The sequence below is a fragment of the Polypterus senegalus genome, chromosome 7, assembly GCF_016835505.1.
Source record: "Polypterus senegalus isolate Bchr_013 chromosome 7, ASM1683550v1, whole genome shotgun sequence".
NCBI lineage: Eukaryota > Metazoa > Chordata > Cladistia > Polypteriformes > Polypteridae > Polypterus > Polypterus senegalus.
In genome coordinates, this window is record NC_053160.1 from 18249193 (window position 1) to 18537550 (window position 288358).

General features: G+C 38.3%; 1 protein-coding gene across 2 annotated transcripts; it reads right to left on the reverse strand.

Moving 5' to 3' along the window:
- Window positions 1-1397: 1397 nt before the first annotated feature.
- Window positions 1398-238320, reverse strand: LOC120532363 (E3 ubiquitin-protein ligase RNF38-like). Of its 2 annotated transcripts, XM_039758287.1 has the most exons (13): window positions 236905-238320; window positions 170417-170513; window positions 107271-107341; window positions 49918-50111; window positions 38392-38605; window positions 29802-29969; window positions 26502-26666; window positions 23007-23168; window positions 20778-20881; window positions 14913-15000; window positions 14098-14219; window positions 12263-12362; window positions 1398-5113 (listed from the first exon to the last, which is right to left on the reverse strand). In XM_039758287.1, exons 1-13 carry the CDS (start codon window positions 237010-237012, stop codon window positions 5051-5053), a joined length of 1656 nt encoding a protein of 551 aa, XP_039614221.1. In that variant the 5' UTR covers window positions 237013-238320; the 3' UTR covers window positions 1398-5050. The 2 variants fall into 2 exon arrangements, with proteins under 2 accessions (XP_039614221.1, XP_039614220.1); XM_039758286.1 differs by lacking the exon at window positions 170417-170513 and having other exon boundaries at window positions 236905-238316.
- Between the last annotated feature and the right edge of the window lie 50038 nt (window positions 238321-288358).

Consider the following 288358-nt stretch of genomic DNA (forward strand, 5'->3'; position numbering starts at 1 on the left):
GAAAGGTGGTAAATACTGTGGCTACAATGACAGAATGCGTCCGACTTGTCTGAACATACCAGAGTGTGGAATCCAATAAAATGAGACAACCCAGCAATTGCAGTGCAAACCCCTGCATCCACAGTTTTCAGTTTGTACAGTGGAACCTTCTGGGGAAAACTTCTGTTTTGGCTCTAACATTAGCACTGAGGACTTTCAGCCAATGAATTATTAAGCAGAAACGTATCAAGAAACTCTACTGGGGCACCTTCATACCTATGGCCTTTATAATACAAATAGTGGTTACTGCCCTTCTCGGTAGAAAAGACAGTTTTGAAGTACAGAGACTGGTATCTCACAGATTGGCTTTCTCAGAGTTTAAGGCTTTTAAATAATTTCTCTATCCAAGATAATTTTGTTCAGAAATTTTATAGAAAAAAAGTGTGGTTTAATATTTAATGCACTTCTTATTGATGAATTTGACAGTGTACCTACATACTTCAACACCTTTTTTTTACATCTTACCTGCCTCAAAGTTTTCTCACAAACCAACAAAAAAGTTGATCAGATGCTACTTTGGTTGTCATGGAAATTTTATCTTTGACATGCATTGTATATTATGAAATCATATTAATCAATCAAAATGACTCACAGGTAGACTATATTTTAGAGTCACCTAAAAGGAAACGAGACGCACCTTAAGAGTTTATAACTGAAGTTTGTATCTGCTTAAAACATCGGTTAATTTAAATTACACATATATTACACCTAAACAGTTACCATTTTGTTTATAATGTGATCGCTTTGTCCCACAATACCATATACATTTTAAATTGAGTCATACAGTACACTGCTGCTATTTTACATTTCTCAAAAACTGCATAAAATTTCCTCATTGGTATACATGACATGTTGCTCTCAGATTTCATGACAATATTCAGAACCTGCTAAAATATGTAACTTTGTAAAACACAACAACTTAGTTCATAAAGTGTCTTATGTTTCATTCACCAACATTGTCAGCTCAGTGAAGATAGGAGGATCATGATGTACAACATACGCCAGTTTTATAGCTTTGTTTCTTTGAATATTGAATCATTTGTTCACAAAAGACCATTAACTGAATAGTGAAAAATGAATTAACTATAATGAAAAAACCTAGTCAGGTTAACAGTTAGCATTACAATATACATTAAGTAAATGGAGGATGTTTAAGGTGCATTAAGCTAATTAAACAATTTTCTTATACAGACAATGCAAAAACAATACAACAGGGCAAAACAACTCGCACTGTACCATGCACCGATTTATTGTCTTATTACCGCTTATCTTTTGAAGGATGTACTGGGAACAAGTTTCACCAAATATATTTAATGTGTATATTGCATTTCTGCTGTAGAAAAAAAGTGAAACATATCAAGCAGAGGTAAACGTCTTACATTTATTAATGAATAACCCTCTCAAATTCAAAATTTGGGCACAGGGATTAAAAATAAAAATTCGTTGAACTACTTAGTAAAGCATTACTAATAACTCTCATAAAAAATGTACAAATTTTGCTAGAAATTTACCAAGCCTTCAAATGATTTGGTTACAGATATAATACGTTTGAAACTACATCATGTTAATGATACAATAGTGTATAAGAAATGAATGCAGATGTTGACAAAACAGATACAACAGGTTCTTTCAAACTTCTTTGACAAATTTTCAATCACATAATAAAAATAATGAGGTAACTGCAAATTTACCCAGAAGAATAAAATCGCTAACTTTTACATAGGCTTTAAGATAACCCACCCAAAACAGACTAAAGATGCCAGAGTCATGGTTAAAAGAAAATATATATGTATTTTCTTATATATATATATATATATATATCACTTTTTAAATATGACTAACAGTACAAACATCAGATATAATTTTAAACATAACAATTTCAAAGTGTTATGTTAATAGTAATAAAAAAAAGTGGGAGTAAAGTTCTTAAATTAACTTTCTAAGAAAAATGTGGGGTGTCTTTAGGCCAAGTTAGCAATTTTGAATACAAGTGGGAAGAAACAGAAATCGAAAGAGGTCACGGGAGATGCACAAATCAATAAATCAGCTGATCTGCTCAATCAGCTAATGCAAAACTCTTTCCAATTCAACTGCTTTATGCACTGCACAAGCTTATGTCTCTTTTCTTTACCCAAGTCAGAAGACATTTTGCATCCAAATTATCCTAACTTTTTGAGTCTATTTCAATGGAGTTTTGTCAAATTTTAACAGTATGCTTCAAAATGGTAAACACTAATGTAACACAGTAAAGACTGTAAGCCTGGTTATCTACAGAGACAGGAATTCCAAAGTGGTTAAAATGACAAGTGCAATAATCACCATCTCTTCTCCCGTTACCTCAAAAGGCAAAGAATTTAAGTCAGTTTTATACTTAAAGCATAGAAATGCTTTAAATTCTGTATCAGGAAGCTCCATTTGTAAAGTCTTAATAAAATTGTGAGTTTTGTTTTAGACTAACAACAAGATAACATTTAACACTGCCAAGATGCATCAGCCCACCTGAACATAAATGCCAGAGTCTTGTTATGCATTGTTCTTACATATCTAATATTTTCCCCCTAGCAAAGCAAAACAAAACAAAACACAAACAAGACCCAATTCTATTCATAGCTCAATTATTATGGCTTTTAAAGTGCAGATTCTCCATCTGAGACTTGTTAATCTGATGATTAGTATTTTTTTCAGTGATTTAAAGCACACTATGAACAGCATAAGAACATACATTTCCAACTAGCTTGGACACACACTATACATCGACAACACAACATAACTCTTTTTACCAATGTATGTCTTCAACCTAATATTCACAGCCAAACCATATGTTTTATAAAATTACTTGCTTGGCTGTTCATTACAATCATACTTTGCCATATCACCACCACCTCTAATGAACTACTAAAAAACAAAATGCATGCATATATGGGAGTATGTAACTTATTAACACAAGCACTAATATAGATTTACAAATTGAATGCATGTTTTCCATGTGAAAATAAATCTTGCTAATTCTTTTCTGTTATTAATGGAAAACTGTAAAAAACAATATCTATCCTGAATACATATATGAAAGTGACCAACACATGTCTCAAGATGAAAAAGCATTGCATCTCCAGCTGTTTATAAATCCAGAAGTAAGACATCTGAATTACTCGAATAGTGCATTACTCAGCCAACAAATTGCACATTTACCAATGTCCACATAATAAAAAGGCATTGGCTGATACCTGCATAAATGCAAATCCAAGCTTTCTAATATTGTTTTACATATTGGGACAAGATACTGAATTAATACTCTAGATGTCAGATTATCAAGTCACAACATGAGCTCACTGGGTTATCTTTCAGTACATGGAGGTGAAGATGTTGGGGACTCTGGCAACATGGCAGTTAATTACTGTGAAAAATAAATCTGATATCTAACTTATAAAAGAACAAAAGATAAATGGCCTAAGCAGCAATAAGGAACATCATGCATTATTAACACAAGCATGTTTAGTAAATGCATGGTATATATTGTATACAAGCAGCAATACTTGCACAGTGGTGTGTGTTATATCTATATAATTAAAATGTCTACTATATAGCGGAGGGGTCAATCAAATCTTCAGCACAAATTATTTCTGCAGCAGAAAGTCAGTTCGTGTAAATAAAACAAAAGTATTGTGGTAAATTCAGACATAAACATAAAAATCAACAAAATCCTTATTATGTTTATATTCAGAATATAAGCCATAAATGTTTAACTGAGAACACTGCCTAGTCTACACTTTCCTAATCTGATTTACAATCAAGCTTCCTTATTTCTGCTTATATTTGTTATATATAGCTTTGTTTCAAGCAGAGGACAGTAGTGTAAACAATTTTAAATAAGTGTAATCCAAAATGGATACGCAGATAAGATTATTTTATGGCATGCTTAAAAAAAAAAAAAAACCTACTTAAAGAAGAAGAAGAAAAAAAAAAAAAAAAACTTTAATGGTTTAGGCACAAGACTATCTTTTGTTATTTTTGTGCGAAAAGAATGCCAATAGCCATTTCTGTTAGAGTATATTAGGACATGTGAACATATAAAATCGAGGAATCTTTTTTAAAAACGGCAGTTTTATTTATGAGGGAGGAAAGTCCACTTTTCAAAACAATAAAATCACATTTCAACAATAATGATTAGCAATACAGATTATCCCTCTGCCACTATATGGGATTTGATACTGATGCACCTTATGTATTCAGTAGAAAATAAAGGAAAAAGAACTGAAAACAGGGTACAGTACGAGTACTGTATAAATAACACACAAAATATCACACTGCAGCATAATATCGCACATATGCATACAATACAACCACAACGGCCTTAGGACATGCTGGTATATAAAACGTACCAATTGCACTCATTCCTGCAAGCACAAACCCGTTTACGCACATATACACAAGTACATGTGGTTACAATTGCACACTCACTCTTTACACACTTAGACAAACATACACACACACAGTGACCACTCTAGCTCACAGTATTCAAAGGTTTTATGTAAGGTAGATTGTTTTATGATGGGGGGCTACCTCTTTCTTATATTTTTCCTTTTTAAAACATTTTCAAATGTAAAAGCACTTGCTTAAAGATTACATATGTAGTAACCATTAAAGCAATACTCAAAACTTGGAATGCTCACACAAAAACCAGGGAATGTTAGTGCACACGTACAAGTTAAGCCAAAAAAAAAAAATTTAAAAAAAGAACAAACGAACAAAAATCTTTGGAGTTCCAATCACACAGTTAGTAGAACAAATCCATAATTGTGAAGACTATAATATATAAGCTTAATAACTGATTCAAACCACACAGTGCAAAGGAAGGTCCACCGACCTTTTTTTTGTAAAAGAGAAGGCTGGAAGCCACTAATAAAACCAAACAAATATACAGGGCATTGCAAGGTAAAATCAAAAAGTTCTGTTACACATTTTGTGTAGAGATAGTTATATCTTCTATCTAGAACGTGTGCTACAATATTGGTCATTCTGAATCACGATGTACTTCGGAAGCATCAGCTCTGCAAATTGGACATGTTCGGTTTGCCTGTGGGAAAGAAAATAGATACTTGCATTAAAACAGTAACAGATCAGGGATTAAAAAGCATCGAAAAAGTTTCAACTTTCACCTTCCATACAACTTAAGTTGAGTAATCACTTCCAAATTTTATTTATACTTTATTGGTTTTATTAAAATCAAATAACATTCCATACAAATATATTAAGTTTTACAAAAATAGGTTCAAAACAAATCAACCCCCACCCCCACAGTAACAGATGAGGGATTAAAAAACCTAGAGAAAGTTAAAACTTTCACCTTCCATAAACCTTGAGGAATCACTTCCAAATATTTTAGATACATGACTAAAATAGAAGTATTTAGAAGCTAGCTGCAGTTTCTTGCTCTTAAAATGAAAATTTATAAAACAAATTGTAAATACAAGGAGCACAGATTAAAAACCAAAAAAAGAAAAACTGATTAAAACCGAGTTGGCAAAGGTACAGTTTAGGGTAGATTATTCTGTTTGCTTATGAAAAACAGTAAAAATGGAGCAGTAACGCAGTGCACGGTAAATATTGCCTAATGCACAGATTACCAAAGAAAGCAATTGCAATAAACAAAACCAACATCAAAAAATATATTTATATTGATTTGCATATTCAAAGAGGTGTAATTCTGGGAGGAGTCAGGGTGGAGCGACAGGTGCGTGCATGAGCGTTACTTTTCAAGTTGACCAGAATTTATCATGAGGGAGAAAGTGGAAGTTGGTGTACGTTATGCATCTTAATTTTTTTTGTGCATACGCACATTTCTGTTTTTGTCTGTACGCCATGTTTTACTGTGAATTCTATGCATGGCATTATGCACAAGGCCCCTGGTGTAGCTCTGATGGTTCATTGTGTGGTTGGGTTCAATACGAATATTGATGATGTTAACCACATCGGGCAAGGTACCTATCAGCAGTTATTGGGCAGGAGAATTTGCCGTTATTGTATTCAAATATATGTATACCTTAATAATAATAAATTTATATAGCACCTTTCCCATGTTAATTCAGGATGCCAAATTAAAACAATGAATCATGGCCTATAAGCAGGGTACAGGAGTGCTGTTTATAGATGGTTTCTGATCAAAATAGTATCCATATTTCTCTGAAGGGTACAAGAATTATCAACACATTTCCTGATGTAACCAGTTACTGATGATGCCTATCTCATAAACCAGTATGCGTCTCCCCAGTGACTGCTGTTTTTGGCATATTTCACACAGAGTAACTGAAAAGGCCCTGGAGCATCTATTAAGACCCACCTTGCCATACTTTCAATCATTCTTACTGCTGTTTTGAGTTTCATTTCCCATTGTTTAAATGCAGGAAGCTAAATTAAAAATGAGATATGGAATGTTGTATACTCTCACTGGGCCAAACACGTAGCACATGAAAAAATACAAACAGTTGATATAAATAAACTAAATATTATAAGGAGGCAGATGGTATAGAATTTTAATTCTCAAAGTTCCATGCTAGATGAGCACCAGCCTCTTGTACATATTGCTTTTACACACCGCCTATTTGTAACAAACATACACAAGATTTAAACACAGAATGGTATAGGTGTTTTGTGTGTCAGCATGAATGTATCAGAAATAGCAATTATGCTGGGGCTTTCACAAATGACAATGTCAAAAGGTCCTAAAAATAAAATATTCAGTGAACAGCAGACCTGTGTTAGGGAACAGTCTATTGATGAAAGGCATTAATACAGATTAACAAAATTTAAGTGTAGCAACAGACAGCCAAGTTCATCCAGCAAACACCAGAGTGTAAGTGCGATTAGGAAGATCACCCTTGTACTTTATCATAAATGAGGTTTATCAGCTTATGACCCACTAGAGTTCCATTGCTATTAATGAAAAGCAAGACCATAAGGTTGCACAACACAAAAGAACTCCAGGACAATTGTTAGGGAATCCCTAGAAATGGACCCAGGACCATGGCAGTAAATTGAGCTTAATACAGCCATTAGATGCAATCCAAGTAAGCATCTGTGAGATTTCACAGAATAAGCTAATCAGAACAAACCCATCAGCACATAACTGGTATAAACTACTAGATATACACCAGAGTGTATATTGGCCAGCATCCATTCTGCAAATCTCTGAATTCTTTCTGAGTTCATGCCTTGATACTGTTTTGCTGTTCTAAAGACAAATATAGGACTAAATTAGTATTAAATATTTTTGTTTTTAACAACTTAACATAATATTCTTAAACCTGATAATCCAATTCAGAGTCACTGGGGGCCAACAGCCAATTTTGGCAACACTGGATGCAAGCCAAGAAAAAGCTTGGAACACTCATGTTCCAACTCACATGGAGCCAATTTGGAACTGCCATTCAATCGAACATGGAGTCTTTGGGGAAGTGAGATGGAAAAATGGAATACCCAAGAAGAGAGAGAGTGCAGTCTCTATACACCAACAATGACCAGGTGAGAGATCTGAATCCTGGAAGTACGAGATAGTAGCACTAACCACGGTCTCACCATCAGGGCTGTGTAGTCTGAGTCGGAGACAATTTTGGGTACCTGGAGTCGGCAAAAAGTTAACCGACTCCTACTAAATTTAAATGGGAATTAAAAAAGTAAGTTGAAATGTCCCAATTCACAAACAGTCATAATGAACTACTTCTCTGCTGTAAGAATAAAGCCCAATGCATGCAGTGCATAATGTTACCACAAAACGAACATGTCAAGTAACCATGAAGCATGCTTTTCATTGACTGTATGCGTCACTATATGGGATGTAATGCACAGGTAAGGTGTAATGCACAGGTAAGGTGCGGCACAGTTTTCCATTGTGTCATGTTCCACTGTTACAGGGAACTGTGAACCTAGCCTAAAGCCCCCCATACATTTACAGATGCACTGCCGATTTTTCGGCCGTTCAACGAGTCATCACGCGTCAAAGGCCTGAAAAATCATCTGGTGTGTTCTCAGCTCCGTCGGCTCCCCTGAAGGGGCCGAAGGAGCCGAGAACACAGATCTCCCTACCTGTCTCCAGCAGAGGCTCGTTCTGCTGATCAGCTGGCCGGTGAGTGACACAATGCACTAAACTTCCGGCTGGCTGACAGAGGAGACAGCCACTGCAGCAGACAGAGGCATCACATTACTTTGGATGGGGGCGGTGGTCAAGATTTTCGGCAAGCTGGATCTGCCCGTCCATGTGGACACCCGCAATCTGCGGCCACCAATCAATTGCCGCGATTGTACATGCACATCGGTTGGTGGCAAAATCGGCCACGGATCGCTGTGTATTTGGGGGCCTTAACTCTCGCTGATAATTAGGTAAATGTTTTTTGCAGGACTAGAGACACTTGTATAAGTGTACTACCTGAAATACCTCCACAGGAGGTAGTTTAAAGCACTAGTGGTAACTCAGGATCATCCTCTTCAAATGAAGAGTTAGACTTTGATTCCTTCTTGGACAAAATGGAAGGAAAAGGAAAGCGACGTCGCATAAGCAATAAAGAACCAGTCAATGTCCAAATAAAGAAATTCCGGCAGGAGTTTTTTAAAGAACTAAAGAAAGTTGAAAAGTATGATCGCTAATCAAAACTTAGTGTTGAAGAAGCCATCCTTGTGTATCCAGAGATCATTGGTGATGTGGCTAGAATTGTAACGGCAATGCCACCCACTCAAGTCAGTGTTGAAAGATTATTTTCAGCTCTGAAAATAATCAAATCAGATTTAAGAGCCTCTATGAAAGAGGATCTGGCTGAAGCAATTCTGTTTCTTAGAACTCTACACTGATTTTAGATTGCATTTAAAGGGAACCCGAGGTCAGAGGAATATGGAGGCTGCCATATTTATTTCCTTTCCTTTAACTATAACTGTATTCCAAGTTTAATATAGGTTTTCCAGATATTGTTTTTAGTTCATATAGTTAAGCTTTTTTTTGTTTTAAAAGTTAAAACTACCAAAGAATATGGTTTGTATTTTTGAACCAATACATTTCCTGTTCCTGATTTTTATGCCTGCTATTACTATCCAGACACTTGTTTAAAAAAAAATAAATAAACAAAACCTTGTTTTCATTGCGTTTGTCTTTAATCTGGCATTATAGTAGAGTGTTGGCTTCCTAGCCAGTAGTTCTGTGGTGAAATGACATGTATGTTGCCTTCCTTTCCTTCAATGGATGTAGAAAATACATTAGCATAGTATATACATACAGAGGAGTCGGGGAGTCCGAGTCAGAAGATTTAGAAACTGAGGAGTCGGAGCATTTATCTACCTCTCCACAGCCCTGCTCACCATGATGCTTTCTCTTTTAATATTTGACAGCATTTTTAGATGTCCAGATCAAACTACTTTGAGGACCAAGCACATTTGTAGTAAAAATGTTCACTCAATTTTACTCACAAGTCAATAAGATAGGTTGAGCAAGTAGTATAAAATGCTATTTACAAAAAGAATAAACACAGAAAACAATCACAAACTCAAAAATAACTAATTTCTCAGTATTTTTGAAGTGGCATAAGCTAGCACTGTGTACAAAATAAAATCAGCAGTTCGAGGACATTCATTTGTTTAATAAATCTACATTTTTTTATTTATTTCAGAGCTGCAAGGAGCTGGAGCCTATCACAACAGGACAGGAAAGAAAGCAGGAACTAACATCTGATGAAGTACGAATCTATCACAGTTCACACTAACATTTACATTCATACTAGGCCAGTTTAGAGGTTGTAATCAACCTAACATGCAAATCATTGGAATGTGGGATAAAAGGAATATCCAGAGAAAACGCATGCTATCTTGTAAACTACATTAAAGACATCCTCTGAACCATAGGCTTTGAGGCTGGGAGACTGTAGTGCTAACAACTTCACCAACTTAAAGCTTGGAAGCAAAATAATGTAATTGAAATTTAAATTCAACATATTTAAAATATTTAAAATATTACATTTTTCTAACTGTACAGATGTTTATACTGAAACAAATGACAAATGACAGTGTCACTCACAGTACATTGGAAATGCATGTCTTATTACGCTTAGTAATCACATATAAAGATAAGCAAAAAATATTTTGTAAACAGTGCCTTTCCTAAAGCTGTTTATGTGTACAGAGTAAATAACTTTCCAAATGTATACAGTTAGATCAATTAATATTAGGTCACTCAGGATAAGAAAGTGAATAAGTGTTGGGGGATTAAACTAGCAGCCTTGTGGCTTGATGTCCAGAGTGTTAACCAGCAATCACCAAACTATCAGTGAAAGTGATATTCAGACCTTAATGGTACAATTGTTTTCTTATACAGTATTTACAGCTGTAGAAATAGTTTACTCAATGATTTACTAGAACAAGGCTGGAATGGATTTTAGTCAGATAAAGCACATGAAAGATGAGTTAGGTGTGGTGTTGAGTAAACATGATGAGATCATAAATAGATGGAAATCGTACTTTAAAAACTCTTGAAAGAAGAAAATCCACAGTTAGCATTTGGGGATGGAAGTCCCAGTTGAAGGGCTAGTACTAAGAATAAGGAAGTAAAGGAGGCACTGATAAGAATAAAAATGGAAAGCAAAAGGACCAGAAGAAATACAGAGCAGAAGTGTGGAAGTGTTTAGGAGAAGATAGAGTAGATGTGCGTTGTGGGACCTAATGCAGAAGATCTATGAGCAGGAGAGAATACTGGAAGAGTGGAGGAACAGTGTGATCGTACCCAATTATAAGGAGAAGCACGATTTTCAGGACATTTGAAACTGCAGAGGAATAAACTGATGTCACACACAATCAAATGTTGGGGAAGTGTTGAGAAGACTTAGGAGAGAAGCAGTTTGGTTTTATGTCACAAAAAGGAACAACTGATGCATTGATACCCTTCATTGAGAAGCACCAAGAAAAACAGAAAGTACAGAAGTAGTGTTTACCGATTTGGAGAAGGCTTATGACAGAGCTCCACATCATGAGGACTGGAGGTGCACGAGAAATAAGTATGTGAGGATTGTCCAGAGTATTTATGAAGAAGTGAAGAGTCAAGTTAAAAGCAGTGTTCAGGTAACAAACAAGATCCCAGTTAGAGTAGGTCGGCACCAGGGATCTTCAAGTCCTTACCTTTTTGATAGTTGAGTCATGGGATAAAAGATGTTTTTTTTCCTGATGACACTGTGTTGTGTAGTACAAAAAAAAGTGGAAAGTCTGAAGAATAGAGAAGGACTTCGGAGGATAGATGATTAGAGGTAAATTGGAAAAAAAATATATGACATTTATTTTTTTAATATAAATTTTACTGATTTTATTGTAATCATTCCATACAACTAGACCAATGTTTACAAAAATAAGATTGAAAACATATCAACCCTCACCCCTGAGGGAATATATGAGATTTAATGATTATCAGAATTCAGCCTGCAGGAAGAGCTATTGAAATGAGTGGATAAATTTAAATATCTAGGATAAGTGGTGGCCCAAGATGGACAATTAGATGAAGAGATAACCCACAGAGTGCAGTGCAGATTGAACAATGAGAGGAAATTACACAAATAATGTGTGATTGAAGAATTAAGGTGAAAGTAAGCCAGTGCACGGGGTCCTAGAAACTAATGAAATCGTCAAAAAAAAAAATTGAAATGTAGAGATGTCAAGTAATTGAAACGAACTACTCTGGGAATCCTCTCTCCTAGGAGGTTTTGTATTTGCCGACGTGCTTGCATCGTTTGTGTATTAGCGGCTAAGCATCTGTTTTTCTTCTGAGATTTCGTTTGGCTGACTTGCTTGCTCGCTTGTGTATTAGTGGCGGGAGGAAAAGTAAAAGGGATACTGTTTTGCCGATGTTAGTGGCTAAGTGACGTCTTTTTTCTGAGGTTTCGTTTTTGCTGACGTGCTGGCCCCATCTGCTTCCTCGGAGGTGGAGCCCTTACCCCGATTCCACCTCTCACTTCCAAGCTGGACAGACACACACACTTCCACGCACAGACATTTATATACAAGATAATTTATAGCAAGCTTCTTTATCTGGATCAATAGACTATCCAAAAATTACAACCTTACAGTAACACATTCAGTGTTTATAGTAGACATAAAATAAGGAGACAAAAGAAGAAACTTTCAAGGCTAGAATGGATGATTGCATTACTAATGCAAAAAAGTACACACACACACACAAAAAAAAAAAAAAAATCATTTTACTTACTTTGAGCCATTTGTCAACACACTTGGCATGGAATTCGTGGTTGCAAGGTAAGACTCTAAGTAGTTGCCGGGATTCAAAATCGCACATGCAAACAACACATCTATAAATTAGAAGTAAATTAATTTAGTAAGATAAAGAAAAACACAAATATTCTGAAACATTGTAAAGTGTCCATATATTGGCTTTCCACAAATGAAAATGCTAATGCAGTTTTTTGCCTGATAACTGTTAACTGTTCATATGTATAATTATAAATAAGTCGATACTTTATAACATTTGACACTGCTAAAAGATGTCGTCCCTGGTTCCATAAAAATGATTTTTCAAACATAAAAATTAATAGCTGCAAGATTTTGAACTGTCACAAGAGACGTTATATCATGTATAAACATGTTATTTTGTATGAAAAAAGTAAACATGGTAATCTAGTTCAAGCCTGCACAGGTTATGGAGAGATAACATTCAGAGTTTCTGCTAGGAAGAAGCATCAGCAGCCTGCTTAGCACAACTGCAGGTGACCTACCTATAAAAGATTTCCCTCATTAGCCTAAAATTAACTGACTATTTCAGAGTCACAAATATTCCAGCTATGAACGCATCATCTGAATAACCAAGCTTGTATAACTGTGCAATGCTACTTTAAAACGCTAAATTGAAGCAGTCAATCTTAAATAATCTCCACATTTTCTGTTATTGACTAGATTTTTAAATGAATCTACTTGCTCTACTAAACTGTTGATTTACCACACTTACAAATATCTGTGATTAAAAGTAAAAATGTATTATGCAAAGGTTTCAAAAAAAGAAAATGAATAATTGGTAAATATATAATGCAGTTTTTTCCGTATATCCTGAATTTCAGATCACTTGTGTATTTACAAATGCAGAATTTTCTTGTATTTTTACTAGTTTGACCCGCTGTGATGCATCTTATGAAACTATTAAAAAAAAAACAAAAAAAACATAGGACTGTAAAGAATTAGTTCAGTTTATGTCAAGTGCCCCTGGGAAATTACTCTTATATGTGGAGAGTGTAATATACACAGCTGCAGTATCTGTTACATAAATTCCATATTTAATGATTCATCTGCGCATTTGTCTATTAAATACTGCTGTTTACAAGATATTGCTAAAGGAAAAAAAAAAAAAGGTATGGCATGCTGGGTCAAGTACTAGTACCATATCAAGACTGAATTACACAGTAATGGTACTGGCTGGCATGGGACAATCTATTCACTGATAAACATCTAGACAGCAAAATTAATACTGCATTAGTACATTCACCATTTACTTTGAGTGGTGTTAAAACGAAGTTGTAGAGTCAAACTTTTTTATTGTCACTTCACTGAACGAGCCATTAATATCAGGAAATACTATATTCAGTAAGTGTATAATTAAAAGAAGAACAAAGCAATATACAGAGAAAGTTAACTGGATCAGAATTTGGATAGTCACTAGTTACCAAAATTACATATTAAGTATCACACTGCATCTAACCTGATTTGTCTTACTTTCAGCTTTTGTGCCAACTACAGCAGACTCTTCAATGACTCGTAGACTTTTGATAGACACTGTTTACCTACTTATTCTAAACATGAAGATTATTCAACTACAAATATTTTTCTTCGTTCATTTAAAATATAATGGCTTAATTAGTAGCAAGATAAAAATAAACTGCCCAGCGATACCAAAGTCAGAATAGATCTTTTCTTAATCATTTGATAAAATCTGTGAAATGAAGAGCAAAATACAGAAAAACATGGTTTTGTGCAAGTGTTCATTTTTATGAAATGACCACCAATTTGAAATAAAACATACATTGAACAAATACTCACAATGTCTGTTCAGACTGGTGATTGTTTGGATTGAATCTGTATGATGGAAGTTGTTCAATGTCTGCTTTCATCAAACCCCTGGGTTTTGCTTCTCCAAGTCGCTCAGCCAAGTTTAGAAGTGCCTAGAGCAAAAATATTATATAAATACATCAAGCATTCCATTCTGGCCATAAGTAATAATAAATGCTAACAGCAATTGTAATAACCATGATAAAAAATACATATTTTCTGTGTAAAGCAAAGGACAGGCATCAGATTATTTTTAGCATATATTAGCAATTATTCTGTAAAATACAGTTGTACTGAAAAAGTGCACCTTCATATTTGAAGAGGCTGTCTTTTTCCAGAAAAAACTGACTTCCTCTACTCAGGTGAATGGTAGAAGTCAAGTACTGTATCTCAAGGAAAAATTTTTTGAATGAAGAAGACCGTGAAGCTAACAAATGCATTAGTGCACTCTAGTAGTTGAACTCAACAGTTGTGATAAGGTAGGAGAAAAGTGACCTGATGAATGTCTCTATGTAATAGTTATTCTATACTTTTAAGGTAGCAACAGCTAAACATCTCATCACATACAACTGCTTGTCAGCTAGAGGTTCAGAATCATTAAAATATATTTTGAGTATTAAACTTACCACTACCACAATCCCAAACCATAACGATTTATTATATTTCCCAAAACTATTAAGACAAGTACATTTTCCAGTTTTGAGGTTTAAAAACTGATGCAACTGTATATCAAAGAAAAATTTAAAAAGTGCAACATGAAAAATAAAACTTTTTCTATTACACTGTTAGAAACAAAACACCTTTACCTCATAGTTTTCAACCTCTCCATCATCAACGTCTGCAAGTTCTAAACTGAAAGCTGGTCCCACAGTGGGTTGCACTGGAAGCATTGAGCTGTTGATTTTAACAAAATGAAAATAAAAACGGTGGGCAACAGTTAATTACACCAAGTTAATAATTCTGTATTTAAATGACAAGAGGCTAGTTCTATTATTGTAATTCATCATAAAATACTACATTTGGAAATGTCAAAGTTAATTTAAACTATAAAAAATAGAATTAATATGATATTGGTCACATTTTGGATATCTTTTTTAGAAAAACAATTCCCACAGAAAAAAATATTTTGATATATTCTTGCCATCTATGAATTGTTTAGTACATGGTGTGCATTTTTACACAACATATTTTGATTAGTGCACATTACAGTATTACAGGCTGCTTTCTTATTTTAGACTGCTCTTTCAGTTTCTAATACTTCCATATTAACACATGACAGATAAAACACTTGGACACAGAAAATGAAGATAGAAGGAACTGATTCAAGAAAATAACAGCTGATAAGGGAAAATAAATTCCAGAAAGAACAAATAAAGGAACAAAGGTGGAACTGAAAATGCTGACATCAAGTGACAGACCATACTTTTAATCAAATACAGTTGTATTTAGCTGACTTAAATTACATATGAGGATGTCTCTCCACAAAATTACCAGACCACATACTAGAATGTTGAACCTCAGGGTGAACATACTTGAGAACTGGGTTAAGTTCTTTGTGTTTTTCATCCCATACTTTAAATCTCCAAAGCTCTTTAGTTACTGATTCAATGGAAAACTATAAAAAAAAAAAAACCATCAATGCTTTCAATCAATTCTCACAACTGATATTGTTAAAGAAATTCACGGAACTGTGATTTTAACAAGTGGCATCAAAAGGATTGGACATGTCTAAAAACTTCTTCCATAATATTAATTCCTTTGACACACCCAGATAAATGCTTTAATCATTTCAGAGTTGTTTCATTTTAAACTTGCTGAAAAAAGCAAGCTAAAAAAGAACAAGGTCCTTGTCTTTTGCTCAAGAGCTGGGCATGTTTAGAAATGGTAACCTTCTATTCAGACTGATCACACACACCACCTCTCCTAGATGTGTGACCCGATAGTGGTGGAGTGGCTCCTGTGTCCAAGTGCACAGAGCTACCCTGCTAGCAGAATAGTACTACAAAGTGACTTAAACTCGGGTAAATTACTCTAAAAGGAAGGGACACACAACAAATAAGATTTTCTGCTTGAAATAATGCACATCTCTCAAAAAGACTCAATCTCAGAACTAGGCCTTGCAACGTTTTCTGGAATATACCTAATTACTAGATTATCCTCAGAGCAAGAGCTTAGCCTTGAACATGAAATCTTCTAGCTAGATAAAGCTGGACTAAAAAGACTGCACTCATGGGTTGCTCTGGCTCCAGATCACACATTCAACATTGACTTTTCTCTAATGTGCAAGTGTAGAAATACTCACAAGGCCCTAACTATATGTAGCTCAAGTCTGTACTGGTGGATAAAAGAAGGTTTTCTATTAGATAGAAGCTCAATACAGAAGAAATTAAGTCTGTTCTTTGTGCATATACTATACATCAAACTGCTGTTCAGAGTAATTGTGTTTTAAGAATATCTGATACATGACAAAATACCAGTTACAAATTTTGTTGTCCTCTCTTGAGACAAAAAGAGATACTTGGAAGGTCAGGATTAGGAGAAAGAACTTACTTGATGAAAATGAATTTAAATTATTATTATTAGATTTCTGTGGGAGACGTACAATGTGCATAAACTATACATTCAAACAATATTGTCTATAATTATAATTGGTACAAGAGTATATTGGATGAATTAGACATGTTATGCATACTCTAGAAGTTTAAGTGGAGACAAACAGTAAAGCATCAGCTGATGATTACAGTGTTGAGTGAGCTCACATGCACAATGTTGAACATAGTCAGTGGATCCAAATGGCTAATGAGGATATCCTGTAAAATGGGCAACGGATGCCTTGGTTTAGAATAAGATCAGCTCTTGCTTCCTCCATTTTATAGGAAGCCTCTTGCGTTAATTTTAAATGAGCAATGTTCAAGACTAAAAAGCGTCTAATGTGTGTTATGTCTCACTGGTGGACATGTACAGTATGGTGATCCAAACAGTCACATTAAAAATGGATCTAAGTGGGTGGTATAGGAGATACAACTACAGGGAGTGCAGAATTATTAGGCAAGTTGTATTTTTGAGGATTCATTTTAATATGGAACAAACACAGTGCTATCAGTCAATCCAAAATGTTAATAAACCTGAAACCTGAATGTTGCACAACGGAAATGTGAGTGTGAACATCATCAGGGGAATACATATGTGTGCACAATTATTAGGCAAATATTAGTGTGCAGATTTATTATGCAACTAAAGGAAAAATGAAAATTTTCCCATCTCACTTGTTTATTTTCATCTGTTATAGTGAGAATAATAAACAAACACCTCAAAATTTACAAATAAACATCTCTGACATTTCAAAAAAAATCAATCAATGAATGACCAATATAGCCACCCTTCTTTCCAATAACAGTCATAAGCCTTTCCATTCATGGAGTCTGTCAGCTTCTTGATCTGTTGACGATCAGATTTTTGTGGAGCAGTGACTACAGCCTCCCAGACACTCTTCAGAGAGGTGTATTGTTTTTCTCCCCGTAAATCTAGCGTTTAAGAAGTGCCCACAAGTTCTCGATAGGGTTTAGGTCAGATGAGGAAGGGGGGCCATGTCATTATTCCTTCATCTTTAAGGCCTTTACTGGCTGGCCATGCAGTGGAGAACTTCAATGCAAGTGATGGAGCATTGGCCTGCATAAAAATCATGGTCCTTTTCCTGTATCACTGTTTGAAGAAAGTGTCTTGAAAAACTGGCAGTAGGTTTGGGAGTTAATTTTGAGTTCATCTTCAATGCAAAAGGTCCAACTAGCTCATCTTTAAAAATACCAGCTCATACCAGTACCCCACCTCCACGTTGGAGTGGAGCTCTCTGCCCATTACTGATCCACAGGTCCATCCATCTGGTCCATCAAGAGTCACTCTCATCTCATCGGTCCATAAAACATTTGAAAAAAATCTGTCTTCAGATATTTCTTGGCCCAGTTTTGACGTTTCAACTTATGTTTCTTGTTCAGTGGTGGTTGGGTTTCAGCCCTCCTTACCTTGGCCATGTCTTTGAGCACTGAACACCTTGTACTTCTGGGCACTCCAGGTAGGTTGCAGCTCTGGAATATGAAAGTACTGGAAGATAATGGGTTCCTGGTAGCTTCACGTTTGATTCTTCTCAAATCTTTGGCAGCTAATTTGCGTCTTTTGTTCTCAACACGTTTCTTGCGACCCTGTTGACTATTTGCAACAAAATGTTTGATGGTTCTGTGATCACACACCAATATCTTAGCAATTCCAAAAGTGCTGCATCCCTCTGAAAGACTTTTTACAATTTTTGACTTTTCAGAGTCAGTTAAATCTCTTTTTTGGCCCATTTTGCCTGAGGAAAACTAGCTGCCTAATAATTCTGCACACCTTGATATAGGGTGTTGATCTCCTTAGGCCACACCCTCCCTCATTACACAAATACACATCACCCGACGTGCTTAAATCCAATAAGCATTCAAGTTAATACAGCTTGGAGTTGGAATATACGCATTAAAAATGATGATATGGTCAAAATACTCACTTGCCTAATAATTGTGCACACAGTGTAAAGCAGGAGATCAAGGTGTAGTCCAAGTGACAGCTATTGTCCGAACTGTTTTCACGGATATTGTCAAAAATACACTTTTGAAAGACTTAAACTAGGGCAAACCTCTTTTTGAAGGGGGAAGCATTGTAAGCACTTGAGGAGACCAAATCCATTTCTGTTTTTGATGTCACTGGTGTGGTTAAATAAATCGGTTCTGACAAGAAATGATTTATGAAAATTTAAATGCACTGGGTCATTTTGAATGAGCCTTGCTTTAATATAACCAATCAACAAAGAGAAAGGACCTCAGGACTAATACGAAAGTGTGGGCACTATTTAAAAAAAAAAAGAAAACAAGAGTCTGGATAGTCCCAGAATACGCTGGACAAATTACATCTGTCACAAGGTCTAGTCTTTCATGAAATTTCTTGTGAAGAAACTGGAAATTGATAGGTAAGGATAGGCAAGTTAGGTGTGATAAAGAAAAGCTGATAAAGAAAGACAGATATACCAAGATTGCATAAAGTTCATATTGAATTATTTTAACTCTATATATCTTAGAAATGAAGAACAGAAATCACCACAAAAAATATTGTCAAATGTCACTAGATGGCACCATTAACCAATATAAACAACAAAATGTATGTTTAATTAACACAGAATAAAGCGACAGATCCTGTAACATGGTTGTAAAGTTGCTGTCTCATATATAGCATTCCTAAATATACAAGGCTATCAATACATATGTTTAAAGATACAACTTTAAATATAAATACAAGTATATAGTATTAAAATAAAAACCTTAAATGTATTTATTTTCTATACCTAGTAGGAATTCAGTGGCAAGTGTCTTGAGAGTAGATCACTGAAACTGCATTCCAATAAAAGTATTTATACCTGCAAAATCTCTTTGGCACATTATACTTTGTTGGTGTGACATGTTAAACTTAATGTTTTCTTCCTAACTAAACGTATGGTATTACAGTGGGTGTCATTTGGTGCAGCACTGCTGCTGGGTGATCTTGTTCAAACACTGGGCATGGATTTGGTGTTTACAATATTAAAGTGGGCAACGTGGTCTGAAGGTTAAAAATAAATATGAGATTAGACAGTCATCTAAGATAGTATGATCATGAGTGGATACACAAGTATGAAAATATCTGTGAAGTAGTATCATTGTGAACAGCATTCTGGACAAATACAGAATGACCTCTCCAAGAAGATGCACCAGCATGAGCAGCAACAATCTGAGGGTTGAGTGTGGTAGCATTTTGAGGGAGTAATCTATGAAAAATACTGTTTGTTATAATCTAAACAACAAAAATTACAAAAATGCAGAGATAAAATGAAAAAAATATAATTTACTAGGACAAACTGCAAATGCAGAAGACTTGCATTTTAATTAAAGTGGTTCTAGAGTAAAACAAGGGCTAAGGAAGCAGGCCTTAAAATATTAATGCTGTGCAGGCAGTGAAAAACCAGGCAAATGCTGTCAGCACACATATAGCCTTGGTTCCATACTGTGTGAGGGGATTGTGGGAGTTTAATGCTACATGAAAAGGACAAATAATTTCACTTTTTACAGCCTATATATGTGATTTATTTGAACACTTTAGTAATTTAGTTATCACCCATTCCACCTTACAAATGCACAAAGAACTTAGGCATTCACAGTCACACTAGTGCACTGCAAGAATGGTACCACATGAAGGTGTAAATTCTACTGTAGTGGAACAGTAGAGTTTGCATCTATAGTTAAGCACATCAGCTTTTATTGAAAGTGAATACGCCAGATTAAAACTACATAAACAAAACACAACACTGACTACAGGACCAGGTTGTAGAAAAAGGAGAGCTAGGAGGTACAAGAGGCTTTCATATTTACTGGAAACTCTCCTTATCCTCAAGTCAGTTATGGTTTTCAAGTAATCCTACTGCTGATCAAGTTATTCTTTTTGCACAATCTTACACATACAAAATATTTGAGAAGAGAATATAGTATTCAGATCATTTTATACTTCCAACTCTACAAAAAAAAAAATATATAAAGGAAGCTATGAAGAATATAATTAGAAGTACAGAACTATGCAAATTGTAATAAGAGCAGGGATTCTTTTAATCAATAACTTACAGAAAGTATGGCAAAAAGCTGGGATGATAAGGCGCTGGTGGCAGTGGTTGTTGTGAACGATATCTGCGACTTGGAATTCTTCTAGGCAGCAAGTGAGGATAAGGCTGCAAACAGATACCCAAATTGGTTAGTTTTAAGTTTAGCAAATCCTGAGAACATGTCAGCTTTTCTGAAACTGGAATTAAGGCTGTATCATATATATAGTTTTGAAACTGTCCCTTACTATTTAGTAACGGCTTTTCTTCCAGGGTAATAGTTATTTATATTGGATGAAATGCCGAACTAAAAAAAAAAGACTGGTTCAGTCTGCACTAAAACTCATTGTGTAAGTAATTTACATTCACAAATGAATTAGAATATACGTATATACAGTAGAGTCATACTTAGCATTTTTTTCCTAGGAACTCATTTAAAAAAAAAAAAAAAAAACAAAAACAAAAGTGTGAAATGCAGGAAAAGTGTTAATGAACAAACCTCCTATTAGTACAAGCCTGGGTTTGCGGTCTTTTTTTTTTTTTTAATATTTCTCTACAGTTATTATGACCCAGTTTCAGCATGTAGATATAAACTGCATCATCATTAATACGACAAGAGCCTTAAGCCCAATTGTAATGCAGTGTGTCCTTCCTTGTGACATGATTTTTGAAAACAAAAAAGAAGAAGAGGAGACATTTTTTGTTGAATATATGTATACATGCCAGCTAATTTTGTCATCCTAGAGTCCTGGTGCCCAGGTTTCCTAAATGGTTGCAAGAGATGGATGCTATCCAGTGACCCGAGATGAAGACTAGACTCATTTGATACTGTGTCTCTTCAGGTACTGCTGGTTTGACTTTGTGTTGAATGAGCGATTGCTCATGGAGTCCCAAATGAGATACATTACCTGCATTTTGAGGAAGTGTCAATTATAGCACTACAGCGATGTGGTATGATTACCTGAGGGTGATCCGGCTCACAGGATCCTCTCATTGCTCAGGACCCGAGCAGCTGGACCAGGCCAGGGATCTCCAGTTTAGGACTGAATAGTAACAGATGATGAATGATAATTTTAGGGTGACGGGGAAGTATTTAAAAACCTGATCTTAGCATAATGATGAACCTAAGAGCACACAAATGAGGTAGAAAAAAAACTGCCCTAAAATATTTTTAAAAAGCAGAAATGATGATACTAGATAACCGTTTAAAAATTGAAAAGACTTATTGTTGAAGTGATGCACAAAACATATCTGTAAAGTAAAGCGATACCACATTGTGTGTCTGGAGTTAACTCAATACCAACATCAGTTTAAGGTAAAGAAAACAACAGTTCTTTCGTACTCAAATGACAGTTTTTGCCTTTGATGAAGATGTTCTCATTGTATATTCAACTTTAAATCAGACAGATTCAAACTGACTGCTCTAACGGAGATGCTAAAGATGAAGAAGCAAACAGTAAATCTTAACAGCTTGTTAAAATTTCCTTTGTCTTTGGAAACTAGTCAGCATAACTGCTAAAATGTTACCAAACAGATAAGACGAGTGCAGTTTTAGGTATAACTGACAAACCTTGAGTAAAAGCAAGTATCTGGTTAGATATGCAAGATCCTTTGAAGGTATTATGAACTAATGGATGGAAATAAGACAATTAAGTATTAAGTACTATAATGCAGTTAAAATGCTTTTAATGCACAAAAAGAAACTGTTTCATATCACAAATGTTAAAATACTTGAAAAACTGACTGGACAAACTTGGTTTAAAAAAAGTCTTGTTGCAAAAGAAGCTGTGAAGAGTTGTTGTAAATGGAAATATCACAAACAATCTGATTGTTAACGAGTTTAAATGTCATTAATATGTCAATGGATGTTTGGGTATTGATAGTATTAATAAAACAGATCTCAATTACTGAAAATAAAATGTCAATGAAAATGATTGCTTAAACTTATTCTAATATTCTTATTAATCTTTTATGATCATACATACGTGAAAGTAATTTCAGTTTCACAAGGTGGGGCAAAATCCCCATTGGCCTAAAATCAACAATCAAATAATTTATAGATGACAATAAACCTAATCTGGGATTATACCTGAGAACTCGAAGACACAGAGATAATGAACAAACTTCACACAGATGATGCCTTGAGCAAATTGTAAAATGAGGTGAAAACTTTAACCCATAAATGACAACTGACTTCACACTTAGTTTGGGCAATTTAACTTAATATTAAGTTACATATGCCTTTAGTACTTACTACTCCAAAGAGCTCTTGGTGGAGAGGTTCGTGGGATAGGAACTGGAGAGGTGCTGAAGGTGGCAGTGTTGCATGATGTGCAGAAGGAGGATATGTGAAACCTGGACCCACAGAGAGGTGATCTCCAAGCAGTTCCACTTCGTTTTCTATCCTTTGTAGTGGCTGTTAAGAGGAGTAACAATGAAAACATGTGAAAAGTTCTATGAAATGTATTTCAAATTCACCTGAAGGAAATAATTTAAAAAGCACAAGAACTGTTCACATCAAGTTTTTACAGCATCTGAAAGAGAACAAAGCTCTCTAATAAAATGCATATTTTTATCCGTGCTTCTTAATAATTCATATACTTTTGCTATATGGCTTGGAATAAATACTCTGACCAGTGGGAGGAGATCACAAATTACACCATTAGCACATACGCCAGATCATGAGCACTCCTCGAGAGCTTGCAGCAATTTTATAGTATATCATGAATTAAGAGCTCTTTTTTTTGTAACCAAGTCCAAATCATCATAGCCCAAATAAAATCAATTCACAGCTTAAATTTTTTGAGGGGAAGCAATTTTTATGGATTTTTTTTAAAAAAAGAAAATATCTTAAATTGCTTTAAAGACTATCTTTACATAAAAAGATATAATAACCTGGACTGAATCTATGCAATATGACATTAACCAAAAAAAAAAAAACTTCACAGATGAAAGGAACATTTAGCAGTATACTATACAACAGGGAAATTTCCTAAACATTTTCCATTTTGTATTTTTCAGTTTTAGATATTCATTTCTAGTTAGCATATACTATATTATTTGCAAATATTTTCATTTGTTTTTCCAGTAAAACAAACACTAACACACAAATAATTTATCTACTCATGACTCTTCTGAACATATTTATTCAGTAACTATATTTGACTATTAAAAATAATTTTATACAGTGCCTTGTATAAAATAATATCAAAAGGTGCTGAGCAAAGCACTAGAACACAAGAATGTAATTCCAAACAATAAAATGAAACAGGATCTGTCAGATAGACACTAATAAAATATTTTTCTGTAAACATCTTTCCATCAATTTTCTGAAATCAACATTTTTATTTTTAAATAATAGGATATATTACAATGTAATTTGAGACTAGTAATTCCCATCACTTGTCACTACAAGCACCTTCTATTTCTTTAAAGAAAAAACAGTTAAGGATTAACAATGCAGCAGGGAACTGGTACCAAAAATAATATCAGAGCTCATATATAATGGTAATATCTGCAATGGTATATCTCAACTTCAGAAGACTATTCATGATAAAGTCACCAATCATCAAACTACAGGAGCTTGTTCATCATATAGAGTTTTAAGTGTTCATACTATTTCCAAATATTTATTTTTTGTAACACAGAAGTAAAACAGCAGTGCATATAGAAGTTATTGAGGAGAATCAGTACATTATTTTCTGTTGTTTCTGTGAGACTGCACAAATAGCACAGACATGGAAGGCCAGATTTTCATGTTACTTTCATTGAGATGACACAAACTTTTGTCTTGTCACAGTTAGAACAAGAAAGTGTTCTCAATAAATATATGATGGCATGATAAACTATTGACACTAATAATCAGGTGTGTCCTTACTTTAGCTAAACATGCACAAACAGGAAAAGAGTGAACTGACAACACAAAACATTTCAGATTTTTTTTTTTTTAAATTGACTGGCAGTTTAAATATGGCAGAAGAGTGGGTAGTTTTATTTATATATATATATATATATATATATATATATATATTCACACACACATAAAAATCAGGACCAGCAACTTTTGTGCAGGCCTCTTAATAAAGGAATAAAGAAATGATACACAGTAAACTTTACAGGACTGAGAACAGGACAGTAACAATAAGCAAGACAGTAAATATTTGGTGTTAAACTGCATGAGCAGCACATTTATAAATTTTAGACTTATTGTAGGATTGGATATTTTGGTATAAGCAGTGTTAGAACCCAATTATTCATATTTTTGTCAAATTTAATTACTGTGCCTATTTCAAATTAACTGAAATACTAAATTACGCAGAAGCATTTTGAAAATGCATGCCTATACACTAAAATACTGTCACAATTTCAAGACAGGCCTACAAACTTCAACAAGTGTTCATAAAACTGTTGAAGTTTTCAAAAGTTGGACACAGAAGCATATGGAGACTGCATTTTGACCAGACATTCAATACATAACCTTTGTCAGTGTATCTGCAGCCTAATCAAACATCTTTTAAGAGATAATCACAACTATCATTTAGTTGTAGGTATCTGCAGGGAACATCACTACAAAACATTTCAAACCCTAGGTCTCTTCAGAGAATTTAACTGTGAACAGGTTAGTCTAGTATCTGACCTGGAAGAGAAGTTAACTTATGAAGGCATTAAAATACCTTTGCTCATTCAAGCATGGCTAAATCTAAAAGTGTTTTTCCTTGTTTACAAGTATTTCCTAATACGGAGGGTCATGCTGTGTTAAATATTTGGTTACAAAAAAATAAATTTTCACTGAATGAGAGTATATCCCACAGGCCACAGTTTTAGCAATTCAATTAATTATTTGTGTTCCTGTCTATTTAAACAAATGTGTTTTCATGTGTACTCATTATGTAATTAGTGATTTGTAAAGTTTGTATTTTCAATTTACCTATGAACTAGTCACAGCGCTCTGCCCCGGCAATCAACAAAGAGCACTACACAAAAATAAACTGAATTAAATGTGTGAGTGGGCTGTTGCTTGGTTGAGCCTGATACTGCTGGCCGAGACCCTAGCCCCCAGCAACCCTAAAATGGATCATGCAGGTTTGAGAATGTTATTTGTGTAATAATTATATTACCATTGTTTCACACAAAAATTAAAGATCAAGGTAAGACAATAATGATATACTGTATCTGTGTGGGTGTAATGTACTATATATATTTATTTTTTCTCCTGTACAAATCGACCCTTTTAAAAACAATAGGGTAATTTCTATGATTAAATAATTTTTGACATGGATAAAGACAGATATGTAATATTTTTTCTATTAAATAAAAAGAACATTTTATTAGCAGTATTCACCTTCTGTAATACACTTCCTTTAACAACAACTCAAACTAATGCAAATCTTCAACCACCATAAAACACCTCACACTGCCTAAAGCGCCTAGACTTGACAAATTTGTTTCAGGAACTGCTGCAAAAGTATGAGAAAAATTTAAGAGGTCTATGATTAACCATATATTTCAAAATACCTTCAAGATATTTTACAGGTAATTTCTTAAGAACACAGAATTTCTATAATGCCATGCTACTAAACAGAAAATTTCATATTTGATTGAGCATGTACCAATCAAACTTAACAAAAATTCAACAATAATTTGCAAGCTGCATTTCATAATTTGTGCAATTTATCAGTAACACTGTTCATAAAGTAGCACAGCACTATATGAAGCACCAGCTTTTGAAAAATTACAACATGTTACTTACCGAGCGAGACTGCTGTGTCTGGAAGGGGACAAATTGGCCGGCAGGAGGCAAGTGTGGTGGATGATGTGGTAAGTGAGGTGGGTGTATTAGAAATGGGTCACCAGAGATAATGGGTGGGAAAGCGTAAGGGACTGGCAAGTGCTGGACAGAACAAGCCTGGAGCATCTACAAGGTAAAAGACACTTTTATTTAGTGTAACACAATAGGACTCAAATTTATTAGTCAGTTTACTTATTTTGTATAACACAATTCTGATTAGTCAGTTTACTCATTTTATAATATTGATCAATTAAATTGTAATCTCTTTTAATTCAAGTATGTACTTTTGAAAAATTTTATTGATCGATGCATTAACACTGTAAAGCATTCAATAGTGTTTATAATAAAAATGCATTCATTTGTAACAGATACATTAACTAGCATTGGCTCATTTGGACACAGATTTTGTGCCGATATTCTGTACGCTCACGCTTAGTTTGCAAGTTCAATTCCCACCACGGACTCTCTGCACAACCCTGAGCAAGTCTGTGGTTTGTAGTTATGATGTGCTTTGTTACCTCTAAAAGGTGCTATACAAAGTGATTTTGTAATTGCTTTGTGTGTAGATGCACACTGCAATTAATTTGTAACACTTTACAAGACATATTCTTATTAATTACCCATTAATGATGAAAATAACTGTGCAACCTTGAAGTAAAACTAGACAGGTAGAGAAAATTAACCAAGAATTTGGCTGTACACTCTACTTGGTATCTATCTATTATCCATCACCCTCCTTCCTTTTCTACCATTGAAAAAAATAAATTAATAAATAAAAAAAAATTAAAAAAATGACATTAAAGCAGGGGCCCCACCAGAGTCCTGATCTTGGAGGGATACAATTCCAGATGGCTTTCAGTATAGCCAAAGTCTTGATTTGAAATGAATTACTGCTGCTAACACAAAATTGGCCAACCTTAATTTTAGTTGAATTAGTAAGATTCACAACCCTTACTGCTTCTTTAACCCACGATAAAGAAATGTTTGCTCATTATTAAAAGACTTGAAAAAAAAAACAAAATCAATGAAGTACTAAACCACTTAAAAGATATCTTCCAAAAATCAAAATCTACATCATCAGACGAACTTGAAAAGGCATAACTGACTGATAGCACTAATGATGCTTAGAATTAAATTCCTCATTTCACTAATAGCAGCAGCTGGAGAAAAATCCTATAACCACTATGATCCTCCAGAAATTAGACTAGAGACCCCTACTATAGATAAAATGTTTAAGAACTTATTCCTGGAAAGGTATACCTGTAGTAGTTGAAGTTTTTCTTTCCAAGAAATCTAACAATCAGATAAAATGCACCTTTAACTGGACCCTTTGCATAAATGACCTCCTTGATTTGTAACTTAAGGTTAATGCAAAAAAAAAAAAAAAAAAAAAATACTTATTCTTTATATTTTCCAGCTGCTCATCATTTTAAAGTGTTAACTCTGTCAAATCAGTCAGAGACATAGCTTTCAAATTCAACAGTTAAATAAAATCACTGTCAGACGTTTAAAACTGTACTTCACTCATTTGAGGTTTTCTGTTTATTCCATGATGCTGACTTTGCCTAGCCCACTAACAAACACTGTATTTCCACAGTACACAAGCAGATGGTGCCATTCTCCTACCCTGCACGCATCTGCAAACCCTTTAGCTGACCATATGAACACACTGTATGGATATGCTGAGAAATGGACTTCTGAATTTCAGAGAACTTGCTATTCTTACGATTTTTTGACTAAGTAAGTTCTGTTCAAAAATTAAACTGAAAAATCTCACAGATATGATTAATTTAAATTTGCCACCAAATTACTCACTCCCACAACTCATGCCTTGGTTTCACTGGTTCACAGTCAATGAATGATTAACCATGTACTTTAATCATGGGGAGGGAGGCTATCTGGGCATGACCATTCTTTTCAACTGCCAGTGAGAGAGATTACTCATATTTTGGGCATACAGATTCACATTTATTCACGTAGCCAAAATCACGTTAATATTGATGACCACAGTTGTACAGAAAGCCACCCATGAAATTAAATTTTGTGTCTATGTTGACTGTGTATGTGCTCCTTAAACAACACACAATGATGCTTTTGAAGAACTGCAGAAATATGTGCATAGATTATGCAGAAATGCTTAAAATTACAAGCTCTGTGGGTTATGCCTATGGAGTTTTTTTTTTATTTCTTTCATCTGTGTGTATGTCATCCTCCTTTCCATCCTTAAATTACAAAAATAACTACATTGCAAATGCCTATGTGTAACTCCAAAACTCCAATCAGAAAATGTTTAATAATTTCTATATTGCAGCACGCAATGCCACGTAACACAGCTATCCAGGTATAAATTGCTGTCTCTCCCTCTCTCAGCTACTCTTCTTTTTTGACTAGAAATAAAGTTGTGTAGATAAAATTAAAAACAGTCAAAGATAAGCACAGAAAAAAGGTAGCTGACAGAATGAATACTAGCAGCACCATTTCACACATCAGAGCACATCTAGAGTTGTGCAAAGGTGGTCAATTACATGGGTAAATATTTAGGGTGCTAGTACTTGAACACTGAAATCATGCTTCTTATATCCTATATGCATATGACACTGCAGTAACTCAGGGAGAAAACTTTTGTCTTTTGACACAGTTTAAGTCTTGCAATATTTTGATGCAGAAAGCAATATTGCTATTGTGTGCAAAATCTGCAATGTCAAACTTTCATACAACAGTTTAACTGAGTCAGTGTTGAATCACATAAGAATCAAGCATCCAGCAAATCCTCTTGACTTGATGACCGAAGAACAGCAGCAATCTTTAGGAACCATTCATTTTGGATAGATAGATGGATAGAGAGACATACAGATAACACGTGATATTTCACTGGGAGGGGAAATCTGGCTTTTTAGAGAAGTTCAACAAATAAACAGTATATTATTACATAATGGTAAACATTCACCTCATAACAAACAAGCACCAAAATGACTAAAAAGATAAAATAGTAGTCATAGTCTCAGTAAGTTTTTATAAAAGTTTGCGTCATTAGTATAAAGGAACCCACACAGTAGCATTTCTTTACACACTTCTGTTGAATAATTCATGTAATTGAATAACAGATAAATTAAATATCAAATCATTCCTCACAATGTCAAATTCAGTAGAGTGTTTTTTACATTAACCTTAGTAAGTATCAAATCAAGGTGGTTATTTTAGCAAATTGTCCAGTTAAAGGTGCCGAGCTCATTCATGTAAAATAAGACGGTAATCACTTACTGGGGGAGGCACACTGCATACAGGATAGTGCTGCCCACTGAAAACCACCGAACATCCTGGAACTTGCTGAGTGTTGCAAGCTGGGATATGCTGACCTGTGCAAAGTGGTATACCATGAGGTGCAACAGTGGTGACAGTGTATGAAACTGGAACTGTACCTTGGTGAATCTGGGAAAACAAATTATTTTTCAGTTAGCAAAAAAAATGTTGAGTTGTTTGATTAATAATGAAGTAAATTCTTGATGCATAATATCTTTTAAAATGAGTGCATAGTTTAATTTTGCAACCTTGAAGTGAATTTCAAAAGAGTCCAATTCAAAAAATGCAAATAACTAAATATTACCCATAGAAAGCATGCATACACAATAAGAGGATTTTGGCTAAGAGTACACAGGAATCCTAATTGTCCATTAAAAAATAGATCTAGACAATATTCGTTGCTTTCCACCAACCAAAAAAAAATGTTTTACTGAGTTTCACAACTGAAAAATCCACTGTAAAAGGAAACTATGCAATACAAAATCTTCCAGTTACACTGACTGCTCATAAGTCAATAACTGACAAAAACCCTAAGAATAAAGTTTGGGCTCAGCAATATTGCCAAAATCTGTTATCAATTTTAATTTTAAACATCAATGATACAAATTACAATGAAGATTTCTTTTTAATCCAACATAATTGCAATAAGACAAGCTTTAAAAATGGGACCCCAACTAACACGTGTTTTTACTGCCTGGAGTTATCTAAAACGTTATTACCTACTGATTAGTTACTGTAGTGTTCCTTAAGTATTTTCAGAATTTCACATTGAACTGTGAAGTAAAATATTTTAAAGAGGTTTTTTATTTTGCTGAACAAAGACAATAAAATTAATGCACATTATTTAAAATATATAATACTTTCTAAAACAAGATAAAATTAAAAAAATAAACTAGTCATGCAAATAAAGTGAAAAGTAGTGCAAAATCCATCACAAATCTTAAGGAATATTGTTTACTAGCTGAAACCCACCGTAGCATACAGCGGTGTAAAAATAGGAATGGAAAACGGTGAGCAAGGAATTCAGAAATCAAGATGAAATAAATGCTTCTTGAAAGACGCAGATGTGAATAGGTGTTTTGGTGGTGATGACAGATAATGAGTCAAAAGATTTAACCCTAGAAAAAGCCACGTACAACTGACCGAGGCTGAAGAATGGTCGTTAGAATTATTGTGAAGAGTAAACAGCATGTGGGTATGAGGAAGGCCGTGCTTCTGAAATTCGATTACGCAAATATAATCAGTAACAACTTCAGAAAGATGATGTTGTAGAATGTTTCCAATTAAATTCCTGAAGCTTAATCCAAAAGACTCGTACTACAATGTCAGGTCTGTGCTCCAGTCTTTGGGTATCTGACAGTGCATGTAGAATTTCCGGCCAAGCAGGATTACATGTGAAAGTAATAAATAAATGAGGCTATCCGTATTTACGTACTATGGTCATGGCATTCTGCTAATTTTGTTGCATGCATCTTGGACTTCCTGGAAATATAGACGGTAATATGATCATTTTGCCTACACGTACATTGTTATTCATCGTTTGCTTGCAGTGCGTCTGACAGTCCTTGTATTGTTCCACGCGCAAATCTTGTTGATCTAATCTGAGATAGTTGAGACGCGCGCCCTCTGTTTTAACATACGCATCTACGACGTACTGGTGGAATAGTTCGCCACTGGAGTGCAAACTACTAAATGTATTCCTCATTTCTAATCTGTACACGTAAAATTGGCATTGAGTAAGCCTTCTTCGCTTGGCAGTTCTTTTATCAGGAACATGCTGTAAATGTTTGTGCCAGCCAATGTCTCCATAAGGGAATAAAAGAGGGTAAACCATAGGATCGCAATTCATATTACGCGTGGTAATCTGTTTACAGGAGTTGCCAATGGGATAGATGCAAATGTCCATTTCAGAAGGCAATGCGCCATCTTCTCCGACGAAAATCGCTGCAACATAGGTGTGACATGTCAGCGCATTGTATCGTTGTAAATCCTGCCTAGAGTTTTCCTCAAAAAGCATTCGTACAGATGCTGTTGGATTGGATTGAGCGATTTCATGCATGTGTTTGTATGATTTAGCGAAGGGTTTCATGGTTCTGAGCATGGAATCTAGCTGGAGAGCTAAATTTTTTCTGCATGTAGAGTTTGCTTTATTTTGTAAGCGTACTTGAAGCATGGCGAGAAATGCCATGTCGGCTGCATGTGGGTGGGACCAGTTTTGAAGAGGAGCTACTGGCAGCATGGGGAGGGGTTTGGAAGAGGACAAATATGAATGAAGAAATGCAGTGTTGCCTGCGTGTGGGTGGGACCGGTTTTGAGGTGGAAGCAGGACGATGGTCCTAGCTTCCTAGCTCTGATGGTATGAATCACGGTTTTGTAGACAAAAGGTTTTCTCTGTTCCTGCAGGACCATCTAAGAAGAAGCATGTTTGTCGCAAATGGGAATCCCTGTACGCAGCGTGTAAACATGCGTTTGATGAGGTGTTGGGGGCAGGCACATGAGCAGGCAGTGCGCATGAGAGCGAGGGTGGGCGCGGTAGGAGGATTAGAGTTGGTGGGCGGGGCTCTGTCGTGCGTACCCCATGGTCGGGTGACTTGATCGATCGATCGAGGTTGATAGGGGGCACACTCGCTCCCTTGAACCCCTGTCCACAACTCCAAACATCAGGTAAAAGTCCAACAGTTGACTTTATTAATTCGTCACAGTGCACAAAGCACACTCTCCACCACTATACTCATAAATCACAAATCACTAACAATCCTCCAGCTCCCAGACGCGTTGCCACCCTTGCACCCAGCTCAGCACGGCGTCTGGGAGCTCCCACAGTCCTTTTATATATCCTGACCCGGAAGTGTTCCCAATCCCCAGTCCATGTTATTCTCAATCACTTCCGGGTCAGGTAAAAGTTCTTTTCTTCAACCCAGAAGTCCTTTGCTCTTCCTATGACGAACTTCCAGTTCTATATGGCGCAAATAAGTCTTCGGTCCTCCCTGCAGCACCCTCTTGCGGCCTCTGAGGTTTCCAGCAGGGCTGAGGATAAAAACTACAGTGTCCATGATTCCCTGCTGGTCTTCTGGTCACCTCCATACTGCTGGGAGGGTTCCATCTGGCGGCCTGGATGATAAGCCGGCCAAATATCACTATATATTTTATATATATATATATATATATTTATATATATATATATATTTTATATATATATATATATATATATATATATATATATATATATATATATATATATATATATATATATATATATATATATATATATATATATATATACATATACACACTAGCAGAATACCCACGATTCGCAGCGGAGAAGTAGTGTGTTAAAGAAGTTATGAAAAAGAAAATGAAACATTTTAAAAATAACGTAAGATGATTGTTAATGTAATTGTTTTGTCATTGATATGAGTGTTGTTGTCATATCTATCTATCTCATATATATATATCTATATCTATCTATCTATATAGCAAAATACCCGCGCTTGGCAGGGAAGAAGTAAAAAGAAAAGGAAACATTTTAATAATAACGTAACATGATTGACAATGTAATTGTTTTGTCATTGTCATGACTGTTGCTGGCATATACATATATACACACACATATATATATACACATATACACACACACATATAAATATATTATACACACACACACACACAGTGGTGTGAAAAACTATTTGCCCCCTTCCAGATTTCTTATTCTTTTGCATGTTTGTCACACAAAATGTTTCTGATCATCAAACACATTTAACCATTAGTCAAATATAACACAAGTAAACACAAAATGCAGTTTTTAAATGATGGTTTTTATTATTTAGGGAGAAAAAAATCCAAACCTACATGGCCCTGTGTGAAAAGTAATTGCCCCCTGAACCTAATAACTGGTTGGGCCACCCTTCGCAGCAATAACTGCAACCAAGCGTTTGCGATAACTTGCAATGAGTCTTTTACAGCGCTCTGGAGGAATTTTGGCCCACTCATCTTTGCAGAATTGTTGTAATTCAGCTTTATTTGAGGGTTTTCTAGCATGAACCACCTTTTTAAGGTCATGCCATAGCATCTCAATTGGATTCAGGTCAGGACTGACTAGGCCACTCCAAAGTCTTCATTTTTTTTTCTTCAGTCATTCAGAGGTGGATTTGCTGGTGTGTTTTGGGTCATTGTCCTGTTGCAGCACCCAAGATCGTTTCAGCTTGAGTTGACGAACAGATGGCCGGACATTCTCCTTCAGGATTTTTTGGTAGACAGTAGAATTCATGGTTCCTTCTATCACAGCAAGCCTTCCAGGCCCTGAAGCAGCAAAACAACCCCAGACCATCACACTACCACCACCATATTTTACTGTTGGTATGATGTTCTTTTTCTGAAATGCTGTGTTCCTTTTATGCCAGATGTAACGGGACATTTGCCTTCCAAAAAGTTCAACTTTTGTCTCATCAGTCCACAAGGTATTTTCCCAAAAGTCTTGGCAATCATTGAGATGTTTCTTAGCAAAATTGAGACGAGCCCTAATGTTCTTTTTGCTTAACAGTGGTTTGCGTCTTGGAAATCTGCCATGCAGGCCGTTTTTGCCCAGTCTCTTTCTTATGGTGGAGTCGTGAACACTGACCTTAATTGAGGCTAGTGAGGCCTGCAGTTCTTTAGACGTTGTCCTGGGATCTTTTGTGACCTCTCGGAAGAGTCGTCTCTGCGCTCTTGGGGTAATTTTGGTCGGCCGGCCACTCCTGGGAAGGTTCACCACTGTTCCATGTTTTTGCCATTTGTGGATAATGGCTCTCACTGTGGTTCGCTGGAGTCCCAAAGCTTTAGAAATGGCTTTATAACCTTTACCAGACTGATAGATCTCAATTACTTTTGTTCTCATTTGTTCCTGAATTTCTTTGGATCTTGGCATGATGTCTAGCTTTTGAGGTGCTTTTGGTCTACTTCTCTGTGTCAGGCAGCTCCTATTTAAGTGATATCTTGATTGAAACAGGTGTGGTAGTAATCAGGCCTGGGGGTGACTACGGAAATTGAACTCAGGTGTGATACACCACAGTTAGGTTAATTTTTTAACAAGGGGGCAATTACTTTTTCACACAGGGCCATGTAGGTTTGGATTTTTTCTCCCTAAATAATAAAAACCATCATTTAAAAACTGCATTTTGTGTTTACTTGTGTTATATTTGACTAATGGTTAAATGTGTTTGATGATCAGAAACATTTTGTGTGACAAACATGCAAAAGAATACGAAATCAGGAAGGGGGCAAATAGTTTTTCACACAACTGTATACATATCATATATATATATACACATACATACACACATACATATATATATACACATTTACATATCTACATATATACTGTAAATACAAATCTACATATAAAGTATATATCTACATATATATATTAGGGGTAGGATTCGATTAAAAAAATTAATCCAATTAGAGGCTGTGTAAGAATTAATCTTGATTAATTGTATGTAATCGCACACGTAAATTTGCCCCAAATCGCAAATGTGTTTTTTAAATTTAAAAGGGTTTTAGTGGGCGACAGAATCAAATAATAGACATGGACATGAATATTGTAAACTTAAGTGGTTTTAATTTCTGAGAAAAAAAAAAAAAAAAGGTTTTAAACTGCATTTGAATTCAAAACAGAAACAAAAATATCATCCCTGGTTAAAATTGGGCAGACTTAAAAATAAAGTGGTAGTTTAAGTACATTTTCAGAATGGTATTGTCTTTAAATAATAATAACCAAAATGTCAACATAAAGTGCATTTTTCTTCTTAAAAAAATAAGGCAGAAACATAAAAGGTAATTTGACCAACTTAATCTTTAAACTCTGAGTAACCTTAGCCAAAATTATTTTGTACATTAGGCTAAAACAGTGTGATCATTGAACATTTTGTAATTAGATGTAATTAGAATTACTAACGGTCACGGAAGTCCAATGATCCCCAGTAAGAGCCACAAAGTCCGCTTTCTGTAATGCATCTAATTTTGCTTGCTTTTCATTGTGCACAAAACCATGCTTTTATCAAGACTTCGCTCGGGTAGTCGTTTGAAATGAAATTTTCCTCCGATCAGTCGTAGGAACGCGCTTTATTCCGACTCTAACATTTTTGTAGCTGTGATGTGTGCATCAATGTAATCGATGTACCAGGAAATCATGCATTGACAAAAGTTCCCCTTTGCTTGGAATTGAAAGTGTGATTAAATGCGTTATTTTTTTAACGCGTTATGGAGTACATGCATCGAAGCTTCTCAGCTGTGATTGTGTTAAGAAAAGGAAATATTTTAAAAATAACGTAACATGATTCTGCGTTAACCGCATATTTTTTCATACGTCCCAAACGAAGGAGATGCGAGGGGTAAAATGAATCGGCAAGCGCGTGTACTTACTTAGTGCATCCCCTCACGGGAATCGAACCTCGGATGTCGGCGATAGAGGCGAAGCCTCTACAATTGCGCCACGGCGTGTGGCTTGTTTATTTGAGAGTATGTAGATCGGGATAAATATATATTCGCAGCGGAGAAGTAGTGTGTTAAAGAGGTTATGAAAAAGAAAAGGGAACATTTTAAAAATAACTTAACATAACTGTCAATATACAGTAATTGTTTTGTGTTATTGAGTGTTGCTGTCATCAAGGATTTGATTATCATTATTTCTTTCAATCAGGGTCGTATTTGTATGAAGTGTTGTGTTCAAGTTTCATTCCGTGTTTGTCAATCGTTGTAAAGATAAGAGGTTTCATTCATCGATTCGTTTCTTACTGCATCAATAAACAGCTCGTCTTCCTCTTTATCTGAGATGTGACACACTGCATGCACGGGTTTTTTTTTTTTACACTGTCTTCCTTTAGCGGGACATTGACTTTTTCCACCGTGTGCTTTGTTTCCGCAGTAGCTGCACTTATGAATATGCTTGTATGTATCAGACGCTTCATATTTTTTTGCTGCCTTCTCAATTGTGTAATTCGGTTTTTGTTCAGCACTCTTTGGAACCGTTGCTTTTTGTCTGTGCACTGCGTCAGTTCACGTGAGCCACTTGGTGTTCTTGTATCGAAGGTTCCCAGCTGTGCTGGTGCCATTTCGTGTGATGTCCACGGCTGTATGTAATGTCAGCTAAGACCCGGTGCTTAAAAGTTTCTCTCGCAGTTTCGCTGAGTTTGTGCCAAACACCACCCTGACCATCTCATCTTCCTCTGCATAAACACAGTCCTTCACCCGTGAATATTTAGCGGCAGTGTCTCTATTGGTTTGCCGCTGACGGACGGCCTTATATGGGCAGGCAGTAAGTTACAAACACCAGCGGCAGCCTGTCTATGAACTTAAAGTTTAGGTTTACACCGTGCTTTGTTTCCGAAGTAGCAGCACTCATGAATATGGTTGTATATGTCAGTTGCTCGCTTCTTATTGTTTCGCTGCCTTCTCAATTATATAATGCATGTTTTCTTCAGCGCTTTTTTTGAGGTCTTCCTGGTTTTCTACGCACTGCGTTGATAGTCAGTTCACGTGATTACGAGGGAGGTGTGATGATGTCACATGAAACTCCGCCCCCCACGGCTTTCGAGCTCAACAGTAAATGGAGAAAAATACCTTCCAGTTATGACCATTACGCGTAGAATTTCGAAATGAAACCTGCCCAACTTTTGTAAGTAAGCTGTAAGGAATGAGCCTGCCAAATTTCACCCTTCTACCCACCACTTGGAGAGAGAGAGAGAGAGAGAGAGAGTGTGAGTGAGTGCTTTGCCTTTTATTAGTATGGATACATGTCTTGTCTAAGCTAATGAACCAAGTACTTCAGTTATTTCTTAAGGCAGATTTCCAGTAATTCTTATTTACCTGTTTTTCACTATTGCCCAATTGGCTGAACTGTGGAAACTGCGAACTCCTTTAAAAAAAGTAAATCCCACTTTTAATTCAACAAGGACTTTGCAGTAAAATGTAACAACTAAAAAAGCAACAATGTTGTATTTAAAGCTGCTGATGCACTTTTTTCAGACACACACTTTTTTGTTGATGGCATCTTGCTATTATGAGCATTATAAAATAAAGATTTCAACACAATGTCCCTCACTTTAATTTTCAGTAAGATATGCAGTAGTAAATGCCTATCCATAGAACACTTTGATCACAAGAAAGTATATCAACTAATTCACATTTAGGAAGTAGGATTTGTTTGGGTTGCTTAATTATCAGTGTCAAATTGATTTTGTAATGCAGTGCCTAAATTGAATGAGTTTTAAAATAAAACTGGCATACCACAGTACAGAATGCAGGTACTGCTATAAAATTAATATATTCAATTGAGGAAAAAAATAAAGAGTTAACATTCAAAATATGCTAAGAAAATCTAATTATGTGGCATACCTTCCATATTCTATTTTCAAAAGTAAACACACACTGGTTTAAAAGCAACCCCTCACCAGATCGCAACATACCTTGGCCTCAATTAAGTAAACCATATAAATGCAAGAATAAAAACATTGCCTTTTCAATACACAAGATTTAACAGCAAACAAAACAATGAGTGTACTCTAGTTTTCTTCACCTGTTCATGAATGTCAACCATAACTGTATTTTGTTGAGAAGGGTGTGCAGTAGTGTGTAGCAAACGCTGGGATACATTAGGAGGGTGAAAGGCGCGAGGCTCTTCTATGTTTGGCTGCTGTCCATAAGAAAGATGATGGTAGTTTTCATCCTGACTACTAGAGTTGTGTCTAATCACACGATCTCTTCGACCACGTTGGCGCCGAGCTGGAGGACTGAAAAGAAATAAAGAAAAAAAGTATGTTAAGAAATTAACTTGAAACGAACAGTCTGCACCAGTTTAATATATCACCTAGAACTGTACTTAATTATTAAAGTTTACCAAAAGAAAAAAGAGTGGAACCAAAGACCTTTATTGCTTATTCCCAACCTCAATCATTTCTTCACATCACAATTATTTTTCCATTTACATAGAGAAATACCCTTTGTTTCAAATTATTTTTTATAGCACAAATTTACAGCTATAAGGATAATAGCAGACATAATGAACCACATTATCATTTACATATCTGAACACAGAGATTAGTTTAAAAATTCAGTAAAATGGAGTTAATTTAATTTGATTAACATAAACAAATCAAACTTAAGTCCATTAAAATTAAAGCTGAAATATATCTCATTGAGGAAAGGAAAACAAAAACTTGGGTCGATACCACTTCTGGAGAAAATGAACCTCTAAGGGGGTTCTTGGCCAGTTACAGTATAACAAAGAAACTGTTCTGGTGACCTACAGCAATTGGTCATCCACTCTCTCCTGGGCATTCTACAAATACATTTTTGACAGACTTGAATTTAAAAGCTTCTAGTATCTCTGTTTTGATTTCCCATGGGCATGTGAGACAGCAGGATACCATGAAGAGGGACAAAATAGAGAAGGGTCAGTAACAGTTCACAATGATTTTTACATTTGTATTTTTGTGCGGATGACTAACAAACAGGTGCAATATGAACCACTAATCAGCAGCTCTAAACAGGGTAATGTTTCATTCTTCAGCCTGGATGTAAACACTGAAAATGACAAGACACTTTTTACACATGCAGGAAGATCATTTTAGATGTTTAAGAAACTACAGCTTAATGCTCAACCTCCCCCATAATCCTTGGAATGTGTACTATAGTATTATGTTATTAGTTTGTCCTGCCTCCTGTAAGGCAAATGCTTCATGCATGGGTAAGCCCTTGGGGTAATGAGGCACTCCAGATGCCTCAAAGCTGGTTCTTCTCTATTCTCAGGAGTTAGAAAGAACATGAGGAGGACACACTCTGGATGGGAACCAGAAGCTCCCAGGGATTCACCTGGCTCATTAGAGGCAAAAAAAAAAAAAAATAATCAGTAAGTGGTCTGCCACTTGCAGTCAGAAGACTAAAGGACAGTTTGAGAAAATGTTTTACTACAGGTGGGATGGGGGTATCAGAACCATGAAGACCACTTCAGCTCTGAGAAGAGGAACTCTGAATTAAGCCTGGCCAAATGTGTACCATATGGATAAAGGGCCATAATCCTAGAAACCAGGGCTTGAGCAAAGGAAAGGCTGGACTTCACCTAACTTGAACTGTGTTGAAAACACATGATGGCCATGTGTCGGAATTAAATTTATTTTATCTTGTAGCATTTTGGTAGAATAAACGTTTGAAATGTGGTACTTCTTTTTGGCTCACCCTGTATTATCATCAAAAGAATGAGCCTGCCCTTTCCATAGCTCTTTGGTGGACAGCATGTATCCCTACACACTTCCATCTATATTCGTCGCCTCAGGCAGCGCTGCCCAATCCACTCTGCTACATGATCCAGGCATATAGGCAGCAATATCTCTTTCACTGACTGGCAGGAAATTTCTGCCGCACCTGCAGTAGAAAAACACTGATCTAGGCAGAGATTCAAAGCCAGTCTGTCAGAGGACAGATTGGGAAGGTAAACAAAGGAGCAAAAACACTGGAGTTTACCTTGGGAAACTAGGGAACAAAACAACAAGCAGGAGAGGACACAGACATGCATGAAAACTAGGGAATTAAGCCACTCAAACATGTTGCACAAACGCTTCACAAAGTATGCAGAAGGCTAGTTATAATGTTATTACTTCTGCCTGGTTATAAAGCATGCTGTTTAACCAGCTGTAGCTCATGCTGGCACTTCTGACTGTGGCATGCTGTATGCTATATATAGCATTTGTTCTATTTTATGTAACATTATATTTTTAAAGCTTCATTATGACATTACTTGATTAAAGCGGTACATAAAATGACATATTACCACCAAGTAAAGTCAAAACTAATTTCATCACATACCACAGATCAACTCTCCTCTTCAACAGCCACCATTCTCTCTCAGACCCTGTTTTTTTTTTTTTTTTTAATGGCACCTACAAACTTGCCATTAACCGTAAAGCTCTCTTTTCAGGTAGTGGTGACCCATTTAGAACGGGTTTTATCAGTGGTAAATGTATGAAAACTAAGTACCTTGTTGTACTTAATGGAAACTCAGCATAGAGGTACACAACAATGTTCAGCTCTAGAACTATCTGAATGATGAAACTTAAACTTAAATCTCAGACATTTCTCAACTACTAGACAAACATCACAATGGAAGTGTCTGAGCTGGCTGAGTTTTCACCAGAAGTATGTCAGCACTACTGTGTGCATATACCCTATAAATAAATCGAGATAGTTTTATTTTCAAACAATGCATTAAAAAATACAATTCATATCATGACACTATATATTGCCCAGGCCTACCAGGCAGAGACAAAAAGACTTGCTCGAGATCAAGCACCCCCACAGGCTCATAATACAAATGTTGCAAATTCAAATAGGCAAGTATGGCCTAAAGTATTTAAATCTTTTTAAGTAAGAAGGAGGATTTGGAAATTAGCCTAAACTGGTGAAAGTTGAACTAAACAATCCATGCCATTATAATTTTTATTCGCTTAAACGTAGTCCTACAAAGTGCATATTTTTAATACCAACTCTACATTCAATATGCAGTTTTGACAAATAAAACCTTCTTTACTGTTGACAGTAAAACATACGATAAATGTACTGTAGTATATATAAAAATGTAAACATACAATTGACAGAGAACAAACATAACTTGTGTTTCATGCGGAGTTCATCTTTAGTGAATTTGCAGTGTCATCAGTAAAGTTCAAAGACACTGGATCTTGCAAGATGTACTACTGAATGGCTGTGAAATGCTAATGGTCAGGCATTTGCTTCCAACTAACCAACTGCATGCTGTTCGTTTCTTGCACCAAATATAATCAGGTGTTGGCTTAACTCTGAATTATGCTGCTTCTTTCCTCTCACTAAGCATAAATTGATTATCCACACCTGACAAGCTATTTTTGTATTCTTAGTAAGCTTAAACTGTTATCTTCATAAGTTTCAGTTGGGCTTCAGAACAAATAACAGTACAGAAACTGCACTCGATAAAGTAGTAAATGACTTGTGGGTAAATGCAGACAAAGGCCATTTATCTGTTCTCATCCTCTTAGATCTGAGTGCCGCATTTGATACCATTGATCACAATATTCTTAAAAATCGCTTTAGTCAGTGGGTGGGTCTCTCTGGCAGTGTCTTAAATTGGTTTGAATCCTACCTGGTAGAAAATTCTTTTTTAGTTGTGGTAATTATATGTCAAAGACACATGATCTATACTAATAAAAGGCAAAGCCCTCACTGACTCACTCACTCATCACTAATTCTCCAACTTCCCGTGTAGGTAGAAGGCTGAAATTTTGCAGGCTCATTCCTTACACTTACTCACAAAAGTTAAGCAGGTTTCATTTCGAAATTCTACACGTAATGGTCATAACTGAATCCCACTTACGTACATATATACGTCCATAGCCTGCAGCTCGGTCGCCATGTGAGGCAGAGTTGCCTCCCCCATCACCACGCCTCCCACGTAGTTGGCTGCCTGCCTATATTGCGTCCCCCATACCCACACCTCCCACGTAATTGAGTGCCTGCCCATATAAGGCCGTCCGTCAGCAGCAATCCAATAGACATGCTGCCGCTAAATATTCGCAGGCAAATCAAAAAGTTAATACCGGGAATACCTGTTAAACATCTTAGATTCACAAGTAGCGATTTGGGTGGTGAGATGTCTATTGAGGTGATCACTGTAATATTTATATGTCACTGAAATGTATTATTATCAGGCATAGTTTAGGCACCTATGTCATCAGGAAGGCACCAGAAAAAGGAACCTCAAGGTTACTATTATGGAAGTTAATTTAGAGCACGGATGCCAAGAATGTGAGAGCTGTAATAAATAAAGTTCCCCTGCATACTTTAAAAGAAAGTCTCTTTCATTTTTCACAATTTGTGAAAACAAGACATGGTGTCAGTCATGGATTTTGTTGGAGTTCCCTCGCCACAAATTGACAGAGATTCTCTTAACCTGTCGGGAGAATGGAAAAAGTTCCGACAGCACATGGAGCTGATGATTTCTGGCCCGCTAAAAGGCAAAGACGAGAGTGAGAAATGCAGCTACCTGCTCCTGTGGACTGGGGAAAAAGGAAGAGACATTTTTAACACATTGACTCTCACCCTGGAGGAAGCCAAGGCACAGAAAACTTATTATGACCGTTTTGAGGCATTTGTCATGCCTAAGACGAATACGATATTCGCGAGATACAAGTTTAATGAGAAGACACAGGGTATAAACGAGACTTTTGATCACTTTGTAACAGAGTTAAAATTGCTGGTGAAGGACTGTGCTTATGCAAACAAAGATGAGATGGTCAGGGATAGACTAGTGTTTGGCACAAACTCAGCAAAAGTGCAACAGAAACTTTTAAGTGCCGGGTCTGAGCTAACATTAAATAAAGCTGTGCACATCGCAAGATTGCACGAGATAGCACACGCACAGCTGAGAACCTTCGATGCATGTACTCCAAGCGGCTCACGTCAACCGATTGTGAATGCATACGCAGACAACAAGCAAGAGCTCCAAAGAGCGCTGAACAAAAAACGCATTACACAATTGAGAAGGCAGCAAAAGAATATGAAGCGAGTGATGCATACAAGCATATTCATAAGTGTAGCTACTGCGGAAACAAAGCACACGGTGGAAAAAGTCAATGTCCAGCTAAAGGAAGACAGTGTAAAAATGTGATAAATTGAACCACTTCACTAAAGTTTGCAGGACTGGGAAAGGTAAACACGTGCATGCAGTGTGTGATGTCTCAGATAAAGAGGAAGACAAGCTGTTTATTGATGTAGTAAGAAAGGAACAACCCTCTGAAGCTGAACAAGCCTTTGTAGACATATCAATAGGAAAGCAAGGTGTAAAGCTAAATATTCGCAGGCAAATTTACAACTTAATACCCGGAATGCCTGTTAAACATCATAGATTCACGAGTACCAATTTGGGTATTGAACACTTCGATGAATGAAACCTGTTATCTTTACAACGGTTGACAAACACGGAATGTAACTTGAACACAGCCCATCCCCCAAATACGAACCTGATTGAAAGAAATGATAATCAATTCCTTGATGATAGCAAAACTCATAACAGTCACAAAACAATTACATTGACAATCATGTTACGTTATTTTTAAAATGTTCCCTTTTCTTTTTCATAACTTCAACACACTACTTCTCCGCTGCGAAGCACGGGTATTTTGCTAGTATTCTATATGGTGTTCCACAAGGCTCTATCCTGGGTCTTTTGCTCTTTTCGATCTACATGTTCCGTTAGGTCAGATTATCTCGGGGCAAAATGTGAGCTACCACAGCTATGCTGATAACACGCAATTGTATTTATCAATAGCACTTGATGACCCTGACACTGTTGTTTCACTAACATAATGTCTTACTTGTGTTTGAGTGGATGAGTAGCAATCTTCTCAAGCTAAATAAAGAAAAAACTGAAATTTTAGTGATTGGCAATAATGAATATAATGAGGTTATTAGAAATAAAACTTGAACCATTAAGATTAAAAGAATTTAGGGGTAACTGTTGACTGTGATCTGTATTTTAAATCGCATATTAATCAGATCACAAGGACAGCATTTTTTCACTTAATATAGCAAAAGTTAGACCTCTTATATCATTGAAAGATGCTGAGAAATTAGTTCATGCTTGTTTTCAGTCAGGTTCTACCCAAAAAAAGACAGCAACTAATGCAGAATACAGCTGCTAGAATCCTAACTAGGAAAAGAAAATCCGAGCACATTTCTCCAGTTTTGATGTCACTACACTGGTTACCTGTGTCATTCAGAATTGACTTTAAAATACTGCTTATGGTTTACAAAGCCTTAAATAATCTCACTCCATCTTATATATCGGAGTGTCTGACATCTTATATTCCAAATCGTAACCTCAGATCGTCAAATGAGTGTCTGCTTAGAATTCCAAGAGCTAAACTTAAAAGAAGTGGTGAGGCAGCCTTCTGTTGTTATGCACCTAAAATCTGGAATAGCTCGCCAAAAGGAATTCGCCAGGATGATACGGTGGAGCACTTTAAAAAAATGCTAGAAACACATTACTTTAACATGGCTTTCTCATAACTTCATTTTAATTTAATCTTGATGCTCTGCATATTCAATTAATTATCATTACTATTCATGGTGGCTCCAAAATCTGTACTAACCCCTACTCTCTCCTATTCTTTTTTCTGGTTTTCTGTGGTGGAGACCTGCGCCACCACCACCTAATCAAAGCACTGTTATGTCCCCACATTGATGTATTAAAGGCCAGAAGTCCACGTGACCACCAAGTCCTTCCATGAGAACCCTGAATACAATGAGGACTGATCATTTATGTTAAGCAGAATGCCTAGAGGGGGCTGGGCAGTCTCATGGCCTGGAACCCCTGCAGATTTTATTTTTTCTCCAGCTGTCTGTAGTTTTTTTTTTTTTTTTTTTTTTCTGTCCTCTCTGGCCATCCGACCTTACTTTAACTCTATGTTAATTAGTGTTCTCCGATTTTAATTCTTACTTTGTCTTTTTTCTCTTTCTTCAAGCACTTTGAGCTACATTATTTTACTAGCAAAATACCCGCGCTTCGCAGCGGAGAAGTAGTGTGTTAAAGAAGTTATGTTAAAGAAAAGGAAAAATTTTAAAAATAATGTAACATGATTGTCAATGTAATTGTTTTGTCACTGTTATGAGTGTTGCTGTCATCAAGGATTTGATTATCATTATTTCCTTCAATCAGGTTCGTATTTGGAGTACGTGTTGTGTTCAAGTTACATTCAGTGCTTGTCAACCGTTGTAAAGATAACAGGTTTCATTCACTAAAGTGTTCACTACCCAAATCGCTACTCGTGAATCTAAGATGTTTAACAGGCATTCCCAGTATAAACTTGTGGAATTGCCTGCGAGTATTTAGCGACAGCATGTCTATTAACTTGTGGATTTTTCGGCGCGTATTTGGTGGCAGCGTCACAAAGTTGCTTCCGTTTAGCTGCATCAGAAAATGTACCACAACGTCTGACACGCCTCCTTTTTACTGTTTTCTCACATTTTTGAATTGCTGCCGATTAGTGGCCTTATATGGGCAGGCAGTCAATTACGTGGGAGGCGTGGGGATGGGGGACACAACTCCGCCTCACACGGCAACTGAGCTGCAGGTTATGTACGTATATATGTACGCAAGTAAAATTCAATAATAACCGTTACGCGTAGAATTTCGAAATGAAACCTGCTTAAATTCTGCAAGTAAGCTGTACGGAATGAGCCTGCCAAATTTCAGCCTTGTTATGAAACTCTGCTGTGATTCTGGAAAGATTAGTTATTTTTTATAATAAAAAAGACCAGTTGGAAATGACTGGTGTGGTGTGGCAGAACGAGAAAACTAACAAGTGGTTGTATTAAGAATGTGCTTCATTAACTGCTAAATAAATTAGTGGGAGTGAAGTTGGTGGTCCTCTAGGATAGTCTGACACCCCTGAGTTAACTGGTCATATGTTGTCGCACTTTGCTGTTATTTATTTTGTGGCTGCTGATTAAGGGAAAAAAAATGAAACAAAAAAAAAATATATAAACAAACAAGCAAGTCAACCATAATTAAAGCATAATCATTATGTTAATAAGTAGCATTAACTGGTTATGTAAGAAAGTGTTTAGAACAAAAACCTGCAGGTACCGTGGCCCTTCAGGATCCAAGCCGGACATCCCTGTTATAAATGAATACAGTGGTACCTCGGTATACGTCCGCTATAGAATAAGTCCAACTTGGTATATGTCCTGTTTGGACGTGAAAAATTTTGCTTGGTATACGACATTTGTTTGGAATATGACTTGCGTACTAGAACACCGCGCTCTACCTTTGTTTACTTCTCTCGAGACAAAGCTATGACTGCTCACAAGCGTCAGTATGCCAGTTGCTAGCATTCAGTGAACAACCCACGCACTACCCTTGTTTAGCTAGCTCTCTCTCTCGAGAAAAGCCACGACTGCCCACAAGCATTAGTACGCCACTTGCTAGCATTCAGTGAACAACCCGCTGTAACTCTCTGTGAATTTTCACGTGATTTTGTGTTTTTCGCGTAATTTGAATTGAATGTTGAAAAGTATGAAGGTGGCATGCGATCTGGGACATGGCTGCTGCATACCGTATGCCAAGAACGACAATATCTACGATTGTGAAAAACAAAGACGTTATTAAAAAGTGAGGTTAAATTTTCATTTATTTCAGCTAATTGCTTTTGTATTTATGTATTTTATTATTAAGCAGTGTTTAAATTATTTTATACAACCCCATCAATGTATATATAATATGCCAATATCAATAGGATTTTTTTTTTTTTTTCATGGGAACGGATTAATCATTTTTCCTTTATTTCTTATGAGAAAAATCTGTTTGGTATACGTCCTGTTTGGTATAAGTCAAAGGATCTGTAACGGATTAAGGATGTATACCGAGGTACCACTGTAGATTTTTTATGATATGGTTATTTCAAATTATTTTATACAACCCCATCAATGTATATATAATATGCCAATATCAATAGGATTTTTTTTTTTTTTTTCATGGGAACGGATTAATCATTTTTCCTTTATTTCTTATGGGAAAAATTTGTTTGGTATACGTCCTGTTTGGTATAAGTCAAAGGATCTGTAACGGATTAAGGATGTATACCGAGGTACCACTGTAGATTTTTTATGATATGGTTATTTCACATTATTTTTTCACACCTGGTGTGATAATGTGGTATTACATGTGCTTTATGTATGACAGTTACAATATGTGCACTGATAAAGATAAATCCTAGAAATTAATACAAATATGCATTAATCAATCAGAACTGCAAAACTAACGTAAATCTTGAAGGTATTACTGGTATTCCACCCAACTATGAATTTTGTTGAACTTTAAAACAATGCATTTATGTTATTGTTATTAAAATGTAATCCTATACAGTAAATCACATCAAAATGATTCTCCATTGCTAGATGCTAGTAGTGAATTAATATCTAAATAAATAAAAACTAACAGCATCAAATCCCTAGGGCGGTAGTCTGTATCGTGATCGTGACAGAGAAGTGAAGAAAAAAAAAGGTAACTTTTACAATTACAGTACTATAAATGTACACGGTCTGTTACAGACACAAACCAAATGTGTGCACTGTGTAATATTTTAACAGCTCGCTCCTGAAAACATAGGAGACAGTCAGGATCGAACCGGGGACTCTTGATTATAAGTCAGCAAATTTTACCGTGAAATTGTTTATTTGATCTTTGGATTTCAGGCTTCACACATTCTATAGTTTATGCCTACATTTTGTAACATCTAAAATATGAAAAAGTTTCTGTTTTAACAATGTATTTACACAGATTACTGTAGAAACGGAACACACATGAAATGCATGTGTTCCAAATAATCGATTATTTCCACTCAAACTCCAGCACTTCACTCCCAGATAATCAAACAAGGCATGAGCTGGGAGAATTTTGTGAACGTTCTGCGACGGTGGGGGGGATGGAATAGCAGGCTGCTTGTCTTAATCGGCACATTTACAGGACAAAAGACGCTGACGGAGAGGTGTGAATGGTAATTCTAGTGTTAAGCAATATCATTATCATCACCACAACCCAAAGACGTACAAGCTAAGTAAACTAGGAACACTAAACAGACTTGATGTGAGAGTTGTTATATTAAAGTGCCCTGTGAAAGACTAAAATAACTCAAAAAGTAGTTTTAAAACAAAAGTTTTGCACTTCATTTTAAAACACTGAAGGGCATACAGGGTTTCACACTCTAGTCATACTTATTCATGGAAAGTTGTGTCCTTTTCTTTGCTGCTACTCTTTGTTTTAACAGAGACTTTTGTTTCTTATGTCATGTCAAATTCAGCTGGTTATAGGTTGCAGCTTTAGTTGTATTTAATTTCGATTATGGATTTAAGTACGCTTCTTAGTTAATCAGACTTTTAATTTCCCAAAATCACCAGGTCAGTTGCACAGGAAATAACTGTGAATCTCCTGATCTCATTAATACTCCCATATAAGAAATTAAATTTAGTATCACCAGACTCCTTGGTTAAACATGATTTCTTTACTTATGCAGAAATATCCTAGAAAGGGTCATACTGTAATGCAAAATGATGGAAACCCTTAGACAGACAGAGAAGAAATTTCTAAAAGGAAAGAAAATTGCTGACTTGGTTAATGAGGAAAAGGGAATACCCAGCGAGACATTACAAAGGTATATTGTTGTAGGTATAAAGGGTCCTCTGTAGCGTTTCCTGACCCACTTCTGCTAAATAATTCTTTGACTGAAACTTCTCAATGTTAAGTGTATTACACAGAGAGACTGTGCAGCACAGTTTATAATGGCCCATGGTTCTGCCTTCATTCTATCTTCCACTACTACCCATAGCAGATCCAGAGTGTTTGTCATAAGTGAGACTGCCCTCTTAATCAGCTTATTGACTGTGTTAAAATGAAACAATGACACTAGCTGTGTTACTCCGCTTCGTCCAGGAAGTTCCAACATCCAACACAATGGGCCTTGGTTAGGGAGACATTAGTTAATCATATGCATCAGAAGTACTACCACTACCTACCTTTTAAAAACAGAGGCTAATATAATTAGCTCACTGGAATTGCTCTGTCTTGTACATGCTACATACAATTGCACGAAAGTAAAACATCCTTGACTTAGAGGATTTCATGCTTTTCTTAGTTGACTGACCAACCTTGATTTTTATTGCTATTCATTAAAAAGCAGATTATTTCACTTTATTCTTTGGACTGAAACAGGTAATCAGTAGAAATAATGTAAATTCTGAGTATATATTATCATCATTATTAGATTCAAACATTTCTTTTCATGTTTTCATCAGCTGTATTATGCAAGCTTCTATTTTTTTATATATACTCTGACGAAGTTCTAATAATGAATTGTGTTTTACTTTAACTTTTTATAAAAAGAAAAGACATTTACAGGCTACACACAAAATGGAGATGATCATCTACTTAAATCAAAACTATACACATTTCAGTAACTCCAAGTTTAACCTTTATGGAAGTTTGCCTAGTAATTATTAAATCTAAAAAAATAAATCATACCTTCGTCTATTTCGGCCTGGCATGCTGCATGGTTCCCCTGAGAGATGATGTTGCGTGAGCTGTACTGAAGGTGGCTGCCTACTTGCTGCCATTTCCCATGGTCTGATTGGTGGAGAAGGATTGGGTGAAGCAGTAGTATACTCAAAGAGTGTATGGGAAAGCCGTTGGCGCTTCGGGCTTGGACTGTCTTCACTCTGCATTTTGAAATAAAACAAAAATAAACCTTGAGATGGCCTGATGCTCTTTTTTTCAGAATATCTATGTATTATTAACAAAACAATATGCATGTTCAACACTAAAAAGAAAAGACCTCTGAACTCGAACTGTGATTTGTAACTTCAATAACCTTTTCACTTCAGAGATTCCATTCAAACACTGGCTATGCTGTTTACATGTTGATATCTTTAACTGTCAATGCTGATAGATGATTTAAATTGAGCCGTCCATGCACTTGAGGAATATCAGATTGCAAGTTAAAGAGAAAATGTTAGCTCCAAGATGTTTAAAATCCATATCAGAGAGATATACAGTGCCCTGTATTGCAACCTTATACAGCACATTTTTTTTTTTCATATGTAATCTGTAGGTGTTTAGATTAAAAAAGGCTTTTATCTAAGGTACAGATATGACCTTTAGAGGTTACAGTTACTTAAGTTTTCTTTACAATTTTAATCATGAAAATTAGAAATATTTTATTTTGGCAGAGATCACTGTATTTGCTAAACACACCTGAGTATGAAAAAACTATTTCGGCAAAAAAATCTTTGCAATAAATATGGAGCACAAGGTAAAAGGATGAAGTTCTTGCATGCACACCCAGTTCTTCCTGCTATATAGCAAAGATTACCTTAAATGCTTTACATACTCTCATGTATGACGTATTAAACAAAGAACTATAATCCTGTGTTCCCATTGCATCAAACACTAATCTCAAAGAGAAGCAGAAAGAGATTTGAAATTCAAGTTTCTTCTCCAAGCAATGTATAAACCTTTATCTATATTAACTTACGCCAAAATTCCTAGATTGTGCCATCTGAACACTTTAGCTACTCCAGAAACATTCCACGTGGTCTATAACTTAACCATCATGTTTACATTTTTACAGTCATTTGTATTTTTAGTTGTTGTTGATTGTATCCAAGCCATTTTACAAAAAATAAACTGGAGAAACTGCCCAAAATGGATAAAACACAACATACACATGTGCACTTCTCTTTCTACTACTACAGACTATAACTACTAACATTACTAATGTCATCCCTTTATGAAAAACCAAAAATGGCATACTGAGTTTTTTTTACATGCGCAATAAAAACTACTGAGTGGTTCGTCATTATCATTGTTTAGAAGGTATTTTTGTCCAAAATGACTTACACAAAAATCACTACAAATATACTTCCTACAAATAGTACTCACAAATATAAAATAATTCTCATTTAAGTATTCACTCTCTCACAGCTAAATTATTACTTGTGCAGCCAACTGGTTTTAGAAGCCATGTAACCAATAAAATGGAGGTCACCTGTCAGGAGTTTTAATTGATTATAGTATAAATCCACTTATAATTTAAAGGTCCAGCTTGTAGTGAGTCAGTATGGTGGCCTAACCTACACAATGAAGGCAAAAAAAAAAATCCACTCCAAGCAACTCCATGAAAAGGTGCATTTCAGTTTAATCAATCATTAAGAAATATAAAGAATATGGCATAGCTGTAAATCTGCTAGAACATGCCATCCACAGAAACTGAGAGCTTATGCAAAACGTAGACAGGTGTCATGTGTACATGTAACACCACTCCTGGCAGATATTCATAAACTAAAGTTCAGGATATGCATTGCACTCAATCTAGATTTCTGATTTACAATATCCAACTGCCAAGAGACTGAACTCTGTAAACAAGAACAGCATTTTCATGGATACTGCATATACCATGAAGGTAAAGTACAGCAAGTTTCTATTGTCCTAATAATGCCATTGCCAAAGAGCAACACAAAATGTTTCCTGGTTCTCAATCCTCATCGTAACTTTTAACTACCAAATCCATGTCCAGTTCTTGAAAGAGGCAGAAGACCTAACCTTTTAGGATTTCAATACTCAAAACATGATACATTAATTGTGCAGTGATTCCTTCGTGTATATTTTGCAGTCATTTTTTTTTTTTTAGATTTTCATCTTTTAATTTATTTTTTCTATAACTGTAGTATGTATAACCTGATGTCCTGTTACCAGTTAACCACCATTTATCTTGTTCAAATGGACCATAGGTTAGCACTTGCATTACTTTCTGAAGCTTGCCTTTAGATTTTGATACGAGGAAAGAACTGGTCAGAGCACACATTGATCGAGCAAGAAACAATATCCAAAGATTTTTTGGTTTTGTGTTAGAAAATGTATACTTGTACAATAATTTATTTAACCAACCATTTTCCACATCCATGTTGACTTGTTTTTGAAATTAGAAATATATGCTGTAAACCAAAAATGCTTTAAACTTAATTCACATATTTGAGTACACTGCAGAAAAGCCCTATAGAATTCCCTTTTCAGGCTAAGGCTTAAAGTTTTGTCTTCACAACCTTGTATACAGGTAAGGATAACTATGTTAAGGACACACCATCTCTTCTTTTGGGTGTATCCAGGGGGAAGCAAAATGCAGTTAGAAGCACAGAAACAAAAAAAGAGTACGTGAACACAAAAAATACAATACTGTAATCCAGGACATGTGAAAAACATCAATAAATGAAGTTTTTGAAAAAATGGAAGAAGCTGATAAATGAAGACTTTCTTGTTGAACACACATAAAAATGAGAACCAATTATAGCATTACAACTGGAAATAAGAACTTAACAACAACTATGTTACAATATGGGAAATAAAAAGAAATTTTAAAAAGGTAAAACATGATACAAATGTAGATATTACCAAAAAACAACAAACGGTTACGTAAAAGGTGAACGTTAGAATCTGAGGGAAAGGATACTGGGCCGAGTACGAGTTTAAGCTAAAGACCACCCAAAATGAACTCAAGACCTTTACTAGATCTCAGGAAAGGTAAAGTGAAAACATGAAACGGATCTTGGGATATTATGTGTACTAAATTGTTATAATGTTAAATTAAAAAGCAATTAAACAATATTTACATAGCCCCTTTTTTAATAATGAACAGATTTCCAAGATGGTTTATGAACCCATAGCTATAATAATGTTTATATTTTGTAATCATTTTAACACAGCTACTACTATGAATGTAGTAAGAAGTCAAGCAAAATGACACCTTTTATTGACTAACTAAAAAGATTACAATATGCAGGTTTTTGAGGCAACTCCAGGTCCCTTCTTCAGGCAAGATCTACATTCATAATGGCTAACATGGTACAACACCCTAGTACTATTAAGCCTAATGTAACACTACAACAACAACATTACAACACTCATGGTAGAATTTCTTAAATGTTTCTACGTCACTGATTAAAACATGCCAAAATGCATGATGTTTTTAAAATGATTCGAACTTCATCTTGCAACACCAAACTCATTCTTAATACCAAAGCATTTTCCAGTTGTTCTGTGTTTAAAAAAACATAGCAGTTGATGGGTAACTGACTATAAGGAAATTAGTACAATAATGCTGTATTAAGATAGACAGACACCACTGACGGACAGAATATAAACATCCCAAAGAACAGGAGATTTGATCCATTTTGTATAGCTCCAGCTCCCCATTTCATGTACTGCAGCTAGCAATGAAACAGCACTTCCCAGGACTGGCTTCAGTGTTAGTGGAATAAAATTACAGCTCCCAGGGCCCAAAAAAAAAAAAAAAAAGGATACATGAAATAGTATGTTTAGTATCAGCTTTGACTGCATTAAATCAAACAACTGAATGCTCTCAGGTTTTAAAAACTTAAACTGACACATATATACAGGTGCATTTGTTACTTAAAATTGAAAAAGATATGAATATATAATTTTCAGCATTAGGGCTATCAGATCAAACAGTGTTATTCAAATGTAATTGAATCTATCACTAATTTCATTATCGTGTTACTCCAGACATGATATGCAGCAATACTTCCGTGTTTTGTACATCACTAACATGATCAGCGTTACCATTTTTGTGTGTTAGTTTGTTCTACTGCACTGCTCTGCGTTTTGGTTAACAGGTATACTAAACAACAGATTTTAAACACTTCTTCAGTGCTATAAAAGTATGTTTTCGCTCCTGATCCTGTTCCATTTCACTCTTGAATCTGAGATGCCCAATTTGCTGCTGTTTTATATTAAAACCATTTGGCATTCATTGTGACAAACAAAAGCTGGTTTCAGTTCTGAAGTCAAATTTTCAGGTTACACAGGATTATTTTTTGGGACGTATTATGTGAATATCTTTGAATGGCTACCACTCTATGATGGGTCACAACCACAGTGGAAGAAATTACTATAGCCAATCAAAATGAACATCTTTGTACTATGAGAAAAAAATTACATCAACACATGGGAAGCATGCTGCCTCCTCACAGAACATACCCCAGTAAGTAACTGACTCAGGGTTTATATACTGAGATGTGTGTAAATTCACAGGCATGTTACAGTGCCATATTAAGAATATTGGGGTTGGGAGGGGGATTAAGAAACGCATTCATACAAATCATAGTTTTGCTGCCCGACTAAACAAAATGACAGTACAGTCAAATAAGTTAATGAAGTGATTTTAAAATCTGAAGAAATGTTTTTTACTTCTTCACAGTGGAGTAAAATGAAGGAGTGTAGTGTTAGTAATGCAGCAAGCAATCACAAAGTGTATAGTGGGGAGAAAAAAAAAATGACCTTGGTTTTACTGCTTATAAACATATTGTCATTTATGTAGCTAATTTGTGTATCCTGTGCAGTACATTCTAAACAGGCTCTGGCAACCATGCAGGCCTACAAGAGGCTGAAATGATATGCAACGTCTTCATTGTGATGCTCCCTAGCTATGAATAGTGAGAAATTCTTAAAAAGAATTGAGCAGCCCTTAATCTATTATACATCACAAGCAGGTCTCCAGAAAGCTGTATGCCCAATTTACATCTGATTGCACTCCCTAAGTGACTAAAGATTTGGCAACTGCACATATCAAAGATGGGGCAATCTCATAAATAACACAGCTCTTCTGAGTAGTAGTCAAAATAATGCTCAATGAAAGTAAAACAGGGCAGAGATGCACATGGGTGCCAGTGCCTGAGGGAAGAGGGCAGCAGGCACAATCTAACAAGCATCACTTGCAATCAAAGCTAATCACTGCAAGAGGATGGTGCCTGGATGTGAAAAGCATGCAGCTTTGTCTGCTCATGATGCTTGATGACTATCAGATAAAAAAAAGCCCTTCAAGCAGCTTGAACCATTTCTGACCAATGGACTGTACTAATGCTCAACAGGCCAAAAACACAATACTAGATCTTTTATCTCTCTGTCTATCATAAATTAATACAAACACATATATAAAACAAAGTTCCAAGGTAAAGTACGATCTCTAGGAACCTCACATGCAAGAACAGATATAAAATTTTCTGGTCAAACACTCACCCAAAGTGTAAACATTCTTACCTAAAACGTAACATTTTCAAACCTGCTTAAATCAATTCAGAATCTAGTGGTGTGTGAAGTATTATCCTGGCAGCATTAGGTATAAAGCAAGGACAGTCCAAATTTGCAATTGCCAGTTAACAAGACTTGCACATCTTTAGGAATGTTGGAAGAAAGCCCCAAATAGACAGGGGAAGAACATGCAAACCCCACATGGGCAATGTTCAGACAAAGGATTCAATCCCAGGAAGCTAATTATGTGACACAGTAACTAAACTGAAATGCTGTGAAGCCAGCCTACTTAAGAGATGTCAAAATTACAATTAGATTCAATGCTAGTTTTCATTAATTTGCTGAAGCTATACAAAAATAATAAAATGAGCCAGTATGCCTCTTCAGCATTAGAAAATGAAAGAGGGCAATTATGGGGAATGAATATAAAAGAACATGTTTATAAAAAAAAACATTATATGAAACAAGCTCTTTAATGTTTAGGAATCAAAACTGATACAGTTTACCAATTTGTTCTTAACTCAAACTTATTCTTAAACTTAATACTGTATAACTGAACCAATTACAAAAGTTCCATGCAGTGAAACATGCACATTTCAAGGTTGAATGCTTTTGAGTTTTCCAAAATACTGAACTTTCAATTTATTTTGTAAGGTCTGATATGTGGAAAATTCTTTGAAAACTAGTTAACTCTAAAATAACTCTCCAAGAAATCCAACTCAAAAACCTAAGCCCAGTTTTTGACAAGATGGGCACTGTGAGTTCATGTCAATGAATGAAAGTATTTTCCACTACTTTAGGAAGCTACACAAGATGGGCACACAAAACTGGAAGCAAGCAGCAGGCCACACTCACCCAGACAAAACTGAGCTCTATGCAACTTTCAGGTACAGTAAATGCTGAGGTATCCATACTGCTTCTTATTAGTCTCTTATTTTTGATAGCTTAACTTGTGTCTTTGTGCATGTTTGTCAGATGATTTGAAGAATGTGGGTCTCATCCCCAAGGATGACCAGGACAACAAAGAGGCTACCTTTCAATAGGCCACTTTTCAGGATCCCTGCCTTTGTAGATTGGTCTGTCATTTGTGAATAAAAATTAACTCATGCACATTAAAAAATGGGAAAAAGTTGCACCCATCAAATCAAGGATATGGCTAACCATGGAACTACCCAAGTTTCAATGCAAGATAAAGACCAGAGAGTAAAAACTTCCAATCTATTTCACCATAGTCAACTATACACTGACACATTAATTTAGAAAAAGTATCTTTGAACTATTCTCTGGAAAGTCATATTATGGAATTATCTTTGACATTTAAAATCAAAGTGTTATGCCCCTGAAAATTTATACAATACAAATTATATGCATGTCAAATTTGTACATGTAAAAATAAAATGCTAGCATATATATAATATGCGGTATAATAAAACAAAACTCTGCATCCTCTTTCACAGAGTAATTTTCTGATCAGTTACAGGTTTGATAGGACTGATTTGGTTTACTTGGCTAAGCATGTGTCCTATTTCTTTATCAATGTGTTCTGTGTGTCCTTTCCAAATAACAAAATAGTGAATACTCATTGAGATTACCAAAACTGAAGAAAAATGGTCTAGTTATACTACAGTATGAGAAAAGGTACTCACTTGAGATTCTCTTTGATGGGTTAGGCCCCGAAGACAAAATGGGTGACAGAAAAAGAGACAACTCAAAAATGTTTCCACTAAAAACTAGGAGCAAACTGCATCAAGGAAAAACATCAGTATCATTAAAGAAAAAAAAAAAAACTAAGAAAAAAAGACATGCATGTGTCAATAAAAATAAAAGTATCTGGACAATGAAATCAATTGCTCTGAACCTAAGCTTGTCTAATTTAACATAAAATAATCCTAAGTAACAGGCAGAAGAAAAAGGTTCCAGCAGAAAGGGGTTCATTTAAACATTGCAAACAAGCAGCCTGGTAGACCTGCATTCCTTCTTTAACCTTGCCTTCCTGCTTGCCTCAGAGTCTTTATGCAAATACAGTCAATCTGGCACATAAGCAGATAATCACAAGCTACAACTCAATGAGGAGTGGTGAAGAGATAAAAATGACAGGGGATGGATGTGCAACAATGGCTGCGCTCTCCTATTCAGTTCATTACACTTGAACTTGTCAGCTGAAGTCAGCATGTTGTGTGAATAAAAGGATTATCGAAAGAATCAGAAAGAATCAGCAGACTGGCAATAAAATGTTCACTTAACTTAGTAATTCTCTATTTCTAATTAATTAAAATAAATTAACATTTCAGAAAAGACTAACAGTTGTCTGCTTCCTGTTAATTTTATGCCTCTCAAGAACCAAAATAAATACAATTTCCAGGAATTTAATTGTAAGCTGTCTAGCTGCAGGAAGATGGTTCAAAATTAAAGTTGGGCTTCAAGTTATACTATGTCTAATGCAAGACTCTGAACTTTTACTTAAATATTGCACTTACAAATGGTTACTAGCTTAAACAGCTCCAGCAATGAGACTTCAGCTATGGAAGCTTCCATCTGTTACTTTAACCAGAATGGGTTTCACGGAATCAAATCCCGACCCTTACCCTACAGGCAAAATTCAGGATCATTACCCGTAAAGACTGCCAGTTCCCACAGAACTTCACTGCAGTACTGTGAAAGACAAGGCTACAAGCACTGCTAAGTATGTAACAAGCTCAGACTTTAGCTGCATTTCTTTTACTGCAACAAAACTGCACTTGTGTGTGCCTTATTTAACTTTAACAGGAAGCTGAGGCCATCATGGAGCATTCAGTGTTCAAAATTAAAGGTACTACTAAGAGAATACGAATGCGAATTGCATGACTGTGCTCTATGCCTGTCTGGCATATTGTCCACAGTTGATTCCTGCTCTATAACAAAAGTTCTAACTAGCACTTGTAATACTCTTTAAGTAGCTTGTTGGTTTCATAATTTTGATTTTAATTGCAGGGGTGAGGTTCTGCTTTGAGTAGCTTACAATGACCCACTTAAGTAATCACATTTTTCCAGCTTCTCCTATACATGTTTATAAAACCAGTATTTGAACACACAAACCTAAATCTACCCTTGAAAGAGTAAAAGCTGCATTCCTTTGGTAATCCCACAGTTCCTAATTTAAATTAAAAATAGAGTCTTTTTGTTGTACACAGCAATACTACTATATAGCATCTTCCTGGTTTGTAGCCAGACAATGCCTAGTAACCACAACACAAGAAATCTGCAAACGCAGACACTGGGACAGGTTCCTATCATACTTAGATTAATTTAGAACTTCATGTCAGCAAATGCAGCTACAAATAGAACTCTTTAAATTGAAAATGCAATTAAAATGAAGAGTTTAATGATGAGTTAAAGTCAGGCAACTCGTGTTTGAGTCAGCACTCAATGTGCACTATTGCCAAAGGACAGGCAAACAAAAATGAGATTTACAAAGCACAAAAAAGACAAGTAAGCTAAAAGAGAAAAAATGTGCTAATTTTATTTGTCAGAAATATGAACGTATGACATGGTGACCGGCAAAGATTTGACTGAATTTCTACAGTATCCATTTGATATTTTAAAACATGTATCCAGGAAAGACTACACCCTATGTGGGAATTAAATTTTAGTACTGCACAAAGGAGTAGATGGGAGCGAAGCTGGTATTGCAAGCAGAAGTAGAATGGAACTTTCAGAATATAAACAGGAGTAAGTGTAAACAAAGAGAAAAAAACAATCCTGGATAGCTTCTGTTCTAAAGAAGTAGTCTTTCACACAGTTATAATTATATCAGCTACATTATTAGTGCTCTTAAAATTAAGCATTACATGCATCAAAAGGACAACAGGGGAAGGGAAACCTTGAAATACAAACTCACATCTAAATGAATCAGCACTGTTACTGACAGCTGCAAAAGAGTTTAAACGAGAGAATTTAAAATGTTTTTGCTTAACTGAAAGTACTAGGCTGGTTGTCCATCTGTTTTTTTTTATTTTTTTTTTTTTATGTGAAGCATTGTTTTGCAAGGTACCAACAAATATCATACTGACATGAACGTGAGGTTCAAACCGGCAGATGTGATTGGTCAGCCCTGGCATTTCTCACGTGCAATGGTTTTGGAGTTACTAGGTCTTGTCTGATGTTATAAGGTAGTGGTGATGGCCAAATATGTCTTCATTCCAGTCATAGCACGATGAAGAATGCGGACTGCCTAGATATATAAATGGCAGCAACGATGCCTAATAAACACAACACAAAAAAATCTGCAAGTTTGTTTAAGTAAGATGCAAATGTGGCCAAAAGGAGGGTGCCACGGACCAAGATTTGACAGTAATGACCTGTACAGAAAAGAATGACCAAAAACTGTTGGATATATTCACTTTGCAAAACATTTTATTTTGCTTTGCCCTTAGGCTCATCACTTTCACATAAAGTGTACATGGTATTTTTAAGGGAGAGAGAAAGAAGAAAGTTACTTATTTAGCTATGTCTCAATTTTCTAAATGTGATGTGTAGAATACTCCCTTAGCCTCCTTCGAAGATGTAAATAAAGATTAAAACCAGAGAGAACAACATCTTTATTTAGAAAATGTTACAACTTCTTATTTTTTCTTATAGCCACACAAACATAAAGAACATTTCAAAAACAACTTGTCAATTTCCATTCATGTAATGTGACCAAAATATTACATGAAGTTCATAAAGTTCTCCAAGTGAGATTTTCAATTACTCTATGCTTCAGAATAAGTATTAACAAAGATTTGAGTGTAGTGAGAATTCAAGCAAAATAACACCTTTTATTGGCTAACTAAAATTCATAATGGCTAACACAGTACAACACCCTAATATTACAAAGATTTGAGTGAAATTTACCCCAAACCACTTTCCATGTTGAACAATAATCACTTGCTAACAAAATAATCATCATCACAGATATAAGCAATGCCTAAAATGTCACCTGTGTTTTTTACTTCAAGGCACATTAGTATTATAGAAGTCATTAAATAGTTATGAATAATTTTTCAAAATTTTCAACAGGATGTCTTCAACTGCATCACTATAGAAGTTTTTAAGAATTAAACAGAGTGAAGTGAGTCAGAAGAACCGAGCTACGTTATTATAGCCTATAGAAGTTATATTTCTAATATCAATCTTTTAAAGCCTGTACAGAGCTTCAAAAGTGAGCATCTACTGCTTTTTACCTATGGCATGCAAGTAAACTACTGAAGAATCTGTCAAGTACATTATGGCTTCCCAGACTGATTTCCAAGGTGCTAAAAATACAGAGTACTGTATGCTGAAATTGTTGTTAGTAATAAGCCCTGCTTTCATTTTGTTTAAGATTTATTCAGGTGGATTGCCTGCTGTGAACCACCAGTAATATGAGACTAATATTTCTAATCCATACTGTCGGTTTACTCTTACACAGTGCACCCCCCTTCTTAATCAGTGTTTACCGCATTGACTTGATGCCAAAATTAGGTGATACTGAGGGACTTAAGCAGCAAAATACAAAATTTAGGTAAAAAACATGAAGGAAATGTGTAATCAGTCACCCCTGTGATCTACAGTACAGAGGCAACTACAGTTTCTAAATCTGATGTGCTCTCTGACATGAAGACAAATCAAGTCCTGTAGTGTGATGACTGCCTTACTAAGAACCTTGAAAAGAAGAGCTGTTCTACCAACAAAATAACATTTAACTACTCCAGCAAAACTAGAGTGCTAGAGACTGCCACACATTACAGTTGTTGACTCCAGCTGTAATCTTCATCTAGCCATGCAAAGAAGGCTCAGAGGACATTGTGACCATTAGTAAATCTCAGTTTATGAAGTTTCCCCATTAAAACCTCTCATGAATTCCAGTCTACAGCTGCAACAGCATTAAACAACAATCGATTATTAAAAATGTTAGCAACGATCACTTTCATTGATTAGTTGATTACGTCATTAGGCTTAATACGTTGTGGCTTGCACTTGCATCACTACTCCTCACAGCTATACATGCATCTGAAAAAGGCAAACCGTATGCAAGTGGCAGAAAATGACAGTGTGACCCAAGACTTTCAAGGTTTGGGAACACTACTCTGAATGCAGAGGGGGGAAAAAAAAAAGGTTGTGACTTCGTATGGCATGACAGCACATGACAGATGCACAAAAATTTAAACAGGAAACATACCTTTACAAACTACAGACTTGCTGTCATCCCAGTAAGTTGAATGTAGCTTCAGTGTTATGTGATACATGCATATCAACACAATGTTTGCTAGGCTAGGCATAATGCCATGGTTTTCAGTTTTAAATGAATAATTTGAGTCATATTTCAGCTCTCTACAATACACTACAAATGAAGACACTAGCACAAATGACAGAGTTTTATGATTAAAAAAAATGTGCTGTTAGCCACCAACTATTGTACGCTCAGATTTTCACTAGCCTTTTTTTTTTTTTTTGGAGCTGCAGTTACTCTGCTAAATTACAGTGCTGTATTACCAGCTTGCATTACTGTGCAACGTTAGAAAAAATTGCTGCAAAGAAACTTAAATACCAGTCTAAGCAGAAATCTTTTTTTTTTCCCCCCCAGTGTCGTATGCAAGACGTATATCTCTCATTCCGAGTCAAAAGCAGGAGCAGGGTAGAATAGCGAACGTTCCAGACTAGGTAGCTATCCGACTTCAACTGGTTTTATGCAGTCTGAAGGAAGATGTGATAATATGCAAGTGTTTGCTGCAGAAAGCCATGTTTAGCTAGTAAAACAGATTTAGTGGCAGGATAACACAGTTTCAAACTTGAAAATCTAATGGCACACTCCCGATAGCAAATGACATGCGGAAGCCTTCGACAGTGTTTCAAACATTACTGCAGACTTAAAAAACTCATTTAGTCATGATGGTGAAACAAATTCTTCTGTGGTGGAATATTGTGATGGTCAGATATTTACATAAAGCTTTACTAGTAAAACTTCTCTTGCAGAAAAAATTACGTTTAATTTTGAAGTGTGTGCTTAGTGCGATTCTGAATACATAAGCTAAATTGTGAGTTTACAGTGATCCCTCGCTATATCACGCTTCGACTTTCGCGGCTTCACTCTATCGTGATTTTTTCTCATACACGCTTACGTCACTACGCATGCGCTTTCTGAGAACTTTTATCTAAGCCCCATGATGGCTCCTAAACGTGCTGCTTTTTCTAAGCCTTCTGACAATAAAACTAAGCGCCGGAGGAAGATGCTTACTATCCAGGAGAAGGTGCAAAGCGTAGTGGTATTCCGCTTATCACAGACTTGCTACTTGCGGTATGAAGTGACGCGATTTGAGCAGAGTTCTGGTGCTCTCATCGTTCCCTTGCTTTTGTGCGTAATGCGCTGGAAAAATAGACAAAATTATGTCTCTGGAAATAATAAATGTTGATGGAGTACAAATGCCTCACCGCGTAGTAAATATCAGGGGAGATTGTGCTTGCTTATTCTCATCTATAGCTTATTTAGTGCATGAAACTCCGTCTTTAGCGGTACAGATTCGGGCTGACATTGTACGACTTTGGACAGGCACTCGAGGGGATAAAAAAACTTCGGGAGATGTTATGAATGGGCACTTTGATGTTCTCATTCCCTATACTTACATGCCTGATGTACACATGGAGCATGCACAAATTGAGGATAAAAGTCGGTCGCCTTAAAAGGCGGGTGAGCCTAGTAATAATATGATATTTGTAACGTCTAATACGTCTTATGTTCTCTTATTTTATCTAATATATTGGGCAATACGAGTGTAATGGTGAATAAAGGGTGTTATTTCATGTCTAGAGGGCTCTAATAATGTTAAAAAACGTATTTAGAAGGTCGTGAACAGGTTTTCTATAATCTAGCTGCGAACATATTCGATTTATAAATAAAGAATCCTACTTTACGAAAATTCATTTATCAAGGTAGAGTCTGGAACAGATTAACCGTGATAAACGAGGGTTCACTGTAGTAAATTTATTGAAAGCTGCTGTGGTTTTAAAGAAAGTGTGTGTGTGCATTGCACAATTAGAGCCAGCAGTGCTACTAAGTCTTTTATTTCTATTTATTACAGTTTGTTTTCAATATATTATATAAATGTTGTATAAAACAAATTATTTCTGAAAATGTAATAGAAAGCTGTTAATTTGGTGAAAAGTTCCATTTCATGAACTGTGTGTTGAATTTCAAAATCGAGAAAATAAATCGCCAGATTAATCAATTATCAAAATAATCGTTAGTTGCAGCCCTAATTCCAAACTATGTAACCAAAATTGAACTTTATGGTCACAAATGATAACCTCAACTCTGCTTCAGTAAATGTCCTCTGCAGATGTGACCTTATGGTTTAAGTTAAATTAAAACCTGGATTAGACATAAACCCAAATGCAGCATCTTTGTTCTGTGGGCCAAGTATGATTTTTTTCCCTAGCCTCAGTTTAAACTAAAGGCAAAACATTTAATGCTAAAACACAGACAAAAGATGACCATTATAGCTGATCAGTTTAAATATGAATAAAAGTATGTAACACTTTTCCAAGTTAAAAAAGGCAAATAAAGCAAGACTTCCATGAAAAAAGGGCAACAAAGTTAATTTTTAATTAATTGAATTAAATAAACTGATCAGAAAATAGAATAGACACATGAAATTACATGAGGCTTTGTCCATTTGCTTTGTTTTTCAGTCCAGCAAGAAGATGACTTTCGCCTATTTGTCGTTCCATAACATTGTTGCATGCAGCTGAAGGTTGCACCATTCTAATTCCTTAACATTTACCCTAAATAAAAAGTTTTAAATCAGCATTTTATTTGCAAAATAATTTTTATACTCAAAACTCAAAGATTACAATCACAATAATTATATTTACTGGTAGGACCACCAATAAATAACATTAAGTCACAGTCTAAAGATCTTGGCAAGAAACCAGTAAAGCCACTCTGAAACAGGAACCCCTTGTAAAATATCATGAGTGACTATTCACACAGTTCTTCCACACTTCATCTTCTCTGTTAAACATATAGTCAAATAATGTAGGCATATACTTTAAGAAGAAAATAGTTGTCAGATATATCCTGTAGAAATATTTCCAACTTTGTCAATACTGGCTACTTGGTTGTGTCCAAAATAAACAACATGCATCACGGTTGGTGGATAAATGTGCCTAATTTCCACCAGAGAAATTAAAATACTATGGCCGAGAAGCAGGAAGTGCTCCATTCTATTTTTCAATCCTTAAACTTCAGTGGTCAAATTGATAACACAAATTTGCCTTCATACATTTATGTTCAGCAAGTAATTTTGGATGAATGCAGCCAAATAAATAAAAAAATGTAATAAGATCTGTGATTGAAAAACTAAAAATGACTAAACATTTTAGTGAAAATGTGAAATCAATGGTGAAACCTGCTCAAGCAGGTCTTAAAGCAGAGACAGAAGACAAAAAAGATTTTTTTAAATCCGGACAATATAAAGTAAGAAAACATCATCATTTTAATTTATGACTTATTCAACTGTCACTTTTCTACATCACTTATTCAGGCGGGCGAGTTTTTCTTCCATTACTCATCTTGTGTTAAACAAAAAATTATATAATTTAATTTTAATCTGAGTCTACCTATATATCCTGTGGATCAAAAGACACACAGGACGGATATCAATAAAAGTGCTGTAGCTCCTCCAATATTTACACAAACAAAACACCTGCTCATACAGGTCTATTATTGTTTCTTTCTTGCCACTTACCTCTCAGTGATTTCCTCAATTATTCCAATGGTACTGGAAGTTCAGGTTCACCAAATTGATCACCTAACCACAGCAGTCTAGAGTGTAGTGTTTTTCTGAAAGCGAAAATTATTTGCAACAACACTAACCCTCTTTGAGGGGTCAACTGATAACAGGGGGATGTTTAAAATCTGAAACCAAAGAAGCAAATGTGGCTAGACGATACAGCAATTTATGATGCTTACTAGAGTTAATTTCACACAGCACAAAGACAGGCTTCTTAAAAGAATTAACAGAACAGAAAGAAGAAAGAATGTGAAACCTCTGATGCACGAAAACCCAGCAACATTATCAAAGTCTTCAAATTGAATCTCATTTATATTTACATCTCAAAGACACTGAGCCTTTGTATATGAAAGGCTTTTAAATACAGATTGCAAAAATGCAAATAAAAAGATGCACACCCTTTGAAATATTCAGAAAGCCTCATTCCCTCCCTTCAAAAGCAAAAGGGAATCAAGCTAATTTGGCATTCGCTTGTACTCTAGCTTGAGTAAGCCTTGCTGCCTACAATTCATGATATGCTGCTTTTGGAAGCGACTGCATTAGCTTAAAAATGTTGACCATCCAATTTACATTTACTTATTTGGCCGATGCCTTTAGCCAAGGTGACATACATTTATGATACAATTGGTTACATTTCTTTTGGTTTTCCAATTGGAGCCCAGGCAGTTCAATTGACTTGCCCATAGTCACACAATGTCAGCAGGAGGATTTGAACCCACAACCTCAGGGTCCAAGGCCTTAACCAATGCACCACATTGCCTGCTATACCATGTATTAAATCACCACTAACAATGCACTACAAATCATGGTCTGTTTCTGAAGATATACTTACGCCCTACCACCTCCACTTTCTGTGAAATGATGCTACTGAAGTTTTAAGTTTTTTTTTTAATTTTTCTCTTATACTGTATTTACTTTTAATGCCCAATTTGTGCCCAATATTTTAAGTTAAATATATTTTGTAATTCTACGAATTCTAAAAAATGGACACATTCCAATAGAATTATATGAATGTATAAGAAAAAATAAATAAATTTACAAAAAGGGCACATTCTAACAGATGCAAAAATATGCTAAAATACCCAACATTTCAAAGTAGAATTCAGTATATACTCTTCGTAAGCAATAGTACTCAACTGAGTAACACCTGGATCTGCATTGTAGAAATAAGATACTTACTTTTGCTATTCCAGTGTAATTCTTGTAAATAATAAGTGACAGTAAGAACCTCATGAGACAAGACTTTCTAATTCAACGTCTCTTCCAAATATATTTCTACCTGTGTACAATCTTCATCGGGGGAAGAAATAAACAAGCTCATCTGTCTATCTCACAGTGACAAGAGAGACAGACAGGAGTTAAGGTACCAACAACTGTCATTTCAAGTCAAAACAAAAGCAGTTCATTTTCCCTAAACATTAGGTAGTGTGGGAATATGTCAACAAAATGCATAAAGCCTGTGTACAAAAATAAAGAACATGGCAACCATTTCTTATAAAATAAGTGGCCTTACTTCATCTTAGCCAAGATGTTAATGATAAATTTCCTGCAATCATTTAGTTGTGACTAGCATTCAAGTAATCAACCCGTCAAAGTATGGTATGACTGTATCAGCCAACATCACAGGTTGAACTATGATACAGTATTTGCATATGCAGACACAAATGCTACTTATACATTTCCATCAGAAAAATAAAAAAGAAATGAGGTGTTTATGTAGCTGCATAAATCAGTCTATGAGCGATATTAACAATGGTAGTTTGCCAAGTTCTGCATTCTTTTATTCTATTTTAAACTATTACCATAATATTTGACACATATATTTGGAGAGTGATTATTTCCATTAGTAATAAGTCCATATCACTGATTACTTGATATATCCGGTTAGTGGCACTTAAACTGATGCTTAAACTAAGTTTATCACTGTTTATCACTATCACTCTAATTAAGGAGAGGAAAAAAAAGTAAAACAAGAAATTGTAATTACAAATAAAATTATTACTTTTGTAGCTACTAATGTGTTCAACTCGCCCAAATAAAATACAGGGCTTATCATTTCGCCATCCCAGCTGTCAAAGAAAAGTGATACCTAGTCAAATGAAAATGGAGAGTTCACAGGCCTGGCCTTTCAAAATAAAAACAGAGAACTGTACTAAATTTTGAAAGCTGAATGGTAGGTTTGAATCTTGAAATTTCAATAAAAGGACCTAGGAGACAGTGAACTAACTACTTCCAGACAGTGTGCAGAATTGATGAAGAAAGGTTATATAACAAAACGTGAAGACTACAAGTCAAGGGAGATTATGCTTAACTGATATAACACAATAGTTAGGCCACACCTGGAGTAATGCATCCACAGTTTTGTTCTCAAATGTTAGAAAGCTTTTGTTCATGTAAAGAACCATAGACATATGGAGATAATTACCAATTAAGTGTGATGGATAGTAGAACTTTAGAGACCTTCAAATGTTAACAATCTTATTTTGGGACACAATTACTTTTGAGCCCGTGAAATGAAGGGATTGTGTTAAAAAAAATGCTTTAGTTGCCTCACATTTTTATGCAATCTTTTTGTTCAACCCACTGAATTTAAGCTGAAAGTCTGCACTTCAACTGCATCCGAGTTGTTTCATTTAAAATTCATTGTGGTAATGTACAGAACCAAAATTAGAAAAAAGTTGTCTCTGTCCAAATATTTATGGACCTAACTGTAAGTCGGGTCTTGAAACCCAAAAAAACGATCATAAAATCAGACCCCGACTTAAGACGCCCGTTCAAAATACGACAATTTTTTTTTTCACATTTTCTTGCCTCCTCCAATCTCACATCAGTTTCTCAGAGACGAGTTTTGTTGCAGCAGCGCAGTTACCAATTTCTTTCGCCACTTCAATATGTGTGTAATATATATATATATATATATATTTATATATATATATATATATACACACACACACACACACACACAGTGCATCCGGAAAGCATTCACAGCGCATCACTATTTCCACATATGTTACATTACAGCCTTATTCCAAAATTAATTAAATTCATTTTTTTCCTTAGAATTCTACACACAACACCCCATAATGACAACATGAAAAAAGTTTACTTGAGGTTTTTGCAAAATTATTAAAAATAAAAAGCTGAGAAATCACATGTACAAGCATTCACAGCCTTTGCGCAATACTTTGTCGATGCACCTTTGGCAGCAATTACAGCCTCAAGTCTTTTTGAATAGGATGCCACAAGCTTGGCACGCCTATCCTTGGCCAGTTTCGCCCATTCCTCTTTGCAGCACCTTTCAAGCTCCATCAGTTAGGATGGGAAGCGTCGGTGCACAGCCATTTTAAGATCGCTCCAGAGATGTTCAATCAGGATGTCTCTGTACATTGCTGCAGTCATCTTTCCCTTTATCCAGACTAGTCTCCCAGTTCCTGCCACTGAAAACCATCCCCACAGCATGATGCTGCCACCACCATGCTTCGCTGTAGGGATGGTGTCTGGTTTCCTCCAAACATGACGCCTGGTATTCACACCAAATAATTCAATCTTTGTCTCATCAGACCAGAGAATTTTGTTTCTCATGGTCTGAGAGTCATTCAGGTGCCTTTTGGCATACTCCAGACGGGCTGCCATGTGCCTTTTACTAAGGAGTGGCATCCGTCTGGCCACTCTACCATACAGGCCTGATTGGTGGATTGCTGCAGAGATGGTTGTCCTTCTGGAAGGTTCTCCTCTCTCCACAGAGGACCTCTGGAGCTCAGATTGACCATCAGGTTCTTGGTCACCTCCCTGACTAAGGCCCTTCTCCCCCGATCGCTCAGTTTAGATGGCTGGCCAGCTCTAGGAAGAGTCCTGGTGGTTTCGAACTTCTTCCACTTACGGATGGAGGCCACTGTGCTCATTGGGACCTTCAAAGCAGCAGAAATTTTTCTGTAACTTTCCCCATATTTGTGCCTCGAGACAATCCTGTCTCTGAGGTCTACAAGCAATTCCTTTGACTTCACGCTTGGTTTGTGCTCTGACATGAACTGTCAACTGTGGGGCCTTATATAGACAGGTGTGTGCCTTTCCAAATCATGTCCAGTCAACTGAATTTACAACAGGTGGACTCCAATTAAGCTGCAGAAACATCTCAAGGATGATCAGGGGAAACAGGATGCACCTGAGCTCAATGGCAAAGGCTGTGAATACTTACGTACATGTGCTTTCTCAATTTTTTCTATTTTTAATAAATTTTCAAAAATCTCAAGTAAACTTTTTTCATGTTGTCATTATGGGGTGCTGTGTGTAGAATTCTGAGGGAAAAAAAACAATTGAATCCATTTTGGAATAAGGCTGTAACATAACAAAATGTGGAAAAAGTGATGCGCTGTGAATACTTTCTGGATGCACTATATATATATATATATATATATATATATATATATATATATAATAAATATATACACTAGCAAAATACCCACGCTTCGCAGTGGAGAAGTAGTGTGTTAAAGTTATGAAAAAGAAAAGGAAACGTTTTAAAAAGAACGTAACACGATTGTCAATGTAATTGTTTTGTCACTGTTATGAGTGTTACTGTCATCAAGGATTTGAATATCATTATTTCTTTCAATTAGGTTCGTATTTGGAGGACATGTTGTGTTCAAGTTACATTCCGTGTTTGTCAACTGTTGTAAACATAACAGGTTTCATTCATCGAAGTGTTCACTACCCAAATCGCTACTCCTGAATCTAAGATGTTTAACAGGCATTCCCGGTATTAACTTGTGGAATTGCCTGTGAGTATTTAGCGACAGCGTGTCTATTAACTTGTGGATTTTTCTGCAAGTATTTGGCGGCAGCGTCACAAAGTTGTTTCCATCTAGCTGCATCAGAAAATGTTCCACGACGTCTGACACGCCTCCTTATTACTGTTTTCTCACAGCTTGGATTGCTGCTGTCATAATCAGTTTGAGTTTCATGGTTTGTTTCAATTACATAAGTATTTGCAGGACTTGTGTTGAAGTGACATTCGGCATCTGTCAAGTGTTGTACGCATACAACCGGTTTCATCGATAATTTCGCATCCAGCTTTTGAGAGTTGAAACATTCATAAACATCAAAGTGTCCGCTACTCAAATCGTCACCTGTGAATCTAAGATGTTTAAGAGGCATTGGCGGTTCTCCAAAGGTGTAAAATATTTGGCAATTTCGGTACACTTGAAAGCGACAACTGAACAATTCAGCGGCAGCCATCCACTTACATGCAGAACCATAGGTGAAGGGCTTAAGCATTTCACTCTTATTGTGCTCCTGTGTAGTATAATTATCTCCTGTACCGTCATCAGTCTACACCTTGAACCTGACCCAGTCATTCAATAAATAAGACACAATGTTCCTCCGGATATCAAGAGTGAGCCCGATATGGCCGTGCTATATGTAATACAGAGAATGGAAAAGGCAGGCGGCATCTCCGGGCATGGAAACCACTCGGTAAGTGACAGTTCTTTGATCGATGGTGATTACCTTAATAGACATGTTAATGGGGGTACAGTTGGAACGGTAAAGGAAATGGGTACCTGAACAGTGAACTAAGTATAAAATACCTCCACAATAACTATAATTGTAATAAACGAACAATAAAACTACGGAGAAGCCGTGGATTAAATAAAAAGGCTGCAGTTATCAGCAGGGAGACATGAATACCGTGGCGAAGCAAGGAAGGGAATGAAGAGACCGGAGCAACGGACGGCCTTATATAGGCAGGCAGTCAATTGCGTGGGAGGCGTGGGGATGGGGGACGCAACACCGCCTCAAATGGCGACCGAGCTGCAGGCTATGGACGTATACAGTAATCCCTCTTCTGGAACACAAACCCCCACGATAGATGAAAATCCGCGAAGTAGAAACCATATGTTTGTATAGTTATTTTTATATATTTTAAGCCCTTATAAACTCTCCCACACTGTTAACATTATTAGAGCACACGTGAAATAACACCCTTTAGTCAAAAGTTTAAACTGTGCTCCATGACAAGACAGAGATGACAGTTCTTTCTCACAATTAAAATAATGCAAATATATCTTTTCTTCAAAGGAGTGTCCGCATCAGGAGCAGAGAATTTAAGAGAGAGTGAGCGCTCACAAAGAAAAGCAAACAATCAAAAAATCAATACATGTACTTTTAAGTTTGCCGAAGCAAAATAAAGCGGCATTTTTCAGAGGAGCGTCAGTATCTTCTAAGCAAACAGCCTCTGTGCAAACAACCCCTCTGCTCACATCTCCTCCGTCAGGCGCAGAGAACGTCAGAGAGAGAGAGAGCGAGATTAAAGCAAACAATCAAAAAATCAATGCGTGTGCTTTTGTGCTTTTAAATATGCCGAGCACCGCAATATAGTGGCATTTTTTAGAGGAGCGTCAGTATCTTTTAAGCAAACAGCCTCTGTGCAAACAGCACCTCTGCTCACACCTCCTCCGTCAGGCGCAGAGAATGTCAGAGAGGGTGAGAGAGAAAAGAAAACAATCAAGCACCGCGCTGGAAGCATATCTTTGAGGAGTTTTAGTTAATATGCAATACATGCTCTGATTGGGTAGCTTCTAAGCCATCCGCCAATAGCGTCCCTTGTATGAAATCAACTGGGCAAACAAACCGAGGAAGCATGAACCATAAATTAAAAGACGCATTGTCCGCAGAAATCCGCGATATATACAGTATTTAGATATGCTTACATTTAAAATCCGCGATAGAGTGAAGCCACGAAAGTCAAACCGCAATATAGCGAGGGATTACTGTTTATGTACGTAAGGAGGATTCAGTTATGACCATTACGCATAGAATTTCGAAATGAAACCTGCTTAACTTTTGTAAGTAACCTGTAAGGAATGAGCCTGCCAAATTTCAGCCTACCATCTACACGGGAAGTTGGAGAATTAGTGATAAGCACTGAGAAACTTCTTTGCGAATTGAACTGCAGCGGTGGGCAGGGGGATGGGATAGCAGGCGGCTTGCTGCTCATCGACATTTACAGGACAAAAGATAGGACAAAAGATGCTGACGGAGAGGTGAGAAAGTATTTAAGGTGGGCCGGATTTACGAGTTTTCTCGTAGGCTCTGGTAATTCTAGTGTTAAGTATGCCTGTCATTAATAAAGTGAAAACATCCCTTACAGGCCAACCCACTCTTAAAGTCTCCCTGTTGTTCAACAACAGACACACATTAGGCCCATATTGTGGTCTAAACCAATCAGAGATAGTGAAGGGTGGAAATCTGACCCCACCCCCCTCTGATTGGCCGTGGTCCAGATATTCCTGTACGTGTGTGTACGTTTGAAAATGCATGTGATGCAGTCAGACAGAGAGAGGTGAGTAGCCCATCAGGTAAACAGTGGATGTAGCCGCGGATTATGAGAGAAGATGAAAAGAACGATTGACAGCTTTTTCGTTAAGAATGTTAAGTTAGGGCCTGATCCGTCCAAAAATCATAACCAATGCTCTGACACGGAGCCATCGACCTTCCAAGTTATAGCAAGCCCTGGTCCGGAGACGGCATTAGATAATGAGCCACATACGATCGAGTCCGAGCCCACTGAAATTAAAAGGGGTAAAGTGTATACATTTCGAAAAGAGTGGCTTGACCAGTTTCCCTGGCTAAGATGCAGTAAAGCCGATAATATAATGCACTGTATCTACTGTAAAGAGTGTGGGAAAATCATGGCCGGCAGTAGTGCATTTGTGACTGGTTCTAATACATTTAGAATTGAAACGCCGAAAAAGCACAATGCATCTATAAAACACATTACATGCCGCGATAAATGCACTGCTCAAGTGTCCCCTCTCCCCGCTGCCTTTCAGCGGCAGGCAGCAGCAAACAGATCATCAGACGAGGCCGACATGATAAGTTTAACGTTGCCTACAATATTGCAAAAGAAGAACTTCCCTTCACTAAATTCAAGTCCGAAATAATTCTTATGAAGAAAAATGGCTTGAACGTAAACCCGATGTACAGCAATGATGTCGCGTGCGCCCAATTTATAGGAGTCATCGCAGATACATTGAAAAAAAAAAGACGTCTGTGCAAATTGCGAACAGTGCGTACATGGCATTCCTGATCGACGGAGACACAGATATCGCCACAAAGGAATGCGTCATTGTGTACGGTCGTATCTTGCGGAGAGGAAGACCGGTGAATATACTTATTGGACACATTGAGGACAAGCATGCTCATGCCCAAGTCTGGAAGATTTTGATGCTAGAGAGTGTGGCCAGCTGGTTTAGTCAAGGCCAAAGATCAAGAAGGCCAAACTACAGGAGTTGGCCATCCGAGGGGCATGTGACTGCAATGGAGGATTGTCCATAAGACATTGAGCCATGAGATGTTCAGTTTGAAGCCCTTAAAACACTTAATTTAGATTTTCTTTTTAGTTAATTTATCTTGAGATGTTTTAAGTTTAAATTTCAGCTCAGTAAAGCACTTTAAGCACCAACACTTTTTCAGTAAGTTACCTTTCTTGTAGAATTGTGCTTGCCTTCAAATAAAGAACTTTATATTGACCAGATTGTTAGTTAATCATTTACAAGTCAATATTGCCTATATGGACAGCGATAAAAAAATAAATAAATAAATAAATAAATAAATAAATAAATAAATAAATAAAGTGAACTTGTAAAACTGTGGCGTTAAATGTGATGCGGTTGAAAATTTGGGTGCACCTAACTTTTTTGCTGCTGCAACCAGTGCAAAAAGTTAGTCTAGAGCCCTGTGCTACATTTCATTCACCAAGTATACAATAATCCATCCATCTCTTATCATTCCCACATGCAAATAAACTTAAGTTTTCAGTAAAACCTTTCATAATCCTTTCAACATGCTTCAAGGAGCACATCTATGTATGCATGTAGCAATCCTGCTTTTAAATGAATGCATTCATTCATTCATTGGTGATAACATGTGATGTCACTGATCATCATAAAGGATAAAAGATGGTAAGTTCTTTTTGAGTTATACCTACGTTACTCATCTTCTCAGAATAAAGTTTTAGATCTTCAGCTGTATTTTAAACAAAACCTCCAAGAGAATGTGAATATATACTGACAAAGGCTCGTTTATGAAAAAATTCAATTTAATGCAGTACCATGAAACATTAAACAATATAAAACTTCACTATTGATTGGTCTTTTTTATTACTACAAAATAACTGCAAGGGCTTAAATAGCTGGCATCCACTAAAAAGCTTGAAGTTTCTAAATCTGTGGCCAACAGCTACCTTTTTATTCGATACCAACACACTCTGAAGGTGCAGTGATGCAAAAAACTAGGGGTGCTTTAAAAGGAATTTATACCAGCTCAACCTTAGGATAAGTAGAGCTCCAGTCTATGATCCTCTGCACAGAACATATAAAAAGGAGGAGGAGACAATGCCCTGGTTATGAGCAGGAACTCTGCAGTTAACACCACAACCTAGCAATTTTTCCATTTTATATGCGAATGGCTAGGATACAATTAAGAGTTCATGCTGTGCACCCAGACAATGCACACTTCTTTCTGTTTATTTCTAGGCAGGGAACTAAGTGACAAGAATGCCTTGCTAATTTCAAATAAATGAACAAGTAGTATACACGCCATAACAAAGATATTTCTCAGCTAAAAACAATCTCCATTAGGATTACACTGAATGAAGTCTACCCTGAAAGGAACTAAAATTCTGCAGATATTTTGCCTACTGCTTTTGTCACAAAATTTCTAAAATGGAATATTATTTTCAGTAGTCTTGAGTTTTTATCTGTACCTACATCTTCTGTTTAAAATGAAGGTGACTTACTAAATTCAAACTGGCAGTGGTCAGAAAGAGAGGGGCGATGCTCAAACCAGATGATTTTATCAAAAATGAGGACAAGACAAAGACAAGGTTGTTATTCAGACTAGTGAAGACAGAAACTCATTAACCAGAACAGTTGCTATGCGCTTGTGGATGCTTCAAGGATACCATGTAACTTCATGTTCAAATTACTCCCAGAATGACAATCAGAGAAGGCCCTCTAGTCAAATAACCACCACTGAAGCTCATGGCTTGCTACCTTATTACTGGCAATTGTCTGCTACCTTAAGCCACTGCCTGAAATGACACAACACATCATAAATCGTAAAGAGAATTGCATCTTTTAGGCAGCATACTCTCAAACCTGGAAACAAATAAACTGCTTTTAAAATCAGATCAAGAGTAGTATCCTTACTTTAGGAGACAGAAATGCCTGTCTATTACAAATTACATGAAGCAAAAGTATCTACTGTAATTAGGAAGACCTTAATGAAATTTTCAACTGGAGTGCTATATTAAGGCCTCATACATTTGTAGAAATAATAATCAAGTTTACTACCCTGGAAAAATGCAAAAAAAAGATAAATTATATTTTTCTAGAGTGTAAAAATGAAAATTAAAAGGCAATTGAAGCAAGAAATTCATCTGTGCATGTATTTATTATAGCGCTTATTAAAACTCCTATATTGCTCTTCTCAGTATTACTAACAGTCTTCTCTAAACTAACATTTTAACTTACTACAGGCAAGAACTACCAAATAGAGAACAACCAATATAACGCGCGAGTGCCAATCCTGACATGTACCAAATGTCATAATTACTAGACAATGATACATTAATTGCAAATCATAACCAATTGTACAGAATCTTAGAGACGTTGCTTGAAAATGGCATTCAATAAACTAAGCACACCTGGTGATATTTAGGAGATTGAATATCCAGATTTAAAGATGACATATCTTCATTCTTGAATGAAAAATTAATGTTGTAATTTAAGATTTGTTCAACCAAGGAAATGTTTTGTTTTTACACCTCCCATATATACTCAGCAAAAAAAGAAACGTCCCTTTTTCAGGACTGTGTATTTCAACAATAATGTTTTAAAAATCCAAATAACTTTACAGATCTTCAATGTAAAGGGTTTAAACAATGTTTTCCATGCATGTTCAATTAACCATAATCAATGAATTAACATGCACCTGTGGAATGGTCGTTAAGACCTTAACAGCTTACAGAAAGTAGGCACAGTGGTCACAGTTCTAAAAACGCAGGACACTAAAGAGACTTGTCTACTGACTGTGAAAAACACCCAAAGAAAGATGCCCAGGGTCCCTGCTCATCTGCGTGAACGTGCATTAGGCATGCTGCAGGGAGGCATGAGGACTGCTGATGCGGCTAGGGCAATAAATTGCCATGTCCGCACTGTGAGACGCCTAAGACAGCACTACAGGGAGACAGGAAGGACAGCTGATCAATCATCCTCGCAGTGGAAGACCACGTGTAACAACACCTACACAGGATCGGTACATCCAAATATCACACCTGCGTGACAGGTACAGGTTGGCCACAACTGCCCGAGTCACACCAGGAACACACAATCCCTCCATCAGTGCTCAGACTGTCCGCAATAGGCTAAGAGAGGCTGGACTGAGGGCTTGTAGGCCTGTTGTAAGGCAGGTCCTTACCAGACATCACCAGCAACAACGCCGCCTATGGGCACAAACCCACCTTCGCTGGACCAGACAGGAGTGGCAAAAAGTGCTCTTCACTGATGAGTCACGGTTTTGTCTCACCAGGGGTGATGGACGGATTCGTGTTTATCGTCGAAGGAATTGAGCACGTCTGGGACCTGTTGGATCGCAGGGTGAGGGCTAGGGCCATTCTCCCCAGAAATGTCCAGGAACTTGCAGGTGCCTTGGTGGAAGAGTTGGGTAACATCTCACAGCAAGAACTGACAAATCTGGTCCAGTCCATGAGGAGGAGATGCACTGCAGTACTTCAAGCAGCTGGTGGCCACACCAGATAGTGACTGGTACTTTTGATTTTGAGCCTCCCTTCATTCAGGGACACATTGTGAAACATTTTAGTTTATGTCTTATGGTGTTGACTCTTTTAGTGTTCATACAAATATTGACACATTGAGTTTACTGAAAGTAAAAACAGTTGAAAGTCAGTTTTTGCGGAGTATATTTATTTTATATTAGCTTAAAAAAATGAAGTGCAATTACAAAGAGCTGATATGTGGAGATATGCCAATAGGAGAAGTTGTACTAGATCAAACAGAGTTAGAAATGACAGGTAGTGATGACCAATAGCATTTTTTGATTATGCCATCAGTCCTAGATTTATTTGCTTGAAAAGGGTGTGTGTATTCACTATTAGTGCAAAGAGAACGCAGGAGTATCTGAAATGATGGCACTGGAAACTGTACAACCAGTTTTACATTTTCACTATTTTTATTAAATGGATTTAAAACCTCAAATAAAGGACTATTTGCCGTCTGTTTGGTGAACCATTTATAAATCATCTACACATTCTAAGATAATGTGGATTTATCACTTAAACAGTACAACACTGCTGACCATTTATGAAGCAAAGGGGTTGGTCTTAAGGGTATTGGTGTTCTTTGACAGGCCAAAGGTAGTACATGCAAACTGTGAAGTAGAATGTGCTTCACTGAACTTCAAATTCTTTTGCTTAAAAGGAAAATATGCTTGCAAATCTCCACACTTTTCTCTGCCTAAGGCATAAAGAAGCATGTGTAAATGTGCACAAATGACATTTTCTACATGTTCCTTTAACAGGAGAAATTTCTTTTCTGTTGTGAAGTTTTACAAAATTAAGTTCTCATATATGACTGATTTCAAATCTAAGTTAATTTTATGCTTTTAATGAAAATCAACATTTTAACAATACCTGCCATTTTGTGTCTAAATTTAGATTTCTGAAAGATGTAGTTTACTGTATATAAATAATTTAACAACTGAGAGTTTACTATTTTAACTTTCACATTCATCAATAGGACACTTTTTTACTGAATTTATTTAAAGCATGAAACATTGCATAAAGTCAAGTCAAACTTAACAAAACTAAATTCAACCCACACTTTAGTCAACTGATTGATTTAAGATGGTATGCCTGAGTCAAAACTGAATCAAAGTCTAGATGCTACTCATAACACTGACCCTCAATGGACAGAGAGGCTTGTTCAAGATTTGTTGTTTACATGTGTGTTTTAAGTGTATGTGGACCACAGATGGGTAGTAACGAGTTACAGTTACTCCATTACATTTACTTGAGTAACTTTTTTTTTTTTAAAAATTGTACTTCTACGAGTAGTTTTACTGCACCATACTTTTTACTTTTACTTGAGTACATTTGTGAAGAAGAAACACTACTCTTACTCTGCTACATTGGGCAACACTCAAATCGTTACATTTTTTCCATTAGTTAAATTCTGACAGACAATTGTCAATCTGCTCTGTGTAGCGTATGCTGTCAAGTTGCGTACATGCCATCCATTGCATCTCCAGCTCCGAAACAAGGTTTTGGATGTTCCCCAAATCAAGGCGCTGCAGCTTTGAGGACAGATGTTGCATTTTTCGTTTGAAAGCATTAACTGAGCTAATTATATTGACCATGCTTTCCTCTTTTCCTTGCAGCTGTAATATAAGCTCATTCGACATGTTGGCCAGATCGGAAAAACATGCCAAGCCTAGCAGCCATTGATCGTTATTAAGTTGCTTGTATTCTGCATGTTTAATGACAAAGAGAAACTCCTTTTTCTCCGGCCAGTGGTCTTGAAATCTCAGCCGGAATTTCTCCCTAGCCATCTGCCTCAACGAAGGTATCTTTTATCATCTCTCCATCTTGGAAGGACATCTTATACTTAATGATCAAGTGACTCACCCAGAACGATGGTTCGGTGTGTCTGCCTTTGCTTTTGAATTCAGCCGAGTGAAAAATGACGGCTGTCTGATTAACTGCGATTTTAGTTCCCTCTCCTTTCTCTTTCTCAGATCGCTTTTCGGAAGGAAGTCAGTTTCACATCCAGCACATAACCAACAATTTTTTTTTAAAATCCCTTCTTTAGTTGATATAAATTGGAAGGCTAACTAGATCACTTAGATAGCCAGAGTTTTGCAGTAGCTCATGCGTTTGATTGTGTGTGTGGGATGACCAGTGTGTTAGAAAAAAAGAGATCTCAGACTGGCCGCCATGTATGTTAATCAAGTGGCAAATGCCATAGGGAGGATATATGATAGATAAACATTTAAAAAAAATTTTTTTTAATGCAACGCGATCTACCTGCACTACATTTCCGATCTACCGGTCAATCGTGATCGATGTATTGGGCACCCCTGGTGTACAGTATATCTTGTCACTGTAACTAGTTTACACTGTTCAAACATACATGTTACCTACTGCAGGTATTGGCCTCAAAAGCTTTGTTGTGAAATACTGAGATTTGGAACTTTGTGTTATTTGTGCATCTTTATTTTACTCAAATCATTTTTGGATGACTACTTTTTACTTCTACTTGAGTAATATTTTGAAGTAACGCTACACTTACTTGAGTACAATTTTTGGCAACTCTAGCCACCTGTGATGTGGACTCATCATCAAGGGATTACTTTCAAAAATATATACAACGGAGTAATGGTGTATACGTAATTTTCATTATTTGGTTCACAAGATCCAGGAGTTTAAAATGTGTGCAGTTATAAAATCTTGTTTTTAAAAGTTGTACAGAGACTATTAAAGATTTATTTATTTAAAAAATGGAGTGCTGTTGTGTTGTTCTTTACTTTTGGCATAAGAGAATAAATGCAAATGATACAGTATTTTACAGTATTGTAAATGGAAACAAAACAAGTGTACCGTGTATTAAAATAAATTTATTCGTGCCATTACTGGTACCAAACTTGGGCATTTATATCTTACTTAATGTTTTTTTTCCATGATCTCCAAAAAAAAAAAAAAAAGATTACTAAAGGAAATGCATTATGAAAAACTGCATGCCCTTCTTGAAATACCCAAATATATCTAGGATTGAAATATCTTAAGTTATTTCAAATTACAAAGATTCTTCAATTTCAGTATAGAAAATATCTGAAACTGTCAGAATCATGGAAGAGCAGTATCTACAATCATGGCCGAAATAATTGGCACCCCTGGAACTTTTCCAGAAAATGCACCATTTCTCTCAGAAAATTGTTGCAATTACAAATGTTTTGGTATACACATGTTTATTTCCTTTATGTGCATTGGAACAACACAAAAAAACAGAGAAAAGAAGCCAAATCTGACATCATTTTACACAGAACTCCAAAAATGGGCCGGACAAAATTATTGGCACCTTTTCAAAACTGTGGGAAAATGGTTTAATTTCAAGCATGTGATGCTCGTTTGAACTCACCTGTGGCAAGAAACAGGTGCTGGCAATACAGCAATCACACCTGAAGCCAGTTAAAATTGAGAAAAGTTGACTCAACCTTTCTGTTGTGTGTCTGAGTGTGTCACACTAAGCATGGAGAACAGAAAGAAGCGCAGAGAATTGTCTGAGGATTTGAGAACTAAAATTGTGGAAACATATCAACAATCTCAAGGCTACAAGTCCATCTCCAGATATCTTCATGTTTCTTTGTCCACTGTGCGCAACATAATCAAGAAGTTCACAACACATGGCACTGTAGCTAATCTCCCTAGACGTGGACGGAAAAAACTAATATATGGCATCTGAACCAAATGAAACGCTATGACAGGAGAGCCAGGAGGACCCCACTGCTGACACAGAAACATAAAAAAGCCAGACTGGAGTTTGCCAAAATGTACTTGAGGAAGCCAAACTCCTTCTGGGCGAACGTCTTGTGGACAGATGAGACCAAGGTAGAGCTTTTTGGTAAAGCTCATCATTCTACTGTTTACAGAAAACGAAATGAGGCCTACGAAGAAAAGAACAAACACAGTACCTACAGTCAAACATGGTGGAGGTTCTAAGATGTTTTGGGGATGTTTTACTGCCTCTGGCACTGGATGCCTTGACTGTGTGCAAGGCATCATGAAATCTGAAGACTACCAAAAGATATTGGGGCACAATGTAGGGCTCAGTGTCAGAAAGCTGGGTCTGCGTCAGAGGTCATGGGTGTTCCAGCAGGACAATGACCCCAAACATACCTCTAAAAGCACCCAGAAATGGTTGAAGACAAAGAGGTGGAGAGTTCTGAAGTGGCCAGCAATGAGTCTGGATCTAAATCCGACTGAACACTTAGAGGATCTCAAAATTGCTGTTGGGAGAAGGCGCCCTTCAAATCTAAAAGACCTTGAGCAGTTTGCAAAAGAGTGGTCGGAAATTCCAGTTGAGAGGTGTAACAAGCTTGTTGATGGTTATACGAAACGCTTGATTTCCGTTATTTTTTCCAAAGGGCATGCAACCAAATATTAAGTTGAGGGTGCCAATAATTTTGTCCAGCCCGGTTTTTGAGTTGTGTGTGAAATGTCAGATCTGGCTTTTTTTCTGAGTTTTTTTGTGTTGTTAGAATGCACATAAAGAAAATAAACATGTGTATACTAGGGGTGGGCGGTATGACCAAAATTCTATATCACGGTATTTTTCTAAATTAGCCCGGTTTCATGGTATTCAACGGTATTTTTTCCCCCCATGCATGAGTGGATGTTAACCACATTTTCCACTGCAATTACTGGCTAAGAATAACCTATTCCGCTGTCAAGAGTACAGTACATTGTACAAAAAAAAAAAACACATTTTAATGTGCACACAAGTATTAATACAGTTTTGCATTGCCCCATAAAGTGATAGTTTTCAAGGGGGTGGCACAAATGGAGAAGGTATCACATTGCATGACAGATGCAGTCAAAATATATAACCTTTTTACTGAACAAATTTTGTAAAAACAAACTATAATTTTGGCAACATATTTTCAACCATACAAAGAGGCATTTAGACTTAGTAAAATATCCAGAAGTGCTTGTCAAAAATTGTATTGCACCGAATGTGTCTTAGAAAAGGAATAGTAAATATTTTTTGTAAACCTACTACACTTTCTGTTAATGTTAACAATCTCTGTCCACTGACACGTTAAAGTGACTTTTTAAACAACTTTATCATCATTAAACTGCATATTTAAACTAATAAATAATAACAATAAAATAAATAATAGTATTATTACTGATAGTTGCACTATTACTTCAAGACTTCAAGCCCAAGTGCATTACACAGTATTCACCAAATTAAAATAAAATAAAACAAGTGCAACTTGGTGATGACATCTTTACCAACTGAACCATCATTTAGGCAAACTGCATTAATATGGACCTTGCTTCAAGCTAAGCTATACTGGGAAGAAAAAACAAACTATATGTCGAGAACAAAGTCAACATTTCCATTTTATTCTCATAGTTTACTTCATAATTAAAGTAGAATGTCATAAACTAAACTTCTTCCTAAAATCAATGTTTAATCAATTACTAAATTTACCCCGCCATAAATTAATGCAGCACATTAAATACTTTGTGTTACATTCCCCGACCCAGTGGTTAATCACTACGCTTCTTAAACTGACTTCCTCCGCAATAAGAGAAGACAGCAATCACCATACAGAATCCATTCACATCATAATATTCCTGCTTTTTGAAAATTTAGAATGCTAAGATAAACACAAGAAGGCAGCTTTGCCAGCGTTTGTGTGTCACAACAATTTTTTTTGGTGGGGGGGGCATTAGTATGCATCGTGGTACACTGCAGAGCTATAGCGCGTCTTTATGTGAAAACAGCCATGTCAGATGGGGTTGTATGGATTGATTCTGAACGCGACAGAGAATGAAAAGTGAATTAAAAAAAAACAAAAAAACAAAGCTAACCTTTATAAGGATCATAAATTACACCGGCTGTTACAGACTGAAATCAAATGTATGCTTTTATTCTAAAATAGTAAGACTAAGAGCAGTTTACTTCTCAAAACGGAGTAGTGCAGGTTTGAACTCGCGGTTGCCACGGAGGCACTCATAATAAACGGGTGTCGATGTCGCATGTTAAGACGGCTTTGTTTCTGCAGTTATATTTTGGATTAAAATCGCAACTGTTGTGTTATATTTGTACCTTTTATGAAAATGTTTCTTTGATATCTGGACTTCAGGCTTGATACATTATATAGTTTATGCCTACATTTTGTCATCTACTACTAAAATATAAAAAACGTTTGTTTTTTTAACAATGTGTGTACACAGATTACTGTAGAAACGGAACAGACATGAAATGCGTGTGTTCCAAATAACGATCTATTATTTCCACTCTAAAACTCCACTTCACTCCCAGATACTCAATCCAGGCATGAGCTGAGAGAAGTTCATGCACGTTCTAAATTGGTGGGGGGATGGAATAGCCGGCTGCTCCTAGCTTCTCTTTATCAGCACATTTAGAGGACAAAGGATGCTGGCCGAGAGGTGTGAAGGGATTTAAGAAGCAATTTAAGGTGGGATGGATTTACAAGTTTTTTCGTACGATCTGGTAATTCTAGTGTTAATGCATTTCACCATGAAAATTATATTAAGTATTTATCTTAGCATTCTAAATGTTCAGAGAGCATGAAGATCATGAAGTGAATGTATTCTGTGCGACAATCGGTGCCGGCGCCTCCTCTTAGTGCAAGAAGTCAGTTTAAGAATCACTTAACACAAAGCATTTAATGTGCTATATAACTTATGACGGGTTTTGAGAAAATCTAGCAAATTAAATATTCATTTTACGATGAAGTTTATTTTTTGCGATGGTCTACTGCAGTGTTTCTCAAATAGTGGGGCGCGCCCCCCTCGGGGAACATGCTTTTTTATTTTTCTTTTAAATTTTTTTTGAATTTAGAATGCACTTTAAATCTTTTCTGTTACATTTAATAAAGCTATTCTTTGTTGTAATTTGGTCCATATTTCTTTCTTTTTTTATTCTCTTATACGTTAATAAGGATACAGTGTTATGCAGAGGTGTACTTATAACAATTTTATAGACAAATGATACGATTTATAGTCGCGTGGGGGGCGCGAGATGTTTTCTTCTTCCTAGGGGGGCATGACAGAAAATAATTGAGAAGCACTGGTCTACTGTAATGACAAATTATGAAAATAAAGTCAACATGTCGTCACACTATTACACAGTACCCAGGTACATTACACTGTATTGAAAACAAATAAAACAAGTATAACTTGGCTTATCCAGTAGTATAGAAACAGTATTTACACATCTGACCTTTTAAAACTAAAGTTATCTCCAGGCGATGGACGCGACTCCTTTTTTTCGGCAAAAGTTCTTCCGTTCATCATGTTCACCTTTACTTTTAGTTTAGTTTCGGAATGCTTTCTGTCCATTTTCACTGCGCGGTATACATAAGCTACCGCCCACTATTTGGTGGTGTAGCAGTGAAAAAGAGCCCTAGTGCAACAAATCTGTGTTTAGCGGTGTAACAGTAAAAAAGGTCCCCACTTGAACAGTTTCCCGCTGCGCCACATTCCGAACGTTGTTTAGGCAATTTAAACCGGTGTTGCGGTATAAGAAAAATCCATACCATAAAAAAAAATAAATGGTTTTCGGTATGAACCGGTATACCGCCCAGCACTAGTGTATACCAAAACATTTGTAATTGCAACAATTTTCCCAGGGGTGCCGATAATTTGGGCCATGACTGTATATGGTAACTTAAATGTTCCTTTAACAAAACACTTCCATAACTAAATTATGGTGCAAGCTCACTTAAGAAAAACATTGGGAGCTACGAGATTACAAAAAATACATTTCACATTCATACGGTAAGTTATAGGTCATAGCTATCAACTACCGCTTAGTGCTTCATGGCAAAATTTGTATTACAGTACTAAAGAATGACCTGCACATTAAGAACATAAATTTAAACACATTCAGAGAAAGATTAACATTATATCTGATGAGGAAAGTAGCAGAAAAAGATTAGCATGCATGTCTTAATGGATACAACCCCACATACATGAAACAAATGATCACATAGGAACACAAAGAACCTATGTTTTGAAAAAAATGCAAGCATGTCGATAACACATGCAAGATTAAGATACATTTAAGATTAAAATACATTAAGTTAAACAGAACATTTAAGAATAACATGAAGAAAAAGTCCTAAAAGAATAAAGTTTGGAAAATGTAAGCTTTGCACATGTCAAATGAATTTAAGCATTCAAAATGCTACACTCTTTAGATGGAAAGAAATAACTGGACAATACACACAACTAAAACATCATAAAACAAATTGATGGCAAGTTTTTACAAATGTCAAACACCATGGAAGTCTGACTTGATTGTATGGAATGTTATAGGCTTTTCATAAATTTAATAAAAGATCCAAATAAAAAGGGCTATTCCATTAATAATTTTCATAACTTCAATAAAAGATCTCAATAAGAAGGGCTATTCCATTAATAAAATCCAATCTGAGAGATGCACCCAAGAAATGATTTGCCCTAAATATATGGCATACTTTTACTATGCACAATTGTCCAGAATATTCTAAGTTAATTGTGTTGTTCTATAGAAAAACAAAACTAACAGCAAATGACAATTTACTGCTGTCATTGCAGGAAATCCAAAATTGATTGTTTTCTTGCATGATGCAATGGGGTGAACTATCAAAACATGCTTTAAATTAAAATGCACTGTGAAATTACATCTTTTTAAACAAACGTTTTTACCTTTCCCAGGAAGGTGCAGAGATTTTGGGCATATAAGAAGTGTAAATAAAGTCACATTCACAAAAAGGCATGGCCCCAAAAAAAAAATAAAAAAAGAGCATGTAGTTGTTTGCTTTGCATCACAAGTTAAATCAAAGAAATATAATGAGCGGTAGGGAGAGTTCAAATTTATATTTAAAACAACTTGCAACAAGTTTTAAATGGAAAGCACTTCTCACCACTAGTCAATTTCTAAGACTGTCACTGCAAGTGAATCTCAGTGCATGACTAATTACGAGACTGCTTTGGGATTTTCACACCAGCTCCAAGATGCCCACAGCAAGTGTTATTAGTGTCCAATCAACAGAAGTAACTTCAGAATATAAACAAGATCATTGCACGTATGTAAAAACACCACAGAGCAGGTTGGCGCACCACCCCTAATATCAAATTTGTGCATTTTAACAAGGTATTATGGATAGCTTTGCATGCATGTGTCTTAATTTTTGTTATGTATACCTATCGTTTTTAATGTATGAACAACAGTGCTGTTTAATATAGAATAAAAATAAAGTTTTAAATTTCCATTATTTTATAAATTATGCAGTTTCACATAGAATTCAAGATTAAATTTGTATCTTGCAACAGGCCTGCTTCATTCTGCAATTAAACAGCCCTTCAGTGTTCTATTAACATTATTCAATATATTATTTTGACTATAATATTCTTAGACTTAGTGAAAAACGAAATGTAAAAAGGTTTCTATATTTGTATTACGCAATGAAGATGCTTAAGTAACTGCACTTTGATGCATTTGTGTATGGTACGTGAACATATACACAAAAAGATAAAGTCACATCTTTCAAATGAACAAGCATGTAATGAAAAATGAGCAAATTGTGGCCTTTTCAAAATTTGTGTGAAAGTCAATCTTGTTGGAAACAACTTGTCTAATTGTCTAAGATTTCTGAATACACACTGTACTACTTAACAATAACATTGATACTCAATAAGTAGTGGAGAGTAGAAGGGGGGAGAAAAAAAAAAAAAGATGCCTCCCATTTTCTAACATATGGGCTTTCATGCCACATAATACAACCTGTTGAATCTGTGATAATACTTCTGCCAGGAGTATGTCTGGGTTATTTACCATAGTAAGTTTTTTTTTGATTCTGTCCTTATATTAGTATCTCTAACCCATGCAGTGTATTGCTTGCAAAGCAGGCTTTCGGTATTTCATTCTATTTGCTGCCTTATGGAATTTTACCCATTGTAACAGAAGCTCCATTTGAGCCTGGAATAACACATTTTCTGAATAAATACAGAATGCAGAGCTGTAGTACTTCAGTTACAGTGGCTTTAATTATACCTTTAATGTTTGGTTTTACATTTTTCAGAAAAACAATATAAAGAGTACTGTTCTCTTTACTACTATGTAGGTACACTATCTCTGCCTCACTAACAGGGCATCAGTGCTGTTGTCAAAGAGCATGCTTGCTGCAAATTGTTTCAGCATTCTAGTCCACAAACGTACCACAAAACATAACTACAACACTAACCAAACTATATTCCTAAACTCTTATAGCTATTTAGCCAACAAAATTAGTGAATGGAATCTGATGTCTGGCTAGTGCAAAAGCTATATTGAGTAAACTGCTCCATTCTTTGAGCTTTTGACATGCATGCCACCATCTGAACAGCAACAGCAGCCAAAGCAGCAGTACACTGGTGAAACCCGATGGTCTTAAAATGTTTTGCATTGTTCGTTACTTCGAATAATGTTCCACACCCCAACAAGATCCAGTATATTTGTATCTGCACTGTGCCACTTTGTGAAAGGTGACATCAAGTACAGTGCATTAATCCTGAACAGGACACTTCCAGCTGCTTCTCATATGTTAGCCATAAAAAAAAAAATCCTGGCAACAAGTACTGTCAAAAGCCCACTTCCACTCTGACCGATCATACTCCTAATGCTGTTTATATCCGTCTTCACTTCCATTTGGAGAAGATGGTGAAGCATGTTTAAAAGTCAATTGATCAAAATAGAAAACAAATCTACCCTCGATTCTAATATGACAGTTTTCTGTGAATTTGGTGGAATTGCAGGCAAACAATGATTTCATGTCACAGGAAAAAGTATTAACAACAAAGTTATGCAAGACTATAGAATATCATTTTCCATCACCTCTCCGCAGACCTTTCTTGTGGACTAATTGTGATCCCTGAGTTGCATATACAGTAAATTCAAATTAAAAGGAGGTGAAAAATAACTAAAACGCTACATAACTTCTGTTAAGGAAGAAAAAAAGTCATGCAATGTTTGTATCGATAGCTGCAAAAAAAATTTCTCTCGTGTTTTCAGGGATAACAGATTACAAAATTCCTGATACAGTGGGCTTGAAGGGGGAAAACTATGAACAAAAACAAATGATATCACAATCACTTGTGCCGCATTTCCAAAATATCAGGTATCCAGTCATTGGCTCACAACATCAATATTAATATAAATATTTTCAAATAAACCACTTCTATAAAATTATCCTGTGCGAAACAGTGAGGCAAGTTAAAAAGATATTAGGCTTTTAAACTGAAGACATGCCCCCCCTTTAATTCTCTGGTCACTGGCTACCAGGGCACCAGAAGCAGCATCCTTACAAGTTCACAAAGAGGAAAATCCTCATGTATCTTTAAGTAGAGATGCTTTCTGATGTATAGCTGCAACTGTGATGGCTTCTATCTTTTTCTTGTGTGAAGTGGAGTTGCCTCTCTGTACCTGCATATCACAAGTTGACAACCAGCCACTAACAACTTAGTCACAGTATGTTCTCTTATAAAATTCCCAGCAACTTCATAAATTAATTCAATTTACTTCTAGATTGGACTCTGCAATGCTTATGAGTCTGGAGCCTATGGATTACTGGGTAAATCATTCAGATTATTGAGCAGCTTGTCCAACAATTTCAATGGCAGAGGATTCCCTGCAGTATCAGTATACAGAAAGAGTGAAATCAATAGAGGGATAGTATTTATGAAGTACATTATTGGACAGCTTATATTTCTGTGTATTAATGCACTTGTGCATCTTGTGTCTTCTAAAAAAACAAAGAATGGATAATCACTACTGATTTCTAAATTATGAGAGAACTGCATGGGAATTATTTATTATGGTCTACACTTTAATTACAAGCAATTATTGGGCTGGGCAATATCACAAAAAAGTTTGTCACAATATTTTTTTTTTTCATATCAGTCAATATCAGTAGTTATGACCACAAATTACAGGGATTTCAAACATGAACCAAATTTTAATTAATAAATTACACAAAAAAACAATTTTAAAAATTGTCATTATAAATACTAAAAAGGGTTCAAACATTGCAGGACAACAAAATGTAAACTTGCAAAGAGTTAAATGACTACAGGACAAACTAAACTTAAAATATGACCAGATATACAAATGCAAGTAAAAATGACAATTTTTGGTTGTCACAGATTGAAAAACACTGAAGTAAAAAGTAACTTCTGAAAAATGCATTGCAAACAAAAATAACCATCCTCTAAAACATACTCTTGCTTAATTATGTCTGTTCACTTTTAATACAGCTTTAACAGGCATTTCCCTACACATTTTGGGCAAGGAAGATGAACCTGTCTACTGTTTCAGGTTTCATAAGTTACAATATTATAGTACCACCTGTGATAAAACTCTCCTTTAGAGGGTAAGCTGGTTGAAGGAATTCACAAGTACTTCCTTTGCAAGCAGGCTTACTCTTGGGACATTCCCCCTCAGGCATCTTCCACGATTCCAGGGCGTCCGTTTCAAACTCAGCTTCTGGCACTAGACAGTAATTATCAAATGATTTCTGAATTGTCTCCATGATAGAGTCCTGGGTTGTGCCCTGTTAAAGAATCTGCCAAGCGACTTCCTCTGTATCATCAGTGTAAGCAGAGCAACTAGAGCTGCATCAGCACTTCCCTCTGCTTCTGTCGGTTCACCTATAACTGCACACTGCAAGGTGGATACGCCTCGCTTTCCCTCCAACATTTCTGTGGCCGCTCTCTGAAGTCTTACCTGGGTTGATATACTTGGCATTGAACCACAGATGAGTGAATGTGGCAATATCAAGAAGGTTGTCAGTTGTTGGGGTCAACATATTTTTCATCATGATATCCCATTATTATTAGTTATTGTTTGTAAGTTTTGCATTTTTCTTTGAGATTTTCAAAATCTTTCTTCTGAAAAGATGGAGCACTGGTACATACAGTATAACACACATATGATTCACTTGAGAATGAATCAGTTAAGTCAAGCAGGGAATTCAAGGCAACATTCATGGACTGTAGTACAGTACATTTAGATTGTGCAAGGTTGGCATGAAGTGCCTATGGTTCTTTGTGCAAAGAAAAACATCCTAATGTTTGTGCAAAATCTACTCTTAGGTTCCCAACTGTGTCCACGTGTTCTTGGTGAACTCAATTTAAAATAACAGTCTCAATGCACTGTAATAATTCCCCTCATAATTTTAAACAGTTCAATCATGTCACCTTTTAATCTCCTATTGCTTAAACTGAAAAGGCTCAGCTCTTTTAATCTTTCTTCATAAGTCATCCCCTTTAACTCTGGAATAAACTTAGCTGCTCTTCTCTGGACCTCTTTTAGTGCTGCTATGTCCTTTTTTATAGCCTGGAGACCAAAACTGCACCCAATACCCCAGATGAGGCCTCACCAGGGAGTTATAAAGCTTGAGCAGAAATTCCTTGGACTTGTACTCCACACATAGTGCTATATAACCAAACATTGTTTGCCTTCTTAATGGCTTCTGAACAGTCGGGCAGTTGACAGAGCCAAGTCCACTACAACTCCTAAATCCTTCTCATAAGGTGTACTCTCGATTTTCAAACCGCCCACTGTGTATTCAAACCAAACATTTTTACTTTCTATGTGAAATACCCTACATTTACTGAAATTAAATTTAACCTACCACAAATCTGCCAAGCCTGTATGCTGTTCAAGTCCTTCTGTAATGATTTAATGGATTCCAAATTGCCAATCTTGACATCATCTTCAAACTTAATCAGCTTGTTACTTATATTCCTATCCAATTCAATGAAATATATAAAATAGCACCAGTGCTATGCTCTGATCCCTGCAGAACACCACTCTTAACATCAGCCAGTTCTGATGAAGTTCCTCACACCATCACCCTCCGTTTCCTCTGAACCAATTCTGCACCCATCTAAAAACATCACACTGAACTCCCACTTTTTAGTTTGATGTCCAACCTCTCACGTGGCACCTTATCAAATGCTTTCTGAAAGTCAAGATAAATATCATACGCTACACTTTGATCATTTGCTTTTGTTGATTCCTCATAGAATTCCAGCATGTTAGTAAAACATGACTTCCCTCTTCTGAACAAAGGCTGACAAGTTTCAGAACAACTCCTGTACTTGCCATGTGCTTCTCAATCTTATCCGTAATAATTCCTATAATTAATTTTCCTGTGATGCATGTTAAGCGTACTGGCCTATAGTTGCTTGGATCTGCCCGGTCACCCTTTTTATATAATGGGATCATATTTACCATTTTCCAGTCCTTCAAAATCTCCCCAGTGTGCAGTGACTTCCTAAAAATATGTGCCAAGGGTATATATATATGTACTCGCTAGCCTCCTTAAGAACTCAAGGATAAATATTATCTGGTCCTTATGATTTCTTTTATTTTGGCCTATTTAATCTGAGCAGTACTTCTCCCTCTACAATTTCCAAATCCTTCAGTACCTCCTTAGCAGTTCCTGTTACCTCTGGGAGGTTATCCTCTTCCTCACTTGTGAAGACCTAAGAAAAATGCAAGTTTAGAGCATCCGCTATTTCACTAACTATATTTTTTAATTCCCATTTACTATTTCTCATGCACTTCACCTCCTGCTTGACTGTTCTTTTACTACTAAAATACTGAAATAATCTCTCAGGGTCGTCTTTTGCCTTATCTGCTATATTCCTCTCCATCTGTCTTTTAGCCTCCCTAATATCCTTCTTAATGGTGTCCCTCATATTCTGATACGCCCTACAATTCACTTTGGAGTTATTAGTCTTGTATGCGTTTAAAGCAGTTTTTTTCCTTTGCAGCATCTTTTTCTAGCTCTTTATTAACTCCCTGTGGAGTTTGTTGGGTTTTTATTTTCTATTAATTCCAAATTTAGGTATGTACCTGTCCTGCATTACATATAAAACATTTTTAAACCTGTTTCACTACTCCTCGTCTCTCTCCACACTTAAAAGCTTACCCCAGTCTGTCCTCCTTAGACTTTGCTGCATCTGTTCAAAATTTGTCCCACCAACGTTAAACTTAATTTTAGTGTTTGCATTCGCACTCTTACAAAACACTGAGAAGTGAATTATAGTATGGTCAGAACCCTAGTGGTTCAACCACCTCTACACCCTCAATTCTATCCTGATTATTACAAAATACTAAATCCAGACAGGCTTCACTCCGCATTGGTGTGTTAAAAAAAAAAAAAAAGTCGCTTATTAGTTCTAAAATCTCCTGCTCTTGTGCTCCTCCATTTGCAAGGTTACCCCAGTTAATCAGATAATTAAAGTCCCTCGTGATTATGATTAAATCTCCCTGTAAACTTGTCATTTTAGTATTACTAAAAAGATGTCTGTTGAAATTACTGACTGCATTGGGTGGTCTATAACACACTCCTAAAATAAGGCCTCTTTTCCCTAATGCTTTCCAGGTGAAGCCATATGTCATCATTAAGATGGGGCTCATTGCCCAAGTGAAGAGTACTTGCCTTTAAATTCTGTTTGACATAAACATCAACTCCACCTCCTTTTCTGTTCTGTCTGTCCTTCCTAAAAAATGTGCATCCCTCTATGTTACACTTATCCCCATCTTTGTCATTTAGCCAGTTTCCCTTAGTGCTATATCATAATTATGCTGTGCTACATACAGTTCCAACTCACTTGCCTTATTGTAGCAAGATGTGGGTGAACTTCAGCAAGAGTTCTAAACAGCATAGCTTTTTGACAAATCTACCTTAAAAAAAGGAGAAATACCTGCACACCTGTGCGTCCGTCCAGTTGCTATGTCTCTGTCATTCCAACAGATGGCACATCATAAACATTTGTAGTAATAAAATGCATTGCATTTATTTTTCCAACAGATGGTGCATCATAAACATTAACACTGCTTTTACAAATTGAACACCAAATGGCATAACAGAAATAGGAATTGCACTTTTCATTCAAAAAGATGGTGCATTACAAATATTTGTGATGTGCCATCTGTTGAAATGACAAATGTAATACATTACTCCATGCATTACAAAATACATTCCAACAGACAGTGCCCTGCAAAACGTTAATGCTGAGGTGTACGCTGATTTCTTAAATTTCAACCTGTCTTAGATGGGAAGCACAGTTAGTGAATATATGATTACAAAGCTTAAGTAACAAGCTTAAGAATCTCAGAAGAACAAAGTGAAACACAGACCCTAAAGGCAAACACAGACTGTTGGCCTAGAGTTACACAGTGGGAAATGGCTTTGGATTGCACTGTCCAGTAATCATAAAAAAAGAAAAATAAAATCTCTTGGATCATAACTGTATATCCTCAAGTGTGGGGTCTAAATGTGAGTCAAATGGTCAAGAAGCTGACATTTATCAGGGCAAAGGGAATTCAGAACTGCTCCAATACATTAGTCTGTTATGTACTTCATTAAGCATTTATTTGTTACGGTCAAGGTTGTAACATCAACACTAATTAACCAGGGTTCAAACTGTACATGAGAAATAGATTCAAAACTATTACCACAGATGCAATCTTTCTTTCCGATGGTAGCAACTTTCGGCTTCACTTTCATTTGTTTGATGTGTTTGCCCCCAATATGTCTCTCACGCTCTTTCATTCAACACCTGTTCGACTTCACTCTCTCTCCAGTCCAGCCAATCTGTCACTTTGATTTCAGCCTGGACAACAAAGTTCTGGGCAAGGTGGTTCTTTGACTCCAGGCTGCTGGTGAGACATACCATCAGTGGTGGCAGTTGGTTGTTAATTGACCTTCATGACTTAAAGGGTTAAATGGATCACTGGCTGAAACTTCAGTCTTTGAAATGCAAAAACAGTAATTTCAGATTTTAGTATTTTGCCTACTAATATATATCTTACGAAAAGCAATGCAGAACTATGCTCACTGCTCACTGTCAGACTCAAATTGTACGCCATTAGATCCGACTTCAGCAAAGAGACCCCCCTGTGCTAAACATCTGGAGAACCACTAGTCTAGAATTCCAAGTAGTAATTTTGATGGATCTGTATGGTAGTGATCTAGCCAAAGGTTAGATTATTATTCTAGAACCACCTGGTGAAAAACTTAATATTTTTTGACAAATTTGTAATTAACATAACTAACAATTTTAAAAAAAGTCACATTGAAATAACAAAATTTAAGTGTAAAATTTGTTGCTAAGTAAAATCAGCGAGCCTTGTTTGCATACTTTTGCAGACTACTAATATATATAGCCATGGCCTCCACACTCCCCTGATTTGACACCCTGTGATTTCTGGTTACAGGGTATGGTGAACGAGTGCGTGTATAGCAGGAAAGTTTGTGATATCAATGACCTGAAGGTTAGAATACGGACTGTGTCATCATCTATTCCCCGTGAAATGTGTGTCTGGGCTTTAAATGGTAGTGTTGCTTGTTGGTTTTTGTGTGTTGAACGCGATGGTGAACAGGTTGAATCATCTTGCACATATGAAGTATGTGTTGTGAATAAGTTTCCGCCATTTAAATGTTAACTTATTTTGACTCACAAAACACAGCTGCACAGGAAGCAAGAGATTTGTACCTTATTCTACAACTTCAAACTCTCCAGTATATTACAAAATATAAAAGCAAACGCGTTCCTGCATACACAATATATATATATTTATTTTTTTCTAAACAAAGTAATATCATTTAATATCAATCTACTTGCCACTTTCTGGAAACACCCTATTTAACTTGCTACAAGGACAACAGAATCAGGGTGTTTATACTCCTTAAGCACACTTTGAGACAAGAGAAAAGGTTCACCGGAGAAATTTATACAACATGAAGTAGGCAGCAAAAGGTCCTCTAAGAAGAAGAAAAAAAAGATTTTTCCAAATATGTAATTTTGGTCATAATTTTACATTTATAGTCATGCAAATGCATTAGTTTATTGAAAAATGTTTGTGCGCTGCTGCATACATACTCATTCATGAGCAAGTCATCAATACCTTGTTTTTGTGCACTTAATAACAAAAGGCCAACTTTCAATGAAGGCACCAAGTTTAATTTTATTTGTAGGATAATTAAATGCTTTTTTGCATCTCATCATGACCAGTGTTTAAAAGAAAACCCTTGGTTACTGTATCTATAATTATGTATGTAAAATATATCTTCTCCAGCTGGTTATGATCAAGCAGTGCATTGCAAAGTCAGTGCAGAAAAACAGACATTTGTCAAGCTGCACTGAAGTAAAAAATAGAGAAATGAACTAGAACTGTTGGTTAAGGCAAAGTGTAGATTGGCTTGATAATCAATAACGGTCTACAAAACTATAAATTTACTTCATAACATTTGACTTTGAATAAAAACAACAATGGGAGGTACAAACAGATCAAGTCAACTAATAAGCATACTACAATGATTGGGCTGTCAACATTTTTTCACTGAAAATTCAAATGACTCGTTTTGAGTCTTACTTTATATTTTCTTTCATTCAAAAAAATCTAACTCGCTTAAACATTTGCCAGAATTTTGTTTAAATGAATTATCTGTCACTTGCACTGCAATTCTCTGAATCATTAATATGATTAGTATTAGCTCTCTGTAAAACAGCAAGGGCCTAATTTATTAAAATGTGGACAGAATGATCTTCACTTTGACCATATTATTTTTCCCTAAATATTACTGAAAGATTTAGAAAGCTCCCTTACACATTAATAAACATCTTGAGGCTTTAAGGTTTTCAGAGTTGATATAAGCTGCTCCTCTCAAATGTTTCCAAAATTTTGTTGTTGCTTTCATATCATCTTAAGCAACTCCCCAGACTAGGAAACAGTAGCCCAGCTGTGCACATACAAATTTCACATGTTGTTGAACATTTTGAAGCCAATTTCAGGTTTTATAAATTCCATGTAGGGAATAATCAGTGTAAAATAAGATTATACAAACATGATAAAAGAGATTTCACTGGTGTGTGAAGAAAGCTATTTAACTTTCCACGGCATATTGTTCAAATACTCAGTACATTTTTATTCACTTCACTTAGATACACATATATACAGTACATTTTAAATATCAAGGTCTACATCTTATTTTAGATATATACACTTTCATTTCCATTTTTCAAAATTCTAATTTATAAAACACTTAATTTCAAAGAATTGTTAAAAAAAATCCAACTGCAAGTATTTTGACTGATTTCAAAGAGGTTTTCAATCAGATATCTATATTAACTTGCTATCTACAACTAACATATGCAGAATAAGTAAGTCAAATTAGTATTTCTCGAATTTGAAACTTTAGTTTACCGTTCAATAAAGATAGTTTCTCTCAGTTTTTATTAATCAGAAAGTAACTTAATTGGCAATTCGACTACTTAATATCTCAAATTCGAACTCCAAATAACCACATTATATTTTGCATATCTAAAAATGTACTTTTGACTTATCACATTAAGGTAATGTTTAAAATTAATGCTTTTCAAAAATTCAGCTAAAGCAAATTACACTCAACTGCTCTCAACTAATAAGATTATTACTATGACTTGTAAATTTGTTTGGTAACTCTGAATGAACACCAAACTAATAAAGAAGCGTAAATCAATTCGTTCTTATTTTTTATGTGTATCTAATTAGTTTTTCTTGTACCTTTTTTTCTTTTGACATATTTTAAACATCAGAACATTACAGAGCATGGCGCACAGGAGTCCTCCACTCGGGCTTTATATTATACCTTGTGCCTTTCGTGCTATATATTAATTATATTTTAGAGGGGAAATTTTGGGCTGGTTAAACGACTTGCTCAAATTCGTTTTTTTTCTTTCAAATGGTAACGATAATGTATCCCGAGTAAATTCGCTTCTTTTCTATTCAAACTTCTTACAATCTAGACATCGTGTAAAACCAAATGAACTTCCACATGCGTCAAACACAAAACTATAATGAACTGCAACGTTTTTCGAAAGCTATTATTTACCTGCTCCATGAAACTAGCATAAGAGCAGCTTAAACGTTTGTCTGCGCTATGCTATTTAACTCACGTTTACAGTGGATAGTTTTCAAAACTCTTCTCTCTAAACGAACTGCTCCCCTCTTCTCTGAAGCTTGAAATACTTCTTACCAACCCACGAGTTGAAAAACCCACGTGCAGCCAACACCGACTTGACACGCCCCTTCCTTAGGTCCCGCAAATCGCGATAACAGTAGGACGCTTCTGCAGTAGGATATGATTGGATGAACAACACCGGCGTGGTAACTGGCTTTCTGGATTTTTCCTGTCAGTTGGCTAATTTGCTTCAGTTCGATATAAACACCAGTTATATTGTAACATTTCTGTACCCATTAAATACTACTTGATTTCTTCCTTCCACTAAGCGGATCTGCATATGAAACTGGATATAGGCTAGCAAACTATAAATACGCCTTCAGATGCAAAGTTCCCTTTTGACAGACCATATGACAAAACAGTGTAATAATTACTTTTACTTTGATCAACTGCATGGCGAGCTCTCATTTAAAATCATTCAGGAGATCATGTTTAAGCTTGTTTACTCTATCAAGTAAATCAGTGGTTCTCAAGTTCCGTCCTTGGGTGAGGCTTGCTGTAGCTACAGTTTTTCTGTTGCAGGTAATCAGGCTTTCAAAATGCGCTCCTCCAATTTAAGCAAGGTGTTCTTTCTCAATTTTTCTGTTTTAGTGCCAATCAAAAATTCAAAACTGTTTTTTTTTTTAAATTAATTGATATCTAGCAAGCAATAATATATTAAGTTGGAATAATTTTTAACAGAAATATGTCTAAAATCTACAATAGCATCAAAATCTACTAAGACAGACAACTAATTAATTGCTTTGAAATATAACTGTCAAGGAAATGTATGATTTTTGTCTAGAAAATCTGCTTGCTCAAAGTTCATAAAGTGTGTGATGATGTATAGTAAAGCTCAGATCTAAAGTATCACAGCATATCTCTTGGCACAACTGCTAAAATGAAAAATCTGCCCATTTATCTCATTTAATTTAATTTCTTGCTAAACAGTGCTCTTCATTGACTAAAGGCTCTCAGCATTTTCATGGATTTGCAAATACAGCAATAATACCGTAAATAACCATACAACTATTTAATACATAAACCCACTTTTCAAAGTCATTTTAAAATCATGTAAGTCAGTACATTTGTTTATGCCAACATCAATTACTCGTAACAAAAAAATAACCATGTCCCCTTGGGATTAAATTCTTAATGTCACTTAACCAACTATGGATACAATGTCAGCTTATCACAGGGCCGGCCCACTTACCAGGCCAAGAAGAACTGCCAATTAACCCTGCCTATAACCTTTTGGGGTATAGGAGGAGGACTGGAGTTGTAGAAGGAATGATTGTATATTTATTCATAAAATACTTGCACGCAGATTTTGCTTTTCAGTGGAAACATCCATTGAACCTAACTGATCTTATTCAAGGTCATGGTGGGCAGAGCCTCTCTGGGTAACATGGAGCACAAGTCAGCAACAAACCCTGTACAGGGTTCCTTCAAGTACAAATATGAAGTATGGAAATATTATACACCATTATGAAATAAATAGTACTTATGTTTGTTACTTTATATATGGAATGAATGAAGGGTGAATAGTTGGGCTTTTATAGATCTGAATTATTCATGCTTTTTCCAATTGCTCCCATCTAAATATTTGTGATAAACAGAAAAATATGTATAAATTGTTAATCAGTGAAGGGAAAGACAATAGTCAATCCTGAAATCCATAAGTATCATTACATAACGAAAAGATGTATTTGAATGGCAGTTCTTCTTGGAAGTTATCCAGCCCAATAAGTTTAAAAAAACAGCAATTCAGACGTCATGTAGTATATGTGTACCAAATATCAGGTCAATAGGTCAAATTGTTTGCGAGCTACAGGCGATTTAATATCCTGGACAGACAAATGAGCAGCCATGGTAGTGTATTATATAAAAGATATATACACACACATAAATACAGTATATACATACAGATCACAAGTAGATCATTCATACATTACCAGCTATGACTGACCACAGGAAAATGGCAGGGATTTAATTATCATATTTGCACAGCCTATCTATATCTATATCTATCTATATCTATCTATATCTATCTATATATCTATATATCTCTCTCTATATATATATATATCTGTATGTGTCTATATATAGACAAAATGTACTAACTTCAAATAGTTCATCACTTTTGTTTTTTACAACATCATTAGCTGCATGCTTCACTCACTAACCAAGTTTACCATATGGTATTAAAATTTGAACAGAATGAGAGAAATCCACCATTGTGTTGTTGCATGATAAAGATAGATAGATAGAGAGAGAGATAGGATACTTTAGAAGTGGGGGAAAGCCAGCTCTGTATACTGCAGTGAATGAATATGCACTAGTCCTCCTGTGAATAGCCCAAGCTGCACCACATGTTTGACTCTGTATGCCTCTTATCAGACACCTCATTTGATAATTGGCTTAACAGCTGGTGTATTATTTCCTCACGGATCCTTCTGGCAGAGATGGCTGGTTACTTTTGGACTCTGGTTTGTCAAGCTCCAAGGACTGAGCTACCACACATGAGCCTGTGCTCCACTCCTGAATCTTGCCTGACAGAAGCATCAAAGCCAAGCCCAACAGACTGGTGAATAATGTATATTTATTCAACAACCATCCTGAGGCATTTATAATGGAATTTCTGTTGTGAATTATGTCGTGGAAACTACTAATTGCTTTACTGAACTGAATAATCTAACTAACTATGTTTGCGACATATAGCAATAAACCAACACAACTAAAACCATATGACACTTGAGTAGCATGACTGCTAATTTGTGTGCTGGTATTTGTCATGATATGTAGCATTACATTTTAATTTAAATTATTTTCAGGGCAGTCTTAAGAATTGAGCAAAGCAGTATTCACTCCAAAAGTGATATGACAAAAACAGAAAACAAGACTGCAAACAAAAGACAAATGAAAATCAATAATGGGTGTAAAGAACACTTTAGACTGTCAAAAGCAGACTAGATTAAAAACATTTAAAAAGAAAGCAATCTCTAGAATAAAAAGGCAAATCAAATGGTTTCACCTTGCTACAATGTAAATGTCTCATTTTAATGTGCTGTGGCACAGAACAGTATAGTGAATCTTTATTATACATCTGAAGAGTATGACTGATAGCCATAGTTTTCTAGTACATTCTTCTTTTTCATTTAACCAACTGACTATGGTCAATGCACATTTGTATTTCATTAGAATATTTTTAACAGTTTTTTAGATATACTAGCCAACCCGCGGCGTAGCATACGCCGCATAATCAGGCCGCTTTTTAAATGATTTTTAAGCACAGAGGAAAAAATAAACATTTGAAAAATCCGTAATTTAATAAACCACCAAGAAAAGTAACATTGCAACAATGCACGCTACAAACCAACATACAATTGTCCGTGACTGAAAACCGGAGGAGCGCCGTCGCTTTCTCCTTCGAAAGCGAAGGATGGGGTTGAATGGGGCTCGTTCAGTACACACTGCCCGCTTATGTGCCCGTCCCCAACTCCCTACCTGAGTCACTTTCGTCTGTGTACAGTCCACACGCACCTGTGAGTCATGTTGACTATTAATTTTCCAAACACCGCCTCAGTCGGTTTCCACGTTGATTTTTCATTGTTCTTTGCGGTTCCGGCTGCTTTTTTATATATAATCCACCAAGTCACCTGACCATGGGGGGCTTTACAAAGGGCAGGGACGTAATCAGTGTGAGCGTATGACCTGCACGTACTGGGAATTTCTCGTTCGTGGGGAACAATTGGAAGCCACGGTCTCCATCACGAATGGGGTTCAACGGCTTACCCACGCCGGTAGACACACGCTTGATCCATTCAGTGTAGCGCGTGCAGTACCGGACATACAAGTGCATCACAGACCTGTTAATGCTCAATCTCACGTGGCTGAAAGCCACTTGTCCCTCTGAGAATTTGGACGCCGACCGCTGTTGGGTCGTGTAACTATTTAGAAGGCATGAGTCTCGTTCGTTTTTGGAAATAACAAGCCAAATCGCTCCACCACCCACAGAATCGAGAAAGAGCTATCAATCTGTCAATCCTGTCCGTGTCCGGGCCGGGTGAGGTTTCCTGTGTTGAGTCAAATGAAGCAAAAGGCTCCACACCTGGTGGTGCCCTTCCGTCAATTCCTTTAAGTTTCAGCTTTGTAACCATACTCCCCCCTGAACCCAAAGACTTTGGTTACCCGGTTGGCTGCCTGGCGGGTCATGGTAATGACACCGCCGGATCGCCTGTTGCGGGGCCTGCATTGGTGAAGCAGGTAAGACGGTAATGAAACAGAGGCACTGGGCTTATTGGTTTTTAAAGACTGCTTCCTTCATTGGGTTTTAACCAATGCATGGAATGAACCAACACACAATCGTCCGTGCGGCACTCAGGGTGGAATGGGAGGAGAGGAGAAGGACATCCACTCCGCTCCCTCCGTCATGCTAGTCTGCTGGTTTCTCGTTCAGTATACACTGCCTGCTCATGTGCCTACCTCCAACTCGTCACTCGAGTCTTTGTACAGTCCAGATGCACCTGTGACTCACGTAGACTTTTCATTGCTCTGTGCGGTTTTGGCTGCCTTTCTATATATAATCCACCAAGACACCCAACCACGGTGGGAGGGGGGTGTGTACAAAGTGCAGGAGTATCTAAGAAGACGCATGTTTGTCGCGGATGCGAATTGCTGTATGTAGGGTATAAAACAGTTTGCTATAATGCACGCGGTCATGCGTCGTAACCGAAAACTCGTTTTTTAAAGACTGCTCACTTCATTGTGTTTTAACCTCAGTTGTAAAGGAATGTTTTAAGGATCCCATGGGATACCCCTCGCAAACAGTTTTACACGCCGCATATGGCAATTCACCTCCGTGAGAAACATGCCTCTATGAACAGTCAACGTGGGTCAGGGCTGCATGTGACCTCTACGACAAACGAATATAAATGATGCCGGTTTTTCCGTGTCATCGCGTCCCAGTTGGTGGGCGTGGCTCTGTGAGTCGTCGTCGTATCCAATGGTCTTGGAGTTGGTGGGCGTGGCTCCTTCCTGCGTGCGCCATAGGTGTCTCACTTGTCGGTAGCTTAGTGAATCCACGCCCCTTCCAGCGTGCTTTCCATGGTTGTCTTGCCTTAGTGAATTATATATATAATATATATATAATATATATATATATATATATATATATATATATATATATATATATATATATATATATATATATATATATATATAGATAGATTGTAACTGCAGCCAAACCTGCTCCCATCAATTACTTGGTTTAACAGGGACTTATGCCATGGAGTAGTGGAGCAACAATGAATGGCGATACCATGACTTAGCCCTCCCTTCTGGATATGACAGCAGCATACACATGAAACAGTTTCAACAGCACCACTAAGAACACTCAGCAATTTACCATTATATTATATCACATTGGCAAAAGTAAAAATCTAAGACAGAATTTTAAATTTGAAATTCATTCTGACCTACACTGAGCCCCCAATGCTAATATTATAAAATGCATTATTAATATTTGGCATCACTGAGAGTACAACAAGAGCATGATCCAAAATGAAGGAACCTCACTGGCAGTAAACATGGAAAATATGTGGAAAATAATTGCAAAAATAGACACAATATTGAATTTGAGTTTTCAGTCATTGTAGATTTGCTTCAGTTTGTTTGTTTGTTTATATTTTCCTCTAGATACTTGAATTTATTTACCTCTCACATCCCCAAAGACATGCTATGCTGGTTAGGTTAAGTGGCACTTCCAAATTGTCCTTTGTGTGACAGCAAGTGTGAGTAAACAAGTTCTGTTTTGGATCAGCACCCCTTCCTCACACCCTTTGCTTTCATAATCTCATGATTTCAGAATGTCATGTTGAAATTGGAAATCCAGAAATGTGAACTTAATGTTGTTATCGGACAAAGGCTGCTTGATCCAGGATCCTCACCAGCCAACTAGTCACTAATGGTGACAGAAAGACTTCATCAGTGTAATGTAATGATTTAAAATTACTGGGAGTTCCTTGTTCGTGGAGAAATGCAATCTCTGTTACAAATGGGGTTCAGCAACTTTCCTTCTAAATGGTAAGTACAGACCTGTTAATTGATTCAGTATGGTGTGAATAATCATCATGGTAAAGTCCCTAAGGATATTGAATATAATGAAATAAATTTAAATAACTGTCTAGATGCCAGTTTCCCAGGCCAGTAACGGCTAAAAACCTACATGGCAAACATCAAACTAAAAGTTGGACAAATTTGACCTTTCTACTGCCTACAAACATGCAAGTGAAACACTCTACAGCAGACTAATCTAGGAGATGCCACATTCATGGAGGTTTTTTCGAGTCTCTTCTGTGCTTGGCCTGGCTTACACTTGCTCTTTCTAAACAGCCTGATTTACCAGCGGAACATATGTCACTATGCCACCTGAGCTCTCACTTTTAGACATGGACAAGTTTACTCATCTGCCACATTAATGCAGTGCTTGGATGTAATTTGTGCCACCAAACAAGAACAGTTTTAAGGAGAGATGCATTAAAAGCACTCTGCATTCAGGTTCTCTCTCTTTTTTTCCATCCCTGTTTTATGATACCGCACACTGTACCTGAATTCAAAAAGATGCAATATAACATAGTAACCTCAAGTTGGATAAATGTTTTCTGTGGTTAAACCATTCTGTAGTTGAAGCCTGTTTATTCCTCAACTATGAGTGTTAGCTAAGATCAAGCCCTTTTTTTCCTGTTGCTAATTTTGAATATGTGTTTCGTGCTTTAACTACTTCACAAATGGGCTATATACATAGGAGTTACCCAGCAATCTGCTACAACTGAAATAAAACGGTGCAGCTAGACTATTCCCAGACACGTGTGAATTACCATACTTCTCCTTTCTTAGCCTCCCTTCATTTACTTCTGGTCTGTTATAGTGTTGACTTGTAAGGAACTACTGTTAATTTTTAAGTGCCTAAATGGGTTAGCGTCTTAATATCGCTCCGACCTTTTACACCTTTACATACCATCTTAGGTCATCTGATCATACACTCTTAGTAGTGCTAAGAGCTTGCCTTAAACTTAAAGGTGTGCATACTTTTACAACAGCCGCTCCTAGGCTTTGGAACAATCTACCCGCATATGTCAAGTCTGCTACAACTGTGACCATATTTAAATCCAGTTTGATTATATTGTATCTATTTCTCTTTGGATTTTAATTAGAATTGGTTCCTTTAATATTTCTACTATGTTTTTGGTTTAACTTTATCTCGTCTTAGAACAGTTATTTTCACTTTCATTTATTCTAATGTACAGCACTTTGGTCAACACTGGTTGTTTTAAATGTACCTAAACTAAAAATACATTCTGAAAACAGCTTAATCTAAATTAGGTTTGAGGGGAAGGGGTGAGTGCCTATCGCAGTACCTCTGAAAATTAAACAGCTGAAACCCTGTAACAACAGGAATCTGCAGCCAGTGCTGTGCATTGGACTGACTCGCTTTAGTAAATCCTGAATCTGTTTGTAAAGTAAAACACCAAGTTAAATATGTCTCCTAAAAGTAAACATAAATGTATGAGTGTTCATTTAACAGCAAAATTTAAAAACGGTACACTCACCAGTGTGGAATATTGTGTAATCTGCTATTAATTTCATTTTGGAGGACTGTCAAATTCTAGAAAGGTGTGTGCAACCTGAATCTTTAATGTATTAAAATGACTTGCTGCACACTTTGGGTATATTTATTTTGTGTGACATGAGCCTGCATGCGCTATACTTAGATAAGCTCTGCTCTCACACCACAGGCTGGCTATAAGTTTTTTGTTTAAGTTCTGCACCTGCTCTACACAATGCTGTATTTGGAAGCCTCTGTTTATACTGATTTAATTATTCTTCCATTTACTTTGAGTTTAGACAAACTTATTATTGTGTGAAACCTTCAGCTTGTAACTATGCGTTTCCAAGTATGACACTGTAATGCTACATTTTTGCTTTAAGGTTCACAAAGATTATGCAGGTCCAGTTATCATTGTAAAGACATTTTCTGTAGAGCCTAACATATGTCTGCACAACAACTTACATTACCCTTTCTAAGCAATGAAAATAATTTTATGTTTCAAAGGAGAGTTATAGATATACTGGTCCCACTAGTATGTTGCCTATTAATTTACCCAACCATTCATTGATTTTTCAAATCCAAAATTGTACATAAGCTAAGATTCTCATATCCTATTTATTAGGGTCATAGAGGGATGAACTCTATCCCAGCAACACTGGAAACAAAACAGGAAATTAACCTGGAAAAGATACCAATGCATGAAATTGCAGCTATTGATAATTTTAATATATGGTGTGTAATTTTCTTTAACCCTATATTTCATTTAAAAAATGCTCTTTCATCATAAACTGTATGTGAATTTCCCTTTGGGTGTGAATTTCCCCTTGGGATTAATAAAGTATCTATCTATCTATCTATCTATCTAAACCTGAACAACAAAGGTGCAATTGATGGTCCAGTTGCTTTTGGGTTTAATGGAGGAAAGAATCTTATAACTTTCTCAAACCACCTGATCCAGTTTAGAGTCAGTAGCAAGAAGCAACAGAACATAGACTACCAACCTTGGATCACTAGACTTCAACTTAGAATGCAGTGATAAGCAAATGTTCTGGGCCAATACCAATAATCAGTCAAATCCTGTGTCATATCTGCCAAGTGATATACAGGCGGGCCTTTGGTTATGAGAGTCTCACTTTACAGCAATTCCACAGATATGAACAAGCGCATAAAACCCAACACATTTTTATCTTCAACAGAATTTCAATCAATTGTCAAGTAGCAATTTTTGTTTTACACATTTGAAGAAAGTAGATGACGAATTAATAGCTGTTACCAACGCAGTACAGCATGGTTTTTGTCACCATTTTCAATCATTTGGTGTTTTCATGTGTATGAGTGACCAATTGATACAGCGGCACATGCAACCACACAGTAAGTTCCATCGGCAGCTGTAATTTCCATCGTCTTAAGGGCGGATGTATACTATGCAATTCTTTCACATGTTAAATCAGGAGATGTAACACTTTAATGACTTTCTTGTATTGCTAGCTGATCGGAAGCAGACATGCAGTATGCAATTTTGTAATTTTCTGACCTCACAGTTTGAATAATCCTGTGCAATTTTACTTTATAGTACCCATGCAATTTGACACTGAGTTACAGAAAGAAATAACATTTTTCTTGCACCAATTTTAAGTGATACAAAAAAGAAAATTCCAGAATCTATGTTTCTTTATTTAAAGTACAAACATGTAGTGATTCCAGTAATCTGCAGCTGCTACTCTCAGAAAAAATATCATACAAAGCGTGATTTTCTTGCCACATTTTGACGAATTTATATGAAATATTGAAATAGCAAACATTTTTCAGTGCAAGATCCAATTTACATACAAAATCATACACCAAAACAAGTTTATATTACACAGATTTCTTGTTCCCCACCTCTCAATGGCTTTGATGGCTCTGATATGATGAAGGGTGCGTATTCTTGGAATGATATAGGTTCACAGATTGCGTCAGAAATCCATTTTAATGCAAGTAAATGCAAAGCAATTCTGTGTGATTCAATTCATTGTATGAAATAGTTTTGTTTTTTTTTAATCCATATTGCAATGAAATGATGTAGAACGGCAATAAAAAAAAAACAAATGGCCCAGATGGTTAACTGGCCATCTCAGATACTCTCTCTTAGATGGTAACTACTCTGAAATTCATTGCAATGATCCTCCTAATAACCAGTTATTAACTCAGCTGAGCACTTATTGGAGATATCGGAGTGGCTAGTCAAACCACTGCCACCAAATTTCAATAGAATAGTGCCTCATTTCTCCAATATAGTTATAGACATTTGCAGAATCTGCATAGATGTGATTTGTGACAGTTTGGTGCACTAACGTCCTATTAATGTAATTTATTTAGATGCTTTAGGTGTTCAGTCACATTACTGAACACCTGCATTTGCCCAACTTGTAAGTTCAAACTGCATGTCTGTTAAAAATACTCTAATTACAAGTAACTAAAATAAAAAGGAAAAATGAAAACAAAATATTAGTGTTACAATTGCATTTGAAGCAACACACCACAGCACCTACCTTATCACTGTCATCATTGCTAGCCTGTTCACGATGTGCAGACTGATGGTGAAAAGTAACTTCAAGGCCTCCTGAAACATAATTAGAAATAAAAAATGATTTGGTTACTTGATACCAGACAACTGGCAGGTAAAAATGAGTGACATGGCAAGAGAAGACACTTCATAAACATTTATTTGCTTAGCCAAAGCTTGAATCCAAAGTGAGGTCAACATAACTGAGTAAAAGATCAGTCTGAAGAACTGTTTGGGAACAAGTGTTACAGAACAAGTTTCAAAATTGACCAGCACAAGTAATGAGCTTTAAACAAAACAAAACCATGCAAGATTAACCAATCTTTCTTTAATAACAAGAACCTATCAAAGTCATTATAAGTTAGGCAAAAAAGTCACTAAGCAGAGATTTCAAATGCTTCTTACATTTACATTTATTTATTTGGCTGACACCTTTATCCAAAATGACTTGCAACATTTGAGATACAATTGGTTACGTTTCTTTTGTTTTTCCAATTGGAGCGCTGGAGGGTTTAGTGACTTGGTCAGTGTCTCACAGTGTCAGAGGCAGGATTTGAACCCACAACCTCAGGGTTTGAAGTCCAAAACCACTGCACCACACTGCCTTCTTAAACACTTTGAGAGTGGCAGAATTTCAGATGGAGGTGGGCAGCTTTTTCCACCAGCTACAAGCTACACATGAAGAGCCCTGATTGACCAGACACTCTTCATCAGCAAGGGGCTGAGAATGAGCTTAGGACACTTGTCTCCTTAAGTGCGCACCCGCTGACTACTATGTAGGTGAGCATTACGGATCTGAACTACTACAGGAAGCCAATATAGTGATCTGAAGAGAAGAGAGATGTGCACTCCTCGGCTGGTGAAACACCAGAAATGCCATTACATTTTCAAACATCTGCAGCAGGTTGGAAACACATCAGTACTTAAGCCAGTAGTCCAGACACGAAAGCCTTGACCAGGAGTTGTGCTATTTACTCTGGCACATACAGTATGATCTTTCAGATGTTGTACAGCGTGAACCTGCAAAGCAGAAAAACTGCTGCAACATAGTCAATGAAAAAAGCCTCGTTATAGATTACCACCACAAGGGTGCGCACAGACTTGCTGGTTGTTAATGATAATGAGCCAAGCTGAACAGAGATTGGCCACTGAGTAAACAGATGAGCAGGGAGAACAAGAAGGTCCATCTCTGCCAGGTTGAACTGAAGATAGTGTTCCTTCAACCAGTTTGCAATACCACTGAGATGTGCACATATTGTAGCTGATACGGTTTGGTTTTCTGGAGACATGCAGTGACTCTAGCTGACATCATGCGGTCCTATGTTTTCTCTCTAAACACAGACAGATAAGAAACTAAATAAAAAAAAATGAATAAAGGAAACTGTATTATCAGATTTGCAACATCTCTAGTATACTACACATCCAATACATGTCACACTTCTCCTCCTCCTCCTGTGAATTGTGCGGTTGAGTCTAAGGCAGCGGTTTTCAAACTGTGGTCCGTGGACCGAAGGGGATCCGCGAAGGATATGGTGGGGGTCTGCGAGGGCGTTGTGAAATATCCATTAATTAACACTGCATAGTTCCATAATAATGCAGCATCTCGTTAATTATCGCCGTTACTTTCGATACACTTCGATATCCTATGAGCCTTTTCGGTCAGAGTCAGACCATTTAGTATTTTAATGTTAGTGATGCTGGTTTTAATTATTCTATGCATGCTAGGGTGACGTCAAATTTCAATAAGATGCATTCTAGTCTATTGTCAAAATTAAAACGTATGGCCAGAGCGTTTTAATAATATGGTAATACTATAATATACTCGGTTTACTGGCGTAAGTGGCCCATTTTGTTCAAGTTCGCTGTGGTTCCTAAGTAAATAATTATTTTGTTGTTTGCCGTAGGTAGGGAATGGATACGTTTTTGAAGCGTAAGAAAACAGAGTTGCCGTTACACGAAGCAGACGTCAGTTTTGACGATTCAGAATCAGAAGTTGAAGGCAAAATGCAAGAGAAAGCCAACACCAAAGTTAAGAAAATATGACGAGGATTGTTAAATTTGGTTTTGTCGAATGTGCTTCAATTTCAGATAGACCGCAGTGTCTGATTTGTAACAAAATTTTGTCAAATTAAGCTTTGAAACCAGCCAAATTGAAAAGGCATTTAACAAAGAACTATCCCAATTTAGCTGGCAAACCGGAAATATTTTTCCCAAAGAAAGAAGGAAGAATATATCAAAGCAGACATTTTTCAAGTCGTCATTGATACCAAACGAAAAAAATTGCTGAAAGCATCCTATTTGGTGGCATTGAGAGTGGCTTGTGCTAAGAAAACTCACGATTGCTGAAGATTTAATTCTTCCTTCTGCATACAGTTCTAGACAAAGAATGCGCTGCAAAACTGAAAGGAACTCCATTGTCTGACAACACAATTGGAACAAGGATAGAAGACATGGCAGATGATATAAAGGCGCAACTAACTGACAGATTGAAAGAAGGTTATTATGCAATACAACTGTATGAGAGCGCCAACGTTGCCAACTAGACACAACTACTGGCCTTTGTGCGATACTGTTGGGAAGGGGAAATGATAGATTTGTTTTTAGGTTAACCAATGCCTTGCAGAACAACTGGCGCAGAGGTTTTTTAAAGTGCTCAACAATTTCCTTTCACAGTCAGGTCTGTCATAGGGTCGGTGCATAGGCATTTGCACGGGCGGTGCAGCATCCATGACTGGGAAGCATTCTGGAGTTGTGGCACGTGTGAAGAAAGAAGCACCTAACATCACAGCGACACAATGTATGATTCATTGGCAATCACTGGCAGCGAAGAACATGACACAATCACTATCTAAAGTCTTGTCTGGTTGCATCAAAGTTGTAAATTTGATTAAAACCAGATCAGTATATGCTTGCACATTTGCAATTCTTTGTGAAGAGTTGGAGGCTGAGCATTCAAATCTTTTGCTCTATACAGAAGTATGATAGCTATCACGAGGCAAAAAAGTGCGGCGTGTATTTGAACTTCGAGAAGAACTACTGGTATTTCTGAAGGAATGTAATGCTGACCTAGCTTCAGTCATGGCTGATAACATTTGGCTAGGCAAACTTGCCCATCTGTCCGGAATATTCAACTTACTAAATGATTCAGGGAAGAGATTTAAATATTTTAAGAAGTCATGACAAGATTGCAGCATTTAAGAAGAAGCTCAGTATATGGAAAACCAGAATTTTTTTTTTAATTTTATTGTAATCATTCCATACAAATACATCAATTTTTACAAAAAAAGAATGAAAACAACTTAAACCCCATCCCTAAGAAAGAGAGCATGGTCAACAGAGTAAAACGTAAAGCTTGTAAACATACCTAAATTGATTTGTTTAAAAGGGCAATAGAGATGAATGGAGAAGAAAAAGAAATGCGGAAAGAATTGCTTCCTCAGTGCTTTAAGAGCTTATTCTAAAATATTATTGATTAGATCCTGCCAGGTTTTGAAAAAATTCTGTATCAATCCTATAATTGAGAATTAGATTTTTTTCAATTTCAAATAGTATAAATGATCGGTTTCCCACTGACTTAAGAGGAGAGTTAGGATTCTTCCAGTTTTGCAAAATAAGTCTGCGTGCCAATAGTGTAGTGAATGCAGTCACAGTTTGTTTGTCATTCTCCACTTTAAACCCATCTGGAAGAACCCAAAACACAGCTGTTAATGGGTTAGGAGGGATTGTGACACAAAGGTTGTCTGAAAGGCACTTAAAAAATTTGGTCCAAAATGATGTTCATTTGCTGCAGGCTCAAAACATGTGACCCGGAAAACCAGAATTAACAAAAAGGTTTTAGACATGTTTCCAATCTTGGATGATTACATCTGCAACAATTCATTGATCAACGCCGATCTCATAATTTGCGATATCGAGCAGCATTTGCAGTCGCTGGCTGACCATTTTGATGAATACTTCTTGAATGATAACATTGCTAATTTTCCCTTGATGTTGAATTGACTGACCTCGCTGGGCGCAAGCAGAAGGAGTTAGCTGAATTGTCATGCAATCACAGCTTACAAAATAAGTTCAAGCAGCAATCAGTGCCATCTTTTTGGTTGAGTGTGGCTTCTGAGTATCCCTTGATATTTGACAAGGCAGTCAAGATTTCGTTACCGTTTGCGACAACAAATTTGTGTGAAACAGCATTTTCAGCATTTACGAATATAAAGAGCAAGTACAGATCCAGACTGGCCGTTGAAAGTGACTTGCGTGTGAGCTTATCAAAAGTAGCACCGAGAATTGACAGTTTGTGCAAATCAAAGCAAGCACATCCTTCCCACTGACATTAGTGTTAACCAAAACCAATGGTAGCCTAATAATTTCTTAAAAATGACTTTGTTCCATAATTATTGCATGCACATAGGCGTAATGAAAATGTATTCTGCATTACTTGTTCATTTATGATTGTCTGTTATAGTAGTAATCGTGACAGTAAAGAAGGTACTGTATGGCCATTATTTTGATTGCATTTTATGTTATAAAATTTTACTTATTCGGTCCACGAGCTAGGCCCGGAATATAATAAGGGTCCCGGGTGCAAAAAGTTTTGAAAACCGCTGACCTAAGGCATTCAACTGTAAGCCTTAAAAGTTCTCAGTTCAGATCCTGTCTTCAACTCATGTCTGACCATTAGCGAGCAACTCAGTCTGTTTGGTTAAACACATTATTTACAGCTGGAGCACAACCATATTGCATCCGGATCTCTTACAACATCTTCGATAAAGACCTTGTCTAAAGATACAATAATAACAAAACAGAGGCATTATAAAATTTTTAATAAACAAGTGCACAGTTGCAGAAAACCCCTGGATTGGACTACTAATGTGAAAAAGTTGGTAATGTTGGATGTATGGCAGGATGAACACACATCAAAATCTGGAAAAATCTGCTGTGGCTTTTTAGTTTGTGATCTGCAGCTTTCGTTCATTTAATTTAGTGACATAGAAATATGTACTTATTACTATTCTAAATTTTGCTGATTTTTTTATCCAAAGCAATTTACAATAGGAGACACACATATAAGTTCAGTACAGTTTTCCCTGCCACTGAAATTAGTGGGCACCCTGCCAAGTAATCTTGATTAGTCTAGTGGGTGTGTTGGGTTGGGCATATGGGAATCGTGGGTTAAAGCCACTGTGGCAATCTGCTTTGAAATAACTTCATTAATTTTATTAAATCTCTGTGAATTTTCAAAATGTGGCATGGTGCAGCTGAGATGTCCATGGTATACGTATAACTTATATACAGTGTATATACTCGCGGATAAGTCAGGACTTGATTTTACCATAACATTTCTGGTATTTTATAATGTCAGTCGTATAAGTCGAATGCGGAAAATTCACGCTATTGGTTCAAGAGATTATGATATGCTAACAACCAACTGAGAGAGTAACCACGGAGCACATGGCCTTTTTTTTTCTATGTATTGTTCCTATGTGACCACACGGTAATACCTGAACTATTCCGAAGCAACATTTGCACTGATTTGTGTTATTTGTACCTCACACCCTCATACACCTTTATCATAAGGGCATCCCTTATCTACAATGGAGCGTTCGATCAGAAGAAAATATGAAGCTGGTTTTAAATTAAACGTCGAAGTAGTGACAGAAATTGGTAACTGCACTGCTGCAACAAAATTTGATGCATTTGAGAAACTGATTCGAGATTGGAGGAGGCAAGATGATGTTTAAAAAAAAAATGTAAGTGTCGCATTTTTGAACATGCATATAAGTCGGGGTCTGATTTTATGATTGATTTTTCAGGTTTCAAGACCCAGCTTATACGTGAGTATATACAATACTCCTGTTCTTAATCTGACATTCTTTATGTCAAATGGCTGCCAAAACTACCCTCACTTTGTGCTACTTATAATCCACGACTTGGAGTCAGGATGCAAACCATCAATCTTCTAACTAGTAATGCACTGTTATTCATTTAAGGTTATATCTCCAGAGTCTGGGGAGAGAAAAGTCTTGAGATGTGACATGCCTTCCATCTAAAACATGTCACCAGTTGTTTCAAAATCTGACACTGCATTTAGTCAATAAGCTGTAAAGAAGAAAACACATGTCCTCAATTATCACCCCATTTCAATAATTTACTTTAAAATGTAATGTGATTCAATTAAAAAGTTATATGCCTTTTTATGGTCAAACCTTTCGTGAATACATTTTACATTTCTATGCATATCTTTTTTGTGGTTATGCTTTTATTGCAATTCAAATAAAGTTCTTCATGTACTCCTTTGTTGGAAAATATATATTGTATACTAACTCATTAAGATTTGTTGCTACTATTATTTTAAGTTATTTATCGGTTTTACCAGTCTCCACCTACTAATAAACATTATCTATGTAATTTTATCAATTTATTGATTTTCTCAGGTCAAATACGGAGTTGAAGGTAGTAGTTCAACAGGCGATATTCTGGTTAAAAGCCACTAAATAGTGATAAGTGAACTCTACAGAGTTTGCTTCGCCGTGAGTTCACAAAAATTACAGAAATATCTGTAAACTTCACCAAACTCTGGAGTGCACTGAAGTCAATCGGGAAGAAGACTCTGAACTAGATTTTAGTGGCCTACAATGGTGTTTTAAGTGTCTGTGTGGGCTGAGGAAGTGTCTGGCAACTTTGTCGGGTGGATTATTGTAGCAAAAAATGTTGGTTGTGCTCACAGGGTTTCATTCTTGAGCAGCACATTAGCCATTTAAAACAGCGGAGGCTATTTCCATTGTTTAAAGTCCTGGCACAGTATCGCTCAGATGCCTGTTTTGTTTACAATCTCTATGCACATAATTTGGACTTTTTTCTTCAATGAGGAAGATAGAAACTTCTTATAAACAGTAATAAATCCTTTCTCACTATCATTTCACAGGATGGCTTGCGTTGTCTTTTTCGGGGAGGGGGGACTTATTTTTAGATCCTAGCTGGGCACATGGTTAATTTACATACATAGCCATGCACCACACAGTGTTAGTAATCATAATATTCTCACCATGGTCACGTAATGTACCCTCAAATGAAAATACTATAGAGAGAGGGTTGGAGTACTGATCAGCTGGTGACATCACACATGCCTGAAGCAGCTTTGTAACAATCATACAGAAAAGTACCCGTGCATGAAAGTTGTGTGTGGATGCTACAGCTCTGTGATATGACCCTGGCCTTTGTTTGAAACTTGTTTTTTCTTTGTTCTACACAGGCCAAGGGAAATGCCTCACAGAGTAACAAATGCATTTGACACATTTACTCTTGTACAGTCCCGCCATCATATACCGCGGCCAGAATGTCTGATCATCCTCCACTGTTGTGCTCGGTCTCTCTGCAACTCGCCAAAAACCTTCCAATGTGTTTTGTACAAGGCTGCTATTTATTCTCTTCTCTGAAATTTGTTGTGCCTGCATTCCTGAGTCTGCCCAAAGCTTGTTGAATGCGGCACTCCATGTACCTGTGTGACAGCTTGCTGTCAATCACTCATCCAGTCCATCATGGAGCACTGGGGAAAAATTTTTTGCCTAAGCTGGCCGCAAAGTAAGTTTCTAGGGAAATGTTGGGTGAACAAGGTCATTCGTGAATTCAGCATATTTGTTGTGAAAAATGGCCCCATTAAAAAATATCTGAAATATTAAATTAGTACTCTATTTAAAATTAAAATGTGACATTTTTGAATGATTTCATTTATAATTTAATCTTTTGCCTATCATGAATCACCTATTCCCACATTAGCTTTTCCCTAACTTAACAGTTTGCCTTCACCTTTCAAAAGACTACTTTTTACTGCTTGTAGCTCTGATAGTTGAAGTAGTAATGTCACATGGTCTATCTCAGCAATGCCCCCCAAATCACCAAAGTCTAACTTGTTGTTCCTCTCATATATATCATACATATATCATATATATATATCACCTGCCTGAAGCATAGAAGCCATACACAAAACAAAAAAAAAAAAAGATTGTTTTCTTTCTCTTTTGTGATTTTATTTATATTAAAAGATACATTTTCTTCTACAAGCTTTTGTAAATGGTGTAGAAAGTGGATGGCGACACTAGAGAAGCTGAATATCCCAAGAAGAAAGGCTCTTGGCAAGCAGCTGAAGAGCACAATGCACTGTCAAGTGCCTCAGACTGACTGTTATCCACACTTGAACCCTAAAAGAGACAATAAGCAAGTGACGGCTTCTTTACAGCGTCAAGAGGGATGGCAAGCCAATATGCCTGCAGCACGGCACGCAATTGTAAGAAAAAGAAAAGCAGCAGCTGGCTACAAATTAAATATTCCAAGGCAGCATGCAAGCAAACATATGCGCGGATGAGTTCACTTCAGACAGCTGCACAGGGAGATACCTTTCACAAGAATGTCGGACCATTTACCTCAAGCACACCCTTTAATATAAGAATAGATTTTATAAGGGATCTGAATGCACCAGTCTTCTTATGACCAGATGAAAAGGAATGACAACAGGACTGGGACAACAGCACAGTGAAAAGAAGGGCAAAGAAGAAATACCATCTCTCCATAATTTGCATGTAGCTGGCAGTGGAGAAGTGGGGCCCTGAAGGTTCTCAAACACACACCCAAAAGTTAAATCTCTGCAAATGCTGTGCTACACCAACTGTTGTATGTTGGAGTCCTAACTCTCCAAACCCCCCACCCCCTATAATCTGAGCTCACCTGCTTCATGCTGATCTGGAGTGAAAGGCACTTGAAAGAAAATGATTTATGAAAAGGTTTCAGAATCCCTATTCAAATATTTAGCAATTCGTGTACATCATTTCTATTTATAAAAACATACTGTATCACAATGACTGTTATGATGTAGCCAGTTTACAACAGTCTTTTAGTTATTCTTTAAGCATACAATGCCTTTTTCAAAGGAAGACATGAGATGGCCAAACGATTATCTGGCACCTCATGCTTACTTAACTTGTCAGTGTGATTTTGAATATATACAGGTACCTTTGAAAAGTATTCAGACTTCTTCACTTTTTTCACATTTTGTAATGTTGGCAGCCTTGTGCTGAAATAGTTTATATTCTTTTTTGCCCTCATCATATAACAAGCAATATCCCAGAATGACAATTTGAAAATGGGATTTTAGGATTATTTGCAAATTTGCTTAAAAAAAAATGAAATATCACATGGACATAAATATTCAGAGTCTTTGCTATGACACTTGAAATGTGGATCAGGTGCATCCCATTGTATTGACCAATGCTGAGATGTTTCTACATCTGGTTTACAGTCCACCTGTGTAAAGTTCAATTGATTGGACCCAATTAAGAAAAGCACACACTTGTCTAAAGAAGGTCCCACCGATTATAATTCATATCAGAGCAAACACTAAGCCATGAGGAATTCAAAAGAATTGCATGCAAAGCTGAAAGAGGATTGTGTTGAGGAACATATCTGGAAAGGCTGTAAAGAAATTGGTTCAGCATTGAAGGTTTCCAAGAATACAGTGGCCTCCATAATTCTTAGGTGGAATAATATGGACCAACCACAACATTTTGTAAAGCTAGCCACCTGGTCAAACTGAGTTATCGAGGAAGAAATGTCTTGGTAAGAAAAGCAACCAAGACACTTTGACTGAGCTTCGGAGAACTTGTGTGAACATGAGAGAATCACCACAAATGGAAGGCAGAATGAAAAGTGACTCAAAAATTCTCCCAAAATAAGTGTCTAATTACAATAATTGATAGAGAAAAATCTAAAAAACTAAAAATAACTTTATCCTAACAATCACTAAATAGCTGTGTAATCTAGAAAAAATGCCCATAAAATGGTAAAGCAGTTGATTTTTTTTTTTTAATATGCTTCATAAATATATTTTGCTGTGAGATGTAATTACCAAGCTGGTCTGCTTAAGAGGTGAGCCTTCCCTCTACAAGATACTGTTGAAGAAGTGGTGCCTTTCTAATCAATTGCATTTATATAGCTCTTTTCTAACCTTCTCAAAGTGCTTTACATAGACAGTGGGAAACCACTTCAACCACCACCATCATCATCATGTACCATCCACCAGAAAAATGCGACAGCAGACCATGTTTTCACTAGTAAATTCACCACACATTAGTTATAAAGGAGTGAGAGAGGTAGTTATCCAATAAGGGACAGGGTATGATTAGGGGGCCAGAATGGACAAGGAGATTGATGGGCAATTTAGCTACAACATCGGGAAACACCATACTGTTTTCTAAATATGTCCTGGATCTTTTATGACCACAGAGAATCAGCATCTCAGTTTTACATCTCATCTGAAGGACTGCACCAACTTCTACATCACAGTGTCTCCATCACCTCACTAGGGCATTGGAATCCACATTCTGACCATTGGGTAAGTGTGTCCTGATGGCCACACCAGCACCTCTTTCTGTAACAAGTTTTTTCTAGACGTTTGTCCATCCAAGTACTGGCCAGGCCCAAACATGCTTAGCTTCAGGTGGATGACATGTTCTGAAAGGCAGGTGGTATGGTTGCTGAAATATCCTGAACATAGACAGAGAAGATTTCTGAACATTAGACATTGACAACACCACATGCAGCTTAAGTGCTTCAAAAGATATCAAAGAGGAAAATTAACAAAGAAATTAAATACAAAAGAATAGTAAGAATATACCAAAACACACTTACATAACACAGATAAACAAGTGACAGATAGAGTCCTTAATTAAGGATTAAATTAATACATTCATTTGAAGTCTCTAGTGATTATTTTTCTGTCCTATCAAGCCAACTGACCATAACATCAGATTTATCATTATGAATACTCCAGCCAGTGACATGGAGAAAGCCAAATGACCATCGAGACTCTACTGGGCATTTTGACCTCATTAACAGTTTCTTATTTAGATAACTAATGAATGATCAGTTTTATTTTAGATTATAAGGAAATCAAGGGCTTCTGTTTATATACAGTCCTGTGAAAAATAAATTGTGCCCTCTTAACAATGCTATGGTTTTACGTATCAGGACATAATAAAAAAACATCTGATCCATACCAGGTTCTAAAATTATTCAACTTTAACTTTAGGTGTAAAACAACATGCAACAGATTCCACTGTGCCGTTATTTAACAAAAATGAAGCCAAAATGGAGAAGCCATGTGTGAAAAACTAAGTACTCCCCATGATACAATAGCTTCTAGCAGCAATAACTTGAAGTAATCCCTTTCTGTTTGACTTTATCAGTCTCTCACATCATTGTGGAAGAACTTTGGCCCACTTTTCTTTACAACGTTGCTTCAGTTCATTTCGGTGTGCGGGCATTCATTTATGCACAGCTCTCTTAAGGGCCCACCGCTGCATTTCAATTGGGTTCAGGCCTGGACTTTGACTGAGCCATTGAAACACTTTCTTTTTTTCCAGCCATTCTGTTGTAGATTTGCTAGTATGCTTGGGACCTCTTGCTGATGATCAATTAATTAAATGCATTTGATTAGCAGCACCTGGATAATACTTACCCTCTTAATTCCATTGGAAGCAGTTAGGGTGTACTTAAAATTCACACACAGCTTCTACAACTTTGCTTAGTTTTTATTAAATACATAATGGCAAGGTGTAGTCTATTATGTTTTGTTGTTTATGTGAGATCGTATTTACCTAATTTTTAGACCTCCCAAGGACCAGATCATTTTTTATTACATCCTGATATGCAAAACCTTAGAACTGAAAGAGGGTATACCTTCTTTTTCACATGACTGTTGGTATTTCAGTGATATGAAGGGAAATTAGTTGGCAGTTTTCAGATGAGCTGGAAACAAAATTATTTTTCCCCCATTTAAAATAATGGGAAATCATTTTTCAAGATTTTTTTTTTCCCCCGAAGCCATTTTCAGGAGAAGATTTGAATCAGATATTGAGTGATTACTGTAATCAGTTACTGGGGTGCCTTGTGCATCTAATGACCACTGTCATACAATTTATGCCATAAGGCCTCTGTGAGTGTTCTAATAAAGGCATTGCTAAGAGGCAGCAAATCTACCACATGTCACTTCTCAGTGGTACAACAGCTCACACGTCACTAGTTGAATTACTGACATTTTCTACATCATTAAAGGAGGACTAAAGAGTATAGAGTCAAATTAGGATGTTTATGATCAATTCTGATCACTATTTTTTTTTTTGCTGGATATCCAATCCCATTCTTAATTAAAAATCTTTACCTGATGTTAAAATTTACATTAAGCCTTTCGGTCTTTCATTTTGAAAGAATGAAATTCATTATTCAAGAGGTGAAATCTTTTGCACTTTTTAGATAGCACTATACCCAAGTAGAATTGTCTGCTTGGCAGAGTATATCTTGCAAGTTCCAGTGTTTAAAATACTTGGATGTCAGGCCATCAAGGCCAAATGACCAGACACAAACATAACCACATATTAAAATGTGCCGTAAATATAAAAGTGTCAATTCTACTAACTTACTGTAACCGATATGAATAGCACCACATCATCACCCGAGAGAGAGAGAGAGATGGAGAGAATGAGTAAATGCAAGAAACACACAGCTAATGAGCAAGCAAAGGAAAAAGGAACAAGAACAGGCATGGTCCAAATGTACATGGGCCAGAGAAAGAACAAGATGGAGTAACTGAAGTCCAATGAAGTTAAAATGTGAGTGTGCTTCTTTTATCAGTCACAATGGTGTCAGACAAAGCCTAAGGTTGCTTCCTCTCTGCAAGATAAAGACATTGACAGTAAATTAACTGTCTTAACTGTAGAATGATTTGTGGACTGCTTATTAAAAATTAAAATTTGGCCAATTTTGATGAGGGTCTGAGGAAATGCACCTTGCGATCTGTACGTAAGTGAGAATTTCAAAATAGTTTAATGAAATATTTCTAAATAAAACATTTTGAAAATAGGCTGGGTTGTCATTTAAACATGTTTCTAATCTGCTGTTAGTCATCTAGTACCTTCCTTTAGAAGATATACACCCACAATAAAAAGAAAAATACAATGGGGGAACCCCATGTCCATAAGCAAGTATTTCTTTCTTGAAAGAGCTAATAAATAGCAAATACAGCGGAAGAAAAGAAAAACACACTTTGTTATGCATCAGGTTGGGTATTTTTTTTTAATTTTTTTATACACATTCTATGTTTACATGTTTGTTTTATTTAGTCATTTATGTACTATCCCTTTAAATGCTTTGTGAGACTTGTCCCCACTAGCCAGGATTTAACAGTTTTCTCTTTCTAGTAATGTACTTTTGTATATTTTTTGAATTTTATTTTACTTTTTATTTTTATTAACAGATACAATCATTTACTTCAAAGCAATGCAAAGAATAACAAAGTAAAACAAGACTTAACCTCTCAATCAAGGTCTTTTAGTAGCAGTTGTGGGACTAGTTAGATTGGGTTGAGCCTCTTCTGTGCTGGCCAGTGAAGGTCCAAGCTGCTTTTATTGGTTATATAGGAGGTCCCTTTCTGCTTGTGCAGGACTCCATAATCACAACACACCTTGAGACGAGCTTCAATAATTGCTAACTTTTTAATTTCAAATGTCCTACTATAGGCATACACTCATGATCAGCTTTTCTCTCCTTAATACCTATCTAAACTCCACAGTGTACATTGTGCTCGCAAGAAGGGTTGTTTCTTGGAATTGCAGGCATAAATAAAACCATCGCAGGCAAAATTTACAGGGCTCCAAAATTTTGAAAAGACTTGCAAGTAAACAAAAATGATACTCCACAGGTTCATTATTAATATGACCAATAAACACCCATTACTCTAGCACAGTTTACTCCTCTAGGAGCTAGTGGGAGCCTTTCCATATTGATTTTTTGCAAAATGTCCACTTTTGCAAATTAAACTTTCACAAATTCAAAAATTTACACACTGCTCATGGAATATTTATATAGATCAGCTTAGCAGACACTTTTAACCAAAGTGACTTACAAAAAGAGGTCAACATAAAACAAACAAAATGAACGTACAAATTTGAAATGGTGGAGCATGTTATGTCGCTCATTTTCTTCATGTGTTGTGCAAGCAGTAACAAGGCGCATTCATCCCATACTCTCACTCATGTATACTTACCATGACATGAGAAAGTGGAACATGTGCGTCTCCCACGCCCTCGCTCCATCTCAATGCTTGCTGCATACGTTTGCATGAAAAAAGAGATGCAGTACATGCCACACTGTGGCACACAGCAGCTCAAGACGAACCCCACTCTTGCTGTACTTTCACTCCACTTCATCCATTATAGCAAAAGAAGAAGAGAAACCAGCTCCTCCGGTACAGCAGTTTTGTAGCTTTTCATGTGTAAATCATAGCAGGTTAACTGTGATTTATACAAAACAGGGCTCTATTTTAATTCTGGGTATATCAGACTGTTCAAGACGGATTGCTGCTTTAGCTTCTCATTTGGAACCTGGGTTATATCATATTTATAATAAAATAATTATACACAAGTTTGTATTTGAAGATACCGATTTTTTAATATTTTTTTTTTTAAACATACTTCTGACTCTGTATGGAAGGATTCACATCCACTGTAATATAAGAATGAAAGACATTATCTCTTCCACCTGTTCAAATCAAACAGTTACCCCAAGACATTTATCAAACAATGCTTACATAGGAGACCTCAGCAAACAATCGACTCTAACCTGATCTCATGTCCTATTTGGCACATCCTTCCCTATCACAGTGGTGTATCAGAGAGTATAGTGTTCATCCTCTCCAAATCAGGTGTCAAATAGCCTATAAACCTGCAAACGCTGTGCAGACTTTTTTTCTTTTTTAATGCTAAAAGCAAGAAATCGGCATCAGATATACAGAACGCAGTATACAGAATGCAGTGCATAACCAGCAGTATACGTGGAACAAACATCTAACACAAGCAGTACACATATGAGAACATTGCATCGCTGTCGGAACAAAAGACCCACAATCTCTAATATACACACATTCAAGTTCAACCGGACACACGTTTAATTGGGACACAGTTCAAATAGAAATCAGGGCTAATACTAAAAGTACCAGAGAGCTGGATGAATCATGGCTTTCAAATGTAAATGCCATTAACAAACAGATAAGAACCTAGCATATGCAGTCTTTATGACCAACCAAACCCACCAAACCCAACCTCCTTGCACCTTGAGTCCTGTATGTCTAATCATTTTCCTCCAATGATGGCACCCAGCAGATTGTCAAAAGAGTAGAAATAAAAAACTATTTTATGATACATGATTCATTTTCACCCCTTGTGGATTACTAGCTATGAATATGCAAACTGAATCACAGACATTTGCCTCCATTCATATTAATATGTATATACACAAAAACCAAATATGGTATACTTTAACGGCAATGTAAAATGCAGTCTAGGGGTATTTCACTATACATGATATACCACTATACATGGCGCCTACTAACATATCCCTCATAGAAGAGGAGGTTACAGCATTAAGTGTAATAATCGCCACTGAGAATTATATAATACCTGTCCAAACTTTCTTAATCCATTTCACGGTTGTGGGACTGGAACCTATCTTAGTAGGTTCGGACACAACCCTAGAGGGGAAACTAGCCCACCAAGTTCTTACTGGCTATGGAACAAAAAGTGTCAATGTTCTGCTGTAACTGTTGCTAACACTAAGCTTTCTATCTTCTCTGTATTTTGGCGATATCCTGAAACAGCACTTGTGCTGCCATTTCTAGGTTAGTTATCCTTTCTGGTCCTGGTATCGGGCAGCATAGATATTAGGAGATATCAGCATCACTAGAATGTATCAAATGTTTATCATGCTCCATAATAGTACAATGCAGAATGCTGAGAAAGATGCTAAAAACTGGTCACTTTATTTTGCCTTTTCTAATAAGCCTTAGGGAAAAAGTTATTTTATCCAATATCTGGGTGAATTTAATTTTTTTTAATATCTACTCTAACTAGTGGACCATAGTAATAACAAAACTACATGTATTATATTTTGTATTATAAAAAAATCTTTATTAAAGATAACAAGTTTGTCTGTATCTTCTTTTAAAAATAAAGGAAAATGTGCTTTAAAAGTGTGGAAGCCACATAAACAGTCCTTTTGAATATATTTCTTCACTGTCTTATCAAACAGACTTGCTTTTTGTTAAATTAAAACCTACAAATCACTGCCACGTGAGCAGAAACACCCTGCAGTACAATTTTAAAAATATCAGCTAACGTTTAATATACAGGTAATCCCCGAGTTACGGATATCCGACATGAATGGGGCCGCAGCTGCTCCTTCATCTGTCTGGGGGACGTGATGCTCCTCAGTAACTGCCGCTCCGTCATCTCCAGCCTGGGGACACTTCATGCGGTGGCTGGACAGAGGCTGGAGGGGGGCAGTTTTGCTGCTCACGCAGTGTATGTCTCTCGGGCGGCTCCAGTTGATACATTCTCAGTAGGCGGCTGGGTGCGCAGCAAGCACTCATGGGCAGGACGGAGGCTTGATGGGGCGGTTCACTGCACACCCACCATGCCGCTACTGCTACTGACTGCATGGAGGCTGGATGGGGCAGAGGGGGGTGTTTCACTGCCCACCCACCACACAGCCTTGCAGTATCCCTCGAATGGCTGCCACCATTTGTTCTCGGTGGGCGGCTGGTGATGCTGCAAGCGGTGACCCTGTTGTGGCTAAATGGAGGCCATTGAGGGTGAATTGGACGGCAGAGGGCAACATTGTAGTGTGCCTTGGGTGGCTGCGTGTTGAATGGGGGCGGTGGTGGGCGATTCAATACCCGCCTTTGGCTGCACCCTGTTCGCTCTCGGTGGGCTGATGCTGCAGGCAGCATACTGTATGCAAGTGGAGATGACTGTGTAGTGGGTGGGTGGTGAACCCACCCCTCACTGCCCCCATTCATTCTCAATAGCAAGCCTGCTTGCACTGTTACGTACATAGCAGGAAGTTCTCTCGTTCAGTACACCAGATGTGCTGACGAGGGGTGCCTTCCTGCTGTGATAGTGTGTACAGTGCTGTGTAGAAGAACTCATCTTAACCTTTTGTCTTCACCCTTCAACAATGTCTCTGAAATACAAATCTGATGCAAGTGCTGATGATATAGTAAAGAAGAGAAAAACCATCACCATTGAAATTAAAGTAGAAACAATAAAAAGGTCAGAGAGAGGTGAAACTCCATCATTCATTGGCAGAGCACTTGGTTGCAGTCAGTCAACAATAGCATTTATTAAAATAATGGACCTGATCAGACTTACAGTACATACAAATTCCTACAAACCTACAATCCCTATTGCGTATATAAGCCGGGGACTGCCTGTATATTTATCAGTAAAATTATTGTTTGTAAATTCACAAAGTGACATAAAATAAATGAATGTACAAACCTGATGAAGCCAATAAGCCAAACTAATTTAATCAGTCCAATCAACCTCAAACAGAAAAAGTAGAGACTATAAGGAAAATGCCCCCACCCCCCCAAAAGAAAAAAGATTCATAAATTTTCTTTGACTTTTACTTCATTGCAGACAATGTGACCCCAAAATATTTCATATTTTTCATATTTATTTTTGTCGGGTCAACTTAATTTCCTTTGTTGATATACTTCCATTCCTGCATTTCAGGCCTGTAACACATTCCAAAAAAGTTGGGATGGTAGCAAATTAGGGGCAGTGATAAGGAAAAAAAAAAAAAAAACAACTGAATACTGACGTGATTTCAAAAAGGTTTGGTCAACAGGTGACCATAATCATGATTTGGTACAAAAGCAGTATCCACGAAAGGCTGAGTCTTTGAGGAGCAAAAATGGTCAGAGGATCTATAGTTCATCAGCAAATGCATAAGAAAATTATTGAAATGTTTAAAAACAATGTTCCTCAAAGACAGATTGGAAGGGATTTGCATATTCCTCTCTCTATAGTGCATAATATCATTAAATGATTCAAGGAATCTGGAGGAATTTCAGTGCATAAAGGGCAAGGGTGCAAGCCTAAGCTGAACACCCATGATCTCTAATTCCTCAGACGGCACTGCGTCAAGAACCGTCACTCATCAATTGCTGAAAGAACTGCATGAGCAAGGAATGGCTTTGTCAAGCACTACAATACAGAGTTCTGTTCACAAATGCCACTTAAAACTTTACCATGTGACAAAGAAGCCCTAAGTTAACCATGTCCAGAAGCGAAGTCAACTTCTCTGGGCTCCGAGGAACCTGGGATGGACCATCACACAGTGGAAATGTGTATTGTGGTCAGATGAATCCATATTCCAGATCTTTTTAGGAAGAAACAGACACCATGTGCTCAGGACCAAAGGATGAAAAGGACCATTCAGACTGTTTTCAGCGACAACTCCAAAACCCAGGTTCTGTCATGATACAGTAACTGGGCTGGTCTGGTCTGCCTGCAGTCCTGGCCTGTCCCCAATAGGGAATGTGCAGAGAATTTTGAAACAAAAAATGTGGCAACCCCGTACTGTTGCATACCTTAAAACGTGTTTGCAGCAAGAATGGATAATAATAATAGCAGCTCACTACTTAAAATGCAAAGCACCCGGACTTGAACCCGGAACCTTTTGGTTATAAGGCAGCAGTTCTTACCTCTGCACCATCTAAGGATACATATCAGCTTTCTGCCAATTGACATTTGAGCTTGGGTTTTTAACTCATTGACAGTATTGACATGTAAATTGATTTTTTTTTTTTTTTAACTTTGGTTTGATTCTTGAATAAAAGCACATGTGTTTATTTCATATTTTGGAAGTTTTCACACATCATACACTTCACGCCATTATTAGTATGACATGGAAAAAGTTTCTCTTTTAGGTATGTGTTCAGCATTTCTTGCCTCGCAATTCCTTTCATCCTATACTTAACATAGATCGTTGTAGACACGGAACACACATGAAACATATATATTCCAAATAATGATATATTATTTACCCTATACAACTCCAGGCACTTCACAACCATATAAAAAAGATTTGCGCTCTGAGAATTTTGCGACTCAGCTCAGTCAGTCGGGGGGGATGGGATAGCAGGCTGCTTGTGCTGATCGACACATTTACAAAACAAAAGACGCAGATGGAGAGGTGTGAAGGAATTTAAGGTGGCCCGGGATTACGTGTTTTTTCATAGGCTCCAGGGATTCTAGTGTTAATCGGGGAGATGTAATTAAGGCGTAATCATGGACTCTGACATAAACTTTAAATTGCATATTAACCAGATTACTACGGCTGCATTTTTCCCAACTAGGGAATATTGCAATTTGCAGAGAAATTAATTCACACTTTTGTTTTAAGTTAGATATATTACTGTAATGTATTGGACTACTTAAGAAAGACATCAATCGGTTATAGTTAGTTCAGAAAGGAGCAGCACAGATCTTAACTGGAAAAAGAAAATTAAGAGTACTTCTTTCCAGTTTAAGTACTGGTGCATTGGTTACCTGGGTCCTTTATACAGCTTTAAATAATCTTTCTCCTTCCTGTATTTTGGGATGCTTCTCCCCCACATTCCCCAGATCTTCTAACGGTGGTCTGCTTATTATTCCAACAGCCAAGCATTAAAAAAAAAAGTAGTGAGATGGCCTTTGCTGTTATGCAATTAAAATCTGGAAAATGTCACCAATAGAGATAGGCCAGGTTAACATTGTGGATTTAAAAAAACAAAAAAAAAAAAACCCACACCTCTAAACCCACTTTTTTATTGTGTTTTCTTCATGACTACATTTTGGGTCTACAATTCATAGAATTATCATACTCTTCAATAAATGTTCAATCATTATCAGTCTTTAGTTTTCTCTGTTTCTTTTCCTGTTACCCGATCAAAGCACCATGCAGCCGCCTGTGACCTTTGAATGAAAGTGGATACCCCAGGTTCCCCCGAGACCCACTGCATAGAATCCTCTTAAGACAAAGCCTAAAAATAGTAAGGAACTACTTAACAACATTTATGTTAATCTGAATGCCCGGTCGGTTAAGAGTGGTCAATTGGCCCTGAAACACCTGCAGATTTAGTTTGTTTTTTTCGTTCTGCTTAACTATGGAGTTTTTTTTCCCCCCCATCCTCTTGGCCATCTGACCTTATCATCATAGTCATTTTTAGAGACTTAAAAAAAGATTGCATATAGAAGGACTCTACTTCTTTATTAATTACACTAGCTAACATAGCTGAAATACCCGGCGTTGCCCGGGAGAAAAATAAATTGTTTGAGAAAAATTAAAACAAACAAAAAAAAAAACCTTTAAAAATGAAAATAAATTAACAAACAATGAAGACTCACTAATGTGCTTGTCTTGCGGTCTTGTATGTATGTTATCATCCAGCTGACACTCGGAACCGGCCAACTATAATTTCAAAAGGAACAGAGGCACGGTAGTGCTCAAACATAAAGAATGCTGGCAGTCACCTCCATTTCACCCTCTGGTGGTCGTTCCAAGTGTCAACTGGATGATAACATGCATACAAGACCGCAAGATCACCCCCACCCTACCCAGAAGGGGGGGGGGGTTAGGGTTGATTTCACCCAACAATATTTTTTGGCCACCAAGAGAAACATGTGTACCAAGTTTCATGAAAATCGCTCCAGCCGTTCGGAAGTGATTCACATTCAATTTTATTTTATATATATCTATTATATATAAGTGTAATTCAATTTTTTCTGTGATATTCATTATTTTTCTTCTAATTTTGAGCTACCCTCTTGTGTATGAAAATTTCTATGGAAATAAACATTGTTGATTTTGTTGCCACACTGCTATGAAAGGCCTATAATGTTTCCTTGACTACAAGTTTGATTGTGTTCTCTCCAGCCACCTGATTTTAGTCTAGTTAGCCACCTGTGAGATGAAACAAGGTACTGGAATTTGCAACAACAATTGGTCACATCGACAGTCATCCCTGTGTCACATTTTTAACACCTTGCTGAATAAATATGGACAAATAGGAAACTAACTTATCATTTAGATAAACCAAATAATGTGGCAACTAGCTTGTTGATGTTTATGTACATGATATCAGTCTATTGTGAAATCTCTAAAGATGAGTCATTCTGAATGCGGATGTCTTCAACGAGACATCTCTGAATGGAACAAACACCTAAACAGTGCATATCTTTTGCAGACACAGCAAGCTGGACTTGCTGTATTTAAACATTAATGCCTTTAAATGTAAGCCAGGTTACCATTTCACTGCCATCTTCAAACCTGTTATTCATAGCAGCAGCTCTTTCCAGAGGTTCTTATGCATGTTTGAGGGATACGTTTGTTTATTACAATATGTTTTTCTGTAAAGTTTAAAATTTCCCATTGGGGACAAATATTTTCAAAATCAAGCTAATTGAATGGGCATGCTCAGTTATGGGACATACCCTTGACCCCCTAGGAGGGAGTAGCAAAGGAGGGAACTAAGACAAAACTGACTTCCATTATGAACAATGCTGCATATCCTCTTTTTGACCCACTAACACGGAGGACATTCAGCCAACAAATTATCCAGCAGACGTGTTTCAAGAAATGTTACCGGGGCTCCTTTATACCAAATGATAATACAGCTTTACAATGCCTCACTTTGGCTGTCACTGATCTTTTTTTTCCTTTAGCCAAGTCAAAACTTCTTTCTTTTAATTCATTCTGGTGCGTATTTGGGGGGAGGTGGTGTTGTTATTGGTCATATTATTTATTTATTTATTGAGCTTCTCTAAAAAGCTAAATTAATAAACTGCTGCCATTCTGCCTAACAGTGATATGTAAATAATGTAAAATAAAATCATGAGGTAAAAAATGCATGTAAAACAGACATTTCAGAAATAAGCATGTAGCTACAATTTGTTGAGTGACTTCGTTTGCACTGTACTCTCCTTACAAACTGCAACCGAGCACCAGAAGGGCCATCAGCCCAATGCATGGCAATTTAGGGACTAATAAATGAGAAGCTGTCTGTCAGGACACACTGTATTGGACAAAGCCAAGCATCCTCTTGTATTGACAAGCAGGGCACAAGGCCCTCTGTGATTCATTAGGTTATAAATGGCTACCACAAAACACTCCCCCCCACCCCCCCTTTAGGATGCAAGGCGCTCTTCTTTATTGATCCGAGACTCTTCTATTCAGCTTTTTGCAACATCCTGCCATGTTATTAAGCAGAAGTCAATCACTCTGAAGAGCACATTGACTGGAGCTCTGAAGTCCTCACAGGGGGCAGAACACAATATCAAGCTTGCTGTGCTGCAAAAGAAATGTAAGGAAAAAGCCATTTGGCCTTTTTTACTTACTTTTTTTTTTTGCTGACAGCTTACTTTCCAGAGCAGAGCCACATTCCTTACCAAGTACACTGACGTGTAACAGGAGACACTGTGTTGCTTGCAAATATGTCACCAACGATAACCTTGTATCTGGTCCCTCTGGTAAACTTAATATTAAACAACGAGTCTCTTGCCAGTTTAAGAAATCTTATTTCCTGCTTTCTTTGTAAGAAGTGTCCAGCCATCTACACAGATGACAGAGAGATGGCTAAGCAGTAAACCATTTCAAGGACCACTTTCCAGCCATTAAAATCAAAGATCTTACAATGTATATTTCTCAAAGCACACTGATCTCACTCTTTGTGTTCTTTCACAGGGCTTCAAAAACACTTTTCACACAAAAAAAACACCCCAGAGGAAACTAAGAGCATCTTTAGTCTGGAATCATATGTTGATCAAGGAGTTCACTTCACTTATGACAGCTTTTTCTTACCTACTCTCACCTTTTCTCCTTTTACCTGCTACCCTGGCTTTTTTCCCTCCTTCTCCCTCGAGTCGTAGCCGGACCATGTAGATTTACACTACTGAAAATCTCTGGACATGTCAGACTTAGAGGATATGTGTAGACTTTCCAGCAGAGTCAAGCTGGCCCCTTTTTCTTACAACCAATAGCGTGCGACCTGACAGAGATGGTGCTGTACAAAGGGTTAACAGGTCAGCCGAGTTCAATCGCAATATCTGTCCTTTTCTATTCTTTTCTCCCATTCTGTCATCTATACTAATAAAAGGCAAAGCCCTCACTCACTCACTCACTCATCACTAATTCTCCAACTTCCCGTGTAGGTAGAAGGCTGAAATTTGGCAGGCTCATTCCTTACACCTTACTTACAAAAGTTGGGCAGGTTTCATTTCGAAATTCTACGCCTAATGGTCATAACTGGAAGGTATTTTTCTCCATTAACTGTAATGGAGTTGAGCTGGAATGACGTGGGGGGCGGAGTTTCGTGTGACATCATCACGCCTCCCACGTAATCACGTGAACTGATTGTCAACGCAGTGCGTAGAAAACCAGGAAGACCTCCAAAAAGCGCTTAAGAAAACATGCATTATATAATTGAGAAGACAGCGAAAAACAATAAGAAGCGAGCGAGTGACATATACTACCATATTCATGACTGCTGCTACTTCGGAAAGAAAGCAAGGTGTAAACCTAAACTTTAAATTAAGTTCATAGACAGGCTACGCTGACGTTTCACATGCCCACAGGTAATGAGGGATACAAGTTTAATGAGAGGACGCAGGATATAAACGAGAGTTTTGATCACTTTGTAACTAAGTTAAAATTGTAGGTGAAGGGGTGTGCTTATGCAAATTCCGAGAGACTGTGTTTGTGGGGGATTGACGGATAAGGCGGGTGGGGGAGTCACGTCATCATATCCCCTCCCATTTACCTCATTTCGCTCTGAGCTGAGCTCCGCGCCCCGTCTTCCGAAGCAACTTTGTCACACTGCCACCAAATACTCCCAGAAAAATCCACAAGTTAATACACACGCTGTCTCTAGAGTTTCTACACACTGAATCCTCCAGGCACTACTTACAAAAGGTTACATTGACAATCGTGTTACGTTATTTTTAAAATCTTTCCTTTTCTTAGCACAAGCACAGCTGAGAAGCTTGATGCATGTGCTCCATAACGCATTAAAAATAATGCATTTAATCACACTTTGCATTACAAGCAAAGGGAGCTTTTGTCAATGCATGATTTCCTGGTACACGATTACACTGATCAGCGCATCCCGATTCATTTTACCCTCGCACCACCTTAGTTTGAGAAGAAGTATGAAAAAATATGAGGTTAACACAGAAAAACAGATCACCAATTCAAGCTTTATGAATAATCGATTCGCCATCCTCCTTCCATTTTATAATTTTTCCGCCACTAGCCGTGATTAAATGAACGGTAAATAAAGTAAGAGCAAAGCGAGGGTGACTTATTTAGGCAGGCATATATATGACAGCAACACTCATGACAATGTCAATCATGTTACGTTATTATTAAAATGTTTCCTTTTCTTTTCATTACTTCTTTAACACACTACTTCTCCGCTGCGTAGCGGGTATTTTGCTATATATATAATATATGAATGACCTCCAAAGAGCGCTGAGACTTTTGATATCATGAACGTGTGTACAAAAGTGGGTCTCCTGCCCAGCAAAGTCGAGCAGCCAGCGCGCATAGCTGTGCCGGCCTTTGAGGCGCTGACTGCGCTTCTGCCTTAAGTCAAAGTGAGCACTTTTAATTTTTTTCATCCTCCCCCTGCGCTATAGCCCAGCCAAGTGCAAACACGGGACCCCTTTTCTACACCGCGGCAAAATAATATTAAGGCGATTGACACTTTCTTTTACGTTACGATTATGAGGTTGTCAGCTCGGATTATGAAGACACGCACGAGTGGAGGACTGACAGTGCCATCACAGCCGATTAATGGCGGGGACGTCTCACCAGTCTACACAAGACCCACCCCAAGACTGTCCCCAAAAGGCGATCATAACGTCAGCGAACACATCTCTCTATACTATATAAAAGAAAAAGGCAACTTTCCTTTCTTTACACCTTTTTTCCTTTTATCCCAAACCAAAGCCTTTCTCTCTTAACACTGCAGAGGACACAAAACTAATTTTCTTTAAATGCCGGTAAGGCACATTACCAGAGGCACAAATTTGAGCGTTCACATAGAAAATGTAATTTCTATACCACAGCCGTCGTGTAGCGCCTTTCAAAAGGGATCAACTACCGAGAGATGATCCATATACATTTTAGCTGCTGTTAGTTACTTACCTGTTGTGTTACACAGTCTTTAAAATGTAGTTTACCAAATCACTCCAGTAGTGCTCAATGTACCTGTACTTCTTAAAACGTTAATGTTTTACTGTTTAATAACTTATAGACTATATTTTATTATTTTTCCCTTGCACTCAGTGACCAAAGCTATACACACACATATATATACAAACATACAAACACACATATATATATATATATATATATATATATATATATATATATATATATATATATATATATATATATATATATATACACACACACACACACACACACACACACATACACACACACACATATATATAATTTGTGTGTGTGTATGTATGTGTGTGTATATATGATGTAGATGGTATGTATATATATATATATATATATATATATATATATATATATATATATATATGTATATGTAGATATGTATATAGATATGAAGATATGTATGTGTACTGTATATATATATGTGTGTGTGTGTGTGTGTGTATATGACAGCAGCAATCCAAGCTGTGAGAAAACGGTAAAAAGGAGGCGTGTCAGACGTCGTGCTACATTTTCTGATGCAGCTAGATGAAAAAAACTTTGTGACGCTGCCGCCAAATACACAAAACAATTACTTTGACAATCATGTTACGTTATTTTCAAAATGTTTCCTTTTCTTTCTCTTTCCTTCTTTAACTCACTACTTCTCCGTTGCCTATATATATATATATATATATATATATATAGATATATATAGATATAGATATAGATAGATAGAGATATATATAGATATACTTATATATATATATATCTCTATCTATCTATCTCTATATATCTATATATCTATATATATATATCTATCTATCTATAGATAGATAGATAGATAGATATGAGAACAACACTCATATCAATGACAAAACAATTACATTAACAATCATGTTACGTTATTTTTAAAATTTTTCCTTTTCTTTTTCGTAACTTCTTTAACACACTACTTCTCCGCTGCGAAGCATGGGTATTCTGCTAGTAATTCATAAAACACAAGACAAGACATCAGACAGATGAGCTTCTCTTCTGTTTACACGATCCAAAACACCAGCATTCTGTATGACGCATCACTGCATTATATGCAATGTACTTCCACATGAGCATTCATTGATTGCCATCTGTCATGCACAAAGAGCCCCAAAAATGACTTCATTTTGTCAGAGCAAGTCATAGATTAGCTGGAGGGAGTCACCTGGTATGTTATATTACACGAACAGACTTCACTGAAGAATAACCCCAAGTGATTTGTAAATAAAGGATTTGATTGAAAAACGAGTGATGTGATATTTAAGAGTATTAAAATTATTTTCAAAGTATAAACACAAAAATTATAAAATGTAATTGTGTTTCTAAGAAACAAACATGGTGTGTCTGAAACCCAATGGTATGGGACTGGTTAGACAGGATGACTTACACATAATTTGTAATTTGTGCAGATTCCCTGCAGATATCACCAGTTCAGTGGCTAAAAATAACACTAACAGTATATTTACAAAGGGAGCAAATATTTTAACCAGAAAGTGCTCACAGCAGAAGCCAATATTGAATGGTTGTTCCAGTGATCCTGTAAATTTCTCCAGTGGGACCGATGCATCTTCCTACAGGTGTCACATCTGCAAAACAAGTGGTCCTTGGAGGCAGCAATAGCCAATCAATAGAATATCACTAGCATGCAGCGGAGTCCTCCTCCTAACCAGAACTTTTATCATCAGTGCTATTATGCCCTGCCCACCATCCTCTAAACATAATCATATACGCATCAATAAGACTGAAAATGCTGTCTGCTTTACGCTTGAGATAACTTATTCACAGATATCACACCCGTGTATTCTGTACTGTATAATAAATGTAAAGACGAGAGGCACTCAGTAGTGACATTTTACAAATTTTAAATGTCTGCAACAATAAACAAGATTTAAGAAAGGAAGATTGGTTGTAGCCCCTAGGTACTGAGCCTATGTTCACTTAGGAGGAGAACCAAAGAAAGGCACCAGGGTATGCTTTATCAGAGAAAGGTCTTCCACCTTCTCTAGAGAACTGTAAGAGAGTTCTATTAACACTAGAATTACCAAAGCCTAAGAAAAAAACTTGTAAATTTGTAAAAAAAAAAAAAATAAAATAAAAAAAACTTGTAAACCCCTCTGCATCCCTCCGTCAGCATCTTTTGTTTTGTAAATGTGTTGATAAGCGCAAGCAGCCTGCTATCCCATCCTCCCACCACCGCAGAAACGTCAAAATCGCTCCCAGCACAAGCCTTGTTCATCTGGGAGTGAGGTACCGGGAGCTGTATAGTGTAAATAATATACCGTTATTTGGAACACATGCATTTCATGTGTGTTCCGTGTCTACAAAGATCTGTTAAAGTGTAGCATGACAGAAATGTTGAACGCATACCTAAAAAACAAACTTTTTTCATGTTTTAGTACTAACAACAAAATTTTGACATGATGCATATAGTGTGTGAAGACTGAAAGGTACAAGTACACCAAAACAAGTGTGCTTTTATTCAAGACTATAACCGGAAAAAAAAAAAAAAATCGGGTTAGTGTACGTTGCTGTTATGACAGCTTTGGTAGTACAGCGGTAAGAACTACCGACTCAATCAACAGGTCGCAGGTTCGAGCCTTGCCGCATCACAAAATAAACATTTGAGTAGTTAGCTGCTCTTATTATAGAATAAAAACATAAGTTTGATTTGAGTCTGTAACAGCTGGTGTAAATGGATGGTACTTGTAAAGGTTAGTTTTTTTTTGTATTCAGTTTTATACTCTCAGTTGCATTCACACTCCCCGGATCTGAAACTGCTGTTTTCAAATAAAGACTTGCTATAATAGAGGTGAACTCAGAGAACAGAAGCCCTCTCCGCAAGAAACGTCCACTCACATATACAGTAAGAACAACACAGGTGCACCAGGCATAAAGGTAAAAGATGGCACCGTTTGGATGCAGGAAGAGGTCCGGTGTCATTCTACCAGTCAGTCTGCCCCACACCTGTCCTTCAAAGAAAAAGCATGGCTTACAGAGCTTGCCATGGTATCATGCAAAGCCCAGTTTGTGATTACATTTTGTGATGGTCTTTACATTAAAAACATTTATATGTTACTTATATAAAAGCCAGATTGAATGTTATTTACTTTGATTTATTTACACATCTTCCTACAGCGTAAAGTCACAAGTAAACTGCAGAGCTTCCTCTGTTTGATCAACACAGGCATGCTGACAAACTACATGTGTACTGAAGTGACTTCAGCTGCAGGTGGAAGCTCCTGTCGCACCCTATGCAACTGTGTTTGATCTTATTCAGGAAAAGATCCTAGACTTTCCAAGACTAAGGTCATAAATCTTATTAAAACGTTTCTGGGCAAAGGCAGAACCATAACAATAGTTGTGTGGAGCTTGTGATGTTGTGATGGAAGAAGTCTTTTGTAAAGTATCAGAAGTGGCAAGGGAAGGGGGTGAACAGAAAACAAAAAAAGTTTACTCTGATACAGTAAATATGCAAAGGAACAGTTTATTTTTGTCAAAGGCTTGCGAGTATATCATAAATAATGAGCACTCACCTGGAAGTGCAATGCATATATTGCAGCAATGAAGGAACATGGGAGTTTTAGACCTGACAACCGGATGATAGATTTATCGGCATGCTTTACATATCACAGAGAAAAACAGGACAAGATTATGGCTGACCTTGCCATATCTAAAACCTTTACACAGACACCTGCACGTTATTGGATGTCACAAAAAAGAAAGAACTTGCGATACTTAGAAATTGTGAAACTATACTGGAAAGTTGTTTAACATGCATTGGATTTTTTCTAGTCATGTAAACTGACATGTTCAGGTGATAAGATCAGCAACTGCAGTCATCAAGTCTGACATCCTATCCAACTAGAATTCATTTAACATGACATCAGCTTTAGAAACCCAAGTAAGAATTTCACCTCTCTGTGACGTGTGATAATAAACTTAAGCTTGCTGCTTGAAAAATAGCTTCAGTTGCAAAACTGTCGATATTTACAGTACACTCACCACAGTTGAGGTCCACATTTGACTGGTAATACTTTCTTATCATGGCCGTGGAGATTAGTGAGGTGTTGCATATTATCAGCCATGCAAATACGAAATTCAATTTGCTTTGTGCACAAAACTTAATCTTGTCCTTTCCAGAGAGTGCAAAATGAAAAATTATGAATGGCCTTTGTTTCCCCGATTACTTGTAATTAACTTGTACTTTTACAAAAAAAGTAGTCATTTTTTCTTTCAGCATCAGTTTAAAAAATAAAACAAATATATTACAATTAAGTAACTGGACAGTTTACTGTTGGTATTAATGCTATTTTTCATTATTATCTTAATCTCAATCCCCTCCTAAGTGTATTCATTTAGTGTTTATAGTAAGGTTTAAAGCTAGAACATCTTTAGATTCTTTGTAATGCCTCAATGTCCCACTTTGGGATTTCTCATGTTCAACCACCCTTTACACCAACATTCCACTGTGGAAAAGTGCAACATGAAAATCACTTCATTAAATCAAAACTATCCAAGCACAATACCAAACAAAAAAGCTACTGGATTTTAATAGTATACACATACTACTCCAAAACAGTGTACCATCAAATGAAGAAGACAAGCTTCATATAGTGAGGATGCAGTGGAGATTTATTCTTAACCACATGCTGGGCTGCTACTGAGGGAGGTGTGAAGTCCCAGAGGATCATCCTACATTTTCTTCTTCATCCACGTGGGGAGAATTGCTGTTAAGCTTCTCCATTACTTAGACAAGACAGCACAAGCTAGAAGAATGGTTCTCTCAAGACAGCTGTCTGTTTGGCTTTCTACAGTGCTTGTTTTTCACAGAAGGGAAGCCTCTACTCTATTTTTGCAAACATACATAAATAAGAGATTTTTGTTGAAGGGATGTTTATTTGCTTTGTTAATATCCTGCCTAAAATCGTCATTTGGCACGGTTGAGGGATCAATAAGTTAATTCCCTTTGGAAAAGCATCTGTGGTAATAATTTGGACCTCTTGGCGATTCCACAGTTGGAGGGACACAATATAATTTGGAATGTAGCCTGCTGTAAACCATTTTTTTCAATTACACAGAAACAGTTAAAAAAAAGTACATTCAGTATATGTAAGGACAGCAAGCAGCATTGAGGAATTTATTGGACAACTACAAAAACCTAACTTTGATTTCTTTATCTTATCTCGGCTAAGCTAACTGCTGTTCATTTTTTAGTAGAGGTGTAGTAATAGCAAATCTAACAATTTATGTTGGGTTCACATCTTAGTTCTTTTTTGATACGTCTTTGCTCATTATTGCTGCAAGCATTGTCCGTTTTTCAAAATTAACAATAAACTGATCAACAGTACCCATTTCAAAGTATCATAACAGTCTCAAAACTGATTTTTTCCCAATTCCACCTTGAATTACAATCACAAAATTTAAAAATTAGGGGCATGTTATTTTCTGTTACGGTGTTTTATAAACTATGAATCATGATCGAAATTGGGTCGTGGACAGGTTTGTAATGGGTCGGAACAATATTGTGTAGTAAAATTAGCCGAGTTCATCCACTTTTTGATATACTGCTCTCTCTTTACTTCAGTGTTTTCTGGGTAGAAGGTAAAACAATGCAGTTGACACCTCAAGAGAGAGCCTTCGTTTCTCTGACATGAAAACAAAATAAATATTAAATATAATAAATAGCCCCCATGACACCATCTCCCCTCTCACACCCAGTGAAACAATCGAACTGAGATGACAGATAGCAAAGACACATCAGAGAAAGGAGGGAATGACACAGACAAGCTTGTGAGGCGAACGGACCACAAGGCTCATTTACAATGTTGAAGCCAAAAAAAAAAAATTAAAAATTAAACACAAAAAAAAACAAACTGTGAGGTACAAAGATGTGACGATTTTCAGGGTGTTGTGGCAGGTGAGAGAACAGTGCTGTGGCAGTGTGGTATGCAATATTCAGTTTCAGTGGAAAAGCAAGGAAAAGATTTTTCTCATAACACCTATTTAAAGAGGTTGGATAAATTTTAATCTAATGATAGTGTGAAGGACATGATTTGAGCATTGAGAACTGTAAGATCATCAGAATATATCAATCAGATGACACAAGCTATATAGATAGTGATGCTCCAGTCAATCAGCCACCAATTTAAATCAGTTGATTTTCACTACAAAAGACTCCATTGAAAATCGACAAATTGGCCTATTACAAAAAATGATTTTTTTTTTCCACATCTGCTTTTCTAAGCTTTACAGTAATTTAGTTGTAGTGCTTTATTATGGGAGATGAGTGAGCATGTGGTCTTTTTTGGTTGTTTTTTTTGCTGTAAACAGAGAGCAGTAAGGCAGACTTTGCCTGATGAAGAGAAGGCTGAAATACTGGACTTGACACTAAAGAAAGTGGAGAAAAATAAACCAAGAAAAAGAAGTGAGAGAAGTTGTCCTGTGTTATTAAACAAACATCAAGAAAAGCTACTTTAATGAATTCAAATGTTTGTTTTATCCTCTAATTAAAATAGACGCAGCTTTTCGGAGTTTGGACGGCAAGCAAGCTTATTTTAAAAGTACAGCAGCTTCAATTTTCAATTAGAAAAAGAAGAAATAAAGACATTTAACAATAGGCTTGTTAGTGTAACTGCAAAAATTGTCAATTTTTACTATTAAACTTGTCAAGCATGCTAGCCTTGGATCTTCTTGATAAACATCTTATGAACAGTTGATAAATTTGCTGCCTTTTTAAAGGTTTGTACTGTATTTATTATTTGTTTGTGTGTGTCATTACAGTACAAATTTTGTTAGAAAACAACTACTATATAATTAAAATGGTGATCCATTTTTATAATTACACCTCAACAATTAGGAAAAGTCCAGCTGGTACACTGTTATAAAAAATAAAATACAGTCATTTTCAATTTATACAACACACAAGTTGTAGTGCAATTAATGATTTAAAATGACTAAAACCTTAAATTGCACATATATTTAAGCAGTGTTTAACCACCAATATTAAATTGTGTCAAAGTGTGAGAATATATATATTGTTAGACAAATGGTAAAACTACTTTTTAAAATTTTAAACAGTATGGCAGATTGTAATTATGAGAATCATTTTACTTTCTGGTGGCGCAGTTGTAGCGCTGCTGCCTCGTAGTTAGGAGACCCGGGTTCGCTTCCCAGGTCCTCCCTGCATGGAGTTTGCATGTTCTCCCCGTCAGTGGCGTAGCGTGGGTGTCTGCCGCCAGGGGCGGAGGAAAATTTCCCCACCCCCTTATTTAGGTATTTCAATTTAAAAGACTAAAAATACACAGTAATTCTTTGCCGCCGCCACTACACTATGCCACTGCTCCCCTGTGTCTGCGTGGGTTTCCTCCCACAGTCCAAAGACATGCAGGTTAGGTGCATTGGCGATCCTGAATTGTCCCTAGTGTGTGCTTGGTGTGGGCGTGGGAGTGTGTGTGTGTGTGTGTGTGTGTATGCGCCCTGTGGTCGGCTGGCACTCTTACCCAGGGTTTGTTTCCTGCCTTGCGCCCTGTGTTGGCTGGGATTGGCTCCAGCAGACCCCCGTGACCCTGTAGTTAGGATATAGCGGGTTGGATAATGGATTTTACTTTCTTTTATGCCATATATATTAATATTTTCCCTACATACTTTTACTTTATTAGCTAAAAAGTATGTATTTTAATGGAATTATGTTTATGTTTGTATTTGTATAGTCACTGAGCAATTTTAAAGGGATAAAAAAAAGAAAAGAAAGAAAACCCTGAACTGGTTTCAGAATCTTTCAATTTAGCAGCAATGAAATTGGTGATTGGCTCTAAAAAAATCTGATCGGAGTGCCTCTAGTCATAGACATTCAGCACAATGCCAGTCGACAGCACTAAACTGGAATATTCACCAAATTATTCATCAACATTTTTTCCTTATCACTTGTATAAACACTCCATGCATCTTAAAGGAATATTGTAGCTACTTTTTTTTACTCAGTTTATTGTTAAATGAAAACTGGGATATGCTGAAGTATCTACAACCTTATTTAGAGAAATATATTGTAGTAATTAAAAAAAACAGAACAAGCTAAACAACATCAATTAATTTTTTTTAACTACTTTATTTCTTTTCTGATGGCATAAGTTAAGTGATCATTCATTCTCGTGCTGGACCTTAACAATTTATTTCTCTCCGCTTTACTAATGCTGGCAGCACTATCACTCAGGAATTTATTCCCTGTTTGGATTAATCGTAGGCTTATCAACAATGCACTTGCTTTCCGCTTTTCTCTTTTGGCAATATTCATGTCAGAGAAATGATTGAAAGGAAACAAAAATGTGTGCAGTTTTTTATTACATGGCCATTGTTAATTTGTCTAATTACGGTTATGCGGACAGTATGATGATAATCCTCTTCTTGGATACAAGGATTTTATATATTTTCTTATTAGGGTCATCACATTAAAAAGTTTAATAACCACTGGCCTTCAGAATTGTGTTCTCATTGCATGCCGTCAGACATTTAGTTTTTGAAATTTGAAAGGAGCTTGACTACACATTCACTTCCTCCATTGTCATTTTCAAAACAATTTTTGTAAGGGAGATAATTTTTCTAATCAGATATCACCTAGATATTACGTACTTTGAAACTAGTTGCCTTTGCCTCACCTGAAGGTAGTTAGTGTCTTTTGAAGGTCATTGACTGTGCCATGACCAATTCCCATGCCCGTTTTTATCTTAAAATGGAGAATGCCGGGCCCTTCCTATGCAGATTTTTCTGGTCCAATACAGCCTACATGTTGTTCGTTTTTAATACAGTGCCTTTTTGCTTGCAGCCAAGATTTAGTCTCTTCACCCACTCTTCATGCTTGATGCCTGCCACAACACTTTCTGATGCAAAATGTTGAAAAAGGATCCTATTAACATCAAACACTCCCCCTTATTAAAATACACCCTATCATCTCTCCCACACAATGTCAGTAGGAGGAATGTACATTAGATTTATTAATGCATGTGGACAAAAACAACTAATTATTATTAAAATCAACAATGAAGCACTTGTTCAAAAAAAATAATGTCTGTTGTCACGCATGCGCATCTGAGGATATTCTTCGTGGCTCAAAGGTATGTAGTACCACTCCAGGGCAAAAGAGGGAGCTGTCTCTAATATTATTATCTCCTTCCTCCTCTTCAGCTGCAGGAAGACAACCAATGATGGCACCTGATTCTGCCTCTTGCAGGGCGAGTCCTATAAAGCCAGAAATCCCCAGAAGGAAGCGTCCTATTTTGGTATGAGCCAGACCAAAAGATGGATCTCCGTAAAACCAGCCCTGCTCAATGCAGCAGCAGTTACAAGTTTAAAAAAAAATGTGTCATTATGTATGTGTTTCTAGACATTTTCCTTGAATTAAACAGAGTGACCCAGTTGGTGTTCCAATATTTTTTGGACTTCTTTCCCCCCAATCACACAGTTTTTTTAAAAAAAAAAAAAAGTTAACAAAAAACTATTATGAAGAAATTGTACGACAGAGCCTTGTCAGATATGTTTTAAATGATGTAGAGATGTTTATGGATAGACACACTAATTGCATGGTTACAAATGTAATCTATGGAACAGAATACAAAAATATTTTTTTTACCCTGCCCGATATTAAGAATACAGTAGCATCCTAGTGCCACAGAGAGAATAGAAAAAAAAGACATTCATGACACAACGATTTGATTTAATAATTAAGGCTGAAATGTCAAGACAAAAATGCCTTCCATAAATATGAACATGACAACATATACAGGTCTTTCCAGGTATGAGTTTAAATGATTAAAGGCGAGTTTGTGTACAAGAGAGTGACCCAAAAATCAGGCAAAAGCGCAGCACAGGGTGTAGATATTGAATATTCCTCTATGTATACAGTCTGGTTAATTAGAACAAATGTGTATTTCTGGCATTAATTTTACAATCATGCACGTGGCAGATTTCAAGAGACAATGATGATCACGTTTTTCGACACTGACAGGCTTATTCATAAAGAGATTGTTCCCCACAGACAGCCTGTTAATCAGCAACTTTAAACTGAAGTGTTGAGGTGTCATCTGGAACACAACAGGAAAAAACATCCAGAGAAGTAGCACACATAAAATGTCATTCTACACCTTGACAGGACACCTGTACACACCATTTTGACATTTTAAAAGTTCCTGACCAAACACAATGTGGTTGTTGCTTTGCACCACCATTATTTGATAGATCTCCATCCCTATGCCTTATTTATGCTCCTGAAATTAAAACGGAGATTGAAGGAACAAGATTTGTTACCATGGAATAAACCCAGTAAAATACGGAGGAGGTTTTAGACATGATACCAAAAAATGAGTACAGAAATCGTTAACAGGAATAGGAGAAGCACTGGCACAAGTACAATACAATACAATACAGTTTATTTTTGTATAGCCCAAAATCACACAGGAAGTGCCGCAATGGGCTTTAACAGGTCCTGCCTTTTGACAGCCCCCCAGCCTTGACTCTCTGAGAAGACAGGGAAAAACTCCCAATAAAAACCTCGGGAAAGGCAGTTCAAAGAGAGACCCCTTTCCAGGTAGGTTGGGCGTGCAGTGGTACACGCAGTGGTGCAAGTGTACTGCAATATCCAGGTGCCTAAAAAGAAAGTGCTCCAAGTTGGATAATAATTTTATTTATTTAAAAGAAAAACACACACAATTCAGCAACTTTATGGGTCACCCCTCTTATGTTATACATCAGATTAAATGATTAAAATGCACACTGTGTTTTCCTTAAGGTTCCCCACCACAATAGAATATGCTGATTTGCGGAACTGCGTCATTCACCAGAAAAACTGTCACGGTTATTTCATCACAAAAACTAAAGCATATATTCCACATATCCATTTTCCATGCATCTGTCACAGCATGGTCGCTCGAGGCATCCTCTCAAGCTTGAAACTGTTGAGATAAAGTAAAGTAGTTTCCAAATACTTATTAGTGGCGTATGTCTCCAACCACAAGACATAGCGGCTGAAGACATACTGCTTCAGTTTATATAAAAGAGTCCATAAGAAACAGCGCACTTGGTGCTTGGGTGTGATAACGCCTCCTGCTCAGCCATCGTACCCAGCTACACTCCACACATTCAGCTGTCTCACCACATCCTGAAAAAAAGCACTGCCCTGTCTGGATTGCTTACTGTTGTAATGATGGAAGGATGGATATATTCTCTGATATGCCTACATTTGTCAATTACTGACACAAAAAAAAAATCACAGAATTAACTGTGGGATTCAAGTTGAAACTTCAAGATTAAAGCTGAAATTTTGGCATTAATCATTGGTGGCATAGTGGCACTATAGTAGCACTGCTGCCTCGCAGTAAGGGGGCTGGGGTTCGAGTCCCGGGTCCACCTGGCATGGAGTTTGTATGTTCTCCCAGTGTCTGCATGCATTTCCTCCCACAGTCCAAAAACATGAAGGTTAGTTAATTGGTGATGCTAAATTGGCTTTAGTCTGTAGCTAAAGAATGTGTGTGTGTGTGTGTGTGTGTGTGTGTGGGGGTGTGTGTGTGGGGGTGTGTGTGTGGGGGGGGGTGTGTGTATGTATTTGCCCTCTGATGGACTGACACCCTGTCTAGGGCTTTGTTCTTGTCTTGTGCCCTTTGCTAGATTGGATAGGCTCCAGCAATCCTGTTAGAAAATCACTAACGACTGACTTTAATTACAAAACAAAGGATTTTTTTTTTAAATTATTTTCACTGTTGCCCTAACACACTTCTATTTAAGAATGAACTACAATTACCAATAAATAAATAATTTAAGTAATACAACGGCTCTAACATTATAATATTTTTTTCCTACTTATCTTGCTCCTCACTAGATGATAATCGTCAATCCCACTTGAGTAATAAGCCAAGAAAGTGTGTATGCTTTCAAAGGGCAACGTTACATCAAGATCAGTAATCAAAATTGTCCCATTAGTCCCAAACACGACCCAGCTCTCAGTTCATTTAGCACCAGTGATGTTAAAAAAAATAACCAACAAACCTAAAATGAGCTTAAGGATACTAGAAGTAAAAAGCACAAACAGAACAGAAATGAAAATAAGTCACTTACAAAAGGTTGACAAAGCACTGACATGTAAAGGCTTTGTTTACTGAAACAGCAGGTAGAGGAAGCATGTAAACGTTTAGAGAATAATAAGACAATGACTTATGATTAATGTTTCCTCAGAGTAAGGCAAAAGAGTGCAGACTCCTACATGGCCAACTACTACATCAGAAAGGATTATGTGTCCTTCAAAACAGCCCACAATTATTTAAAAAAATAATATGTCAACTTTATGTTAAAGAATGTACTCTTAACCTAAACTTGAAGACAAAAAAAAATATCCAGGACTGATCTGCATAAGACTGACACGAAAATGGAGGGAAGGGGGGGCAAGGTCACTATGCATTGACAATGAGACACGGGGGCGTCTGAAATTAAAACCCAAACTGCAGTCCTTCAGCTCTCCATCTGCCGTCACTGCCCCCAACACTTTCTGCTTCTGCATGGAACACAGACCCCATGAAATGACTCAGTTTTCCCAAAGCTACATGGCACCAGCCACTGTATTAAAAGGAGACAGTAATAGACAGCTGCAGCAGAATTTCCCTTTAGTAGATCTAAAAAAAAAAAAAAAATAAAACCCTCACCAGTCACCAGAAAATGCGGCTCCGTAGTAAAGCCCTAGTGGAATTCTGGCCATGACAGAACATTTCCAGCGTCACTCCCTGTAGGCAAAGGCCATGTCATATATAGTCACGTGGCAGCTGCTTGTTTCATACCAGTACTCAGGGGTCCAATTGTTTGAAGTTAACAAGGATGGTAGCTTCCAAATCCCCTCCTACTCCCCCCCAACCACACCCACAGAGTATCTCCTGATGCCTATTCTTCAGTAACAAGCATGACTAGCTATGTACTTTCTGAAAATGTGTTACAAAAGACGAGTGTGAAAAAGGATTTTGGTGGAGGAGTACATGCTAGAGGAATAGACCCCTATTGGAGACTTTTGACAGTGATTTGTGGGAAGTGGCATTACTTTACAGCAGCCATTGGTTATGTGACTGAAGCTTTGTAGAATATTAACACTTTTTTTTCATTCTGGTTTTTTATTCTTATGATGTGACCGGTTCTAAGCTTACAAAATGTATTAAAAGGAGAGACAGAATGAATCTTAAAATCAATCATTAACAAAAGTGATTTGCTTCTCAATTTTTGCTACGGAATCAATAAGCTTAGCTTACATCATCACCCATCCAGTCGTGTCATGTATATAATCCCATCTACGTAAAACCTAGAATTCACCACTTAGATGCACAGAATACAGTGTCTTTCACAAGTAGAATATTTAGAATCAGACCACGGCTACTACAAAATTGCAAAAAATAATGAAACCTCATCATGCTTTCCAAGGCAATGCATAATGTTTTTCAAAATTCATGTTATGGAAAATGTGCATATTTAGTTTCTAGGCATATTATCGGTGCTCTCCTCTATAACGTGGCCTTCGTGGTAACAAATGAACATCTAAGCAATACTTATCGTTCGACTCTACGTATTGATTTCTTCATTGATGCATCGCTAAAAATCTAAATAGGTCACCTAAAATACTTTATGTAGAAGGGAAAGACAACCCAGCATTTAGTGACATCATATACACAGAAGGGTAGTTATCTATCTAATACGACACTAAGGTCTGTGTTTCCGGTCCCTCAGGGCAATCTGATTGGTCAGTTTGGAGAATAAGAAAAGATGTAGGATGTATGTCGAGAGTGGGGCACTCCTACAAGTACTTGGGAGTCCACATCGATGACAGGTTGAACTGGTCTCATAACACAGAGAAACTATATAAGAAAACAGAGCAGGCTGTTTTCTTAGGAGACTACATACATCCCTTTAATGTGGGAAGTGACAGCCTTCATATCTTTTACAACTCTGTGATAGCCAATGGGATTTTCTATGCTGTGGTGTGCTGGGCCGGTAACATCACTTCAAGAGAGGCCTGCCAAATAAACCAGCTAATTAAAAGAGCAGAATTAGTTAAGGCACACACTCTGGACCCCCTGGAGGCCATAGTGAAAGGGCAAATTAAAGCAAAACTGGGTGCCATTATGAAAAATGCTGCACATCCTCTTTATGACACACTACCGCTTTATGATTACAGTAAAATTTTCAGTTAAATGTAATTAGGAAATAACATGGACTTGAAAAATCTAGAATTTATCCTTTAACTGTAAATGCACATTATGCATCAAGTTCAGTCTTGCAACAATCTCACTTGTAAGTTGGAAACTGTAATGCTCTTTACTTCGGTCTACAAAATGATAGTGCACAGCAGTAACCAGGCAGAAGAGTTCACTTCAGTAGATCAGCCCATTTGGAATGGGCTCCTGTTTCTTCTTTGAGTTAAAAAAAAAATGTAAAGAAATAATAATAGAAACAAAAGGAACCAAGTTCAGCCCTTCAAATGTTTATGTTATAATTCTGTGTTTGCACATGTTGCCATCATCATTTCTTTCTGTTTGTCTACAAGAAACAACTCTTTTCACAGTGAACCGTTTTGTCAAAATATGGTACAACTTTGGTTTGTACAATTATTACAAGTATTAATAAGTACAATTATTTTTTTCATTGAAATACTGTACCTTGAACAGAGAATACCACACAAATGTTTCCATTTACAAATTATTGGCGAATTTTGGAAGTCTTTTTTTAAAACAGACAAACATCCTATGCTACCACAGTTCATCAATTTACTCTGTAACTACCATTTCTTAAATTCCAGAGTCTAAGTATCTTAGTGAAATTCAAAGGAAAAACAGTTCACATGAAAACAAAATGAAAAATTGATAATGTATATAAACATAAAAAAAAAAAACTTGTCTTTGATTTTCCATTTTTATGCTCCCGTACAACACACAGAAAACCTATTTTGTTGCTGATGTTTAGCCAGCTTAGGAATCAAGCCTGAAATTGCTCAGTCATACCTCATGATTACCTTAGTTTTTATCTGGCATGCAGCAGTTTAAAAATGAAGCTCCGATGATGCACAAAGATGGTTAAGAGAGCTAGATGCAGCTGCATATTCATTCATTCTTTGCAGGTGAGCAGGTTTTACTTTTTAAACTGTTATTTTAATGAAACCAATACCTGGATAATGTTAACATGGCAGGTGTGTCTGCAAACAGCACAGTATGGAGCAAAGTAACTGCCAGTTTAGTAAAAAAAAAAAAAAAAAAAAAGGAAAAAATACTGTTTTTTCTTTCTTGTTACAAACATACTTCACATTCAATAAATACTTCTCAGACTGTTTAATGGGTATCGTGACAGCAATAGAACATTTAGCAGTGGGCTGCTGTTACAAAATTTGCCACCTGAGCTTCCTAGCTGTCCGAGCATGTGCAGTTTTCATGGCACAAATTTTAAAAAATTGTAAATAGCAGTGACAAAGATTATAGCAGTAGCCCATAGGAAAACTTTCTATGTGTGTTTCAAACATTCACTTCGCAATTAGATATGTTTTATCTGATCTACCCTAACAACTTCTGCATTCCAAAAATGTAACTCTGGACAAAACTCCAGTTATTGTAGGGCACACTCATTGTGAAAATAACTGTACAGTCACCAATCAATCAACGATTAGCTTTATACAGATCATTTCCTAATAAGAAGGAAGCAAAAGTCCATGTGTCGTGATTTGCTTAATCAGTGTAATAAGACCTGATATAGTGCAGTTCGTGGTGAACACAACTTAGAAGCATCAATATGACTTGATCTGGCTCACTTGTTGGTGCCAGTAGTGGTATGCAACGCTAGACCGTTAGATTTCACAGTCAATTCCTAATGCACTAACTGGTACCTGGTTGTCAATTATTAAAAGTTAAAACAGGATGAGAAGGAAGGTGTTAACTGTATTAGGCCAGTCTCTATGCTTGTATCCTGCACTATAAGTTAAAGATGGCATATGTTCTAGACCAGTGATATAGGATGTTTTTTATTAGTGAAACATTTTTGAGGCTTTAACACTAGAATCCCTGAAGCATACAAAAATATTCGCAATGCTGAGCCACTTTAAATTCCCTCACAGCACTTCATCAGCGTGTTTGTTTTGCAAATGTGTCAGTCAGTAGTGGCAGCAAGCAGCCTGCTCACTCATCCCCCTCCACCGAGGTAGCTGAAGACCATCACAAAATACTCAGAGACTGAAGTAACTTAATCTGGGAGTGAGGTGTCTGGAATTTTATGGGGTAAATATATCATTATTTGAAATAAATACAAACATTTCATGTAGGTTCTGAGTCTACAATGATCTTTGCAAATGTAGGACAGGAAATTCAAGGAGGGAAATGTTGAGCACATTACTAAAACAAAACTTTTTTCATGTTACAGCAATAATGACAAAATGCTGACATGAAGTATATAATGTGTGAAGACTGAAGTCCAAATATCAAATAAACATTTTCACAAAAGGTATAACAAAACAAGTGTGCTTTTATTCAAGAATATAACTGAAGGAAAAAAAAAATATTCAAGTGCAGTGCTTAAAATTACTCTTCAATAAATAAATAATCCATAAAAACCAGCGAGTCTGTGGAGGTAAAAAAAAATCCATCAATTAAATATTTCATTAAAAACAAGGTTAAGATACTAGAGACAGCTCTTTTTAAAGTTCCCCAGCCTCAATTCTTCCATCTAAAATCTCCACCGCTTACCCTGACTGGGCTCTCGCAGTCAAAGGAGAGGTCCTCCAGACAGATGCAATCAACTGCCTATTCCTGGCTCGGGTCTCTATTGCCAGACCCAAGGCAATCCTGGAGTGCCGCACAGAGCCACAAACATCTCCCGGCACCAATCCCTTGGTGTCTGCAAAAGACACCACCTATCAAGTTGCTCCTACTCCCTAGATATTGCTTAGTAGGAACTCTCCTTCCTCAGCCTCATGCTGCTGTAGCCCTGAGGTTCACACACAACCACATGCCTCAATTCTGTTCCAACATGGGCTCTCTCACTCCAGTCACTGTCTGTCTTATTTTATTCAGTTTTCTTCCACCTCTTTTAAACCTGTCTGTTTCTTTATTCTATTGCCATCGTTTATCTCTGCCGTGGAGGCTCCTTTTATCCTCTGCCCTGATTGGGTGATGGTGTGAGATACTGCTCCATCAGAGTTTAAATAAGGCACCTGACTGACGCTCACATTCGCATGTGTATGCACAAGCAGACAGGAACCCCAACCATCCCCGGATTGGAACGCTCACACACACCCACACCCAATTCTGAGCTTGCACGTCCTCGGGCATGGTTATTGTCAGATAGGCACATATTCTCTTTGACAGTTGTGGCTATCAATTCAGCCACTAACACTCCAAGGACCTAAGTCTATTACAGGGCTCAACTACAGTCATGGCCGAAATTATCGACACCCCTGGAATTTTCCCAGAAAATGACCCATTTCTCCCAGAAAATTGTTGCAATTACAAATGTTTTGGTATACACATGTTTATTTCCTTTATGTGCATTGGAACACCACAAAAAAACAGAGAAAAGCCACCAAATCTGACATCATTTCACACAGAACTCCAAAAATGGGCCAGACAAAAGTATTGGCTCATTTTTTAAAACTGTGGGTAAATGGTTTAATTTCAAGCATATAATGCTTGTTTGAACTCACCTGTGGCAAGAAACAATTGCTGGCAATACAGCAATCACACCTGAAGCCAGTTAAAATGGAGAAAAGTTGACTCAACCTTTCTGTTGTGTGTCCGAGTGTGCCACACTAAGCATGGAGCACAGAAAGAAGAGCAGACAATTGTCTCAGGACTTGAGAACAAAAATTGTGGAAAAATAACAATCTCAAGGCTAGACGTCCATCTCCAGAGATCTTCATGTTCCTTTGTCCACTGTGCACAACAAAATCAAGATGTTCACAACACATGGCACTGTAGCTAATCTCTCTAGACGTGGACGAAGGATAGTTCAAAAGGTAGATAAACAGCCCCAATCAACTTCAAAACATATTCAAGCTGTTCTGCAGACTCAGGGTGCAACAGTGTCAGTTCGAACTATCCGTCGACATCTGAACGAAATGAAACGCCATGGCAGGAGAGCCAGGAGGACCCCACTGCTGCCACAGAAACATAAAAAAGCCAGACTGGAGTTTGCCAAAAAGTACTTGAGGAAGCCAAAATCCTTCTAGGCGAACGTCTTGTGGACAGATGAGACCAAGGTAGAGCTTCTTGGTGAAGCTCATCAATTCTACTGCTTACAGAAACGGAATGAGGCCTACAAAGAAAAGAACAACACAGTACCTACAGTCAAACATGGTGGAGGTTCTAAGATGTTTTGGGGATTTTTTGCTGCCTCTGGCACTGGATGCCTTGACTGTGTGCAAGGCATCATGAAATCTGAAGGATACCAAAAGATATTGGGGCCCAGTGTCAGAAAGCTGGGTCTGCGTCAGAGGTCATGGGTGTTCCAGCAGGACAATGACCACAAACATACCTCTAAAAGCACCCAGAAATGGTTGAAGACAAAGCGCTGGAGAGTTCTGAAGTGGTCAGCAATGAGTCTGGATCAAAATCCGATTGAACACTTATGGACAGATCTCAAAATTGCAGTTGGGAGAAGGCGACCTTCAAATCTGAGAGACCTTTGAACAGTTTGCAAAAGAAGAGTGGTTGGAAGTTCCAGTTGAGGCGCGTAACAAGCTTGTTGATGGTTATAGGAGGCGCATGATTTCAGTTATTTTTTCCAAAAGGGCATGCAACCAAATATTAAGTTGAGGGTGTCAATAATTTTGTCCAGCCCGGTTTTTGAGTTCTGTGTGAAATGATGTCAGATTTGGCTTCTTTTCTCTGTTTTTTTGTGTTGTTCCAATGCACATAAAGGAAATAAACATGTGTATACCAAAACATTTGTAATTGCAACAATTGTCTGGGAGAAATGGTGCATTTTCTGGGAAAATTCCAGGGGTGCCGAAAATTTCAGCCATGACTGTATCTGGGCCAAGTAACTGGTGACAATTGTAGATACCATTTTGATAGATGATCTCCAATTCTAAACTTTTAAGTAGGAAGGAGAGATGCATCATCAGTGCAAGAAAAAGCCTCGGGCACACAGAAGTACTTGTCTAATTCCACCATTGCTGTCATGAACTTAAGAGTTCCTTCAAAGTCCCAAAAACTGTTGCCAAAATCACCACAAGAGGAACAGTCCATCACAAATGCTCTGGAACACAAAAGAAGCTCTGAGGAGCACAAAAGGCACAGAAGGAGTTGCCAAAAACACAAATGCAAACAACAAGGTCAAAAACAGAGCAGAGAGTTTGAAAATCTAGTAGTTCAATTAAAAAAAACAAAAAACAAAAAAAAACAAAGGGAAGTCATCTACCCCCAGCGCATACAGTGTGCCACCAGGGACTGTGTATTTCCACAGCCTTTATAGGGTTGAGGTCAGTCTTTTGACGGAGATGGACAGATGGCCCTGTCTCTTGGGGAACCACCCACAAAATACATGGAACATAGTAGAAGCATGACACATAAAAATTAAATAATACACAAAACTAATAAAATATAAAATAATGCAAACAATATAAATAACAATACTAGCACAAACAAAAGAATCAAACAAGCAAAAAAGAGAAAAAAAAATTAATTGGAATGGAAGTAAGGGAAGGAAACTTGTATTTTATAATAAGGTTTCATCCAACTTTTGGTTTGCTAGGTCAATCCCGTTTTTAATTGCCATCACTTCTTCATAACGAACCTCTCCATACTAGGCAAGGAGGGATAGCTAGCTGCCTTTTTTACACCAAAATGAAAATTCCTGGCATTTGCTGATGGTCATTACCTAGCAGAGAAACAAAAAGTCCAGACATTTAAGCAGTCTGAGAATGCTGGGGCATTGCAAACTGAGTGTGGCATTTCCGTACTGCTGATTAAAGGAAGTAGGGAATGATACTGGAGATTTGTGGAACAAACAAAGCCAATAGTGGAGCACATATATAACAGAAGACATAAGCATGGAACATGAAAGGGAGAGAGCAGGAAAACATCACAACAGAAATGTTTATGAAAATATAAAACTGTTGCACATGTCATAACAGAAGTACAGGTAAAGGATTTGTACTCTAACCTGTCTTGATAACACAGCACCTTTTTAATCTTACAAATTTGTCAGTTGCTGCAGAAGTATCCTGGAAACAAGGTACTTCCTTTTCCAGGTTTCCCTGTAAATGTGGTGCTGTGTATATTATCAATAGTGTAACAGTTTTAGGAATGAACCTTATTAACACTGCAAAGCAGGCAAATGCCCTTTAATTTAAGGCATTTTCACACTCCTAGTATGCTTGCTTTGTGCTAAATCAGGAGATGAATAAAAGTATTCAGACTTCTTCACCATTTTTCACATTTTGGTATGTTACAGCTTATGCAGTACACACATATCAGGTAAAAGTAGGAAAAATATTTCCAACCAGCTCCTGGCCTTCATAGGCTTTAAGCAGAAGAAGTTTGAGCAACCTCACCTTTGCCTAGAGCTATCCAACTTATCAAACTAAGCAATCAAGGGAGAAGGGCCTTGGCAACAGAGGTAACCAAGAACCTGGTGGTCACTCTTGACTCATCTCCAGAGAACCTGTATGGAGATGGGGTAAAATATCCAGAAGGACAACCATCACCGTTACACTTGGCCAATTTGAACTTTATGGCAGAATGACCAGACAGAACTCTTAACAGTGAAAGACGCATGAAAGACTGCCTGGAATTGGCAAAAAACACCTAAAGGACACTCAGACATGTGAGAAACAAGATTCTATGATCTGATGAAACCAAAATTGAACCATATAGATACAGTTCTAAGTATCAATGTCTGAAGGAAACTAGACAGTGCTCATCACCTAACATTCTAGCGGTGAAGCATGGTGCAGGTAGCATCATGCTTTGAGGTGGTTTTTCAGTGGCATGGACTGAGAGACTAGTCAAGTCAAGGGAATGGTCAGTGGGACATGTACAGAGATATCCTTAATGAAAACCTACTCCAGAGCGCACAGATTTGGACAAAGGTTTACATTCCAACAGGACAAAGCAAAGACGGTACAAGACTGGGATAGGATCAACTCTATGACTGCCCAGACTGGAACCCAATTGAACATCTCGTATAAAATAGCCATCCACTGATGATCTCCAACCAACCTGACAGAGCTTGTGAGGATCAGCAGAAAACACCTACAGAAAATCCCCAAATCCAGGAGTGCAAAAACTTGTCATGTCAAACCAAGACTACTGGCTGTAATTGTTGCCAAAAGGTGCTTCAACCAAATACTGAGGAAAGGGTTTGAATACTTTTGTCAATGTAAGATTTTATTTTTTTCATATGCATAAACTTGTAAAATCCTGTGTTTGGTTTTTCATTCCAGGCTATCAAGTGTTGCTTGAGGGTAGAAAAGGAAAAATTATTTAAAATTGATTTATTATTATTTTCTTGTATGCCATGCAGATTTAGCCTATTTCAGTATTGGTTGGTAGCCTTTATTTAATGTAGGAGAAACTCAGTCATTAGTCATCCCCACTGTGAACCCCTAGATAAAATCAGATGATCAGTCAAAATGTTAAAAAGCGTACACTTGCTCAAAACATTGATGACCACTGAGCTCAAAACACTAGAGAAGCAAATCTCATTTTTAGTAGATGGGGTTGCAAAAACTGAAGAGATAAGCAAGAATATTCATCATATAAAACAGTCAATCAGCCAAAAAGCAATCTGGATCAACACCTTTCGGCACAAGTCCTGGTTGCTGGGAAATGATAAAAGAAGCCAAGCTGGGGATGCTGACCTTTTGTCTTTGATTTGCAATGCAGCAACTGTCCTCATCAATCTTGATCTGCTTGGGGACAGGAGGACAAAACCTGCTGCTGACAACTTCGCACAAGGAGAGCGGGGGGGCAGGGAGGAACTTACGGCTTTGAGGGTAATTAACATTTCCGTGGTAAAATAATGGCTTCCAACTCCTGAACAAAAAGACACACACACACACTAAAAAAAGAATGGAAGAAGAAGAAATATCTATTTTAGGCCACCGGTTTTAGGAGAAAAAGAAAATTATGTAAAAGGAGAAAAGCATTTGTTTAAAAATGGCACATAATCAATTAATGCTCAGGAGAATATAGAGAATGAAAGCAGAATGAGGGAAGGTTCTGCTTGTAATGCACAAGATTAAAACAAAAAAAGGAGTGAGGGGTGTTTTGAATGATTATTCTGATATTATCATTGGCAATAAATACTACAGAATTTATTTAAAGAAAAAAAAAATAGCACAAACACATTTACTTTAAAAGACTGAACTGGGGGATTTAGATTCATTGATATAAACTAACCCTTCCTAACCATACCTCCCATCAGTTCAGCAAGAAGTCACTCATTCCATGGTGAAGACAACTTAAAGAAACTGCTACCAAAGGGGCTTCTACAAAGTACTGAATTAAGGGTCTGAACACTTGTTTAGAATGAGAGATTTCAGGGTTTTTTGTTTGTTTTGTTTTTTTTTTTTTTAATAAAAATGAAAACTGTTCTGAAAACATGTTTTCACATTGTCATGATGGGTTACTGAGTGTAGACGGACAGGCAAAAATGACAAATGTATCTGTTTAAAATTAAATCTGCAACAATAAAACGTGAAGTAAAGGGGTCTGTATACTTTCTGAATGCACTGTATATCATATTTACAGAGTTCAGCTTCATTTGCTGCACTTCCATCCATCCATTGTCCCAACCCAATTATTCAGGTAGGGTTCATAGAGCAGCTTTAGCCTATCCTAACAAACACTGGGCACAAGGTAGGAACCACCCTGGACAGAGCACCAATCCATCACAGAATGTTAAATGAATTTAATATTTCAAACTAGTAGGATGCCAGACAGGAACCAAACCTAGACAGAAAGCTTGGCAATCTCAGAGAATATTCTCTCATATACTCACATTTAGTGGCAATTAAGAGTAAAGAGTTTGCTAAACTTACAAATCTTTGGTTTGAAGGAGGAAACTAACGTCCCTAAAGCACACCTTAGACAGAATGCATAAACTTCATACCTGCAGTGCCCATGGCTGAAAGTCGGCCATGTTAAGCACACCTTGTGCCAATGCATCTTCCTGGGAGGAGCACAGGCAGAAAACATAATTTATTTAGTTGATACAATGAGCCAGTAGTAGTCAAAACCTGTTACTCTTAATGATTCATTCATTAGAAGGAGAAAAAAATTATATATATATTATTTGCAACATTCTGCCATAGTTTAAAAAGTGTCACCTTTCATAAGTAGCACTTTCATCAATGGTATTTTCATTAAAATATTTATCTGCTCACTTGCTGTCTAAAGCAAGCTGAAGGGAGAGGGAAGCTAACCTGCGTAGCACTAAAGCCATTGGCAACACCCTGTCAAACTAGACCAATTTACAGAGGTCAATCAATAATATTACAGTTTGGAATCAATCAAATATTATTTCCCTTTCACACATTTAGCATAAGTAATGTGTTGACCTGGATAATGTAAATAGAAACTACAAGAAACAAATAATTTGGTACGTGCAAAGTAATATTTCAGCCTGTTCCATCTGGCTTATTTTATATTCCTCACATATTCTTCTACCCGGCCACATTTGGCACAAAAGTTAGACAGTCTCAGTGGAAATGCTCTTTGGCTACACAAGCCTAGGCCAGCAGTAGAACAGGAGCCCATGTTTCTGTCTAATGATGATCTATATGCATGATAATTAGAATAATAATGCATACGAGGAAGAAAATCTTGGCATTCCCCTGATGGGTGTAAAGTAAGTTATTAAATCAATTCTTTACCTTGATTGCTTTAACTACCATAATTAGCATTAAAAACCTGTCTGATTTTTAAATATGAAAAAGGCTTAAATGCTTCTTTGAATATAAATATAAAAAAAATTAAAAAGCAAAAATACCATATTCTGAATAGTTACATAGATGAACACTGCCTTTTTGACACATTTGACTTTTTATAATTATTAAATATTTTCTAAAGGGTGTTGTGGCATACTGTCAGAGTGGCACAATACGCTGCCTTAGTGCTTCATCTTCTTACTCTTCAAAGATGCAGCATCAGACTGCATGGCAACAATAAACTGGCTGCATGGAAAAGAGTGTGGTCCTGTGTAGGACGGTACCACAAGAACCTTCATTTTATACGGCCCCTTCCAATACCAAAACATCATCCTAAAGAGCTTTTCAATTGCAGAGATAGTAGTACGGTTATCTACATACATTTAGTTTATTGATAGTTTGAGACCAGGCAGATTGTCACATGGAGTCAGATTTAAGGATTTTAAAACTGCACCCAATAATAATATATGTGGGGTAAGTAACATGTAAAACAGAGCTTATAATGACGGCCGAAAAAAAAATTTTAATGTCATGTTTTCATGCCAAATGGAGAAAAAGTTTTTGATAAAATTGAGATCAATGGTGAACAACGCTGCACAACAGCAAACAATGACAAAAAGTCAATGAAAACAGTCTCACATGACATGGGGATTGTGTAACACAAGTAAAGTCATCAAATCAAATGCTCACAACATCCCAAACACATGCATTTTTACTAAATCCACTATATAATAAAATACTGTGGTCTAACATATGTAGTTCCGGATCCGCCGAGCAATACGATTGGTCATTTTGGCTTTGGTGTGATTGGTTAGCTTGGCTTTGGTGAAGTGATCGTGATCAAAATGGGAACTGCGAATGCGACACACACAATTAAGTGTAGGAGGCATACTGAGAGTCACCTCCAAAGACGGGAAGTATAAATGTAGACAGGAGACAAACAAGCCATCCCAGAATGACAGCGTCTGAGAAGCAGGCGTTACATTAATACACTTGACAGAGGGAGTGCCAGTCAAGAAAGATTCAGACACACAAGGATACCAAAAAAAAAGAGCTGAATGTACACAAAGGGTAAAAGATATCAAAAATGGTTACATTTATTCTACAACCGGTCTCAGACAGGTGTCACGCATGTGCGTTGGAAGATCACATTACAGACTCTGTTGAGGTATGTAATAACACTCCAGGGCAAGAGTGGGCGCTAATCACAGACACTGTCATCGCCTTCTTTCTCCAAAGTGTCAAGAAACTGCACAGTGTGGGCAACTGATTCTGCCCCTTCTGGTTCAGTCTCCATAAAAGTTCAGGTGAATCTGAAGAAAGGCGTCAGATTTTGAGAACACCAGATGGAGGAGAGTACCATCAGCTAACCAGCCAAAATATTTAGCTGTTTTTGGATCTGATATTTGTAGGGCTATTCTGGCATTTGGCTATTTTGAAATTGATATTTGAATGGTTTTATTTTGTCGGAAACTCTAAATATTAAAAGGGATGACCTGGTTAGTACCCCAAATCTTTTCTGTGGAGCCATCATTATCTTTGTGGCCGGGTGTAGTAATGTGGCTAATTGTTAAATAAACGACTGCAGGAAAGCATCATCATGAACAAAAATGGAACATGCACAGATGCAGCCAAGCATTTCTATTGCAGATCCATCTCCCTGCCTAATTCATTGGTCAGCCAGCATCAGTTTACTCATTGGCTAACATTGCTTTTCAAATTATATCAAAAAGCATGCACTGAGACACATGTAAAATTAATGATTAGAAGTTAAAAGAAAATCAGGTGAAAAAATCATCAAGGAGAGGATACAGTATGCCTACTACCTCTGCAGTGCTCCAATAAGCATGCAGTTTCACAGACTGCCTCCAACTAATCCCGAGGTACTCCAGTTGCAGCTCATTACAATCTGAATGTCACAATGGAAGGCTGGTCAAAATGTCGCTCATGTCTGAGTATAATCCATTTTTGTGTATGTGAATGCTTTCCAGAGGTGGTTTATTAAACAGTATTTTTGAAAAATACAAGTGTCTGAGGCATCATGAGCATAACAACTGGATGACCGGACACGTGGATTATTAGACACAAGAAACGTGTGACTTTTCTATGGACTGTTTATATTGTTTTCTGTTGTCCATTTTTTATTACCATATAGAAGAAAATTTGTAATTACCATTCTGCATGAAAATATGAGATGACGATACTGCTTGCTTTCAGGGAAGGGTCCTGTCTTAAACCCACTGCTGTTCACTTCAGTCCTACAGTGGATAAAACATTTTCACCAAATATTCAAACAGAGGAAGTGTGGAGGGTAATCTCGGCATTTGGTGTTGTATACTATGAACAGGGATAACCCAAAATAAATTACCTAAATACACTACTGGTCAAAAGTTTTGGAACACCTCAGTTTTTCTTAAAATGTAAATAAAATGGTGAAAAGGTAAACCGTAAACTGCCAGGGGTTTAAATTTAAAATTTAGCTTAGCAAAAACAGAGAAAAAAGGAATTTCAGAATATTACAAATGGGCCAAATTCAGGGAACAACTATTAGGTTACAGATGTTCTGCAGCATTTAAAGTAAGTTAAGCCTTGTGAGCTGAAGCAGACAATTTGCACAGGTGTCCCAATCTCTGCTGATTAGTTACAAAACCTCTTAAAGCAGAATTGAAACAGACTGTGTTACTACACTCTCTGAAGTACAACTTGGACAATATTACACTGGCATAGAACAAATAAACAATGGCAAAAAAAATAACTCAAAGAATTATTAAGTGTAGAAAATGTGATTTTTGATTCATCAAAGTAGCCACCTTTTGGTGATATAAAAGCCAAACTGTGGTAACACATTTGATTCGGAATGCAAAGAATCACTCTGTGCAAGTTTGCCTCCAGCAGAAGAACCTCAGACCATCACACAGTTGGTGTCAGATACTGAGGAGCCATCCTTTCACCAATTTGACAGATTATAAACACCCTGCGTGATGAACCGAAGATTTCAAATTTTGATTCATCTCTCCATAATACTTTCTTCTAATCTGTAGTAGTCCACACCCGGTTTTTCAAGACCCTATTTTGTCCTTTCAGGAATGACTTTCTTCCTGCCAATCCTCACAGGTGGCGCAGTGGTAGTGCTGCTGCTTTGCAGTAAGGAGACTGTGGAAGATTGCTTCCCGGTTCCTCCCTGTGTGGATAGTGCGTTGAGTACTGAGAAAAGCGCTATATAAATGTAATGAATTATTATTATTATTATTATTATTAATCGCCCTGTCAAACCTGCAGCTCAGAGTCTCCTCTTCACAGTATAAACTGACACTTACTTTTTTTGACCTGCACTATTAAGCTGTGACTGAAGTCGTTGTTCTGTGAGGTGCCTATCATACAAGCTGGTATGTTTAGAACGTTATTTTCTGATTGGGTTATAACTTTGGCTTTGCCAGATCTACAGTGGTGTAAAAATATCTATTTGCTCCCTTCCTGATTTCTTATTCTTTTGCATGTTTGTCACACAAAATGTTTCTGATCATCAAACACATTTAACCATTAGTCAAATATAACACAAGTAAACACAAAATGCAGTTTTTAAATGATGTTTTTTATTATTTAGGGAGAAAAAAAAATCCAAACCTACATGGCCCTGTGTGAAAAAGTAATTGCCCCCTGAACCTAATAACTGGTTGGGCCACCCTTAGCAGCAATAACTGCAATCAAGCGTTTGCGATAACTTGCAATGAGTCTTTTACAGCGCTCTGGAGGAATTTTGGCCCACTCGTCTTTGCAGAATTGTTGTAATTCAGCTTTATTTGAGGGTTTTCTAGCATGAACCGCCTTTTTAGGGTCATGCCATAGCATCTCAATTGGATTCAGGTCAGGACTTTGACTAGGCCACTCCAAAGTCTTCATTTTGTTTTTCTTCAGCCATTCAGAGGTGGATTTGCTGGTGTGTTTTGGGTCATTGTCCTGTTGCAGCACCCAAGATCGCTTCAGCTTGAGTTGACGAACAGATGGCCGGACATTCTCCTTCAGGATTTTTTGGTAGACAGTAGAATTCATGGTTCCATCCATCACAGCAAGCCTTCCAGGTCCTGAAGCAGCAAAACAACCCCAGACCATCACACTACCACCACCATATTTTACTGTTGGTATGATGTTCTTTTTCTGAAATGCTGTATTCCTTTTACTCCAGATGTAACGGGACATTTGCCTTCCAAAAAGTTCAACTTTTGTTTCATCAGTCCGCAAGATATTTTCCCAAAAGTCTTGGCAATCATTGAGATGTTTCTTAGCAAAATTGAGACGAGCCCTAATGTTTTTTGTTTAACAGTGGTTTGCGTCTTGGAGATCTGCCATGCCGGCCGTTTTTGCCCAGTCTCTTTCTTATGGTGGAGTCGTGAACACTGACCTTAATTGAGGCAAGTGAGGCCTGCAGTTCTTTAGACGTTGTCCTGGGGTCTTTTGTGACCTCTCAGATGAGTCGTCTCTGCGCTCTTGGGGTAATTTTGGTCGGCCGCCACTCCTGGGAAGGTTCACCACTGTTCCATGTTTTTGCCATTTGTGGATAATGGCTCTCACTGTGGTTCGCTGGAGTCCCAAAGCTTTAGAAATGGCTTTATAACCTTTACCAGACTGATAGATCTCAATTACTTCTGTTCTCATTTGTTCCTGAATTTCTTTGGATCTTGGCATGATGTCTAGCTTTTGAGGTGCTTTTGGTCTACTTCTCTGTGTCAGGCAGCTCCTATTTAAGTGATTTCTTGATTGAAACAGGTGTGTCAGTAATCAGGCCTGGGGGTGGCTATGGAAATTGAACTCAGGTGTGATACACCACAGTTAGGTGATTTTTTAACAAGGGGCAATTACTTTTTCACACAGGGCCATGTAGGTTTGGATTTTTTTTCTCCCTAAATAATAAAAACCATCATTTAAAAACTGCATTTTGTGTTTACTTGTGTTATATTTGACTAATGGTTAAATGTGTTTGATGATCAGAAACATTTTGTGTGACAAACATGCAAAAGAATAAGAAATCAGGAAGGGGCCAAATAGTTTTTCACACCACTGTATTCCTATCAGAGTTTCTTCCAGTTTCCAATTGTCTTTGGATTGTGTAGGACACCACTGGACTTAACATTTTGATTTTTTTTTTTTTTTTTGCAATTTCTTTAAATGAAAGGCCTACACCTCCAAGGGTAATAATACTCTGTCTCATTTAATTTGTTCATTGGCATTTTCTTGCCATTATCACTGCAAACTTTGGAGGGTGTAGTAACTCAGTCTGTTCCAACTCTGCTTTAAGACACACAGAGGGTTTCTAAGTAATCAAAGGAAGTTGGGGCACCTGTGCAAACTGAGCAAACTCATTTTCAACTGACAAGGCTTAATTTACTTTAATTGCTGCAGAACATCTGAAGGCTGTAACCTGTTAGTTCTTCCCTGAAGAAAGCTCATTTGTAACATTCTGAACTTTCCTTTTTTACAGTATTTGCTAACCTAAACTTAAAATTGTGAAAAGGTAAGAGGTTTAAATTTAAGGTCATTCAATGCATTTTAACTAGTTAAATTTAAAGAAAAACTGGAAAAACCGAGGTGGTCTAAAACTTTTGATATGCAGTGCAGGTTTATATGGTGTGGTCCCCGGCCGGGACGCCCAGGAGGACGAGAGGAGGGCTTGTGCCTCCTCCACACCGCGAGGGGGCGTCCGTCCTGGTTCTGTTGGGAGCCACGGGTCGAGGGCATGGAAGCCCTACCCTGTAGGGGCCCGTGGCCACCGCAGGCCGCCCGATGCCGGTTTATCCCGTGCAGTCGCTGGCCGGAGCTGGAGCCCGGCCGGGACGCCTTGGAGGACGTGAGGAGGGCTTGTGCCTCCTCCACACCGCGAGGGGGCGTCCGTCCTGGTTCTGTTGGGGACCACAGGTGGAGGGCTTGGAAGCCCAGCCCTGTAGGGGCCCGTGGTCACCGCCAGGCGGCGCCCCGATGCCGGTGTATCCCGTACGGTCCTCGGCTGGGGCTGGAGCCCGGCCGGGACGCCTTGGAGGGCCAGAGGAGGGCGAGTGCCTCCTCCAGACAGAGTGGGGGCGTCCGTCCTGGTTAGGCAGGGGGCCTCGGGTACAGGGCATGGAAGCCCAGCCCTGTAGGGACCCGTGGCCACCGCCAGGCGGCGCCCCTGTGCCTAATTATCCCAGGAGCCCGGCACTTTGTGTGGCGCCCGGAGAGCTGCCAGGAAGGCAGCCGACACTTCCGCCACGCTGGGGCGTGGCTAGACAGCAGATGCCGGAAAAACCTGGGGCTCATCCGGGGGCGTTATATAAGGGGCCGCCTCCCTCCAGTCATTGGTGGATGTCAGGAAGAAGCGGACAGAGCTGGAGAGAGAGGACGGGAGGCGGCCAGGAAGGCAAAGGACTGTGGGCCTGGACTTTGGGGAAATCGGTGCGAGAAGGCACTGGGGGTGCACGTGAGAGAACATTGTAAATAGTATTGTAAATAAATGGTGTGTGGTGACAAAATGATGTCCGTCTGTCTGTGCCGGGGCCAGCGTTCACAATGGCCATGTTTGTGACATGCACAGAGCAATGTGAAATATTTACTGGCATGTGCTGATCACCATGTAACATGTCGCCACTCTCTAGTACCATGATTAATGAGTGTAACAACATTTACTCAAAAATGCCTGTATTTTATTTTCCCCCAATTACAAGAGGTAGCATAGGCAGATAAGATAAATAGCAGAGGCACTATATAAAATTTGAGCTTTTAAAATGCATAATGTTTTTGCACATATTACCTACTGTACCTAATGTAATACTTTTTCAATGTGAAGCTTCCTAAACTCAATTCATCTACTTAGTTGAAAGGCTACACTACCAGCCATAATTGGTGAACTATTAAATCATCACAAGAAAAACTCATCTTCCGTCATTGCTTCTGTCGAGTTATTTAAAAATAAAAAAATGCTGGTTATGATGTGGCACAACAGTTTAGATTATGCCTTCCAATTTTTCTTCTCTTTACTTCAAAGCCAAAAAACGTACAAAAAAAAAAAAAAATCCACTGTATCCGATATCAAGTGTTTAGTGCTGCTTTTGGCGGCCTTATCAAATGCAGTTTCTTCACTACTAAAGATTAAGCAGTTAGTGCAGAGATGTTCTGTTTTGCAGATTTTACTGCTCTTTATATGAACAAGGTTGTTTAGTTGTGACCCTTCCACAACACACACAAATAAGCAACTGACTTTGCTTTGCTATGTAAATTCAAATGCAAAACATATCTGGACTTATATTCAAGTTCCTATTTAATTCAGTTTGGGAGCCAAATGGCAGCGTTCAAGCCTCTTCTGCATTTTAGGAAGAACTAGTGGTTTATTATGCATTTCAAGCATTTCTGCGTTCATCTTGCTGACTAAGTGCAAGATTTCAAGGGGAAAAAAAAGCCCTAGTACAAGTGTGTTTACTCTACTGGGAAATGCAGTTTTGTATGAAACCTGCAGATCACTAGAAACATTAATCACTGGTGCTACAACGCTTACGGCTATTGTGAAAATAAGAAGTTTCCTTTTTGGTCACTGGTGGCTTGATTTGTGTCTTACAGCTGGAAATCAGAAGGCAGAAGCGAAGGCATATTCCCAGGCGAGAAACAACCCGGAGCCTCACTTAGTCAATTTATTATTAAGGAAAACATAAAAATCATAGGCCCCACAATAGCTATAAGTCAACTTGGTGTTTACCACCGATTAAAAGGAAGTGGTAAATCTCACATGCAGACGCATAACCCTAAAAGGTCTAATCTCCCTTTCTCATAAAAACATGTTTTTACCATGCAGTACATAGAGTGCACTCCATAAACTGTTTTCTGAGACTGGTGATGGAGAAACGGTTCAGTGATCAGGACCAAATGGCAGCACACACTGATTAGCAATCTTCCATGAGTATACCTCACAATGAACATTTGTGTGCCTAATACACTGCACTTCTTCATGCTGGTGTTGAGCAAGTCCTGAAATCTGCTCTTCTTGCTTTAACGGAGCCTGAGAAAGAAAATCTGCCTTAAAAATTCGAATGACATTACTAGCCCAGCAGAGCTGCAATTTGCAGCTTCAATTCATGTGGAACCTGCTTATGAAAAGACTGTGATATTAATGAGTCAGTTTTCCTAAATGGCAAAGACAACTGTGGTTCCTGCTGTAAGGCTTCCATATTTTAGCTTCATTTAGTAGGATCAAAACTGTAAGGTACAAAACACACTTGGTTCCAGCCCTGATGCTATGATCATCAAAATAATGCTTCCTTCAATTGACTCAACAATTAAGAAAAGAGCTATATAAATGTAATGAATTATTATTATTATTAAAAATGTGACTTTTATTCCTGAACATACTAAAGACTGGCAAGAACAGATCATTTAGCCTCACAACTGACAGACTCTGAAGGGCCCCCAAAGTCTCACTGCATCACTTGGTTACTTTATGTCACATATTTACGGACCTCTGGGTTTATGTAAAATTTACACTCCTCCAATATTCATTTGTGTCCCCATGTTCTAAATTAAGCACTTTAATATTTTAGAATATCAGCTGGCTTTCACTTAACAAATTACACACACTTCTGTCGAGTCACATCTTAATCTTTTTTGCTTAAAGTAAAAAGGATTCAAATACATCAACCTTTCCTCATAGGTTATACCTTAAAGACACTTTCATATGAATGTATTTTTGGTAATAGAGACCAAAACTTCATACATTTTTTTTAGCTATGGCCTAATTACGCTACATATCATAAGAAAAGGCTTTTTTTGCTTTGAAGTAACTTAACATTTTGTTAACCTTCTTGAACACCAAGTAATTTTTATGAAGTACAAGGTACAGTCCCCCCATCCCATTTTATAATTCTGTAAAACTTTCCATTTACCTTAAATCCATCACATATCTGCTCAAGACTGAATTTCATCTATGATCATCTTTGAAGTTTTTGCTGATTCTATGGACTCCTCGTTTCACCTAGTTGTGTGCCAGCATTAACCTTCTGGTAAAGTTTACTTATAAGGTCCACTTTTATGGTGGATCTGGGATCCTCTTATTGTGATACTAATGATGGGGGACTCATTTATTTACTAAGTGACTTGGTCTTAACATTTTTATACTCTTGATGTAGGTTATTAATATTTAGGACCCTTGAGAATTTGTTTTTAAATAATACCATATATTTGTACCACCAGGATACATTCATTTTTCAAGTCTATTTTACAATAAGTTAATCAAGGCTGCTTTAAGGGTAACAGAAGTATAATGAGGGATATGATATGAGAAATATGACTACGAGGAATATTAGAATTTGTTCTAATGGGTAGGTAGCAGGATTCACTACTTGAACAACAGTGCAAATTGAATGAGGATTTCTGGGAATAAAATATGAGAAACTATGAGAAACAAACATTTGAAGGCTTAAACAGTGGCAGGGTTTAGACTACAGTTCTAAATGTGCGTTTTGAATTCAAGAAATGTAGGCACTCTGCTACAGTGGTTAATGTGACAACCTCATAGCTTTAGGGACCATGCATGCAATGCCCAGCCCTGTCATTGCCTATGCAAAGCTTGCATTTTTTCCATGTCCAAAAAGATTTCCTCTAGGTATATCAGTTTCACCCCCTGTCCCAAAGACATGCAAATCATATTTACCTGTGACATTTACTAGATTCAGTATAAATGTGTAGACTAAGGACCTAATCAGAATGCATTCTTACCGCACGCCTAATGCTCGCAAGACAGGCCCCTCCAACCCTTGAGCCTGTAATGGGATAAGTAGCCACACTGAAAGGATGGATGGATGGGTACATTGGCAAACGTGCATAGCACTTTTTTTTTAAGTGTGCAATAGAAGAATAAACTGAGCTGAAGTAAATAATTTAAACTGCATATCAGCTGCACTCGGCATCTGAACTCTTTCAGCTGTATACTGTAAATGCAATAGAATTGTCCTGTCCTTCACTGAAATATGATTTGATTTTATGAAGCATTTTAGGGAGACACTGTACTGTACACCACTTCTTGAACCTTTCATAAAGTTCAAATGATTAAAAATTGGCCAGTCTAAATGCCACTATCCAGTAGATCTATAAATTAATTTTACTTGAAAGTGAACACAAAATAATTTCTATTTAGCTCTGTACCATAAAAGATACCAGATCACATAAAAGAGACATCTACTACTTTTTTTTTTCCCTAATCCACACATAGAAATCTTGGATTTGACTATATATCATATTAGAAAGAATGAAATGAGGATATTGTCAACATTTATAGTTTTTTTTAACAGACTTAAAAGATATTTAAACAAAGTAAAATAAAAAATACACACCTTGAAAGCTATCTGTCAGAGAACTTAAAAATAAAACAAGGACAATGATTGGCTCAATTTAACTGCAAAACTCCACCCCCTGAAGGGTGTAAACAGCCCTAGTGAATCGACCCTTCTTCCAAACAAAGTAAACTAACAGAGAGGAAAAATGTAGTTAAAAGGCATCTTTAGAAAGAGAATAGAATTGAAAGAATTGCAGAAAGGGACAGGGAAAAACATTCTTGCTGGTAAAAATACACAAGGAAACCGAAAACCTTCTATTAAATGAAAACAAAAAAAAATACCTGAGAAGGACCATGCATATGTCCACTACCTTGGTAGCAATTGAACAACGGAAAGGAATTTAATTTCCCTTACCAGTTTTAAACATCAACTTACGGTAATTCCACTCATAACAAAAGTGTGTTTTTCATGATTTTTACATGCAAAAATATCAAATAAGCTGTATATGCTGATCTTAAATGTTACTTGGTACAGCTTACTGTTCCTCTTCACCCAATGACATATTACAGCTATTAGTCACATTTTCGTTATTTATTATAAACATGACTTTAACCAAAGTGACAACATAGAGAAAAGAAGTGCATACAAGCAAGGTAGAAATTATTAAATAAACCCTTTGGATCCACCGACATCCTATAAATTAAAATTTTCAGGGAGGCCCCTGAAGATAAATTTTAATACATGGTGTTATAAATCACTCAGTGCCCATTACAGGATTTGCAAGAAAATATTGCAGCAGCTGGCAGACCAGTCAGCTCTTCACAGACTGGACAGGACTGAATGCTTGTGGAGCTGCAGCCCACCCAGCAGAGAAGAAAAAAAAATCTCATTCTTTAAGAAGCGAGAAGAAGCACCAAGAAAGAGGGCAAAGACCTTGAGAGAGGAAAACGCATAGTTAGGAGCTCCTCAGAGTCAATAAAGCTTGCCTTTGATTTCAATGATGCTGAAGACTGAAACAGTAGACAGTAAAAAGTGATGGAGATTGCCGATACTAGGATAACACTGCTTTAAAATCTGTGCATTGCTGAATGCACTGCTAGTCAGTGGCATGGGCATGACTGAATTTCCATTTTAGAATTGCACATACACACACACAGTATCACAGCATGTATGTCAAGAAAACTGTTCTTTGTGATACTGATCAGAAGTACAACATGTGGTATATTTTGTCTGTAGATTGCATACACAAGTGTGATGAGATTCATCTGCTTAAGATATGCATATCCTAACCAATATAAAAAAGCAACATAAAAAAATAACATTAAAACGTAAGTGCACAAGTATATACATGGACACACAAAAACACACATTAACACCTACATACATGTAACAAAATTCAAACGGTTTAAAGTCAGCCACATTGTGAAAAGGATTATTCTTCAATTTTTAAAGAACATATGATGTCTGAATACTGATACACCATACTAAACATCCTTAACATAACACATCCTAAATCTGAGGTCTGAACATTTCCTTTATTACCTAGCTGGCATCTTCCCCACTTAATGCAATTCCAAACATAATTTGGTGTTACATTACTGAGGCCTAGTTGGTGTTGTCTTGTGCCATGTGCCCAATGCTGCTTATCCTGAAATAAGATAGACTGAAGTATTTTGTCTGAGACAACATATTTTAGGAAAACAGTGACAGACCACTAAATGATTTGTGCCATTTTTGTTTTTTTTAATCTTTTTTTGACTCAGCATCATCCTGCACGTACAATCATTTAGCATTTTACATAAGCTTGTTTTGAGTGAAACATTATTGGCATTCCTGCACTATTTCAGATTTTAGAACTGCTTTTGGGAATGTGTTCTACTGTTTCTTTAGATCAAACTTGTGACTGCAGGACATGCATTGTGTGTGTTTGGAATGAATGAATCCTGGAAAAATAAAAATATTTGCAGGAATGAATGAATCCTGGAAAAATAAAAATATTTGCAGAAAAGTACAGGAAAAAAATGCATATTAAACTAAATGTTGAGCAACTGCTTCAATGAAATAATTTCTGGGATTTCAAAATGTAATAGGTCTTTAAATTCCACTCAATACCCAGTTAGAATTTTTTAATATAATGCACACTACTGTATATCTCAAAAGTTGCTGTTGTCTGATGAAAATAGATTTTGTTGCATTACAAGCAGTGGTGCAGATAAACCTGAATATCAGAAAGGGATGACTAAAACAACGTTACATTAAATGTGCAAGTCCAAGGAGGATAACAATTAGCCTGTACTCAACGTCTTGCACAAAAATTGTTAAGATAGAAATGTATTTGTCCCCAGGGGGAAATTCGGCTATTTACAGAAGCTCTTAAAATAAATAAGTACATAAACAGGTAGGTAGCTAAATAAACAAAAATAAATGAATAAATAAAATATTCACTTGGGTCTGAACAAAGAAGAAAATTAAAAAGAAAAAAAACTTCGACTCAGTAGTCACAGTCACAGTCATAGCGAGGCATTATGCAGACATATTGCTGTTGGTGTAGATGAGCCCCAGTTGCGTTTTTTGACACACTTCTGCTGAATGATTCTTTTCCTGAAAGTTCTCATTGTCAGAGAGAGGATGTGCAGCATTGCTCATAATGACACTCAGTTTTATTTCAAGTCTCTCCTTTGCTGCAACCTCCAGAAAGGTCCAATGTGTGTCCTTTAACAGAGCCTGCCCTTTTAATTGGCTTACTGATTCGGTGGGCCTCTCCTGAAGTGATGTTACCATTCAACACAGCACAGCGTAGAAAATTGCACTGGCCATCACAGAGTTGTAGAAGATGTGGGAAGTGGCATCCTTAAATTGAAGGAACACAATCTCTGAAGGAAAAAAGTGCCTACACTGCCCTTCCTTCTATAGCTCTTCCAACCTGTCATGGATGTGGATCCTCAAGTACCTGTAGGAATGGACCACTTCTACTTCCACTCCTTAAATAGTGACTGGACGTAGAGGCTCTTTGGTGTGGCAAAAGTCAATAAGCAGTTCCTTGGTTTTGCTGATGTTAAGTTGCACCAAGAAACAACGTTCTCCACCTGACTCCTCTGTCTCATCCCCTTTACCAATACACCCCATAACTGCAGAATTATCTAAATAGTTCTGCAAGTAACACAACTTGATGTTATATTTATAGCACAGAACGAAGAGAAAAGGAGATGGGATTGTTCCTTGTGGTGCCCCAGTGTTGCTCACATCCATATCAGAAACACCTTACAAGATGATTATGTTCATAAGAAAATTGAGATATAGCTAAATTGCCTGTATATTTGATATGTGCTTGCCTATGGTGGAAGAGGGGAATGATTTTTGCTAAATACATCATTAATGCTCGAGCATATCTGCTTTGCTCCTTAGGTGTAAATACGCGTGTTATTAGAACAGGCTGAGTCCCATTTAAAAGCTCATTTTTGATGAACATGGACATAAGCCGTTTTGCAATGGTCACTGCTAGCTGCCTCCTGTGTCACCTGCAAATTATGTGCACTTTTTATATGGCCAGGAACACTGGTGGTTAAGCTCGACTGAACAGAACGCTGGAGTTTGCAGACACACGCTGTCATAGCATCCTTGCAGGCTCTCAGAGGAAATGTAAACTAGGTCTGAATGAAAAAATTGCTGACGTGATCACAGTGTGAACAAAAGCTGTTGAAAGCCACCTGCAACTCACTTTTTGACATAAAGAGCAACAACTAAAAGTGAGAAAATGGTATGAGAAATTAAAAAATAAATAAATAAATTACTTGCCTAAAATATCACAGCTCTTCTGCTCTTGCAGGGATCCATGTTCAGAATGATTACACCATACCTGCATTTTGCACCTGGGTTGCTGCCAATCCTTATGCTATGGTAATTAAAAAAAAGAAAAATTCACTTGGTGTGCCAAAAAGAGGTATAGTGATAGGCGCAGTACCACCCTTTTCAAATGAAACTAACTGCCTGGAAGCAAGCACAAAGGCAATACATTTCAAAAGAAACTCCAAAGGTTCAAAAGGTTTGAAGCTTACATTGTCAGTGATTTAATGAATGTGAATAAACAACCAATTAATGAACACTGGCCAAAAGCAGAAAAACTGCATCAGATTTAAACAATGAGCATACCCCCACTCCGGATGCACATAACACAACTGGTGTAAGGGGACACTGTGTACGGAGACAGGAAGATGTGTGCTGCTCAAACCTAACACACAACAAAATGGTCTCACCTCTGATAATTTTAAATTACTTTTGGTATTGGCACATAGAATTAAATTCTCTATAGCCACAGATCTGTGACTTTAGCAATTCATGGAAAACACTGAAATTGGTCTCAGTATGTGTGTGTGTTGATAAAGCTGGTATCTAGCATTCTAATGGGAAACAGTTGGGAGCAACACAGGTGAAGGAAACAAGTGTTGAGGGAGAGAGCAGGCTACGATGGACGCTGTGCTACAGGCAAGGAATGAGAGAGAACCTCAAAATGCCACTACTTCCCATACAAAAACCCCAGTCCTTTACAAGGAGGACAGCACAAAAGCAGTCAGTGCTTGGTCACATGCTCACTGATCAGTGCTTATAATTTACAAACTTGTGAACACCATTGCCAGGATACATCATGAGAGTAAATACGTAAAAGCTACAGTTGTGGTCGTTTAACAACTTAAAAGTCAAGGATATTCTTGTGTTCTTTTCCCTTTCCTGCTTTCTGTAAAACATTTAGCTTTGTTCATCCCAGACTAGGTCACGGGGGAACAATGAAGTAATCTATTGAATCAAAAGTCAATTCCCAGATAATCAGACACTGAAAATGGATGGATCAATATAAAGCTGTCAATGTCACAGCATTAAGCAAACAGGATTCTTATGGTCTTTATGTGCAATGATGCTGGAAAGTTGGTGAACCATTCACAACAGTCTTTAAGTCTTCGACCTAAAGCGTGATCAGATTTTTAAAAGCCCCAAAACTGGGTAAACAGAACCCATTTAAACACATGACAAAGAAACATTATCCCTTTTCATTTATTTATTGAAGAAAATGATTAAATATTACATATTTGCGTGGGGTGAAAAACTATGTGAAACTTTGCTTTCAGTAAACTTGTGTGACCCCAATGTGCAGCTATAACTTCGTTTAAAATGTTTCTGGTAACTGTTGATCAGCCCTACACATCAGCATGGAGGAGTTTTAGCCCATTCCTCCTTGCAGAACTGATTCAACGTAGGGATGCTGGTGGATTCCCTTGCATGAAATGCTCTTCTGCAACATAAGACTTTTTCCTCCACCATCCATCTGCATGTTAAAGAAGGAAAGCGTCTCCCACATTGCTATTAATTAGTATTTATTACATATTTATACTTCTAGTAATGATTTTTAAAACTTATGTATTGTTATTGCCCCTTTATATTTTTCTTACGGCACAGTCTTAGGAATTGAGCAACTAAGCATTTCACTGCATTTTGTACTGTATGAATAATTTTTATGTGGCAAATAAGATTTTATTCGAGTATTTTATAGGGACGCATGATTATGACAAAATTAACAATACAAAATTATGGATTTTGATATTATAATTGCAATTATTTATTTAAATTAATAATTCATAGATCATTCTTTACTTGCTCATTAAGATTAAATGGATCCAGAACCCATAAAAATAACCCTCTCTTGAGTTTTGAGCATTAAGAAAAGTAAATTTGAAGAAGACTAACTAATGACATTTTTTAAATTAATGACCACAATTTTTAGTTAAAACTGTGACCTTCCTTTCTCATTTCTTTCTGCCTCATTCATGTGGCGAGTTAAGTTGTTTTCAATTCTTTTCATCCAAAGTTTAATTTTCTTCTTTTGGCCTTCTATTTTATTATAACTGTCAAATATTGCTTTGTGTGTGTGTCCTGAAGTGTAAAATCAAACAAGTATGCAGGGTCACAATACTTTACATTCCAAATTGTGTCTTTTAAGAATTGCACAAGATCACCGTTTTTGTTATATAGGAATATACAGTAATTATTTTGGCTCTAAGATCACCACAAGGCCTTTTTAAAATACAAACAAAAAAAACAAACAACTGCATGTAATAATGGAAAAAAAAAATCACTGTAATATTAATATGTGCAGTTTAATTAATGTGCAAAACTAGATACACTGTGTGCATCAACCAACACAGACATTTAGTAACTATCATGACAGACAGCGGCACCTCAGCCTTTTAGTGCAGATCACTCAGGCAAGACAGGCAATCAGTGCTGCATCACATTCAGTCTCTTCATTGATTGGTGCTAATTTTTCCAGTAGCTGCAGCAGATACAAGGCATTATGACTGATGGTTCAAGGATCTCTTATAGGTAGGGTTCCACAGAACACAGTTTAAGAAACACTGTGCTAGATTACCTGGTTTCATAATCACACTTTGATTTTATATACAGTCCACTGTTTGAGTCATTATTGATAATTCGGAATGCCACCATCCAATGTCCATCCCTGCACTAGACAGAGATTCAAGGAGAGATTAAAAATGAATTGATATGAATATAAAAAAAATATATTAGCACTGTTGAGCCATACATACAGAGCTAGACAGAAAAGGCACAACAATGGGAGTCATAATTTACTGCATGTGTTATTCACAAATGTATTTAGTTAGATAGAGCATTTATTTGTCCCCTGGGGGAAATTTGGCTTTTTACAGAAGCTCTTTAAATAAAAACATACTGTAAATATAAAATAAATATATCATGCTGTAAGAAATGCCATCTGGGAGCCTCCCTATCAGGATGTCTGCAACTTGGATGGACCAAGGGAAATAGCATGCACGGGGCATTGTCTTCACCGGATCATTAGATGGCAGCCAAACCAGGCTGGGATCCCTGCTGGGATACCCACAGAGCATGCTGGGTTTTGTAGTCCCAGGGGACACCCCTGTTGGATTCTGTGGGGTCCGCGAGGTTTGTGAGTTCCTAATCTGGGGCTTCAACCACACCCAGAAGTGCTTCAGAGCCACAGCTTCATAGCACCGGAAGCACCACTGGGATAGGATAAAAGGAGCAGCCTCACTTCAATCTTGGAGCCAGAGTTGGGAGGAAGTGGAAAAAGAATACAACAGAAACTCTGTGTACTGCTCATTGGCACTGTGTTTGCAGTTGTGGCATGGGAAAGTATTCTTGTAAGAGTTTCCCATGAATTAAAGTTTTATTCAGTCTGTCTTCAGAAATCCAGGAAATCCCCATACAGAAGCTGTAGACTGTAGCTAAGAAAGTAGAAATTTGGTGTGATGAGCTTGTTGAATCGATTTTCCTCAAAGAGGGAAGCTAAAGAAAATGAATCAATTTAAGATTACTATTAGGGCTGGGCAATATCGAACTTTTGATTCAATATTTATTAAAAATTAAAAATAAAAAAGCCAATACACGATGCTCACGGACTTGTATTTGATTATCCACAAATTTTTCTTAATGTTAAATAAAATCCTCAGAGTCTCCACTGCTCTTTTTAAGTGTGTCTACATCAAATCCACCCATGGTGGTGAGGAGTACGAAAGAAATGGAGCAGGGATCAGAAGAGGAAGCGTTTTGAACAGGTAAGATTTACTGATGACGGTTCGAGCAGGACAACATCTAAAGATAAAACAACCTACTGCTTATGGAAAAAAAGGCCATCCAGGTACTTGGTGCAAGATCCCACCCATATATTTCACATGATCTCTGCTACTAAAACATTATAAGTAAAACACAGAAACTGGGAAATAACAGCTCACTGAATTATGCCAGAGTCCAATTGAAAACAGAAGTTGGTTGGAAGAAAAACCTACAGCCCAAGGGGGTCCCCGGACTGAGCTTGGGAACTACTGTGCTAAGAATTCCCGATCATGGCCAGATATGTAGAAAGAAAGAAAGAAAAAAAAAGTGACCTTACTCTCTCACCCCATCTCACATTCTACATTGTTTGGCTGTTCCTATAAATATTTAATTGACCTCTAAAAACAGCTTTACTAGCCTGACGGCAAGTTTTCAGATGTCAAAGCATTAATACTGTCTTTGAACAAAGAAAAAAATACACTCTTCAAAAGCAGTGGTCAAGTTTACATGAAAGCTGCCGTACAATACAAGCGACATGTTCATAAGAAAAGATTCCAAAGCACAGCTATACATGAGGCTTTATTAATAAAATTTGATACAACAAGCTGTGCTTTGTGCCAGGGTTGTGGTACATTGATCCAGCAAATTTATCCTAGAGAAAGTCAATGGCATGTGGATTATGTGGATCAATTTTTAGCTAGCACTCCACAAGGTTTCTTCTGTGCTCTACTGGGGGTCAGGTTGACCAGGGAAAAGTGTTTACATCACATTTGAATTCTCATGGATGACTCCAAACAATGGTATACAACGGATAAAAAAAAGCTTTAAGAAACACTGTTGTGCAACATGTGATAAGTAGTACAGGCCATGAAAACAACTCGGCACCATTCAAGCCTAGATAAGCATAACAGTAACCCTAACAGCCTAAGGAAAGACACCATAATAAAGAACATAAATGGAGATCGCTCCTCTGTAAGTAGTCCATGCCAATACCTAACAATCCATTAAGTGCACCAAAAATCTGCAGATGCTGAAGAGCATTGACACATTGTCCAGTTTTCTCAAACTTTCCCAAAAGACTTGAAACCCTTCTTGCAAACATCATCTCTACCTTTCTCAATCGATATTACACAGTCAACAAGAAATGTGGAATGTTGGATCAGCCACCAGACCTCAAAGAGACCAACAATTTGAAAGTCATTCGACTTACTCAACTGATGTTGGCTCATTCCTGGTGTGCTGTGTGCTGTTCTGTGTCTCCTGAGCTTACACTGTCCAATTATTACTCTTTTAATAAGAAAGGACACTTGATCCTCCTGAGTGCAACAGGCATCAAATTTATATACCTGGCCACATTGACTTCCATAAATATTTTACTGCTGGGGATGAACTGGCATACAGTATTGTGTATTGCAATAAGGTTCAAGGCTTTGATTAAGTCACGTTTACACAAGTGAACATGAAATTTAACTTCTTCGTTAAATCCAATAACAGGCAGAAATAGGCCGCACCATAAGTACCCAGGGAAGAAAAGTGTGGCACATAAATCACTTGTCAACTCAATAAAGATACTTCGGTCTCATCCTTATATAAAAAAAAAAAAAAAAAATATGGAGTGATGAAAAATTTTATGAAAATGAAGAAGGAAGGTGAAGGTGATATTTGAGGCAGATGTTTCTATGAATAATGGATGCTAAGCTTAAGGAAGACATTTTTGTTGGTCCACAAATCCAACACGTCATCAATGACAAACGGTTTGAAGATCTGCTAATGGGCTGAAGGAAAATCACATTGAAGCCATTCAAAGATGTTGTTGAGAATTTTCTCAACAGCTGCAGAGAACCAGAGCCATTAAATGCAATAAGCTATATAAATAAAATGTATTATTATTATGCCGCTAGAATGTCATTTTCTGCATTCACACTTGGACTTCTTCCATGCCAGCTTTGGAGCAATCGGTAACACACGTGGTGAAAGGTTTCACCAGAACATTGCAATGATGGAAAACCGGTATCACGGCAAGTGGAATCCATCAATGGAGGGCCGCAGGTTTTCATTCTAATTGTCTTCTTCATTAGTGACCTGTTTTGGCTGCTAATTCACTTCTTTTGCCTTAGTTTTAAATTTGCTTGACTCCGGCCCCTTAGTTGTTTCTTTTTCTTTAATTAGCAGCCAAACAATAATGAGACACAAAACAAAGCGCCACATGACCAGCTCATCTGTGCTCATCACACAATATCTGAAAATAAGGAAAGGTGAAGGTCTAAGTAAGATTAATCTCTCAAGTCTTAGAAAAAACAGAAAATCATCAGTTTTGGAAATGTCTGCTGTGGCAGAATAAGACCAGCAACAAACCATGGAATTAATGATTTTAATTAACAGCAAGAATTGGCTTCTTATTAAGTATCTGGTTGGAGTTTGAAGCCCCAATTTAGCTGGTCATCTGTTGTCTCGTTTCACATCTCATTTCTGTTTGGCTGCCATTTAATGAAGAAAAGAATAAATTCAGAGGACCGAATCCTTAAAAACAGGCCTATTAAAATGAAAGGGACAAGAAGTTAATTAGCAGTGAAAACTGGTCACTGATCAGGAAAAGGGTTAGAATAAAAACCTGCAGCCACTGCGGCCAACTAGGCCCGGAGCTCAACACCAATCTCCTATATGCTTTAATACTTCCCATCTTTGAAAGCAACACTCAGCATGCCGCCTTTTCCTTTACTATTTTTCATGCATTTTACAGTTGCACTTCCACTTTCAATTGCAACATCGAAGCCAAACTGACCAATCAACTCAAAGTCAAACTAAACAATCAGATTGATCTGAGGAACCAGACACATACACACACACACACGCACACATAGGTGTTGTATTATAGAGAAGACAGATATATTTTAATGAACACAATAAACTATGTCTCATGCACAAAGGAAATGTATCCATTGTAAAAAGACGCTACATAATATTAGCCCACTGAATCAGTATCCTGGGCTTGAGTTCTGCATACCAATTGTGTGGGTATTTCAAGTCTGTACGTTCTCCCATATGTTTACATGGGTAGGAGCTGCAACAATAAGCTCTGGCCAACCAACAGCCTTGGACAGTACTGGATCAAGCAAGTCTGAAAATGTCATCTTGACCATGTCTACTTTGAGTTTGCGGGGTGGGTGGGCTCTATAAAAAAAAATAAACTGAACAAAACTGTAATTTATACAGCTAATTGTTGCATGTTGTTATATTTTCTAGAAGAACACCATGACAAAATAATCACACTGGTGTTGTATCCTTGAACTATTTCAGTAGCAGAAAGGACCGGTGATGGTCTCTACTAGTTATGTGTAAGTCCAGTGTGCAGTGGTTGCACCACGAAACAATGCTCTAAGTAGTTGCTGTAATGGCTCTAGCAGAGAGAAGCTCCAGGAAGTGTCCACTCTTTTGGGAAAAGGGGGCATAAATGCTGATATAGCAGTATGGGTTCTTGATTCATATAGCATATTGATGCTGTAATATTATACACAGAAAACACCTACAAAACTTAACCTTTTGCTGAAGAGCACTGGCACTTTTATTAACCTTGTGTTTTAACCACATGAAATAACTGCAAGATTAAATCGAACAAATTACCAATGCAGATTTCTTTTTTTAATAAAAAGGTATTCTTTTAATTGTTCCCTCAACCTTGGCTGTGCATGAAATACTAGTGAAAGACGAATGGCAGACAATTAAAAAAAATAAATAAATAAAAACACACACACACACATAACAGATGAGCCTAAATAATTTACCACAAGTGTCAGCATGGCAGTCATCATGTGATCTACTGCTGCTGTTCGGTTCTCTCAAGGGTTCCAGTTACAAACCAGAGATCTGAATTTCACACCTGCCATTTCTTGAGCTAATCAACACATCCCCAGACATTCATACTGACTTGATTTCACAGCATCAGCAGTCAGGGCAGTGTTCCACCAAACAAAACAAACATGCACACACTCACACACATATATGCCTGCAGCAGTGACTACACATGCTACTCTCCCTGAATGAAAACACAACAACTTGCAGGCAGTGGGATTTTACTGGTAATGACACTTTGCCTGAAACTATGGCATACAATATCCTATATCTTAAACCCTAACTTGCCATTGTGGCTTTATGACACTACTGCTATAAATCGTATTCCTTAACCTTGACATCTGCGGTTGCTCCTTTGTAACATCCTGAAGTATTTAGGTAGACCGGAGATAAACGGGATCATTGACTGAGCCTCGTCTATCTATTATGTACCCCTGCATCAGATGCACATTTTGGTATGACTTACAGTGCATCCGGAAAGTATTCACAGCACATCACTTTTTCTACATTTTGTTATGTTACAGCCTTATTCCAAAATGGATTCATTCATTTTTTTCCTCAGAATTCTACACACAACACCCCATAATGACAACATAAAAAAAGTTTGCTTGAGGTTTTTGAAAATTTATTAAAAATAAAAAAAACTGAGAAATCATATCTACATAAGTATTCACAGCCTTTGCCCAAAATTTCGATGCACCTTTGGCAGCAATTACAGCCTCAAGTCTTTTTGAATATCATGCCACAAGCTTGGCACACCTATCCTTGGTCAGTTTCACCCATTCCTCTTTGCAGCACCTCTCAAGCTCCATCAGGTTGGATGGGAAGCATCGGTGCACAGCCATTTTAAGATCTCTCCAGAGATGTTCAATCAGATTCAAGTCTGGGCTCTGGCTGGGCCACTCAAGGACGTTCACAGAGTTGTCCTGAAGCCACTCCTTCGATATCTTGACTGTGTGCTTAGGGTCGTTGTCCTGCTGAAAGATGAACCGTCGTCCCAGTCTGAGGTCAAGAGCGCTCTGGAGCAGGTTTTCATCCAGGATGTCTCTGTACATTGCTGCAGTCATCTTTCCCTTTATCCTGACTAGTCTCCCAGTTCCTGCCGCTGAAAAACATCCCAACAGCATGATGCTGCCACCGCAATGCTTCACTGTAGGGATGGTATTGGCCTGGTGATGAGCGGTGCCTGGTTTCCTCCAAACGTCACGCCTGGCATTCACACCAAAGAGTTCAATCTTTGTCTCATCCGTCCAGGGAATTTCGTTTCTCATGGTCTGAGAGTCCTTCAGGTGCCTTTCGGCAAACTCCAGGCAGGCTGCCATGTGCCTTTTACTAAGGAGTGGCTTCCGTCTGGCCACTCTACCATACAGGCCTGATTGGTGGATTGCTGCAGAGATGGTTGTCCTTCTGGAAGGTTCTCCTCTCTCCACAGAGGACCTCTGGAGCTCTGACAGAGTGACCATCGGGTTCTTGGTAACCTCCCTGACTAAGGCCCTTCTCCCCCGATCACTCAGTTTAGATGGCCAGCCGGCTCTAGGAAGAGTCCTGGTGGTTTCGAACTTCTTCCACTTACGGATGACAGAGGCCACTGTGCTCATTGGGACCTTCAAAGCAGCAGACATTTTTCTGTAACCTTCCCCAGATTTGTGCCTCAAGAAAATCCTGTCTCGGAGGTCTACAGACAATTCCTTTGACTTCATGCTTGGTTTGTGCTCTGACATGAACTGTCAACTGTGGGACCTTCTATAGACAGGTGTGTGCCTTTCCAAATCATGTCCAATCAACTGAATTTACCACAGGTGAACTCCAATTAAGCTGCAGAAACATCAAGGATGATCAGGGGAAACAGGATGCACCTGAGCTCAATTTGGAGCTTCATGGCAAAGGCTGTGAATACTTACGTACATGTGCTTTCTCAGTTTTTTTATTTTTAATAAATTTGCAAAAACCTCAAGTAAACTTTTTTCATGTTGTCACTATGGGGTGCTGTGTGTTGAATTCTGAGGAAAAAAATGAATTTAATCCATTTTGGAATAAGGCTGTAACATAACAAAATGTGGAAAAAGTGATGCGCTGTGAATACTTTCCGATTGCACTATCTATGTGCAGAGAGGGCTGTCATGACCCATTTGATCCTCTGGAGAAATGCCTTTACTCCTTTATTAATTAACAAAGTCCTCTTTGTTCTTTAACTGTTGAGATCAACTTCTTTTTTCCATTGCAGTCCTAAGTATTATTACTGTTAGCCATCTTGTGTCTCATTTTGGTAGCCACATCACCTTTGAGAGAATGAGACAAAGAGAACACAGCATTTGTATGTCAGTCACTAGTTCTAACACATGTCTGATGTAGACTACCTATTAGGCAGAGGTAGAATAAGTCGAGGAACTGAAGATGGCAAAGCTTTTATTTTTCCACCTGAAAAGTTGTACTTCCTCTCCTCATTCAGATATATCTAACTGCTATTGACTCCTAGAAACAGACAAGCTTGATAGTATACACCAGGATGAACTTCTAAATTATTTAAAAAAATAATAATAATAATTAAAATACAAAAAAAAATTGGTCTGTGCAGTACCAGGAGACTTTACAACATAACAAGGCAACATGAAGGAAAAATGAAAAAGGAAGGTGTAAATTATGGTGAGAGGAAGTAGGAGAGATAGAACTTTATCTGTGCCCAGGGGGAAATTTGGCTTTTTTTTTTAACAGAAGCTCAGTAGCTAGATACACATAAATATAAACCAGAATGACTAAAAAGGAAGAAGATTAAAAAGAAGAACAAAAAAAAAAAAAAAACTTGTAAATTGGCAATCACAGTTATGATGAGGTGTTATGCAGATATCAATATAAAGAAGCCCCAGTACTGTTGACACAATTCTGCTGAATAATCCTTCGACTGAAAGTACTCAGTGACATTACTCAGAGAGAGGATGTACAGAGTTGTCCATAACTGCACTCAGTTTTGTTTAACTTCTCTCTATTACTGCTATCACCAGGGGATCCAGAGTGCACCCCATAACTAAAACTGCACTTTTAATTACTCCGTTGACTCAGTGGGACTTTCTTGAAGTGGTGTTACCAGCTCAGCACACCACAGTGAAGAAGGGGGTCATCTAGAAAGCCAAGCTGTATTTCTTTTTCCAGTATTGCTGCCTTTGTATTACTGGATTTAGGCTGGAACAACCAAGACAAAAAACGAATGATTACATTGCTTTTTCAAGTTTTACTTCATATTGCAGGCTTTTACTGCTTACGTGTACACCAGTCCTTAACTATTTGTAATCACTCTAACAGAAAACTATTGTGATAAAGTTCAGTATCCACATCGAAGCACACTACTCTTTATCAAAGAAATGCAAAAAGCTGAAAGTGCCCATCAGTCCATAAAATATCAGGATCAAAAAACAGGCAGACAAATCTCAGGGCTGTGTTTTGTGCTCTTGTATTTTTAAAACTGTTCTGCTTTCAATTTTTTGCTGTTATTTTTGCCCCATTATTAAATGGGAAGGGAGTAGCGGCCCCTCTGCCATCCAATCCATTTGCCAACCAAACGATATTCAGTTTTTCAGTCAGTAACCATTAATTTTAAAATTGTAACATTATATCCATTCAATATGTGTTTTAAATGTACATTACAGGAACATTTATTTGGGTGTGCATGATGTGTTCACCTAATTAACATACTTACTTTAATATAATTTTGTTTGGACAAAATAAGAGTGGACTACAACTGCCAGTGATTTAACTCTCATATACTCAAGACAGAACGAAGACTCCAGCCTCACTTCCTCTACTGAAGACACCCGATCAGGCAGACATACACACATATACTCACACATTATAGATATCACATTTGGAAATAATAACTCAGGTACAGGAAATAAAGCAGAAAAAGGTACAGAAGTGTATATCCAGTCAACTTCACCTTCCTTTTTTGTTTATTTGTGTAATTAAATGAACGTAATGAAGAGATGACTGAATCACCAGACATGCTGAAATTCAACATTTGTTGTAATATCTCAGTGAACAATCAATCATTTTTAAAAAGCTTTCAAAAAAACTTTGAGGTAAAAATATGACATATTTTGGGACAGATGAAGTAAATCACTGGGAAGTGTTCATCAGTTAGGATTTAGCTGTGTTTGGTGCATTTTACCTCCTGCTGTTGGCTCATTGTTTGACACATAGTTGTTCATGTCTATGTCAGCAGCTCTGCAATACTGGACTGCGCATTGATGGTAACGCTGCTGGAAGCAATGATACCGGCCCTCTCTCGACTACGTGTAAGGTCATTCTCATTAGTCTCAACTGCAGTATTTTTGGTTTGTTCAAATTACTTATTCAAATCATTATTTTATTTACTTTTTGAAATGTCTGGTGTTGTTATCAGCACAATCGGGATCTTGTTTTTAATGTCCATCTATACGGGCATTTTCTCTTTCTATAGCATTAAAAAAAACAAACATCCAGGGGTGGGGGATGATTTGTCTCAAACCTATTTTTGTAAAATTTGATTTATTTGTATAGAATGTTATTAGATTTTAATAAAAAAATAAAAAACACAACATCAAACATACAATCTCATAAGAGTGACCTATTCTTATCATGTCAACCAGCCACGACTCCTATTTTCTTTAAATGCTTTTTAAAGTTATGCCTAAATTATACAAGTTTGTAATTAAGACAACCAAAGTGGAGCAGGGGTGTGAGCTGGATATTGTATTGTTGTGGGTGACTGTATAGCCGGTGAAAACGTGGACTTTCTATCCTAAGGGATTTTTTCTCTCACATACTGTATGCCCAGGTTCCTTTGCAAGCAGGGTCACAGAGTGTGCACATAAGTCACCCTGATGGCATATCCAGCCATTTATAATATAGTCATCTCTATTCAACTTCACAAATCTTTGACTTTGCCTGAAATATAATATCACTTACTGAAATGCTTATTGTGAAAAATGTCTTTTAAAATCAAGAGATGGGGTTGTTTTTTAATATTGTTGTTTCATAATAATCAAATATACTGTTCACCTCCGTTTATTATAGTTCTGTTGGTCACTGTGAATGTTTCTTGATTTTGTGGTTCACATAAAATTTTGCCCCGAAGATTTTTTTGCAGATACTCATGGCAGATACACTGGCCATCACAGAGTTGTAGAAGATGTGAAGGATGTCAACACTCACATTAAAAGAATGCAGCCCCTTAAGAATGGATCACACCACAAGAGAAAATGTCAGGGCAGTGAGATAGACTCAGAGGAAGATGAGCAAAAACCAGCCACATTCAGAAATATTAAAAATCTATTCTTATTTGATATATCTAACATATGAACGAATAAATGGAAAAGCATGTTAGGAAAATAAATATAGATATACATGTACAGAATATATTTATCCTTTTTCTTTCCTTAATCACATTTAGTACACTCATTGTTCCACACAACTTGCTATCTAGACTAGTCTGTAAATTATGGCTAAAAAAAAAAAAAAATGTACTTTATGACGGTTCCTTTCAATTGAAAACCCTTCAAGATGGTTCAAAGGACAGAAATGTGGATATTTGTAAACTCACCACAGAAAACTTAAATATCACACAAGTAATTTTGCCACTGTTAAAAATTATTGTTAAATCAGCAAAATCCTCGTCAGAATACAATACTGTAGATAAATTTGCAACTGGATCCACGTCTATGAAAAACATACATTTAAAACATTAACTACAGCTATAGAAAGATAGACTGCAGATGACAGCACAAAAAAATTAAGGGAACACTTAATCATCACAATCTAACAGCAAGTCAATTAGGCCTTCAGGGATATCAACTTGTCCAGTTAGGATGCATAAGTGATTGTGAATCATTTCGCCTGCTTTTATTCAAATGAAAGTGACAACAGGTGCACTGGACAACAGAGATGACAGCAAGACAACATCCAAAAAGGGAATGGTTTTACAGGTGATGTCACAGACAATTGCTCTCTCCTTTCCTTCCTGGCTGATTCTTCTCTAGTTTTGATAATGTACTTGTCACTACTGGTTTGATGAGGTGATACCTAGAGCCAATTCTGGTTGCACAGGTACTCCAGTTCCTCCAGGATGGTGCATCCATACATGCCATCGCAAGAAGCACAGTCTCAGGAGCACCGATACCTGGAGACGGGCGGTTACATGAGGAGGGCCAGACAGGTTTGTATAAGTGCACTGGCCCAGCTCCTTTGTGTGAGTAGGAACAGCAGGAGGACTGCCAGAGCCCTACAAAATGACCTCCACCTGCCTACTGGTGTGCATGTTTCTGACCAAACTGTCAGAAACAGAATCCAGGAGGGTGTCATGAGGGCCAAACGGCCTCTAGTGCAACCTGTGCTCAAAGCCCATCACCATGGAGCTTGACTGACATTCATCAGAGAATACTAAAATTGGCAGCTCGGCCACTGGAGCCCCATTCTCTTCACAGATGAGAGTAAGTTCACACTGAGACATGACAGAGTCTGGTGATGCCGTGGTGAATGTTATGCAGCCAGCAATGCCATCCAGCATGACCGGTTTGGCAGTAGGTCAGTGATGATGTGGGAAGGCATATCCTTGGAGGTTCGCACAGACCTCCACATTCTAGGCAACGGTACCCTGACTGCTGTTAGGTACCAGGATGAAATCCTCAGAGCCATTGTCAGACCTTATGCTGGTGCAGTGTCCTTGGGTTCCTCCTGGTGCAGGACAATGCCCAGCCTCATGTGGCCAGATTGTATGAGCAGTTCCTGGATGACGAAGACATTGCTGCCATTGCCTGGCTCGCACATTACCCAGCCCTGAATCCAATTAAGAAATTCTGTGACATGATGTATCGGTATATCTGATTACACCAAGCAGCGGCACTGACTGTCCAGGAGCTCAATGGTGTCCTGACCCAGGTCTGGGAGGATACTCCACAGCACACTAACCTCCTTCTCATTAGGAGCGTGCCCAGACATTGTCACACAAGTTGGATCAGCCTCGGATTTCGATTTTTGACTTTGATTTTCGGTGTGATGTTGAATCCAGTCTTCAAAAGGGTTGGTGATTCTGGTTTCCACTGACCGTTGTTGCATCATTTTGTTCTCAATGAATTACACAGTATTAGTAAATAAAGATTCTCTACTTGAATATTGTGTTCATCAAGATCCGACGTACGATTTAAGTGTTCCCTCAATTGTTTTTTGAGCAGTGTACTTGAAGATAGAGGTGATAGACATCATTAAGATAGTAAATCCTGACAATTGTGTCACACATCAATGATTTACATAGTAGCCATGCATCTTGTAAGGCTGTGACATTTACAGGAGACTACTGGACATCGCTGACCAACCAAAATCATCAGTTAAACATGCGATTAATTGAGACTAATAGAATGAAATTTCACAATTGACTGCAATTAAAAAATATAATCACTTGACAGCCTTAATATATATTCATATCCGTAAATACATATACACATATAATAAAAAACAAACATATAAAGCTTCACAAAAAGGATGGCAGAATGTACATACCCACATGCACACAAATACATTTCTTCCCCTATGTTTGCAGTTCAGTCCTATGTGGACCTTTTGCCATCCTTATCTAGGTTATTCAACATTTTATCAAAGCGACTTTGATATGTAATAGTGTACACTGAATAATAACATACACTGGATAAATAAGTTCGAAAATGGATGGGAGGAATAAAAGAAAAGCATTCCCATTCAGCAGAACTCCCCTCTTGTGGAGGTACCGTGACTACAAAGTTTGGATGCGCTCAAGATGACAGGTTTTTTACTTGCCTCTGAGTCAGTTTTGTAAATCAAATGGAAAAAAAAGAAAAAAAAAAAAACATAAAACAGATGAACGGATGGATATAGGAACGTTGCTATGTTAAGCTCAAAGAAAAATGCTAGTTCAACACAGCATTTCTAAAAGTGATTAGAGCTCTACTAGGATGCCACAGGCCGACGTATTTTTGCTTGCATTTGAGCAATTTTTGTTTATCAAATAAGAATACACAGAGGCAAGCTGTTGAGCTACCAGCTGGAAAATAAAAGGCAAAAGGTAATGCATTACAAGAGATGTGAAGGCTAAGCCGACATCTCTGGGTGGCATCAGGGAAGCAAGCTGAGCAAAACACATGCAGCCATCTGCTCTGCAGCTTAAGTACCTGCCAGTTAAAGCTGTCCACTCAAGTAAAGCTAGCAAGCGGACAACTGAAAAAAGAAAAAAAAAAAAGAAGTATCAAATTAGAGACCTGCATCTGTTTTTAATTAAACATAAAAACACTCATCTGAGAGGCAGGAGCACACGGACAAATTCAGCTTATTTAGCTGGTCTTTTGTAGCTCAAATAAGAGTAGAAAGAATGAAGAGCATCCAACTAAATCATCGGTTGCCAGACGGCAAGTAATACTACATGGAGAGGCAACTTTCAGCAGGTAAGAAATTAATAAAATTCAAAAGGCAAAAGTAAGAAAGTTTCCAATAAGAGTGAAGATCATTCAGTCCATCTTAAATATCTGGCCTGCTAGTGCCTCAGGAAAAGTAAAAAAAATGAGGAGCAGTGAAAGAACAGCATGGAGTTGTTTTCTTCTGTTTTTAGGTATTTAATTATCTCTACATAATTCAGGCTTAGAAACTAATGAGACATAACATATACAGTATTCAAATGAGCTGTCATTTTAGGTTTCAAAAAGGTTAACAAAAAATTCTGCGCCATTATTGAACTTCATATATAAACACATACAGTACCATCATCAAATTTGCTTAACCCAATTCAGTGTAGTACAACAGAGGCCTGTCCCAGCAACACTGGGTACAAGGTGGGTGCCAGTTCATCTCAAAGCCCACATGCACACCCAGGCCAATTAAGAATAGCCAATTAATCTAACCCATACCTCTTCAGAGAATTTGAAAAGGAAATCTAGAGTATCTGGTAGGGACTGTAGACTAATTTCTCACTCTTGTCTTCCAAAGTCCAGACGAAAAGACATGCAGCCTTTATTCACCTTGCTTTAATCATACCCAATACTTTCATCCACTTTCTGAATCTAATATATGTTTCATGGCAAAGTTATTAGTTTTATCCTCATAATGAATAAACCCTACTTATAAACTGCAATTATGGAATATTGGTTTTATTCAACAATATGAGCAGCATCCATATAAAAACATTAAATAGGCATTTTTAGAGACATCTTTCACATCACAACAATCCTTGAGGACATCACAAGAATTTAGGCTATGCATCTTTAGTGTTACCAGTACAGACATGTCACCTGCATGTACTCATGAAAATATTAAAAAATAAATAATTTTTTTACCAAAAAAAAAAAAAAAAAAAAAGAGAGGAAGATAAACAAAAGCAATGGATACTTTACTGATATAAATTAGACTTTCAACTGTAAATGCACCAAAGAATAAAAAAAGAAAAAAAAAATTTTTGAAATGGCTGCTACAACATTCACTCTCTCACATTCTATACCAAAATTTAAGGAGAGAAAAAAATATTTAAAACACTTAAATGCAAATAAAAATCCAAAAGTGTTAAATAGAAGGCAAGCTCTTTTGATTATTATGTTAAACACTTGCTGAGAATAAGAATAAGTCTCATAAACAATAAAAACTTGTCAAACAAAAGATGAATTCCAACGAAAATGCACTAATGGAATGCAAGGTTTGTCATTCTGTCACACGTGCTGTCAGTATGAAGTAGTATAAATGGTAATATGAAAACAGCAGGAGGTCCTTCAATAAAATAATGGAACACTTCTTTGAATATACACTCATCCATATACTATTCATTTATCACACGTTAACATCGATAATAATATACACTACTGGTCAAAAGTTTTAGAACACCTCAGTTTTATGTTTTTATGGAAATGCATGCAGTTTAATGTCTTAATGTTTTATGAAATCAAGCCATAGGACAAATGAACAATGGCAAATAAAAAAAATAAATAAATGAATTAAGGAATCATTAAGTGTACAAAATTTAGGATTTTGGATTCATCAAAGTAGTCACCTTTTGCTGATACAACAGCCAAACTGTGGCAACCCTTTTCATTCAGAAGGTCAGTCACTCTGTGCAAGTCACCAACTCTTCCTTAAGCAAAAGTACCCCAGACCATCACTCTTCCTCCTCCATGTCTGACAGTTGGTGTCACATGCTAAGGAACCATCCTTTCACCAACTTAACAGCGTACAAACACCCTGCGTGATGAACCGAAGATTTCAAATTTTGATTCATCGCTCCAGAAGACTGTCCACTTGTGACCCCTGTACAGAACAGCACTGGACCCTCTGCAGTTTGCGTACTAGGATCACATAAGAGCGGACAATTCTATCATCCTTCTGCAGAACAGAGCCTACTCCCATCTTGAGAATCTTGTTTTTTGACTTCACTAGTACACTTAACACCACACAGCACAAACTGCTGGAGAAAAAGCTCTGCTTAAATGTAGGTAATGGACTATCTAACTGGTAGACCACAGCTTATGCTGCTTAAAAACGGTATCAGACATGTAGCACAGGTGTTTTGCTGAGAACTGTACTAGCTTCCTTCTTGTTAGCTGGGTACACCTCAGACTTTAGATATTAAAATGAATCATGTTTTCTACAAACATTTTCTGATTACACAGCCATAGCTGGGTGTATCAGCTTTGGGCAGGAGAATGGATACAGGATACTAGGAAATCAATTCCCGGACGGGTTTATCCATTCTCGGGAATTCGGGAATCCCGCATGCATGTCATTCCCGGGAATCCCAGGCTCCAGGGGATGACACAGTGTACGGGCATCTCATACGTGAACGGTTTTAGAACGGCCGACACTTATTTTTAATAAAACTACTGCAATATGTTGACACCAATAAAAGACTAACCTTATCTACAAGCAGTTCATGCTGTCATACAAGTACATGCATCTAGTTCAGGGGTGCCCAATGCGTCGATCGCGATCTACCGGTAGATCCCGAAAGTAGTGCAGGTAAATTGCGTTGCATTCAACAAATTTTTTTTTTTTTTTAATGTTAGTCTATCATATATCCTCCCTATGGCATTTGCCACTTGATTGACATACAGGGCCGCCAGTCTGTGATCTCCTTTCTTCTAAGACACTGGTCATTCTGCATGCATGATCAAACGTGCAAGCTACTACAAAACTCCGGCTGTGATCTAGTTAGCCTTCCAATTTATATCGACTAACGAAGGGATTTAAAAAAAAACTGTTTGGGGAGGGTATGGGCTTTATGTGGAATTAGAGGATTTTTTTCTCTCACAATGTCACAATCGAAGTGTGTTTGTCTGATCTGTCAATCTATCATTGCTATTTCAAAAAAGGAAAATGTGGAAATGCACTTTCGAACTGTTCATTAAAACTACGAAACTTACTTCCTTCCGAAAAGCGATCTGAGAAAGAGAAAGGAGAGGAAACTAAAATCGCAGTTAAATCAGAGAGCCGTCATTTTTCACTTGGCTGAATTCAAAAGCTCCTTGACTGAATTATTCGGCTCTACTTATTTATGCGAGTCAGCCTTTTCCCATATGAAGATTATTAAATCCAAATACTGTAGTGACCATAAATGTATTGAATTGTTATTGTGCAATAAAGGTTATTCAGTTATGCAAGATACGACAACATATATTTTATGTATAAAGTATACTCAGTGTGTATACTGTATATATTGTGATAAAGGCACTATAGCGCGCCCGACCCGGCACAGACTGCCGCAGAGGCACGTGTAAAATTACACAGGCTTTTTTTATTTTCTCTTCAGCTGTGGGGCATGTGTCCCAGAGGCCCCACACATTCCCAAAGCACTTTAAACAGAGCACAAATAACCCTTCCTCTGGCACCACCACCCCTCCCAGGCAACCTCCTCCTCTTACTCCCGATTCTGGCCATTGAGTGGTGGAGGCTGGTCCGTTTTATAGGCCATCCCGGGTGGGGCTGATGACTCGTCCAGCTGGGTTCTTGAGACTTGCCGGCACCCACTAGCGGCCATCCCAGCTCCCAACCAGGCTGCGGAAGACTCCATCTCCCATGGAGCCAGGTGGGAGGCTGGGGAATCATCGTCGGCCCGGGAGGCTGCCACCAAGCGTCCCGGGGGAGTTATTGAGCTGTCCAAAGTTGCTCCCCCGGAACATACATAGCAGGGGCTTCCTGGACAGGCATGGAACCCAGCCATCACTATTATATATATATATATATATATATATATATATATATATATATATATATATATATATATATATATATATATATATATATTTGCTGTAATTAGAGTGTAGAAAGCATAACTTGTCCAGCAAGCGGTCATCCAGGCGAGAGCGTACTTCGTGCAGAGTACACCAGCCGCTGAGAAAGCACGCTTTGCCTCCACTGAAGTAGACAGCACAGTCATCAGATACAGATACACTTGTTCTAAACAATGCCCGCGCTTGCCGTTGCTCTGAAACACCGCCATTTCAGCTGTTACTGATGCATCCAGTTTCTTGTCATCATTCTGTGATGGAAAGTTTCTTGGCACAGATAATGCGGATGTAACAGACTGACACATTGCAATTTCAAGTTGCTGTTCAAAGCTGTTGTCTGACAGACGTCAATGAAGTCTTCAGTTTTCAACTATTACTCTGTTATTTCTTGATCGATTTTTACACTCTTGCACGCTATATATGCAAGCTTGGCCGTTTACAGTTTCCCGGGAATGCGGGATGAAAAATGTCCGGGAATCCCGGGTTCCCGTGATGGACCTTTGTTGAACGGTACAAAAAGAAATAATTTTCAGCTCAACATCAATAAGGCAAAAGAGATCATTATTGATTCAAGCCCACTCTGCTCCCAGTTCTCATTAATAACAAAGATGTGTAGGTGGTGAGGACATATAAATTATCTTGGGGTTCATCTGAATCACAGCCTGGACTGAAGTACCAACATCAACGCTGTATCCTAGTAGGATCAGAGTCACCTCTGAGGAGACAGATGTCATTTGGTGTATGCAGTCCACTCTTGCAAGTTTTCTACCAGTCTATATTGACCTGCTCCATCTTCTATGTGGTAGATTTCTGGGGAAATGGAATTAGTGCAAGTGATTCCAGTAAAATAAACAAAGTGATTAAAAAGAGTGGTGCAGACCTGGGAGTCAGGCTGGAGTCACCGGAGGAAGTTGCAGAACACAGATTGTTCAGGAAGCTGCTTTCACCCTCTGTAAAAAGATCTTGGCTAAAAAGAGGAGCACCTTCAGAAACAGACTGAGATAAGTGCAGTGCTCCAAGGAGTGCTAAATGAGGTCACGCCTACCCTCAGCCATCAGGCTCTAACCAATCATCCCTTGGCCGAGGTAGCCTTGTTCTCTGGTTTCTGAAGGATGCCTGTCTAGCATACATCTTAATAGAAAATGATGCAAGGTACAACATACTGTGCGCCAATGACTGACATATTGTATAATGTTTGTAATTGTCTCCGATATTGCTATGTGCGATTTTAACCACTTTACAATAGTACCAGGAAGAACAAATTTTGTTAAAATCATTAAAGATATATATAATTTTTGTTACATTTATATACTGTATTTGTGCCTTTGTCTGGTAGTGGAACCCTTAAGTTTCCCCTAAGGATTAATAAAGTTTATACCTACCTATATGTCTATCTTAACATTAACAATTTTTATCAGCTACATCTTTATGATGCTCCTAGGAATTATTAGTAATGTTGTATATGAATAGGAGCTGCAGTGAGTACAGTGCTTGAAGACAATGCCTCACATCTCCAGATACTGGTTGCTGTGTGTCAACCTCCCCTACATCCCTGACACATGAATAAATGATTGCTGAATTCATACAATATGTTTTAACATTCCTCTCCTTCTAGTACAGGATTGCAGTGGGCCAGAGCTTATCCAGATACCAACAGGAACAAAGCAGGAATAACCTTTGGATAGGGTGCCAGTCCATCACATGCTACACCCACTCTAACGCCCATAATTACTTGCCATGTCCCCATCCAAGAGTTTTATAGGAATATTATCATGTGAAAAAACAAAATGTTTTGTTATATGTGCAATGGAAGCAATCTCTGTGAACTGTCAGAAATAGAAAGCTTATGATTCTTACTTATTTGAAACACTTGTTTATCGGTTTAATACATCTTATGACAAATTCTTATATGCTCAAAGAATGCCCAAACCAAAGATCGCATCAAAGTCTAGTCCCCCACCTCCTGCTCAGAAGACTGTTAGTATAATAAGACAAGCTCTTCACGAAGACTACATATTAAAGGAATACAAACAATCACGGCCATGATGTTTGAAAATAACAAGAATCATGGTCAGGCAGCCCCCACGCCCAGGGGGTTGTACCTTTTTATTGATAAATTTATAGCTTTGACCTACTTTGTGTCAATGCTTAATGGACTAAAAGTACACTGTAGTTTCACCATTTGGTTTTGGCTTTTTGCCTTTTCCATTTAATCATTTTGCTTTTGAAATGCTTGAAGTAATGAATCTTAGTGTACCTGGGTGGTCCAGATCTAATTATGCAATTATGAAAAGGCGAACACATCACACCCGCTGTTGGACTGACAACCGTCTCCCCGCCATTTTGGAATACAGGGCAGGTGCTACCATCTATCGGCAACAAAAATAATTTTTTGTGAATTCTCTATGTAATAAACTTAATAAGTTATGGCGTAATGAAAAGTGCATAATTAGATATGGACCACCCTATATTAAGAATGGTGACCCAAGATTAAAATGGCCGAAAATAACTATTTTTGAAAGAAAAAAAAAAAAAAAAAGACATCATAATTTTTACAAATTAACATTCATGTTCAATTTATGCTTTTATTTTTATTTGCAATTTGACTTTAAGGAACTGACCAGTTGTAAAATTGACATCATACTCTGCTTGATTCTTATGACAGTGCCTGTCACTATATTAATCTACTGTATATAACCAAGTATTAATTGGTTGATTGGCCATTACAGGCACGAATTTCATTCATCATTTGTTCCTGCCTTCAATCTGCCGCTGCAAGGGATGCCCTTGGCTGCCAATGACATTATAATGGAAAAAAAAACTGGTTCAGAGAATTGCAGGATATACATACTGCATAGAATTTAACTCTTTAATTTTAAACTATTTTGTAAAGATAAGCATTTTAAGTTGATGTATACCTATAAATACCTAATGAGATCAAGCATGGGCTGTGTGTGCAAGTGTGCCTCAAGGTGGGCCAAAATCCCATCACAGAGTGTCTCCTATCCTGTGCCCAAGGTGCTGGAATAAGTTTTCAACACCCCACCCGTGTGACTGTGAATTGATTAATCCAAGCGCAGAAAGTTGTTGGAAGGACAAATATGAAAATGTGGCAAACATTTTATTGGAGTTTATTGATTGAAAATGAGCTATAAAAATATATTACATTTCATTATTAATTCTGTCAAAGCAGGCTTTTTTTATTGTATGCAGAAGATAACCAGGAATGGTAGTCTTTACTGTGGGAGTAAAAAAAAAAAGTGTGAGTAGGCACTTCCTCCGAGCTGTGCCCATTTTAATGACAGGAGAAACTGGAGCACAGCAGTGACCTACTAATGGAAACAGATCACTGTTATCTTCCCTGGTACAGAAGCAGACAGTGTATTTTTCTAAACAAATATTTATCCATGTCAAAAATATGAAATACCTTCTGGAAGCCTCCAAGTACAAAAAACACTTGACAGAAAATGAATATTGCCTCAAAAAGCACTCTGATTTTATATCTGAAAACAGCAAATTGTACAAACAGACTGCTGGTATTAGGATTAAAAGAAAAATTAGAGAAAACTAAGACTGAAGGAAAGAAAATTACAAGAAAGCCTGTTATATTTTTATAATGGAAAAAAAAGTTACCTACTCAAAATGAGCACTGAGGGAATTATGACATGCTTCTTGTGACCTATTATTATTAAAATAATAATAATAATCTTGAGTAATCTCTCAAAAAAAAAAAAAGGACAGAGTTTTCCAGTTTTAACATCTGATATTCTATAAAAATTATCCTCACCCCTTTATAGTGCTTCACCGTGGCTGTGACTGCTCTTTTTATCTTTAACTGGGCCAGAAGTTCCATCTTTGTAGTAATTCTCCTATGTATTTAAGTGGGGTTGTTACTGTTTGTTATAATACAGTATTTATTGAGCTTTTGTAAAACCTAAATTTCCTTTTTTAGGACAAATAAAATCCAATCTACCTATCATGAGTTTTATTAACACTTGAACAAGAAAAGTACCGATAAGCTAAAATAAAATAACCGCATACAGCCTTTTCCCCGGCTTTCCAGTAGTATGTATTAACAATACACAAATGAAGTATATCTGTATTTATTAAAATTTTTAAAAAATAACAAAATGTAAAATATAAACTGAGATACAAATGTATCCTGTGCCAACTGCGATACTTTAATATCTTTAACACATATTCATATTCAAACTTTGGAAGCATCTGAAGGTTCTGAAGGAAATTAGCTTTTTGAAAGAGTCCAGACAGTGTCGTGTTACTCTGAATGTTGCTATTTAACACTGCAAGTACTTTCAGATCTTGTATTCCTCCATCAGGAACAAGTCTACTCAGATGTTTGGTGAGCTACTGATCTCATCAATAAAATGTGCAACCTTTTGACCAAAGAGAAAGAAGATTCTTTTTGTTTACAAATGCTGGGTGGTCCTCAGAGCTTCCATTTCAATTTTCTCATGAGACACATTTGAAGGCAAAATGTTAGATGTTCCGTATGTGCACACGCTAAGGTGGCAAGTAGAGAGCACACACAACGTGTCAAGTTGTGACAAACTGCTGGAGCATACCTTAACACTTGGTTGCAAGGTAGGACATGCAGTTCTGTTGCATAAACTAGCATCATCTTTAGTCTTTTCACATTTTGAATAAGCAAAAAGGTACTCTTGTACTGTCATGACTAATGAGTGCTTCAAAACTTTTCAGAATCCATCTTTATCTGAAAAAACCAACAAAAATATCCACACATAAAATACAGTACATCTGAGTAATTAGCAGAAGAGTACAATGATAGGCAATGATGGAGAACAACATTTTCATGCAGACCAAAATAAGCTTACTGCTAAAGCTATTGTCATGGCAAGATGAAAACTAGCAAACTAAGACAGCTGGCTGATAGTTGATACACTCAGCAAAGGTAAAAGGCAGGCCACAGAATAGCTACACTGCTCGTTACAAAAACATGGGAGCTGCAGTAAATGTATGGATTTTAAAAGCAAAAGCACAAATTATAAGATGGTACTGTACCAGGCTTTGCAGAAGATGTAAATCAGCCTGAATTGTAATAAAGCTCCATATACACATGGGGTGGTGGTGGGGAGAAATGTAAAATATAAATCGTCATAGAATGCTTCATTCACTACTTCCATGTAAATTACACTTTAGTGATACCACAAAAAAAAAATATCACTCAATGGACCATTTTATAATACAACACATTGTACTATACAATAATATACAATCAAGTATCTTAACTTGTATAATATCTACTATGTACTGTACATAAATAACAGAATTGTAAAATGAGTAAGAAAATGAATCAAATGAACAACTTGAAAAAAAAAAACAAGCTGCACAGACAGATAGATTGGTACGGGGTGGCATAATTCCTCTCTCCACATCAGTCTTTACTTATTTAAGAGTGTGTGTGTGTGTGTGTGTGTGTGTGTGTGTGTGTGTATGTGTATGTGTGTGTGTCTGTTTTTCTTTCTCTTCTTCATTAAGCATAGGCTCTTATGTGCTGAACCTATCTTCATTTGTGTTTGTGTGTGTGTACATGTATATTTACATAAATTATGTATTTCAAAAACTACTCATGCAAAAATTTTCAAGTCAATAGGCCAAGTCCTACGCATTACTAAATGGACAAGACAGCAAATATCCCAGTTAAAATAAACAATTTCTATGGTAGTTTAGTTATTGTTGGACATGTGTCAAGCAGTTTATAAATGATACAGGTATATGCACTGGACCAAAAAACAAAAATCGGCATGGCGCCTATAACAGCACAAACAAGATGCAACCCGTCTGAAGAAGACAGTTACATTTTTTCCTAGCATTATCAGTATTCAGGGAGGATATCTCAAAATTTTGCTTGTTCTACAATGTTCTATGATTGCTACTATAACAAAACAATTTTACAATGAATATCATCAGTTCATTGGAGCTCCTTACTCTTGAAAACACTACATGCTATTGCAATGAGTAAAACATTGGCTTTTGTTGGTCATTGCAAAACACAATTTTAGGGTGAAGTGCAGTCTTTTGAATTCAAATAGGTAATTAGTAGAAATAACTTCACCTGTATTGGATCCTGTAAAAGTGTTAGCATTGGTCATATTTGAAGGTAACACTCTGATCTATAACCTTGTACATTAACATAGTTTTGGAGTGTTTATAGAGTAAAACCAATACTGTATAAACTGAATCGTGGTTTCTTAGAACTTATTATGTACAGCACTGATGTTTACAGACTGAATTTACGTGTCCTGAATGTTTTAAGAATTGTACAGATCAGAACAGGTGAAAAGAAATAACACCGCAAACTATGGACAATGTCCACCTCCTCTATGTTCTGTCCATGGGGGTTGGGGGCTTTAGTAAACCGACCAATACATGCCATCGCTCCTCACTTGGGTGTACCCCATGGCTTAAAGTGGGCTAGCAAGCTGTACCTGCAGTTCTCCATTTCTAGTTTGCAAACTGAAACAAAGCAACACATCATGGTAAGACCCCCAAGGGGACAGCAGACATCTCCACAATACTGCATGTATACCATCAAACTGCCCAACCCCAAATTCTTATGTATAGTTTATGTATACTGTATAAGAGTCCTCAGCAATCCAATCCAGCTTAAATTTGCCTGTATTTTATATAAAAGCTGTGAGGAGTATGGTGCCAAAAGAATATTCAGTACTGGGTGTATCCAAGGAGTCCACTTGCTAACCACAACTTCTTTGATTTTCACCTAACTGTCCTTCTTCCACTTCAAATCACATTTTCCATGTAGCTTGGCACCTCATCTTGCTTTTTCACTCACCACCAGCCCCGTTTTTCTGCACGACTATAGCCACAGCTTTGTCAGTAGTGCTGTTCTGCTTTCAAACATTCATTTAAATGAACTGTGCACCCATTTTTCCACACAATCACAACTGAAGCAAAAATGACAGTCCCTAAGAATATCTCATACACTAAAGCTTTATTACTGACAAATACGGAGGAAAAAAAAAAATAAATGAAAATCACTTGTCAGCTAATTTTCTCTTTTCTGTAACGTCACCAATTTTCAATCAAATCCACAAAGGCATTTTTGAGATTTTTTGGATTATTTTTACCTCTAAATACTGACATATGGTTTCTATATCTATATCTATACACACACACACACATACATATAAATTACATATATATACACACACGATCCGGACACAGACAGGTAGACATCGTTTAAAGGACCACCACACATTTATTTACAATACCACTTACACAGTGAACAGCACACAACCCACTTTCACCCACAAAGTCCAGGCCTCACAATGCCTTTCCCTCTGTAGGTCCGCCTCCACTCATCTCCTCCAAGCTCTGTCTTTCTACGCTCCCAACTCCAGCCAATGAATAGAGGGAGGCGGCCCCTTTTAAGCTCACCTGGACGTGCTCCAGGTGCCTCCCGATTAGCTTCAGCCGGCCCTTCCTGGTGTGTGGCCAGGGCTCCACAGGCATTGAGGTGCCCCCTGGCGGGGACCACGGGCCCCTATAGGGTTGAGCTTCCAAGCTCTGTTCCCGTGGTCCTCAAAGCCACCAGGGCATTCGCCCCCTCATGGTCTGGAGGAGGTGTAAGCCCTCCTCCGGTCCTCCTGGGTGTCCCGGCTGGGTACCACCCCCAGCCCCTTGCTATATATTATATATATTCTTCTCAACCCTATTCAACCACACACACTGTCCAATCACCTCTCATTCAAGTGAATGCTTTTGTCAGACACACTTCCCATGCTTTCAGCTCTTATAAGTTTTTACGTTTTCCTCATTTTAAGTTGTTTTTGAAAAGTCCTCTGTTTCATCCTTTAAAAAAAACTTTTCTGGACAGTATTGTTAGACATACAATCTATTAGTTTCATTCATAATAGTCCATTTGTGGACAATAATTCTATACTGTACATTCTAGATGACAAGTCAATGACTAAGCGAAGAAGAAGAAAAGGCAGCACGTCAAAAAGAGGCCCAAAAGCATTGGAGAGAAAAGAATTCAAAAAAGTACAATAATAATCTAAGTGCAAATTCGGAAAATAAGGAAAGTAATAATCAGCTCGGACCAAGTGGAACTGAAAACCTAGCAGGTCCAAGCGGGGACGGAAATAAAAGACAGAGTAGAAGCCAAAGTAGAACATTGCAAAGAGGTTCAAAAACATTGGTGCATTAAAAATGCAGAGCAGGTTAAAGATAATAAAAGTAGTAAAATTCAAAAGGCATGAAAAAGATCACATTAGCGCTAACAAACGGAAATTATTACTCAGTGAAATAACGGAACAGCAAAAAGAGATAGAATATATGGACATTGATGATGTAGATCGTCTAATTTGTGTTGCCATCAGGTAAAAGTAGTGTTTCTTCCCAATGAAGAGGCGTGTATCCGTGAGAATTAAAATATTTGTTGTTTGGCGTATGTTTTTTACTAAAGTGTTACAGTAAAATGTAAGTTTAAAAAGTATTTGCATGTTAATTTCAAAGCCAAACGGAACGAAAACATAACTCAAAGAATACCTCTAAAGCATGATGAAACATAATTTTCTTCCAATTTATTACGTTTTACTATGGTTAATTACTTGCTGTAATGTAAATAGTTAGTTCTATTATGCATATGTAACAGTTCCCATGAAAATAACAATCACTTTAAATTGTTCATCCATTTACCATATTTTTTATATATTATAATAATAATAATAATAATAATAATAATAATAATAATAAATTATATATATGACGCTTTTCTATATACTTCTATATATACAACATGAATATGATATTTTTTCACATATGATTTTGTTTTTAAGTTAAGCGTAAAAAGTTGTGACTATATCAAAAACACACTTAAAGGAAAAAATATCCTACAGGACACAGACATAGAAAAGTTGTTAACTACAGCAGCGAAAAGATGGAATTTGCTTAACTTGTTAGGTACACACAAAGATACAAATTACAACATTTCAACATGCAATACAATACACTTGACAGCTTGCAGGGTTCGAAGCCAAAGTCTTAAGGAAAGGTAAGGCACATGTGAACATGTACTGGAGAGAGGAGGAGGAGGTTGGGAGTATGAATTGATACAGCGTGTTGTCGCTCCCGCCATAAGACGAACCACCTCAAGATCTCAAATTAGGACCTCAGCACAGCTGTGCAGTGGGCGACTCCTTAGCAGTGCACCACAATAGAGTGCCAGTTTTGCCACTAAACCCTGTATTTTCACTTTTTCCTTGCAAGTTGGAGAGAGTAGACAAGAAAATGGAAATACTGCTTCAGTATGTACACCACTGTCACTAATACAGTCATGTGACTGTCAACTGCAGGAGCAGCAAAACTTAAGGAGTCAATGGAACATTTTGTTTTCTTAGATGCATTGAAATGTATTTGATATTTTGGTAACAAGATTTACAGTGGTCTGAAGGCAGAGTAGTCCTACAACACGGACGTATGAGAGGTGTACTACACTGTAGATCCCCAAATGATCCCCCCATAAGCCATAGTGGTATCAAAAGCACAGAATTGCATTCACTTAGGCTATAACGGCCTATAGTTTGGATATTTTGTGTTAATTGCAAAAAAAGTAATTTGTAATGTAATTTGGTTTACATCAGAACATACAAAAATGTCCCATCTGCATAAAAAATGCCCACTGCAATGAAAAAAAAAAAGTGATAATTTGCATAATGGAATGCCTCTTTCCATGACAACAGGTTAATTAACATAACTCCTGTTTTCAGGAATACACAACGAGGGATGGGGGGCTTTACACCCTGCCCTCCCTGGCTAATCTCATTTCTGATTGACAAAATTAAAGACAGTTTAATCAAATCACCAACAGTATCTTCGTTTTTGTTCTGGTTTTTAAAGGGCTTTGGGCTATTTGAACCTCGGTGATCAGGCATCCCAGAGTTGTCCCCTAAAGGGCACAAGCTAATGAAGCATTTCAAAGCACTATGATTTCTTCCCAGCTTTGAAATTCAATAGCTACATTAATTAAAGCCTTCCAAGCCTGATCTAGAAGTCTCCTGGAAAATTTCAATATTCATATGTACCCCCTACCCCGTCTTTCACACTACAAAAGGTAACCCCAACCCCCTGAGACATCTGCATCTACAAAACAAATACCAGAGGTTTAAGAAGGAACAAAAAAAAAAAAAAAAAAGACATTTTTAGATACAATTAATTTTTGCACGCTCCTAATAAAACATTTGCTCGTTTCTTATTCAGTATTATGGGTCTATCGGATAAGGCAAGAGGCAGGTTTCATATAACGCACAAAATCAAAAGGTTAAAATATGCCAGAGCAGTATGGTGTAAAGGCTAAGGCACTGAACTTTAAACCACAATTATCACACCTGCTTCCAGTTCAGACCCTTAGCTGGTCACTTAACCAGCCCATGTTCCGACTGAAGAGAGAAAAACAATTCTAAATAGCTATCCTGTATCCTAATCTTGCAAGATGCCTTGGCTGGAGGCATGCGCTAAATAACAATAATAAGTAATGACTGTGTCCCAGTTTCATAAAATAGACATTAGAATGTCATTCATATTATTCTACTTCTTAACTACTCCAATATTTGATTTCATACACTTTATTAATATACAGTACTTTTTACATAAGAACAAAAATTATTCTCATGACTACATTAGAGAAGAAAAATGCATATAAATCGTAAACCAGGACATTATTGTGGTGCAGTATTGTGCACTGCTGCCTCAAATCTCATGTCAGGTCAGACATGAGACAGAGTCGGAGTAAAGCTCAGTGCAGTTTTATTGCCTGTCTGGTACTCTGTATGGCCAGGATGTCTTTAGGCCTCCCGTGAATAAGCATCTGACTTAACAAATTAAAGTTTGAACAATTCATCATTCAGAAAACGCTTTCTGATTTTAATTCACATTTTTAAGTAATTGTTTCACAGTTTAAGGGTCCTGTGCTTACACTGCAGTTTACAAGCTCTCCTCATGTCAATGTGTTTTGTAATCCAATATTACAAAAGAGCACATTAGCTTGACTGGTAGCTTTGAGTGAGAATCCTTGTCCAGAATTGATTCCACTTTTCTCTAACTTCCCCTAACCATGAAATAAAAAGCTGGGGAAAAAAAAATATTATATCTCGATGTGTAGATGGTTGGATAGTTGCCTCATTACAGCTTTCAAATTAAAAAAGTGGGTTGAAAATGATTTTAATACTTGCATTACAGTTCTACTCCTTATAAATTATACACACATAGAAATACCACATTCTTCACGGATTTGCAACCATTATTAACCTCAACCTTTCTCTGATTACTTTTCCATTTTTTCTGTGGTGGCATTTTGCACCACCTGATCAAAGCACCTGCAGCACCCTGTGATAGGGGAACATAAATAAGTGGGTGAAAACAACAAAGCTTAAAAAAAACAATAAAGGATCTACTTAAGTACATTTAGAATGCCCAATTGGGGCTGGAAAGTCTTCTGGCATTGGAACTCCTGCAGATCGTTCCCAACCAGCTTCGAGACCCCAGAGTTAAAAAAATAATAATAATAAATAAATAAATACTGTAAATAATAAATTCTGTCCTCCCTGGCCATCTGATCATAGCATCGGCCTTATCTTTAGAAACTTAAATACAAATCTAAACTCAGCAAAAAAAGAAACGTCCCTTTTTCAGGACTGTGTATTTCAACAATAATGTTTTAAAAATCCAAATAACTTTACAGATCTTCATTGTAAAGGGTTTAAACAATGTTTTCCATGCATGTTCAATTAACCATAATCAATGAATTAACATGCACCTGTGGAATTGTCGTTAAGACCTTAACAGCTTACAGAAAGTAGGCATTTAAGGTCACAGTTCTGAAAACGCAGGACACTAAAGAGACTTGTCTACCGACTGTGAAAAACACCCAAAGATGGATGCCCAGGGTCCCTGCTCATCTGCGTGAACGTGCATTAGGCATGCTGCAGGGAGGCATGAGGACTGCTGATGTGGCTAGGGCAATAAATTGCCAGGTCCGCACTGTGAGACGCCTAAGACAGCGCTACAGGGAGACAGGAAGGACAGCTGATCATCCTCGCAGTGGAAGACCACGTGTAACACCTGCACAGGATCGGTTCATCCGAATATCACACCTTGCGTGACAGGTACAGGATGGCCACAACAACTGCCCGAGTCACACCAGGAACACACAATCCCTCCATCAGTGCTCAGACTGTCCGCAATAGGCTGAGAGAGGCTGGACTGAGGGCTTGTAGGCCTGTTGTAAGGCAGGTCCTTACCAGACATCACCAGCAACAACGCTGCCTATGGGCACAAACCCACCTTCGCTGGACCAGACAGGAGTGGCAAAAAGTGCTCTTCACTGATGAGTCACGGTTTTGTCTCACCAGGGGTGATGGACGGATTCGTGTTTATCGTCGAAGGAATGAGCGTTACACCGAGGCCTGTACCCTGGAGCGGGATCGATTTGGATCGATGGCTAGTGCCATTCCCCCCAGAAATGTCCAGAAACTTGCAGGTGCCTTGGTGGAAGAGTGGGGTAACATCTCACAGCAAGAACTGACAAATCTGGTCCAATGTCTGAATTTTAGGGAAACAAAAAATTGTAATTCGATTTTTCAGCATGATGATCTAAAAAAATTGTATTTCACATTCATGCGAAATGAGCTTGGAGGACTACAGTGAACAGGGTGGATTAATTTGCACGTATAATACCAATAATTTTTAAAAATAATGTATATTAATCAATCCTGGTTTCATATTCCTTGATAACACCATACTGAAAAAAAAATAACAGAAAATTGAATTGACTGTGTGTGACTAAGGACGATTTTGCCATCTTACTGTACTCCGAAGCTGTGATGTCATGTAAATTTTCATGTTATAACAAGCTCCATCTTGGATGTGTATAAATGGATACTTCACACTCTTCAAAAATAATGCACTTTCCAGGACTTTCAAACAGAGATTCAGTTTGAATAATCAGAAATACACTTGTCTGACTTTCTTTTGTCAAATTTTCTTATTTCTTTTACTAATGGTGTCTCACTTTTCTCTGCATTTAAGTTTCATCCAGCACCCGTACCACATACACAGAACAGGTCATCCACCTGAAGCTGAGCATGTTCAGGCCCAGCCAGTACTTGGATGGGAGACCAGGAAAAGCTTCAGTTGCTGGTAGAAGAGGTGTTGGCAAGGCCAGCAGGGGGCACTTACCCTGTGGTCTGTATGTGGATCCCAATGCCCCAGTGCAGTGACGGGGACACGGTGATGTAAAAATGGTGTCACCCTTTCGATAAGGTGTAAAACTGAGGCCTCGATTCTCATTGGTCATAAAAGATCCCTGGGCATCCTTCGTAAAGAGTAGGGTATATCCCAATGTCCTGGCTTAATTGCCCACCACGGTCTAGTGATTTCAGCCTCCTACTCATCCCCTGTCTCTAACAGGCTATCACTTTCTTCACCTCCCAACAGCTAATGTGCGGCGAGTGTACTGGTGCAAAATGGCTGCCGTCACATCATCTAGGAGGATGCTGCGCATTAGTAGTGGTTGAAGTGGCTCCCCATTCACTACAGAAAGCACTTTGTATACTGAGAAAAGCACTATATAAATGTAAAGAATTACAATAGTTTATTATTATCTTCATTTTTAACAGCCATCCATTTTCTGCAATCACTTACTCTATCCCAAAGTCATAAGAAGACATACCACACTGAACCAAAATCAGGCTCAAAGAAGTAGTAGCATTAGTATTATTGTGACATGTAGAAATCAAACATGGATGGAACGCCAGTCAAGACTCGACACCTTAAGCCATTTCCACATTACATGACTTCTAGATGTGGGGTATGTCAGATCTTCTGACTATAGTTGCAGATGGCGTAGCCAGACCATGTCAATTTACATGACTGGAGAAAAATCACTGGCCATGTCACTTTTAGTCACAGTCATGCTTGCCTGTTGTTGTGACAGCCAATAGCATGCTGCCTGATGGAACTCATTCTGTAGAAAAGATTTAACAGGTATGCCCATTTCAGCCGAAGTGTCAGTCCTTTTTTTCCACCCCTCCTTTTTCTTCCCATTCTGTCTTGATACATAAAACACAAGACATCAGACAGAAGACTCTTGAATTTTACAAACAGAACAAACACCCACTTCCTTATTCCTCATAACTGCATTACATGAAGTGTACTTGTGGAGGAGTATTCATTGGTTGTCAGCTCTCATGCAACACAGAGCCACTCCTATGACGAAAGGCAAAGATCAGACAGTCTGAGCAATTCATAAACTAGCGAGATGCTTTAAAAAAATGGCAATTTCACATAAAACTGGTTAGATTCAACTATTTTTTCCTCCAGACTTTAGATAAAATTACAGCTTCTTTTTTCATTTTCTAAGATTAGTTTAACGTTACTCGTTGTTTGTAAGCCACAACAGCACAGCTACAGCATTTAAACCCAAACTTTAAGAGGTTAGAGTACTTAAAAGTAGCCTGATGATTCACGCCGACTTGTATCTTGTAAGTTACGTGCATTCAATCAACACAGTAAATATTTTAGTCTAATCACAAATAAGAGCTACTGGAGTTGGAGGTGATAAAAATTAAGGAGACAGTCAAGTTGGAGTCAAAGGTTTTGTTTACCAACTCCACAGTCCTTTTAACTGGAGCCAACTGCCTCTTCCTCGCTAAGACTATGCAAGTGAAGGCTACGACTGAAAAAAGCTGGAAAAGTCGTCTAATGTGACATGGCCTTTAGATGTTCCCATTAACCCAGCAAGAATATCTATAAAATGAGGTGGTCAGTTTATGCCATCTCTATCTGTATATGACTGTCAGAAAGTGAGTGGCCTTGAAAAATAGAAAAGAAAAAAAAAAAAAAAAGTTACAGCTGTACAGGTCATTTAAAGATAAAGGCTGCTTAGTGGAAATTGCAGCATAAATTACAAGCAAACTTTATGACAAACTCCACAACTCTGTATCATCACCATCAACAATTAGCAGCAAGTCTGGAAAGTCCTTCTACAAAAAAGACACATAACACAACAGGCCAGAAATAAACATGTATTAGTAAAGCACAAATATAGACGGAAATGTATTTGTCTCCAGGGGTATTCAGCTTTTCACAGAAACCTTTCAATAAATTAAAACAGACAGACAGACAGACACATAAGCACACACACACAGGTCTGAACAAACACCAGAATGAATGTAAAGCACGAAAGAAAGCAAGAAAGAAAAGAGTCTGACTTGGCTGTCACAGTCACAGTAAGGCAATGTGCAGACATATTGCTGTGAGTATAAAGGAGCCCCAGTAGCATTTCCTGACACACTTCTGTTGAATAATTTGTTAGCTGAAAGTCCTCTACGTTAGTGTGTAACGGAGAGGATGTGCAACATTGTTCATAATGTCACAAAGTTTTGTTTTAATTCTCTCCCCTGTTACTCCCTCCAGTGGATTTACAGCATGTCCAGTAACTGAGCTTTAGTGTGTAACGGAGAGGATGTGCAACATTGTTCATAATGGGGAGTCCTCTATAGCGCATCTTCAACCCGAGCCTGGAACAGGGGAGAGTCCCGAGGCTTTGGAAAACATCTTGCATCACCCCAGTCCCAAAGGTATCACGTCCAAGTGAGCTGAAAGACGTCCGGCCTGTCACTCTGACGTCACATGTGATGAAGACCATGGAGCGGCTGCTGCTTCACCACATGAAGGCCACAGGTCTCCCACACCTTAGACCGTCTGTAGTTCGCATACCAGGAGAAAGTGGGAGCGGAGGATGCCATCATCTATATAATACACCGATCCCTCTCCCACTCGTACAGAGGCAGTGGTGCTGTAAGAATTATGTTTCTGGACTTCTCTAGCGCCTTCAGCGCCATTCAACCTCATCTCCTTAGGGACAAGCTGACAGAGATGGGAGTAGATTCACACCTGGCGGCTTGAATTGTGGACTCTCTTACAGACAGACCTCAGTATGTGCGTCTCAGGAACAGCAGGTCTGACATTGTGGTCAGCAACACAGGAGAGCCGCAGGGGACTGTACTTTCTCCGGTCCTGTTCAGCCAACATACGTCAGACTTCCAATATGAATTGGAGTCCTGCCACGTGCAAAAGTTCACTGACGACACTGCTATTGTGGGCCGCAACAGGAGTGGGCAGGAGGAGGAGTATAGGAACCTGGTCAAGGACTTTGTTAAATGGGGCAACTCAAACCACTTACACCTGAACACCAGCAAAGCCAAGGAGCTGGTGGTGGATTTTTGGAGACCCAGGCCCCACCTGGACTCCGTGATCATCAGAGGTGACTGTGTGCAAAGGATAAAGACCTATAAATACCTGGGAGTACAGCTGGATAATAAATTGGACTGGACTACCAACACTGATGTTCTGTTTAAGAAAGGACAGAGCCGACTGTACTTCCTTAGAAGGCTGGTGTCCTTCAACATCTGCAATAAGATGCTGCAGATGTTCTATCAGACGGTTGTGGCGAATGCCCTCTTCTACGCGGTGATGTGCTGGGAAGGCAGCATAAGAGGGACGCCTCACGCCTGGACAAACTGGTGAGGAAGGCAGGCTCTATTGTAGGCATGGAGCTGGACAGTTTGACATCCGTGGCAGAGTGACGGGCGCTGAGCAGGCTCCTGTCAATCATGGAGAATCCACTGCATCCACTGAACAGTATCACCTCCAGACAGAGGAGCAGCTTCAGCGACAGACTGCTTTCACCGTCCTGCTCCACTGACGGACTGAGGAGACCCTACACTATGCAACTCTTCATTTCCACCCGGGGAGGTAAACGTTAACATTATGCAAAGTTATTGTCCGTTTTACCTGCATTTTTATCACTCTTTAATTTAATATTGTTTTGTATCAGTATGCTGCTGCTGGAGTATGTGAATTTCCCGTTGGGATTAATAAAGTATCTATCTATCTATTATGTCACAAAGTTTTGTTTTAAATTCTCTCCCCTGCTACGTCCTCCAGTGGATCTACAGTATGTCCAGTAACTGAGCTTGCCCTTTTAATTAGCATGTCGATTCGATGGGCCTCTCCTGAAGTGATGTTACCAGCCCAGCACAACACAACAGTACAGAAAGCTGCACTGGCCACCACAGAGTTGTAGCCTTCTAAGTAAAAACAGCCTGCAGTGCCCATTCTTATATATTAGTTCCAAGGCCTGTCCAACCCATTATTAATGTGGACCCCAGACCCCCAAGTATCTGTAGGAATGCACCAACTCCGCATCCACTCTTTGAATAGTGACCAGACACACAGGCTCTTTGGTGTGGTGAAAGTCAATAACCAGTTCCTTGGACTTGCTGATGTTAAGATGCAGATAACTCTCTTTGCACCAAAGAAACAAAGTTCTCTATGTAACTCCTCTCCAAATGTCTCATGTCCTTTATCAATACACCCCACAAGTACAGAATCATTTGAGAATTTCTGCAAGCAACATGATCTGGTGTAATATTTATACTCTGGGGTGTACAGACTGAAGAGACAAGGAGACAGCCCGGTTCCTTGTGAAATTCCAGTGTTGCTCACATCCATATCAGAAACAGTCCTCAAGTCTCACAAACTGCTGTCTGCCCAACAAACAGTCTGTTATCCATGCTGGCCAGTTATGTCTCCACTGTTGTCATCCTTTTATTATGTCAGGAAAGAAATCCTCCTCCATCCCAACTGGGATACCTGTCCATCATTCGTGACAATGACAAACATAAATAAAAAAAAAAATTCAACTGGCAACAGACTCGTGCTAGCCATGTTCACAGTTTGAAGCCAATGCTCTTTATCTGAAAGCATCTTCGTTCTCTTAATTTTTTAACTGAACAATTAAAGCATGGTAAGGCAAACAGTAGGGACGGTCAGTACAGTGATTGAATTTAAACCAGATGACTGATTTGATGCTGCTAACTGCATCAGGTATTGACTTCCGATAAGGTGGGGAAAGGAGAAAAAAAAAAAACACACACACACACCTTAAACTGCATCAAGAAAAGAAAAGAAAAGAAAAAAAAAAAAAAACAAACACACACAATGTGGCCTACTTGTTAAAAAATAAAATAAACCAGGGAATCCAGTTTATCTGTAGTAGAATCGAAGTCTCTCTAAAAACAACTGCTTCACTGAGAATGTGAAGCACAAATGGCACAAAAAGTAACATTTTTCTTTTTAGTAACAAGGAGGAATTCCCAACAGAGTATAATGGGTTTTTTTTTTTTTTTAATTCAGGAGATGCAAATAGGTTGCTCCATATTCCTATTACAAAATTGTTGAGGAAGTACTCAGAAAGTGGGGGTTGGGCATTGGCTGAAAGACGTATTCCAGCAAAGGAGCCGTTAAAAGAGGAACACCAACTTTCAGAAGCCACGTTTTTCATTTCACACTCAGCAATCGCCTATTTTCAGCAGCATCATGTGAACAGTAAAAAAAAACACCAACACTATGCCAGTCCATTACTGGGCATCGCACCCCTGTACCCACACTCTCTCCAACCAAGCTAATTTAAACTTGCCTGCATGTCTTTGGAACGTGGGAGGAAACTGAAATACCCAGAGAGACATAAACATCACACAGACAGTGGCATTCAGTGCCGAGTTTACTCATCGTCTCCCCTGTGCAAGGATTTTCTTTATGTAAATTTCAGTTTTCTCTCAAATTACATAGAGTTAATAATAACAAGTCCCAGTAATATGGAAGATTACTCATGTCAAAATGAAATGCAATCCAATATGTTAACTATGTTGCATTGTAATGCATATGCATGTGGTGCATTTAATTTTGGCACAGTTGTATCAGGTTAGAATTAAAAATACAGCTAAATGATCGATTGCTTTTGACTACAGCACATTATTTTCATGTTATTTTAAAATGCAATATAAAAAACGTATTGCATTTTAGTTCATGTTCATATATTGTGTGTTATTACTTAAAGCACAGCAAACATATTACATTTAACTTAGTGGATCTTCCAAACGTATTGCATTTCGATTCAAGATGTTGCAATAATCATGATAAAAAACTAAAGGTAATCAAATGATCAATCAGCGTCAAAAGGTGAGGTGAGAGATTAGAATCCTTATTTAAAAACTCCTCAGTTATAATAAAAAAGGGAAATTATTAATAATTCAACATTTTCAGACTCACATGAACTCTTTCAAGGTTGTAGGAGTCCAAAGAGCAATTTTATATACCACCATTACGAACGCGCAGCACTTCATGGAGCTTTAAATCATCATTGAAGGATCTACCATCAGGGCTTTCTGGGTGTGCACCCAGGGGACTGTGACAGCAAGGTGACTTTTCACCACTCACAACTCCCAGCCCTGAAACATGGCAAAATCATCAAGGATATCACAGCCCGCACATACCCAAGTGCTTGATAAGACAATCGGGCATCCATGCACCGAAATCAGCAAGGGTAAACCGTACCCCGGCCCTTTTCGCCATTTACGTCACTGCTGGATCTACTCTCCATTCATTAAGTCATCCGGAGCCAGAGGGTCCCTTAACCTGGCCATGGTTTTAAGGGACATAAAAATTTGAAACCCAATACCAGGGCATGAATTTTTGTTTTTTAATAAAAAGGGCCTTTCCCATATGTAACATTTATGTAACATTTTTAGGAGGGCATCTTTCTGAGCATAAGAGTGGATTTTGGCAGAGGTTTTAGAAAGTACAGCATACAATATGACCACCATGGACTACTAAATTAATCTCTCCATGTGCATGCACATGCTAATGAAGAAATACTGTCATGCTATCATCACTTCTTGGCTGGCTTCTTATAGTCTTCATATTGCTAGCTAGCCTTCCTGCTTCAAGCATCGATCAAGCTGACAAAGTGCCTTGAGGAAAGTATTTATCCCCTCTTGGTGTTTGTCTTCTTTTGTTACATTACAAACTAGAATTAAAATGCATTTCATTTGGAATGAATGTAACAGACTTAACAATATAGTCCAAATTGGTGAAGTGGAATGAATAAATATTATATATAAATAAAAACAAATAAAACTGAGTTGAATGAATATGAGTGACTATGTATTCATCTCCTTTGCTATTAAACCCCTAAATAAGATCTGGTTCAACCAATTAATTTCAGAAGTCTTATAATTAGTTGATTAGGGTTCACCAGTGTGAAATTAAAGTTTTACATGATAGTTGCATAAATAGACCTGTTCTACAAGGCTCCTGACTCTGCAACACCATTAAGCAAATAGTTGTAAGACAAAGTTGTGGAGAAGTATAGATCAGGGCTGGGTTATAAAATAAAAATATCCCAAACTCTGAATAGTGAAGCATGGTGGTGGCAGAAAGTTTTTCCATTAGCAGGGTGAGGAGAACTGGTCAGGAAAGAAAGAAATACAGGGCAATGCTTGAGGAAAACCTTTTTCGGTCTGCCAGAGACGGACACTGAGACACAGGTTCACTATCTAGCAGGAAAAAGATCCTGCTACACTGGAGTGGTTTAAAGGGAAACACTGAGATGTCTTGGAATGGCCTCGTCAAAGTCCAGATCTCAATCCAGTGCAAAATCTTTGTTACGATTTTATCACTGCTGTACACCAACACAACCCACCAAATTTGAAGGAGTCTGAGCAGATTTGCATTGAGGAATGGGCGGAAATCCCAGTGTCTAGATGTGTTATGGTTAAGTTAATAGACATATTCCCCAAGAGAGTTGCAGCAAAAAGGGGGCTCTACAATGTATTGCCTTTGGGGGGTGAATACCTAGGATTTCTCTTTTTTGTCTTAGTTATTGTTTATGTTACAATAAAACCAATGTCACCTTCAAATAAGTAGGTATGTTGCATAAATCAAATGGTGCTAACCCTCCACCCCCACCCCAAAAATACATTTCAGTTCCAGGCTGTAATGTGACAAACACCAAGGAGGATGAATACTTTCTTCTGGTTCAACTACACTGGCTGAACAAGCGTGATCTGATTATTTTCCAAACTCTCCATCGACCTTCTAATTATGTTAATTTCAACACTACAGATTAGCTGTTCATTTCTTGTATCTTAACCTCCTGCAAAACAACAGAGCTCATCCTCCAATGGCCTTCAGAAAAATCCAAAAGACCAGTTCTGCAACTTTTTGCCGAGTGTTAATTCAGTTGTGTGGTTCCTGTTCTCAGGAACTCTCTCTGCATAGGACCCTTTGTAAAACACTATTGATGGACTCTTTCACATCTCACTTAAAGACTTCCTGCGACTTTCTTAGATTCCAATCAACTTCACTGTAAATGTTTCTTAATCCAACCTCCTGTAACAACTTTACTAATCCCACCATACTCTCTCTCAGGCTACCGATGTACTCTAATATTTTATTTTGGTTCATTCTTTACTTACAAGTACTTCAGCCTTTATTGTATGTACAGTAGATTCAGAAAGAAATCAGACCTCCACTTTGTGCACTCTTCATTGTGTTTAAGATTTTATTTTAAATGGATACATTTGCCATTCCCACCCCCGCCAATCCCAGCCAACACAGGGCGCAAGGCAGGAAACAAACCCCGGGCAGGTCGCCAGTCCACCACAGGACAGGACAGGGCACGCACACACACACACACACACACACACACACACACACTAGGGACAATTCAGAATCGCCAATGCACCTAACCTGCATGTCTTTGGACTGTGGGAGGAAACCGGATTACCCGGAGGAAACCCATACAGACATGGGGAGAACATGCAAACTCCATACAGGGAGGACCCGGGAAGCGATCCCTTGTCTCCTAACTACGAGGCAGCGGCGATACCACTGCGCCACTCTACTCAATAATCCATAATGACAAAATGAAAATGTTCTCAGAAAGGTTTACAAATTTATTAAAAATCAAAAGCTGATGTCTCTCATTCATATAAGCATTCAGACCCTTAATTCAGTTCTTTATGGAATTGTAGCTTTGAGTCATCTTCGGCAAGTCCCTACAAGCTTTGCACACCTAGATTTGGGTAGTTGATCTCATCCTTCTTGGAAGATCCTTTCCAGCCCCATTAGATTAGATAGGACATATCTGTAAACTGCCATCTGCATGTCTCTCCACACATTTTCTATGTGTCCTGAAGCCACTCCAGAGTTGCCTTGGCTGTATACTTTGGGTTATTGTGCTGAAGGATGAACAATTGCCATGAACAATTGCCACAGTCCAAGGTAGCATTTACTCAGAAGCAGGTTTTCATCAAAGATCTATCTGCATTTGATTGGATTCTTTCTTCCCTCAGTTCTGACCGGTCTCCTAGTCACTGCTACTGCTACTAGGAAACACAATCATAGCATGATACTGCACTACCGCACTGAACCGTGGGGAATGGTATTGGGCAGGTGATGAACAGTGCCTGGTCTTCGCCAGAGATAGTTCTTGGAGTTCTGGCCAGAGTGTTCAATTTTTGTCTTAAATCTTCAGTCTCAGCAGAGGACTTACGAGGCTCTGTCAGAGTGACCACTGGGCTCTTGGTCACCTCCCTGGTCAAGGATTTTCTTGCATGGCTACTCGTTTTGCCCAAATGAGAATTCCAGGAGAAGTCCTGGGGTGGTTATAAACATCTTCCATTTCACAATTATTGAGATCACAGTGGTCATGGGAACACTCAAAGCTTTGGAAATGGTTTTATCCCTTTAGCCTGATCTATGACTCACCACAGTTTGATCACTGAGGTTCTGCAGGGAGTTCCCCGGACTTCATGGCTCATTTATTGTCTTGGCATGCATTGCGAATCGAAGGACTTTGCATACAAAAGGTACACGTGTACCTTTCTAAACAGTGTCCAATCAATTCAGATTTCCACAGGTGGACTCCAATCAAGACACATCAAGGAGAATTAAAGCAAACAGGAGGCACCAGACCACAATTTGGTGTGCCACACCAAAGGTTGTGAATAGTTAATATAAATGAGAGATTTCATTTTAAAATTTGTAAGAAATTTGCAAAAGTTTTGGAAATCACATTTTCTCTTCGTCATCATAGGATATTGAGTGTAGATTGCCAAGTAAAAATGTCAAACTTATCCAATTAAAGTTACAACAAATAGTGAGCAGAAAGTGAAGGGTTTGGAATACTTTCTGAATACACTGCATAACTGGTTAAGTAAAGACTGAAGGGGCAGTTTCACTTTTCCCCCACATAGTACCAGTTATTTGCTCACTTGGGTGCCCTTTAACATTCAATTATCATTGAAGATTTAAAAAGTTCAGTGTCAAACTTTTGCAATAACGAAGAAATCAGTAAATAGGCAAATACTCTTTAACAGTGCTGTACATTATTGAAAGCTGTTGTACTTACTGTTATCAAATGAATTACAGTTTGCAAAGTAAAGAGCCTTGCAATGGTGTAGTTTATACTGTAAATAGTGACATAAAAGGTTAAGATTGATACTAAATTTACTGTTACTTTCTTTTCAGTAATAATATAATGCTTTACTACTACTACTACTACCAAAAATCAGAATTCAGACATTGCAGTATCAGTGCTACTGCCCACTTGAACCACTAAACCCAAAATATAAATTTTATTTACAACAATTCTTAAAGCTTGTTTTGTAACAAGACTTTACAAATCAAGCATGCAAGTTAGTTTGTCAGGTAACTGACCTTTGCTGCTGTGGGATTTTTCAAATTACTACATTCTGGAAACGTTAGCTATTTAATAAATACTTTATTAAAAATGATCTCTGTTGTTCAATCTATCATTTCAGAATGCCTGTAAGAACAGTCTTTGTTGTTTTGTTTTCAATGTGTCTCCCATAAGTAAGCGAATGTTTGTGGTTTCTAATTTTTATAGACTTGTACAGAATCAGAACAATTCTGGCATAACTCACTCTGTATACTTAAACTGACAGAAAATCTTTCACTCTCATACAGGTCTTCTGTGCTTTCACTGCTTTTAACACATTTATGTTTCAACAATGGACATTTCAGTGTATTCAAAACCAACCAGTGCCACAAACATAGTGCTTAATAATTACCTTTTTCACAATGAAGAAGCCAGTTTTTGAAAAGGCCTAACTAACTGCATGTAAATGACAGGCCGAGCTGCCACTAGCATATTGGATAAAGTATCACGACAACCTCATTGAAGTGACTTGTATTTATGTATGCTGCTGCCAGTTGCCTGGACACCTCCAAAGCAAGATGGCCTTTGCCCTGCTCTCAGTGTCTCTTCTGGTTATGCCCTGCCACCATCTTTATTCCTGTCCCAAAACCCTTCTCTCTTTTGATGCTAATGCACTTCTATTTAACTCTCAACTCTCTCATTTAGATCTCTAAGGAGGTGCCCAGCACCATCACAAGACACTGTAAGTTTTCCCATGGGCTGTACGCCTGTCCCGACTTCTGCCCCCCAAAAGTAATGCAGCTACATCAAATTGAAAAGTATCATTACAAAGGTCTGCCTTTGAGTTTCCATTTCAAAGGATTATCATGGGCTAAGCCACAAGAGCAACCAATCAATGTGGACATTTCAAAATAGCAACTTGTAAATTGCATTTTGGAATAAAACTAATGTACAAAGCACTTCATTTTATTACCAATATAGAACAGTACAAATACGGCACCTTGGTTTATGATTTGTCGCAGCTTATTCTTGCCACAACTATTGAAGCATTATGTGGTGGGTGAATGCAAATCGGTTTCCTACTGCCGTTATTTTTTTTTTGTTCTTGTTTTCATTTGCCAACAATCTATGGGTGCACAATTAATCATATATTATTAATTGCAATTATGATTAAAGCCACTGTGATATACTTATTATGAAAAGTGATGATTACGCATTCAATTTAGTTCTTCCCCTCTACCAGAGGTTGAGCATCCACCACTTACTGACAAATCTGAAAAGAAAGTAAGTGTTGTCACCAATCACAACTACATTTGCCAAGCTCAAGTACCTTAGAGAATCAAAGGGACTCACCACAAAAAGAGTGGATTTCTTTATGCTGTGTTTGTAGCATTCTCCACAAAAAAGAATACAACAAAAAGAGACAAGTAATATTGAAGCTCAATCATCACAGACTTTTTGGATGTTTTTAGAACCAAAATTAAAATAAATTGTCCATAACTTGGCTTTGTTTTCTTTTCAATAGGGATGACGTTGATCAAAAATGCAGACTGTGCAAAGACTTGGAACACTGCTCTCAAACATTTATACAACCATGTTAAATTCATCTACATAGCTTTCATTCACAAATACATACATACAAAATATTATTATATATACACACACACACACAGTCATGGCCGAAATTATCGCCACCCCTGAAATATACCCAGAAAATGCACCATTTCTCCCAGAAAATTGTTGCAATTACAAATGTTTTGGTATACACATGTTTATTTCCTTTATGTGCATTGGAACAACACAAAAAAGAGAAAAAAAGCCAATTCTGACATCATGTCACACAGAACTCCAAAAATGGGTCGGACAAAATTATTGCCACCTCTTCAAAACTGTGGGTAAATGGTTTTATTTCAAGCATATGATGCTCGTTTGAAATCACCTGTGGCAGGAAACAGATGCTGGCAATATAGCAGTCACAGCTGACGCCAGTTAAAATGGAGAAAAGTTGACTCAACCTTTCTGTTGTGTGTCTGAGTGTGCCAAACTAAAGCATGGAGAACAGAAAGAAGAGCAGAGAATTGTCTGAAGAATTGAGAACAAAAACTGTGGAAAAATATCAACAATCTGAAGGCTACAAGTCCATCTCCAGATATCTTAATGTTTCTTTGTCCACTGAGCGCAACATAATCAAGAAGTTCACAACACATGGCACTGTAGCTAATCTCTCAAGACGTGGACGGAAGAGAAAATTGATAAAAGACTCCAACGACGGATAGTCCGAATGGTGGACAAACAGCCCAAATCAACTTCAAAACATATTCAAGCTGTTCTGCAGACTCAGGATGCAGCAGTGTCAGCTCGAACTATCCGTCAACATCTGAACGAAATGAAACGCTATGGCAGTAGAGCCAGGAGGACCCCACTGCTGACACAGAAACATAAAAAAGCCAGACTGGAGCTTGCCAAAATGTACTTGAGGAAACCAAAATCTTACTGGGCGAACATCTTGTGGACAGATGAGACCAAGGTAGAGCTTTTTGGTAAAGCTCATCATTCTACTGTTTACAGAAAACGAAATGAGGCCTACAAAGAAAAGAACAACACAGTAACTACAGTCAAACATGGTGGAGGTTCTAAGATATTTTGGGGATGTTTTTCTGCCTCTGGCACTGGATGCCTGGACTGTGTGCAAGGCATCATGAAATCTGAAGACTACCAAAAGATATTGGGGTGCAATGTAGGGCCCAGTGTCAGAAAGCTGGGTCTGCGTCAGAGGTCATGGGTGTTCCAGCAGGAAAATGACCCCAAACATACCTCTAAAAGCACCCAGAAATGGTTGAAGACAAAGCGCTGGAGAGTTCTGAAGTGGCCAGGAATGAGTCCGGATCTAAATCCGAATGAACACTTACGGAGAGATCTCAAAATTGCTGCTGGGAGAAGGTGCCCTTCAAATCTGAGAGACCTTGAGCAGTTTGCAAAAGAAGAGTGGTTGGAAGTTCCAGTTGAGGGGCGTAACAAGCTTGTTGATGGTTATACGAAGCGCTTGATTTCAGTTAATTTTTCCAAAGGGCGTGCAACCAAATATTAAGTTGAGGGTGCCAATAATTTTGTCCAGCCCGGTTTTTGAGTTTTGTGTGAAATGTCAGATTCAGCTTTTTTTTTCTCTGTTCCAATGCACATAAAGGAAATAAACATGTGTATACCAAAACATTTGTAATTACAACAATTTTCTGGGAGAAATGGTGCATTTTCTGTGAAAATTCCAGGGGTGCCGATAATTTTGGCCATGAATATATATGTATGTGTGTGTTATATATATATATATATATATATATATATATATATATATATATATATATATATATATATATATATATATATATATATATATATATATATATATAAATAAATAAATAAATAAATAAATAAAACACAAGTTAAAGTTTAATTAGTTAATTATATTAATGAGGAACTAAGCAGATGCTTTCCTCAAGAACAGAGTTGCAACTGCTCAAAGACCAAAAGTAACACTGCCCACCTAGGGCTTGCAGGAGAATCAACAATTTTGTATGGTTATGGATAAAGGGACAAACGTCAGAACACCATTGCTATCAAGGACTTAACCAGACTCCAGTAGTTTGGTCATAGGCTGTACTTCGCGATTAAGGCCTTGTAATTTTTGCTAACTTTGCCATGATTTTCATTTGTATCCTTCATTTACATAATCTTAGCAAATCAAGAGTCAGTTGGCTTCGAACTTCCATGAAGGCCAGTCACATAGTCAGACATACCAAGCGACTCACTCCTACTCGTTCACAACTCACCCCGATGAAATCAAACAGGTTTGATTTTGCCTTTTGTCATATGGATGAGCTGTGTGTAAAACAGGAGGGCAAGTTTTATAATTTCAAACTGAAAGCCAAGCTTCAAGTACCAAGTAGGACTGTATAATAAGTTAAAAATGCTGAGAAATGTATAGTATGTAGTGCAAAGGGTCAACATTCAATCAACACCTCGACATCAGGGTGTTTTCAGCTGTTCATGACAAACATCATCATCATTTCTGAATCTTCTGATATCACAGAGGCAAGATGCATTTTTCAAACCCGCTTATCCAGAGGGTCACAGGGAAATGGGGACCTATCCCAGCAAGCATTGAGCACAAGAGAGGAGCAATCCCTGGACAGGGTGCCAGTCCATTGTAAGGTATTCTGTGAAATTTATTCAAACCCCATAACCCATCCATTAGCGGCAAAAGACAGATCAATGATAACCAAAACACACACACTGTAGTAGCTGCTTTTCAAAAGTTATGCCAGGCCAATGAGGGCCACTAAGCCTTGCCCACAGCTGCTCACAGCTCTGGGCTCAGTATCAACCGACACACTCATCTCCCGCATAACAAGAAGCCCACACAGCTATGAAAAAGAGAACAGAAGCTCCAAGCAAAAACATTAAATTGTGAATTTAGCGAGTAAACTTTCCGTGTAATGCTCTATGGCTCATCCTATTTAATTAAAATATCCACATTGAGTTTATACGCATTAGATCCCCACAGATGCTCCAGATGTAGTTGTTGCACCGTATACATATACTTTTGAGAGAAAACCATAAAAACAGGCAATTGCAACAAAATGGTACATGATGGGAAAATGTAAAGGTGATTTTTGTGATCAACAGACCAAAATCTATAAGATGCACCCAAAAGTGTTTAGTCCGGTGTTATAAAATGTACTTAATGGACCTAGTGCCTAAAGCTCAATTTTGGCACCCAGTGCCGATGTTACTTCTAAATGGTGCTATATCAACTAAAGACTGCTTGCTGCTGAAAAAACAGGCAGCTTTTCTAGGAAAAAGTATAACATTACATTATCAAACCCACTGAAATCAAATTCAGAGTCAAACCCTACTCTGAAAGCCATCAGGTAAAAAAGTGGCTGTGGAATATGGAGGAATGCAGAACCTGGGTGTAAAACTAACACAAACAACTACTAAGTGTGGGATACTGTATTGAACAGATTGTAAAAAATGGTTTACCAATTGATAATTCCTGAAGAGGACTTTATGATAATGTCTCATTGAAATAACTACTAATGGGCTACCTAAACATACTTTGTTAAAATGTTAGCTGGGAACAATGTTCGAAACAATTAACCTAAATACCAATAATGCTTTGCTAAAATTTCACTAAATGCACATGTGGCAGCATCTGTGAAAGCCTAGTAGGTACTGTGCATCCATTAGAAAATTCATCATTGAACATACGCAGTGCTGAATTTATGGTAATGTTCTAGATGAACCACACAAAAGAAAAAGAGTGAGTGTATAAGCAAGTAGATTTTACACTGTGTAAGTTTAAACAAGCAAACCTCATCCCTTCAGTCACATGAATTTGCACTCCCAGCAACAGCACAACTCTTCTCAGCCTTTGGAAAGCTCCCATGTGAAATGGAGTAGTGTTTCTATCCAGCTGCAACCGCTAGCCAAACTCTTTGCTGCCTTTTTATTTATTTTTTTATTTTTTAAATAGACAGACCACCCCCACTGTCCCCCTTCCCCATTCCAGGCTCTCCTGGGAAACGTGGCTGCCTACAGAGCCAGCCCGGAGCCTGCCAGAGAATGTGCTGTTACTGGCCCAAGAGGAAGACATGCCAGGCTACCTCAGCTACACTGCTCTGGCAACCGCAAACCCCATTACCCTCACCACCATCCATCGCCTTTACTTCACTTAAGTCTGACCAACAAACGCAGAAGATCCTGGTGCCAACCTGGCCAGATGTTTTACCTTTTTTGCTTTTTTCAATGTTACATAAGCAAAATACTTGCGTCTACAGCCAAGTTTGCCCAAAGAGGCAGTGCAGGCTTGCGGCATTCAGGCAGTTTAGACACAAAGAAAGCAAAGCAAAATCCTGGGGAGTAGCGGATTTGAACATATACTCTGCTCTATGTTCATTATACTCTTAACAGTAGGCCTGGTGCTCCCGACTTGGATCCCACATGACACGCTTGTGCACTCAGCCTTTAATTTAAATGTTTGGCCAATTTTAGATGAGGCCACCTCTTCAGACAGATCTGGGCAGGCTATGCTTGACAGTCTTGAAAAGTACAGCTAAGGTGTGAACACTATCTATATAAGAATGAATTTGTTCTTCTGAACGTGTTAATTAAAATTTTATGTCTCAAAAAGTAGCAGTAGAAAAGGGGGAACAATTAAGTGATCTTTTCATCTAAATGTTAGCTACATAATACAGTTAAATTTCAAATCCACAACTCCAATTCTGGGTAACAAGGTTCCAAAGCCTATTCCAGAAACATTGGTTACGAGACAGGAGACAGCTCTAAAATGCGAGACCATCCCTTCTCTCATTCATTTGCATAACTTAAGTTGATGTCACATTACACAACTTCTAGTCAGAGGGGATGTCAAAAGTGACAACTGCAATTGTTCTCGGCGTTCAAGTCATATTACATGACTAGAAATTGCAGGGTATGTCAAATTATACATCTCCAGATCGATTTTTCAGTACAGTTTCACAAGCTCACCCCATTTTCTGACAACCAATAATATGATTTCTGAGAGTGTGTTCAGCCAGAATCTCTGCCCTTTTCTCCCCCTTTCCCATTCCAGCATCAAACATAAAACACAGTCAGACAGATGCACCTCTCCTTTTTGCGTGAATCAAAAGACCTGTATTTATCATTCCTCTATGATGCATTGTATGGACTGCACTTGTGAATAAGCGCTCCTTGGTTGTCAGCTCACATGCACAGAGAGCACACGAATACAACTTAAAATGGCATCAGAAGATTTTGTCGGTGGTAATCACAAACTGGTTGAACTGAGTTGCTAATTATGTCACACTGCACAACTGTCAGTCACGGAGTGTGTTGCAGCTGTCTCCGATGTGTTAAGATTACATAAATGAAGCCTGTGACTGACAATTGGAAAACTCATGTATTGTGGCAGGTCCTTTAATAAAGCTCTCTCAAACCATACTAGTCCAATTCTAGGTTACAGGGTGCCAAAGCCTATTCAACAGTATTGGCAGCAAGGCAGAAGTCAGCCCTGAAAGCTAGATAGACGTAGGGATGTCACGATGCCAGAATTATTGTATTTAAAACCAACAAGAAATTTCATGATACTCAGTGCCTATTCGATACCATAGCAAAAACAGAAATCCCTGTATATTTATATGTATTATTATATACATACACACATCATTAGCAACAGCAGCATGAAAATAGTAGTTTACCAATCAAGTAGTTCCCCAGCAATCATTTAAGTAAACTGGTACTGGCACTCAAGAAGTATCAAATCACAATGAAAGATTTGAATTTAATGTATGACAGACGTATGAATTCTTCTAGTGTAGTGAGTAGGCAGTTACAATCTTTGGGGGAACTTCTGCACAGGGAATCAAAGAATCATATCATCATGGACGTCCCCATTTCTCTTACCTCATGCACATCTTCTCATCTTAATAAGAATGCAAACATTATGATGCTGCTACTATTAAATTAGTGAATTCCAAAATAATTCAGAATATTTATATTTAAACAAACTCTTTAAAGTGTTTTTTGCAACAACATGGTAGTCAGAGAATACCTCTGTTACGTTTTTTAGCATTTGGTATTGAAATATTTATTATTTGCTTTATTAACTGGTTGAAAAAAAAAAAAAAAAACTTACCAAAGAGTAAAATTTAACAGAGGAGTCAATTTGATTCAAATTTCAAATGTTACAGTGCAACATGTTGTTTAAAGTGTCCTTTTTTAACATTTGTCCCAACTCCAAGGCTTCCTGTGCGATTTCAGACTTGTCAGGTTCACACTAATCCGATATTCAAGAAATCTTCAAGAAAACAGCCTTTGTTCTTCTGTTTTTTGAGCATGTGCATACGAGTTATTAGACTTTGGTACCGCTTAGTCTGTGTACAAATCCAGAATTAGAAAATTAGAGAGTCAGCTATTGTGCAGTGCCCCGGAGCAAATTTCAGGTTAAGGGCCTTGCTGAAGGGCCCAACAGAGTGGGATTCCTTTGTAACATTACACTCATGAATATTGCTTTTCACTCCAAAACCAAGTATGTGTAGATCTGCTTTCAGTATACCATTTTGTCTATATTGCTATAACTGCATCTCTGCAATTATTTTTCCTTATTACTAGAGATGTGTTTTTATGCTTTGAAGCATCAAAACTCTAAAGTTGTTGTATAAACGATTTCGGGCAGTTCATTTAGTCACCGGTATAAATAAGCCAAATAGTCGCTTCATTTGAAAGTTGACTTAATGTTTACTTGCTCTAGCAGTTGTTAGTGCTACCAGTCCTCCTACATCCCACAGTCCTATATGTGTGAACCCAACACCATGGGGGGAAAAAAATGGATGGATAGATGCTAAGAGTGATGTTTGCAGAAGCGCAATCAAAGGAGGAATGAAAAGCCTCTGCTTATTTATTGGGACATCTACAAGTTAAAAAGTTACAATTTGCATCTAGTTGGTGACGTTACATACTTCCAAAGCACGCAGGAATCGGTTTTAGAGCAAACTCCGTAATGGGTGTTTCTGCACTTTTTTTTTGGTTAAAATGATAAGCCTGATTTCAACAATCACATACTGAAACACTCATTTCCAGACAGCACTTCTGCCATTTTTCTTTGATGTGTTATTGTAGTGCAGTAGCATTTTCAAACCTAGTTTTTACTCACACTTCCAAAGTAATACGTCTACATGCAATCACTTGTCAGTTTGGTACTTCATGTAAAATAAAAAGCTAGTACCATTACGTTATCTGCAATTTGGTATCAGGAGACTATCCAGATTAAAATTCATGCAAACATGGTAAATTATGGAGAATTATTTCTGATTAATAAATACACAAATACAAATTCTGTGAAATGTAACAAAATAAAACTTGTTGCTTATTTCTTTATGTATTGATGCAGTTACTTCTTCATTTATTTATTTCAATGATGCTGCTTGCACCATGAAATAAGCCCTGAAATTACAAATGGTCCCTTTCACTCATGTGGCTCATGCACGTATTAAAAATTGCATGTGTGGTATACAAGTGTAAGAAAAAGTGCAGAATTACCATTTGAAATGGCTACTTAATTAATTAATTTTATTTTAATTTTTTCCATTTTTATTACTATTTAATTTAATATTGTTTCTTTGTATCAGTATACTGCTGCTGGATTATGTGAATTTCCCCTTGGGATTAATAAAGTATCTATTTTAATTCAAGAATCTGAATTCATCAACTGAAGTCTGCATCTGAAGGGTCTGTTGTAAATCTTACACTTGTTGGCCAATGGTTTATGTTCTATCTAAAGACAATTTACCAAATAAAAAACAGTACTCGCTAGAAGCCATACTCTAAACTTTCACAAGTGGAAATGAGTTTTCATTTTAAGGCTCATTTCATACTGTGTGTGTTGTCAATGAAATTAATAAATGAAGAGCAACAAAAAACACACACACACCACCTTGAATTATTTATACTCCCATCTCATGGTGCTAATTAATGCCACATTTCACTGTACTTTTGTTCATTTACTTGCTGTGCTACCGAAGACCGAAGGTTGAAAGTCAAGTAGTCATCATAGGCCACAGTTTATTGAGCATTAAAATTTGCAGTGCACAATCTGTGAAATGTATTTTTAATGCATGTAGCAATAAAAATGTATTGCAATTGTCATTCCAACAGATGGTACATCACAAACATTTGTAATAATTTGTAGTAGATCTATCAGACATTTGACCTTTTATTAAGGTGGATTTTGTCCAAAATATTCCTCCATAAACAACAATATGCAAACAGGCAGGGAAAGTAGCTACTAGTTAGGGTCATTATACTACACTACTGTTTGTCCTCATTTCTTTTCAATGTGAGAAAATAAGTTTCCTGAAATCCAGTTCTCTGCGGTGTGCTAGCGCCCTGCCCGGGATTTGTTTCCTGCCTTGCGCCCTGTGTTGGCTGGGATTGGCTCCAGCAGACTACCCCCCGTGACCCTATATTTAAGATATAGCGCAGGGGTGGGCAACGTCGGTCCTGAAGAGCCGCAGTGGCTGCAGGTTTTTGTTCCAACCCAGTTTCTTAATGAGAAGTCAGTTATTGCCGATGAAGCACTCATTGTTCAAGTGACATTTTGATACTTCATTGTAGTGGTCTTGCTTGTTAAGGTTCCCCAACCTTAATTTCTTATTTCAATCTTAAACAGCTGCATTCAGCATTTTAATGGCTCCTTATTAGCAATAAGATGTAAATGACAAAGCAGCAAGCAGTTCTCCATCTTGCTTGTTTCCATTTACATCTGTGTGTGTTCATCATGCACTGTTTGATTTAATAAAACACGTAATACACTGAAAATGATCCTTTTTAGGCTTCAAATCATTTTTGGAGGATATAAGAACCTTACATTGCACCGGGCAACAAGCCGTCAAATTAAATAAGGTCTGAGATTGGTTTCTAATTAAGCAGTTGGGTTGGAACAAAAACCTGCAGCCACTGCGGCTCTTCAGGACCAACGTTGCCCACCCCTGATATAGCGGGTTGGATAATGGATGGATGGATGGATGGATGGATGGATGGATGGATGGATAATCCAGTTCTGGTTCTGCTAAAGGGAGCTCTACACAGCAATATGCTTGGAAATAATGAATGAGGAGATGAATAACAAGAACAATGAGACAATGAAGAATAGCTCCATGTTTTTAACCTAAAAGGTTTTGAAATACACAAATCAACCAGGCACATCCAGGTCTATGCAAGGCTGACACAAGAAGCTTGAGCTCTACTACCGTGCCCACACAACAGTGTTTGACTTCTGAATATTCTATTAAAGACCTAAGATAGATAGATAGAGAGATAAAGAGAGACACAGACAGACAGACATTTTTTGCTTCTGTAAAACTCAGTGGGTTTTGGTATAATTGCTGTGCTGGTTCATTGTCATAAACAGATCAGAGTTTGAAATGCTAAAAAATTACAATAACTGTCACAGCCTCACTGTACACAAACAACTAAGACAGGCCACCACCTGTGCACAGTGGCTGGTCAGGAAAAAGCCGCTTCTGTTGAAACTAGCCCTGTGGAGCAACGAGAGGGAACCACGAAAACAGGCAGGATCACAATTATAAACTGTGCTCATTGGCTTAGTGGAAAGAAAAGAGGAAATGTCCAGGTTCAACACCGTGCAGACATTTCGCCTGCTTGTGTGTCACATTAAAATATATATAAATTTACATACCACCACCACCCAGATCCTACACATCCATCTGTAAAACATCCACATCATGTACTCACTGCATTCAGAATAAGCACTACCCTTGAAAGGGAGATCTGCCGCATCATATACAAACACTGGCTCAAGGCCCATATCCGATGGTTTAAAAACAGTTCATCCCCAAGCAGTACATCTCATGAACAGAATCCAGACCATTCTGGCCAATACCAATTAACAACAAAAGTTGTAAAGTATCCCCCATGATGTAGATCCCTGGCATGACTGGGTACCTCATATTAACTTATTTGTAAAAGCCAAATGCAGAAGTATTGAGCCCACAATCATCCAACATCAATTATGGTGGCTTATCCAAGTAATGCAAATGCCTCAAAACCAACTGTCGTCCCAAGTACTGTACAGTCAATTATATCATGGCTACCACTCAGCATTTGGGAAGAAGAAACCATTTAAAAAGACCAGAGACAGGTTTCCTTGAAAAAGTTTGGAAAACAACCTGAAAGACCTATGAGTAGAACCTCACTATGGTTCGAACAAGTAGACTGGAGGAGAACAGGCCAGCCCGGAGATGAAAAAAGGAAAACAGAAGGAACAACCCCATGAAGACTGCCATCGACACTACAACCCACATTTGCCCCATCTGTAATAAAAATTTGTGGTTCCAGGATTGGACTATTTAGCCATCAGAGGACACACTGTTGAATAAGAGAAGGGGATAACATCATCAGATATCATGGATTGCAAAAGGAAAGAAAAGGAAGGACATGTAGCATTCATTTTCTCTAATCTCTGTTGGATACTACTCTAAAAGATTTTTCCCCTGTACCCTTATTTTCTTACAGGACAGTAGCAGAAGATAGCAATGCTGCCTCAAGAGCTGCCATGATTGTTGCCTTGCGCTTGGTTTTACCACAACAGGCTTCAGTACTCCACAACTTTCCACTGATAAAAGTGGAATCAGAAAATGTTAACTGTTACAATATTAAAGGAAATATGTACAAGACTACAAAAACAATAATAGTTCAAAAGTATTTGTTGCATAAGACAAACAAAGCTGGAGAATGGGTCATCCATTTTACAAACTTGCTTATTAGGTGAATTCACAAATAATGTAAAAAGCACCTACTGCAATAACCACATTTGTCTGTCTGCCCGCACAAAATAAGTTGGATCCAATGGGATTCCAATTATGTAGATTGTCATACTTGTTGTTTAAGGAAAATTTGTCACTAAAGGTCAATTTTCAATTTCTTATTTACAAATCACGAAAACAGAAAGATGCACACATTTTTGAAATTTCAAAATCTCCCACTGAAAAACACTGGTGAATTTGTGAACTCCTCTATTTTAAAACGGAGAAACATTCTGTGGGACTTCAACTATAAATAGGTTTAGTGTTTCAACTTTAACTTAAGAGTGTTTACATCAACTTGAGTATGTCTGTCTGTGTGTGTGTGTGTGTGTGTGTGTGTGTGTTTTGACAGCTAACATCTAAACAGGAACACGAACAAATGTAAGCAGGGTTAGATGGCGGAGTACTGCAATACAAAAAGGGTGCAATATTATTTTTTATTTATTCAGTTCACTAAAGTTAATATTCTCTATTTATTCATCACAATACAAGGCAAATACCATCTCTTACTGTATCATAATGCAGCAGTAGCTCTCATTATATGCCAACAATCTGGCTTCTGGCTTCTCCCATCCCCTTCTCGTCTCTGCAGCTGCACTGCATCTTGCATGAACCTCACCCACAGCAGCTCACTTTGCCTGCTCCTTGAAAGTAAAACAGATGACATGGTGCTCATGTCCATAAAAGTAAAAAAATAAAAGCAACTTAACTTACTGTATGTAAAATTATATGAAAGACGGCTCAGTAAACACTTTGTCACTGTAGCATAAAGTGTCACCAAGTACCTCCATTACGTAAAAATGATTCTCACAGCTAAAGGGATATTATCTAAAAGATAATTTCTCTGAAAGCAATTAATCGTCAAATTAAAACAATGATCCACTAGTTATAATGTCTGGATGCAGCCAACAATTTTAATTTGAGACTTCATCACAGATTTTAAATCTCAATTAGGTTTAAAAAATTCAAAACTTCAACTAGCCACAGCCCCACCACATTCAACAAATAACAGCAGCACATGAATCTTTTCATCGCTTGAGTTGAAACTGGCTATCTATGAAAGCAACTGCAGGCACTTGATAATGTAATATTGTGTTAAAAACATGTTTTATGAACACTGGTAACCGTTGCAGTTATGTTCAGCTACAACTGTTAAAGTGTCACTCACTCACTCACCATTACAAAAATTTGCAATGAACAAAACTGTGATAGATACTTTAGTTACATCATCAAAGAGTTTATCTATCTAGATCTACAAAATGTAAAGTTGCTCCAATTTTCAAACCACCTCACCAAGCCTCTGAACTAATGCTGAACGATTAATTGAATATTTATGTAATTACGATAAGTCATTTCTGTAGTGAAAATATCACTGTATTAAATATATAACTGCAATTAAAATTAGGCAAGTAACTGAACTACAAATGAAAAGGCTAAGGATGGAGTCTCTGTCATGCTACCGACACTTCTAGCAAACAATTACATGATAATCGCAAGAGGCACAACAGCAGCTCAGCATCCGTCAACTCATTTATTGGAAAAGGCGGGGACAGCATGGTTATAGCCGACACCGAAACTTCTGTCTTAAAAGCAGAAGATTTGGTCCACATATGAGCGAGTAAATCTGTTGTATGGCAGTACTTTGTAAATTGTCTACCCATTTAAAGCCAAACTCAGGTATTTTGGAAATCATGTCGAGCGGAGTGGCTTCTTAGAGATGAAACACAACAAACCGGTTTCACCATTTGAAACACAATCATAAAGGGCAGTATGAATAGTGCTGTTCAGAAAAATGTGCAAGCAGCATGGCCAGGCTGAAGGCAAAATCTTAACCATCTCTAAAGCACTCATTGATTTTCAAACGTTTTGAATGCACATCACCATACAAGCTCAGGTCCCAATATCAAAAAGAAAAAAAACCAACACAGGCCATTACCCACTACCTGTGTAAAGACATGGTGCCGATAAATACTGTCCAAAAAAAGAGATTTTTGTGTACCTTATCAACAAACTTGATAAAAACTATACCAGATTCCATCCTGTATGTATTTTTCCCCAAGTCACCATCCTGGAGACATATGAGCAGTGCTGTAAACGGGTGTGGGAATAGCTGGAAGACGTCAAATTTTCCACATGCATTACCGATCTTTGGTCAAGAAGGGGCAACAGAGCCCAGCCGAACAATTCACTTCATCGACTGTGACTTTGAATTAAAGACTTGCCTTTTACAGACGTCCTAGCTTTGGCTAGCTGGTGTTCATGTGAAGATGTATTTTACTACCAACAATGCGAAAAATGATCATCCAAGTTACTGAAGTAATTGACTGCCCCAGACTTCTGTGTTTTGGACACAGTCTGCACTTTACCAATCGGTAAGTGTTCATTTTATTTCAGAAATGAATCTGGCTAGTGACACAGAGTAATGTGGAGTTAAAAAGCTTTGCCATTCTGTTATGCCTTACACTACTTATATTCACTGCATCTGGCAGACTCTTTTAGGGCGACTTAACATTGGTGCTATGTGAGTGCTATCTAGGAAAATGTTTCAAGTGTACTGGCAAACAAAAACCAGAGTTGCTAACAAACTGGATTCCTGAGCTAAGATGAGACATAAGCAGGTCCACCCCCCTCAACCCCCCTCACCTGAACTACACTACTGCCTGCCACCCCAAAGGTCTAGATTGTTGCTATATTTTTCTGAAATCAGACTTGATAATTTTATTTATGTAAAATGTGATGTTATAGGCAAAGGGCACAAGTAAGTCGACATTTCCTCTGTTTAAATATGTAGGCATCCCAGCATGCAGCATTTGGATCGGTAGAAACTAGAGCCAACACACAGCCTATATACATCAATGTTAATAAAACTAGCAAATGTTTTGGCTTTTGTAAATTTCACTTCAAATCAGGATTGGCTTGCAACTTCCTGCTTTTGACATTTTCAGAAAATGCTGTTCAATACGAGGGTCATCTTTATCATGTTGCAGGGATGTGCAAAAAAGCTGATGGGACTTTTATCCCACAAAAAGAAGGTGGCACTGAAGACAGCAGAGAGGAAATTAAAATTTACCTGAGCACGATTTGATTACAGAGTGCCCAACCAGATAGGAGATAAGGCAGAGAATGGTTGAGCACATCCAAGAGCAACAATGGCTCTGTCACAAGCCCCCTCTGATGACAGAAAGACATGGCACCTGGTTCAAACATGGCAGAACATAGAGGTCCTTGAGTCAGTGAATAAGGCACTGAAGTCACTTCAGGAATTTACAGATGCGCTGTGTGGAGAGGGCTACGTTTGTGTGCTTTATATGCAACCGGTACTTGAAAACACTTGCAACACAGGAGGAAGACAGTGATCTGACCAGCTCAATCAGAGTACGAGAGTACATGGAGAGAAAATACAAGGACCCCACAGCCCAATCTCTGCTGGAATTGCTATTTGCCTAGACCCACAATTCAAGACAATCTCACAGACACAAAAGTAATTTTGTTATTTGGAATGATTGATGGGAGAAGAGCTTCATACATAACTTAAATGTATTCAAAAATCAGGAGTGGTCTCCCCTAGACTTTGTATACTCGGATATGGGAATTGATATTTAAGGAGTAAACCGCAAGACAATGATTACATTTTAGTATTATGTTCATCAAAGAACCATCAACAACAAATCAAATTAATAAAATATTGAACAATTATAATAAATCTGTTCCTTTAAACCACAGTAAGGCATTGTGACCTCCGAATGAAAATGTCCAGCATCCAGTCATTTTTAGGTGTAGTTTGCACATTTCTCCCCATGTCTGCATGCGTCTCCTTTTCATGTACTTCAGGTTTCCTCCCAAATGTCAAAGACATGTGGTTAGTTTAAACAGAAACTCTAAAACACTAAAATATGTGCGAGTGTGGGTGTGTGCCTAAGCGTTCCCTACAATAGGTTGTGCTTGTTCCTGTCTTGTGACCAATGCTGTTAAGATAGGAACGGACACCCCGCCACCTTAAACAGAATTAAGAAGGCTAGGGGAGGAAAAAAAAAAAAAGAAATGAAAAATTGGATGAACCTTCAGAAATTATACACCATAGTAACTGGTATCTACCATTGCTTACCTATAGCACTGATTAATTCTGAGGTGATGATATAATTATTCAGGCTGCTGCGTCAAGTCACCAGAGTCTTGGTTTTAAATTTCAGCCCAATCAATGCCTGTGTGGTGTTTGCAAGTACTCCCCGTATTCCCAGTTTTTCCTCTGGATACCCCTGTTTCCTCACACTGGTTGGACCAACTGACAAATTTGTGAAACTTGTACGAGTTAAGTGTGGCTCTAATTCAGTGTGTCTTAGCGGGCATTAGCCTTGCTGAAATTGTGAAGGAAGTTTAACCGGCCATTGCCTCCAAGAACACAGCAAAGAGACAGTGGAGTGGCTTAAGAATGAAAGAGTCAATGACCTCAAAAGGTCCAGTCAAAGCTTATGAGTAAATCCAACTAGAAATATCTGGAATGTCTTAAAGAAACCCCCTCTATCAACAGTCCATTTACCAGCTGAGCTTGGACTGTTCTGTATGGAGGGGAAAAAAAAAAAAAGCCACGGAAAAGTGTTGCCAAATAACTTGGGTGCAGACCAGTCCAAAGGGAAATATGGCTGGAATTCTGGCAGAAACAGCATCCAAAAATCCTTATGAAGTATTCATTTTGTTGTTCTCTTTTTCTGTCAGATTTTCACAGAGAAATGGTATGCTAAAATGTGCATATAATGGTGAAAATCTAATGGAATTTGTGTTTAATACAAGCTGTGGTATAAAGTGTGACAATTTTAAAGGGGTGTTAGGGTATTTTGGTATGCCGTTTGTATCATTTGCTGAAAACTGTGGTTCTTGGCGAGCTAGAGCTAGGCTGAGATTTAACATGCTTCTAAAAGGAACTACCTAGGGAGAAAACCTAAAAATACATATAGAGAGAAAGTATACTTTTCTATCAATAGTGCAGTGAAATACATAGGTTCTAAATTGTATTTTTTTTTCTTATGGTATATATTTTAAGGCATAGCTGAGGGGAAAAAAAAAATTATATATATATAATATATATATATATTGTAATATAGAGACTATATATATATATATATATATATATATATATATATATATATATATATATATATATATATAAATAAAAGCAAGGAACAGGTTGAGATATGGGGGTGTGCCAAAACAGATAATTACATCATTTTTCCCTGATGCCAAAAAGTGATTTGGAATTTGATTCGAAATCAGACCATACCACCGTATTAGGAGCTCTTTTCTTTGTCAAGTCGGTCAAGGGCGCCGCTCTCGAGAACGAGGCACAAACCGGCGGTAGTACCCGCCAAACCGAAAAGGATTGGACTTGCCGCTTGGTTTGGACGGGCCAGGCCATTATGGCTTGCAACTTGGAACACTGTGGCCTCACAGTACCCCGCCCACTAGGTAGCCCAAATATTTGGCTTCCTCAACCCAAGTAACATTTCTTGGGGTTGATGCGAGCCCGCCTCTCCCAATGTCCGTAATACTGCTGTGACCTGCTGTATGTGCTCCTTCCAGGTGCTGGAATAGATGACAACGCCATCCAGATAGGCAGCACAGAACGAAGTTATGGGGCCGGAGCACTTTGTCCACCAGACGCTGAAAAGTCGCAGGCCCGTAACCCGAATGGAAGGACACGATACTGCCAGTGTCCGCTAGGAGTGCTAAACGCGTTTTTCCTTCGGACTCGCTAAAGGAACCTGCCAGTACCCCTTTGTCATGTCAAGTGTAGTCAAGAATTTGGCTGGTCCCAGTCTCTCGAGGAGGTCGCCCACGCGAGGCATGGGATAAGCATCAAATCGGAAACTTGGTTGAGCCGACGGAAGTCATTGCAAAACCTCCAACTGTGAAGATGAGTATATGTGGCTTTGACAGGCAAAAGCAAAAAAGGTCCCAACAAAACACATTTCATTTAAATAGTAATCATCATCATCAACTTGGAAAACACTGAATATTCAGATTTACTGCAAATGGTTGAATATATCTCCATAGGGCTAGATTAAATTCCCAATCAAGCCACTTTCAGTGTAGAATACATACTCATCGTGTCCACAATGCCCTCCAGTGGACCTTTTACTCACCCAAAGCACAAAACACAACACATCACATACAAAAGATGCTCAGTTTAGTTAAACGGATGGCTCTATAGGTTGTATGTGCCAGAATATACCCTACCGCAGACTGGGGTTCAGTTTAGAGCTGGTTCATATGTTACACCCATGTCATGGAAAAGGTGGGTTCAGAAATTAAATACCAGAAAAAAATTCTTAGAAACCAAATCCAAAATACTTCTAAGAAAAAAAAGGCAACATATTTGCATCATCTGAATAATTACATTCCAAATGCATTTTTCCAGGTACACATTTTTTTATTCCTATATACAAATACGGAATTTTGTTAAAAGAAACCTATGTAATTTTCCGCACCTCACATCCATAACTACCCCAGATGCAATAGTGGTTAGTCTTGATGCAGCATTTCAAGAATATATAAAAATATTTTAAAGAATGTACCCTTCAAAGATCTGAGGGAACGGCAGGATGGGGAATATTTCAATTAGCGTCACAGAAAAGAAATGGACCTTGGCCATACACCGAATACAATGTAGTTCTTTATGTGCCATGCATTCCATAATTAAACTAAAAATCTTTCATCAATCACATTTATCTTGTTTAAAAATATTCCTCAAAGCAAGATTTGATGTGCGAGCATTGCCAATTATTTCTAGCATCACTATTTGAATCAGCATATATTATTTCGGGAATACGCTAAATAACATTCTGGAGAAAAATTTTTACATACTTCTCAGATAGCCTTGCTGTTACAATCATTCCTAATCCATTAAAATATTTGGTGTATTCCTAGATTGCAGGGGGAGGAGAGTATATTTGGTGTATTCCCGGATGAGGAGGGAGAAAATGATTGCAGTAACATATTCCACACTGCAAACACACATTCCGTATGCTTAACTGAAGGAATTCCAACCCAACCTATATAACTCAATAGGAAGCAATATTCTGTATTATGGCAAATCAGCAAAAAAATTTCTTTTTGAGGAAAATGTCTAAAACTTTTCTTTTTCTTAAAAAACGTGGGAAGAATTAATTTCAGAACAAGCATGCTGGACCTGTAATTAACTCTCTTATACTATTAATTGTTCTATTACATTTAAAAAGGTTGAGTTCTTTTTCCCCCCCATTTGTGTATTATTTCTCTTTTTTTTTTTTTGGGTGGGAGTTGAATCTTGTTTTTTTTTTCCTCCAATGTATTTTTGATTTTCCCTTATTTTCAAGTATATCGCCGAATCTGTTATGTTACTATCCTGTGTTTGATTGTGTAGTATGCTGCTGTAACATTCAGCTTTTTGAAAATAAAAATTATATAGTAAATAGACATGATGGCTGAAGAATACTGTTTCAAAGTTCCAGTATAAAAAAAAAAAAAAATCACCTTTAATTGGATACTGTTTAAGAAAGCTTTTATTTGGCAACTTTTTCCATTAAATTCTATCACAAAGTGTAATTTACTTTAACTACAACCATATTTAAAGGAAAAGACAGAGACTTGAGAAGCAATCTAATAAAATGAATTAGATTGCGTATCCTTTCCTAATGTAACACACACACATGCGAAGTGACTGAAAATGGAGTCTAGTTTGCCCTGGAAGCCTGTCAGTCTGTACAGAGAGAATATGCAAATTTAGTTTAGATAACAAAGCCTAAAATGATCAAATTACTACAGCAAAATAATTCTAACTGATACCTTTAGTGCTTTGAAAATATCTTTAATGGTGCACTGTGGGCTTTGAATACACAATGGGAGGTCTGAAGCTTGAAAATACACCTTATACGAAGGACCTTAGACTCATAGTGGACTCATCACTATCTACTGAGAGTGCGTTGCTGCACCCCCTACATGACAAACCATCACAGGATCCCAAATTAGGACCCGAGCACTATCTATAGTATACAGTAATCAAGAAAGCAAATAGGATGTTATATATCTTGATGTGCTGAGTAAACGTCAAAGGAGACTATGCTTAAATTATATAACATCTCACCTGGAGTACTGTTTATATTTTCATTTAATATATTACCAAAAAAAGACATAGTGCCAGGCCGAGTACAGAAGGTATGAGTTATGAGGAGAGACTGAAGGAGTTGGATCTTTTCATCTTAAGCAAATGGAGATTAAGAGGTGGCATTATTAAAATTGTTTAAAACTATAAAGTATAGTTTATACCAAACCAAAGACAAGCAGACCTGGTAATTCTCAGTAAGTCAGATGTTGATGTAAGAATATAAGAACATCAAAAAATTGACAAATAAGAGGAAACCATTCGGTCCATCAAGCTTGTTCCTTTATCTAATAGCTAAGCTGTCCCAATACCTCATCCAGATACATACCACGGATGCATTTTGTGATGTTTTTTCCTGCTGGGTTAGGTTCTGGGGTTCCCATGATTGCATAAGAAATGAAGGTTTAGAAAATGTACAGACGTGATCTTCTTACTTAATATCGCATGTCTTTTTAGCACTGGCAGCAAAATTCTACTCCTTGAATTTACTAATCAACCACAACTGGACACTGAGATTTTCTAAAGTTTGGGAAAAAGGAGGTGAGCAGCACTCTTTGGGAGTTAGAGATCTCCCTGAACTATTTTGTTCTGTTCTGTAAACAACGGTGAGAAGTGTTTTTTGTTTTCTTCCTCACAAGTCAGAATCTGGCAGAGGTGTGCCAGGTCACACCTTTGTGCCCGAAAGCAATAGAGCTACAGCCTCTGCAGAGCCAAAAAGAGCACCAGACAACTAAAGGGTCAACACCCTAGAGAAATATTTTGGAAACCTAACCCTCTCCCCTCACCCACCACCTCATCACTATAACTTTCGTCAGCAGACAAGAGTCAAACTGCAAGGAAGGTTAATGACCCGAGGCAACTAGCAAAGCCACAAATTTGAGGAACCACTGGCAGTAAGTAAAGTGATACAGCGGACAACCAACTGGTGGGGGTGTGATACTTGGGGAGATTGCATGTTCTCCCTATATTTACATAGGTGACTAATTGTCAGGCTTACTGGCAGGGTGTGAGTTGACTTATAAATTGATCCTTGCTTTTCACATCTGCTGTGGCTGACTAAGGCTCTCTATTTCTAATACACAAGAAAAAAATAGAGGCATTGGGCAAAATATAGACTCACTAGCCAAACTACTAAGAACAACTGTACGCCCGTTTATCCATGCAATCAGCTAATCACATGGTAGCAGTGCACCTCAAAAAAAAAAAACTGCAGTTACAGGTCAGGAGCTTCAGTTAATGTTCACATCAAACACCAGAATAGGAATCAAATGTGGTCTTAGTGATTTCAATCATGGCATGACTACTGGTGCCAGCCAGGCTGGTTTAGGTATTTCTGCAACTGCTCATCTCCTGGGATTGTTACACAGAACAGTCTCTACAGTTTACTCAGAATAGTGCAAAATAATCAAAAGGCTTTCAGTGAGCAGTGGTTCTGCTGACAGAAATACCTTCTTGACAAGTCTCTTTACAACATTGATAAGCAAAAAGTTATCTTAGACTGCACAACATGATAAACCTTGAGGCAAATGGGGTACAACAGCAGAAGACCATGTCAGGTTCCACTCCAGTCAGCCAAGAACATAGTGCTAAGGCTGCATTGGGTACAAACAGGCTAACCAACACTGGACAGACAATGGCTTTAAAAGATAGGAATTAACTGGATAGAACCAACAAACTTTGTAGAGAAGAAATTTTATTATTTTTATAATGTTTGATGTGCTGCCCTTTGCGGTCACAATTGGCCCATCTTCGAATGGCTACTTCCTGCATGTCATTACACCATGTCACAAACAGATTTCATGAGCATGACAATGAATTCAGTGTTCTTCAATGGCCTTCCCAGTTACCGGATCTGAATCCAATATTATGCCTTTGGGATGTGACAGAACAGTAGAATTGCAGCATGATGTACAGCTGACAAATCCGAAGAAACTGCATGTTACGATCATGTCAATATGGCCCAGAACCTCAAAAAGAATGTTTTCAACATCTTGAGGAATCCATGCCAGGAAGACTTGAGGCTGTTTTGAGAGGAAAAGGAGGACCTACCGAGTACTAGAACAGTATTCCTAAGAATTTGCTCAGTAAGTGCATTTCTCATTTCAGATCTCCAATTACTTTTTGCATCAAAAGCTTCAGCAAAAGACTAAAATTCAAAAGACCTCTGTCTTTGGCACAAAACAAAGCTCCTGTGTAGAACAGTACCGATTGTGGGTTCAGTTACTCCATCAGAAAAGTATTTATAAAAAAAAAAAAAACTGGTCTGATAGAGCCCACACACACCCAGAATGTTTAATCAGGTAACTCAGAATGCAGTGTTTGGAAAATAAATGTTGTGGATGGCTCTCTTGACCCCAAGCACGTTATGAGACGTTTCATATGGAGATATACAACCGGTCTCGGTTTCAGACATTCCCCCAGTTAAAACTGTCTCTCCTCGTTTTACTAGCACTATGCACTCATAGCGAACGGCTTACCTGCTGTGGAGCGGTGATCGCCTCCGATTGAACGACCCTCAGCGCGGTTGGAGGCACCTGTCGAGTCGCACCCGGGACTGTGCTGCGGAAAGTGGCCGCCTCCGCCATGCGGTTGTTGGAAGGAAGTAGTGTTGCTTGTATTGCTGTTCATACCGTGTTGGAGAAATCCGGAGCGAGATCGGGACCGAGTTCTTGGGGGTTCCGGGAGAGGGGGATGCGAATGGTGGTAAGATGAGGAGGTGGTAGGAGGGGAATGGGAAGGAAGGGAGGAAGTAGACGCCGTCAGCAGTCTGCCTGCACCACTGCCACCGCCGCCGGTGGCCCCTGACCCCTCCGCCACCCCCGAGCTGAGCCTGCTCTGGACCAGACACCCCCCTCTCATCACAAGCATGGCTCGTCTTGGGAACGGCGTCGGAAACGGGGCGCAACCGCGAATAGAAGCAGGGCTCTTGTGTGGGCTGAGAAGTGGAGGCGATTGGCATTTCCTTTCCAGGGCTTTTATGGTGCCAGTTGTGTTCTTCTTTTTTTTTTTATAAAGGTTCCCGTACCAATGCGGGAATTGGTGGCTGCGACAAAAAGAAAATCAGTAACGCCACGGCAAAAGTTTAGTGTCGCACAGGACTTGTCAATAAAGTTATCCAAAACGACAAGAGGTCCCCTAGTGAGCAAAACCACCGATTCGTGCTGTTTACATCCAAACAACGGGGGCGTCAGACTGTAGAATCCAATAATGGGGGTGTCGCCTGGTGCTGGGTCCAAAGCAAGTGGCGAACCCCCTAAAAAATAAACTCCCGTGCACGATTTCCACCCCCTCCTTGAGAGTTCAATGAAGCGGCCACAACATGCCTCCTTAAATTGTAGGGAGGGGGCGCCTGGCTGCGTCTCTCTTACTTCCGTACAATCCCGGCCATCGCACTGGATTCGGGTTGCGCCGCTCAGTCTTCTGAGCCTCCTTGATTTTATCCGCACCCCGTCACCCAAATTAAAAAAGCAGAAAGTTTGGCGTCCCCGTTGCCTTCTCCTTAGGTTTCACTTTGATAAAAAGGGAGCTTCCTTCCCCCCGCAGCTGCTTCTTTAGCCAAGTCGTACTTCCCTCACAGAAGCCAAACAGCGCGTTGCAACGGATCCATGAGCGCGCCGTGTTCGCCTTCCAGTTTCTCGTCTACGAAAAGAAAACGGAGACCAGCGGAGACCGTCTTCTAAAAGTAAATCCCGTACGCAGACTCCGCTTCTGGAACTGCACAACACTGTTTTGATGGTCGCTCCGTATCTCCCTCCCTCTCTCGCTCCTTTTTAAAGCCCCAGCCAGCTGCTGATCCGCTCCACTTCGCTCGTCGTGCGACTGCGCCTGCCCTCTCACTGTTTGTCAGGCGCTCGGTGTCAGTGTGAAATGTGAATAGAGATCAATGGCACTGGGGCTCCACGGCAAGGCATGATTCATCAAACCACGAGTTCACTGACAGCGGGCACAGCTTCACAACGCGTATAGTGCAGCCAGTCCCACAGCTGTTGGCACCAAAGCGTGGGAAGGGATTGGGTACGGGCACGGGCGTCGGTCCGAGATCACAAGACTCTGAGAGGGTGTTGAGTAGCCACTTGTGCCTATCGGCAGCGCGGAGCTCGATTGAGCGGGATTGCCAAAGAGGTTTGACTGCCTGCGCACAGCCGGAGACAGAAAAGAGAGGCGGGGACGGAGTTGTGAATTATTTACAAACTTACAACTGGCAGAGCTGCTGCCTCGGATCGGTTTCTCCAACCCTAATACCTAAAACGGAGACGGCTTTATTCACTGCGATTACTCGTTTTTTTTCCCTGTTTCTTGAACGACTGTGTGGATTGGACATTCGCAGTAACCAGTAATACAGAACGAGCTTGGGACCCAAGTTGTCCTGTGCTGTGGGATACTGGATACTACTGGTTATACGTATAAGTCGGTTTATTAAGTTCTGTGAGACACAAGACCATGTCCTCATGGTGTTGCCGTTTCCAGTTTTGCTAGGAAAGTGAGTAAAGGGCTGCAATACAGAAAAAAATGGATACATATAGACAAAATAAAAAGTCTGAATTACGGTATACCGCCCTAATTCCGGGTGATAATGAGAAATGCAATGATTTACCTTATGAGGTAGAAGAACATAATAAACAAGAATATCTGTGTCAGATATATGAAATATTATATACTTTAATTTAAATGTTTAAAATTGAAATATTCTCGATTGTTATAAAATCTTGTCATTTGTCACCCTCTGATAGGGGTCCACAGAGGACTGGATCCTTAGTAAAGGTATATAAAAAAAAAATTATATTAATAATAATTGACCTTGAAATGGTCTAAAATGATATCCTGCATACTTATGTTTTGTAACTTGCAATTTTTTACTTTCTTGGAGTTGCTTGTAGAGGGCTAGGATCATCGGTAAACTATCAGATATCAATAATATTATCATTCTAGATGTGTTGCCTGGCTTCATCCTGAATGTATCAGAAGTACTATGTAACTAAGTACTTTTTAAACAACATTTATACTGTAGTTTGCTTCTTTTTTGGGGGGCAGGTTAAAGCCCTGTACCTCGTACTTCTAACCCTGAGGCTGTTGATTCAAATCCTGCTTCAGACACAGCTTGACCATGAGTCAGTTACTTCGCCTTCCTTTGCTCAAAATAAATGTAACCATTTGCATCTCAAATGTTGTTAGTCACCTTGAATAATTGTGTCAGTCAAATATTAATAATACTAGGCCAATGAAGCTGCTAACTCTTGAACATGACCCAGGACTCTAAAGACTTGGACCTTCATCCTTTTGCATAGCTATCAGGGGCGCCACACACCCCTTTCCAGCCACCCCATGCTCTCCCAATCTATCTACTTACTTCATAGGAAGAATCACCAGAGATACGAATGTCGCTGCCAAGGTAAGTAAACCTATCGACAAGGTCAACATTCTCTCCACAGACAGGCACACTGCGGATGGCTGTGTTCAAGAGGTCATTAAAGGCCTGGATCTTAAAGACCATACTGTAGATGGTGTGTCACTTGCTCACAGATTCCTGTAACAAACGTCTCCTTATCTACCCTCAGAGCTGTCCTTCTCAGTTCCCAGTACAGACCAGAGTTGCCATCAGGCCATGTTCCGCAACTCATCTCAATGATATTCAGGGTGCCCTGCGAGACAAAACACCTCCTTCTGAGAACACCGGGAACACTAACACAACCCTCAGTGACCTTCAAGGTTGTCTTGTCTGGTTAATTGCTGTTGGGTTTTGTAATATAGAAATTGTAACATCTTTCAGTTATATGAGGATCACCTTCGAGTGTCCCTATCCTTTACATTCTCTTTTTCTGGTCATTTTACACTGTGTATAATTAATATGTTCTGTTTGCCTTCTCTACCAGTGTTTACTTTTACAGGATGATAAATCTTTACTCAAGAACATCGGGGCAAGACAGAAACCAGCCATCTGAACCGGACATCTTGTCTATTACCAGGACTAGGGAAGTTTAGAGTTGCCAGTGCGCAGGACACAGAGGGGACATTTGGCCAAAATTTGTATGCTCCCCTTAAGGAACTCAAAATAAGGTTTCATTGTCTTTTCCACAGACAATCAATAAATAACCTTCTTAACCAATAACATTTACAAAGAATCTTTGTCAGTGACTTTTGAGGCATTCAACTACAAGAAGTGGTTATCACTCAAACCGTTGAACACTAACACACTTTCATAACTGGGCATTAGCATAACATGTACATCTTTATTATTATCAGAACCAACATATTCCATTTTCAGGAAACCATACCAGGGATATAATATTATCATCCCATCACACTCACACACACATCCACAATCACAAATTAATGCAACAGCACAGATCTTTGGGGTGTGCAATGAAAAACAAGGATCACTTACAGAAAACCCAGATGGACAAAAAGAAAAGCTCCAGATTGTTGTTGACTTAGGTCAGGGGTCCTCAATCCCAGTCCTGGAGAGCCGCAGTGGCTGCAGGTTTTTGTTCTGACCTGGTTGCTTAATTAGAAAGCAATTCTTGCCAATAAAGCACTAACAAGCTATGAAATTAAATTAACTCTGCTATGTCAGGTCATTCTCATATCCTAGATTTTCTTTCCCTTTCTATCATGCAAATGATTTGAAGGCTAAAATGGACGAGTAATTCTCAGTCCTTCACTTTTTTCTCTTCGTTTTTCTTCCAAGTATTTAATTAAATCCAATAGTGCAGATAAATACATACAGGTGTAAATGTAAATAGCTAAATGGAGAAATGCTGCTCTCTCTTGTCATTTGCATGTTATTGATAATAAGGAGCAATTAAAATAGCTGTTTAAGACAAAATTAAGCAATAAGGGCTCAAAGTCACTAAAGTGAAGCAGAAGTGTTACTTTAGCAATAAGTGCTTTTTATTAAGCAACTGGGTTGGAGCAAAAACCTGCAGCCACTGCGGCTCTCCAGGACCGTGATTGAGGACCCCTGGTTTAGGTGAACATCAACCCAGGTTCTTAACTACTATGAGTTACTGTGTCATCCAATAGCACAATGACTAATAAATTATATTCCAAATGTCTTTTTTCCTAACATTATCAGGTATGCATTGTTAGCTATTAGTATTATGGTAAGACAAGTGCAGGGAAAGAGTCCTGGTCTGTCTCAGTAATGTAGCAATGGTGGGCCAATGTGTCCCTCCCCTCCACCTTGCATGGAGGCTAGTAATGGAACATGACTGACATCCCATGAACACTTTTGATGTTGAAATGTTGTGTTTTTAACCTTATTTTGTTAACGTGAAGTTAACAGTTACCTATTTTTTTCCTGAATGTCAGCCCATTTCTCACTTACCTAGCAAAAATGGAAACACAAACACCATGAAGGTTTACTTTCTACCAAAGCTGGGACAAAATGGTGACAGCAGCATTAAAAAAAAAGAATACCATACCCAAAGCTGGAACTCATTGCAGCTGATAAAGGGCACACAATACGTGCCACATCTATCTTCCTATCTTCACTGAATCAGGGAGGATAATCAACCAGCTCAGCCCATGGAGGGCCACGGTGCGTATGGGTTTTGTTTCAACCAAGACTTGCTCCTTATTGGATCTCCCATCATAATTAAACAGGCTCTCCCTTACAGCATTAAACTTTTATTGAGCCATTACAGAATGACATAATAATATTGCTCTTTTATGAAAATATAAGTAAATGATTACATTTCTAGATCGTGAGATTTTCTCGTGTTATTTATCTTGAAATCACATTAACATTTAAGTAGTTAGGTTTAGAGTTTCATAGGATCACAACAGCAAAATTCCTTCTTGCGTGTATTAGCTATACTGCAACCCATCACCGTGACTTGTGAGTACGATCTTTTAATCCTAAAACCTTTGTCTTCTTCAATGGTTTCACAGATAGAATTGTTATTGCATTGGTCATGAAAATATTTGAGGGGCTAGTGTTAGCTTACTTGAAGGACATCACAGTTTCCCTGTTGGACCCCCTTCAGTTTGCCTACCAAGCATACTGGTCAATTGATGATGCAGGCAGTGTGGGGCTATACTACATCCTCAAAGATCTTGACATCCCAGGGATCTATGCAATCATTTTGTATGTGGATTTCAGCTCAACATTTAACACAAATATCTCGGAATTCCTCCACTCTAAGGTCACCCACCTTTCTGCCCCTGCCTGCACCACTCAGTGGGTTACCAATGTCCCGACAAGTAGAAAACAGCAGGTACACCTGGGGAAACTCATCTGTAACTTCTGTATAATCCGCACTGGTACCCTCCAAGGATGTGTGCTTTCCCCAGTGCTCTTCTCCTGCTATACTAATGACTGTACCTCTTAGGACCCCTCTGTCAAGCCTCTCAAATATGCAGATGACATTACCCTCATTGGACGTATCGGGAATGGTGACGAATCTACAGCAGCTGGCCCTTTGGTGTACTAAGAAGAATATGGAGCTAAAAAAGCTTAAAACTGTGGAAATGGCAGTAGACTTCAGGAGGAGCCCCCTCAATACTACCTACCTTCTCCATACTTAACAATAAGGTGTTAGTTGCGGAAACCTTCATATTTCTGGGCTCCATAATCACCTGAGACTTGACATGAAAGACCAACATAGACTCCATACTAAAAATGGAACAGCAGCAGATGAATTTATCTGATAGCTGAGGGAGTTCAATCTACCTCAAGAATTTCTCTTTTCAGCTCATCCATCACAGTGTGGTTTGGATCAGCAACTAAACAATACAAGAACAGGCTACAACAGTCACGTCTGCTAAGAAGGTTCTTGGTACCAATCTTCCCAACCTTACCGGACCTGTACTATTCCAGAGTCATGACGTGGGCAAGGAAAATCATCACTGACCCTTAACATTAACGCCAAAACCTTTTTGAACTTCTCCCATCTTCCAGACATTATAGACTAAACTATGCCAGAAAAATGAGATAAAAGAACAGGTTCTTTCTACAGGCCATCAAGCTCATGTATTCGGATTCTCTTGATCAGTATGGGAAATCCCACAAAATATCTTGCAGTATTCTTACATATAGTGTAGTTAATGTGTATATATTTCTGTATTTCCTGTACTGCCTTGCACTTTCTATATATACAATACATTTATGTTCTTTGTCTTGTATTTATTTCAGGTTTGTACTTATCAATTGTGTGTATATATGTCTGTCATGTGAATATTTGGAGAGTTGTAAAAAAACAGTCAAATTCCTTGTATGTGTGTATACTTATCCAATAAATGAGATTCCGATTCTGATTCTGCTTAAATGCAGAAATTCCAAAGAATGAATTGACTGGTCAGTTAGTCAGGGGGAGTGCAGGTAGTTGAGATGAAAAGGCAGTCTGGCTGGGAATGGAATAGGGCAGAGTTGGGCTGAAACAGGAGTGTAAGGACCTAGGGCAATGACTTATCCCATTGGTCTGGGAGGCACACAAAGGAAGCAGGACGTACATAGAGACACAGTAACAAAGAGTCCCCATCTCTCTCTTGGCTGTCATATTCAAACTGGGCCGTGTCGGACCATGTTAAACCAGAGGCCAATCAACATACAAAAATCCGCCTGGTAGCTTAAGCAAGATGATGTGATTATTACCCAGGTGATATTATTATTATTTTTCCTGACATTTCCACAGGGCCATCTTAACGTTGTGGAGCCGACCCAGACACTGACAGGCGGACATGTTGTTTCTCACCACCACACGTTTATTATTTACAATAGTTACACAAATATGGTCACTCAGACCCAGTTCATTAGTGCACAAACCCCAACTCTCAGTCCTGGCCACAAAATGCCTTTCTTCAGGCCGCCTCCACTCTCTCTTGCCTTGTCTGTCTTCCACCCGACTCTAGCCTCGAATGAAGGGAGACGGCCCCTTTTATCCATTCCCCGGATGAGCTCCAGGTGTTTCCGACACTCCCCCGTTGGCCACGCCCCAGCGTGGCGGAAGTGCCGGATGTTCTCCCGGCAGCTCTCCGGGTGTCCTTTTAAGTCTTCCCCCCAGCACTTCCTGGTGTGGCGGAAGTGCTGAGGTAACAGGTTCCCAAGGCATTGGGGCGCCTCCTGGTGGTGACCACGGGCCCCTATAGGGTGGGGCTTCCATGCCCTCAACCCGTGGCTCCCAAAGCAACCAGGAAGGCGGCCCCCACGTGATCCAGGGTGGGCACAGATCCACATCCGGTCCCTCATGGCGTCCCGGCTGGGTCGTGGCCCCTGGCATCCCTGAAAACGTATGGGCACTGGCTGTGGGGCCCCAAGCGTATAAGGGGCCACAGTGTTTCTGATGCCTATGTATGTTTCTGTTTTACTATCAAAATGGGGCCCCAGTGCACTACTTTGCCCTATGATGTTGGTAAGATGACCCTGCACATTTAGTTTATTTGAATGCAACTTTTAATTCAAGATCTGTAAAAAAAACTGAATGAAAAAGAAGAAAATGAAAAATAGACTCTTGTTTATAGAAATCTATGGAAAAAATACAAATGTTATCCTATGCTGGGATAGGCTCCAGCAGACCCGCACAACTCTTTTCAGGACTAAGAGGGCTAGAAAATGACTGACTAACATTAAATTTTCATTCTGATTTTAAAATGAGAGTAGGAAAATGCCAACTAATTGCATGATTAGTTTAATTACAAGTAGTATTTATTTTTAGGTGTTTTAAAAAGTTCTAAAGCTCTGGGACCTTTCCAAATGTTACTGCGGTAAAGTCAGTATACTCATTATTAATGTAGGTAAGGGGACTATTTTTGCTAGTTATTTTGCACTTTTTCTTTGGAATAGCTTTTTTTAATTTCTTACTCACCCACAGAAAAGCTTTTACATTCTAAAATAAAAAGACAATAATCATGTGAAGCGTTGGAGACCCAAATGGGAACACCTCTTTCAATTTCTCCACTAGTGTGTCTTCTTGACTTGAGTCCTTATAAGTGACAATATCTTTCCTGTTGTGGCTCTCATTTTAAGGTTGGCATCAGAAGATGTGGATTCGGAGGTGGGTCAGAGACGTCCTCATTGGTTGTCTATGCTCCTGGGGCCCCCAGACAACTGCCCAGCATGCCCATGCATAAAGACAGCCCTGGTGCTGAACTTCATCCCTGCCACTTCACACTCGGTCCAATGCGTATTGAAGTTCACATCCCAATGAAGCCAACAGGGCCATGCCATCTGCAGAAGGCAGACTAGACTACATTTTTCTTATTCTGCAATACCTTATTAGATAAATTGCCATCTTATTTACTCAGCTCCACTATTTTGCAAAGAATTGAGGACATCATTATCTTTCATTTGCTAATATTTTGCTAGTTAACATGAGCTCGCTACAATTTTGACTTTGTGAGATGATACAATTTGGTTGTGTGTCCCTCATGATTCAGAAAGAACAACAGATTATTAGAATCAGGGGTATTAAATCAGGCTGGCAATCCTGAGTGTCAGGAGCAAATGGAATGCCATTTGTGCCCAAAATTTAAAAAATCAGGAGTGCGCTCCCCTCGACTTTCTCATATACTGAGATAGAGGAAAAGGTCATCAGAACCACTTACAGTTGCTCAATATTTCTCAAATATCATATCTCTTTGTTTGTCATCATAACTAATTGATAATACTGATACACAATCATTTATCTCTATTTATAATCAAACTTTACATTAAAATGATATTTTCGCACTTAGTGAGGTCGAAAGCAGTGGTTGAATTTCTTCATGATTACATATGCATTACCTACGCACAGAGTAAAAAGAGTTATAGTCATCTAAAAACATAGAAAAATTGTTAGTATTATATAATATTTGTTGCAATTAATTTCTATAGGTAAAACTACACTTAGCTACATTTAATTATGATAATGATGGCAGAAATTAAAAAATATATAAAATTAAATGTATTACCAGGAACATGATGGGGACATAGCAGCTTATTGTTCCCATTAAATCTTTATATTTATATTGCATGTTCAATGTTTACACTGATGATATATAAATTAAAATAAAATTAATAATGGTTATTGAAAGAATATGCGTTATATTGAATACAGTTTTTAATATGTACACATTTATATTTCCATGGTACATAACATTTGGAAGGTTACTTAAATAAAATAATACTTCCGGTTGAGTAATTTTCTCAAATTTCATATCTGTATGATTCTTATCATTATAAATATCTATACCCCAGCTGAATATGGTGCAGAGTACACTCTTAAAAATAAAGGTGCCAAAGTGATTCTTCAGGGCAATGCCATAGGGGAACCATTTTTGGTTTCCATACAGCACATCTGCATGAAGGTTCCAGAAAGAATTTAGCTAGATCTGTAAAAGACTCCATACAGTAAGTAGAATAGATTGTAACAGATTTGTGAAATACCAATTGGTCATGATTTTAAAAGCGTTCTCACCGCATACAGTAACACAGGCTATGCTCAGGTTTTCTTAACCTGTCAGTTTCCTGTTAGATAGACTTCTGTACGTTACATATTTCAGTTTTTTATCCACACATTAGGGAGTTTATCAAAGCACAAAGCACTGGATGCAGGTTAATTTCATACCCAGGACGAAGCAATTACAGGGTAAGGGCCTTTTTCAAGGGTCCAACAAAGTACTGTCACTTCTTGCTTTTACAACCTTCCAATTGCCTGTGCAGATCCCTAGCCTCAGAGTCTCCACTCCGCAATAAGAACCAAAACACCTCAGAGCATTGCACTCTGCCTTTCATACATTAATTTCTCAGGGTTTTTTTCTGCACATTAGGAAGTTTATCAAAACTCAAAGAACCAACTTCATATGCAAAGAACCCTTCCCAGAATGAAATGGTGCTTTGTCGAGCAATCGTTCTATGAGGAACCACACAACCCAGTAAAGAACAATGAAGTGCCATTAAAGAACCAGCATTTTTAAGAGTGTAGAATGAATGATAGATAGATAGATAGATAGATAGATAGATAGATAGATAGATAGATAGATAGATAGATAGATAGTATAACAGATAGATAGATAGATAGATAGATAGATAGATAGATAGATAGATAGATAGATAGATAGATAGATAGATAGATAGATAGATAGATAGATAGATAGATAGTGTGCTTTGCAAACTTTGCTTCTTCAGCATTTTTTTACATGTTTCTATGGTGTACTGAAGAACAATTATAAACTAAAATTATATTATTGTATAAGTTTCAGTGTTGACCCTTCTTCTTCATAACTTTTGCAGTTCGCTCTGGCATACTGGGCCAAATCCTGACGGATGGTGATCCATTCTTGCCTTTTTAGTGATTGGAGTTGATCACAATTTGTGGGCTTATGTTTGTCCACCTGTTTTTTAAGAATTGACCACAGGTTCTTAATGGGATTACAATCTGGGGAGTTTCCTGGCCAAGGGTCCAAACTTTCAATGTTATGATCTCTGAGCCACTTCATTATCACTTTTGCCTCGTTACATGCTGCTCCATCATGCTGGAAAATACAGAGATCATCCAGGTGCAATGTTCTCAGTGCCAATTTCTTTGCATATGAGGCGATTTTGATGCAAACCGATGATGGCTACACACATTTCTTTGCAGGTAACCATTGCTAACACAAGAAGACAATGACACATCTGCACCTCTTTTATAGGAATCAGTCTTCCCTTCTAGTTGAATAGAGTGATTTCAGCTGTACTCGTTCACACTTTCACCTGTGCTGATGATACAGTAGAACCTTGGGTCACGAACGTCTCGGACCATGTACAAATCGGGTTACGACCAAAAAGTTTGCCAAACTTTTGCATCTGTTCACGACTACACACTTGGGTGACGAACAAGCCAGTTTCCATTTTTATTTGTACGCGTCGATGATTTCCGCACGTGGTTAGTCTCTCTCTGTACATTGTTCTCGGTCAGACGTATGTGCATTCACTGTGAACTCTTTGTGCTCTATTTCGTGTGCTTTTGCATTAATTTTGCAATTAACCATGGCCTCTAAGCAAGTGAGTAGTGGTAGTGTTGGTGAGAAGAAAGGTTCGAAGAAAATTGAAATCGAATTAAAGAAAGAAATTATTGAAAAGTATGAGCGTGGCATTCGTGTTACCGATCTTGTCGCTGAGTACAAGAAGTCAAAATCTACGATTTTGACTATTCTAAAGCAGAAAGAGGCCATTAAAGCAGCTGATGTTGCAAAAGGAGTTACAGTGTTAACCAAGCAGAGGCCTCAAGTGCTGGAAGAGGTGGAAAACTATTGCTAGTGTGGTTGAACGAGAAGCAACTTGCAGGGGATAGTGTAAGCGAGGCGATGTTATGCAAGAAAGCCAGAAAGATTCATGCCGATTTGCTGCAAGGTTAGTTTTCTTGGTTGTTTATGGTTGTTTTTGTATAAATTATGGATTTTTCAAATTTTCATTTTTTTCCCTGTGCTTTAAACTCATTAAAAAAAAGTGTTAACAGCAAGCGGTTCGTAAGGCTATAGCATGAACTCTTGCAATGTTAATTTTCTCTGTTGTTCAAGGTTTTCTCAGTGTTTTTATATTTAGTTTACTATTACACTGTGCATTCTATGGTATAATTAACTATTTTTGTGCTTAAAAATCTTTTAAAAAAATATATTTACATACAGTTCATACGGTCTGGAAGGGATTGATTGTATTTACATACAATCCTATGGGGGAAATTAGTTCGGGTCATGACCAAATCGGGTTGCGACCAGAGTTTTGGAACGAATTACGGTCATGACTTAAGGTTCCACTGTATGACTATACAGAAATGAAGTTTGCTGATCATTTTGTGCCAGGACCAAAATGCAGTGAAAATGGGTTTTTGTAATGAAGTTAACTTTATAAAGATTTGCAATGAACTAATATGCATCTGATCACTCTACACAATACTGTGATCCCTCACTATATCGCGCTTCGACTTTCGCAGCTTCACTCCATCGTGGATTTTAAATGTAAGCATATCTAAATATATATCACAGATTTTTCGCTGGTTCGCGGATTTCAGCGGACAATGGGTTTTTTTAATTTATGGTACATGCTTCCTCAGTTTGTTTTTTTCCCGAGTTGATTTCATACAAGGGACGCTATTGGCGGATGGCTGAGAAGCTACCCAATCAGAGCACATATTACATATTACATAAAACTCCTCAAGGATATACGATATGCTTCCCGTGCAGTGCTTCACACACTTAAAAGCTCTAGCAGCACGTATTGATTTTTGATTGTTTGCTTTTCTCTGTCTCTCTCATTCTCTCTGACATTCTCTGCTTCTGACAAAGGGGTGTGAGCAGAGGGGCTGTTTGCACAGAGGCTGTTTGCTTAGAAGATACGGACACTCCTGTAAAAAATGCTGAAAGACTACCTTCACATTGCTCCCTTCTTTGCGGCTGCTTTATCGGGGTGCGCATACTTAAAAGCCCAACAGCATGTATTGATTTTGGGATTGTTTGCTTTTCTCTCTCTCTGTCTCTCTCTCTCTCCCTCTGAAATTCTCTGCTCCTGAAGAGAACATCTATTTGCATTCTTTTAATTGTGAGAAAGAACTGTCATCTCTGTCTTGTCATGGAGCACATAGATAGATAGAATTTGGCTTTTGTGCCAGTCTATTGTTGGGTCCACTCACACACACACACACACACACACATGCGCACACACACACACACACACCAGGATATTAATTTATACAGGAAAATAAATAACATCAATAGTAAACCTAACATTCAATTTTAGTATATGAGAGGGAACATCTAGCAGAGGAAACTCATGTAGACATAACAAAAAATGCAAAATTTACACACACAGTGACAGGGACACTGGAAACCTTTATTCATTTCAAAATTTCTGCCATGATCATTTGGAAATATGGTAAGAAGAGGTAAGAACATAAGAAGTTTGATGAACAAGAGGAAACCATTCAGACTATCAAAATCATTTGTTTAGCTAATAGCTAAGCTGTCCCAATGTCACATTCAGATACAATGCAACCAGAAATAGAAGACATTGCATTAATATAGCGTGGTTATCAAGACACTCAAAGTGTTTTACAAAGAGGAGTGGGAGCCATTTTTACCACCACTGTACAGCATCCATCAGGATGATGCAATGGTAGCCATTTTGTGCCAGTGTGCTCACCACACTTTAGCTGTTAGGTGGTGAAGGTGTGAAGAGATAGCCAGTTAGAGACCAGGAATGATTAGGAGTCCAGAATGACCATTCTACTCCTTAGAAAAGATGCTCAGGAGTCTTTCATGACCAAAGAGAGTCAGAATCTCAGTTTTAACTTTTATCTGAAGGGCAGTACAATTTTTACAGCTCTGTGTCCCCCTCACCACTCTGGAGTATTAAGATCCACACTCAGACTATACAGTAAGTGGTCCCGATAGCCTCACCAGCACCTTCTAAAGCTCTACACTAGATGGTCTCCTGTCCAAGTACTGTCTGGGCCCAACATGCTTACCTCCAGGTGAATGACCCTTTCTGAAGTACGTGTGGCATGGCTTCTGGTATTTTGTATTGCAACCCCTTCACTTTCTGCATACCTTATTGTGTTGTAGATATAATTTTATAAGGATAAATTTGCCATTTTTGCTCATCAATCCATACTCAATAACCCAAAGTGAAAACATAATTACAGAAAGGTTAGCAAATTTATTAAAAATCAAAAACTGAAACTCCAAGAGTGTCACACTGAGTCTTCAGTTGCCTTTAGTGCAGTTTTCATTTTTCCATTGTTCAATTTAAATTTCATGTGAGGACAGTCTGAAATATAACTCATATATCTAAATTGGCACAGGTAGTTGTGTGTTTGTGAGTCTGTAAGCTTAAAGATACCATTTATTACTTTGGTGCCTCACCCATTGTTGTCACATAGATTCTAGGAATCATTACTGGAAATAGCAGATACAGCAAATAAATAGGTGGAATTAAAGTAGAAGAAACTTAACACAGAATGAAAACAGCCTCCCATGTACCAAAGGCTGTTAAAATATGCATCTTTCTTTTATCTTTTGCTAAAGTAAATCACCTACTGGGAAGTACTCCTCCAAGCCAAGCTAATTAAACAAGATATTTAATACATTTGGAAGAAATGAACCTGCAGCTACAGGGTTTACCAGGAGACTAAATTTGCAATAGCAATCATTCCACCCTCTATCCCTTCTATCGACAATTATAGCTTAGTATTTAACACTGCTGTACCATCAAAACTAACCACCAACCTCCTCACTTTAGGACTTGCAGCTGGATTTTGGAATTCCAAACCAACAAACCAAAGTACATGTGGATTTGCAGCATCACATCCTCCACACTGACCCTCAACACAGGCAATCCACAAGGTGGTGTGCTGAGCCCTTGTTCACCTCTGACTGTATGGCCAGTCCAAACTCTAACTCCATCGTTAAATTGGTTAATGACATCTCCATCATATGCTTGAATACCAATAATGATTAGAGGGCTTACAGGCAAGGGGTCTTCCTGCTGTCTCAGTGGTGCCAGAGCAACAGTCTTACCCTTAATGTTAGCTAAACAGCTGGCCATAGACTTCAGAGGGCAGACCACATTTTTATCTTCATCAGAGGGGATGGTGTTGAAAGAGTAAGCAACTTTCAATTTCTTATAGTGATTGTTACTGATGAACCAAAGTCGGCATGACACATTTCATCTATTGTCAAAAAAAAGCTCGCCAGCACCTCTTCTTCCTCATATGTCCAAGAGCAGCTTGCATTTCTCCACTTGTTCTCCAGGACTTCTACAGTTACGGTGGAGTCCATCATTACTGCAATTAAAGATGTCTAGAATGGATTAAGCATAATTACTGGACTCAAGCAATCCAGGGCTCGGGTGCTTGAAAGGGATGTGGGCAAAGCTAACTCTCTGAACCAATTTTTTATTGGATTTTCCATCCTGCTGCCACCTTCTTCCCATGACCAGTCTCCCCACATTATCCCTACCACATCAACTGGAAAGGCCAGTGACAAGCCAACCTCTGACCATCAGTATGGACTGTCCATAAATGAAGACCAAGTAAGGAGACAACTGAGAAAGCTACACAATGGAGTTCTTAAGGTCTGTGCTGACCAACTTTGTGATGTCCTTTGCCTCCTGTTCAGTTTGTCCCTAAGGCTCCAGAAAGTGACACTGCTGTGGAAAACATCCTGCATTGTTCCTATTCCAATGAAGGAACCTAATGGCTTCACCTAATGACTACAGACCAGTGGCACTTAAAATCTCACATCATGAAGACCTTTGAGAGGCTGGTCCTGGACTATATGAGTCCTCTTGTGGTAGACCACATGGACCCACTGCAGTTCGCCTATTGGACAAAGATATTTGAATGGAGGAAAAATTTATCTATCTGTGCCACAAGGATTATTCCCACCTAGACAGAGCTGGCAGTACTGTGATGATTTTGTTTTTTGATTTCTCCAGCACCTTTTATACCATACAGCCAAAGGGGTAAACTCAGAGATACGCAGGTTGATAAGCCTACGGTGTCCTGGATAATGAACTGTCTGTGAGACTCAAGGACTGTGTGAGCAACACTGTAGCACCACAAGTGTGTGGTGTGTGTGTCTCTGACTATGAATACAACAACAGATTATGTCACTTGCAGAAATTCTCAGATGGTTCTGCACTTATGGGGTGTATTGATAACTTTGTTTCGTAGTGCAAAGAGAATTGTCAGTTTCTTAACATCAGTTAAACCAATGAAATGGGTCCAGGAGCATTGTCATCTGTTGTACCGAGGAAGGAACTACTTTTGATGGATAACCTCCCAGAATCCATGGGGATAATAATTATACACCATCCCAACAAGATTATGCCTCCTCTCACATTATCCTTCCATTACAGCTTCCTAGCTGGACAAGGATTCACCTTAAATCCCAGTTGGGAGGCCAGTCCATTGCATTTACTATATATATACTGTACCTACAGAATATAGTAATCACAAGGAGGTGCCACTGAGTCTGAAGCTACATACACAATAGCAGGCAGCAGAGCTTTAATCTCAAATAAGTGAGATGAAGAAGCACCTTTCCACTAAACCAACAAAAAAGTGCATATAATTAATAAATTGTTCTCTCCTTCCCTCCTCCAAGTGAGTTTTCCCCTCTGACTCCCGGTTCTGACTCCCCGAGGGGATGAGGCAGGTTTCTTTTAAATTGGACTTGGAAGTGTTTCTGATGTTGCAGCAGTGGTCACCTAGAGCACTTCCAGGTCATACGGAAGACAGGGCAATCTTCCCTTAGCAGCTCTTATGGCACCCAAGGATCCCTAACTGGGACCAAACTGGAGGGATACTGCCACCTACCATCTGGGGTGGGGGCAAACTGCCTCTGGCATCGATGTTTGTCCAGCATATTCATTATCTTCTCACCACGACTAGGATATGGATTGCTACCCGTCCTGGCTGGGTTACAGCTCCTTCCCAGCTGTCCTTCCATTATGACCTCATAATTCCAGTTGGGATGCCAGTCCAATTGCCTTGGCACCTACAATATGGGGTAGTCAAAAGTAGATTTACAGTTTTGAGTATGTGAAACACAGAGTTTATTCTTTTATTATTATGTATTAATTATTGTGTTATTTATTTGTATTATTGTCTCATTCTTTTGTCATTCTTTTGAGTTAATTAAATTAATAAAGCTATTGAGTTAATAACGTAATTGTAATAATCGTACTCTGCATGTCTTTTTCCATAAGAACACATTTAGCCACCCCTGTATACATATATGAATACAATACAAATGGTTATGATAAGATCATTTAAAAAGCAACACTTAATAGCTCAGAATAACAAAGCAAAAACAAAGATTTCAGAAATTGTTGAAAATGTATTAAAAGTAAAAATAACTGAATTGAGACAAATATTCAGACACTTGTGATATTTGGCCGGCTTATCATCCCGGCCAATACCCCCAGGCCGCCAGATGGAGCCCTCCCTGCAGTATGGAGGTGCCCCGAAGACCAGCAGGGAATCCTGGACGATGTAGTTTTCATCCTCAGCCCTGCTGGATACCTCAGGGGCTGCAAGAGGGTGCTGCAAGGAGGACCGAAGACTCATTTGTGCCCTATGACCCGGAAGTTCGTCATAGGAAGAGCGATGGGCTTTGTGATTGAGGATCACATGGACCGGGGATTGAGAACACTTCCGGGTCAGGGAATATAAAAGGACTGTGGGAGCTCCCAGACAGAAAGCTGAGCTGGGTGGAAGGGTGGCAATGCGTCTGGGAGTGGAGGATTGATTTATTGTGTAGTATTTGTGATTTATATGAGTATTGCGGTGAATACGGTGTTTTGTACACTGTGGCAATTTAATAAAGTCAACTTGAAGACTTTTACCTGGTGTCTGGAGTCGTGGTAGGAGTTCAAGGGAGCGAGAGCGCCCCGTATCTACCACATACTTCAACCTGATTGGTCAGTTTGTCTTTAGTGATGCGATTGAAGAGGAAGTGCAAGAATGAGACACATGAGGAGGAGGTTTGAGGCATGCTGAGAGAGTTACCTTTATGGGCTTTACAGAAATGTGCTTGACAGAAATGATCACACACTCGAATACAGAGGAAAAGCACAGAGGTGCAATTAAGGTAAGTGATTGCCAGTATTTTAAAATTATTGCATTACCTATGTTTGAGAACATTTGAATCTAAACAAGAACAGGCTATTCAGCCCAGCAATGCTCACCAGTCCTATCCACTTAATTCTTAAAAAATAACATCAAGTCGAGTTTTGAAAGTCACTAAAGTCCTACTGTCTACCACACTACTTGGTCACTTATTCCAGGTGTCTGTGGTTCTCTGTGTGAAGAAAAACATCCTAATGTTTGTACAAAATTTACCCTTAACAAGTTTCCAACTGTGTCCCGTGTTCTTGATGAGCTTATTTTAAAGTCACAGTCTCGATCCACCGTTCTAATTCCCTTCATAATTTTAAATACTTCAATCATCTCACCTCTTAATCTCCTGAGGAGGCTCAGCTCTTTTAATCTTTGCTCATAGCCCATCCCCTGTAGTCCCTAAGTCAGCCTAGCTTTTCTTCTCTGGACCTTTTCTAGCGCTGCTATGTCCTTTTCATAGCCTGGAGACCAAACCTGCACCCAGTACTCCAGATGAGGCCTCACAAGTGTGTTATAAAGCTTGAGCAGAACCTCCTGTGACTTGTGCTCCACACATCAGGGCGCTATATAACATGACATTCTGTTAGCCTTCTTAATGGTTTCTGATCACTGTCTGGCAGTTGATAGTGTTGAGTTCACTACAACTCCTAATTCCCTCTCATAAGGTGTAGTATTAAGTTTCAGACCTCGCAATGTGTGTTCAAACCTAACATTTTTACTTCCTACGCATAATACTTTACATTTATTGACAGTAAATTTCGTCTGCCACAAATCTGCTCAAGTCCCTGTAATGATTCAATCATTTTTAATTATCTGCCAGTCCACCTAATTTGGTATCACAGACCGTATACAGTCACTGGCCACTTTATTTGGTACACCTGTTCAACTGCTTGTTAATGCAAACATCTACTCAGTCAATCCCAGTGCAGCATCTCGATGCATTTAGGTATGTAGACATTGTCAAGATGTCCTGCTGAAATTCAAACTGAGCATCAGAATGGGGAAGAAAGGTGATTGAAGTGACTTTGAATGTGGCATGGTGATTGGTGCCAGACAAGCTGGTCTGTGTGTTTCAGAAACTGCTGATCTACTTGGATTTTCACACAAAATCATCTCTAGGGTTTACAGAGAATGGTTGGAAAAAGGGAAGATATCCAGTGAGTGGCAGTTCTCTGGGTTTAAATGTCAGAGGTCAGAGGAGAATGGCCAGATTGATTTGAGCTGGTAGAAAGGCAACAATAACTCAAATTACCACTCATTACAACTGAGGTATGCAGAAGAGCATCTCTGAATACACAACACGTCGAACCTTAAAGTAGATGGGCTATAGCAGCAGGAGACCACACCAGGTGTCATTCCTGTCAGCTAAGAACAGGTAACTGTAACAGTTGACATGGGCTCACCAAAATTGGACAACGGAAGACTGGAAAAACGTTGTCTGGTCTGATGAGTCTCAATTTCTGATGTGGCATTTGGATGGTAGGGTTAGAATTTGGCATCAACAACATGAAAACATAGATCCATCCTGTCTTGTATCAACCGTTCAGGCTGCTAGTGGTGGTGTAATGGTGTGGAGGTTATTTTCTTGACACACTTTGGGCCCCTTAGTATCAATTGAGCATCATTTAAATGCCACAGCCTACCCGAGTGTTGTTGCTGACCATGTCCATCCCCTTATGACCGCAGTGTATACATCTTCTGACGGCTACTTCCAGCAGGATAACGTGCCATGTCACAAAGCTCAAATCATCTCAAACTGGTTTCTTGAACATGACAATGAGTTCACTGTACTGAAATGGCCTCCACAGTCACCAGATCTCAATCCAACAGAGCACCTTTGGCATGTGGTGGAATGGGAGATTCTCATCATGGATGTGCAGCCAACAGATCTCAGCAACTGCGTGATGCTATCATGTCAATATGGACCAAAATCCCTGATGAATGTTTCCAGCACCTTGTTGAACTACAAAGAATTACGGCAGTTCTGGAGGCAAACAGAGGTCCAACCCGGTGCTGGCAAGGTGTACCTAATAAAGTGGCTGGTGAGTGTATATGGTGTATGCTATATATACCTTTTTTATTTATTTGGTGTTCTGAGGAGACATGCAAGTAAGAATTTTATTGTATTGAGTACAGATGACAACAAATTCGGTCTGACCTGACATTTTTAATTCTACTTTTTAAGGACTGGATATCTTTCTAATATTTGATCCGTTGTGAAAAAGCTTTCTTCTATTGACGGATAAACCAGAGCCGTTTTGTACAACCAGCTGGCTTGAAGAATTTTTAGGTGCCATGACTTAGATAGCAGGGAAAAAAAAAAGCAAACCTCTTCTGTATTCAGCAGATGTGCCCCCGAGTCTTCCCATGTGTTATAGCAACAGGGAGACTTGAAAGGACACAGCAATCCTATCAGGTCTAAAGTAGCTTGAAAGAAAAACTCTAAATGGCAGCAATTAGACAAACCCACAAGGGTTAGACCCTGAATGAGTCCAAGAGCCCAAAGGAAACAGCAATGTACACTAAAACCAACAAAAAAAAAGACAAAAAAAAGAAAAGAAAATGCTCAAAAACATTTGCTTGGCCTACAGATAAAGAACGCAGATTGTCAGAAAACAGTAAGGGAAACATCACAAAGCCTGTGCCAGACTCTAATAAGATCAGAGAAGCTGGCAGCCCCCTCAAATATCATGCATCCCTTATCAGAAAATGGCTCCCTGAAGTCACATCGCCGCTTGCACATTTTCTACCCAGCTGGCATGTGTGCTCCACAGTGCATGCATATGGACATCATGGGAATTGTTGTAATTATCAGTTTTGTTTGCCTCAGAATCCATTTTTTGTTCATAACTTTATAATATTTGCCTTGTTGTGTTTACTTTATTTTGTCACCGTTTTGTTAATTGTTTCTGACTGCAGGCACCACCATAAGGGGGTCCAACCCGGTGCTAGCAAGGTGTACCTAATAAAGTGGCTGGTGAGTGTATATGGTGTATGCTATGTACACCTTTTTTATTTATTTAGCGTTCTGAGGAGACACGCAAGTAAGAATTTCATTGTATTGAGTACAGATGACAACAAATTTGGTCTGACCTGACATTTTTAATTCTACTTTTTAAGGATTGTAGAAGGAGTTTAGTGTTGGCGACGGCTCTCCAGTTGTCATCACGTGATTCATGAAAGCGTGTTGAACATATCGAAGATGGCAGTGCCCTCTGTCTTTATGTCTAACTTTGTGGATCAACTCTAAAACAGGTGTGACTTGCTTTTCCTTCAATTCAGGATTTTGAATTTTTTCGTATGTAGCAGCTTAGAAGATAATTTGAATCTCTGTTATGAAAATAAATAGAGTGTTTGGTTCAAATATATTTATTTTACATATAGGTAAATAATTTCATGATTTACCAGCTGTCCCCCGCGGCTCTGTCTGTGTAGTAGTGAAATCGGACAAATTGAAAAATCAATAAACAAACAGGTATCGCTAGCTAAGCGAAGGCCAGGTACACTCCAAAATGTGGCAACAGGTAGAGCGACTCGAATGGAGGCTGGCACATGATTGAGGAGGGCCTCGCCTGGCTCCCCACTCCTGATGTCACGCTTCCCCCTCACCTCGGCCCGCAGCCTCTGTCTTAGATTAGTGCGAATAAATCACTCCTGCAAGCGAACTATGATACATAGTGCAATGAGAGAAGTCGCAAAATCAACCGGAATGTACAAGCAAATTATAGAAAAAAACCTGATCTAAATCTGTTAAGTAGTTCCCTCGTTCGCTAGCTAAGCGGAGGCTGGCACATGAGTAAAGAGGGCCCCACCCCTCGGCTCGCTGTGTCTCTCTCGGATTCACGCAAATAAATCGGTACCGCAAGTGAACTATGATACTTAGCGCGATGAGAGATGTCACAAAATCAACCGCAATGTTCAAGCAAATTATAGAAAAAACCCGATCTAAATCCATTAAGTAGTTCTCTCGCGAAAAGCACACAGACAGACAGACATTGGTTTTTATACATATAGAGATATTTAAATTAGCTCCAATGAAACTGATTTAATGTTAAAATGGGGGGAAATGTTTATTAGTACGTTTATTTCTGTTCAAGGCAGTTATGTCTTGGATTGGTTGGTTGGGAAAGCAGAAAGAGAAGATGTGAAAACTAGAAAGAGAGGAAGAGCAGGAAGGGGGACAAGGAGGATGTGAGCCTTCCTGGCATTTAGTGATGGCATTTGTTTTATTTATTTCTTCTGAGTTCAGGGTGACTATAAAAGAACAAGAATAATAATAAATAAAAGTGATTAAGGATAAAGATGACGCGTGTGAAACTTCAGAAGGACACAGTAGTTTTGAGTGTCTAATATCATTAGTCCAACATACACTCACCTAAAGGATTATTAGGAACACCTGTTCAATTTCTCATTAATGCAATTATCTAACCAACCAATCACATGGCAGTTGCTTCAATGCATTTCGGGGTGTGGTCCTGGTCAAGACAATCTCCTGAACTCCAAACTGAATGTCAGAATGGGACAGAAAGGTGATTTAAGCAATTTTGAGCGTGGCATGGTTGCTGGTGCCAGACGGGCCGGTCTGAGTATTTCACAATCTGCTCAGTTACTGGGATTTTCACGCACAACCATTTCTAGGGTTTACAAAGAATGGTGTGAAAAGGGAAAAACGTCCAGTATGCGGCAGTCCTGTGGGCGAAAATGCCTTGTTGATGCTAGAGGTCAGAGGAGAATGGGCCGACTGATTCAAGCTGATAGAAGAGCAACTTTGACTGAAATAACCACTCGTTACAACTGAGATATGCAGCAAAGCATGTGTGAAGCCACAACACGCACAACCTTGAGGCGGATGGGCTACAACAGCAGAAGACCCCACCGGGTACCACTCATCTCCACTACAAATAGGAAAAAGAGGCTACAATTTGCACGAGCTCACCAAAATTGGACAGTTGAAGACTGGAAAAATGTCGCCTGGTCTGATGAGTCTCGATTTCTGTTGAGACATTCAAATGGTAGAGTCAGAATTTGGTGTAAACAGAATGAGAACATGGATCCATCATGCCTTGTTACCACTGTGCAGGCTGGTGGTGGTGGTGTAATGGTGTGGGGGATGTTTTCTTGGCACACTTTAGGCCCCTTAGTGCCAATTGGGCATCGTTTAAATGCCACGGGCTACCTGAACATTGTTTCTGACCATGTCCATCCCTTCATGACCACCATGTACCCATCCTCTGATGGCTACTTCCAGCAGGATAATGCACCATGTCACAAAGCTCGAATCATTTCAAATTGGTTTCTTGAACATGACAATGAGTTCACTGTACTAAAATGGCCCCCACAGTCACCAGATCTCAACCCAATAGAGCATCTTTGGGATGTGGTGGAACGGGAGCTTCGTGCCCTGGATGTGCATCCCACAAATCTCCATCAACTGCAAGATGCTATCCTGTCAATATGGGCCAACATTTCTAAAGAATGCTTTCAGCACCTTGTTGAATCAATGCCACGTAGAATTAAGGCAGTTCTGAAGGCGAAAGGGGGTCAAACACCATATTAGTATGGTGTTCCTAATAATCCTTTAGGTGAGTGTATATATTAGATGGAAAAGTAGATCTTTCCCCATGAAGTTTTCATGCAGTCGTCCATGCATATCAGAACACAGAACAGGATAAAAGGGAGGCTGGACCATTGAAGAATAGGGACTGGAAGCCTAAATTCATGGTGCCAGGGGGGTTAGAGCTCATAAAAGAGCAGAAGCTGGATGCCTGAGATGAAGGGCTAAAAGCCCAGAAGCCCCATAACTACACCAATTGATTGGTATGCTCCGTCAGAGTAAAGAAAAAGGAAAGCTTCTTAAACAGACCCAGGATATTCATGTCTGGGCAATGGGCGTTACAGAATTTAAAGCGCTACAAGGAAGAGGTGCCCCCAGGGAGTTTTGCGGGGATTTTGTCACCCTTACTTTGTGGGATTTTCTGCATTGTAATACTTACAATGGACCATATCCCGGCACTGGAAGTACTCTAATATCCTGGACAAAAGGAGTCTATCTGCTTAACCTCAGGGAGTGGGAGTTGGGAAGGAGAGGACAGCACTTGCTTGGAGGAAGAGGAGTAGGACAAAGAAGGAGGAAGATCTTTATTGTTGTGGTGTGCCATGCAGGAGGATTGCAGAAACGCCTGTGAAGGTACTGGATAGAATTATTATATTTGACCCAGTGATTTTGTTTGTGTCAGTTGTGTCCAGGGTTTGGGGAGCTGCTATGCCCTCTAGAACTCACAATATACATAAATGACTTGTTTGACATTACACTGCAGAATCCATAGAACTGGTTGGTCACGCGGAGCTGAATGTACAACATCCAGGGATAGCACACTCAGCCTTGACAACAGTCTCTCACACACTGCGTTTGGTGTTAATTAAAAATCCTTTCTCACCAGCTATAAGCACAGCTAGTGAGCTTTAAAGCATCATGGGGTAAACTGTCCTTGGATTTTTTTTTCTTGTTGTTGCTCATGATGATGAGATGCATTCATTATCACAGCCGCAAGCTAATGTGCGTGGGTCAGTGTGCCTTAAGCAATATAAATTAATTTTTGAATCATCAACACTGCCCTCACATTAGAGAAAACAAACTTTGTTTGACCTGATAAAGCATTGCAGAGCCAGGCTGAAAGCCATTATATTCTGCTAAATTAAAACCAGTCCAGCAGGATGTTTCCTCAGGATAAAAAGAGACACTGACCACAGGAGAGAAGCTTGCATGAGAGGAAGACGGCGTGGTGCCGTGTCAAGCAGCTTTGACAGATTTACAAGAAACGTCTTATCAACTGGCAGGCTGAATTGCGTTCCTCGGGAAAGTGGCTCAGGAAATTGAACTGTCTCTCAGACTTGATCATCTAGCTTATATGGCGGGCAACTGAGTTCATAATATTGTGCCAAGATAATACGCAATTCTGGATGAAATCCTAAGATCAATAAGTCCGTATATACATAGGTTACTATGAGGAGAGAGATAAAGCCACATCCAAAACGAATCCATTAATACTCCCCAGTCGAACAAAAGGCATGCTTGCCATGTCAAAGACTTCATCCCTTTAAACATTTTCCACATTTTCTCTCATATACAGTAGTATGGGTGTATATACTGTATATATATATGTGTGTGTGTGTGTGTGTGTGTGTGTGTGTTTATTTATTTATTGAAAGAGTTCCTGTAAAAATCCAAATTTCCCCCGGGGACAAATAATGATCTATCTATCTATCTATCTATCTATCTATCTATCTATCTATCTATCTATCTATCTATCTATCTATCTATCTATCACTCCTAGAAGGCTAAAATTGACAAATTTTACAACCTAAGTATATGGGGTATCATTTTAGACTATTTCCAGGTCACTGATTACACATATGATGTTAGTTTTGATAGCCGATCCTTTATTAGGGATCTGTCATCATGCCAGAGAGACAAGACGTTCCATGTGCCTACCCAGATAGGCAGCCTCAAACGGGGACCTGAGTGCTGCCATGCAGTGTAGACACCTCAGCACCACACCAGTTCTGTTCCCCAACAGAAATGACCCCATTGGCTCTCCAATGGTTTTGACTCTTCTGGGGATGGGGCTCCTGAGGGCTTTCCCTCATCCCCTTCATAATGCGGGCAACCTTCCTATGGGCGGCTGCACCAGAGAGCAGAAAGCAGTCCTGCCTGTCATTTCGGAGCTATGTCAAGTTTTTTTTATGGTGGCTGGAGTGTCAATCTTTCCACCAACCCCCAAGTTTTCCCTTGGTCTAGCTGGAGTCTCCGGAGGCGGCAGGTGGGCTCCGACGTGGTCACCCGTCCCTGTCGGACCACACGAGCCGGCTTCTCAGACTCCCTGAGTTGGTTCACCGCCAACTGTTGTTTAAGGATCTTCAAAAGGCTGTCCATATCTATAAATGGATGCCTCCGGAACTACTGGGTGAGGTAGTCCGGCATAGCATGTATAAATGTTTCGAACACACCTGCTCAACTACCTGGCGAGCCTGGTTAAAGTCTAGCCATAGTGACTGATCTTGCCCCAGAACTCGAAGGCTTGTGCTCTAGCCAGGCCGCTGGGGTTGAATATCCAGTGTCGCCATTCCCTCACCTGCTGGCAAGAGGTTACACCGTAGTGCTTATAGATCTCAGCCTTAAGGAGGCCGTATTGGGCGGCTACCTACTCGAGAAGGTCATGATAGGCCCGCTGTGTCGGGCCCTTCAAGTATGGGGCCAGAATGGATGCCCACTCCGCCCGCGGCCACTGGTTACGGGTGGCCGTCCTCTTGAAAATCGAGAGGTAGGACTCCATGCCATCCGTCTCCAAGAGGGGAATGATAGGAGGAGGCGGGGGCCGTGCTGGCTCCGGCTTTACCATCTCCGCTGCTGCCAGCTGTCTCTTTGTCTCCGCGAGCTCCGCCTTTGTGGCCGCCTGGTCCACCTGAAGAGCCTGGAGCTCATTAGCTCATGGTTAGGACCGTGTTCAGATCCTGCCCTCCTGACATAGTTTTTAGGACGTATCCTGCCGACTACTCCACTGTAATAAAACAAGACAGACAGATCAAGATTTGGGGTTTTGAGCCATGTATACTGTAAATCAAAGGACCAAATACTTTCCAAGAAATCACAAGACAAAAAAGGGATGGGAGGACGGACAATTTAAATTGCTGGAAAGGAAATTAGAAACGTGGAATGCTGGGAAGGTGTGGTGGTGGATGGGTAGTAGACGTCATCAGTGGTAGACCAGAGGGAAGAATGGAACGCGGAAGTGTTATTCTTTTGGTTGTCTGGGTATGATTACGGCGACGGTGCTTCGTCTTTTCTACGGGAAGAGAGAGAGAGAGAGAGGTTAGTACCCCGCCATTGTCCCCTATATATATAGTGACAGATAGGGGGCACTGTTGTCCCCTTGAACCCTCAGACCAGACACCAGACACCAGATAAAAGTCTAAATAATTATTTTATTTGTACAATAATGTGCACAAAGCACCTCCATCTCCACTATACTTTCAATAATAAACAATAATCAATAATACAATCCAAATAATTCCTCCACACCTCCCAGCAGCTCAGTCACCCTTCCTCCCAACTCAGCTCTCTGCTGGGATCTCCCACAATCCTTTTAAAGTCTTTGACCCGAAAGTGTTTCTGTCCCTCCATCCATGTGCTTTATAACACTTCCGGGTCTGGTGAAAACTCCTTTTCTTCAGCCTGAAAGTACATCGTTTCCTCTGTCCCCGTGACTAGGACGTACTTCTGGGTTATACGGAAAATACAAGTCCTTGAGCCTCCCTGCAGCATCCCCTGGCGGCCCCCACGGTATCCAGCTAGGGCTGTGAAGGAAAACTCCAAGGTCCATGATGCCCTGCTGGAATTTGGGACATCTCCACGTTGCAGGGAGGGCTCCATCTGGCGGCTTGGGGGTATTGGCCGGGATACACTGCCGACCATATTCCACAATATATATACCAAGCAGTTTTTGGGAATAATGTATTTTTTTCTTTTTAACAATATTTTCATCTTGATTTATAATTCTACTTTTCAAGATGTTCTAATTGTTTAATTAATCCATTATTTACTAATTTGTGGGTCTGATGCTAAAGTAGTTGCAGCCTTTGATTATTCAGTGCTGTTTGCCAGTGTGTCTGCTCTGCTCATTTTTAATTGTCATTAATAAGATACAACGAAAGGGGAAAAACTGCACAGAGAAAAGGGCAAAATAAAATGAAATCAACAAGAGAGAGTTAAGCATTTAAATCTATAGCAAACGCAGAAATATTTCTAAATGTCTTATAAATGTAAAAATCATGCTGCTATGCTTTTTTGAATGTAGAATAAAAGAAAAATAATACCAGTTAATTAAATGATATCAGTGCTATCAGGTGTTGTCACTAATTAGGAATCTGGTTTGAACAAAAACCTGCAGCCACAGTGGGCCGCAGGACCGAGATTGGGAAACACTGCTCTAGACATTAAGACAGAGCGTAGAAAGTTAAAAACAGCATGGTATTTATTACAGGAATAATAATACCAGTGGAACAAAGAATAGAAAGTAGGACTGATAATAAAGTCTGGATATATATGTAGTCTTTACAAAAAGCTTACGAAAAAGTAAGTAAGATGACAAGGATGAACGTCACAGGTGGCTTGTGATTGAGCACTCGTAGCTGTTCATGATGCTTTTCTGATGACCAGATGGAAATGGCTGCACACTGACGTCGCTCTGTTCTCTTCTAATGTCTTCGTTCCTTCTTCTTCCTCCCTCCTTCCTCCCTTCCTTACTATATCACTCCTCAGACGAGGCATATTTATTCTAAAATTCTACCGGGTGGGTTTTGCAAGACATGATTGTTAGATATTCTGATTGGCTGGCTGTCAATATGATGAATGAATTCACTGTCCGTTTTCCCAAACAATAAAACTTTTTTATGTTCTCTGAGGTGTCGCTATGTCTTCCTTTCCCAGGCTGTAAATAATTAGATGTCCATCCTTTCTCAGGTTATAAAGTAATTGATAGCCTGAGCCACCAGCATGTCTTCCTTTCTTTGTTGGAACAGCTGTTTTAAAAGTGAGATATAACTGGAAAGAAGACATGCTTTGATTTGTCCTGAATGTAGTTCATCTGTTGTCTTGTCTTAAACAAAATATAAGGGAAATATAAACCAAAATGTATAGATTTTGTATCCCACAACAGACAGTTAACAAAAAGTTCCCTTAAAGACACTCAAGTTAGGACAACTGTTGATGGAGTGAGTCCTGTGATGTCCAGGACTATTTCTTGCCTTGGGTCTGCTCCATCCCATGTACGCTGTAATGTTAAAAAAAAAAACAGTAATATGAAACGCTGAGTAATGCTGATATCACAAAAATCTAGGCTGAAATTATTTATTTTTAAAGTGTGCAACATGTATGGTGCTATGTAAAATAAAATTAAACTTAAAGTCTTTTGTTAAGCATTTAATGGCTATTGTGAAAGGTTCGATAATAAAGAGAATTTTGTACGTTTTTGTAATATGTGCTTTGTGCAAAATATGAAAGCAGATTTTAGAAAGGCAGAAAATGAATGAATAAATGAATGAAAAAATCCACAGCCGAATTTCATCTAGTGGAAAAATATAATTTTTTGGCACAGTGCAGGAAGGGAACTTGGCATGAGGATTGGCTTCAAGAAGTGAAATCCTTTTTTTCTCTTTCGTCATAACGTACTGACAAATGTCTGTGAGCAGAGCTTTAGAAGCCAAATTGAGTTATGTGGGAGTTGATGATCTGTTTTCTGGGGAGATTTAAGATGTGTGAACCTAACCCACACAACACATGATTGTTGTCACTCTTCTTGGAGACGTGTTTAAAGGTTCAATAAGGTTTCCCTTCACCCAGTAAACAAACACTGGCACAAGCAGACGTAACCTGGGTTTTTGCTGAAATGACATTCTACTGAGATGGCTTCTCTGGGTAATAACTGACCAGCAATGCCATGGCTGGATTGTCTCCCAATATGCCTTCACATCCATCTGCAATAAAAAGCCAGATTGTAGTTGGTTTGTGCTTCAGAAAAGCTACAGCACATAAAATGTACAGCTCTTTATGTTGTATTGTTATGCAGTATTTGTCATTAAACAGTAGTTATTTTTTTGAAAGGCACTATATTCACATAAGACTGATCAGTTCTGCTATTTCACTTATTTTCTTCATGGAAAAGTTTCGGTTTTCTATACTCTGCTACTGGAATGAGTTAAAAATCATCAGTGAGGGCACCTCAAGCCCGTCCATTTACCACTGTAGCCCACTAGTCGCCATTTAGGTGGCTGGAACCTATCTTGGAAACTCTGGACACAAGACGAGCAAATCCTGGAGAGTTTGGTAGTCCATCACAGGGCCCTCTCATGTACACAATTCGATGTATTCACTTATAGCACCAGAGTCCTGGGATTTCAGCTAATACGTTGTTAGGGATAACACCTTGGAACAGGCATTCCAGCTGGAATTGATTTATAATAATAATAATAGTAATACTTTTTATTTATATAGCGCCTTTCCCATGCTCAAGGCACTTGGGATCCTTACCTGGCTGGGATGCCAATATCATGGAAGGACAGGGAAAGGCAACATATTAAGGTTATTTTCTCCCCTCATATGCTAGGTGGCAGCATCCTGGGACTATGGTACCCTTGTAGATACCCACGGGGCAACATGGCAATTGTAGTTCTTTGGGTCAGCTCTGTTGGCTCCCATAGGTGCCACAGGGAGGTGCTGAAGGGACTTAGAGCCCAACTTTATGGGGCTTCAAATGTACCCGGAAGTGCTTGTGAGCCCCAGTATTGGGACACTGGAACTACTTCAGGGTCTGCAATAAAAGGAGCTGTACTTCATTGTCCAGGCGAGTCAGAGCTGAGAGAGCAGACGGACAACACTCGCCTTGGAGGAGTAACATTTCAGAAAAGAGAGGAGAAGAATATTTATAATTGTCTTTGAAAACTATTGCTTTATAATCAATCCCAGTGTTTTGAACCCAGGACTTGTTTGTATATTCATGTTTGGGTTTGGGGCATTGTGGTGCTCCCTGTCAATTACAATGTTCAATTAATGTCATACTGTGGATAAGTATTGATGCCCTTCACTTTCTGCACACTTTATTGGATAATTTTGCCATTTTTACCCCTTGATCTGATCTACACTTAATAATCCATAATGTCAATAAGAAAGCATTTTGTAGAAAGGTTTGCAAATGTATTACAATTAAAAAACTAAAATCTCTCATTCTTGTAAGTATTCAAAAACTTAATTCAGTACTTAGTAGGAGCCCCATTGTCAGCAAGTACAGCTTTGTGTCTTTTTGCGCCAGTCTCTACTAGCTTTGCATACCTACAGTTTGGGCAGTTTATCTCATCCCTCCTAGAAGATCCTCTCAAGCTTTGTTGAATTAGATAGAAGGTATCTGTATACTGCCATGTGTCTCGGGAACTGCAGGTCTGACATTGTGGTCAGCTGCACAGGAGCGCCGCAGGGGACTGTACTTTCTCCGGTCCTGTTCAGCTTGTATACATCGGACTTCCAATACAACTCAGAGTCCTGCCACGTGCAAAAGTTTGCTGACGACTCTGCTATCGTGGGCTGCATCAGGAGTGGGCAGGAGGAGGAGTATAGGAACCTAATCAAGGACTTTATTAAATGGTGCGACTCAAACCACTTACACCTGAACACCAGCAAAACCAAGGAGCTGGTGGTGAATTTTTGGAGGACCAGGCCCCTCATGGACCCTGTGATCATCAGAGGTGACTGTGCAGAGGGTGCAGACCTATAAATACCTGGGAGTGCAGCAGGATGATAAGTTGGACTGGACTGCCAACACTGATGCTCTGTACAAGAGAGGACAGAGCCGACTATACTTCCTTAGAAGGCTGGCGTCCTTCAACATCTGCAATAAGATGCTGCAGATGTTCTATCAGACGGTTGTGGCGAGTGCCCTCTTCTACGCGGTGGTGTGCTGGGGAGACAGCATAAAGAAGAAGGACGCCTCATGCCTGGACAAACTGGTGAAGAAGGCAGGCTCTATTGTAGGAATGAAGCTGGACAGTTTGACATCCGTGGCAGAGCGACGGGCGCTGAGCAAACTCCTGTCAATCATGGAGAATCCACTGCATCCACTGAACAGGATCATCTCCAGGCAGAGGAGTAGCTTCAGAGACAGACTGCTGTCACCGTCCTGCTCCACTGACAGACTGAGGAGATTGTTCCTCCCTCGCACTATGTGACTCTTCAATTCCACCCGGGGGGGGTAATGCTAATATTATTCAAAGTTATTGTCTGTCTGTTTTACCTGCATTGTTATCACTCTTTAATTTAATATTGTTTTTTATCAGTATGCTGCTGCTGGAGTATGTAAATTTCCCCTTGGGATTAATAAAGTATCTATCTATCTCTAGGTCTCTCCATAGATGTTCTATGATGTTTAGGTCTGGGCTTTGGCTGGGACACTCAAGGACACTCAGAGTCTTGTCTTGAAGCCCCTCTAGCGCTGCCTTGGTTGTATGCTTCGGTTCACCATCATTTTGAGAGGTGAACTATCGCTCTAATCTGAGGTCACTTACACTCCAAAGCAGGTACACTTCATTCATCCTTCCTTCAATTCTGACCAGTCTCCTTGTCCCTGCCACTGAGAAGCACCCCCAGACCATGATGCCGCCACCACATACTTCACTGTATGGATGGTATTAGGCGGGTGATGAGAAGTACTTGTTCTCTGCCAGACAAAGCACTTGAAATTCTCACCATTTCAGTTTTTGTCTCATCCGACGTGAGACTCTTTCGCCTCATGCACCCCGTGTCCTTTAAACTGTCATATTTGTTTAACTGAAGAGTGGCTTCCATCCAGCCACTCTACCATAAACACCTAATTGATGGAGAGCTGCTGAGATGATTGTCCTTCTGACAGGTCCTTCCATCTCAGCATAGGAAGTCTGAAGCTCTGTTACAATGACCATTGGTTTCTTGGGCACCTCCCTGACCAACGCCCTTGCCCAGTTGCTCAGCTTAGCTGAACAACCAACTCTAGGAAGAGTCCTGATGGCTCCAAACTTCTTCCATTTCACACTGAAGCCACTGTGCTCTTGGGAACACTCAAAAGCTTTAGAAATGGTTTGATCCCCTTGTCCTGGTCTATGCCTCACCACAATATTATCATAAAAGTCTACAGAGAATTCCTTGGACTTCATGGCTTGGTATTTGTCCTGATATTCAGTGTGAATTGTGGGATCCTAAATACACAGGTCTGTGCCTTCCTAAATGATGCCTAATCAATTAGGTTTGTCACAGGTGGACTCCAGTCAAGTCCTAGAAACATCTCAATGAGAATTAAAGCAAACAGGATACACCTGACCACAATTCAGAGTGCCACAGAAAAGGATTTGAATACTGATATGAAAGAGAGATTGCAATTTTAGATTTTTAAGAAATTTGGAAACTTTTCTGTGAACATGTTGTCACTTTGTCATTATGGGTTATTGAGTGTAGATTGATGGGCAAAATGGCAAATTTATCCAATTAAAATGAAATGTACAACACAAAAAAGTGTGCGGAAAGTGAAAGGGTCTGAATCCACTGTATGTTCTTCTCCACAAGCAACAGTTACATTAAAATCAAAGATGACGACTATTATTTGTTTAGCACAGTGTCCTCTAGTTTAATCTTCTGGTAGGTGTGATGATGCGGGTTCTTCTCTATGCTCCCATCTTCCTTTTGGCAGCTCTTGAACCCGAAACCATTGGTAATGTCACCGGATGAGCTGGACAGTGAAGACATCGAAGCAAGGGGATGGTGCAAAAAGGTTCAAAAGTGCTTTTATTAAAAAACAGCAAAGCCAAAAATGGTGTTCAAAATAAATAGTGCAGCGCTAGTAAAAGTCATTAAATGTAAATTATCCAATAAAAACCAATGAAAAGGTGGAGATTAAAATCCAAAATAGATCTTTTAAAACAAGGTTAAAATATTATGGCTGAAAGCGGTCCTTTAAAACAAAGCCTGGTGCTTCCTTCTACTGGCGGCTCCCCTGCTTCTCCCATCCAGGCTATGCATCAGGGGAGTCACCCTACCTGCAGCTGACCTTCTGTTCTTGCTGGTCTGTTCACCTTTCTGGACGCTGGCTCCAATGGGCTCCACCAGACTGTGAATTGGGCTACCCAATGACCAGGGCGCTCATGCTGGGGCTTACACCTCCCAAGTCCCAGACTCTCACGACCTTATGTGGCAAGCCAACCACCTTCTGGTCACTCCTGCTCCTCCAAAGTGCTCAGCAGGAGCGACCACTTCTCGCCGCCCTTGAGTGTCGGCCTAACACTCCTGAGGGGCTCTCCTTCCAGCTGCCTGATCTCTCTAGTGAGTCTGCCTTCACCCACCCACTCACGGTTGCACGCACCGGCTTTCAGCTTCCTGCTGCCTTCTTCTCCCATAACCTCCATTCCTCCATTCACTTTCTTTTTTTCTCTCTCCCTCCACACTCGCACTCCTACTATATATAATGGGGATGTGGATCAGGTGTGGCGATTACCAGCTCCTAGCATCAATTACGGATGCGGACAATCCCTCACCTGTGCACTTAAGGAAACGCCCGCATCATTAAGCGCACAAGAACCGCTCTGGCCACACTACCACACCCCCTCTATAAACCGTGAGTGCGGCGATTATCTATTTAAAAACTTGGCTTTTTCATCTGAGCCGTAGGTCAGTAGGTCACCTTATATTGCCATTTAATTATTTCTGACAACTATTGTAAACAGTTGTTTCTGATTTTTCCCTATCTTGTCTCTGTGTGGGGTGTCCTGAGGGGGCACTGAGCATGAAAGACAACCTTTGGGACTGGACCTCAGTATGGACAAGCCATCTTTCACCAATGACAACCCTACTGTCAGTCCTTTCTTGTGTTCCACCAAATGTATTTACTTGGAATAGGACAACAAGTGATCTCTGGATTTTTATTTTCCTCTTTACAATTGGCATCAAATTTTAGTTAACATATTTTTCCCTTTCATTAAATGCATTTAGGCTGTTTAAAAACAACTAATAAAGTATATATAATATATTTGTAAAAATTAAAATACTTTATATGAGTGTTTTGGTCTAGCTAACTTTTAATTACTATGAAGATTTGGTTTTGTACTTATTTTAAAAAAAAATTAACCTCCTTGGTGTTCACTTGCAGTGTGACTCAGAATTCTATATAAATAGTTAACCTGACTCAGACTCGGGGTGACATGCATCGATACGCTTTACAGTACTAGGCCTTACTAATTCTCGGGACAATATTTCACTGTCATCTAGTGGATAAAATAACATCATGCAGCAACAATCATGACTATTTCTGTGTGTTTTGCCACTTTACAATAATCATAAAAGATGCTTGTTTTCAGGAAGGTATGCAAATTTATTAAAAATCAAAAGCTGAAATCTCTCATTTCTATAAGTATTCAGACCCTTTGCAGAGGTACTCCAAATTGTGATCAGATGCATCCTGTTTGCTTTAATTCTGCTTGAAATGTTTCTAGAACTTGATTGAAGTCTACCTGTGGCAAATTGAATTGATTGAACATCATTCATTAAGACCCAGACCTGCGTATAGAAGGTCCACAATTCACACAGCATGTCAGGACAAAATCCAAAATGTGAAGGACAAGGAACTCTCTGTAGACCTCCTCAATCAAATTATGGTGAGGCATAGACCAGGGCAAGGGGCATAAAACCATTTCTAAAGTTTTGAGTGCTCCGAAGGACACAGTGGCCTCAATAACTGTGGAATGGAAGACGTTTGCAACCTCCATTACTCTTCCTAGACTTGGGCATCCAGTCAATCTGACCCTGGTCAGGCAGGTAACTAAGAACAAAAAGGCCACTCTAACAGACCTTCTTCAGAAGTTCTCTGCTGAGATGGGAGAACATGTGAGAAGGACAAACATTTTAGCAGCATTCCATCAATCAAGTGTTTATGGAGGAGTGTCTAGACCAGGGGTCTTCAACACATCACTCGCGAGCTACTGGTAGCTTGCAACCCCTTTTCAAGTAGTTCGCCAAAGGGTTAATGAATCCTACATAAATTTAAAAACTTGATTAGTCAAATTAGGGGTGGGAAACCTTTCCAAAAAATCATATCTCGATCCTTTTAACACAAAATCATGATTCTTTTAACACAAAATCACGATCCACAATCTAAATTGCAATCTATCTTTTCAATGTGGCATACACTTAAGAGAATATCCGGGCTCAAACTTATCAAGACCTAAGTAACACTTTATTTTAAATGTCAAACAAAGTGGAATTCAATTGTTCTCTCGTTCGCTAGCTAAGCAGAGTTAAGGAACACGCCTCGAAGCTGGCGAGTGAGTGAGGAAGGCCCCTCCCCTTGGCCGGTTGCGTGGATCTTGGATTTGCGCAAATAAATCGATACCATAAGCGAATAATGATACATAGCGAAATGAGAGAAGTTGCATAATCAACCGGAATGTTCAAGTAAATTATAGAAAAAAACCTGATCTAAATCCGTGAAGTAGCTCTCTCATGATAAACAGACAGACATACAGACAGACAGACAGACACTGGATTTTGTTCTGCAGCACGCATTGAAATATATAAACATTTGTTTCTGAAATGTCATGAAAAGAACTACTGAAATGGTTAAGTAAATAAATACAATGAACATGGAGAGAAAGCTAATAAGCTTTTAGCTCAACAAATCCACAAGCAAGAAGTTCGCAATGCAATCCCAGCAATCACCAACACAAACGGAGACAAAATCATTGACCATAAAAATAGAATTCACACATTTGGAGACTACTATAAATGTTTATATTCTACTGAGTTTAAAGAAGACAAGACATAATCTAATGTATTTCTGGATTCATTAGAGATACCACAAATAGATACTCTTATTGCAGAAGAACTGGATACTGTAAAGCGTTCGCACTATCAAAATTATTAGATGCTATAAAGTCACTTCAGAGTAGGAAAGCAGGCTCCGATGACTGTTCTGCTGAATTTTATAAGAAGTTCTCCACTCCACTCCATACCCCTCCTATTAGCAACATTTACAGAAGCTAGAGACAATAAAATTCTACCTCAAACTTTTTGTCAAGCATTAATCACCGTCTTTCCTAAACAAAATAAGGACGTATTACAATGTGCATCATACAGACCAATTTCACTTCTGAATAATGATGTTAAGATACTCTCCAAAGTCCTAGCTAGAAGGATGGAGAAAGTGCTGCCTTCGGTAATATCACAAGATCAAACTGGATTTATTAAAGGCTGACACTTAGTGTCCAATCTTTGACACCTGTTTAATGTTCTATATTCACCCACAAAGTCAAACATCCCAGAGATTTTATTATCCTTGGATGCAGAAAAAGCATTGGATATGATTGAATTGAACTACCTTTTTGCTACGTTTTAAAAAAAAAATTGGGTTTGGCTCGAACACTTGTGCATGGATCAAACTACTGTATAGCAAACCAGAAGCTTCAGTTTGTATTAACAACATTAATTCAGACAACTTTAAACTAGAATGTGGTACCAGACAAGGACGCCGCTTGCCACCACTAATTTTTGCAATCGCCATTGAGCCACTGGCAGTTCACTGTCGAAATGCTTATGAGATAAAGGGGATTATCAGAGAAGGACTTGAACAGAAAATTTCTCTATATGCAGATGATATGGTACTGTATATATCAGACCCACAAAATACTGTGCCTGCAGTCCTAACAACACTAACTAAACTTCAAAAAATTTCTGGTCTCAGAATTAATTTGACTAAAAGTGTACTCTTTCCAGTGAATTCTCAAGCACACAATATTAAATTGGACACCTACCCTTTTATCATTGCAGATCAGTTTAAATACCTCGGCGTAAACATCACAACTAAACATAAAGCTCTTTATCAACAAAATTTCACTGTCTGTATGGAAAAAATTAAGCAAGACTTGCATAGATGGTCAATCCTCCATCTCACTTTAGCTAGAATAATTAACGTTGTTAAGATATATATCCTCCCTAAACTTCTCTTTTTATTTCAAAACATCCTAATATACATCAATAAATCATTTTTTAAGAAATGAGATTCAACCATAACCTCATTTATTTGGAATTCTAAACATTCAGGTATCCAAAGAGCGACCCTACAAAGGCCAAAGGCAGAAGGTGGCACGGCTCTACCTAACTTTCAATTTTACTACTGGGCAGCAAACATACAAACTATGAAAACCTGGACATGGATGCAAATAGATAAACATATACAGGCTTGATCTGGAATTGAAATAAAATCCTGCAGTATTTCTTTATAGTCCTTGTTTTGTGCCCAAATAAATGTAAGTTATCACCAATATACTAACAACCCAATTGTGCTTCACTCACTCAGAATATGGAACCAATGTAGAAGGTATTTTAAGACAGAGAATCTTTAATAGGTGGCACGTCTGCACAAGAACCACCTTTTTCAACCCTCGCAAACATATGCAGTTTTTAATGTCTGTAAAACATTTGGGATTAAATCACTTAGAGATCTGTACACGTAGACAATGTCTTTGCATCCTATGACCAATTACATTCTAAATTTAACTTTCCAGCAACACATTTCTTTCCCTTTCTTCATATTAGAAACTTTGTTTAACAGAACCTGTCCAATTTTACTCACCTCCCACCTCCCTCTATGCTGGAAAAAATATTGTTCAGTTTCAAGGACTCAGTCAACATTTCTGTAATATATAAAATTATTTTACAGTCACTCCCTTTCAAAGATCCAAGAGGACAGTGGGAAAAGGATCTCTCACTCAACATCTCAGAAATGGAATGAAAGGTAGCACTGCAGCGAATTCACTCGAGCTCCATATGTGCAAAGCATACAATTATTTAACTCAAAATTATATATCGAGCACATCTGTCTTGTTTAAAATTGTCTAAAATGTTTCCAGGGAAAGATCCAACCTGTGAACGCTGCAGTCAAGGCCCAGCCTCACTGGTTCACATGTTTTGGGCCTGCACCAAATTAACATCATTCTGGAGCAAAATTTTTAAATGCCTCTCAGAGAGCCTTGGAGTCACAATCCCTCCTAACCCATTAATAGCTGTGTTTGGTGGGCTCACAGAGGGGCTTAAAGTGGAGAAGGACAAACAAACTGTCATTGCCTTTACTACACTATTGACACAGAGACTTATCTTGCTAAACTGGAAGAATCCTAACTCTCCCCTTTCAAGTCAGTGGGTAACTGATGTTTTATATTATTTGAAATTTGAAAAAATCTAATTCTCACTTAAAGGATCTGTGCAGAAATTTTTCAAAACCTGGCAGGATCTAATCAATAACTAATTTTAGAATAAGCTTTTAAATCACTGACGAAGCAGATTCTCTCCCCATTTCTTTTTCTTCTCCATTTATCTACAGTGATGTGAAAAACTATTTGCCCCCTTCCTGATTTCTTATTCTTTTGCATGTTTGTCACACAAAATGTTTCTGATCATCAAACACATTTAACCATTAGTCAAATATAACACAAGTAAACACAAAATGCAGTTTTTAAATGATGGTTTTTATTATTTAGGGAGAAAAAATCCAAACCTACATGGCCCTGTGTGAAAAAGTAATTGCCCCCTGAACCTAATAACTGGTTGGGCCACCCTTAGCAGCAATAACTGCAATCAAGCGTTTGCGATAACTTGCAATGAGTCTTTACAGCGCTCTGGAGGAATTTTGGCCCACTCATCTTTGCAGATTTGTTGTAATTCAGCTTTATTTGAGGGTTTTCTAGCATGAACCGCCTTTTTAAGGTCATGCCATAGTATCTCAATTGGATTCAGGTCAGGACTTTGACTAGGCCACTCCAAAGTCTTCATTTTGTTTTTCTTCAGCCATTCAGAGGTGGATTTGCTGGTGTGTTTTGGGTCATTGTCCTGTTGCAGCACCAAGATCGCTTCAGCTTGAGTTGACGAACAGATGGCCGGACATTCTCCTTCAGGGTTTTTTGGTAGACAGTAGAATTCATGGTTCCATCTATCACAGCAAGCCTTCCAGGTCCTGAAGCAGCAAAACAACCCCAGACCATCACACTACCACCACCATATTTTACTGTTGGTATGATGTTCTTTTTCTGAAATGCTGTGTTCCTTTTACGCCAGATGTAACGGGACATTTGCCTTCCCAAAAGTTCAACTTTTGTCTCATCAGTCCACAAGGTATTTTCCCAAAAGTCTTGGCAATCATTGAGATGTTTCGTAGCAAAATTGAGACGAGCCCTGATGTTCTTTTTGCTTAACAGTGGTGTGCGTCTTGGAAATCTGCCATGCAGGCCGTTTTTGCCCAGTCTCTTTCTTATGATGGAGTCGTGAACACTGACCTTAATTGAGGCAAGTGAGGCCTGCAGTTCTTTAGATGTTGTCCTGGGGTCTTTTGTGACCTCTCAGATGAGTCGTCTCTGCGCTCTTGGGGTAATTTTGGTCGGCCGGCCACTCCTGGGAAGGTTCACCACTGTTCCATGGTTTTGCAATTTGTGGATAATGGCTCTCACTGTGGTTCACTGGAGTCCCAAAGCTTTAGAAATGGCTTTATAACCTTTACCAGACTGATAGATCTCAATTACTTCTGTTCTCATTTGTTCCTGAATTTCTATGGATCTTGGCATGATGTCTAGCTTTTGTGGTGCTTTTGGTCTACTTCTCTGTGTCAGGCAGCTCCTATTTAAGTGATTTCTTGATTGAAACAGGTGTGGCAGTAATCAGGACTGGGGTGGCTACGGAAATTGAACTCAGGTGTGATACACCACAGTTAGGTTCTTTTTGAACAAGGGGGCAATTACTTTTTCACACAGGGCCATGTAGGTTTGGATTTTTTTCTCCCTAAATAATAAAAACCATCATTTAAAAACTGCATTTTGTGTTTACTTGTGTTATATTTGACTAATGGTTAAATGTGTTTGATGATCAGAAACATTTTGTGTGACAAACATGCAAAAGAATAAGAAATCAGGAAGGGGGCAAATAGTTTTTCACACCACTGTATATTCACTTATTAATTTATCTGTTTACTTATTTTTACTAGGTTTAAGTTTTACTCTGCTGCCCGTGCTCTCTTTCTCAGGGGTGGGGGGTGATTTGTTTTCAATCCTATGCTTGTAAAATTGATCTATTTGTATGGAATGTTGTGTGATTTCAATAAAATTAATGAAAAAACAAAGAAATGTCATGAAAAGAACTACTGAAATGGTTAAGTAAATAAAAGACAAGAATGTTCCAGGAGAATGGTTGATGTGATACGCAAAATGTATTAGGAGATGATGAAGAGGTCAGCAGATGTCCTGTACACATCAAGACTGGACAGTTGTTGCATACACAGAAATTTCAAGGGTAAGAACTGAATCTAAGAAATAGAAGAAGAACAAGAGAGTCGTAGAACAGACATTTATTTGGGCAAGTTATTTGGGTGTAAACCAACGAACCAATTAGAGTAAATGTATGCAGTAATCAGCCCTATTATGTAAATTCATCCATCCATCCATCCATTATCCAACCTGCTATATCCTAACTACAGGGTCATGGGGTTTGCCGGAGCCAATCCCAGCCAGCACAGGGCGCAAGGCAGGAAGCAAACCTCAGGCAGGGTGCCAGCCCACCGCAGAGCACACACACACCCACACACCAAGCACACACTAGGGACAATTTAGAATCGCCAATGCACCTAACCTGCATGTCTTTGGACTGAGTGAACTTCCGCCCTTATTTCTTTGACCATTCTGACTATTCCATAACAGACTGCTGTGATGAATGCTCCCTCCTCAGCAATTGCCAGAGAGTAATTAAAGATGCAATGGATAAGCTTCCTCCTACCTGGTTCCTGTTTCAGTGAGGTTTGATGAGGACAAGATTTCTTTTTTTAATATATTTCCAATTTTAAATTCTTCCACAAAATCAGCCCTGAGTAAATGGAATTTGACAGTTTAAATGTAGCATAAGGAGAAAGATTCTCTGGTCTGAAAGGACAGAAATTGGGAAGAACTCCAAACACAATATCTTTTGAAGACCAGACACTGCCCATCACCTACCTAATACCATCTTTACAGTAAAGCATGGTGGTGGCATCATCGTGCTATGAAGATGCCTCTCAGCAGCAGAGACAGAGTGGTCAGAATTTGGGGAATGGGGGGATATGGGTGTCGTTGTATTTAGCCAAATACAGAGAGGCCCATGAACAAAACCTCTGCCGGAGTGCTTACAACCTCAGAGAGGAGCAACAGTTCACCTTTCAACATAACAATGACCCAAATCATACAGTCAAGACACTGCTTGAGTGGCTTCATGACATGTCTCTGAGTGTCCTTGACTGGTCCAACCAAAGACCAGAGTTAAGCCCCATAAAATTTCCGTGGAGAGACCTGAAGATGGCAGTTTATAGATGCTTCCCATCCGGTCTAATGAAACATGAGAGGATCTGCCAGAAAGAATGTGAATAAAGCGCCGAAATCCAGGCATGCATATCTTGTGGAGGCCTACCCAAGAAACGGCTTCTACAAAGTACTACAATAAAGGGTTTGATTACTTCTATGAATGAGAGATTTCAGTTTTTGATTCCCAGTAAAGCTACAAACCTTCACTTTGTCATTATGGGTTACTAGCTGTGCCCACATAGTAACAAAACAGGACAAACATTATGTGAACTTGACCCGGACACAGACAGGCGGACATGTTGTTTAAAACCACCACACGTTTATTTACCACAATTATTTACAATAATTTGGTCACAAAGACCCAGTCCAGTGGTCTCACAGAGCTTAATCACGTGCACAAGACCCCAAATCACACACAAAGTCCTGGCCACAAATGCCTTTCTTCGGGCCGCCTCCACTCTCTCCTGCCTCGTCCTTCTTCCACCCGACTCTAGCCTCGAATGAATGGAGACGGCCCCTTTTATAGAGGACCCGGATGAGCCCCAGGTGTTCCCGGCAATCTTCTTCTGGCCACGCCCCAGTGTGGCGGAAGTGCCGGCTGTCCTCCCGGCTGCTCTCCGGGCGCCGTCATAAATCTTCCCCCCAGCACTTCCTGGTGTGGCGGAAGTGCTGGGGTAACAGGTCCCCAAGGCACTGGGGTGCCTCCTGGTGACCATGGGCCCCTACAGGAAGGCTTCCATGCCCTTGACCCGTGGCCCCAAAGCAACCCGGAAGGCAAACCCCACGTGATCCAGGCAGGGCTCTGACCCTCTTCCGGTCCCTCCTGGCGTCCCGGCCGGGTCATGGCCCCTGGCATCCCTGACAATTAAAAATCAATAGATGTTGGCACTGTATCTGATCATATTCAGCTGACAGGAAAGCATTCCCCATGTGGGGAGAAAAGCACATGGTTACCCTCTAAAACACATGGGGCTCTGATCTCTCTCTCAAAAACATCAAATGTTACTCCTTAACAATCTGTAGATGATAATGTCTGTTCAACAAACAGGTATCGCTAGTGAAGAGGAGGCAAGGTGCGCTCCAACACGTGGCAAGACGTAGACCAACTCAAGCAGAGTCTGGCAAGAGAATGAGGAAGGCCCCGCCCCCCAGTGTTGGATTTGCATAAATACATGGGTACCACAAGCGAACTACGGTACTTAGCATGATGAGAGAAGTCACAAAATCAACTGGAAACTTCAAGCAAATTATAGAAAACAACCACATCTAAATCCGTGAAATAATTCTCTCGTGAAAAGCTGACAGACATAAAGCAGACTGACTTACAGACAGAATGTGCTTGGACTACAAAATTTTTAAAACTGTTTCTTAGCGAGCACCTATGGGCCAAGTCCCAAGTCCTCATGGTTCGGGAGATTTCGTCAGTGGTATCTGGCTTTTATATATATAGATGGGTTATTGAGTATAGATTGATGGGAAAAAATGGCAAACTTACTGAAGTAAAATGAAATCTAAAAAACAATAAAGTGGTGTGAAAGTGAAGGGGTCTAAATACTTTCTGAATCCACTCTCATATATATGTATATATATATATATATTATTTACCTCATGCACAACTATCATAAATACAGTTTAGCACATTAGCTATGTTTTGTCAAACAGGCTGAATTCTTGCTGAGTCAGTGTCCTTTACACCTCCATTCCTGAATAGCCCCTCTTTCAGGGTCCTCATCAATTGTGTACTGTAAACAGCTTTGCAGCTTCACAGTCCCACATTGTGCTGCTGCCTCAATAGACAGCTGAGCCCTTTGTGACGGGACCCGCACTGCACCCATGAAGGCATAATGGCACTCCTTAAGAGCTTCCTTTTGTGGAGCATCAAATTACTCTGTATTCACCGCCTCACAATCCTAAAATGGTTATCTGTCAGAGGCTTTGAAACTTAGTGGAGAGCCATCTGCTCCTCTGGCTTGACTCTTCTTTTTACTTTATGGAAATGGAAGCTTTAGAGAGAGGGAGAGATATTAAGTATCCCAAGAGATGAGAGACGGTTGAAATGAAAAGCTTGATGGGACTGAGGGCACTTTGACCCCTAGGCTGCTCTCACACTGAAGTAACACAGACTGATGCAGAAGCTGACTCTAATTCTAAGAGGTGATCAATAGGAAGGCTGTGCTATTCAGTTATCCACCCATTTTTAAATTCAGTTTTATATTCATGAGGGCCAGAGCCTATCCTGGTAGCCTCAAGTACTGGGCAGAAACCAAGACCAAAGGGCACACTAATGAACACACCAACACTCAGTCCAAAACAATTCAGAAACATCAATCACACTACTCTCAGACATGGAAAGAACTTGAGAACTCCACACTCACTTAATCAAAGCTGTGTGGCTATAACACCGCATCAGTATGCCAGTTTTATCAATCTGTATTTTATAACACAACATGACATTCTGTTTCAGGTTTTAAGGGGCCAACCTCATGACAATTGAAAGTTACAATTCACACCATTTAGTGAAAACCAAAAAAAGACATGAGAGAACATGCAGACTCCTTACAGATAGTAAAAGAGCTGGTATACAACCCTAGAACTCTAAGAAGGTGTGTGGTGATAACGCTAACCACTGCTGCGACATATTTATTTAATCACTTTTTATTGTACTAAGAAACATTCAACCCTCCAGTCCAGAAGAAAGGTGGTTCATATAGAGCAAGATGAATTTTTCCATTCTGGCCTCTGTAAGCACCGTGAACAGATGGGTATGCCAGCTTGATGAGACAAAGAATTTTTGCCCGGAAGGAGGTACAGTATATAAAGGGAGGACCAGCGAAAGCTGGAAGCCAGGAGCGGTTCCATCCACCATTGGCGTAGTCGGCAGGGATTCCTGGCAGTCTGGAAGGGTCCTGAAAAAATAAGTGACAACAAGGAGGGATGGACTTCAGACACAATAGTACCCAACAAAGTCCTGGGTTCAAATAAAGTATTTCATTTCACAAAAATATGAATCACTAAACATGCAGAAACAACCAACCACAAAAACATTCAAATGTGTCTTCTTCTCTCTCTTTTTCCACTCCTCTTGTTGAGTACTGCCCGCTCCATCCCAACTTTGACTCCTCCAGGTGAGGTGGCGGGCTCCTTTAAACATGGACCCAAGAATGCTTCCAGTGCCATAGTGTGCCTTCTTGGAAACACTTCCAGATCATGTGGAAAACAGGCTAGTCCTCCCACGACAGCACCCTCTAATGGCACCCAAGGGTCCTGATAGAGCAGCACTTCTGCACTCCAATTGTCATGCACCCCCTGTGGGTGTCGAAACTGGGTCACCTTCAGGAGGACCACTGCCAGCTATCATATGGAACTGCTCCTGACGTTCAGCTTCTGCTGGTCCACTCTTTATATACTGTGGGGTACAGCCCAGACACAGACAGGTAGACATGATGTTTTCACCACACATGTTTATTTACAATATGTACAAGATACTCAAGTGTACAAACCCAGTGCCGCAGGACCAATCACCCCTCAAGTCCAGGCCTTCTCACAATGCCTTTCAGTTCTCTGGTCCGACTCCACTCCTCTCCTCCAAGCTCTGTCTTCTTCCACCTGACTCCAGCCCTCGAATGGAGGGAGGCGGCCCCTTTTAACCACACCCAGACGAGCTCCAGGTGCTTCCTGATAAGCCTTTGCCGACACTCCCCTGTGTGGCGGAAGCACCGGCTGTGTACCCGAAAGCACTCCGGGTGACCCCGATCCTCTTTCCTCCAGCACTTCCGGGTGTGGCAGAAGTGCTGAGGTCCAGGGCTCTCTAGGCATTGGGGTGCCCCCAGGTGGTGACCACGGGCCCCGACAGGGTTGAGCTTCCAAGCTCTCTACCCGTGGTTCCCAAAGCAGCCCTCATGGTCTGGAGGAGGCGCAAGCTGGGTAGCAGTCCCAGGCACTTGCCACAATACCAAATATACTCGAGTATAAGTCGGGTCTTGACACCCAAAAAATCGATCATAAAATCAGACCCCAACTTATACACTCATTCAAAAATACGACACTTCATTTTTTTTATGTCTTCTTGCTTCCTCCAATCTCGCACCAGTTTTTTAAACACATCGATAAGGGATGCTCTTACGATAAAGATGTATGAGGGGGTGAGATACAAAAAACACAAATCAGTGCAAACGTTGCTTCGGAATAGTTTGGGTACATTTTTTTTTGTATGAATATGTGCTATATAAATAAATGTTGATTGATTGATTGATTGATATTACCGTGTGGTCACATAGGCACAATACATAGAAAAAAAAAGCTGTGTGCACCGTGGTTATTCTCTCAGGTGATTGTTAGCATATCGTAATCTCTTGGACCAATAGCGTGAGTTTCCGCATTCGACTTATACGACCAACATTATAAAATACCAGAAATTAGGGTGGAGTGGTGGCTCTGAGGCTAAGGATCTGCGCTGGCATCTCGAAGGTTACCAGTTCGAATCCTGATCATTGCCAAAAGAGATCCTACTCTGCTGGGCCCTTGAGCAAGACCCTTAACCTGTAATTGCTCCAGGGGTGCTGTACAATGGCTGACCCTGCACTCTGACCCCATGGGGTATGCGAAAACTACCAAATTCCTAATACAAGAAATTGTATAAGGCGGAATAAAAAACGGCCCGACTTATCTGCGGGAGAACTTAAACATAAGCATTACCTCCAGCCAGGCAAGAAGCCATTTTCCTGTCTGTCTTTCATGGTACTGACACCACACAAGCTTTTGTTTTAATGTGATAACCACCCCACAGTGAGCACATTGCTGACCTAACATCCTAAGGTAGTGTTCATCAGCCAGACATTGATGTAAGGATATAAAGGCAAGGGCATGGGCGGACGTTGTGAGAATTCGATGGCCTCCTTGTTTGTCTTTATTTCCCTGTCATTGTCATTCTTGCATTCTGTGTGGAGGTGTAAGTGTGGCATGTTGATGAGCCATAGTTTTAGCTAGCTGCCAAGTGGCTCCATACTCTGGCTTTCCTCTCATCGGTCTTTGCCACTGAAGCACCTCCTGCATTTGGCTTGACGCTCAGGAGATGTTGCAGCTGAAGTGCCTTTTCACATCATTACAGTGTGTAGCATTGTATTTTGCAATCATAAGGATCACTTTGGTGGGAAGATAGGAGTGCAAGTCAGTTTTTGCTGGCATTTGTCTGTCACTGTTGTGCGTGTGCAGTCTGCTTCCCATACCTGACTTACAGCAGATGGCGCTGCTCATCTTCTTCATATGAGTGGCCTCAGCAATGCGCCTCATGCTCAGCAGATGTTCATTTCCTTGCCGTCATGTCAGTAAGGAAGATGCTGTAAATGAAATGAAGAACTAAGGTTTTAGGCACCCTTAGGTAAAACCCGTATATTAAGTAAGAAAATAATAAACACAAATTAACATGTAGTGTGAGAAACGCCTTCACAGATGAGAGCCTATCAATAGACTGGATAAAGATGGCTTTGATGCAGGTTATAAAATTTGTGAAGAGAAAAGGAGCCCTGGAACAGGAAGTGCTGTCATGTGCCTTCAAGATTCTGGTTTCTGGATCTGCAGAGCGAAGGTGAGGTGAGAAGCGTTACAACAGCGTTTCTCAACCTTTAAGTATTTGCGACCCGAGTTTTCATAACAGTTTTAATCGCGCCCCCCTAACATTTTTTTGAAATGTAGATGCATATTTTATTATACCTACTTAACTTTTATCGACATTTATCTAACTCTACATTTATTGTTCTAGTATCAGAATGTAGTTTAAGTTCATTTGTTTTGGTTTCAACAGATGTTTTTTTCATATTTTTGATTCTTGTTTTCTTTTTTTCACATCTTTGCACCCCCCACCCCACAGGTTGAGAACCACTACGTTACAAGACAGCGCCAACCCTTGGCTCGGGGTGGAATTACAAGTGAACTAGCCCTGAATTTGCCTCCCACCCATGTGGTGTGTGACAATGCAGAGGTTGCCTATACTCAAAGGTTTTGCTACATCAGAACGTATCCCATCATAAATGTTTGATTAAGACTAAGATCAAGGTTCTAGTTGCAGTGATTCACAAGTAATTGTGTGTCAGACAAACACGGCTCTTGGCATTTTATATAGACAGAATATTTAGATCCCGTAACACCATGCACCATCACAAGGCACTTCACACAGCAAACAGATTACACTTAGGGATTTAACTTCAAAATTCAATTACGTTTAATTGGGTTAACTGTGAAGTTTAGTGCATCATAATACACGGGTGGAAAGAGAAATGTAATAAGACTCAGTCAGGGCTGGCTGTACCATTCAAGCAAACTAGGCAGTCACACAGAGCAGCACATTCTGAGAAGACATTTTTTTACACATTGCAGTGAACACTTGTATTCAATAAACTGGCTGTTATATCCCGTGTAATGGGAAAGTGGCCTGAACCATTTGATAGATCATGAGCAGGACGGGATCACAGGAGAGAAGAGACATAGACCAACACTAAAGGGTGAGAGGTGCAAGTTTATTTACAAGAGTGCCGTACACAGCAGTGTCAGGCAGGCATTGTTTCACAGTCCTTCAGCGCTGACTCTCCATCAAAAGAAAACAGAAACAAAAAGGAAAAAAAAAGACAAAAATCTTCCGTATTTACACTTGAACTTGTCTACATACAGTTAGGTCCATAAATATTTGGAGAGAGGCAACTTTCTTCTCATTTTGGTTCTGTACATTACCACAATGAATTTTAAATGAAACAACTCAGATGCAGTTGAAGTGCAGACTTTCAGCTTTAATTCAGTGGGTTGAACAAAACGATTGCATAAAAATGTGAGGCAACTAAAGCATTTTTTAACACAATCCCTTCATTTCAGGGGCTCAAAAGTAATTGGACAATTGACTCAAAGGCTATTTCATGGGCAGGTGTGTTCAAGTCCGTTGTTATGTCTTATCAATTAAGCAGATAAAAGGCCTGGAGTTGATTTGAGGTGTGGTGCTTGCATGTGGAAGATTTTGCTGTGAACAGACAACATGCGGTCAAAGGAGCTCTCCATGCAGGTGAAAGAAGCCGTCCTTAAGCTGCGAAAACAGAAAAAACCCATCTGAGAAATTGCTACAATATTACGAGTGGCAAAATCTACAGTTTAGTACATCCTGAGAAAGAAAGCAAGCACTGGTGAACTCAGCAACGCAAAAGACCTGGACGTCCACGGAAGACAACAGTGGTGGATGATCGCAGAATCATTTCCATGGTGAAGAGAAACCCCTTCACAACAGCCAACCAAGTGAACAACACTCTCCAGGGGTCGGCGTATCGATATCCAAGTCTACCATAAAGAGAAGACTGCATGAAAGTAAATACAGAGGGTGCACTGCAAGGTGCAAGCCACTCATAAGCCTCAAGAATAGAAAGGCTAGATTGGACTTTGCTAAAGAACATCTAAAAAGCCAGCACAGTTCTGGAAAAACATTCTTTGGACAGATGAAACCAAGATCAACCTCTACCAGAATGATGGCAAGAAAAAAGTATGGAGAAGGTGTGGAACAGCTCATTATCCAAAGCATACCACATCATCTGTAAAACACGGTGGAGTCAGGCAGTGTGATGGCTTGGGCGTGCATGGCTGCCAGTGGCACTGGGACACTAGTGTTTATTGATGATGTGACACAGGACAGAAGCAGCCGAATGAATTCTGAGGTGTTCAGAGACATACTGTCTGCTCAAATCCAGCTAAATGCAGTCAAATTGATTGGGCAGCGTTTCATGATACAGATGGACAATGACCCAAAACATACAGCCAAAGCAACCCAGGAGTTTATTAAAGCAAAGAAGTGGAAAATTCTTGAATGGCCAAGTCAGTCACCTGATCTTAACCCAACTGAGCAGGCATTTCACTTGTTGAAGACTAAACTTCGGACAGAAAGGCCCACAAACAAACAGCAACTGAAAGTAAAGCCGCTGCAGTAAAGGCCTGGCAGAGCATTAAAAAGGAGGAAACCCAGCATCTGGTGATGTCCATGAGTTCAAGACTTCAGGCTGGCATTGCCAGCAAAGGGTTTTCAACCAAGTATTAGAAATGAACATTTTATTTCCAGTTATTTAATTTGTCCAATTACTTTTGAGCCCCGTAAATGAAGGGATTGTGTTAAAAATACTTTAGTTGCCTCACATTTTATGCAATCTTTTTGTTCAACCCACTGAATTAAAGCTGAAAGTCTGCACTTCAACTGCATCTGAGTTGTTTCATTTAAAATTCATTGTGGTAATGTACAGAACCAAAATTAGAAAAAAGTTGTCTCTGTCCAAATATTTATGGACCTAACTGTACCTCCTCCAAAACTACCGCTCGGCGATACATACTGTATGTACAGAAATATTTATAAAGCCCTCAAGAATCAAAGACCGCTGCTCCTTCAATAGCGCAGCTATACTCAACCCTACCTCACCTAAATCCACTGGCGACCTCTGTTGGCCGACAGCTCCCTAAATACAAGATTAAGATTAGTCAGTCAATCCGCCACCCGCGTCTCCTCCACTCACCTGTCCAGGTAGATGGTGGCGCGATGACGCCGCGACAAGCCCGGGTTGACTTTTTGTTTCAGCGGCTCACAAACTCAGTCCAGGGTGCCATCTGTGACTGCAGGATTTTGTTCCAACCAGATTCAGAATCAGTGATAATAATTGATTTCATGTAATTAGCTGGTCTTTTTTCGCTTCCCTTATTCTACATTCAAAAAAGAACAATAGTATGCTTTATACTTTTGTACATTTTTTAGAAGTATTTCTATATTTTCAATATCTTTAAATGTTATTTGTTTTCTATTATTTTGTGTGTAGTTTGTTTCTTTCGTTGTATCGTAATAATAACAATTAAGAAGAAGCAGAGCAGACACCCTGAACAACAACACTGAATGAAAGGCTACAACTACTTTAGCATCAGACCTACTAATTAGTAAATAATGGATTAAATAACCAGAAACCTGGAAAAGAACAATGAAAATCAGAATGAAAATGTTAAAAGGTAAAAACTACATTTCCCATATAACTGCTTAGTACGTTTTAATAAAAAAAACCAAAAAAAAAAAACAAACTTACTTTCGTAATTTTTACATTGACTCCAAATCACAGAAAATGGGTAATAACAAACAAATCACTTCATTAGACTAGTAGTACAATTAAAAACAGAAGTTGGTTGGATCGAAAACCTGCAGCCACACTGAGTCCTAAAAACCGAGACTGAGAACCCCTGCAACGTCTGTGCTGAGCCCACGCACGCGGTAGCAGTCGCTCCACTATGGAGGAATATTTCGGACAAAATGAAATGCCTTAATAAATAAATATGTCATGAAATATGTTTTTCGTTGCTTATTTATTTATTTATTTCATTTTGTCCGTAACATTCCTGCAAACCGTCATGAAATACGGCTTGAAATAAA

Excerpts from the sequence above, each read along its gene's own strand:
- LOC120532363 (XM_039758286.1), bottom strand. The coding sequence starts at position 237,295 with ATGCTTGTGATGAGAGGGGGGTGTCTGGTCCAGAGCAGGCTCAGCTCG. Across the intron at positions 23,169-26,501 it reads AGACACAGCAGTCTCGCTCG|CCACTACAAAGGATAGAAAA; the intron begins GTAAGTAACATG and ends TCCTCTTAACAG. Across the intron at positions 12,363-14,097 it reads CACCAGTCTGAACAGACATT|ATGTGTTGTTTGCATGTGCG; the intron begins GTGAGTATTTGT and ends TCTAATTTATAG.